Source organism: Pseudorca crassidens, chromosome 19, assembly GCF_039906515.1.
Source record: "Pseudorca crassidens isolate mPseCra1 chromosome 19, mPseCra1.hap1, whole genome shotgun sequence".
Classification (NCBI taxonomy): Eukaryota; Metazoa; Chordata; class Mammalia; order Artiodactyla; family Delphinidae; genus Pseudorca; species Pseudorca crassidens.
The window spans coordinates 52,094,867-52,355,827 of NC_090314.1; the positions used below are offsets into that span (position 1 = coordinate 52,094,867).

General features: G+C 53.5%; 7 protein-coding genes and 1 long non-coding RNA gene across 34 annotated transcripts; 6 read left to right on the plus strand and 2 right to left on the minus strand.

Annotated features, from left to right (window-relative positions):
* The first annotated feature begins 21,363 nt into the window (after nt 1–21,363).
* Nucleotides 21,364–60,039, plus strand: CSNK1D (casein kinase 1 delta). Of its 8 annotated transcripts, none has more exons than XM_067714923.1 (11): nt 21,364–21,740; nt 27,179–27,226; nt 28,005–28,115; nt 45,001–45,149; nt 45,402–45,630; nt 45,953–46,123; nt 46,599–46,747; nt 48,736–48,907; nt 49,494–49,633; nt 58,763–58,916; nt 59,896–60,039. In XM_067714923.1, exons 1-10 carry the CDS (start codon nt 21,665–21,667, stop codon nt 58,850–58,852), a joined length of 1,335 nt encoding a protein of 444 aa, XP_067571024.1. In that variant the 5' UTR covers nt 21,364–21,664; the 3' UTR covers nt 58,853–58,916; nt 59,896–60,039. The 8 variants fall into 8 exon arrangements, with proteins under 8 accessions (XP_067571024.1, XP_067571031.1, XP_067571028.1 ...); XM_067714927.1 differs by lacking the exon at nt 59,896–60,039 and adding an exon at nt 52,659–52,723 and having other exon boundaries at nt 21,365–21,740; nt 58,763–58,781; XM_067714926.1 differs by lacking the exons at nt 58,763–58,916; nt 59,896–60,039 and adding exons at nt 52,659–52,723; nt 53,858–55,992 and having other exon boundaries at nt 21,366–21,740.
* Nucleotides 59,244–71,128, minus strand: SLC16A3 (solute carrier family 16 member 3). Of its 5 annotated transcripts, XM_067714920.1 has the most exons (7): nt 71,036–71,128; nt 68,002–68,272; nt 64,300–64,434; nt 62,935–63,182; nt 62,322–62,465; nt 61,260–62,024; nt 59,244–60,338 (listed from the first exon to the last, which is right to left on the minus strand). In XM_067714920.1, exons 4-7 carry the CDS (start codon nt 63,155–63,157, stop codon nt 60,085–60,087), a joined length of 1,386 nt encoding a protein of 461 aa, XP_067571021.1. In that variant the 5' UTR covers nt 63,158–63,182; nt 64,300–64,434; nt 68,002–68,272; nt 71,036–71,128; the 3' UTR covers nt 59,244–60,084. The 5 variants fall into 5 exon arrangements, with proteins under 5 accessions (XP_067571021.1, XP_067571020.1, XP_067571019.1 ...); XM_067714919.1 differs by lacking the exon at nt 68,002–68,272 and having other exon boundaries at nt 71,036–71,124; XM_067714918.1 differs by lacking the exons at nt 68,002–68,272; nt 71,036–71,128 and adding an exon at nt 69,459–70,234.
* A 14,761-nt stretch (nt 71,129–85,889) lies between these two features.
* On the plus strand, nt 85,890–192,205 carry CCDC57 (coiled-coil domain containing 57). 8 transcript variants are annotated; one of them, XM_067715082.1, is made up of 21 exons: nt 85,890–86,028; nt 86,793–86,867; nt 87,870–87,994; nt 99,098–99,512; nt 100,695–100,803; nt 108,884–108,985; nt 110,415–110,572; nt 110,737–110,811; nt 112,133–112,333; nt 118,171–118,329; nt 120,325–120,487; nt 120,887–121,021; nt 126,911–127,133; nt 127,795–127,947; nt 132,791–132,894; nt 135,799–136,065; nt 141,307–141,493; nt 158,049–158,149; nt 162,459–162,578; nt 163,011–163,227; nt 191,591–192,205. In XM_067715082.1, the coding sequence occupies exons 4-21, from the start codon at nt 99,106–99,108 to the stop codon at nt 191,791–191,793; spliced, it is 3,084 nt and encodes a 1,027-aa protein (XP_067571183.1). In that variant the 5' UTR covers nt 85,890–86,028; nt 86,793–86,867; nt 87,870–87,994; nt 99,098–99,105; the 3' UTR covers nt 191,794–192,205. The 8 variants fall into 8 exon arrangements, with proteins under 8 accessions (XP_067571183.1, XP_067571182.1, XP_067571186.1 ...); XM_067715081.1 differs by having other exon boundaries at nt 86,793–86,853; XM_067715083.1 differs by lacking the exon at nt 85,890–86,028 and adding an exon at nt 86,039–86,271.
* Nucleotides 192,206–194,899: 2,694 nt separating this feature from the next.
* FASN (fatty acid synthase) lies at nt 194,900–213,675 on the plus strand. The gene is made up of 42 exons (XM_067715080.1): nt 194,900–195,064; nt 197,002–197,139; nt 197,931–198,083; nt 199,325–199,498; nt 199,714–199,914; nt 200,029–200,151; nt 200,236–200,351; nt 200,442–200,576; nt 201,229–201,691; nt 201,777–201,964; nt 202,053–202,242; nt 202,906–203,000; nt 203,133–203,267; nt 203,372–203,575; nt 203,694–203,809; nt 204,045–204,217; nt 204,291–204,482; nt 204,564–204,644; nt 204,760–204,945; nt 205,130–205,309; nt 205,386–205,589; nt 206,227–206,531; nt 206,811–207,203; nt 207,286–207,450; nt 207,547–207,665; nt 207,751–207,905; nt 208,060–208,263; nt 208,437–208,587; nt 208,674–208,852; nt 208,938–209,057; nt 209,254–209,376; nt 209,486–209,709; nt 209,788–209,989; nt 210,125–210,276; nt 210,389–210,480; nt 210,689–210,840; nt 210,934–211,179; nt 211,422–211,610; nt 211,890–212,120; nt 212,233–212,453; nt 212,541–212,639; nt 212,731–213,675. Exons 2-42 carry the CDS (start codon nt 197,013–197,015, stop codon nt 213,118–213,120), a joined length of 7,548 nt encoding a protein of 2,515 aa, XP_067571181.1. The 5' UTR covers nt 194,900–195,064; nt 197,002–197,012; the 3' UTR covers nt 213,121–213,675.
* Nucleotides 213,676–220,172: 6,497 nt separating this feature from the next.
* On the plus strand, nt 220,173–227,273 carry DUS1L (dihydrouridine synthase 1 like). 3 transcript variants are annotated; one of them, XM_067716137.1, is made up of 14 exons: nt 220,173–220,375; nt 221,237–221,483; nt 221,953–222,061; nt 222,576–222,626; nt 223,101–223,153; nt 223,708–223,790; nt 223,996–224,099; nt 224,306–224,450; nt 225,070–225,166; nt 225,246–225,334; nt 225,784–225,929; nt 226,417–226,454; nt 226,711–226,786; nt 226,887–227,273. In XM_067716137.1, the coding sequence occupies exons 2-14, from the start codon at nt 221,247–221,249 to the stop codon at nt 227,024–227,026; spliced, it is 1,368 nt and encodes a 455-aa protein (XP_067572238.1). In that variant the 5' UTR covers nt 220,173–220,375; nt 221,237–221,246; the 3' UTR covers nt 227,027–227,273. The 3 variants fall into 3 exon arrangements, with proteins under 3 accessions (XP_067572238.1, XP_067572239.1, XP_067572237.1); XM_067716136.1 differs by having other exon boundaries at nt 220,174–220,375; nt 223,041–223,153; XM_067716138.1 differs by lacking the exon at nt 222,576–222,626.
* A 242-nt stretch (nt 227,274–227,515) lies between these two features.
* On the minus strand, nt 227,516–232,759 carry GPS1 (G protein pathway suppressor 1). Of its 6 annotated transcripts, none has more exons than XM_067716130.1 (14): nt 232,640–232,759; nt 231,670–231,762; nt 230,984–231,165; nt 230,381–230,545; nt 230,122–230,257; nt 229,942–230,019; nt 229,702–229,759; nt 229,180–229,265; nt 228,868–228,962; nt 228,654–228,759; nt 228,493–228,573; nt 228,272–228,409; nt 228,067–228,201; nt 227,726–227,984 (listed from the first exon to the last, which is right to left on the minus strand). In XM_067716130.1, the coding sequence occupies exons 1-14, from the start codon at nt 232,670–232,672 to the stop codon at nt 227,910–227,912; spliced, it is 1,461 nt and encodes a 486-aa protein (XP_067572231.1). In that variant the 5' UTR covers nt 232,673–232,759; the 3' UTR covers nt 227,726–227,909. The 6 variants fall into 6 exon arrangements, with proteins under 6 accessions (XP_067572234.1, XP_067572231.1, XP_067572232.1 ...); XM_067716131.1 differs by having other exon boundaries at nt 229,702–229,762; nt 232,640–232,687; XM_067716135.1 differs by lacking the exon at nt 232,640–232,759 and adding an exon at nt 232,260–232,532.
* A 24-nt stretch (nt 232,760–232,783) lies between these two features.
* On the plus strand, nt 232,784–236,364 carry RFNG (RFNG O-fucosylpeptide 3-beta-N-acetylglucosaminyltransferase). The gene is made up of 8 exons (XM_067716139.1): nt 232,784–233,093; nt 233,748–233,796; nt 234,365–234,467; nt 234,599–234,752; nt 235,054–235,142; nt 235,232–235,397; nt 235,972–236,057; nt 236,131–236,364. Exons 1-8 carry the CDS (start codon nt 232,812–232,814, stop codon nt 236,210–236,212), a joined length of 1,011 nt encoding a protein of 336 aa, XP_067572240.1. The 5' UTR covers nt 232,784–232,811; the 3' UTR covers nt 236,213–236,364.
* Nucleotides 236,365–236,410: 46 nt separating this feature from the next.
* On the plus strand, nt 236,411–239,040 carry LOC137212612 (uncharacterized). 2 transcript variants are annotated; one of them, XR_010937560.1, is made up of 3 exons: nt 236,411–237,282; nt 237,710–237,903; nt 238,263–239,040. It is a non-coding gene; the product is annotated as an uncharacterized lncRNA (long non-coding RNA). The 2 variants fall into 2 exon arrangements; XR_010937559.1 differs by lacking the exon at nt 236,411–237,282 and having other exon boundaries at nt 237,303–237,903.
* The last annotated feature ends 21,921 nt before the right edge of the window (nt 239,041–260,961 follow it).

A 260,961-nucleotide genomic window follows, 5' to 3' on the forward strand; every position in this document is an offset into this window, starting at 1 on the left:
GAGGACGGGAAGGGAAGGGTGGGGGCGGGAGAGGGAGGGGGAGGGGCGCAGGCTCGGAGCCCAACACCCGCCCACCTGCGGGTGCTCAGGCGACGGAGGCGGTGGGGAGGGCCAAGTGCCAGGGCCACTCCGGACCGGAGGGTTCTGGGGGCGCCCCTGAAGTGAGGGAGCCTGCTGAGCTGAGGGCTTCCGCTCCGCGCCTCGGGGACCACTGAGGATCGCGGGAGGGCCAGGAGGCCGGCTAGGGACCAGGCCAGATCCTCCGGCCGGGTTTGTCAGCGCGGCCTCAGGTGGACAGCGACCCAGGCAGCTAAGGATACCTGGGCGGAGACCCCCGGCCGGAGGCCCTCCATGTCTTTGTCTGAATGCGAAGCCCCAGGGGTGCCGGGCCGCGGCGCAGCCCCGCCTTGGTGGGCCTGAGCCCAGGAGTCAGTCCTGGGGTGAAGGGGCTCCTTGCACGGCCCAATGCCAAACCCCCACCGAGGGTCTGCGCCTACCCTGCTTTCTCCGAGAGAGGCACAAGTCAACTACGCACTTTATATGCCATCTTTTCACAAAGTTGCCAAAGCAACTCAACAAACAAAGGAAAGTCTTTTCAACAAATGATGCTATAATAACCAGACATCCACGTGGCAAAAATGAATCCTATGTTACATCATGTACAAAAATTAATTTACAGTGCACCATAGATTTAAATGTGAAAGCTAAAACCATGAAGTTTTAGAGGAAAACAAAGGAAAATATCTTCTGACCTAGGGACAGGCAAAGACTTCTTAGTTCTAAGAAAATAAATAAGAGAAATTCGACTTCATTGAAATTCGAAATGTCTGTTCTTGAAAAGAACTGTTAAGACAATCAACAATCCAGAGGATGGGAGAAAATATTTGCAAAACTAATACCTGACAAAGACTGGTCTCCAGACTATATAAAGAATTCCCACTGCTCCAAATACAAAGTCAAACAACCCACTTGGAAAACTCCATCCTATCTCACTTTTGCTTTTTTGACCACATTTGAAAAAGGGCCAGCCAAAGAGTGGGCATGAATACAATTGTCTTTTATGGAATCAAGTCCATGGTTTGGGGTTTATTTCCATTGCACCTTGAGGAGGAGAGCCAACCAGCCCAAGAAAGTAAATTGGGAGCTGTCATTAACTGAAGGACACAAAACAAAAGTGCCCAGATGTAAGTTAATGTATTATATCACAGGCAGAAATTGGAATATGTGCTTTTTCAGATGTAACAATTTAACTGCCTACATGATAGAAAGTTAAATAAAATGTACACTAACCTTGTTACTCTTCAGTTATCAAATACCCTCCCTGCAATGTGACTGAAGCTGGCAGAATGAGGTGTGCCTGCCCAGAATTACCAGAGGCCTGAAAGTCCTCTTTTGCAACACTATTTGCAACACAGAAGTTTAAGTGGTCCCATTAGACTAACTACACTTTTGCTATCTTAAACAGGGGGTTAAACACAGGGAGGGGTGTTTGAAAATTCCTTTTCCGTATAATAATCCCTTTTAAATGCCCTCCTGGAAGTTACCTGTGATAGTACATTTCTAATAAAATGCCACTGTTGGAAAACAAATTTTTTTAAGTTAAACAACCCAATTTTTTAAAATAAATGGACAAAAGATTTGTTCTTCTCAAAAGAAGAAAAAAGTGCGTAGTGTCATTCATCATCAGAACAATGCACATTAAAACCACACTGAGGGGCTTCCCTGGTGGCGCAGTGGTTAAAAATCCTCCTGCCAATGCAGGGAAAACGGGTTTGAGCCCTGGTCCGGGAAGATCCCACATGCCACGGAGCAACTAAGCCCGTGCGCCACAACTACTGGGCCCTCATACCACAACTACTGGAGCCCGCACGCCTAGATCCCGTGCTCCGCAACAAGAGAAGCCACCGCAATGAGAAGCCTGCACACCTCAACAAAGAGTAGCCCCCACTCGCTGCAACTAGAGAAAGCCCGCGCACAGCAACGAAGACCCAATGCAGCCAAAGCTAAATAAATATTTAAAACAACAACAACAACAAAAAAAACCACACTGAGATACCATTTCAGATCTATTAGAATGGCTACAATTTTTTTTAAAGTGCTGATGAGGATGTAGAGAAATTGGAACCCTGTTAGTGGCGTGCAAATTGAAAGCCAGGATGGAAGAAGATCTGTCAGCTTCTGGTGAAAATAAACAAACTCCTATCCTTTGACCCAGTCCTGGGTATCTTCCCAGAGAAGTAGAAACATATGTCCATGAGAAGACTGCAGAAAGAATGTTTGCAGCAGCTTTATTCACAATAGCCAAAAACTGGAGCCAGCCCAAGTGTCCATCAACAGGATGTTTACAATGGGGCACTACTCAGCAATCAAAATGACAAATGATCAATGCACGAAACAACATGGATGGATCTCAAAAACATTATGCTAAGTGAAGGAGCCTTACACAAGAGTGTGTACTCTGTGCTTCGTTTATATGACTCTTTGAACAGGCAAAACTGCAGTGGAAAAAATCAGAATCATGGGTGCCTCTGCACAGTAGGGGAGGACATGGAATGGGAAAGGCCGGAGGGAACTTTCTGGGAGTGATGAACATGTTGTGTTTGTCTCTGGATAGCATCTTGGCTCACATAGTGGTGTGCATTTGCCAAAGCTCAGCAAACGTATGATTAGGATTTATGTACTTCATTGTAAATTTAACGTTAAAAATCTATAAACAAATACTACATGTTAATGGTATGCGTGCTGCAGTATGTGGGGGGAATTGTGCTTATATTTGCAACCTAATAATATTATATAGTTTTTACTATAATGGTTTAATAACATAACGAGCACTTGCAAATCTACCTCCAGCACCAAAACTAGAGCATTTCCAGTAACTTGCATCTATCTATTCGTGTGCTTCTCCCCTTCCCTCTCCCCAAGATATTTAGCATTTTCTTGCTTTAAAGGGTTCCCTCCAACGTTCGTATGCTATTATATGTTTTACGTGCTTATAACACGTTTATATGCCTAACAGTAGACGGACTGCTGGATATAAATGCTAATGGCAGAATTTGGGTGGTGTTCACTGGAAAATAGACTTTGCTGAGTTTCAAATTATCCATTGAACAAAACCCTGAAGTGCAGGTTGGCGTGAGGCAACGGTCTCATCTTTGGGATGTCCACCCTGGACGAGCACTTTGCCTGGGGAAAGGGGCCCGGGGGACTGTGCTTCGAGCGCTCGGAGCTGGCCCGCAGGACCAAGTCTCCGGAAACTGCTGGGAACCCCGCCCCCGCGACCCCAGCCCCATAACCCCGGTCCCCCTAACGATCCCGCCGGCCTGGCCCTCCCGGCGTCGTAGCCGCGACTACCAGCCACAGCCCAACACCGCCTCCCCGGCACATGACCGGGCCCGACCAATCACAGTACAACGAGCCGTGGCCTCTATGATTGGGCCAGGGGTGGTGATCCTAAGTGACCAATCAGAGTCCAAGGATGTCTCTTTAAGGCGGAGTAGTCCTCGTTCTCTCAGCCCGGCCCCCTGGCAGTTGCAGAGCAGTGATGTGTGGCTACGGCTGTTGGGGGCGCTTGGAGAGGGTCGCCGGCGACCTTAGAGAGCTGCCGAGACGCGAGAGGCGACCGCTTGGACGACGGGGCCTCCTGCTGCATCTCCCAGAAGGGCGACGTGGGATGAGTCTCCCGGGGTCGGGACCGGAGCGGGGTCTTCGTCTTGGTCACATGTGGTTCTGAGGTCCTGACTCGCCAGCTCCGAAAGCCTGGCCCAGGGGACCCGCCCATAAACAGGCGGTGTGGACGTCAGGCCTCTTCCGCAGGCCCACCGCTCTGGGGTCCGCACAACGTGACAAGGACGCGCCGCTGGAAGCAGCACAGGGGGCTCCGGATTAAATGCCGGGCCTTTATTGAGTTAACAGTACGCTTACTGTAAAATTCACTTATTTAAAGTGCGAGGTTCAGTAGCTGTCAGTATGTTCAGAGTTGTGCAATCGTCCCCTCTATCGAATTTCCATTTACATCACCCCAGATGGAAACCCTGTACCCGTCTAGCAGTCATTCTCCGTCCCAGTCCCTCCAGCCCTAGGTAACCACTCATCTACTTTTGGTCCATATAGATTTACCTATATTGCACATACTAAAGAATTAATTCCTTGTTCATCTGAAGTACAAGTTTAACTGGGTTTCTTGTATTTTTGTTTGCTAAATTTGGCCCCCAAAGGGGGGAGTATTCAAGCACCCTCACCTGAGGAGGGGGACCAAGGCACTGACTGGAGAGGCCCTGCCCATAGGACATACTTCCACAGAGTATGGTTTCCAAGAAAATGGAACTCCGAAGAAGCAGGCAGACATCAAGCCAATCCCTGGCTCTGCATGGGTCCTCTGGGGCTATCCCTGGTACACCCTGCATGGAAGATACAGGGGCTCATGGAGAGGAACAGTTAGTGCGGGTGATTTCAGGTCTCACAGGCCCTAAAGGTCTTTCACGAATATATTTTTTCTGCAATGACCCTCCTTCCATATTTTCTAGTTCTCCCTATATTTAAAAATAGTCCTGGTTGTGTGCTTCTTAAATCACGTTTCAATTTTGTTGTTTTTGACCATTTCCCACAATTTTGCCATGCAACATTGGTCTCTCTGCAGCTCAGTGACCCTTCCTTTCACCTGGAAGTCCCTGCTGGTGGGGACTGTGGCTGGTGCCTCCCATCCCTGCCCCCCTTCACAGCAGGGTAAACTGAGGCTGGGAGGCCTCACCTAGCTCACCAGAAAGTAAGGGAGGCTCTGCAGCTTGCAGGCTAGCCTTCCAATTTCACAGCCAGTTTCCTTCTTCCTCTGAGGGTCAAGTTCATCACATACCTCAGGTCATGGAATATGATAGTGTTTCCTCAGTGCAAGGCCCTGTCTTCTTTCATCTATTTATATTTTACTCATTCATTCCCTGCTCTCATTTGCCTGACCCCATAGGCAGCCCTTCTGATGTGTTATGTGTGCATGTATTTTTTTCATCTCGAGATAATAGATTTAAGTACTAATTCTTACTACAATTATTAGCAAGCTAGGAATAATGAGGAAGATCTTTAACTTGCTATGGTAACAATCAGGAGCCTACAGCAAATACCTTTTTTTTTTTTTAACTTTTAAATAAACTTCTTTTATGTGGCCACACTGTGTGGCTTGCAGGATCTCAGTTCCCCAACCAGGGATGAACCCAGGCCACAGCGGTGAAAGACTGGAATCCTAACCACTAGGCCACCAGGGAACTCCCTAAACTTTTTATTTTAGTACACATGTATGCTTATAGAAAAGCTGTGAAAATAGTACAGAGTTCCCATATACCCCACAACCAGTTTTCACCTATTGGTAACATCTTACATGACTGTGATGTGTTTCTCACAATTCATGAGCCACTATTGATACGTTTTTTTTGTTTGTTTGTTTTTTTAACTAAGGTCCACGCTATTCAGGTTTCCTCAGTTTTAACCTCATGCCCTCCTGCTGCTCCAGAACCGTCCAGGACCCCACGTGACATTTAATCATCACGTCTCCTCCGGCTGCTCTTGGCCGGGAGGGTCTTTCAGACTTTCCCGGTTTGAACGACCCCAATGGTTTGGAGGAGGGCTGGGCAGGGGTGTGCAGACTGTCCCTCTGCTGGTTTGCCTGATTTTTTCTCGTTATTACTCTGGGCTTGGGGGAGGGAGACCACAGAGGGAAAGTGCCCTTCCCACCACATCCTGTCAGGGTCTGTGCTCTCAACATGACTCCTCACTGTGGCTGTGCCCTTGGTCACCTGGCTGAGGTGTGCCTGTCAGGTGTCACTGCTGGGGAGTTCCTCTCTCTCCCCTTTCCATCCTGTTCTCTCTGGGGGGACGTCACCATGTGCAGCCCACACTTAAGGGGGGGTTTGGTCTCCCTCCCGGAGGGCACAACCATCTATATATATGACTTGGAATGCTTCCACACAGATTTGTTTCTTCTCCCCGTTCATGTATTTATTTAATCGTTTTTATATCAGTATGGACTCATGGATACCTACTTTTATACTTTGTGTTTTAATCTAATATTTTGTTGCTCAAGTTATTCCAGGCTTAGCCTTGGGAACTCTTTTACTTTGTGTCCCTTTAACAGAACCCCTTTGTTGTGGGTTGTTGTTTTGTTTTTGAGCACTTCTTGCCTTTCTAGCTGTATTTGTCTGCTAGGGATACCATAACAAAGCACTGAAGGCTGAGAGGCTTAAACAACAGAAGTTTGTTTTCTCACAGATCTGGAGGCTGGAAGTTCGAGATCAAGGTGCCTGCAGCTTGGTTTCTCCTGAGGCCTCTCTCCTTGGCACTTAGACGGCCGTCTCCTCCCCAAGTCCTCACACGGCCCTTCCTCTATGCGATTACTCAGTCCTTATGTCTCTTTCTCTTCTTGTAAGGACACCAGTCCTATAGGATCAGGGACCCACCCTTATGTCCTAATTTAACCTTAATTACCTATTTAAAGGCCCCCGTCTCCAAATATAATCGCATGGGAGGTTAAGGCTGCAACCTATGATTTTCTGGGGTGGGGGGGAGAGGTGGCCACAATTCAGTGTACTAACCTGTGTATATACATGTATCTATAAATATTTCTACATGTTTCCACAAGTATCCATAATAAACATGAATTCCTATTGGTGTCTCTAATTCTATTACCTCATGGATCATTCTAGCCTTTTCCCTTGCTTATCTGTAAACTCCCACTCCAACAGAGAGAAGTGGCTCACAGCGTCCACCATCATGCACTCAGTTGTTCAATTCCAGTGTGCCTGCACAGTAGTTTCAGAATTAACCAGTCCCAGTGGGAAGCAACATTACCAACTACAGTACAGGTCTGTGTGCTGTTCTTTTGCCTTTAGTCTTAGGGGCCCACTCGTTCCCAAAGTTCCTTAGGTCAGCACCTTCCCCCCACCCCCTACAGTGAGATGGTCTCATCTATTTGTAATGCAGCTGGATTCTTTTGTCACTCCATCTGGAGATCCCCATCTCCTAAATGATTCTCCTACATTTGCATACATCAAGCTTCATACAGTCTCTGGGTTTTAACAAACGTGTACTTTCATGTGTCCACCATTACAGTACCATACAGAGTAGTTTCACTGCCCCCAAAATCTTCTGTGCTTCACCTGTTCGTCCTTCCCCCCACCCCCACCCCTGGTAACCATTAATCTATTTAGTGTCTCCATAGTTTTACTTTTTCCAGAATGTCTTATAAATGGAATCCTACAGTATGTAGCCTTTTCACACTGGCTTCTTTCAATGTAACATGCATTTATGATTCATCCATGCTTTGAGTGGCTTGACAGCTTTTTATTGCTTCATAATGTTCCATTGTATGGATGTTCCAGTTTGTTATCCTCTCACATACTGAAAGATATCTTGGTTACTTCCAGTTTGGGGCAATTATAAACAAACCTGCTATAAATATTTGCATGAAGGTTTTTGTGTGGATATAGGTTTTTAACTCAGTTGGGTAAATACCTAGAAGCATGCCTTAGTTCAGGCTGCTATAACAGAACACATAGACTGGGTGGCTTAAATAACAAACATGTATTTCTCATAGCCTGGAGGCTGGACATCCAAGATCAAGGTGCCGGCAGATCTGGCATCTGGTGGGAGCTGCTTCCTGACTTGCAGAGATGTCTTCTCGTGTCATCATATAGCAGAGAGCAGAGAGTGAGAGTGAGCTCTCAGGCCTCTTCTCAGAAGAGCCCATCAGGGGCTCTGCTCTCATGGCCTAATCACCTCCCAAAGGCCCCACCTCCTCACACCATCACACTGGGGGTTTCAACAGAGGAAATGGGGGGGGACCAACATTCAGTCGATAGCCACGCACGATTACCGGATCTTGTAGCCTCTGGGACTATGGGGAACATGGGTGTCACCCAGCAGCTCATCCTGGTCTTGGTCTGAGCCACTGCACATTCTCCTTTGCACCCACCAGTGCTGTAGGCTTGGGGGGGTAACCCCCACCAGGTGAAGGAAACGCTCTTCTGTTTCTACTGTGCTGAGAGCTTTTTAATCAGTAACAAAATAAGACTAAATCCATCGTATTCAAGACACACGTCAAACGCTTTTCTGTATATATCAACTTAATCATAGGATCTTTCTCCTTTATGTATGGGATGAATTGCATTGCTGTGTTTGATGTTAAACTAGAGAAACCCAGACCATGAGGTCTATTTCTCACTTGTAATGGTTCTTTTTTTTTTTTTTTGGCCACACCTCGTGGCCTGTGGGAACCTAGCTAGTTCCCCAACCAGGGATCGAACCTGTGCCCCCTGCAGAGGAAGCACGGATTCTTAACCACTGGACTGCCAGGGAAGTCCCCTACGATTGTGTTTTATTTCAGATGTTTTGTACCCAAGTTCCTGAGTGAAATGGGTCTCTCATATTCTCTTCCCACTTGTCTGCTTCAGAGCCAAACGCAGTGAGCTGGACACATCCCACTCTCTTCCACTTTCTGGAACATTTTGTCCAAGACAGGAATTAACTGGTCCCTGGAATCAGGGTGGGACTCACTCATAAAGCCCGGGCTCCAGGCTGGGAGAGGACAGGGCTTGGACAACCACTTTTTAGTCTATTCCTGTTTATTACTTCATTTTGACCTTCTTTTTGTCATTTTATATTTTCCCGGGAATTTATCTATTTCATTTAGGTTTTCAGTTTTATTCGTTTATAAGTGTTCCTAATTCTATTATTTAAAATCTGTGCTGTGTCTGCAGTTATTTCCTCTTTGTATGTTTTATTTGCAGTGACTTGCTTTTTCCTTCTTCCTTGCCAGAGTGTCTTCATGTGATTGTTCTTCCAACGAACCAGCATTGGGTTTTGTTCGTCTCCGCTCTTCCCTCTCTCTCCCTCCTCCATTGATCTCTGGCCTTTTAAATTTCTTTTTGTATTTTCTCCTTCTTGTTTCTTTGGGTTGGCTTGGAGTTAAACTGCATTTCTGGAATCCATGCTTAGTTGGAGCAGAGCTGGTCTTGAGTCAGCTGCCTTTGCCAGCCCATCCCTCTCTCGGTGTCACCGAGATTGTTTTCAACAACGGTGACAGCTGACCTTTCCCAGTGTTTGTGCGTCCTGTGCACTGCAAGACCCAGTAGCACAGCCCCCCTCCACCCTTGCCCCATGCTCCCAGACAGGTGTCATGAGCCCCATTTGAGAGCATTCTAAGTCTAGCCTTGATCTGACCCCGGAATCCTCAGCTCCTGCCCCAGCGCCCAGGGCACCCCGCCTGGAGGTCTCCCGAGGGAACAGGCTTCGTTCGGGCTGGGCAGGGCTGGGTCACTCAACCAGATGCCCTCTGCCGGCTGAGATGGTGGGGTGTCCTGGCTGCAGCAGGCTGCTGCAGGGTCTCTCTGCTGTCAGAGGCCCCAGCCCCCTCCCTGTCAGGGACTTTACCACAGGACCTTCCAGGTGTGTGAGGCCCCCAGGGGAAGGGGTGTTATGGAAGTGCCCATGGCTGCCAGCTCACTGGGTGGCAGCTGTAGAGGCCCTGCCCACCTGGGGCGGAAGCTCGGCCCGGTGACTCACTGTCCAGTCGCGCAGCACAACTGGAGATGCAGAGGTCAGCGGGCGAGGGGTCTGGGCTCTCCCAGCTGGCCTGGCTGCAGGGCACACAGGGTGGCCACGAGAAAGGGGAGACCACCTGAGGCCAGAGACAGGCCAACAGCTGCAGACCATCAGAGAGGGGGATGTGGAGGTCACCCCAACTTCCTTCTGGCCGGGCCAGAACCACAGGTGCCCCAGCCGTGTGGGCATCACTCCCTGCCCACAGGCTGCCGTCTCTGGCTCCTGGGATGGCATCTATAGCCCTGCCCATCCCCAGGGCCAGGAGAAGGGGCTCTCTAGGGAGCTCTGCGGGCGAGGAGGGGCAGGAGCAGGTCTAGACCCTGACTAGAGGATACCCCCACCCTGCCTGCAGGAGAGGACGGTGGACAGAGAGGGGTGGGGCTCGGGCTCGTGGCCAGAGGCAGAGGTGAGAGGCCAGGAGAAAGGCCTCCTGCGGGAGGGGCTACCACTAGAGATCCTTCCACTCATGCCAGGGCAGGGTTGAGGGGGCCAAAGGGGTGCTGCCCTCAGACTCCAAAAGAGGCTGCAGGGATCTGCTTCCCGTCCAGGAATAGGGCTTGGGACCACTTTGGGGCCCTCTTGCATCCACTGACCATAGGTGACAGTAGGGCAAGCTCCAGAAAGCACCTGCTCTTTTTTTCTTTTCTTTTAAATTTATTTATTTTTTGGCTGCGTTGGGTCTTCATTGCTGAACGTGGGCTTTCTCTAGTTGCGGCGAGCAGGGGCTACTCTTCATTGCAGTGTGTGGGCTTTTCATTGTGCTGACTTCTGTTGCTGCGGAGCACGGGCTCTAAGCACACGGGCTTCAGTAGCTGTGGCACACAGGCTCAGTAGCTGTGGCTCGCAGGCTTAGTTGCTCTGTGGCATGTGGGATCTTCCCAGACCAGGGCTCGAACCCATGTTCCCCGCATTGGCAGGCGTACTCTTAACCACTGCGCCACCAGGGAAGTCCCAAGCATCTGCTCTTTACCGGTCCCTCCTGAGCCAGGGATTCAGGCTGGAAACCAGCTCCCTGAGGCTGGAAAGTCAACAGGGAACCACAAAGAGGGGGTGGGGAGTTTGGGCTCAAAGTTCAGTGTTGACTTGCTTTCAGAGCGAGACTGCCTCAGCCCCTGCTGGCCCTCTGTCTGTCCAGTCTAAGTACTGAGGACCTCCTGGGGCTGTGCAACAAAGCCTCTGCCCTCCTGGGGGGCTGGGGCAGGGTGGGGCGCTCCCGAGCTGGGCCTGGTAACACAAAGACCAAAGACCTGACTTGTGCCTAGCCCAGGTGGCCAGTAGCCTCTCGAGTGGGCCCTGGCCCCCTGCCCCTGCAGCTCTGAGACTCAGGACTCTAAATGTCAGATCCCCTGCCTTACAGAGGGACAGGCAACACTCACACCTGTGGATGTTCTTTAGCACTGCCCTGGGGGCTGGCACAGCAGAGCCACCCATCTACCTGGCATCCTCCAAGCTCACACCCTCACCTGACGGACATAGAAGACCTGTCTGGGAACCAGGCTCACCAAAGCCTCTATCCAGTAGGCAGAGACGCCAATCACGCGCCGGGCCCCATCCAAGATAAGAGGGTCCCCACCTTGGCCCCAACGACACTGGGGGCCGGATCATTCTCTGGGAGGGGGGCACCCTGTGCACTGTAGGACGTTGAGAGCATCCCTGCCCTCCACCCGCGAGATGCCAGTGACCCCCGATTGGGAAAACCCAACATTGCCAAATGCCCCTCCACACCCCCACCCCAGTTGAGACCCCTGGTCTCCAGCAGCCCTGCCCAAGAGAGCTCTCTGGGATGATGGAAATACTCTGTTCTGTGCTGTCCAATCCAGGCATCACTGAGCAGGTAGAACGTGTCTAGTGAGACTGAGGAAGTAGGTCTTTACTTTTACTTCATTTTAATTAAGCTAAAGAGCCATGCATGGCTAGTGGCTGCCTTTGCAGCAAACACCTGTCGGTGCTGGAATCCTAGCCCAACTCTGGCCTCCACCCCAGTCTGGCCTGTGCCTGGGAATTTGGTTGGGGGCATGAACTCACTTCCATTTCCCTCCTGGCATGGGTCGGGGCTGCATGCCTCTACCCGATGAGTCATGGGGTTGGCACAGAGCACCCAGAGCCTGGAAGGCTGCTCGGCCCAGTCCCACGGGTACTCTGTCTGGCCAGGGCCCTGGGTGTCCCCAGCATTTCCTGGAGTTTTCCTCGGCCAGTGGCTGGGTACTAGCTGTGTGGGAAACACTCACGTGCACATACAAGCCGCCAGAGCCGCAGACCACAGCCCCACGGCTCCCTGTGTCCACCTGGAGCCTGTCCGGGAGCTCCACAGTCCTTGTTCACTTCCCGATGGTTGGCTCATGCATTCTCAATCCCCCAGAAAAGGACTCACTGGGCCAATTTTGTTAATTAAGTGGGATGATCATTAGTACTGGTGGCAAGGGGTGGGCATGGTCCTAACTGCTCCTGGATGGGAGCCGAAGGCTCCTGAGGTGGGGCCCGGCCCTGGGCTAAGGTGAGAAAAGAATCCCGGTGCACAGCCTGGAGGGCACTGTGCTTCCAGAGTTGCCCCTGGAAGGTCAGGAGCTGAGGACGCAGCTGGAGGGCTCAGGCCCAAAGCACAGGCGGTGTGGGCCTGGTCTGTGTCCCCTGAGGCAGGCCCTGTGCTGGCCCTGGAATCACTCCCTAACCCCAGAGTCTCCTCCTGTTTCCACGGGGAGGTTGTTGGGAGAGAAGACATGCCTTTCAGTAACAGCAAGCAAAGTTCTAAAAGTGGGTGGGGGGTGCTGAGAGCAGGCTCTGGAGAGAACGGTGGACAGAGAGGGGTGGGGCTCGGGCTCGAGGCCAGAGGCAGAGGTGAGAGGCCAGGAGAAAGGCCTCCTGCGGGAGGGGCTACCACCAGAGATCCTTCCACTCATGCCAGGGTAGGGTTGGGGGGGGCAAAGGGGTGCTGCCCTCAGACTCCAAAAGAGGCTGCAGGGATCTGCTTCCTGTCCAGGAATAGGGCTTGGGACCAACTCCTGAGAGAGTTCCCAGCTCTCAGTCCACATGTCAGGCCCTTGGGTGGGGAGGGGGTCACAGTGAATTGTGTGCAGAAGTACATTCCCACCCCTGCCAACTGACAGAAGCCCCTCCAGGTGCTCTCTCTTCCTTCAACATCTGAGGGGCCAGCTGCTTCATCTCTCTGGGACCGTGAGTGACCAATAAGCAGAGTCCCCTCCCAGCCACGATGGATGTGGGGCGTAAGCAAGACAAAAACTCTTGTTTTCAGTCCTTGGGTTCGAGGAGCTATTTGTTATGAGGCTTACCCATCCCAGCCTGACTGAGACAGTCTGTACCTATTTAATCCCAAAGTATCTAGGGCTGAACGTGGGCACCTGGAAGGTGTGGGGCTGGGGACTCCAGGGTGCCCCACTCCAGGGTGGGCACCTGCTGGGCAAGAAGCACTGGCTCCCTGCAGGGGCCTAGGAGAAGGTCGGTCGGCGGGGCGGGGCATACCCAGCCCCATGGGAGAGCCCCACAGAGGGCGCTGAGGGTCCAGAAGTTTGCCCACTTTCCTTATCCTTCCTCCGGCTCCGACACTAGGGTAAAAAAGCAGGATCAGGAGATGAAGGGACCGTCCCCTCCAGCCCCTGGGAGCTGCACGTGACCTGGGCCAGTGAGAGGCTGGACCCAGGATCTCTGGAAGCTACCTACCAGGGACTTGGATTTTAATAAATGAAGAGACCAGAAACCATGGACCGCCCAGGAAACCCATCAGGCCTGGAAGGGCAGTTTTCTCAGGGCAGGCTCAGGGTGGTCGGGAGAAAGCTGTAACTGCTCCCTGCCCAGGCCCCCAGGTTCAGGATGCCCAGCCACGGCCCAGCCCTCCCTGATCCTTCCTCTCCCTACATGGGATCTCCACCCCGCGTGTTCTGCTGCTGCCCTGGAAGCCCCGCAGCACTTTGCATTCATCCCTGATATTCCTTCCCCTTCCTGATGTTAATAAGCAGTTTTTTTCTGCTGTTATTTGAAAACAAGACACAAACTATTTTTCCCACCAAGATGCACTCCTCACCTTCCCCCCATAACAAGATGAAATCTACAGAAAATTTATTCCTGTTTTCTTGCCTCCTGCCCACCTATCATGAGACCTCAGGAAGGATTCTATCCCCTGACTCCCTACCCCCAACTTCCGATCTTTTAGCGCTAGCCTACTGATAGACTTCCTGGCAGCAGCCCCTTCCATATCAGGGATCTTTATTCAACACTTACTTCCCCCAGTTCCAGAGAGATTATCACTACCTATTTTTCACTACATGTCAGCATGCATGCAAGTATACGCACACAAACCACACGTATGTGCACATGTGTTTCTGGGCACACATCTGCATGTGTGTCTGTGCACAGATGTGCATGCATGTATGCACATGAACTCACAAGTGCATCTGTGCATGTGGTGTGCATGTACGCACATGTGAGTGCACACATACATATGTACACGTGCACACATGCAGGCATGCACGTTGTACACATCTCTGTGTGTGGGCGTGTACACATGCATACGTACAGATAGGAGGTGGGGGAAGACAGCTCACCACTGCTCTCCTGGTCCCTTTACTTCTCTGCCCTGAGAACTGGGTTCTGTCTCATCCTTGTTTACTAGGAGGCCTCTCTGGGCCCCTTCCTGGCTGGGCTCAGCGTGTCCAACTCATGTGCTGGCACATGAGTCCAGGGAGCAGTCTAGGCTGTCCGAAGATGCTTTTCCCCAGCCTCTGCAGGCTTCGGGTCACACAAGGAGCCCAATGTCAGTCTGAATCTTTCTCCTTTGTCAGCAACCGCTTTCTCAATGAAGCTTTGAAAATCTCTTCCTTACCCGTGGGGTTTAGGAGATTTATCAGGATGGGCCCGGGCGGGGCCTGTCTTGGCCTCCTGCCTGGAGCTCTCTGGGCCTCGCACGTCTACATCCCTGGATCTTCCTGGAGATGTTCTATTATATCTGTCCAATGGTCCTGGTCACACTAACCACCTGTTGCTTTTGCTCCTCTGGGACTCCATCCACAACTGAGGTCTAAGCCTCTCATTTTTCCTGTGTGCTTTGCATCTCCTTGCATTTTCCCTCTGTGACATGAGGTGTTGCTTCTACCTGGACATCTAGGTGTTCATGGACAGCTGCCTCTCCTTCAGTTCACTGGATGACATTTTTATAGTTCACTTGTAGGGAGTCCTCTCTGCAAGAGAGCACACTGATATGTGTGTGTGTGTGTGTGTGTGTGTGTGTGTGTGTTCAAGTGTATGAGCATGGGTTTCTCTGTTGGGTCAGAGGGGTGGGATGTTTGCACAGCCTCCTCTGGAAGATCTTCCTCTTTGACTCCTGGGCTCTGGTCCGTGTCCCCTTCCTTTGTCAGTTTGTTGGTGCCAGGTCTGGTGGAAGAGGATGCTGACCTCGACATCTGTGCCCACCCCCCCAGCCAGGGGTGAGGACAAAGCCATCATCCCGCCCTGGACTAGTGGCTGCTCTGGGATGGCTGCTGCCCCGGGCTGGCCCACCCGGCACCTTCCCAGCACCATCTCCACTGCACCTGTGTCCTCATCCACATTCTAGGTTACGGAGTCAAGACACAAACAAACAACCAAGACCCAGGCAGACAGCACAGTACGGTTGCAGCTGTCTGAAGCTCTTGGCACCTGGGTGAGGAAAGCAAGATAAATGGAGCCATCAGAGTCATGGGGGCCTCAAGAAAGAGCGGATGCTGACGGGAGGGGAGGGCAAGTCTTCTAGGAGGAAGGGTCCCAAGTCACCTGCTGCCAAACCTTTTAGGACAGAAAGCTGTCTACACCAGCTGCTCCACTGCCTCTCCTCCCCTCTCTCTCTTTTTCAATCCATGGATTTTTTAAAAATTGTGTTAAAATATACATAACATACAATTGCCATTTTAACCATTAAATGTACAGTTCGATGGCATTAAGTACATTCATGTTGTTGTGTAACCATTACCACGGTCCATCTCCAGACTCTTTTCATCTTCTTAAATGGAAACTCTGTTCCCATTAAACATTAACTCCCCAGTCCCCTCCCGCTCCCCTGGTAACTTCTCCTCGACTTTCTGTCTCCATGAATTTGCCTGCTCCAGACCTCATGTAAGTGGAATCAGTCTTTGTCCTTTTGTGACTAGCTTATTTCACTTAGTATAATGTCTGCAAGGTTCATCCATGTTTAGCACTTGTCGGAATTTCCTTACTTTTTAAAGGCTGAATAATATTCTATTGTATGTACAGGCACACTTCGCTTTATTGTGCTTTGCAGATGTTGCATTTTTTACAAACTGAACATCTGTGCCCTGTGTCAAGAAAGTCTATTGGCACCAGTTTCCAAAAGCATTATTCTATTTTATTATTTTTAAAATTTTATTTATTTATTTATTTTTGACTGCGTTGGGTCTTCGTTGCTGCACGCGGGCTTTCTCTAGTTGTGGCGAGTGGGGGCTACTCTTCGTTGCAGTGCATGTGCTTCTCATTGCAGAGGCATCTCTTGTTGCAGAGCATGGGCTCTAGGTGCGCAGGCTTCAGCAGTTGTGGCATAAGGGCTCAGTAGTTGCAGCTCGCAGGCTCTAGAGCACAGACTCAGTAGTTGTGGCACACAGGCTTAGTTGCTCCATGGCATGTGGGATCTTCCCAGACCAGGGCTTGAACCCATGTCCCCTGTATTGGCAGACAGATTCTTAACCACTGCTCCACCAGGGAAATCCCAGGATTATTTAAAAATTAAGGTATATACACTGGGTTTTTTTTTTTTTTTTTAAGACATAATGCCTTTGCACAGTTAATAGACTATAGTATAGTGTAAATATAACTTTTTTTTTTTTTGGACATGCAGCATGTGGGATCTGAGCTCCCCGACCAGGGATTGAACCCATGTCCCCTGCACTGGGAGCACAGTAAAACTTTTTTTATCAAAGTATAGTTGATGTACAATATTATATTTTACAATGTACAATATAGTGATTCAAAACTTTTAAAAGTTATACTCCATTTGTAGTTATTATAAAATATTGCCTATGTTCCCTGTGTTGTATAATATATCCTTATAGCTTATTTTATACATAATAGTTTGTACTTCTTACTCCCTTACCCCTACATTTTTATACCTCCCCCCCACTGGTAACCACTAGTTCACTCTCTATTTCTGAGTCTGTTTCTTTTTTGTTGTATTCACTAGTTTGTTGTATCTTTTAGATTCCACATATAAGTGATATCATTGAGTATTTGTCTTTCTCTGTCTGACTTATTTCACTTAGCATGATACCCTCCAAATCATCCATGTTGTTGCAAATGGCAAGATTTAATTCTTTTTTTATGGCTGAGTGATATTCCATTTTATATATATATATATATATATATATATATATATATATATATATATATATACACCACATCTTCTTTGTCCATTCATCTGTTGATGGACACTTAGGTTACTTCCATATCTTGGCAATTGTAAATAATGCTATGAACATTGGGGTCCATGTATCTTTTTGAATTAGTGTTTTTGTATTCTTTGAATATATACCCAGGAGTGGAAATGCTGGGTCATATGGTAGTTCTATTTTTAGCTTTTTGAGAAACCTCCATACTGTTCTCCACAGTGGCTGCACCAATTTACATTCCCACCAACAGTGTACAGGGGTTCCCTTTTCTCCACATCTTCATCAACATTTGTTTTTTTGTTTGTTTTCTAAATTTTTTATTTATTATTTTTTTAATTTTATTTATTTTTTGGCTGTGTTGGGTCTTTGTTGCTGTGTCAAGGCTTTCTCTAGTTGCGGCGAGCAGGGGCTACTACTCTTGCGGTGCACAGGCTTCTCATTGCGGTGGCTTCTCGTGTTGCAGAGCACAGGCTCTAGGAACACGGACTCAGTAGTTGTGGCTTGTGGGCTCTAGAGCGCAGTCTCAGTAGTTGTGGCGCATGGGCTTATTTGCTCTGCGGCATGTGGGGTCTTCCTGGATCAGGGATTGAACCCGTGTCCCCTGCATTGGCAGGTGGATTCTTAACCACGGCGCCACCAGGGAAGTCCCTGTTGGCTTTTGCTAAAATCATAGAGTATTTGAAATTGCGGGTGCCCTGGAAAATCTAGAATCGGAAAGCCTCTCTGGGCCTGTTTCTGCATCTCACAATGATGTACTCATGATCTCTAAGGGAACAATGCAAGTTAGCATTCCTATGGTTTGTCAACATGTAGCAGGAGCAGAAAGGAGAAGACTCACCCCCTGGGTGCTCACGTGGGAGCCAGCTGGGGATGGTAGTCACGGGGGGCGACCTTCCCTCCAGGGTGTGAGCCTGGGCCACAAAGCCCCTCCTTGGTGACCCCGGGCTGCCCCAAGCTCTGGTCAAGGGGAAGCCACAGGTAGACACAATTTGCAAATGACCCCGGCCCCTGACCCATTAATTGGCTCTTGCCAGTGACCTGTGACCTGGGGCAGAAAAAGAACAAGTGACCAGGACCAGCCAGTAGCTGAAGGAGGCACAGCAGGGAGGTCAGGGGAGCTCAGGGACAGAAACTACTGGAAGCCAGAGTAGCCGGCCAGAGGAGGAAGGAGAGCAGAGGGAGTGGCTGTGAGGTGTGGGGTCACCATGAGAGACCGCAGCCAGGGGACCCAGAGCAGCTCCCACCCCCTGCCCAGCACCAGGTCAGGTGTCCTTCCAAGGACATGGGCACATGTACATGCCTCTTGTTTCTGGAGATTGGAGTGTGTATCTATCCCTCTCCCCCAAAGAGTCTGACAACCCTTGGAGAGTTGAGGTGAGGTCGGGATGGGAGAAGGGAGGTGTGTGCTCTCAGGGGACAGGAAAATGCAAACCTCTGCAGCCTGATGCCAGCTCTGGCCTGACCTCAGAAAGCACAAGGGCTTCGTTCATGCATGGGACGTTCGGGCATATGTGTGGGGTACGGGCTTCTTTTTGGGGTGATGAGAATGTAAAATTGACTGTGACAATGGTTGCCATATACTAAACACCATTGAACTGTGCGCTCTAAATGGGTGAGTTGTGTGGTTTGTGAACTCTGTCTTGATAAAGCCACTCACACAGGCGCACAATCACACACGGCACAAGCCCAGGAATCTTCTGCACACCAGGACACACACGGTCTCAGCTTGCTTCCTTTGCGCTCTGCTTTCACACGAGGGCAGAGGACAGGCTGGGCATCCCCTCCCCTCTGAAACCTCCTCACCTGCCCAGGAGGTCAGGAAGGTCTGGGTTGAAGCAAAGGGGACCATGTATTTGGAACTGCATTAAAACCGTGATGCCAGGTGGAGTGGGGATGGTCTGTGGAGAGAGATGTGGGACCCTGACAGCAATGCACAGGGGATGGAAAGAGGTAGCAGGGACCGGCTGGGAGTCCAGATAATGGGGAGGGGCCTGCAGGGATTGGGTGAAAGGCCTCCAGCCCTCCAGCCCCCACCCCACAGGCTTTTGTGTAAGACTTACCTTTTGTGGTTTCAGATTAAAATAAAAAGACCCCGGGCAGGGGTGTATAGGCCCCCAGCCCAGTTGGGGCATCCTAAGTGTGAGTGAGTTTTGAGGGGGAGCTGGCAGAATCCAGTGTCCCTGCTGGAAGCAGAATCATGAGCCTTGGAGGGCGTGGTGAAACCCACCCTGGCTGCAAAGGCGGGGCTCTGAGCCTGGCAGTTCTGCTTGGAAATGGCCTGGGCTAGGAGCTGGGAGTTCATCCATGTGAGTCATTCATGAAGCCAGTGTTTACTGAGTGCCTACTATGTGCCAGGCGCAGGCTGGGTGTCAGCTTGGAGTCAGTGTGAACCGGGATACTAATGAGGCCATTTCCAACAAAAAGAACACTCACCTATGTGCGAGCCTTCATGCCACATGCCAGCCTTCTGGCCGTGTTATTCCTGGTCCTAACACCATGCTCCAAGGGCAGGTCTAAGACACTGACTTTCACCTTCAAGGTCACACAAGAGCAGGGCTAGAGAGCAGAACACGAGCACAGAGAGGATTGCAATTCTGGAGAGTGTACAAGGCCCCCACTCCTGCGGCCAGAAGTGGGGAAGCAGCTGTCATAGTTACACCCTCTACAAGCCCTAGCCCTGCAAGGGTGCTTCACAAATGGGAAACTGAGGCACACACAAGGGATGACTATGTGATTATCCTGACCAATTCTGAGGAAAAAAAAAAGAAGCAGGCAGAACCCTGGGACCTGGGGGTAGCCCAAAGAGTTGCAGCTTCTTTCTGAGAAAGGACATCGAGGCCCCAGTAGGGGACTGCTGACCAGCGATCAGCCCAGGGCAGCTAAGGAAGTCTCCAGTCCAGTATTTCCAGGGAGCTGGTGCCAAGCCCCTTTCTGTTTCCAGTCTCCACTCATGGCTTTCTCTTGTGGGGAAACTGGACACTTAGCATATTCTGCCAGCAAGGCTAGTTTTACTAGTTTGGCAAAAATCTTCCCAACACCCTAAGACTGAGAAACTAGGCTAAGCACTGTGCATGGACATGGGGTGTTCCTAATTGCCCACCACTCATTAGCAGCTGATCACGGTTTGCCTTGCAGCCTCTCCTTCTGTCTTCACACTGCTATGTAACGCTCAGGAATTGATGCCCGCTCCCCCAAATTGACCTCCAACTATTTTCAAACAGGGGCTGCACTACTGAGGCTGAGTGGTGGAGAGGGAAGACTTGTGAATGGAGAGACCAGGCACTTTCCTTCTCTGCAACCAGGGAAGATGATCCTGAATGGCGGCCCTGGCAACCATCTCACCCACACCTCTATGTAACCCCTGTGCTCAGAGCAGTATGTTTGTTAGCTGTCCAAAAATATGTATTAACAGCCTGTTTTATGGTTCTTTCTTTTTGGCTGGGGTGGGAGATAGGCGTAGAGAAGCATCGACACGAAAGTCATTCCTTCTTGGTTCAGGCACCTCTCTGAAGACCCAACGCAGACTAGATGAAAACATTGATCCAGTCTCCAGGCAATGGAACTGGAGAGGCAGGCAATGCAGACCTCACCCTCTGAAACGTGGTAGTGTCACCCTCACCCTTCAGTCTGACACCAGGCCCTAGGACGGCTCTTCCTTCAGTCCTAGGCTTGAGAGCGCTGTAGGCCCGGGACTTAGCTCATAGGGTGGGAAGGGAACAGCACAGTGCAGGTCTCGGCCAGCCCAAGAGATCTGTGCACACTTGTGTCCCCTGTAGCCTGGCCTGTGTCACTTCCCACAGGCGCCGGTGCAGGGAGGGCGGGCCCCTCTTGGAGAGTCCCGAATGTGCGGGTCTGGGGCCTAGAGGGACAAGCTCTCTCTCCTCTCTCCCTCCAGCAAAGGGCACTGTCCCAGGCCTGTCGCGAGGAGACGCTGGCTTCCCAGACACCTGCGGGAACAAACGAAGACCCTGCGAGAGCACGTGGGTCCTGCATGCGGAAGGGGGCCAAGCAAGGGGCTATCGGCCCGGGACTGCTGCGGGGAACAGGGGGCAAGGAGAGAAGGAGGTCTGGCCTGGCCTGGACGTCCGAGGGTCGCGAGGATGAAAGAAAACGCTGGGTTGCGGGGCGGGGGCTGGAGGGCGGGGGCGGGGGCCCGGCCCCACCCGCCCCGCCCTGCCCTGCCCTGCCCTGCCCTGCCCTGCTCGGCCCCGCCCCGCCCCGCCCCTCCCCAGCCTGTCTTTCGAGGCCCCGGCCCCGCCCTAGCCCCGCCCCTAGAGCTGTGAGGTCCCGCCGCCGGCCAGTTGCCGAAACCGCGGCCCCGCCCCTCGGTCAGCGCGGCCCCGCCCTACCGGGGGTTGCTAGGGGAAGTGACGTCACAGCGCGATGGCGGTGGCTCCTTCCGGCAGCTGAAGGGGGTTTAGGCCCGGGAGATCCGAGTCCATCCGCGGCGGGGAGAGGGCAAGCGGGGTGGGCAGGGGCCGGAGCAGGGGCGGCGGCGCTCGGACTGTCCCATCCGTCCCGTATTGAGGCGTTGGGAGCGGCGGGGCGGCTGGAAAGCGATGGTGAAAGCGGGGCCGTGAGGGGGGCGGAGCCGGCAGCCGGACCCGCAGTAGCGGCAGCAGCGGCGCCGCCTCCCCGAGCTCAGACCCAGGAAGCGGCCGGGAGGGCAGGAGTGAACAGGTCGCGCCGCCGCCACCGCCATGGAGCTCAGAGTGGGGAACAGGTACCGGTTGGGCCGGAAGATCGGCAGCGGCTCCTTCGGAGACATCTATCTCGGTGAGGCGCCCTTCCCCGCGGATGGGCAGCCCCAAACCGGCGTCCCCCGGCCCCGGTTCCGCTCCGGCCCCCTCCCCGGCGACCCCGCCCCCGTCGGCCCCAACCCCAGCCCCCGCCCCGGGCATCCCCTCCGGCCAGTGGCGGTAAGCCTCGTCCCCGTCTGTTCGGGCCTCCCAGTTCCCCAGGCAGGAGCTTGCGGCCTTTCCGACCCGCGCCCTCGAGGGCACCTGACCAACGTGCGCTCGCGGCCTTTGGGGAGCGGCCGGGAGCCTCGGTTAGGCCCTCGCTACCCGCTCGGCCCGGCCCTCGCTACCCGCTCGGCCCGCCCGCCTTGTGTCCGCTCCCGGTGTCCCTCCACGCAGACAAAGGGCCGTCGGCGAGTGCGGCCCCCGCGTCCTGCGCGCGTGCGGTGGGCACGAGTAGAGTCCGGGGCTGGCCGAGGCTTCTTCGGCGCTCCTCGTTACGATGCAGCCCCGGCTGACCAGCCCCTCTGGCCCGGGGTCTGGGCCGTGGACCGCAGGTGGCGCTCGGGGTCGCCTGGGGGCCAGTAGAGTGGTCGTTGAGAACATGTTGCGCATCCAAGTTCGGTACTAAGTACCTCGGCGTAAACGAGAATGACATTCAGGTGATTCGGGACAAAGTCAGCGCTAGGGTGTTGGGAGAATTAGAGGCAAATAAAGTGGTAAAGCTCTGCTCATGAGCTTGTCCTTTTGCTATGAAAACTCTCCAGGTACACTGGAAAAAAATGGGATTAGAATGTTCTGGATTGTTTCAGATTTACAGTGAAAGAATGCACGTGTGTGTTAAAAGGTTGGCTTGAGTCTTAAAGTTGGAAGTTTTAAAAATATAAGCGTTTCTCAGAGAAATTGTGTGTAAGTTACTCCTACCCCCGCATTTGGGGACATCCAGCCTGGCCCGCAATGCATGTGCAGAGGGACTGTCATTGTGCAAGTTTGGGGGTGAACATGCTCTGCTTGCGCAGCCCGCTCTGGTGTTTCTGTTTGGCTGGTGTACTTGTCAGGGAGGGTCAGGAATAGATTTGTATGTCAGTAATGCTTCTGGTTATGCTTTTCAGATGGTCCCAAGTGTGTGTGCTCACCGCCCCATCCTTGCCTCTTGTTACCTGGAGAGGATGCACGACCTCCTGGGCTAACAGCGTAAGAGGATTCCACACTTAGGGTAGTTCATAACTGCTTTTGGTACCCTTACCCTACAGTGTAATCCTGTCACATCGGTATGTGCTTTACTGCCCTGCTGAGTAAAACACACTTCAGAGATACTTGCATTTTACTATTTAAATATTTATGTCCAGTAGTCAGCAGTTGCCTTCTCAGCAGTGTTTTGGGAGGCGAAGTGCTGGGTAAATGCAAGCTGTTTGCCTTATTTATAGAACAATAGATTTTGGCAAAAGTTTTAACTTAGGATCTAGGAGCTGTACTGAAAAACCAATCTATTAGCCACCCTTACACAGATATGAAAAAGTAGATATTTTCAACATTTTTGTTCTCTGGTCTGAAACCTTGCCAGACAGTTTTCTGCTTTCCGAAGCTGCGTTCAGACAACCAAATCGTGGAACGTTGTCACCAAGTCATTCACAAAGAAGTTGAGAGTTTTGTGGGAGACCCTGAAAGCTTATTCACAACTGTGTCCTTTGGGCCTCACCTTGTGCTGGGCACACCAGTGGTGCTTGATCCAGCCAGGCACTGGCTGACCGGTCCCAGAGGGGTCTGTCCTCAGTTTCCTCCATCATGTTTATCCTAAAATGGATAGACTGTGGCTCTCGCGCCCTAGTTATGAGTACCCACATGGCCCACCCACTGGAGTACACGTAGAGTTACTTGTGTGGGGTTGGGTACAACTGATTTGGCTTTGACTCTTGGCCCAGGTGGTGGTCCCTTCAGGCTACATGCTACCCCACTGAGGAAATGTGAAGTGGTCTTGTTAGATTAAGATGTGACTGGAAAGGTGGGTCAGAGGAAGCTCACTATATACTGAAGTTAAGGGTCACAGATGACCGATCCAAAGACCATGGGATGGATTGAGTCTTCTGTACCATGTTTTTTTTCTATTTGTTAGGCAACTAGTCATTAGTTGAGGAATTCAGTCCTCATCTTAAAAATCGTTATGTTCTACGTATTCTAGTGTGACAGCAGTTAAAGTCGTTCCTACTACTGTCATTTTGCTATAGGTCAGAATGCTCTTAACTCCTCCTTCTTCACCTTCGTTTAAATGTGGGGTTTGGGGTCTTGGGTTTCCACCTGGGACTTTCTAGTGCTTTCAGACGTTTGAAGCCAGGGGTGGAGGGGGAAGAGAGAGCTGTCCTTCAGCTTGCCGAGTACCTTATGGACCAAGAAGGCCCAGTGCTAGCCTCCCTTTCCAGCAGCCTGCTGTGCTGACATGAGCATGTGGCAGTGTGTCCTGCAGGTTATTCCAATCCTTCCCAAACAGCGTGAGCCCCCTCTCATGGAGTTCTGTTCTTGTCCCATGTCTGTCTTCTATAGGTGGTGGCAGTACCTCGGACCCTCCTCCCTGCCCCCCATTCATGATTGGTAGAATGGTGGTTTTCTTCCTGCTAGCTGTTGGCATTTGTACTTGATCCTGTTGCTCTGTCAATTTATCAGAGGATGGCCTCATCTGTCCAGCTGTTACCCAGGTGGAGTGTGTGGTTTGGCTTCATCACATACACAAATGCTTTTGGGGATCTAAAGCTTAGTAACCTCTTCATATTTTTGATTTTCATGTTTTTCCCCTCGCTGACTTTCATTTCTCTTCAGTGGCACCTAGCAGGGTGTCTGGCACACAGTAGGGGTTCCAAAATGGTGGCTGGCTGGCCAGGAGAGGAAAGCAGTTGCCTGTATGCAACTTTCGTAGTCACGTGCCTGTGTCCTTTAGGGTGATGGCTTGAGTGTTCATAGATACCGCATCAGCTCTCAGTGGTTGCCCTGTGAGAGTGCCCTTTGCCCTGCTGTTCAGAGGCCTCTCCCTATTTCTTTGTCGATAAAACAGTCATCAATGGGAGTTACCTTTTTGTCCCAGGACAGGGTCAATCTTGGAGTTAAGTTCATTTATCATCTGCCTTTGCTCAGCTTGAGGGGCATAATTTTGTTTTCCTAGGACCAGCATTAATCTGTGTCTAAACACAGACTAACATCTTCATCTAGTGAGGGGGAACTCCTGTCTGGCACTGGAGCTGCACAAAAGAGCTGAGGTTGTTGGGTGATAAAAGACCTCACTATAAACAGACACTGAGTAAACGTGATGTGCCACTTGGTTTTGACTTGCTCTGAATCTGGAACCCAGAGCTCAATAGTATCTTTCAGATTTTTGTTCCCCATCTAGAAGTACTTCTAAAAGTTACCTGTTGTGAAGGACCAGGTTTTGTAATTTCCATTCTGTGGCAGATCAGCACTTTTGTAAAATGTTAAAATGTTAAAATTTTAAAATGTTGCAGCAATGTCATGTTGCTATCAGAGCTCTGGGGTGCTTCCTCGCTGTCCTGTATTTGTCCCCTTGTGGACTGGGGGTAGTTTGAGGACAAGACTTGGAGCAGCACTGCCAGTAGAGCACAGGGGCTGCTGTCAGCCAGGGAGGTGGGACAGGACTGCAGGGCTACAGTGGTGGACCACCTCAGTTTTGCTCAGTGGTCTCTTATGTTTGGTTCCCATGGAATACCCAGAACTTGCAGTGCTGCTGTTTCACCCAGTGGTGAAGACCTCTCAGAGGAGGCAGCCTGCGTGTGTGCTGCCCTCAAGTCTGTTTGGTAGAGAACCCAGCCTCCCCTCTTTGAGTCATCAGACTCAGGGCAACCTTCACAACTGTGATGCTGTAGAGGGCTGTTTCTGTTTGCAGGTGTGATCCTGGGGGAGGCTGGCTCTGTTGCTGGTGTGATCCTGGGGGAGGCTGGCTCTGTTGCTGGTGTGATCCTGGAGGAGGCTGGCTCTGTTGCTGGTGTGATCCTGGGGGAGGTGGGCTCTGTTGCTGGTGTGATCTTAGGAGAAGTGGTCTGTGTTTCCAGGTGTGATCTTAGGGTAAGTTGGCTCTGTTGCTGGTGTCATCCTGGGGGAAGTGGGCTCCTTTGCTGGTGTGATCTTAGGGAAGGTTGGCTCTGTTGCTGATGTGATCCTGGGGGAGGCTGGCTCCATCTGCTGGTGTGATCCGGGGTGGGGGGGGGAAGGCTGGAATTCATATTGTGTTCCAGAGTTGCCTGTGGTCATTTGTCCCCAAGACTGTCAGTATTGCAGGGTGACTCAGATGTTAGCTTTACCAGCCACAGTACAGTGGAACCAGAAGTGTCCTCAGCCTTCCTGAAGGTGCTAGTTCAGTAGGTAGCCTGTGTGGGCCCAGGCTGTGTTGTCACTGAGAACCTGCCTCCTGGCAAAGGTGACAGGGCTGACATAGTTGGAGGAGCAAGTGTGCTATCATCAGAGGCTTCTCTGCTCCTGCTTTGGGGTGGGGGGAGTTGCTGATGTAACTAGTAAGGTGAGTCATCTGTTCCTCATGGGCTGGTGAGTTCAGTTCAGAGTGCCAGGTCCTCACAGGAACTCAGAGTTCATTTTTCGTTTGCACAGTACGTTTTACAATGAAGTAATTTCTCTTGTAGCTAGATAGATTATCCTAGCCTCAGGGAGGAAGAACAAAATGTATTACCTGTCTTTCTTCTGAGTGCCCAGGAGTCTTTGTGGAATGGTAAATGGAGTTCTTAAATTTAGAATGGTCCCTGGCAGTGATCAGATTGTGGTTATTCCCATGGAACCCCAGCATTGGTGACCGGTTTTGGATCCAGGCCCGCTAGAAGCAACCGCATCTCAAGCAGCTGTCTGAGCAGACTAGAGGAGAAAGTTTCTCTGTCCTTCTTGGGCAGTTACTGGGTTCATGAATATCAGCAGACAGCTCTCCTGCAGGTCATCATTGTTCTAATGCTTGCTGACCTTACTCTGCCTTTTATCCGGGAGTCTTAACGTTCTCTGTAACCAGTAACCCATTCATCCCACAACTCCCTCATGAAACGGACTGCTGGTCTCCCTGCTGAACTCAAATGGTGAGGGAATCTGAGTTGCCAGGGACTGGCAACATTGCTTTGCCCAGCAGGATGGGTCTGGGTTCTGCCTGGGCTGCTGGAGCCAGTGTTAATTCCTTCACGAATAACCATACTACTGGGAAGGATTAAAGTGCTTTATACTTAGAAGGAACTGGTGAGGAAAGCAGGGGGAGAGCTAGGTATGTGCTTTCTAAAGACTGCTTTTCCCATTCTCTCCAGTGAATGCTTCTTGAGGGAGGGCTTGTAGCATAGCTTTGGGTCAGATTGGAACTCAGGAGCATTCGTGTGTGAAGCCTGGAGGGGTAGTGGTTGTCAACATTTGCAGGTCCATATTGTAGTGAAGAAGAGGACGGCATCTTGAGGTTAAAACTCTAATCTTTAATCACGATCTGGTGACCAGGAGGTGTGAGCAGATGTATTGCCGGTTTTAGCACAAAACTAGCAAAAGGTGAGTGACAAGTACACTTTGCATAGATGTGATTAGGGCTTTGAAAACAGAGCCCAGTCCTGTTTCAGTGTCCATAGGAGACGCACAGTATATCCTGGTCCCTGGGAGGGGAGAGGTGTGCTGGGCCTCCCTGGGCCTGGCCTGGCCTGTGATGGCTGAGTGATGGCTCCTGCTGTGTCGTGGGAACCGAGTCCCCTTGAGAAGCGACCTGCTGTATGCGGCTTGGTACCTGGGCCACATGGACTGGGATGGGCTGAGGCCATGTGAGAGTTCAGTGGAAACCCAGCCACCTCTCTGGAGTGAGGCTCGCACACACCCAAGACCTGTCAAGGCAGCATGGAGAAATGGGGCCCACACGGAATGTGTTGCCCTGGGACTCCCCACGGTCTGGCTTTGGGTGGGTGAATACAGGGCTGACCAACAGGCTGGATGAGAAGGTTCAGACCAGATGGGGGTCCTGTGGAGAGAACTGCACACCCTGTCTCTCAGTCCCCTGGTGATCAGAGTAGAGCCATATGGAAGTAGGTGATGTAATACCAAATAAGACTTTTCTATACGTATCAAATATTCCTGTTTTAAAAAGTGAAAATAAGGATATTTTCCCACAGGGGTTTATCTACCACTGACAGCATCTTGTAGTAGAAAGTGGAGTGCATCCATCACCTGGTCCTCCTTGGAAGATTCAGATAGCACTCGTTGTTTCTCCAGCGTGTTGTAACATTGGGTGAGGTGGTAGACACCAGACGATTAACGTTTGTGATTTTCTTTCTTTGCCAAGGTACGGACATTGCTGCAGGAGAAGAAGTTGCCATCAAGCTTGAATGTGTCAAAACCAAACACCCTCAGCTCCATATTGAGAGCAAAATCTACAAAATGATGCAGGGAGGAGGTATGGTCTTTACCTGTTAAGAAAACCAAGGTGGTGTTTGATGAGGGAGAATACAGATGTCATGAATCACAGTCTGGTTAATTAGGAAAAGGGGCAGAAGCGTTCATACCCTTGACCCCATCCTGTGGCTTCCTTCAGATACTGTCTGAGAGGCCTGTAGAGGGGCTCACTCGACAAAAAGAAACATTTTATGCTTTTTTGCATAAATATTCTCTTCCTTAGTTTCGTATTACGTACTGGTGTCTTTGAATGCAGACTTGTGTGAACGCTGACCTAGAGCTTGCTGCTGGTCCTCCTGTGCCGCCTTGGTCATGCCTGCAGCTTTGGGATGGTCCCTGCAGACTCTCCTGAGTGAGACCCCTTCTAGCTTAGTTACTGTCCCCATTCTGTGAAACCTCCCCTTGGGCCTGAGGGTACCTAATATCAGAGTGCCCATCCTGATTTCAGAGTCTACCTTTTAGAATTCTCTGGACTTTGAGATTGTTTGGCAGGAAGGGGTTTTATTGGGGGTCTCAGAGTCCTGAAGACACTGCAGCATTTTGAAGGGTGTGCCTGTGCTGCTCCCCAAGGAGCTCAGGAAGCCCAGGCACATCCCTGAACGTCTTGAGCTTTCTCTGGGGACGGGGCTTCGTGTGTGAAGAATAGCTGTGTTATTTCCTTTTGGATACCCTTTGAAGCAGAAACCCCCATGATACTTTCATAGTTGGGGGGGTGGGGTCGGGACGGCTCTTGGCACCTTGCCAAAAGGAAGCTTGTCTTCAGAGTCTGTGTTGGTCCTTTGGTCAGGTGGAAAGGGAGGACTGGTGATGTGATTTCTTGACGTCTTTGCTTCACAAAGCAGTTTAATCTGTGCTACTTACTACCAGAAACCAGCATATCTCAGCTGACGTAGCACAGGGTGTCTCTTTAGCAGCAGATATATCTTAAAGCAACACAAACAGTCCTATGAGACGACTGCAGAAGGGTGTGTCCAGTGCCGCTTGTCCTGGGCACTATGGGACCAGAACAGGCTGTGGGTTCTCAGATGGCACATAGGGAGGAAACTCCCTGTCCCCTCCTGTGCCCAGGGAGACGTTGGCAGAGGACCCTGCCAGTGTGTCTGTCCTCTGGCGGCCCTCAGCAGGCTTCTCAGGCATCAGGGATGGTCTACACAGCTTTTAAGGTGGTGATGAGTAGGAGGAGGTGACTTGGTTTGTGGCCTTCGTGGTGGGAGGAGCTTAGTGCTGGGGGTTGGATGAAACCTTCTGACTGAAAAGCTTGTGTGTTTGAGGAGCAGCATCTCAGAACTCAGAAGCTGGGCCCCCAGGGATGGAGGGAAGAAGAGCTGACACCCAGGGAGGAGCTGGTGTAGTAGATTGAGACTCAACAGAGGGGGACTTCCCTGGTGGTGCAGTGGTTAAGAATCCACCGGCCAATGCAGGGGACACAGGTTTGAGCCCTGGTCCAGGAAGATCCCACATGCCGTGGAGCAACTAAGCCTGAGCGCCACAACTACTGAGCCTGCGCTCTAGAGCCTGCAAGCTACAACTACTGAGCCCGTGTGCCACAACTACTGAAGCCCACGTGCCTAGAGCCCGTGCTCTGCAACAAGAGAAGCCACTGCAACGAGAAGCCTGAGCACTGCAACGAAGAGTAGTAGCCCCTGCTCGCTGCAACTAGAGAAAGCCTGCACGCAGCAACGAAGACCCAACGCAGCCAAAAAGAAATAAACGAATGAATAATTTTTTAAAAAGGCTCAACAGAGGGAATTCCCTGGCAGCCCAGTGGTTAGGACTCTGTGCTTTCACTACCAGGGGCATGGGTTCAGTCCCTGGTCAGGGAACTAAGATCCTGCAAGCCCTGTGGCGCAGCCAAAAAAAAAAAAAAAACTCAACAGAAAGGAGTTTATTTGGTTTAGAACAAGGTCTCTCCTCAGGAGCATAGCTGTTTTTTGTGGACGCTGTCTTCTGCAGGAGAACAGGGAGCAGCATCCTAGGTGCCAGTAGCCCCCCGCCCCCAAGTTAAGGTGATCAGAAATGTCTCCAGACGCTGCTCGATGCCCCTGGGTGCACTGTCGCTTCCTGTTTTGACCCCCTGCTTTAGGACGTAAAGGATCACTTGCTCTCCTGGTCTTCCCATGCCCCTTCTCTAGGATCCTGGAAACCTACTGGGATTCCAGACATAGCTCTTCTCCTGTCTGGCCCTTCCCCACGCATAAGTCAGGTTTTACTCCTGTTTCAGATACACACTTGGTGAATACTATCAGGGTGTAAATTTCTGTTTTAGAAAACAGATTCTGTCCAGGAGAGTAGAGAGCAGCATCTTGCTACTGTTCTGTGAGTTCGTCCTAGCCAAGATAAAGCTGGGATGGCAGAGGAGATAGAGTTCGACTCTGCCCAGAAACCTCACAGCTCTGCTGTTGACCAGCCTTCTACATCCATCTCATGTGGGTGCATCTCTGATCGTGGCTCTTTTTATGTTAAGTTCTGTGCTTCGTTGCAGGTGGTTGATATTGACGGCATCGTAGGAGAAAGCTCGAAGCCCAGGGCCTGCCTTGCCCTCTCTAACTCGTAGTACAGGGTTGCCCGGGATGCTGCCTCATGATGGTGGCCTTGCAGTGCTTGGCTAGAGACAGCTGCTGTGCTGGGTCACTCAGGTCCCCTAGGGGAGGGGTTAGCATTAAAAACAAAAACATGTTTTGGGGGTGGATGAAATGGGTGAAGGGGTTCCGTTGTATGGTGACATTTGATAACCAGACTTATTGTGGTGATCACCTTTTACTAGTGTATACAAAGATTGAATTGTGTTGTACACTTGAAACTAATATGTTATATACCAATTTTACCTGAATAAAAACAAAAACAAACACACGCTAGTGTCAGGTATTGTTAAGAGCGTTTTTAAACATGCGGGCACGTTCTCCGCCACACAGTCATGTGCAGTGGGTATCATCAGCCTCGTGTAACAAATGAGGAAACTGAGGCTGTGTCCAAAGGACAGAGATCTGAACTTGAGCATTGTAGGTCCCAGGCCACTCCTGCACAGCGGCCCTCCATGGCGGTCAGGGATCAAGAACGTGCCCCAGGGCTTCCCTGGTGGAGCAGTGTTTAAGAATCTGCCTGCCAATGCAGGGGACACAGGTTTGAGCCCTGGTCTGGGAAGATCCCACGTGCCGCGGAGCAACTAAGCCCGTGCACCACAAATACTGAGCCTGCGCTCCACAGCCCGTGAGCCACAGCTCCTGAAGCCCGGGTGCCTAGAGCCTGTGCTCTGCAACAAGAGAAGCCACCGCAATGAGAAGGCCGCGCACAGCAACAAAGACCCAACGTAGCCAAAAATAAATTAATTAAATTAATTAATTAATTAAAAATACCTTTAAAAAAAGAAGAAGAAGAAAGTGCCCAGGTCTAGTTGGAGCAATAGGTAAAAAACCTGAAATAGAAATAATTTTAAGTTAATTACGTTAGTGAAGGATATGGGTGGACACCAAGTTTTTATCAAAACAGAGTGGCCTGCCAGGCAGAACCTAGAGGCTAAGGCTGAGGCTGTGCTTCCCAATCCTAATAACCCCACAAAGTGTCTTTAGACCATGTCCTCCTTCGGGAAACTCCAAGTGGAGAACCTTTGTTTAGTTCACAGCTGCTTCTGGTAAAGGTTCATGGCAGGTGTGGGACAGGAGTGTGGGCCCTTTGTATCACAGAATCCAGGCCAGGGGTGAGGGTAGGAGCTCTGCGCTGAGGGTGGGTGGATGCTGCCAGCAGTGTGGCTGTGGGGCCACCAGTGAGTAGAAACAGGCAGCTTCACCCAAGTTCACTCTCTCTCATCTCATGTGCCTGTCCAGTTCCCGCAGTGTATTTCAGACAATCACACTCTTTTTGCTATGAAATGTTTTACGGTACTTAAGAACATATGTAGCTCGTGGCTATCAAGAATACTAAAGTGAACCCCCAGAACTCCCACCTTCTTGAAAGAGGGAGCAGGACGGCCCTTGGCACCTGTGTGCCCACCCCAGGGCGCCCTCTCTGCAGCTGCCCAAAGCCTGTCTCCGCATGCCCTTGCCTAGTTTGTTTTTATTTTTTTAATATTTATTTATTATTTGGTTGCACCGAGTTTCAGTTGCGGCAGGTGGGATCTTTGTTGCAGTATGCGAGATCTTTTAGTTTCGGTGCGTGAGGTCTTTAGTTGTGGTGTGTGGGATCTAGTTCCCTGACCAGGGATCAGACCCGGGCCCCCTGCATTGGGAACGCAGAATCTTAGCCACTGGACCACCAGGGAAGTCCCGCCTAGTTTGTTTTTAAAGTTTTGATTCCTCGTCATCCTGCAAGAAATTGGTTTTTAAAAATCTAATGACAGGGCTTCCCTGGTAGCACAGTGGTTGAGAGTCTGCCTGCTGATGCAGGGGACACAGGTTCGTGCCCCGGTCCGGGAAGATCCCACATGCCACGGAGCGGCTGGGCCCATGAGCCGTGGCCACTGGGCCTGTGCGTCCGGAGCCTGTGCTCCGCGATGGGAGAGGCCACAACAGTGAGAGGCCTGTGTACCGCAAAAAAAAAAAAAAAAAAAAAATCTAATGACATTGTCCAGAAACATTTGGCCATTGTATTTACAATTGTTTTAAGGTTGAATTGCCAGACACTTCATGAAAAATTGTATTTGTGTTAATACTGAGTCCCCATATTTATATTGAAACTTCCCGCAAATCAAATGGAAAGCATTTAGCTAGCGCTCTCCCTCATTTTTCACCCCCAAGCATATGTTTTGGTATCTTTGGACTCGATGAGGGAAAAAGTATCAAGTGTTCAGAGCTGCATATAAGAGTCCAAGTGACCCATTTCCCATATTAAGGGCATGTGGGCAGGGGCAGCTGGGTGTCCCTGGCATGACTGGTCGCCTGGGCACAGGGCAGCACTCTGGTGGCTGTGTGTCTGACCTACAGCCTCGCATGTCCTTCCCCAGCCCCAGGAGCAGTACTCTGGCGGCACAGGTGCATTTTTAGCTTCCTGGTCTCACTGCATCAGATGTCTGAGGTTACAGAGCAGCAGTCTGTGCACAGGCGGCAGGATTGTTCTTGTGAATGGCTTTTGAGCTGATTTCTGCCTGGGGCCTCAGCACTTAGTTTACAGACAGTCTGCTTAGGATGAAGCAGGCTACACAGCATCCTCCTCTTCTGGCCAGAGAACTGAGAATAGGAACACCCTGCTTCTATTGTGTCTTATCTTAGGGTGATGAGGTGTGTTGGCGTTGCCAGTGAGAAGGAAGGTGCTGCCAGTGAAACAGACCATCAGAGCAGACGAGTGGCAAGTCCACGCCCCGTGTCGTGCCAGTTCATACGCTTTTGAATATGAGTAATACAGTCTTGCCGTGTGTGTTTACGACTTTCTTTTTTGATCCACTGTGTTCCTGAGGTTCTTCCATGTTTGACACAGTTGTGGTTTGATGGGTTTCGTTGTTGTTTATAGACTCTTGTGTCTCCATAAACAGTCCTCCCTGTGTTGAGGAACCCTGGCCGGCTTCTAGTGTTTTGCTCTTCAGGATGGTGCCTCAGTGACTCCCTCACCACGTCTGGTGCAAAGCCTGTTAGTGGAATTGCATTCCGTAAAGCAGGCAGGTGCTCGGCCTGCGGGGTGGCACCCGGGCCACAGGGATGTGTTCCCAGGTGGTATGGCATGTTTACCTTCCTGCCTGAACAGCCTCGGAGCTCCTGTTGGATCCACACCATCTTCAGCCTCGCCATTACCATTTCTCTCCAGTGTGTCATGGGGTGTCTCAGCTAGCACAGAAGAGAGAAATTTTAAAGAATTTTAAAATTTAAAGGTTGGAGAAGGAAGAAATAAAACTTATTTGTGCATGATTTAACTTCCTACATAGGAAACCCACAAGACAAGTTAGAGCATTGAGCCAGATAGCTTAAGATCAAAGGGTAAAATCAGTTCCTTTCATTACACCGATAACGGTCAGTTAGGAAATGTAATTCTTTTTTCCCCTCAGTATGAGTAAGTCTTTATTCATTGCATTTGACAGGGAAAAGGGAGGGAAAGGGCCAACATGTGTGACAGGACTTGGCGAGTGGGAAAGGAAGTGCTGGCATGGCAGAGTCAGCCACTGAGTCTTCGTTCTCCAGGCCCCAGGGCTTAGTCTCCTGTAGTTCAGGAGCAAGGGGAGGGGAACAGGAGAGGACAGACTCCTCCTTCCTCGTAAATTCAACATTTCAAACAAAGCTTTGGTGTCTAGCCGTGAGCATGGAGTTATATTTCTGTTTCCTGTTAAACAATCATGTGGCCACTTTGACAGAAATTTCTTGGGCTTGCACAGAAGCTCCTGAGTGACTTCGGAGATAAATTCATCTTCCCCTGCTTGGTCTCCCAACCTCACTTTCTACATAGAAGGGCCCCCTTGCTTTTCTTTACCCAAAGATTTTTTTTTAATACTTTATTTATTTATTCGGCTGCTCTGGGTCTTAGTTGTGGCACGTGGGATCCTCATTGCCGCATGCGGGATCTTTTAGTTGCGGCGTGTGGAATCTTTTAGTTGTGGTATGCAGGATCTAGTTCCCTAACCAGGGATAGAGCCCGGGTCCCCTGCATTGGAAGTGCGGATTCTTAACCACTGGACCACGAGGGAAGTCCCTACCCTGGGATTTGAGATTAAAGTAGGTTTGATCCATCCAATTACAGCAGTGTGTTTGTCGTGAATCATGTCAAGGAACAGTCTTGACTTGGAGTTGGGAACAAGGGATGGAGTGTTTCTAGCTGCTTCAGCACTTCTGCACAAATCATTTAAGAGTTGTAGAGACACCACACAAACTAAATGTACAGGTGTGTGGGCTTCTGGGGGGTTGGGGGTGGAGGAGGGAGTAGAGTAGGAGTCAAGTTTTAGGACAAAAGATTTGGTCTGAAATGGGGGAAGGGGGCACGAAAGAAAGGATGGCTCAGGACCCCTATTTTGAGTGGGGCCCTCCCCAAGTTTATGTTTCAGATCCTTTGCCTGGTGCACAACCTTTTGTCTGACTGTTCTTTGAATACAGTAGGAAGTTTGTAAACAGTGAAACCCCAGAAGAACATGGAAAAAGACCAACACATTATATTTACACCAACTAGGCTACCTAGCGTTCATTTTCAGATCAATGGCTCATGAAGTCCTATGAAGCCTCCAGTAACTAGAAGGGCAGCAGCTGGGGTGACAGAACCCGGCATCAGACATACGTCCCCCCAACCCGTGTGCTCTAGTGCGTCCACCCCATTCCAACAACACGAGTCCCATCCTGTGAACTGAGCCCTTTGTCCTTCAGCTGCTGCAACACTGACCGTTGCTACTGCGGGCAGGATGCTGGCACCAGGCACTAGAGAGAAGCCCTTGCCTGTGGTCTCGAGAAGCCGGGGCAAGAAACCCCCTGTTAAAGCTTAAGGATTTTGGTCTTTGCTTCATCTGGCCAGCTGGCAGCTTGGGGTGGGTGCAGAGGTACCCTTTGAACCCTTTTCTTATGGATACACAGGAACCCTAATGAAGGATCAGGGAAATGAAGCAAGTCTATGCCTGGGGTTGGAGATCCGGCACTGGAATCCCTCACCCAGCCGTGCCTTCCTCTTGGCCCCGGCACCTGGGTCTGCCTGTCCTGACCTGTCCACAGCATGTTTCCTGTTCAGGCTGATTTCCAGCCTTCCAGTAGGAGGAGGTCAAGTCATGGGGCAGCAGTTAAAACCTTGTCTCCTGTGGAACATTGAAGGTGGAGGGGTTCAAGAGGACACACACACAAGCCACCTCTGATCAGGAAAAGTGAGGTGGTTCAGTAGGCTCTGCCCTCCAAAACATTGTTCTCCTTGGTAACAACATCAAAAGATACTCCTGTGCAGTCCTGGAGCCACTGCCTTCTGCCTAGGATTGCTCAAGGGCTTGAGAGTGCACTTCCTGAGACTAAAACACACAGAACGTTTCTATCAAGGAGAAAGTTAAAATGCAGAAGATGGGTCACTTGCAGCTTGGGGATGGAACCCCAAGGAGCAGTAAACAAGTGGTGCTGGCTGCAGGGGGGAGGGGGCTGGGTAGCAGGTCTGCAGCTGTCGCCAGCCACCCCTTTGCCTGTGCTCTCAGCCTGGCGTCCTGTCCCAAGAGTGGGTCAGGAGGAGGGGAAGCCCTGCCTCAGCCCTGAGAGACTCTCCCAGAGAGCAGTGGTTTGTGCTTTGGTCTTGTGCTCAGTCTTCTCACTCTGACACAGGAAGTGTTATTATTACATAGCCTTTAAAAGGAAAACACTTCCCTATCCTGGCCACTTTCAAAAGCTGGAAATTTGGGGGTGGAGACCGATAAGTAAGCAGGTTCTGGAGGGATTTCCCCCATGCCCTCGAGCACTTGCACGGAGCATGGTTGGGGTTCCTCTGTCTCACCCCTCCCCCTGCCAAGAGGGAAGTGGGTGGATGCCGTGATAGGGGTGGCAGTGCCCCTACCCACCCTTTCCCTGCTTTTGCCACTGTGTTCCTCAAGTCTTGTGATCGCGAAAAGCGCCACCCACTGTGGCTCAATTCTGCCCTCTGGTGCTTCTCACTCCCCACACAGAACACCCACCATGACTGGTAACTGGAGAGACTCCAGGCCCTTGGGGGACTTCTGAAAGGTCAACTCCACTGCGTCTCCCTCCTTCAAGCTCTGGAAGCCCTCTGTGTGCAGCTGACTCTGGGGCTCAAAGACATCCACTTGTAGGCCAAGTGTGACCCCAGTGGTCGTGGATAGGAAGCTGAACCAGGTGCATGGTGACTCACTTTGAGGTGCCAGTACCGCACAGCAGCTCTGCTGGCTCCTTGGAACAGCTGCCTGCAAGCAGCTCTTGGACACAGAGCCCACAGTAGCGGAGCCCAGATCCCTGGTCAGGTGGCTGCTGGCCCCAGAGGAGTCTAGAAGCCAAAGTTTCATTCTTAAAGTACTGTTAAGTATAGAGGAATAAATCCTAAGCCAGGTGTGACCTGCATGCAGAAAATTTTTAAACTTCATTGGAGAACGCTGATGAGGACTCAAGCAAGTGGAGATATTCTGTTCATGGAGAGGAAGACTCGGCAAGATGTCTCCCAGAGCTGCTCAGGGGATTCCAGTCAGAGTCCAGCAGGGCTCTCCTCCCAGGGACAGGCTGATGGATCCGCAGAGCAGCGAAGGGCCAGGTTGACTGAGGTGCAAATGCCACACTCACAGAAAGCGCTAGTGACGACCCAGCACCCAATTGGGTGCTGGGCTTCTAGTATCACTCCCCACCGAGAGGAGCCCAGATTCCAGGGCGAGGCAGGAAGGAGGAAGGCGAATCTGGAGCATGTGGCTGAAAGGAAAGAAGTGCTCGGACACTGACGGGCATGAGTCCACAGGACACGGGAGAGAGCTTGAAGTGGCATCTGTTGCCCCAATTTGGGACAGTTGAAGCCTCAAAATGAACAACGGATTATAGCACGTGGAGGAAACTCTCACCATTTCTGTTCAATATAGTATTGGAAGTCCTAGCCACGGTAGTTGGACAAGAAAAAGAAATAAAAGATATCCAGATTGATAGGGAAGAGGTAAAATTGTCATTATGTGCAGATGACATGATACTACATACATATATATGTATATATATATAAAACTCTATATATGGACTCCACACAAAGACTGCTAGAAATGATAACGAATTCAGAAGGGTAGCAGGATCTAAGAGTAGCATACAGAAATCTGTTGCATTTCTTTACACCAACAATGAAATATCAGAAAGGGAAGGTAAAAAGACAACCCCTTTTAAAATTACATCAAAAAGTATAAAATACTTATACTTTATAAGTAACCAAGGAGGGTGAAAGACTTATATGCTGAGAACTGTAAAACGTTGATAAAGGAAATTGAAGATGATTTAAAGAAATGGAAAGATATACCATGCTCTTGGATTGGAAGAATGAATATCATTAAAATGGCCATACTACCCAAAGCAATCTACAGAGTGAATGTGGTCCCTATCAAATTACCCATGACATTTTTCACAGAACTAGAACAAATAATCCTTAAATTTACATAACACATGGAGGAGGGGAGGAGAATTCTTGAGTCCACGATGACACACACACACACACACATTAAGCTTCACAGAGAGGCAGAAGGAACAATCAGAAATGGAAAGTCACCACTTTGTGGGCACTTATTATTGATTGGTTTAGACGGTAATCAAAGGTGGATGCAAACGTACAACTTAAGTATTGACACTACCCTCAAAGCTTCATCCACAGATTACTTATTAATAACAAAGACGGGAATTCCCCGGCGGCCTAGTTGTTAGGACTGCTCTTTCACTGCTGAGGGCCCAGGTTCAATCCCAGGTTGGGGAACTGAGATCCCACGTGTGCCGCATTGCGGCCAAAAAAACCTTACAATAACAGAGAAAAGTACCTTTTGGTGGAGAAATCTGGCAGATTTCCATCTGACAGGTGATCAGAACCAGCAATCAGGCAAATCAAATTTAGGACAGTTCAAAATTGACCTGAACTCTTCAAATATGTCTCTGTGATGAAAGATTGAAAAACTGTTCTAGACTTAAACATGGTGGTGCATGGTCCTAGATTGTACCCTGGGCAGGGGGACTAGCCTGAAGGACGTTACTGGACATGCAGTTGGGGAAATGTGAGTGTGGACTGTGTCCATCTTTGGAGTGTCACGTGTGGTCACCTGCAGTGTTGTGCCACCCACACTCCGGACACAAAGACCCTCGTGGCCACAGAACTCTGACTTCAGAGGAAGAGGTGTTACGGTCAGTGTGGGGGGCCTTGTGAACACGCGGTGCTGAGGTCTCTGGGAGTCCTGCCTCCCCTCACCCCAAACTCCACTTTCAGGTGGATCAGGTGACTTCAGTGTGAAGAGGAAGACTAAAACATTTTGATTTGTTTAAATCAGCGTTATTGAGGTGAATCAAACTGCATGTGTTTTGAGTGTGTGATTTGAGAAGTTTTGCCTGTGTCCTCTCATGAAACCATTGCCATAATCAAGGCGGCGAACACATCCATCGCCCTTCAAGTTTGTTGGGTCCTTTTGTGGTTCCTCTACCCCCGCCCTCTGTCATCTGCTTCTGTCGCTATAGGTTAGTTTGCATTTCCCAAAGTTTCCTGTGCAGGGAGTAGTACTGTGTGTTCTTTTTCTGAGATTTTGTGTGTGTATCAATGGCTACTCCTTTTTATTGCTGAGAAGTACTCCCTTGTGTGGGTAGTTTCTTTGTCCCTGCACCTGTTCATTTGGGTTGGTTCCAGGTTTCAGGTACTCCACACAAAGCTGCTATGAACTTTTGTGTAGATATTCATATGGACGTTCATTTCTTTCTCTCCTGAGTAAGTGACTTGGAGTGGAATGGCTGAACCAAAAGTAAGCGAATGTTTTTCCTCTATAAGAAACTGCCAGACTGCTTGTACTTAGTTCCCACCAGCAGCATACAAGGGCTTTGGTGGTTTGAGTCTTTCAAATAACTTGTTTGTTTTATCTAAGTTATTGAATGTATTGGCATAAAGCTGTTTATAACATTTCCCTACTAGACTTCTAATATTTGTAGAATCCAGTGATGTTACCTCTCATTCTTTTTTTTTTTTTTTTCCCTGGCCGCGCCATGCGGCTTGTGGGATCTTAGTTCCCCTGACCAGCGATCGAACCTGGGCCCTCGGCAGTGAAAGCTCAGAGTCCTAACCACTGGACCGCCAGGGAATTCCCTCCCATTCTTGATGTTGGTAATTTGTGCCTTCTCTATTTTTCCCCTGATCAGTCTGATTAGAGATTTATCAACAATTTTCTCAGAGAAACAGCTTTGGTCTCTGTCGTTTTCTCTGTTGTTTCTCTGTTTTCTGTTTCATTAGTTTCTGCTGTGATCTTTTATTTCACTTCTGTTTGCTTAGGGTTTAATTAAGTATTTTCTTAAGGTGGAAGCTGAGATCATTGATCTGTTTTCTGTAGTATAGACATTTCGCGGCTATAAATTTTCCCCCTACCATAGCAGCATCTCAAATCCTGATAAGTTTTCATTTTCATGTAGTTCAGATGCTGATTCCCCTTTTGATTTCTTCCTTGATCCATGGGTTATTTTGAACTGTATTATTTAGCTTCCAGATATTTGGGGATTTTACAGAGAGCTGTTGTTTATTTCTAATTGAATTCCACTGTCTTCTGAGAACATACATTGTATAACTTGAATCCTTTTTAGCTTTATTGTTTTATGTCAAGAATGTGGTTTGTCTTGATAAATGCCCCTTGCGTACCTGAGAAAAAAAGTGTGATCTACTGAGAGGGATGATTGACGTCTCTAGTAAGATTGTGGATTTGTCTCTGTCTCTTTGCAGTATTGCCTCATGTATTTTGAAGCTCTCTTGTTAGCTGTGTGAATGTTTAGAATAATGTTTTCTTGATCAGTCAATGCCTTTATCACTGTGAGATGACTGGTAATATCCCTGGAAGTATTCCTCTACACATTCTACTGTGTCTGATGCTGACATAGCCCTTCTGCTCTCTTATCTGATGTTGGTGTGATACACTGTCCTCCTTGTGACCTAGTTGTATCTGAAGGGTGTTTGGTGTGGGCAGGGCAGTATAGCTGGTCCTTTCTTTTCTGTCTAATCTGAGAAAGTGTGCCTTACCTGCGGTGTTTACATTCAGTGTGATTAATGACAGGATTGGGTTTGCTGTTAGTTTTTGTCTCATCTGGTCTTTGTTTCATTTCCCTCCTTTTTTACCTTATTTTGGATTAATCAAGTATTTTTTACATTTCTTAATGATTTTTCTTGTGATGATCTCCTTTGTTGAATTCTGTCACTATCTCTCTGTTGTTACTTTAGTGGTTGGGTTAGGGTCTGTCATCTCTTTAGCAGGATGCAGAGGAACCTGACCTTGTGGGCTTCCACCTGCCCACCTGCCTGCGTGATGGTGTCATGTGTTTATATTTACATGTTGTAAGTATTGCAGTGCGTTGTTATTTTTGTTTAAGCAGTCATATCTTTTAAATTTAAATAATTTTTTATGTACTTATGTTGTTATTTTCATTGCTTTTCATTCCTTTTTCTTATTGGGTTTTTTTGTTTGTTTTTTTTTTTTGCGGTACGCAGGCCTCTCACTGTTGTGGCCTCCCCCGTTGCGGAGCACAGGCTCTGGACGCGCAGGCTCAGCGGCCATGGCTCACGGGCCCAGCCGCTCCGTGGCATGTGGGATCCTCCCGGACCGGGGCACGAACCCGTGTCCCATGCATCGGCAGGCAGACTCTTAACCACTGCGCCACCAGGGAAGCCCCTTCATTCCTTTTTGTAGGCCCAGACTTCCACGTGGCATCATTTGCCTCCTGCCTGAAGGACATCCTTTTACATATGTCACAGTGCTGGTGATTGATTCGTCACACTTTTTGTATCTGAAAATGTCTTCATTTTGTCTCTGCTGAGGTGTTTTTCGGCAGATTGCCAGTTCTTTTCTCAGCACTTGGAAGATGTTCCTCCACTGTGCTCTAACGTGTCTTTTTTCTCTGGCTGCTTTCAAGGTGTTCGTATTATCACTAGTGAGCGATTTGACTGTCAGCTATGTCAATGTTGTGCTCTTTATGGTACTTATGCTTGGGGCCTGTTGAGTTTCCTGAATCTGTGGGTCGTTTTTCTCAGCTCTTTCTTTCAGTGTGTCCTCTGTCCCCCTCCTCCCCTCTCTCCTCCAGTTACAGACGGCGGGTACCTTGATGTTGTCCCACAGCTCTGAAGCTCGTGTTGGCTTTTCCAGTAGTTTCTACTGCTGTGCCTTCAAGTTCACGAGTTTTTTCTCCTACAGTGTCTGGTCTGCTGTTAATCACACACCCAGTGTAGTTTTCCTCTTAGACTTTGTAGTTTTCATCTTTGAAAGTTAAATTTAGGTCTTTTCTTTTCTTTTTTTTGGCTGCACCACGCGGCATGTGGAATTTTAGTTCTCCGACCAGGGATCAAACCCACACCCCCTGCATTGGAAGCGTGGAGTGTTAACCACTGGACAGCCAGGGAAGTCCCTAGATTTGGGTCTTTTTTTTTTTTTTTTTTTTTTTTTTTGCGGTACACGGGCCTCTCACTGTTGTGGCCTCTCCCGTTGCGGAGCACAGGCTCCAGACGCGCAGGCTCAGCGGCCATGGCTCACGGGCCCAGCCGCTCTGCGGCATGTGGGATCTTCCTGGACCGGGGCACGAACCTGTGTCCCCTGCATCGTCAGGCGGACTCTCAACCACTGTGCCACCAGGGAAGCCCGATTTGGGTCTTTTATATCTCTGTCATGTTGTGCCTTTGTTTAACTTCTTTTGACATGGAATACAGTTATAGTTTATAGTAACTTTTATTGCCCTTCTCTAATGATTCTAACTCAGTTTCTGTTGATCTCAATGTGGATCACGTTTTCTGCTTCCTGGCATATCTGGTAATCTTTGGATGCCAGACACTGAATTACCCTCTTGTGTGCTGGGTATTTTAATGATCCTCAAATTCTTCCTCAGCTTAGTTATGAGACGATGCTACTTTCATCTGCTCAGTTTTTGCTTCTCTGCTCACACTCTCAGGCAGGACTTGGGCAGTCTGGGCTCATCATGTCTCAGGTGTCAGTGTCATTCATTGCCTCATGTTCAGCGTCTTAGAAAACCTATGTCTTTCTGTATGTTCTTTGTTCTCTTTTCTCTTCTTGGTTATTGTGGATGTGAGGGTAAATTGGGTCCCCATTACTCCATCTTGGCTGGAAGTAGAAGTACTCTTAATATAATAAGCATCTCTTTCTGACTGAGTTTGGGAAGGGTGTCTTATGTAAGATACCAAACACATTACTCTTAAAAGAAAAGATTGATACATTCATGTTTGTTAAAATTTAGTATCTCTTCTCATCAAAAGACTCCAAAAGAAAATAAAAAACATGTCATTAACTGAGAAAAGTTATTTTCCTCACATAAAAAAGATAATAGTTTAATAGCCAGAATTTATAAAAGAACTGCTATAAATAGGGAAAAAACACCCTGATAGAAAAAAAATGACAAAGATATGCATAGACATTTTAGAGAAGAGGAAACATGTAATGCCAATAAATAATGAAAAAAGATCCAAAATGAGAGTTCAGTGAGACACCATTTTACATCTGCCACTTGACTGATAGAAATTAAGAGCTCTGACGAGACCTTGCATCCAGCGGGAACTCATTCATTTGTGGTGGGGTTGTAAAGTGGGTTATTTATTTTGGAAAGCAGTTTGACATTATCTTGTATAGTCAGATAATTTGTACCCTGTGTTTCTAGGTCTATACCTGGAGAAACTAGCTAAGAACAAGAATTTCACATGTGAGAATTTTCACCAGCGGACGTACATAAGAATGTATTTAGCAGCACTGTTTATAATGGGGAAAGCAACCCTAAACAGTGCAGATGAGGGAAGAATAGATGAAGTGCTGTCCTCTCCAAGTGGAGTATTTCATAGCTCACACTCTCACTTTACTAAAAACAAGGAAGGGGTACAGTCCTGTGTATTTGTTGTCTGGGGGGTGCAGGTGTGGGAGGAAAGGGGAGTAAAAGTAGATGCAATTACTGGGAATGTCCCTGGTCTGTGTGGTGGGCCACAGGCTTTTGTTACATTATGCCTTATAACCTATCGATTTGTTAAATTTGTTCTCACGTGATGTGCAAATGTATTTTAAAATGAAAACTTGCCCCGTTGATATCAAAACTAAAACTGTTTAGGATCTTTTTTTTTTTTGGTTTTTTTGTTTGTTTGTTTGTTTTTGCGGTACGCGGGCCTCTCACTGCTGTGGCCTCTCCCACTGCGGAGCACAGGCTCCGGACGCGCAGGCCCAGCGGCCATGGCTCACGGGCCCAGCCGCTCCGCGGCATGCGGGATCCTCCCGGACCGGGACACGAACCCGTGTCCCCTGCATCGGCAGGCGGACCCTCAACCACTGCGCCACCAGGGAAGCCCTGTTTAGGATCTTATAGTGCCAGAAAGGAAGGCAGTGCTCAAAACAAACAGAGCCTGCAGTGATGGGGTGTTAAAGGGCCACAGGAGCCACGGAGGAGCAACAAAGGCTGGGATGCTTGGAGCAACAGAATGAGTGACATAGCGTTGGAGTACAGACCAGAGTATAAAATAGACACTCATGGGTCCGTACTGATAGGAAAACATACCGAATAAGTAAACGGGGAGAAGAGACATATCTGTGTGGAAGCATTCCAAGTCATATATATAAATGGCTGTGCCCTCCGGGAGGGAGCCCAAACCCCCCCTTAAGTGTGGGCTGCACGTGGTGACGTCCCCGCAGAGAGAACAGGATGGAAAGGGGAGAGAGAGGAACTCCCCAGCAGAGACACCTGACAGGCACACCTCAGCCAGGTGACTAAGGGCACAGCCACGGTGAGGAGTCGTGTTGAGAGCACAGACCCTGACAGGATGTGGTGGGAAGGGCACTTTCCCTCTGTGGTCTCCCTCCCCCAAGCCCAGAGTAATAACGAGAAAAAATCAGGCAAACCAGCAGAGGGACAGTCTGCACATCCCTGCCCAGCCCTCCTCCAAACCATTGGGGTCATTCAAACCGGGAAAGTCGGAGAGACCATCCCGGCCAAGAGCAGCCAGAGGAGATGTGGTGAGTAAATGTCATGTGGGGTCCAAGACAGGTCCTGGAGTAGCAGGAGGCATGAGGTTAAAACTGAGGAAACCTGAATAGTGTGGACCTTAGTTAATGACGGTGTATCAGCACTAATTAAGCATCGCACTGGTGCAGGATGTCAGTTACGGGAAGACTGGGGGCATGGGAGGGAGCGCAGCTCCTCCTCCTGAGCCCCTTGTCCCACCCCTTCCGTGAAGTTGGCCTCCCACCCTCTGACTGCTCCTGCCCAGTCCTCTGCTGGCGTCGTGGGCACAGGTGCCCTCAGTGCAGGTGCGTGGGAGGCAGACTGACATGGGCTCTCTTGCAGTGGGCATCCCCACCATCCGGTGGTGTGGGGCTGAGGGGGACTACAACGTCATGGTGATGGAGCTGTTAGGACCCAGCCTGGAAGACCTCTTCAACTTTTGCTCTAGGAAGTTCAGTCTCAAAACCGTCCTGCTCCTTGCTGACCAAATGGTAAGACTTCATTTTTCTCAAGTGAAGGGCAGCCTGCGTGCTCAGCACAAGCTCGGTTAGATTCATCAGTCTGATGAGGCCTTCAGGGCTGTGCTGTTAGTGCACAGGGAGAACATGGAAGCTCGTTAACTGTGAAAGATAGTGACCCTTGGCGGGCAGGGTGCATCTGCGTGTGGGCCTGAGTTCCCCGGGTTCCCTCCGCCAGGCTACTGCCTGGGGTTCAACCTCTCACCCTTGCTTCTCCACCTGCAGATTAGTCGTATTGAGTACATTCACTCGAAGAACTTCATTCACCGAGACGTGAAGCCGGACAACTTCCTCATGGGGCTAGGCAAGAAGGGCAACCTGGTCTACATCATCGACTTCGGGCTGGCCAAGAAGTACAGGGACGCCCGCACCCACCAGCACATCCCCTACCGCGAGAACAAGAACCTCACCGGGACGGCGCGGTATGCCTCCATCAACACGCACCTCGGCATCGGTGAGCCCTCCTGCCCCGGCCACAGGCCCGGCTGTCCTACAGCGTCCTGGGGGCCCTGAGGGTGGTTAGCATGTTGGGTGTGGAGGCTGGCGTCAAACCTTTGTAGCAGAGGCTGGTGTCCGGGCCTGGAGACCTTACCTTGTGGGATGTGGGGAGACAGGCACGTGTTGGGGCCTCCTGATAGGTGGCGGTGCGTCTCTGAACAGCACAGCAGGGGCACTTGTGCTGAAACAAGGAATCCAGGTGTCCTTTCCTGTGGCTCTGAGTTCATCCCCAGGAAGCGGGGTGTTTGCCGCTTTGACCCACTGTCCTCTCTCCCCAGAACAATCTCGAAGGGACGACCTGGAGTCTCTGGGCTACGTGCTCATGTACTTCAACCTGGGCTCGCTGCCCTGGCAGGGCCTGAAGGCTGCTACCAAGAGGCAGAAGTATGAGAGGATCAGTGAGAAGAAGATGTCCACTCCCATTGAGGTGTTGTGTAAAGGCTACCCTTGTGAGTGTCCTCAGGTGGACAGCAAGCCAACCCTGTGTTTCTGTGGGAGGATGGGGGCCTGTGAGGCTCTGGGAAAGGGACCAGGGAAGTCCCCCAGAGGCTGGCTGCTAAGGCCCCACTGATGTCCTGCATGGTTGGGGAGGTGAAGAGTGAGCAGGTGGCCTGCCCTTTAACTGGCCTCAACCTTCTGTCCCTGGCACTCCTCTACCTTCCTGAGCCGTAAAACTCAGGGAGTTTTCCTTTTGTTTTTGTGGGACTGCCCCTGTGATAAATGCCTCAGATGAAACTCTTTTATGCTCTGTGTGCTCAGTTTTCTCAGCCTCTTTCCTCAAAGCATGCTCGGTGTTTCAGGTTCCAGCTTTCACACCCTCTGTTTGGGTGGCTGGGAGTGGTCAAGGGTTTTGTGGACAGACGCCATGCTGGCTCCCAGTCAGGGGTACTGCCGGTTACCTCTGAGTTTCATGGTGTTTTACAGCTGAATTCGCCACGTACCTGAATTTTTGCCGTTCCTTGCGTTTTGACGATAAGCCTGACTACTCATACCTGAGACAGCTCTTCAGGAACCTGTTCCATCGCCAGGGTTTCTCCTATGACTACGTGTTCGACTGGAACATGCTCAAATTCGTAAGTGCGCCCCCAGCTCACTGACTGCTCAGCGTGGAAGGGGCATGCCGGTCAGCAGAAGGCCACTAGCTGCTGCCGTCCCTTCCTGGGAGCTACACGGGGTGGGGCTTCAGGAGGCATGGCTGCCACACGGGGAGCACGCAGGGTTCTGAGAAGCCAGATGCCTGTTGGCAAGTGAAGAAGGCACCTCAAGGCTGCAACGGGGCTGTGAGGTTCCTGGGCCTGAGGTATGTCCACAGTGCAGGTCTGCCCAGACCAAGGTTCTTACTTAGGACGCTGAGGTCATTTTATCATCATCATCATCCATCCTAAGGACATTGTGGCTGCTCTGGCTTGTGAGTTCCTTGTCAACGGGGTGTGGCTGTCGCCGGGTTGGGTGAAGACTTCCCTCCTCCTCCCCCTACCAGGCTGTGCCGAGGCCCGGCCTCCGAGGGGGTGGGTGGCCTGGGAGGCGCTGTGTGTTAGGTCTGCGTTTGGCCTTGTGATGAGCTAGACTTACAGTTGATTTCCTTTGTCACCCAGTTCGTTCATTAAGTGTGAGCCTGTGTTGTGTGCACGCACACTGCGGGGGCTGGGGGTGGAGGGGCTTGAACTTTAATTCGTTTTCCTCTCTAAAACAGGCCGCCTGTCCCTGAATCTGTTGTGTGAGTTTGTTTAATCTCCAACACTACGGCCAGAATTCCAGTTTTTTTTTGATTTCCACTTTCTCTTTCATTAAAAATGTGTTCTATGAGCTTAAAACAAAAATGGGCTGGTTTCTAGGGTGACAAAATCTGATGGAGGAGCAGAGCCTCCTCTTCAGAGGGTGCAAAACAGGAAGCCTTGTCCCATGACCTTAACAGGTGCAGGGGTGTTCACACAGGGACCAGGTAGGGGTGGGGGGCTGCAGCCTCCCAGAGCGGGGGCCAGCCCGCAGAGCCAGCCTGCCCTGGACCTCGCCCATGCCATCCTGGTGCCAGGCCCCTCTGTTAGGATGGCCTTCGAAGGACAGCCTTTGGGAGTGGTGCCGCAGGTTACTGGAGTCTGGACATCAGGGTGGGCCTCCTGCCAGAGCCACTTTAATAAGTTCTTTGTTCTAACATTGTCATCCCTCCGAGGGGCTCAGCAAATCTCTTCTGTAAAGGACCAGACAGTCAATAATTTTAACTTTGCTGTCAGCACAGCGGTGCGACCACTCAACTCTGTGTTGTAACTGGAGAGCTGCCCAAGCAGTGCGGCAGTGAGTGGGTGTGACTGTGCCAAGAAAACCGTATTTGCAGGATCAGGTGTGGCTGCATTTGGCCCGTGGGCTGCAGTTTTCAGACTCTTGCCTTACAGCGCTGGTAATTAGGATGTGACCTCTACTAGGGCAGGTATCTTAGCGTTACAACTTAAAATCAAATGTCCCCGTGTTTCTGGTGTGATATTCACTGAAAGTGTAACTAGCTGTTTGTTCTGGGAGTAACTAGCTTAGCTTAGGCGGTACCCACCACATGGCCCCCCGGGATGAGCCTGGCTGCTGGCCTCCTTATTTCAAGTGCACCAACAGGACATGGGCCTGGCCCGGGCGTCTGGGCTCCAGTTGGACCCCTCAGCCAACCAAATGCTGTCCCTCCCACCTGCCTTGCAGACTCCCCCAACTGTCGCCGCATTGGGCCACCTCTGACCTGGGCTGGTTCCCATCCCCGTGTGAATGGTCACAGAGAAGAGGGCCGCGAGGTGCCGTTGGTGTCTGGGTTCTGAGGGGGTGCTGAGGCGATGGGGTGGGGGTTTCCTCTGCTGTGCTGGGAAGAGGAGACTGAGAAGCCTGGTTCTGCTCTCCCACGGTTGTGGGACAGGCCATGCGTGGACCCAGAGGGAAGAGCGCCTGGCTTGCTGCGAGGCTGTGGACGGCTTTGCGGGCAGACTGTCCCACACGCCCCTGTGTTTTCTCGAGTGGCAGCCAAGTGCCTCAGGTGGTTTTTCACCAAACCCAGTTCAGTTCTGGTCTCGCCCTCTTTCCTCTGTAGGGAGCCAGCCGGGCGGCTGACGATGCTGAGCGGGAACGCCGGGACCGAGAGGAGCGGTTGAGACACTCCAGAAATCCAGCCACACGCGGCCTCCCTTCCACGGCCTCGGGCCGGCTGAGGGGGACACAGGAGGTGGCTCCTCCCACCCCCCTCACCCCTACCTCACACACTGGTGAGTGGTCCCGGGGCTGTAGCTTGCACCCCGGCCCCTGCTCTGCAGGCAGTGGGGGTTCTGTTTTGAGTGTCACTTGCTCTGGACACTCCAGTGTGTGACCTCGTGGGGTCTAGGCAGGAGTGCCTGATGGGTGAAGACATGTGCATCCTTACTCTGACCAGTTCTTATTTCCGAAGTTAGTCCAGGGAACGCCCTGGGACAGTGCCTTCGGGAATGTGTTTCCCAGACGTTGGCCTCTTGAAGGATTGTGTTCCCTGTGAGCTCTGTTGCTTTGCCTCTTGTCCTTCTCATGGCACGACATCCTCCACCACAAACCTCTCCAGCCTCTTCCTTGCCTGTCGAGACAAGCGTTGTAGGCAGAGGCCCCGGCTGCCCTCCCACTGGACACCTGGTGCTTCGCTCCCGGGGCATCAGCAGAGCCTGTGGTGCCGGCCTAGTCTTAGGGTACAATAGCCTGTCCTGTGCCCGACACCGAGGCAGCCGAGGGTCCTTGTTAGACGTGGTTCCCAAGGAGAGACCCCGTGCTGGAGCGTGGGGCTGCATTCCGAGGCCTCACACTCGCCCCTGTCTCCCTCTCCTCCAGCGAACACCTCTCCTAGGCCCGTGTCCGGCATGGAAAGAGAGCGGAAAGTGAGTATGCGGCTGCACCGCGGTGCCCCAGTCAACATCTCCTCGTCCGACCTCACGGGCCGGCAAGATACCTCCCGCATGTCCACCTCACAGGTACGCGCCCCGCGGGCCGGCGCCTGATCTCACCCAGGCTGGGCGCTGCAGGCCTCTGGCTTCTCCATGTTTGGTCTGGTCTTAACGGGCTCCAGGCAGAGTGGGATGATAGTTTCGAAGGCTTTCCTTCTTTCCTGCCTTCCCTTTCTCCCCATTTTTGGGTGTTTTAACCATTGGGGGAATGTTGTGCCCCTCGCAGTTTGGCCCGTTGGTTGAGAGCCTCTGTGACAAGCTTTGTGGGGTAAGGGCTCTACATCCAGCCCCCCCCCCCGCAATTGTGCTGGGATGTGCCACGGGACCTTTTCTCTCCAGCTGCCCTCCGTGTGGCCCCCAGCCCCCAGCCAGCTTTGGAGGCTTGGCCGTCTTCCCTGGGTAGACTGGAAACGCCAGCCTGCTCACGCCGTTTGTCGTGGGCACCTCCAGCCTTTGGGACTCTGTCCTTGTTCTCGTTGGTCAGGTGCTCCCCCAGCAGAGAACCCGGGGGGGTGGGGCGTGGCATATTGCCGGCGGTCACTCTGCAGTGTCATGCCCAGCACTTGGCGACGTACTGTGCGTTCCTGTCTTCTGATGCCCCTTCTGACGTTTGTCTTCTCTCTGGCAAGGCGAGTGTGCTCAGAGGTGCAGGGCCTGGCCCCGGGGCCTCCTCCACCCACGTCGTCTTCCCCGTCTGGCTTTCCTTGCTGTTTTTCTGTCTCACTGACGCGCCTCCCTCAGCAGAGCAGCTCTTTACCTGCTTGCGGACGTTTTTCCTCAACTAGCTTTCAGGGTCTCCTCCCATGGGCAGTGGGGGTGGGCAGGGGTCCTGTGGGGGCCGGGACTACCCGGTGGCGTCTGCTGGGTGGGCAGGTGGTGAGTTCAGGAATGGCCGAAGCCCAGGTCCTGGCCAGGTACTGGGGCAGCATCCGTCTGCTTCACCACGATGCCTCAGGTTTACATTTAGCGCCCTGCCCTCCCCCTGTGCTTGCTGGGCAGTAGGTGTAGCTTGTTGCTGAATGTGGTGGATTGAGCACGTTGATCAGGAGGGCACAGGGTCTGTGAGAATTGCCCAGAACCTCGGTCCTGTGGTGTCCAGCTGGTCTCCTGGCAGAGGAGCAAGGTGTGCCCAGGCAGAGGAAGTGCTCCTGACCAGTTTTCTTTAATCAAGTGAAATAGTATTTTTAGCAAACACTTCTAATTTACTAGTAATTCTACTAGAAATGGGTTCTTATATGGTAATTTTCTCTCAAAAAGGCTGAAGACGCAGGTCGTTTGAACTGTGGGGCTCAGCGGGTCTGGCCAGAGTGATGAGATTGGGCCTCTTAGGGCTCCCGGCCCCACACCCCTCCTCTGTGACCACAAGACACGGAAAGGGCTTAACGTGTTTCTTCCATGAGCCCTGGAACGCATGAGCCAGCAGCTGGGAGCAGGTCCTGGGAGGTGTTTTGCTGCCCCTGGCCAAGTGGGCCTGGCTGAGGGCCCTGGAACACCTCAGCCATCAAGGACCAAGGAAGGGACAGGCTTAACTTTTTTTTTTTAACACAAGAAAATGTCTTTTGCTCTGAGGATCGTTGAGGGAAATGGCAGAGGTAGAGGGTTCTGAGGGTGCTGGGTAGTTATGGGTCCTAGTCTAGCCTCTTCTCTGGCTTGTGTCCACCCCTCAGGCCACCGACCCATGAGCGTTGACCACACGCAGCTCCAGGGTCTGTCCTCAAAATCACGTGTCTTTGTTCTCTGGTTCTCTCTCTGCTTTCCATACGAAGAAGTGTCATGTGGGCCTGAGCACTGCGGGGAGTCTCTGAAGAGATTCGATTTGGGGGTATCCTCTCCCAAAAGAAGCACTCTAGTCACCCTGGGGGTTTCCTTAGGATCTTCATGTTGAGGACAAAGCCCCTGAGGGCGTGTCCCCGGTGGCCTCCATCCTGGGGACAGCTCGGTCCTTTGGGTTTTTCTGGTCATCCTCCAGGCGCTCTTCCTAAGAGACTCTGAAAGGCTCTTGTCCGCCAAGGGCGTGGTCAGAGTTGCTCCAGCTTTTACAACTCTGTGGCCTCCATTCATCGCCCTCCCCCGCAAAGATACGATGCAGGTAGGGGCAGTGACACACCAGTCCAGGGGGCGGCACCACGTGTGCACAGACCCACATGTGCACAGAGTGGCCTTCCTGTGGCCCGGCGGGGGCTGCTTCCTACCCACTTCCTCTTTGCCGCTCGAAGAGGAGAGGTTGCGTCCTGTGCCAATGCACCGAGTGCAAAGGAGTAGCTCATCCTCAGCTCAGAAGTGCCCAGAGCCGCCCGCCTGCTTGGGGGAGGGCCCTGCCGACCCTGTCCAGCTGGAGGTGGGAGGGCGTGACATGTGTGTTGCTTGTCCTGGCCGTTCCTCCTCGCCCCCACGTGCTTCTCCAGGGACCACAGTCCCACATCCCTGACCCCGGCCTGCGAATCTGGCCTCTTCAGCTGGAATAATGTGAAGACTGAAGGGCTCCTGGTGGATGAACCTGTTTGTCATGTTTCTCTTTGTGAGGAGGGCCTCCTCCATCCAGTGCTATTGGTAGAACGTGATGCTGGTCCGTGGTGCCAGTTTTTCCTTCAGGCTTACTCGTTTTAATTCCTGCGCCCCAAGTAAGGTCCACAACCGTGTCCTCTTCCTTGTGTCAGTGAGGAAATGTGTCCAGTCCTTTAGTCACAGGGAGGTGGTGTCCTCTCCACCTGCCAAGCACAGGCCTTGGGGAGCTGCTGGTCCCGAGAGCTGATGGAGGGGCTGCCGTCTGGGCATCCAGTTTTCTTACTACGTGAGAGTTGGGAAGGGTCTCCCTTGTTGGCCCCATTGACAGATCCGTCCTCAAGGAGCAGCAGCGGCTGCATGTCCAGGGGCCACTCTCGAGAGGCGAGACTGAGCTCCTGTGTCCCTGGGTCCCCTCGAGCGGCCCTGGCCAGTGGTCATGGACCTGGTTGAGGCAAGGCGAGGCAGTGCTTGCGGAAACAGGAGGGCCTCACGTGCTGGTCCGGCCAGCGTAACCCTTACCAACAGCTGTCTTTTCCCCCCACCTCAGAATAGCATTCCTTTCGAACATCACGGCAAGTAGCTGCACGTCTCCCCGTCGGAAGGCAGCACTGGGTGAGTGTGCTCACGGCGGGGCTCCTCAGCAGGCGCCGGGCGGGGTGGGAGCTGCCGCCCGCTCGCCGACCTGAGGGAGCACGCAGGGGGTCGGGCTTGCATGCCAGGTGCCCCAGGTAGAGCAAGGCCCCTGGCCCAGGTCCTCTCCTCACGTGGATTCTAGAGCAGCTGTGGTGGGCTGTCCAGTCTGGGGTGACCCCAGAATCCTGTCTGTTGGCCTTTGGCCTTTGCTGTGGTCTCCAGTTGGGAGCCGGCGTGGGGAGCAGGAGCCCAGTCTCGGCTCCAGTGGCCCCAGGGGCCTCAGAAGGTTCGGGGCCGCGTGGTTCCAGGTCGGTCGCTGGACGTGTGTCGTGTCATGCTGGCTGTGGGGGCCGCGCTTGGCAGGGGCTCTTGCACTCTTGCTGCGTGAGACACTCCTGATGGTCCCTGCTGTCCCGGCTTTGTCATCTCTCTTCCTTTAGCACTGATTTCTGTCCTCCTCGTTTGTTTTTCTTTTTGAACTTGGTCTCTGCCTAGCATCTTGTCCACCACGCTCTCGTCTGTATTCACCCATCAGCCACAGCCACCCGCTCACTGCCGTTGGTGCATGGCTGGGCATCCAAGCCAGGCTCCCCTCTTGGTGGCAACTCTTGTGGCTCCTCCCGGCTGAGGGCTTGCAGCTTCTGTCCACTCGGTGCTGTGGTGGGAGACCAGCTGCAGTTGTAACGTGACTGCACTCTTGGGGACATCTTGATGGGAAATGCTTTTCACGTCTTGCCCCACGTGGAGTCCCAGTGCCCGCTTGGGGCCTGGTCCCTGTTTTTGGAACACCAGGCTACTTTCCAGGAAGGGGGGCTGGGAGCAAGCATCTCTTGCCCGCTTGGACTCTGGTCTGACTGATCATGAGCTCGCGGCCCCACAGCCTCCTTGCCTGCATGGCTCTTCCTTCCCCGTCTTCCTGTCACTCTTTCTGCTGCACGTATCCCGGACTCGAAGGACCTTCCAGAGCAGCTGGGGGTGCGCGTGTCCAGAGGGGCTAGGCGGCATTTGCCCCCTCCCCACCAGGGCACTGTCACTGGTGTTTTCTGCCCAAGGCCAACCGGCTCCGTTCCTCTGGCCTCACGCTGACCTTCTCCTGTGCTTTGGCTCCGACAGATTCCCGGTCGGGTGGCGTCCAGTGGTCTGCAGTCTGTCGTGCACCGATGAGAACTCTCCTTTTTGCTGAGGGCAGACAATGCATGGCTGATCTACTCTGTTACTAGTGACACGCCCCCGGTCTAGAACCGAAATGTTAACACCGGGACCTCTCCAGGCCACCCACCCAGCGACGCCCATGGGGGAAACAAAACACAAACCCAGCCGGACAGACTCCAAGCGCTGCCATCGCCAGGGGCTGCACTGAGCCCCCATGAACTTGGTTCTAGCGGGGCTGGGACGAAAGCAGTGAGATGGTTGCAGAGAGAATCAAACTCCCATTCAAGAGCCTTTCAGTCCCCTCTGTGGTGGCACACCCATGTCCCTGCCGAGTCTACTGTAACTACCGATCTTCTACTTGGTTAAGACAGTTTTGTATCATTTTGCTAAAAATTATTGGCTTAAATCTGTGTGAAGAAATCTGTCTTTATTGTTTTTCATGTCTGTTTTTGCGGTCTTGAAGATGCTGACTTTAAAGAATTCTAAAGCAGGCACTGATGTGGAGTTCGTGTAGAAGGAGTGAGGCAGGGAGCAGAGCACGTGGGTTTCCATGGTCTGCGTCTCGTGGTTTGTTGTGTGGTCACTGTGGAAAAGGGATTTTCTCATCAGAAATTCTATCACGTGTATACGCGTGTGTAAGTAACGTGTGTGTCCGTGTGTGCCGTGTGTCTCGTGACCTCATTAACCTGGTTTTGGCTGTGATGCTCCTTTCCCCACCGTAAACTGAAATGCCTGCTCACTGCAGACCCGCTGGGATTCTTGAATCATCAGAGCAGTTAGAAAGTGCTGGCTACACGCATGGGCGCAGCGGGTGCTTCCCCACAGAGCAGCCCACCGATCTGACCTTCCCAGACGCAGCGAGAAGGAAGCTGAGCCTGAAGACTGCAGAAGCTGTGGCTTCGCGTCGTGTCGCTGATCCCTCGGGAGAGGATTTCAAACTGAGAGACTTGGGCCCCTCCGTGGAGTCGTGTGTGATTATTTTGGTGGTGGTTGCCTCAATGCTTTTGAATCTGGGAGATTTTCTAAGTAGGCTGTCAATATTACCAGTGCAGATTGGCCCTTAATCTGTGTTAATATCTATGTGCTCAAAACCAAGGGCCATGGTATCTGCCCTGGGTGCCAGCGTTGCTCAGAAAGGCCAGCGAGCCCAAGGAAATCCACTCTGAAGTGCCAAGAAGCAGGTGACTCTGATGACCTGATTGTCCAGGAGGGTGAAGGGTCACCCGCTTTTGTGACTTTCCCTGGGACATAGTGACCCCACAGAGGCCAAGAGTCAGAGCAGGGCTGAATCTCCCCAGAAAGACCTTCTGCGGCAGCCCAGCTCCAGGTGGTTTCCTGAGACGCTCTCCCTCACTTTGCAGTAGCAGAGGCACCAGGTAGTAGTGGTGGCCGGTAGACAGGAGCCCCCGTCTCTGGAAACGAGGTGCAATATATATGTTCATAGGTACTTTCACCTTTCTTCGCATCATCCCCCTGCAGTGTGTTCTGTTTGGAAACTGGGACACTCGTAGGAAGATAGGCACCTAAAAGGTGTCCACGTCTGTGTTTTCCCTTCCTGCCCCCAAAGTCCCAGCACGGGGATGCTGGTCCTAGGACGCCCTGACTGCTGCTGATGGCACAGAACGCAGCTGTTTACTTCTTTCTGATTCCTGAGCTGGCTACTCTGTAAGTGTTTTGGGGTGTGGGCACTTGGCCAGGTCGGGCTGTGTTTCTGGGAGTGCAGAGGGAGCTCGCGTGGGTCAGAGCGAGTTGGGGGCTTTCATTGTGGCCCAGTGCCTTCTGCAGAGGTGGGCTTCCCCTTCCCAGCAAGGTGTTAGCAGCCGCAGCCCCAACATTCTGCATCCAGGTTTCCACCTGAAATTGCCAGATGGCATTTGAGAAGTGGACTCTGACCCAGTCCTCAGCAGTGTGGTTGTGGACAGTTGTGTCCCCCCCTTATTTAACTCCCCATCCTGACTTGCAGGAAACATAGTTGGAATGTCTGTATCAACCTGTGTATCCGTTGCCAAGTCTCTGAACTGCGCTTTTGTATGACCACTGTATTTGTGTCCTTAACTACCGTGTAAATAATAAATTCATGACGACTTCTACCTTTATTCCCTGCCCCTGCCATGTGGTCTTTATTTCATCAGTTTGAGTTTTGATTTGTTTAGATTAACTATTTGAAACTAATTTTCTGAGACTGGGCATTCGTGTCTGTCCTTTTGAAGCCTGTTGGTGTACTTTGTGAGCTGCTCAGGAGTAGGTGGAATGAGCCTGTGGGACGTGGCATGGATGTGGCTGAGTTGTTGCCGGTGCAGGCCATGTGCACATACCAGTCCCCTGCCTTAACCAGCTTTATGGGAAAGAAGTGCTTCCACCCACCTTGGGTTTTCTGGGGAGTGAAGAGCACGGTAGCTGACACGTAGCCATGTTCCTGCTGCCCGTGGTGGGTGCTCGAAGTGGCTGCTAGTGGGCCCCTGCTGGGACGCAGGGGCTTGGACCTGGCAGTCGCCATCCCAGTGAGAACACCACCTTGCATGCCCCATGCCCCGGGTGTTGTCCTTTCTAATCAAGGCAGCGGCTGCAAGGGGACATCATCCATCCATCTGTTGGGCTCATGGCCTCCGCTTCCCTCTGGACTTGTTGGAGCCTAAGAAGTTCCTACCCCTGGGAGCTCCAGATGGCGCTGAGTGAGAAAGCATGGTCCCCATCAGGCTCTCCTGCCCACGGTGACTTGCAGGGCTGGCAGAGTGGGAAGGTCCGTCCCTCTTGAACTGGGACCACAGATGTGCTCCCACGGATATGTGGTAATCAGCCACTTCCTGGTCCACACCCACTTGTCCTGGGGCTGAGCATGCTGGCCTTGCGTGCGTTGCAGGGAAAGCTTGGCGGCCCCACCCACATGCATGGGGAACAGGTGGGGCAGGTGGATCTCCCACCTGCTGCTAGCTTGCTTTTGCTCCTCCTAAGCCACCATGGCTATGCCAGTGGTCCCTGAGGTTCCAAAAGGGCCTGAGCTCTTCTTTGCGGGTTCCCCACCCCAGCCTGCTGACATTTGGACCCAGCTGAAATGGTGACGAGGCAAGCCCTGAGCCACCTCTTGTTTTCCTGCCAGGAGGTGGACCACAGGCAGGACAGGGACCCTGTCATCTTTCGCTCAGAGCCTGCTTGTCCTGCTCCCCAGCCTCCTTGCCACCTCTGTCTGCCTGACACACAGAGCTTCACCCCCTGACGCGCGTGGCAGGCTCCATGCTCAGGAGAGCAAGCTCCGGGCCCATGCCTCCACCTCCCACCCTCCCCCAGGCCCCATCACCACTGAGAGTGGTGCTTGAAGACCCTCCTGGAAACTCCTGTGTTGGGGGAGGGGACCTCTCCTGCCCTTCCCGCTGCCTGCCCTGCCCCCCGCCCCGCCTCCATCTGCTGGGAGCTCTGGAAGCAGCACACCTCTTGGCGTCATTACCTGTAAGGGTGTTTAGGGTTACAGGGGAGTGTCCTTTAGGGAACCATGAGGGGGCCCTGCAGGTCTAGGCGGCTGCCTTCCAGACTGCCATTGGCAGGACCCTTAGGCAGCCACTGACGGTGGGGTCTGCCCTCCTGCCAGGCTCTCATAGCGTGGGGCCTGCACACGTGTCCTAAGGTGTTCTCCGCACAGGGTGGCAGGTGCCCCGAGGTCTGGCCAGGGTGGGGGTAGCAGCCCAGGGTGCCTGGCTCGTGTACCCCACCCCCCAATTTAGGCTGATTATGTATGTGTCCTCCAAGGAGGTGCTGAAGGGCCCATGAGAGTGGGCTCAGCACGGGCATCTGGGTCTTCACAGGATGCTGGGTGTGAGTCTTCTTTAGTGGGACGTCTAGAGGGTTAGGGGCAGCCCCATCCACGCCAGAGCACTGATGACAACTGTCGTCAATTGCTCTTAGGACTCTTGGCAGCCACAACTTTGAGGACAGGAAGTTTTTTTTCTCTGTGTCTTGGGCACAGTTGGAAACGTCTGGAACCAGAAAACTAGGCAGTCAAGATGGTCTGGTCACCTTCTCCCCCAGGGCCCCTGCGGATCAGTCTCCAATCTTGGCAGAGCCCCTGGATGCTTTAACCAGCTGGTGTCGCTGCTGTGTGGGCATGGGGCCTCAGGTCCACCCTGGGGTGCATGGGTCCAGCCCCAGACCAGCTGTGGGTCCCACCCCCAGCGGAGCAACTCCCACACGTTGACCATCTCAGAAGCACTGAACAGTGTCCCCAGAGCATGCGTGTAGAGAGTCGCCAGTCCTCGAGTAGGGAGGGGGGATGCATGAGGCAGCTTTGAGTGAGAGTGAGGGGGTACTAGCGTGGGATACTGAGGCCCTGGTCACCACCACAGCTGGTTCCAGGAGACCCAGGGTAACTGAATGACTGGCGACAGCCAGGCCAAGCTCATATCAGGAGAGGAGGGGGCGGTGTGATGAGGGCTGGGAGGTGGCTGGGGGAAGGGCACAAGCAGGCTGCCCACTTGCATCCTTTTCCCTGCCTCCCTCCAGCTCAGGTAGGTGGTTGCAGAGACCACAGGTGGGGCTCTCGCCCTTTAAGACCTAACAAGTGGGGCGCTTATGGCTCAGCTTTGCCCAGGGACTGGCCTGGGGGCCCTGCCTGGCCCACCTTATTACGGGGTGAGGTCAGCGGATGCAGGGCTACCACTTGACACCTGTGACTGCTAGCACTGCCCACAGCCCAAGCCCCTGGCAGAGGGGAAGGAAGGACAGAAAGGATGACAGACCGGGCAGGGGACTGTGGGCAGGTGCCTGGCTCCCTCATAGAGCTCAAGGGACAGATGGAGGAGGGAGACAGCAGCCCCTTCGGGGCGACATCTCTGGGGCAGACCCAAGATGTGAGCTCTCGCTTGCTTTTCGTTGCAGAGAAGCAGGGACGTGGCATCTCTCCGGCTGCACGCGGCCCGCCAGGGTGCCTGCTGCCGTCCCCAGCGCCCTCGACGCACCACCTACTGAGGCGGCCCCAGCGGCCTCTGACCGGGCTCCCAGCCACACAGGCCGCCGCTGGCCACAAGGGCAGGTGGGTGTGAAGTACCCGGGGTGAGGCTGAGTGGGGCTGTTCAAGGAGGATGGGGAGCAGATACCAGCCCAGGGTGCTGACCACATGCGGTGACTGAGGGGCGAATAAACAAAAGGCAGGGGCTTCCCTGGTGGCGCAGTGGTTGGGAGTCCGCCTGCTGGGGCATGGGACGCGGGTTCGTGCCCCGGTCTGGGAGGATCCCACATGCTGCAGAGCGGCTGGGCTCGTGGGCCATGGCCGCTGAGCCTGCGCGTCCGGAGCCTGTGCTCCACGACGGGGGAGGCCGCGGCAGGGAGAGGCCCGCGTACCGCAAAAAAAAAAAAAAAAAAAAGGCAGATCATTTTCTTTAAACACACACCAGTGAACAGAAACCACACGTATATCTCAGCTTCAGTGGACACACCCCTGCAGCGTGGCCCCTTCCCTGCCAGCCACCAGGGTGCTGTGTGAACACTCTGAGCCGTTTGGGGTCCATCAGGGCAGGGTCCAGAACCAGCAGTGCTTAGAAGGCCGACATGGCTGACAAGGACCAGAACCACTTTGTAAAAATAACCAGGCTATTTGTTAAGAAAGTGAGATTTGGGGTGAACAGTTAGAATACTGCCCCTACGTAGAGCAAAACTCCTGCAGCTCCTGGAAGATACTCCTTCTGAGATGGTGCCTCCCACATGCAGGTTTATCTCAAACCTTCAGAGGTGAAGGAGGGACCTTTGTCCACTGGACGCTCAAAGAGGGGTGGGCTGGGGCGCATGGGGAGACCAGGCAGGATGGGGTGCTCACGGGCACGCAGGGAGGCCTGTCGTGGCAGTGCCCACTCCGCAGCTGTCCCCGGCCCTGCCCCCTGATTAAAATCGTGTTGTCTCCAAAGCGTGGGTCTCTGGGTCCTTGAGCCCAGCGGTGGGCACCGGGCTCCCTGGGGTCAGCAGGTGGGGTCCCTGGTGCAGACCGCTCATAACCTCACGGCTTGGCTTCACCACAGATCCACCTTGGAATGACACGTTTCCACCCTGCCACCTCCCCTGAAAAACACTGATCGGGCGATGATCCGCTGCCCGGGCGGCCGGCGTGGAGCCAACGGCCCCGCCCAAGCTAGTCCTGTTTGTGAAATAAATACGAGCATTGATGGTTCCTGTCCAGTTCCCTGCCACCCCTGCTGGCCTCCCCCAGCTCAGACGCTCGTTTCTGGGGTGTGAACGACCTCCCCGTTCTTCTCAGGCTCTGTCTTCAGGAATTGCTCCACCTCCCGAGAGTCCACCTTCACGTCCTCGGGGGGCTTGTGATGCTCCTCCTCCGTGGCCGCCTCGGGCCTCTTCCCAATGCATAAGAAGTTGCCCAGCACCAGCACGAGGGAGGAGGCCAGCACCTCAGCCCCCGCCAGGACAAACACATACTGGTACACATGCGTCGCATCCAGGAGCTTGCCTGCAGTGCAGGGGGACAGGGTCAGCCCAGGGCTGAAGCTTCCCCCGGATCCCCCCAGTCACCAGTGCCCTGCCGGGGACAGGCCAGGGCCCCTGAGGCAGCCACCCTCACCCCCACCACCTTCCCCCAGGCCGCACAGACTCAGAGGCTAAAGCAGAGTGGCTTTGACAAGGGTTTGGAGCAGAGCCTCCGGTGGGGCCTCATCCCCTGCCAGGTGGAGGCACCTGGAGGGATCTGGCCCCACTGCCTGTCACTGTGGTGGCCCTCATAGGAACCACCTGGGCCCCAGAAGGACCCTGGGACCCCGAGACAGTGACGATTCAGGCACCTCCTCACCCTCGCCCCAGACCTCTCCAGGCAGGAAGAGCCAGAGGCCCAAGGCCAAGTGGGAGGTAGGGGGACTACAGGGTTGGCTGGAGAGACCCAAACCCAGGTGCAGAGGCTTGGTGGGGACTTGGCCACACTGCTCCCACCGTCCACACCATTTTAATCGCACACCATTATTTTCTCAGTTATCAAAAAATAAAGCAAAAGCCCAACGTAACAGAAGCCGGCCCGATCTTCAGCTCTGAGCCTCCCCGGCGTGTGGGGACAGCCAGAAAGGAGGACCAGCACTCCACCCTGGAGCCATCACCTGGGCCACGACTCAAGCCCGTGGCCTCCTCCCACAGTGAACCGAGGGGGACCCAGGGTGTGTGAGAGGCCATGTTCTCTCCTGACACCGGCTGGCCATGTGCTGAGGTACACGGTGGCCTGGCTAGACAAGGCTGGGAGCAGTGGGGGAGGGGGGGTCCCTCCAGCTAAGAGCCCCCCATGGTGAGTACCGTCCCCAGGAAGAGCAGGTGTGGGAACTGCCCGGAGGCCTGGCCAGGCCTCAGGGAGTGGAGGAACTTCGCTCCCCACCCTGCCCCCAGCACTCACCTCCCGACGGGGGCCCAATGAGCACAGCTATGGCCTCCAGCAGCAGCACGAGGCCAATGGCACTGGAGAACTTCTGGGTGCCCACAATGGCCATGAGTACCTCGAACTGCAGGGCCCCCACCATGCCGTAGGAGATGCCGAAGAAGATGCAGAAGACCACCAGGCCACCGTAGTCACTGGCTGTAGATCCCGTGAGGTCGGTGAAGCCGTTGAAGAACATGGCGAAGCTGAAGAGGTACACAGAGTAGGGCCGCACCTTCTTGAGCCCTGTGATGAAGCCGGCGGTGGGCCTCGCGAAGATGTCGATGAAGCCCAGGATGGTGAGCAGGAAGGCTGCCTGGGTGTCGGGCACACCCAGGTCCTTGGCGTAGCTCACCACGAACACGGGCGGCACAAAGAGCCCCAGCACCATGATGGAGGCGGCCAGGGCATAGATGACAAAGCCGCGGTCCCTGAAGACGCTCAGGTCCAGGAGCCGCCGGCGTGGCCGCTGGGGCCCAGGCCCTGAACCTGAACCCAGCCGGGGCGCCTCCAGGGGCCGCATGAGTGCAGCACACACGCAGCAGTTGAGCAGCAGGCCACCCAGGATGAGGAAGCCACCCCGCCAGCCATAGTGGTCCTGCAGCACCTGCCCCAGTGGGGACAGGGCGCACAGGAACACCGGGCTGCCCGCTGCCGCCAACCCGTTGGCCATGGGGCGCCGCTTGTTGAAGTAGCGGTTGAGCATGATGAGTGAGGGCTGGAAGTTGAGCGCCAAACCCAAGCCTGGAGGGGAATGGGTGGGTGAGCGCAGGTGGCCCAGCCCCAGTTCTCCCCAGCACGGGCTCCCGCCTGAACGATTCTATGTGTGGGTCTGACAGGCGTCGACATGAGGAGACTCGGCGTGTGTTCAGAGCCCCTGTTGCCAACCCACGTGCCCGGGAGAGACAGACGGGGAACGAGGGACGGGATGGCTCTGGGTGGGTACACCCCACAGCTGCCCACCCCTGGGAGGTCCTTTCTCTTCCATCAACGTGAGCCATCGCCACCTGGCCGCCCCACTTCTGGCGGGGCCTCACTCACCGGTAATGACCCCAGTGGTGAAGTAGAGCTGGATGATGCTTCCACAGAAGGATGCAGACACCATGCCCAGGGACGCCAAGAGGCCACCTGTGAACATGACGGGCCGGCAGCCAAAGCGATTCACACACACGCTGCAGAGCGGGCCTGGGGGATGGGGGACAGCAGCTGAGGGGCCGGACCGAGGCTCTCCATGCCCAGAGAGACCTGCCCTTCCCTGATGCCTCCTTGCCCCTGGCTCAGGATACACAGGGGCACCAGGTGCCCAGCGTGCAGGTCACGCTCGCCCATCTTTTAAGCAAAGCATGGCTCACAAGGAACGGTCCCCGTTAGAGGGGTCTTTTCTGGTTGGTCTGTGCAGGCAGCAAGAACAGCTCCGGGATCCAGCACAGCTGTGCAGACACAGCCCTTTGGACAGGGTCCCAGACAGCCTTGGCCTGTGCTCGTCTGCACTCTGGAGACCACGGCATCCTCGAGGGCTTCCCACCAGGTGCCCCTGGGGACCGGGGCTGAAGACGCTGGGCGCGCTACCCAACCCCTGACCCCAAGGCCTTTTTGTCCAGAACTGAACTTGCTGAACTCCCAGAGGCAGTCACCTGGCATGACAGCCCCTCACCTGTCCCGTACAGCATGGCCAACAGGATGGAGGAGATCCAGGCTGTGTCACTGTAGCCTATCCCAAACTCTCGTATGAGCTCTTTGAAGAAGACGCTGACCGCCTTGGGGAAGGCGTAGGAGAAGCCTGTGATGACAAAACAGCCCCAAAGGATGGCCCAGCCCCAGCCCCCATCTGGGGCCTTGACGCCCGTCGGGCCCTCTTCGACCACTGCCCCTCCCATGGCCAGGAGGGCTGGTTCCGCGTCCCTGAGAAAGAGAGGAAGCCAGGCTGACTCGGTTGTCAGGCAGTCACCCAGCTACAGCCCTGCAGTGTGGGGACAGAGACACACCTGAGGGCTGGCACCCAGGCCGGCCACCCCTCCCTTCAGGCCTCAGCCCCCAGCAGGAGCTCAGCTCTGGGCCAGGCCACGTGCCCGATGTTACCTGAGAGCCCTGCCTCTGACCCTCACCTGTGCTGGGTGCAGGGCAGGAAGGTCTGGGGTGACCAGCAGCTGCAGCTCCTCCTCCCTCCCCCGCTCAGGCCTGGCCTGCTCCCATACAGCTGGCTTTAAAGGGCAGTGGCTTTTTTGGGCTCAGCCATGTCTCAAGTTACCTCCTGAGGAGGGCAGACCCCAGTGGGGAAGTCAGCCATGCTCTGGCCTCCCGCCTGACCCTGTGTTGGGAAGCAGTGTGGTTTTAGCAGCCAGCACCTCGGGCAGTGAAGCCAGCCCTGGTGAGGACCTGGGGCCCGATCTAGGCTGCAGTCCCTTGAGACCTCAATCTAGGTGTGGCCAGCCTTGCTCTCCCACCCCCAGGGCGACAGGGCTCCCCGATCCTTTCCACTCTGATCGCACTGCACAAGAAGTGAGAGTCTGAAGAAGAGGCTCACACAGGCTGTGGTGCGGGGTGGGGAAAGCAGGTAGGGAGGGCGGGGGTCACTGTGCTGGCCCAGACTTGTCCCATCTCGTTATCATCCACCTGCAGCAGCTCTTTTGGGAGCCTGAGGGCAGCAGGGCCAGCCCAGGTGGAAGGGAAGGTGTGTCGGCTGCTGGAGTTTAACCCTTCTGGCGAGGGAAGGGCAGGAGGGACACGCTTCCATCCAGCCTACCAGAGCAAACCATTCTAGCCCCCAGGCTGCCAAGGAGGGAGCTGGCCGCACCCACTGCTGGCCCAAAACCCGAAGAAGCTCAGGGTCAACTTTCCTCTTTTAAACCCCAGGAACTAAGCTCGTTTGAGGCCCAGTAACTTGAAACACTGAAGGCAGATTTCCACCTGGAGATCCTCCCCTCCCCTCCCGTCTTCATCCCCTACCCCTCCCTGATCCTTGCTCCAGAAACCCCCTAATCCCAGAGATCAGCCTGGTGGCCTAGTGCCCCCACCTCACCTGACAGAAGCTGTTTCAAGGACAGAGTAGGCCTTGCTGCAGGCGTGGGGAAGGGAGGGCGTGTTGGATCCAGCCGCTTGCTGCCCACTGAAGCTCTCGTGTCTCCCCACCAGCGGTGAGCTATAAACCAGCTCCCTGGTGGGGGAAGCACTGATGTGTAGTATCTGCTGACTTAGTGGTGTAAACACTCCACCTGCACGATGCCCGAGCACTTCCTGCATGAGCTGCACACGCAGCACCACAGCCCCCTTCCTATCAGCCCGCCTTCCTGGGTTTCATAATCTGTCCTGACTCCACCCCTTGCCCCTTTTCCTTGAATCCTTCTTGACCTGGCACAGCCCTCCGGGTGGCCACTCTTTCATCTGAGGCTACACAGAACCTGGGACCGGACTCTGGAATGAGGACAAGGGCTTCTATCCCCGGACAGTCTGAGCACAGCTTCAGTGTGGTGGGAAAGGAATGTGGAAAATAAGACACACTCCCTGCTCCCCCCCGCCCCCCCCCCGCCTCCAGCCTGCCCCCCAGCACCACAACCACAGGTGCTGTGCCCTCTGGGGGCTCTGATTCAGTAGTCTGGGGGGATCTGGGCTCTGATATAGCGGTGGTGGGGCGTCTGAGATCTGACTCAGTGCGAGGGGTGGTCTCTGATTCAGTGGACAGTTGGGTATCCAAGGTTCTGATTCAGCAGTGGAGGGAGGTCCTGGGCTTTGATTCAAAGGGTGTTGGGGGGGGGGGTTGTTTTTTAAGGGCATCCTAGGTGATTCTAAGAAGTAGCTGCTGTCCGTGGGCACCACCCTTTGATGACCAGACCTCCAGGAGCCAGCTGGCTGTCAGGGTGATGACAAGGCAGACACAGCCCACCAGAGCAGAACAGCAGCCCTGCCCCCCACCCCAGACTGGGCCAGAGGTCCACCTTCAGAGCCTCTGCTGGTTCTCAGCTGGGCCAGGGCCACAGGCGCCACTTTTGGGAAACCTAGGAGAAGCCCTCACCTCTCCCGGCACTCAGACCCCAGTGCTCTTTCAAGCACTTTGCCCGGTGCTTGGAAGGCTCCTGGGCTTCAGTGAGCAGGATGAAGGGTGCGTCCGAGGCCAAGGGCTGCGCAGCCATCCGGGGACACAGCTGAAGGGTGCACGGGGGCACCCCAGCCAAGGGAGCCCCCCATCCTCCTGCAAATGTGTGCACAGACCCGTGACCTGGCATAGCCCCCTGGGTGGCCACCTCCACATCTGAGGCTACACAGAACCTGGGACGGGACGGTCTGAGCACAGCTTCGGTGTGGCCCACCCCTAGGTTCTCCTCCAGAGCCCTGGCTTTGACAACACAGCCGGGTGCCTGAGTCTGGAACGGGACAAATGGACAAAGGTCATCCGCAGCCAAACTTCCCGGGTGGGGGTACCGAGCTGCTGTCCCTTCCCCTTGATAGCGTTAAGTTTAAAAGGTACATGCATCTGAGTGATATTAAAAAAAACAAAAAACTAATAAGTATATCTTAGGAATGGGAACATTCCTAAGATATACTTACCTTAAGCAATACTTATTGATGCAGTGACACTATTTAAGGCAGAAAGCACAGGAACCCCAGACCCAGGACTCAGGACAGTGGTCATGGTCATGGGAGCACTGAGGGGCTGGTTGTCCTCAGAATCCTGGCATGTTTGGGGTTGTGGGCTTTTTAAAGTAAATCAAGTGGGCCATGTAGAGGCCAAGGAGGGGAGTGTGTCTGGGCCGAGCAATGAGGAATAGCCCAACTCTTATAAACCCAAGGCTCCAAAATAGAACAAAGGAGGGCCTCCCTCTGAGATTTCCGTGGTTCCATCAGCCATGCCTGGTGCACCATGGGGATCATGGGCACCCCAACCTTTGAGGCCCCATTCTCTGCCCGCCAGGGCTGGGTCCTCCCTGGAGGCCCCCGGGATCCTCAGGAGAACTAGCATCTGGGAGGGTGAGGAGGCAGAGGGATGGGTGCCAAGGCCCAGAGGCAGGAGGGTTCAGCGTGTTCTGGGACCTACGTGGGCCAAGGGGCTGCCATGTGAAGCTCACGTGGGGAGGGGGCCACCTTTTGTGCCTGGACCAAGGCCCAGTGTGGTCATCTCGCCCACCAACCCCTGAATGCCCCAGAAGCTCTTCAGACACTACTTTCTCCCAGCTAACCCCCCAGCCCAGGGTGCCAGCCACACTGAAATGACCCCCGCCCTGTTCCCCACACCAGATGGTCCTCAAACTGAGGTTTCTAGTGAATTTCAGTTTGCCAACAGAGGTGGAGGTGGTGGTGAGCAAGCAGGGAAGATGATGGAGGACTGGGGGGCTCTAGGTTGGGGGCAAAGGGATTTCGCTCAGCAGTGCTCTGTGTATTTAGGGGGTGGGTGGAGAAGGGGCTGGGATTTCCAAAAGCAAAATGTCCTCATCAGCCCAGCCCGTCATGTTGAAGAGGCAGGCTTGGGTACAGGCTGGCTGGTGTTCCAAGGAAAACCCAGGGTGAGAGGAGCAGCCCCCTTGGGGGCTGGTCAGAGACCCTCAGTGCAGCGCAGAGGGAGGTGGCACCAGCACATCTGTGAGCACATGCCGGCTGGCTGTCCTTGCAGTGACATTTAGTCTCCCAGAGAAGCATGCAAACCACGTACGCAGCCCAGAAATAACCTGCCCTCTTGGCTTCAGAAAGCTGATCTCCCAGGTGGGGTGTATGTGCCCGTTTCTGGGTCAGGTGAGGTTCCAGGGGCTGCCCCCCAGGTCCCGGCCCAAAGAGGAATGTACACAGAGGTCCCTCAGAATGACCCGTCCATTGTGCCCTCCTAAATCAAGGGCTCCCACCAGCTGCTCCCTCAGGGGCCCACTGGCTATCTGGGTGAGGGTCCCAGCTGGGGTCAGGCTCCAGCTTCTGCATTACCCCTCTCCCCAGTGCCCCCCTTCTCTGCCTACACTCACCCACTTTGAATGCCATCTTGGTGGTGACAGTGTCCAGCCTCACCCCCACCCCCAACACATCCACCCGGAGAGCTAGTGCAAACTTCATACCAATGTGTTCCCAACCCGACCCCACACGCCTACCTCAGAGCCAGCCCTGAACTCACATCCTGTTGGCCTCACCACCTCCCAGACCCCTTCTGCCACCCCAATCCAGCCACAGCTTGCCGCTGCTCCTTAGGCCTCTGTACGGGCAGTCCCCTCACCCACCTTGGGTCCTGGGTCTGTGGCCTATCAGTCCCCAGGGCAGGCCATGAACCCAGGGAGCGGGGTTCAGTGCGGGGGGGCCCCCAGCCCTAGAGCCTGTGGCCTGTCCCAGGTGCTTAGTCGGTGCACTTCCTAGGCTGGCCAGTTACCTAACTGGATTTCTAGTCCTTGGAGACTAGCTCTAGGTGGGCAGGGCAGGAAAGGGGCAATTACGTTTCTTCCTGACTCTTCCCCGCACCAGGAGGCTTGGGAGACATGCCTGAGCAACAGGGAAGCAGGCCAGGGTGGCTAGCACCTGGCTCCTCGAGCCCCAAGGCCCCTGAAGCCCATGGGGGTAGCTGACAGGCAAGAGGGTGCTGCACCTCAGGAGGAGGGAGGACCTCCCCTTCTTCCTTCCCCCACTGCCCCTGTTGTGCAAACAGGTAACTAGAAGATCCAGGACACTCTCACCCATCCACCACTGGTCAAAGTGCCTGTCTCCCTCCCAAGAGGGGGGAAAGGACCCCAGATGCCCACCTCAGCCCTACCCTCACCTGTGTTAGGAGCTGTGACTGGAGGGAGGTGACTGGGGCTTTTTCTGGGGAGGTGGGAGCCGGGCAGTGGGTGGCCTGGGCCCTCCACCCCACCTCCACTGACCACACAGCTCTCCACCGCATGCCCAGTGCCCCTGCAAACTCTCAGGTGGGCTCACGTCCTCTTGCAGGGGCCGGTGGGGTGGAAACAGTGGCCTCATTCACCAGATTGGACACTGCGCCCCAGGCCAGCCCCTAGCTCTGAGTCATTCTCCGCTCCACCACCATCACCCTGTTATGACAGGAGAAGGCCATTCGAGAGTGGCCCTGGGGATGTTTTTGTGCTTACCCTGTTAGAGCCCCCTCCTCTAGAGAGCTCAGTGGGCAATGAGGAGGGGCCAGGAGGTAGTTGAGCAGGCCCAAGTTGCCCCCCTCCAGGCCTTGACCCAACCCTGCCCAGCCTGCGAGTGCCTGGCCTGCCCATCCACGTGGCCACCTTGTCCCATTCCTCAACTCCCTACAGCCCCCCAACCCGAAAGCCTGTAACCTAAGGCCAAGGCCCAGAAGGTGGTCTCTGTGTCGGCAAGCCCCACCAGCCAAGAGGGGCCCCCTTCCACCAAAACTGGGTTCCCAGCTCCCACCACCATAGGGCCACCATAGGGCCTTTGGAACAAGTAGGAGAGGGGAGGTGGCTGAGGAGGGGAGAACGGCTGGGGAGGAGGATGTGGAGGGACCCTAAGCTCCACCCACCACCACCCCCACCGGACCCGAGGGTGCAGGACGGACAACGGACGCTCCTTCCCGTTCCAGCTTCTGGCTGGGCAGGTGGGGGTCAGACCGACCTCGCCGGCAGCGGGGGGCTGGGGTGGGGGCGTTGGGAGAGAGGATGCTCCGCACGGCCCCGCCCCAGCCCCCCTGCATGGCCGCGCGCGGGACGTGGGGGACGTGACCGCGCCAAGGGAGGAGCCGCCGCCGTATTGCCTGGAGTAGGCGCCCTCCCGCCCGCTACCGTATTGGCCAGAGCGCACAGCCAAGGCGCGGAACTGCCCGGGTCAGCGAGCCCCGGAGCCACACTGGGCGTCCCCGAGCGCCGAAGGGGACCCCGCGGCTCCCACAGAGCGGGGCCCGCTTCACTGTCCCCTCGTTGGGGCTGGGCCAGGTAGGCGCGAGTTGGAGCTAGCAACATTGACTGAGAACTCCGGGTCTCCGGGACCCACTTCCCCGCACAGCCCGTTTCACAGATGGAGACTGAAGCCGGGAGGTCTGCACTCGCCGCCGAGGCGAAGCCATGAGGAGCCCCATGCCTTGTCCGCTCCTGCCCCGCCCCTGTGTCGGGGCCCAGTGCGCCCGAGGCCTGATCCTGCCTGATCCGGAGGTGTCTCCAATGGACTGATCGCTCTGCCTGGCTGTCTTCTCCACTGGTCACCTCCCAGAAGGGCCAGCCCGGGGCCCTGGGGTCGCTCTGCTGGGCTCCTCACCTCGAGGGGGCTGAACTGGCCCCCTCCACACCTGCCAGGTCTCTGGGAGGACCGCCCTGGTGCAAGTCAGCCTTGTCATACGGACAGCACCAGCCAGTGCGTGGGACCCCACAGACCCCGCTCCACACACTGTCCCTGGCCAGTGTCCTGAGGAGCATGAACACCTCCCGCTCCTTCTGCCCTCCAAACTGAGGTGTACAGCTGGAGTGGGTGAGAGCTGTGTTGCCTCCTGGGTATCAGGCCCTGCCCAAGGTCACATGGGGTTGTTACAGAGCCTGTCTTGGGATCAGGCCTCCCAAAGTCCACCCCAGGCACTGTCTACACTACAGACTGCTGGGCAGGAAGGCTCCACACCTGTCTGGGCACTACCACCCATGCCCTCAGAGCCCCTTGGGGGCAGACCTCCCACCGTGGGAGCAACTCCTTAACAGCTGAGCCCAAAGGGCCCAGTCCATCCTCCAGGACACACTCCTGCATCTGTCCCTGTCCCTGCCAGTGTCCATCTGACCCCTGAAGAATGAGGCAGTGGACCCCTGAACCCACTAACCCACACAGCACCCACGATGCCCTTGGCTTTGGACAAGCCCCTCTGACCTCGGCTGCATGAAGGCCGTTGGTCCAGCTGCCACCTCCTGTCCCTCAGACCATTCAGCCTGGCCATGGTCATCACACAGAGTGATCCTGTCAGCCCAGGCACCTCTGGGTGTGCAGCTTAGTGCATCTGGGACAGAGAAGCACTCTGGGCCCTGGGCTGCCCCTTTGTCCCTCACCCAGAATCCAGGCACCCCACCCCACCCCACCCCACCCCAGCGGCCATGACCCCAACTGCTTCCCCTTCCACTCACAGGCCTGCCAGCCACGGGCCTGGGCCAGCATCCATGTAGGTAAGTTGTCAACCCACTTTTCAGGTAAGTAAACCAAGGCCCCTGAGGCCCCACCTGGTTTTCCCAGGGCTAGGGGCCTGGGAGGGGGGTGAGGCGAGCTCAGGGACTCCAGTCTGATCCTGGAGGGGGGTCCCCGTTCTCTCTGCCCAGGGACTGGATCAGAAGCCTTTGCCTGAGGGCAGGTTTGGGTTGGTGAGTGTTTAGGGCGGCGGTAAGAACAGGGAGGTGAGAGAGAGGACGGGCCCTCGGGCACCACCACCCGGGCGCCCCGGCCTGGAGCGCACGTGCTCCCCAATCCCCCCGGCAAGGGGGCACGGGCCGCGGCAAGGGGGCGTTAGCCCCACCAAATATAGCCGGCGAGCCCCAGCCGCTCGCCGCGAACCGAGCTATTTATACCGGAACCGGAGCTGCAGCCCGAGGGTTGCCCGACGGAGGGGCGCCCAGATGAGTCGGGGAAGTCGAGGTCGCGTGACTCGGGTCCGAGGGCGCGGAGGGGTGCGGCTGGCTCCCCGGGGCCCTCAATGGGGGCCGCCCGGGGGGGGCTCATTTGTGCCCGGGGCGCCCCCGGACCAGGAGGGCGAAAGGCAAAAGCGCGGACCCCAAGGACGCTCCCACGCCGGGTGCAGACTCAGCGCCAGGGCGACTCGGAGGGTCCCAGTCCCGGAGCCGCGGAAGCACCCGGGCAGTGCCTACCTGCTGCCGCTCGGCCGCCGCGCGTCTCTGCTCGCCTAGCTGCCGGGCGCGGTGCCGGGGGCGACTCAGGCCGCTCGCGCGGCACTTCCCCAGTGTACGTCACCGCCGCCTGGCGCCGCCCTGCATGGACCCCGCGGGAGGGGCGCCCCAGTGCTCCCCGACGGCGCGGACACCGGCGCGGGTTGTGCCTTCTCGCCCGACCAGTCCCGCTCCCCCGCGCCCTCAGACCGGCCCCCCAGCCTCGCCATCCCCTGGCGCTGGGCTGGGAGCCCGGGCGCGCAGCCCCCTCCCGCCCCTCCATCTCCCACTCTGTGCGCGCTCGCTTCCCTCTGCCTGGGCTTGATGGGAGCCCAACTGGGTCCCGCAGTGACCCCCGTCGCCCCCCGCGCCCCGAGCCGCGCCCTCTGACAGGTGAGCGCGCGCATCCAGGCGCACCCCACGCCGCGAAGTGCCCGCGGACCCCGTGGGGTTCCCGCCTCTCGGCTCAGCTTTGGGGTTTTGCAGGCCTCCCTGGCCAAGCCCCCTGGGATCTGCGCCCCCATCCAAACCTCGGGGCCGACACCCGCCCCGGCCCCCCAACCCCCAGCCCGCGCTGCCTGGGTGATCTTGGGCAAGGCCTCCGTCCTCTCTGACTTCCGTTTCCCCCTGTGGCTTTGTGCGCTGCTGAGCCAGATAACAGGCGCTGCCCCTCCTCTCGCGCTCCCAGAACTGGCTGTGCTGGGGGTATGGCGGGGGCCCCAAGGCATACTCCACATCCCCACACCCCGCGGACACTCATCTAAGGGGAGCGTTGATCCTGGCTGATCCTGGGCAAGGAGCTTCAAACCCCCGGTTTTCTCATCTGCAAGATGGAAAGAACTGAGGTTTGAGGAGGCACCAGGGAGTGTGGCCATTGGTGGCCTGGGCCCAGGACACCACTTGGTGGCTGCCCCTGAGCCACAGGACCACTTTCCATTGAACCTACTTCAAAATGACACCCGAGTCTTCTGGGACTACAGGAGGCCAGGCATTGGTGTCTCTGGGATTTATGGCAAAGATTCCAGCTCATCCTGGACAGGGTGACAGAGTGAGCATCCCTGGAAGATTACCCCCCTCCAGAGGCCTATGGGGTGGCCCACCCGCCTTGGCACAGTACAGAGGAGTGGGCAGAATGGTGGTGGTGTTGGCCTCCTGGCCCAGAGTTCACCATCCGACCACCCCTTCTGAGACACCAAGTCCACTGAGGCCTTCTGCTTTTTTTTTCAGATGCTGGGAGACTGCCCCACCCCCACCCCCTGTCAGAAGAGCCCTAGCACTCATAGAGGCTGAGCTGGTCTAGCTGCCACCCCGGCCCGGGACCCGACCACCCTCACCCCCAAATGCTAAAGAAGTTGCCACATAGGCATACACACACAAGAAAGCAGGAAGCACAGCCCAAGCCTCCAGCAGCAACTTGGCCTGGGCCTCCCAGGTGAAGCCCTGCTGAGTTGGCCTGGACCCTGGGTGTCTATAGGGGCCCTTGGGAAGGAAGGGGGTCCCCACGGGGTATCAGATGGTACCCCCAACTGCCTGCACCAACAACACTCACTGGCTTCCTCACGGCTGGAGGTGGGAGGTACACCAGCATGGGAGGGCATCTGAGGGGGTGCAGGGCAGAGCTGCAGAAGGGAATCCCTCACCCGTGCTCGTAGTTCCAACCTCTGGGATGGGGCACCTCCCTCCTCTGCCTCAGATCATTTAGACTCACACCCTGCCGTGCGTGGGCCCCTCCTGCCACCACCTGGATGCCCTACCCATCTTCATGAGGCTTGGGAGCTAGTGCCCCTCACCCCAGGGACCAAAGATTCCCGTTAGGTAGGAGCTGTGCAGCCCTCGAGCCCGCCCCCACCCCGCTCCTGCCCTCACCCACCCCCAAATGGAAGACCTCAGAGCGCCCAAAAAGGGAGACAGATGTGGGGTGGCTGGGGTCTTCCGGCCTGCTCCCAGCCTCCCTCAGACTAGCGCTGGGTCTTCTCTGAGCTCTGCAACCGGGGAGGGCCCCCACCCAGTGATCTGAGGGAGTGCCTGGGTTCCACCCTTGCTCCCCAAGAAGGAAAGGGACACCAAGCCTCCATCTGGGAGGGCTGGGGGTGTTTATCCAGAGATACTGTGGTCCTGCAGGAGCCCCGAGGAGGGAGAGGACAGTTCCCCAGACCCAGGGCCCCTCAGGCATGGTCTTCCATGTGTGTGGGCCCCAGGGCCAGCCTGGCTGCTCACCCAGAGCTGAAATGTGGGCTCCCCCCTCCCAGGGACACCGCGGGCAGGCTGATCAGGCACCGGCTTGCCAGCCCCGCCCCCACCCCAGCAGGGCTCCAGGGAGTGTGCTTTGACTGGGGAAGTGGAGGAAGACCAAAGTGGGGTGGCAGAGTGATGGCCTCTGTGTGTGGCCCGGCGTGGGAAACCACCTGCTGACAGTCAGCTGAACGGCAGAGCAGCCTCCCCCCAGGGCCTCCCGTGGACCAGGGCCCTGCAGGGGAGGACCAGGAACCTCCACAACCTGAGACCCTCGGCCTTCCAGACCCCAAGCTCCCCCTGGGTGCTTCAGTCCACTTTCCAGGGCCAGGAGCCCTGAGCACAGCAGGGAAGCAGTGGGTGCAATTCTGTGGTGCAGGGGAGGGGCAGAGAAGGCCAGGGACACCCACCCCAAGTCTGACTCCGATGGCTGGTCCCCCACAGTGGCCCTGGGCTAGCCCCCCAACTGAAGCTCCCCTTTTCTGAAAGGGACGGGGTGGGTGACCCGGGGAGGTGCAGCCACCCCTGGCGAGGTGGGGGGGATGCTCTCCCTCATGACCCAACCTGCTTCTGGCCCTGCCCTTCCCCACGGTCCACCACGCCCCTGCCAGTGCCCCCACCTGCTCCATCTCCTGGATTCTCATTCTTCCAGTTGTTCCAAATCACAGCTGCAGGTCCCATCAGGACCTAGAACGTGCTCTGAGGGGCCTCCAGGCCTGCCTGCACCCTCTCCCCGGCTGCTGCAGCTCCTGGGTGGGGACTGTGCCTCACCCTTCCCAAGGAGAGAAGATGGATACAGAGCAGGAATGTCTACTGGGCCCAACACCCTCTCAGAGTCTGATCTCCATTTTCCACCCAGATGGTGGATGGGAGCCAGGCTCCGCCGTGCCACTGTCTCTGAAAATGATCTTGGAAACCTGGAGAGACTTCAGAGGGTCTCAGGGGCAGCCCCCCGGGAAGGATGGTGGGACAGGCCTCCTGCTCCTATGCAGGGCCAGATCTCGGGCATCAGGGAACCTTCCAGGGTCTGATGGGGCCATGCAGAGGCCCCATCCTTGAGCCCTGGGCACCCCCACTGGGCTCCAGGCCCCAGCCGGGCCATTCATCCTGCCCCTGGACTGCCTGTGCCACCCAGCATCGGCTGCCAGCACCCCGTGGACGGGTTCGGGGCCAGCACAGGCTGGGTCGGTTGAAGAAAGCCGAGTCATGGGACGGACATTCTGGCTGAGCCTGGGCCCCCCTGCCCTGGGGTCCGGCTCCTGACCCCACCGTCCTTAGGGACCTGGAGGCAGGCAGGACTGTCGCAGCCGGTCCTCACTCACACCACAGCTGGGCCACACCTCCCATGATTCAGGGTGGAGAGGCCGCCTTTCCGGAAGACTGAGGCCAGCGGTACACAGGCCCCTCCCCAAGGTAGGCCGCGCCCCTTCCTCCCTGCTTGCCCCTCGGCTTTTCCTCGAAGTCAGTTCAGGCGCCCTGAAAAATAAACATATTGACTACTTGGCTGGCCCAGGCTGTGGGCGGAGGTAAAAACAGGCGGCAGAGGCCAGACCCCTGCCCAGCCCAGCCTAATTCACCTGCCCTCCCCACCCAAGGCTGGTGTTGGGCACGGGGGTGAGGGTATGGGTGGGGCTTGGGGGTGTCTGTGGGGGGTGGGAGTTCCGGGTGGGGTTCTGTGCGTTTATTGGGGTGTCTGTGGCAGGCGTTTGAGGTGTGGCTGGGATTGGGAGTGGGTGGGCTCTGGCTTGGGCCCTGGTGGGTGATCCATCTGATAGCCGTTGGCTTTCTCCGGCGGAACCCGGCTGGCTGCTGCCCCTTGGGCCAAGGTCAGTCACAAGGGGGGGCCGCCCCAGCTGCCCACTCCTCCTGACCCTGCAGCAGTCCTGAAGGGAGGGTCTCACCTGGGAGGTGAGGAAGAGCAACCCAGCATGGGAGGCTGGGTCCAGGTGGGGGCAGCAGACTTGGGCCAATGGCCCCTCTCCTCAGTGGCCGCAGTGACCTCACCCATGCCACTAAGAGACAGGACTGAGACAGGGTCGGTGCTGCTGCCGAAACATTCAGCACCCAAGGTCAGTGGGGCTGCTGGGCAGGCGTGCCCAAGACTCTTGTCGAGGTGGGGTGAAGGGGCCCAGCAGAGAGGAAGTCGTGCCGGCAGCCCAGGTCAACCCTGACGCACTCTGGCCTCAGTGTCGTATCTGTGAAGTGGCAGTGAAGCCCTCCTGACCACTCTTGGGAGGGTTTGAAAGCTCACCCAGCTCACCTGTTAGGGGTGTCGCTCCTGCCCCATCGTCCAGCCAGACTGGTCGGGGGGGGGGGCGCTCCCATGTGGACAAGCCCCCCTGCCCTGCCCACGCCAACATCCGTCCACCGGGCTTCAGATTGAGGCCTGCCCCAGCTCGGCATCGCCCTCCACCTTCCCAAAGTCACCCAGCACCCTGCACCCCTCACACCCACCCCCGTCCTCAACTGAGCTCTGCTTGGACGGCCAGTGAGGGCATCGAGGGTGGGGCACCTGCAAGGGGCGAAAGGGGGAACTTCTTAGGGCCACAGGCTCTGAGGACAGGTAGCCTCTGTCCTGAGGCTGCTGCCACACCCTCTGGCACCCTGTGACGCCCTCGGGAGCTCTCCTCTCCCCCACCCATAGATGAAATGGGCCTGGCCTGGAGGAGGCAGGACTCAAGTGCAGACCTGAGCTTAGATGTGGGAGTGCACAGGCAGAGGCAGGGCATGGGGAGTGGGCAGGAGGCCACTGGCCTGGCCAGGTGTGGATGACACGGCTGTGGAGACTGGGGGTGCAGCGGAGCAGCGCCCACCCCGACCCCACCAGGCTGAGAGGCTCCTGGGACTCCCGCCAGCTCTCCTCCAGGCCTCTGTGCCTTTGCACGTGCTATGCCCTCTTCCCTGGGGAGGCCAGTGAGCCTGTGCTGTGGCTTTGTTACCTGGATCGTGGCTCCTCCCCAGGTGAGACTGGGGGCCAGAGCTCAGGGGCCAGGTGAGTGCGGGAGGATCCCGGGCAGGTGGAGGCAGGCCTGGGCTATCTGAAAGTGCCCGGTACTTAGCCATGACATCCCTTCTGCAGGATCCTGTCAAAACACTGGTGTCCAAATGTCCTGCCTCCCCCTGCCCACATCTATAGATGTGGAGCCTCGGCTCCAGGGGAGGCCCCACCAGGAGAAGACAAGGTGCCTGGTGTTGGGGCCCCCTCTCACCCCTCATAGGCGAGAGAGGTATTCGTTCTCTATTGCTACACAAGAAATCACCCCCCAAACTTAGCCACTTAAAAGAGTAAGCATTTATTACTCGCCCTGTGTCTCCGGGTCAGGAATCTGGGGGCACCTGGGCTGGGTGGTCAAGGTTTCAGGAGGACCCGCTTCCAGGATGTGGCTGTTGGCAGGGGATCTCAGGTCCTCTGCAGATAGGCCTCTTGGGAGGGCTGCGGAGTGTCTTACACCATGGCAGCTGGCCTCCCCTGAGTGAGTGGTCCAAGACAGCCAGGGGGCTTTGCGGACCCAGTCCTGGAAATCCAGCATCATCCCTCCTGCAGCTTCCACTGTTAAAGTCACTCTGTCCGGCCCACACTCAAAAGGTGGGGAATTGGGCTCCACTTTTTGAAGGAAGATTAAAGAATTTAGAGGCCCCAGAGGACACCAACCCTTGACCCTGGAAGGAAAGGGTGGGGGACAAGTGTCGAGCCAGACCAGAATTGCTGTCAGGGCTTCGACCACTGATCCCCTGGGGAGGGGGCTGCTACTCCTCCCTCCCCACCCCTAGCCCAGAAGTCTCCAGGCAGGGCCCTTTCCAGGTAGGTCTCAGCGGGGTGAGTGGACTCGATATTTGGACCTGAGGGCTATGCGGACTGCCCCCACCCCGCCACGCACCCCTCCAGCTGCTCAGCCCTGATGTTGGGGTACAGGACGCAGCTACTAGTCTGCCCCTTCACCTCTTCTCCTGGGCCCTGGGGGTTCAGATGTGACGGTTCTCCTACCCTCGGCCACTGAGAACAGCCTGAAGGATGAAGGACGCTGCAGTCATCCTCGTTTTACCTAGCCAGTCATGTTTCTGAAGGCGATGACTGCAGGTAAGGTTTCCGACAGACTCTGAGGTGGAAAGCAGTGTGCAAAGTCAAATCAAAGTAGGTCACGTGTTTGCTCTTAGAAATACACACATGCCGCGGGAGAGGTACACGCCCCAAGCGGGATCAGGTAAGGTTACATTCAATTTCCCCTTTACACTTTTCTAGAATTTCTCAGTTTTCCCGCAGGGAATATCTATTAGTTGACTTTTTTCTTTTTTTCAGTTGAGGTGATATTCACATAACATGCAACGGATATGTAAAATGTACAACTCAGTGGCATTTAGTTTATTCATAATATTGTACAAACACCAGCTCTCTCTAGTTTCAAAACTTTTTCATCACCCCATTAAAACCCCATAAAAATACCACCCTGTACTCAGTGAGTCATCATTCCCCATTTCTTCCTCCCCCATCCTCTGGGAACTGCTAACCTGCATTGTGTCTCTGTGAATTTGCCTGTTCCGGGTACATCACATAAAAAGCATCACATGGTATGTGGCCTTTGTGTCTGGCTGCTTTCACACAGCGCAGTGTTTTCAAGGTCCATCTATGTTGTTGTCTTTATAATTTCATTCCCTTTTATGACTGAATAATATCCCACATTTGGTTGTCCATTGATCTGTCAATGGACATTTGGGTCATTTTTATCTCTTAGAGATTGTGAGTAATGCCGCTATGAACATTCCTATAAGGTCTCTCTGTGGACATAGTTTTCATTTCTCTAGGTCATATACCAAGGAGTGGAATTGCTGGATCATGATAATTCTATGTTTAACTATTTAAGGAACTGCCACACTGTTTTCTGTTTTCCACCTGCACCATTTTACATTCCCACCAGCAATGTATAAGAGTTCCTGTTTATCCACATCCTTGCCAACACTTGTTAGTTTCTGTTTTTTAAAAATCAAAGTCATCCTCATAGGTGTGAAGTGATATCTAAGTGGTATCATACTGTCATTTTGATTTGTATTTCCCTTATGACTAATGACAATGAGCATCTTTTCTTGAGTTTATTAGCCATTTGTATATCTTCTTTAGAGAAATATCTGTTCAAGTCCTGTACCGTTTTTTCAAGTGGATTCTATTTTTTTGGTTGAGTTTTTTTGTTTGTTTGTTTGTTTTTAGCTGTGCGGGGTCTTAGCTGCAGCATGCGGGCTCTTAGTTGCGGCATGCGGGCTCCTAGTTGTGGCATGTGGGATCTAGTTCCCTGACCAGGGATTGAACCCTGGCCCCCTGCAGTGGGAGCTTGGAGTCTTAGCCACTGGACCACCAGGAAAGTCCCTTGGTTGAGTTTTAAGAGTTCTTTATGTGTTCTGGAGGCTAATCAGATATATGCTTCTCCTATTTCCCAGGTTGTCTTTCCACTCTCTTACATTGTCCTTTGATACAGAAAAGTTTTATATTTGTTTCTTTGGTTGCTGTGCTTTTGGTGTCATATCTCATAATCCATTGCCATGAAGATGTACCCCTATGTTTTCTTCCAAGAATTTTATGGTTTTAGCTCTTACGTGTAGGCTGTTTTTTTGTTTTTGTTTTTTTTTGCAGTACGCGGGCCTCTCACTATTGTGGCCTCTCCCGTTGCGGAGCACAGGCTCTGGACGCGCAGGCTCAGCAGCCATGGCTCACGGGCCCAGCCGCTCCACGGCATGTGGGATCTTCCCGGACCGGGGCACGAACCTGCGTCCCCTGCATCGGCAGGCAGACTCTCAACCACTGCGCCACCAGGGAAGCCCGGCTGCTGAGTTTTGAGTGGATTTTTGTGTATGGTGTGAGGCGGGGATCAGACTTCATTCTTCTGCACGTGAAGATCCAGTTGTCCCAGCACCACTTGCTAATCTATTACTTTCATAATTACAAAACTAGGTAAAATATAAGCCTGCTCCTGTGTTTAAATTGAAGTAGGCATTGCTCGGCATGGGCCACCTTTTGGGTCTAGATGCTGCCCTGGTCTCTCCTTCCTACTCCTGGGGCAGCAAAGCCCTGCCCTAGACCCTTGTCCCCTCCAGCACTCGCACGTCAGTGGGCAGATCACCAGCCTCAAGCCAGAGGCCTTAGTGATGGGCATGGAGTAGGAGGCAGGCTCACCTGGGTGCTGGGGGAGGAGCAGCCCACCCTGACATAAAGGGCGTGAGGTGTCTGGAGCCTTGGCTGCAGCAAAGGCCACTGGCTCTGCGGGGCTGACCTGGCCTGGGGAAGCCAGGCCAGGTCGGGTCAGGCCTTCAGAGAGACCCATCTCTCCCTGGGATCAGGCTAGGCAGGTGGGGACACAGCCCTCCCCTCTCAGCTCAACCTTTCAGCCTGGAGGCTGGATAGGGCATGGCCCCTAAGGTTTGGACTTTCCCTGCCCCGACCTGCTGCCCCAGGCCCTTTGGATCCAGTCCCCCCAACTTTTCCTCCCATTTGCTTCATTCCACCTGCCCTTGGTCCCACAGGTGGCCACTTGGGGATCTGCCATCTCTGCCCCATCCTGAGCTGTGGGCTGGGGGTAGGAGGAGGGTCAGGTCTCCCTCTCCCCCTCCTTGGAGCCAATCTAGGTCCTGGGGGTGGGATTGGGTCAGGGTTGGAATTGTCACTTCGTGCTTTCCACTGGCTAGAGCCCCCCAACTCCCTCTTTGCTCTTTGTGTCCACACCCACTCCTCTCCCTGGGTCCTCCCACACCTGTGCCCCCAGGCCCCACAGGCAGCCCTTCCAGCCTTGCTCCCTGTGGTCCCTACTACCCATTCCTCCCTCCCCTCGTCCTGGAGGCCACACAGTCCAGGCACCCAACATACGGCTCCTCTGTCTGCTGCCTGCAGCCCTGTTCTCCCTCTGGGTCCCACAGGCTTGGGGGCTGCTGCTGTGGGACGCTACCTCCCTGTGCCCCCCTCTGCCTTGCCTGTCGCTGTTTGCCCCCACCTGTGGCCTGAGTGAGGTGCCGCTGAGAGCAGTGGAGTGGCCAGCCAGGGAAGGACTGGTGGCCAGAAGACCACTGGGGGCCGGCGGTGGGAGGCTCCCTGCTGTCGGGCCTGACACAGCCTCCTCAGACGGGGGCCTGGAACAGAGCTGGCGATCACACAGCCTCTGCTGGCAGTGGCTGCTCCCGCGGCCTGTGCACAGCCTGAGGGCGGCCGGGCTATACCTGCAACCTCGCCTGCTCTCCAGGTGAGGCGAGGTGCCCCTTCACAGGTCAGGGCAGTTGAGGAGGCTGGCTGAGCCCAACACCGCACAGACTTCCGCTCAGTTGGGTACCTTTCCCAGGGGGCATCTGGCAAACGCTCACTGTCCCACACTCCCTGTCCAGGTCCCCAGCCCCCAAGCGCAGTGGCCGTTTCTCAGACCACAAGCCTCCAGGCCCCCTCTTCTCTCTCTGTCCATCTGGAGTTGGGGGGTAGCCTCTCCCCTCTCAGGGCCCTCAAGACAATCCTTGTGTTGGTGACCCCAAGGCACCCCTGCAGCCCAGACTCCTTGAGGACCCTCAATTCCCTGCGCCAGTTGGAACTCCCTGCTGCCACCCCCTGCACTGGGGGCCTTCCTCCGGGGTCCTCTCTTTCCCTCACTCCCACATCCAGGCCTGGGCAAGTCCTGCAATTCCTCATGCCCTAGGCCGTGGACCCCCAAGCCTGGGAGAGCCTTTGCCCACCCTGGTGCCTGGAACAGAGTAGGAACTCCAGGAATGCAGGTGAGTGAGGACATTCGGGAAAGGGCAGCTTCACACACCGTCCAGCCTCCTCTCCACCCCTGCAGCCCATTCCTCACACGCGGCCAGAGGCAGACGCCCAAAGCACCCCTGGCCCGGGCCTCTGTCTCTCTTCCTTGGCTACCATTCAGGTCTCACCTGCTCAGGTGGGCTGCCTGGTGCCCCAGGTAACTTAGCCCTAGCCACGCACTCTGCACCTGACCTTGCTTTGGCTGCCTCTCCCGACCTTACCGGGGATCTGCGTACCTTCTGGGGGGAGAGCTGGGTGTGGGCCCACCTCATTACTTGCTTTTGCTCTCTAGGGCAAACTCGGCTCACCTGGGCTGCCCCCTCCCAAGTGATACCCGGATTTACAGCTTCCCACTAATCCCCCTAATCTCAACTTGGAGCATCTCAGCCCCAGGGGACAGAGGTCATGACCCAGCCTGGCACGCGGAGGCCCGGGAAAGTTCTCCTGAGGTGGAGGATGGAAGTCTCAGCCCGACCCTGCCCTTGGCCTTCCCCAGGCCAGAATGGCCAGCTGGAGGATGCAGCCAGGCCCTGGCAAGGAACCAGGCCCGGGAGCCATGGAGGGGGCCGAGAGAGTGTGCTGGGCTGCGTGCCAAGCTCTAAGCATCCCCGTAGCCACCGGGAGGGCGAGGCCTTGCCCAACCTTCCTGTGCCGACCGCAGTCCTCCTCTTCCCGGTGACTCAGCACAGCTCGGCGGAATGTCTGGGGTCACTCAGGAGAGGGTGGAACGAAGCCAGTCCCTTGCCCCTCAAGTGCCAGCTCACGGGTGGTTTGCAGGGAGGCGTGAGGGTGGGTCCTGTCCCTGCTCTGCTTGGCCACTCGAGCCCCCGTCTCCCCTCACCTTCGTTTCCTCACTTTCACTCCAGAGGGTGGACCTCACGGTCTCTGGGGATTCGGTTACTGGAATCCCTCAGCCTCCCCGAATCCCCTCAGAGGCCACAGTGGGCAGCAAAGTGAGGTGGACATCAGCCCCCCGGGCAAGACGGCTGTGGGGGTTGGTTGACCTGGCGAGGTGCACCCTCTCTTGGTGCCCACTTGTGGGGCAGCTTGTCCTTTTGGCCATGGCCTCACAGGGAACACCGCACTCTGTCCCACCCATGTCCATAGCCCTGCCTCTGCCTCCAGGCCTCAACCTCTAGGAAATGGCTATGTTGGGCCTCCTGGTTCTCTTGTCCCTTCCAGGAGCGCCGTAATTCCAACCAGAGTCCCTTCCTGGTTGTGGCGCCACGGGGACGCCCTCCCCTGCCCCAGCCTGCTGCCCGGTTCACAGGGCACCCCTTGTTCGGCAGGGGCAGGGACAATCCCGCTGGCTGTCCATGGCCTGGCACATACTGGTAGCGGGGGGGACGGTGAAGGACATCTCTCCCACTGAAGCCTCCCAGCTGGTCCCTGTTTCCTCAGGACCCTACCAGGGAATTTGCCCACCTGCTTCTGGTGGTCCAGAGGGGCACACAGAGGCCCAGGCAGCAGGTGGCAGCCTGGCCTTTCCTGCCCTGGGGCCTGTGAGCAAGTGGATAGGTCACTGCAGCCTAACACAGGCACCTTCCTAATCCGAGGGGGAAGTGACTTGCTCAAGGCCATGCAGGCTGGTGCCTAAGCTGGCCCCACCCAGATCCCTGTGCTTTTGGGACCCCATGAGAGGCCGGCAGCAGGGCTCCCACTGTGAGGTCAGCTCCCAGCACTATGAGCCCCACGGCCAAAAATTGGAGGAAGGACCTGGAGTCGTGGGCAGTCAGAATGGGGGCCTCGTCGGGCAGCCCCTGGTACTCCCCTGGGGGGCACTGTCCTGGGAGGGCATCCAGCTGCCAGGCCAGGCTGCCCACACAGGGGTCACTTGAGGATCACCAAGGTCAGGCGGTATTCTGGGATCTGGGAGCCACAGCCCAAGCCCAGCCCTTTGATGCGTGGCCATCCTGGTTTATACCACCCCACAGCGAGCCAGCTTGCCACCCAGTGTTGACATTTGCTCTAAGCTTAGGTGCTGGGGGCGCCAGTGGGAGCAGGATGGCTGACCACGCCCAGGCCAGCAGACTTGGCCCACTCCTGAGCCCCCTGGCCTCAGTTTCCCCATCTGTAAAGTGGAGGAAGTTCTAGAATCACCCAAAGTGTGGCTTTGAGGGCTTCATGTGATATAGGGGCCACCCCACACGACAGGCCGGGAAGCAGGGCCCCCCTCAGAGCCCACTGGCTTCTCAGGAAGGTCCAGCACTAGTCCTTTGCTGGCCCTTTAGTGTCCCTGCAATGTTGTTATTATCCCACAAGCATTGTACCCTCACAAGCTCCAACTGTATGCTTGGGGTGAGGGGGCAGTTTGATCCTGGCTATGCTAGTCACGAAGGGGCTGGGCAGGGTCCCTTAACCTCCACTGTTCTGTTACCACATCTGTGAGGGGTGACCACAGGGTGGCCTGTGGGGAGCTGGCCCTGGGCTGATATTAGCCCAGGGAAAGCAGTCTGTAGCAGGTTGAATGGTGGCCCCAAAAAGACGTGTTCTGGTGGTCCCAGTACCTTAGGATGCGACCTTCCTTGGAAATAGGGTCTTTATAGATGTAATTAGTTAAGATGAGGTCACATGGGAGAAGGGTGGGTCTAACCCAATAGGACTGGTGTCCTTAGAAAAGAACACATGTGAAGACACACACAGGAGGAAGGCCACGTGACGACGGAGGCAGAGAGTGGGGTGATGCATCGATGGGCTGAGGGGCACCAAGGACTAGCACCAGTAGTCACCTGAAGCTGGGAAAGGTGGGTCAGGATTCTATCCAGGGCTTTTGGAGGGAGCAAAGACCTGCAGCCACCTTGATTTCGGCTTCTGGCCTCCAGAACTGCTGCCTCAAGCCCCCAGTTTGTGGTCACTGTTATAGTGGCCCCAGGACAGACACACAGTCAGTCAGCATTGGCAACAGCGGGGATGCAGCAGGCTGGCCGAAGGGTCACCTGCCTTGCAGTGTGTGCAGAGGGCATTCTGGGTGGAGGAGGGGGTCTGGACAGGATGGTGGGCAGGTTGGGGGAGACAGACTGGGAGAACGTGGGGTCTGGCCTGACCTGTGGGGAGACCAGGCAGAGAGCTGGGTAGAGAGTAGTCAACATGTCCCTCCTCCCTTCCATGGGCATCTACTGGGCTTCCAGACGTGGGGCACAGATAAGGGGCCGAGCTCCAGAGCCCAAGTGGACAAATTTTCAGAACTTAGAGGGCCTGTGGGGTCTGCCAGGAGTGACAAGGCCCCTCTCGGGGTGGTGAGGGCCCGAGCTCTCAGCAGGGCCCACTGCCGGCCTCCATCATTTTGTGGGCTGTGTGATGTACAGGGGCAGGTGAGTACCATACCTCTCTGGGCCCAGCACCCCAGAAGCCTTAACTGGGGCTCAGGTGAGGGAATCAGAAGTTCTGGGATGTTGGGCGATTGAAGTGGTAGAAGCTGGCCCTGCCACAGGAATCAAGGCCATGCTGCTCCTGGGCCACCCTTAGGGTTAGTGCTGGGGTCAGGGTCAGGGCTGGGGTTATTGCAGGGATAGGGTTACGGTAGGGTGGGTCAGGATTAGGGGTTAGGATTAGTGTTGGGGTTGTCACAGAGTTAGGGGTTAGGGTCAGGGTGAGGGTTGGGGTTAGGTTTAGTGTTGGGGTCAGGGTCAGGGCTTGGGTTAGGGTGACTGTTGGGGTAATTGCAGGGATATGGTTATGGTGGGGTGGGTCAGGTTTTGGGGCATAGATGGTGAGGTACAGAGATCATATTTATTGTTAGGATTTGTCTTTATTCAAAGGGGTGTATCCTCTTGGCCCTTTGGGTTTACATAGATACACCCCAGAGGCCCTTCCCTGGGGCTGAACTAGCACGCATGTAGTTCACATGTTGTTCAAATCTATGAGGAATGGAGGGTGTTATCCCTAGTTTATGGAGAAGCAAACAGAGTCCCAGAAAGCTGTAACAAGAGGAGCGGAATTGGGATTTGAAGCTGGACTGTCAAGCAGGTTACCCTGGTCTGGAGGCTGTGAGGCTGCCCAGGGCCTATGGGATGTAGGTTAAAGGTCATGGGGACCCGCTGTGGCTCCTCCAGGCAGGCAGGACTATTTTCACGTGGTTTCTGCGCACTGATAGGATCACATCTTTCATTTTCCATGAGGCTTGAATTATTGATCTGCCTGATTTTTTTTTTTTTTTTTTTTTTTTTTTTGCGGTATGCGGGCCTCTCACCGCTGCGGCCTCTCCCGCTGCAGAGCACAGGCTCCGTTGGTGCAGGCTCAGCGGCCATGGCTCACGGGCCCAGCCGCTCCACGGCATGTAGGATCTTCCCGGACCGGGGCACAAACCCGTGTCCCCTGCATCGGCAGGCGGACTCTCAACCACTGCGCCACCAGGGAAGCCCCTGATCTGCCTGATATTTAATAACCCCTGGACCTCCCTCCAAGAGCTGCCTCCTAAAACAGAGGGTCGGGACTTTTGTCCAGCACTGGCAGGAACAGCTTGGCGACTGGCCCTGGGCAGCCAGAAAGCCATCAGGGTGGAGAAAACACAGATGGAGAGGAGAGGCTGGACCAAAGACTATGTCACCCCGCCTCTGTGCCCATCACTGCCTCTCTACAGCCCGGGCCCCTCCCCTCCCAGGTACAGTACCGCCCCGCTCCGTGCAGTCCCACATCCCGACCCGTCGGAGCCGCCAACAGCTTCGGGGCTGCGAGACGGGCGGGATCGTGGAGCCTAGCTGGACGAGGGGCGGCTGTCGCGCCGGGAAGCCTTGGCCGCCTCCCGTCCACCCGCCACCCACTGATAGTCCTAAGCCTTCCTCCCTCGGCTGCACCTGCGCTCGGGCCGGGGGGGGGGTGGGGGTGGGGTGGGGGGGTGGAACCCGGAACCTGGCTTCGGGGCTCACGTTTCCAGCCGGCGGGATCCGAGCAGTGCACCAAGCGCGCCCGGATAGCGGCAGACGGACTCGGGTTACCATGGCAACGCGCCGGGACCGGAGGCTGCTCGTAGCAGGCGTTCTGGGTGAGGCGCGGACGCGGGGGCGGCGCGGGGGGCCGCCGAGGGGCCTCAGGGGCCCGCAATATGGGAGGCTTCGGCCTCTCGGCTCGCTTTTCACGGGCGTCTTTGCTTTCCTTGGAAAAACCCGAGACGTTCAGGTCCTGCCAGACGCAGTGCGCTGGGTGGGAGGGCCGGGGGCGTTCTCTGCCGGCACGCTTTGTTTCGAGTGCTCTAGTGTTTATTCGACCCCTCCAGGAACCTGAAGAGGTGGGTGCTGCAGAGATGAGAGAGTTTACCCCGGACAACAGCCAGTGAGGACGGGTTCAAACCCAGGCAGCCTGGTCCAGAGTGATTTTTTTTTTTTTTAAATTATTTGAGACTTACAAAAGAGTTGCAAAAGGAGTACAGAGATTGCCTCTTTACCTTTTGCCGAGATTCCCCCAAATGTTAACCTCTTATGTTACCATAGTTCATTTTAGCAAACTAAGGAAACTAACACTAATACAAAACCATGATCTAATGTATAGGATTTATTCACTCAGCAATTATCCCACGAATGACTTTAGTCTTTTACAAGATCCAATCCAGCACCATCCGTGTTTTGTCTTCTTATTCGTTAATCTGGAGCACTTCCTCTGCCTTTCCTTGACTTTTATGAGTCAGTTATTTTGCAGAATGCCCCTCAGTTTGGGTTTATCTGATGTTCCTTTATGATTACTTTTAAGTTATGCATTTTTATTAAGAAAAACCTTACCAGTGAAATTGTGTTTTTCTCTGCATCTCATCAGGAGTCATCTGATGCTGATTTGTCCCATTACTGCTGATGCTAACTTCGGCCGTGTGTTTTAGGTGATGTCTACAAGGTGTTTCCCTCATCAAGTTACCCTTTTTCCCTTTCTAAATAGTAAATATCTTGTTTATAACCATACTGCCAACGAGTAATTTTAGCGTCCAGAAGTGAGCATTTTCTGAAACAATTATAAGTGTTGCATTTGCCACATGGTAATTTTTCCATTTCCATTATTTCTGCTTTTATAAGTTGGAATTGTACTGTAAGGAAGAACTTTTCCATATTTTAATTTGTTCAGTTATTTCTTGGTATAGGCATTTTATTTTTATTTCATAGGTTATAATCCATTACTATCATTTATTTTGTTGCACTGTTGTCCAGATTTAGCCCATTCAAGTTGGCCTCTGTCCTTTTAGCCTGTCCTCAACATTTTGAGCACTTACTTATTTTCTGACACCACAAGATATTCTGGACTCATTTTGTGCTTTCCTTAACCTAGCCTGGAGTCAGTCATTTCTCTAAGGAGCGTTGGTTCCTTTTAGTTTAGATGTTTTTTTTAGAAACCAAGATCTGGGGGAGGTATGCTCATTGCTACTGGAGTGTCATTGCTTTTTGGCTTTCTCAAAGGGCGAGCTGGGAAACATGTATTTGTGTACACTATATACATCCGTATCTATTTCTATATCCATATATCTGTACATACTAAAAATTGAGTTTATGTTGATACTTCCAATTCCAATCCATCACCACAGGGTTCATTCTACATTCCTTTTCCTCTAACTCTGGCTCCTATTGTCCTCAGTACATTTACCTTTTTGCTCAATCCTAGACCGCATATAACGTAATTTCAGTATTACCAATCCACATTTGTGTGAAAAACAAACCTACTAAAGTATAATATTTGCATGTGGTTGTTTTTGTTTTTTTCCTTAGAATATATAGTTAAAATGCTGTTTTACAAAGTTGTCTTAGTGTGTTTATGTTATTAATTTGTAATAAAGTGAGGTTCATTTGTTTCTGATTATATTTCACTTTGAGTACTTATTGATTTTTTTTTTTTTTTTTTGTGCTGCAGTGCGCGGCTTGTGGGATCTTAGTTCCCCAACCAGGGATTGAACCCAGGTCCTTGGCAGTGAAAGCACGGAGTCCTAACCACTGGACCGCCAGGGAATTCCCGATTCCTTATTGATTTAAGTTTTGGTATGTGAAACATTTATGTGGTTCTAAAAGTGAGCACAGTATCAGCTCTTAACTACAAGACTATTCAAACTTTTATTTTATCATTTATTCGCTTTTTGGGGGGGAGAGGCAAGGGAATCTGGCAGCTGTAAATTCAAATAAAAAGCACTCTGTTCCCCTCACTGTAGCAGTATCCCTCACCCCAAGCAAGTTCCGGTGATTGAATTAAGATCTATCTGCTGCTCATCTCTCTCAGGTTTTACAAATGGTCATGGGTACTGTTTGGCAGTCAGTGAAGGACAGGAGAAAAGGCTTGGGTCATAGGCCCCGAATTTTCATCCCCTCGATCCTCTTAAAAATTGTCTATACCGAGTTTGGTTCATGCTGGGATTCCAGAGGGTGCCAGCACTGAGTCCCCTGTCCTGAGTGCAGAGATGAGCCACCTCTGGAATTTCTTTCAAGTCCCACAAAAATGTTTTATAAATTCAGCTTTTTGAATATATTTACAGAGCACCAGTAAGACAACATGCCTTACCAAAATAGATTTGGGTTTTCTGCATTAGGAATGGTGGTTGAGTGGAAAGCCAAATGTATCTGGAGCCACAGTCCTTCAGAGGGAGGAGATAAAAAGAAACCTCTGCTTTAGGTGTCTCTTTGCCCAGCCATTGTGCCTAAATGGCTTGTTTGTGAGCGTCTAGGGACTGACTTTTAGCCTTTACAAATGGTCCTTTTTTGTACATTTTAGAGTTTGCAACTGCTTATGTTTTACTGAAGTCATGCAATGTTTTTTCAGTAAAGTACTTGTCAAGTGTTTATTCTAAAACAATTGCTCCAAGTTTTTGGTCAGACAAACAAAAGTGTGATTAGTTCTACTGTCACATCTGCAATTGGGTAGCCTGTGGGTTCCTCTCTGATTTGGTCATCTTGGCAAGGGGTGAGATTGGCAAGGATGAAATCACCCTCCCAGGCTCCTTCCTGTATACCCAGCTTATAGTCGCTGCTGCCAGCTTGCTGGAGAGTTGGGGCCCTGCCAGGGCGGGGCGAGCCCCTCTGCAGAGCCCACTTGGCTTGGAAAGCTCCTTCTTCTCCATGGAGCTCCTTTTCATATATGGTTTCTTAGGCCTCATCCTTTGCCCCGAACTCTTGTAAGTATGATGTTGGCTGTTAGGAGATGCTTGGCTATAGATCCTCCTTGCAGCCCTGGCCCTGTCGTAATCTGTGAAGAGATACCTCAGAGTCTCCCAATGCCTGGACGAGCCAGTTTCTGAGCCTCTTTCTCAATGCTCCGTTTGATCTGACAAGGCTGGGCCTGCATGGTCAGGGTCAACTGCTGCAGACCACTGCTGGGTTTTGGGTGAGAGAGTAAGTGAGTGCCCGAGCTCTTCCACACCCCACTGTATAGTCTGTGGTGGCATCTTGACACCAGGGGTGCATTCGAACTCACTCATGACTGAGGTGGTCTTCAGATAGGGCCTCTGCTGCTTGTGTCTGTTTGCAGCCTGCAAATTTTCCATGTTTGGGAAACCATGACTTTCATGAGGAGTAACTTCCATCTTCCTAAGACCCAGAATTTCCAAGTGCCTTTCAGAACTAACAGGTAAATATCCCCCTTAGATTAAAAAAAAAAAAAAAAAAAAAGTTTAGAAAGCTCAGCATTTTACAGATGAGAACATCAGAGTGATGAGATGACCTAGCACAGTCCTGGTCCATCCCCTGCTGACCCCACTGCTTCTCTTAGAAGATTGTGAACACCGTGGGCCAAGACGAGTTGACAGTGCGCTCCCCCCGCCCTTCCCGGAGATTTCTCCAGTTGCCCCAGAGGTTTTGTGTGGTCCCTCCTGTAAACTGGGTGTGTACTGGGGATGCCTGCTGGCTGACAGACAGATTGGGTCCAGATTTTGAATCTGTGACCTTTAATAAAAGCCGATTATTCTCAGCCTTGGGGCTTTTAGGATTTGTGACGGATGCAGGGCAGGCTGTCTGTGATGGGGTGGGAGGGAAAGGAGCATAGCACTGGGCATGTCGAGGTCCAGCGGAGCATACACAGTAGAAGCTGGTTTCTCTCTGGGGACCGGCTGGAGGTCCAGAGGGAGCTGTGGTGGGCAAGATGGGCCAGGCCCCATCCTAGGGGTCTTCATATACTGTGCCAAACAGGTTGAACTTTCTTTTGAAAAGGCCACGTGCCATGGGCACAGTATCACGTGGTCAGATTTCTGTACTAGGAGAACAATTTCCATGGGTGGCTGTGTGACCGATGCATTTAAGAGGCGAGCCTACGGACGGTCCTCAGAGGAGGGAGGCCCGTTGACGTCACAGACCTCCGTGTGCTCTCTCTGTAAAGAGCCGCAGTGATGACTCAGGCATTTCATCAAAGATCATAGTAGCATCGGCATCATTTAAAGTTGTGTATTTGCTTAAATCCTGATTCTTTGCCTGTGAGTGTGCACAGGCATGTGGGTGGTCTGTGTGTACGCCGATTTCTGTTGACAAGACTATGCCAGAGCCCAGAGCTCACTAGGCCATGCACCAGCTCACACTCATGCAGCCCCACTGTAGTCAGCTGGCTTTGTGCATATGTTGGGGTTTGGGGGGGCCAGCCATTAGACGTCAGTTAGTGTGGGTGAACGCCCAACTGTGGAGGTCATCGAGTCACCTTGTTATTCCACTCCGGGCTTTTCTTGAGCTTGGTGGCCAGGCTGACCTGCTGGAACCCTGGTTTCCCAGTGGTCCTGGGAGGCTTGCAGCCAGGGCAGGGGCCACGGGCTGAACAGGATGTGTAAGCCTCCTGAAGGCTGAGCAGAGCCCCTTCCTGCCTTTCCCTCTGGGCAGGGCCTCCCTGACCTCTGACCCGGGCAGCCCTGCGTCTCCGGCCACGCTAGTGATGTGGGAAGTTACCTCCTCTGCCCCTTTGTTTCCGTGCATCTCTGTCTTGTCCCAGTAGGGATGACAACCCGTTGGTGTGGGGACCTGGCCCGTGTCTCCAGCAGGTGAAACAGCACCTGACATGTAGTAAGAGCTAAATAAATACTTGTTAAATGAATGAATTTAAGAAAGTTTGCTATGTTTATGAGAATTTTACATAGCATCATTTTTTTCTGGCTACAATGATATACATCCTAACTGGAGTAGTAACAAACATTTGTTATCTCCTTCAAGGTGCCAGGGATTGGCACACGGAACAGAGTGTGGTGACCGCAGGACATACCTGGGGAATCCCCTCGGCTGTCTACCTGGGGGAAATACTTGGCAACTGACTGAACTGGAAGCCAGTAACTCCAGTTTTTACTGAATTCAAAACTTTTTAAAGTGAATGTCCTTAGTTTCCCTGTAGTTCATTGATACAGCCAATAACACACTTAAAGATCAAGTTATTGTTGATCTAGAGTGACTGAATCTGAAGGGAGAGGGCTGGCGATCAGAGTGTGGGGTGCTTGGGTATTTTGGAGTGGGGGAAACCATGGACAGGGTAGCAGAGGTGGGCCAGGCACCTCAGCGGATGCAGGGTCATCCTCTGTGGTAGAGCCACCTGGGCTCTGAGACCACCTGGTACACAGGGTTGTGGGTACTTTAAGGAAGCCGAGCCTTTGGAGGAGGAGGAGGAGTGGTTTGGAAGGGCCCTGGGGGAACAAAGATACCTGCCTCCCGGGTTCCTCTGCTGTAGCCCCAGAGCCCCATGTTTATGTGTTGTCATGTGATAGTTTTTTTACTTTTTTTTTTTTTTTTTTTTGCGGTACGCGGGCCTCTCACTGTTTTGGCCTCTCCCGTTGCGGAGCACAGGCTCCAGACGCGCAGGCTCAGCGGCCATGGCTCACGGGCCCAGCCACTCCGCGGCATGTGGGATCTTCCTGGACCGGGGCACGAACCCGCGTCCCCTGCATCGGCAAGTGGACTCTCAACCACTGCGCCACCAGGGAAGCCCGTCATGTGATAGTTTTTACCATTTAGTTATTTAGTACATACTTTTGAGCGCCTCCTGTGTGCTGGAGTTCCAAGTATGGGATACCATGTGGAATGTGTAGGGAAGAATGATAACATAAGCAATAATCCACCCGCTCCTGGTAAGTGCCACGCAGAGAACTTGGATGGGTCTACGGCATTGCACCAGTTTGGGTCGAAGTTGAGGGGGGATTTCCTGGAGTGATCCTTGAGTTGGTCTCAGTGACAGGAAGGAGCCTGCTTGTGGGTTGGGTGGAGCATTCCAGGCAGAGGGGCAGCTGGATTGAGATTGACTGACGGGGTGGGAGGGGGAACCATTCGGCACATCCCAGCCCTGAATGTAGCGATCCAGGTGTTGTAAGTGGACCGAGGAACCGGAAGCACTGCTGGGCGGGGGGCAGTTAGGCTTTTTTTTTAAGATTCCTTTGGTGGCTCTGAAAGGGCAAGTATGGAGCAGAGGGGCCAGTTCAGGGTCTGGAGTCAGCGAGACTCCAGGTGAGGGATGATGGTGGCTGAGGTGTGGTGGGGGGATGAGAGACAGCAGGAAATCCAGGCTAGTTCGTGGTGTTCAGCTTGGGCAGCTGGGTGGAGAGGGGTGCCATGGGCGAGCTGAGGGCAACGGGGGCGGGGGCGTGCAGAATTGAGGGTGGCAGGCTCAGGGTTTCTGTCAGCACCCTGTTAACTCGAGATGGCAAGCAGGCCCTGGATGGATGCAGCTAAGGAGAGGCTGACAAGGCCGCACTGGGCCTGTGGGTGCTGGGCAAGGCAGGGTGCGACTGCCTAGCAGGAGAGGTGGTGGAGACCGGGGCTGTGCCCAAGGTCTGCCCCGGCAGAGCTCTGCTCTGCCCCAGAGCCCTGCGGGGAGGCCACCACACTGTCCCTGGTTAGGACAGCTCTATCAGGACATTTGTGGAGTTCGGCCGTCCCTTCTGATTAGGACCCTGCTTCCGAGTTCGTCCTCCCTCCCTGCCCTCACACTCAGGACGCTTGCTTCCTGTCCGATGCCACATGTCAGGGGGCGCTTCCTCCATCAAGCCTTCTCAGATTCTCGGTGGACACCGAGTGGGTGTCCTACGTTTAACTCAGTTCCCACACTAACTGCCTGGGGTTAGTGCCGATCCCACGAGATACCCCCCTTCTGGATGCAAGTCCAGGTTGTCACCTATGCTCTGCCCGACTGCTGTAAATCAGGGTTCCCATGACCCCTCTCCTCAGGTTCAGTAACGTGCTAGAGCAGCTCACAGAACTCTGGGAAGCGCTTTACTTACTAGATCACCAGTTTATTATAAGCGGATACAACTCAGAGCTGCCAGATGGAAGACACAGGGTAAGGTGGGTGGGAGGGGCCGGGAGCTCCCATGCTCGCTCTCCTGGCACACTGCCCTCCACACTTCCACGCCTTCACCAGCCCAGAAGTTCAAACCTGCTAGTTCAGGGATTTTTACGGATGCTTTTGAAACAGTGCATAATAATTAGTCAAACCCATTCACCTGCCTTCACTAATCAAGGTAGTTTTAAGACTTGCATGTCCTCCGAGCAGCATGTAGCCTAAACAATAAGATGTTTGCCTGAGTTGTTTTCCAGGAACTTGGAGTCAGCTGTGTCTAGTTCAAGCTGAGCCAGTTAAGACTGGATAGGACCACCAACCCTCCAACTGGGCATGTAGGAGTGTCCGCTTGGTGACCTTTTAACACTGGGGGGTCGAAAACTCCACCCTCAAAACGTGCAGAGGCCTGTAGCCTAGTTACACCTGTGCAGACCGATTACCAAACCTTTTTTCAATCACCTTTCCTCATGAGCTTGCCTCTGACTGCCCTGCTTCTTTATTCCTGATCCCATAAATACCCCGAGCCCCTTGCCTCTGGGGAGGTGGATTTGAGATTTGATTATCTTGCAAATAAACACCCTCTTTGCTGCAACCTTGGTGTCTAAGCGAGGCTTGTTGTGTGGGGGGCAAAGTGAACCTGGTTGCCAGCCACGAGGTAAGTCCAGAGGGACGTTTTGCCTGTGCCTCGTTGGCCCCTTGCCAGTACTGAAAGCCTGTAGAGGAGTCTGAGCATCTGCTTGGTCTGTTAGTTCCAGGGACCGTCCCCTGGATTTCCCCAGGGAGGTGTTGCTGACCTTCGGTGCTTAGTTTCATTTTGCAGCAAAGAGACAGGTTTTGGGTTTGTTTTGTTTGTTTGTTTTGCGGTACACGGGCCTCTCACTGTTGTGGCCTCTCCCGTTGCGGAGCACAGGCTCCAGACGTGCAGGCTCAGCGGCCATGGCTTACGGGCCTAGCCGCTCCGCGGCATGTGCGATCTTCCCGGATCGGGGCACAAACCCGTGTACCCTGCATCGGCAGGCGGACTCTCAACCACTGCGCCACCAGGGAAGCCCCTGTTTTGTTTTTTTTTAATTTATTTATTATTTATTTTTGGTTGCATTGGGTCTTTGTTGCTGTGCGCGGGCTTTCTCTAGTTGCAGCAAGCGGGGGCTACTCTTCGTTGCAGTGCATGGGCTTCTCATTGCGGTGGCTTCTCTTATTGTGGCGCACGGGCTCTATGTGCACGGGCTTCAGTAGTTGTGGCATGCGGGGTCAGTAGTTGTGGCTGGCGCACTCCAGAGCGCAGGCTCAGTAGTTGTGGCGCACGGGCTTTGCTGCTCCGCGTCATGTGGGATCTTCCTGGACCAGGGCTTGAACCTGTATACCCTGCATTGGCAGGCGGGTTCTTAACCACTGCGCTACCAGGGAAGCAGGTTTTGGGTTTTGAGTTTTTGTGTTTGGAAGATGTCTTTTGGGTGAGTAACCTTCTTAAAGAAATGTACCTGTGCCTGTTGCCAAACACCTTGGCTCCCTGTGCACCAATGCCGAATAGAAATACGGAGACAGAGATTTGGAGGAAAAGAAATAGAGAGGCTTTTATTTCTCTGCCAGGCAAAGGAGAGACACGGCATGCTGGCACCTCAAGAACTGTGCCCCTGCTCCTCGGGGAATCAGAGAAGATTTACATGTGGGGCTTGCAGTCAGGCCTATATGATAAGGATCAAAAGTAGTGAAGGTCTTGCATTCTTTTTCCTGCATTATTTCAAAACAGTCACAGCTGGCCTCAGGCAGCCTGGTAATTGGGTTGTTGGGTCCGTTTGCCTCTTGGTTATCGGCCTGCGACCTTCTTTCTGAAATGCAGATGCTACAAGGGAGCGCAGGATGTCATTCACTTAGTGTTAAAGAGTGATAGGTTAGCTTTGTGAAGTACAGATCTAGTTACAGACACTACAGATTAGTAACAGTTAAAACTAGGAGTGATTAACTCTTTCAGGCCAGGTTATGTTTCTTGTCTAGCCTGGTCACTGTTCCCTTTATTTTTCTTGTTCTCAGGAGAGGGAAAACTTCATTTCTATTTTTGCTGCAACATGCCTAGATTGTTTGCCAATCCTGTCCAGATTGTGGGTTGGCAGGATTTTTAAACCTGATTGTTTAAACCATTAGCCACTGGTGATTGATTCAGCCTCCAGCTCCTCTCCTTTCCCTGAAAGTTGGGAGGTGGAGGTGCAAGTTCCAACCCTCCGGTTCCCCTGGCAACCAGCCCCCAACCATTGGTTATCTAGGGGCTTTCCAAAATCACCTCATTAACATAGACTCAGGTGTGGTTGAAAGAGGTTTGTTATGAATAATGGGAGACATCCTTTCACCTGGAGTTATTTCAGGAACTAGGAACAAAAACTAACTAAAGATGCCCCTGTAGCTTCTGTCACTCAGGAAGTAGGGTTTTAGGAGCCTTGTGCCAGAAACCGTGGATGAAGACCAGTGTTTGTTGCTGTATCACAACCCCACAAGGCCCTGCGTTCTCCTCCTTCTCCCTCAGCCTCTCGTGCCTGTGCCCTCTCCCTTTGCTCCGCATCTCTGGTGCAGTCACCCCGAGACAGGCTGGGCTGGAAGGGCATGTGCCTCCTCCCCTCCGTGAGGCTGGCCTGCACCCCCAGTGGACACCGGGGAGTTGTGGATGGATGTTTCTGTCCAGATTGAGATCATCGCGGACGCCTGAGGATTAGGGGCTGCGAGGACCAGCCTTAAGAAATGATAGTATCTGTCACACAGGTGCTAATAAAAGCGTCCCCTGCACAAGTGTCTGGAGGTCAGCACAGCAGGCCTGTGGGAGAGACTCAGCCTATACTTTTTCTGTCCTCTGTGGCTGCTTTCACACAGAGTTGAGGGGCATCAGTAGAGACCCTGTGACCCACCAAGCCCTCAATGTTTACCGACTGGCCAGGAAAGGGAGAAAGCTTGCCAGGCCCTGTCCTGCACAATTGTTTCCCTTATCGTAAGGAATTCGTTTAGATCTAAATGCCGACAGCTTCACCTGGGAAACTGCCTTACTTTTTCCTCATGAAAGATGCAAATCCTATGATGGATCCTGTTTTCCTTTGTGCTTTGCCTTCCAGCAAGCCCTTAGTCAGATGCATTGCTCAATATTTAATAATTACCTGGCCTTCATTACCCATTCCTAACGTTCATCGTGTGTTTCTTTTTTTTTAAATCAATTTTATTTATTTATTTATTTATTTTTGGTTGCATTGGGTCTTCGTTGCTGCACGCAGGCTTTCTGTAGTTGCGGCGAGTGGGGGCTACTCTTCGTTGCCATGCACGGGCTTCTCATTGCAGTGGCTTCTCTTGTGGAGCACAGGCTTTAGGCGCGCGGGCTTCAGTAGTTGTGAGCTCAGTAGTTGTGGCACACTAAGCTCACGGGCTTAGTTGCTCCGCGGCACGTGAGATCTTCCCGGACCAGAGATCGAACCCGTGTCCCCTGCACTGGCAGGCAGATCTTTAACCACTGCACCACCAGGGAATTCCCTCATCGTGTGTTTCTTATTTTACTTTCTGTGTTCTGAGCACTGTTCTGCTGAGCTGTGAGAAACAAATGTCTAAAAAGTTTGTTTCACGTTCCCACTGTCCACGGGGGTAGACAAGCACGTAACACGCATCTTCTTCCAGAAAACGCACCTTATTGTTTCTTTAGACCTGACAGAATATTTTGGGAGTCTCTAAATACTAACCCAGACCACTTTACTTTTTTTTTCATTTTGTTTCCAAGATGTTAATAGTAATAATTTTGATTACACAGATAATTTTTTGGTAGGGTGTGTGTGTGTGTTTATTTTTTGTTTTTTTGTTGCTTTTCTCTAGAGTTTTATGAGTTCTGTTATTAGTGATCACCTTTCACAGGGCAAAGAGTCCACAGCTCATAAGCTAAGCAAGACTTGGGCTGTCTGAGGAGAGCAGTGCTGGTGGCAGCAACTCTGCAGGTGTTTGAATTGAGGTCCTACGAAGAGTTCAATCACAGTAAACCTGATGCCATCAAAACGTTGTGTAAAATGAAAATTTTGTTCATTTCTTACCTCCACTGGATTTTAGAAAGTAAGGTTTCGTTGTAGAACTTTGTTGGTTTGTTTTTCTTTTAATATTTATTTATTTGCTGCATTGGGTCTTTGTTGCGGTGCGCAGGATCTTTCGTTGCGGAACACGGGCCCTTTGTTGTGGTGCATGGGCTCCAGAGCGCGCAGGCTCTGTAGTTGCCTCACGCAGGCTCTCTGGTTGTGGCACGTGGGCTTAGTTGCCCCACGGCATGTGGGATCTTAGTTCCCTGACCAGAGATTGAACTGGTGTCCGCCGCATTGCTAGGCAGTTTCTTAACCACTGGACCACCAGCGAAGTCCCCCTGTTGTTGGTTTTTGTTATCAGTAATTTCAGGAGTGAAATGAACTTCATGTCTCTAAAAAAAGTAGTCCTCTTTCTGGTTTAGAGAGTGTTTGCTGTAAATGTAATGTTAAAAATAAATTTTAAAAAAGACCCTCAGGTTCTCCTGTTCCTGTTTCTGTGTTAGTTTGTGGATATTTGCTTTACATTGACCAAGGGGGACCAGTATTCATGCTGCTGGTGCCCCTTGGGAGGGGCTGCATGGAACCTCCACAACCTGCAGGGTGTCTTCACAGGCCCCTGAAATCTTGTTCTTCTGCCCAAGAGGGTTTCCATGAATGTGTATTGACCCTGTGGGTTGAGATGGCCTGGGACAGTTTGTCTTTTTCATTTAAAAAAAAACCCACTTAAAATGAATCAGACATTTCAGACTCTTTACGGGCAATGATACACAAAAGTCACTGCTGGATGCCTGCCTCAGACCCCACCTGGCCTTCCTGGAAAAGCACTCTCAGAGCCGGGCATCATTCACATGCCACCCTCTACCCCAGAAGATGCCAGTGGTACGTGTGCCAGCCTTTATGCCTTCTGGGCCTGTTGTGTAGCTGGCAGGGCCTGACCCATGGCCTCGGACCCATTGCATAAGTCAAGCCCAGGAGATTCCCCCCCCACCCCCACCAGCGGTTCTACGTATCAGAATCCACCCCATCTCTGCCAGGTGATGGGACCAGGACAGTGGTGGAGGTGCCCTGGTGGGGAGCAACCCTCACCGGCCCTGCCCCTTGTGGGCCATCCTCTGTGGAGACGGGAAGCAAGAGGTCTTCAGACACTTGTTGGCAACTTGACAAAGTAGTTTTATGCTGTTGAATCTAATAATTAAAAAATCGGAGTTGTGTATTATATATCTTCGTTTTTGTAATTTTCATTTTTTTTCTAGCACTTTATTGTGTTTTACAAAAGTATCAGTGCACAATGGACTGGAAACACAAGAACAGAGGAGCCTGCTTCTGGGTGGTGAATCTCCGGGAGCCTGCATTCCAGCTCCAGGAGTAGAGCACGGGGGTGGGAAGGGGCATTGGCTCAGGGGCCACCTGGGGCCAGTCACAGCTCAGCTACTGAGCGGCCTCATTTTTTTATTTGCAAAATGGGGAGAGCACTTTATGAAACTATTTTAAAGAACCTAGCTTTTGTAGGTGAGCAAACAACACTCCCTGTCTTTCCTTCCTCTCTTACCTCGGTGATCCTGCACTTACTGTCTGTTCCCTCTGCTGTAGGGTGAGGATAGGGTAGAAGGAGCCTTTGGGGTCTGGGCCTAGTATGCCCCTGCCCTGCTGGAGCCTAGGGGAGCTGCCTTTGGCTCTCCAGAACTCAGAGTGTGACCAGAAAGCCAATAACTGGCCAGAGCATCCTCCTGCTTTGGTGACAGCGATCATTTAGTTGGGGATCTGAGGTGTGTGTTGTGGAAGACAGGGTCCCTAACGGTGAACCTGTTGCCTGCCTCCTCTTTGCTGCAGCTGCCGACATGCTGCCCCCGCCCACAGAGCAGGCCCTGAATGCCCTGCTGGCTCGCAAGGAGGAGGAGTGGCGAGCACTGCAGGCCCAGCACTCCCAGTTGCGGGAGGCAGCCCTGCAGGACGCTCAGCGCCAGCTGGAGGAGGCACAGGGGAAGCTGCGACGCCTGCGGGAGGACTTTGTCTACAACCTGCAGGTGCTGGAGGAGCGGGACCGGGAGCTGGAGCGCTACGACGCTGCATTTGCCCGGGCCCGTGGGCTGGAGGAGGCCAGGCAGGCCGAGGTGAGCGAGCTCAAGATCGAGGTGGCCAAGCTGAGGCAGGCGCTGGCCGGCGAGGCCCGGCGGGTGGAGGATCTGCAGCAGCAGTCCCAGCAGAGGTTGCAGGAACACCGCCTAGAGCTGGAGCGGGTCCACAGGTGAGGGCCAGCAGACCCCACTCCCCGACCCTCCACACGCCTCCCGCCCCACAGCGCTGCCCGGCGCCCACCTGTCCAGTGTTTGTCAAGGGAAGGCAGGCAGGGCCACACCTGGATGTCTTTTTCTGGGTCCCAGTGTGGCTGAAATTAGTGGAGATTTGTTCAACTATTTGGAATTTTTCCCCATGATTTACAAATCTGTATAATTATAATAAAACATATTTGAGCTTATGATTATTTTAATGGTGTGGAATATATATTAAATCCAAAACTAAGTGAGCTGACTTGAGGCAAGTCGACTGAGACCCTGAAGCTGCCGTCAGGCTTGTGGGCTCCGCTCACGGTGAGAAGGGAGGTCAGGCCTCAGCTGCGCGCTCTGCTGCAGCCTTGAAGTGCTGTACGCTGTTTTGTGAAGTGTCTCCTCAGGTCTTCTGCCCATTCTTTTTCACCAAATTGGGGACATTTTCAACCGTTATTTCTTCAAGTACGTTTTTGGCCCCACCCTCTTTTTCCTTCCATTCTGGGACTGCAGTGATGACGATGTGAGTGTTACATCTTTTGTTATCCACAGGTCTCTGAGGCTCTGCTCATTTTTTTCAGTCTATTTCTATTAACAGGTCAGGTAACTTTTGTTTTTCACTGGTTCTTTGCTCTAACATGTTCATTCGGCCTTTGAGCCCAACCAGGGTGTCCTTTGTTTTGGTTATTGTACTTCTCAGTTCTCAAATTTCCATTTGATTCTTTGTTACTTTTTCTTTGCTGAGAGTTTCTGATTTCCATTTGTCCTAAAACTGTGCACAATTGCTTGTTGAAGCATCTTTATGACGGCTGCTTTAAAATCCTTGTTAGATCATTTCAGCATCTGCGTCATCTTGGTGTTAACATCTGTGGATTGTGTTTTCTCATTCAGGTAGAGATTTTCCTGGTTCTTGGTATGACCGGTGACTTTTGATTGTATCTTAGGCACTTTGGGAATTGTGTTGTGAGAGCCTGGATCCCACATCACGTACTCTTCTGCAGGCAGTCACCTGTCCAGGTGCAGCATGTAGGTCCCCTGGGTCCTGCCAAAGCCACCCCTGCAAAAGTGAAGCATGACCTGTCACCTCATGTTTGCAAAGGTGACCCTGTGTAGTTTGGAGACTCTTCAGTGTTACTTTTCTTAACACTGCACTTTTCACACAGTGACAGGAACAGTGAGCTGGACCAGCAGCGGGAGCAGTATGGGAACCTGAAGTGGAAGCTGGAAAGGAGGCTGGAGGAGCTGGACAGCGAACTTGCCCTGCAGCGGCAGGTAGGGCGTGGGGTCCAGTTCCTCCTCAGGTGCCCACCCTGCCCGCCCTCTCTGAAACCAAAATTGTACCAGTTGGAGAAGACCATTTTGTTAGCCGTATGGTATCCTGGGATCACAGATTTCTACTTTATGGTGATCTGTGGGGAAGTGTGATGGGGTGTCTAAATCTTCCTCTGTAGTAACTCCCCCAGGGTTCTCTTTCCTTGGAAATAGAATAAACATTTCCTCCTTTATTTATTTTAGAAAAAAGTATTATAAAGTTAAAGTTTGAGTTATTTACTGTGGAAAAGAGCTGGGAGCTCAAGTTGTGATAACTGTACTTCTTTCAACAAAGCAGTAAATAAGTTTAAATATAGATGTATCAGCTGACAGGTGACACTTAAACCTGTCACCAAAATTTCTCCTTGGTGTCATTGAAACTCAGCCTACACTCAGAGACTCAGCTATGTTGGGGTTTGGGTGAAGGATATCCTTCACACTTATGGCCGAAGTCCATGTCTGGCAGGGCTGCGTGTATGCAAGGACATGGGTACCCTTGGTCTCCTTCCAGGATGTGCCAAGCTTGTGTCATCGTAGCAGTGACTGGTGTTTGTAGAAACTGCCTCATGGAGCTCCTTGTGCGTGTGTGTGAATTTATCCGCTCAACACAACAGAGACACAATTTTGTTCTACATTTTCCAGATAGGGGAAACATTAAGTAACCTGCCCAAGATCCCCCTCAGTAAGTGGCGGAGCCGTAATTTGAGTCCAAGACAATTCCAGTGCAAGAACTCTTAGGTACTGTCATCCTGCCACAGGATAACAACTCACGCCTCATTTTTATAAATTTATTTATTTTATTTATTTATTTTTGGCTGCACTGGGTCTTCGTTGCTGTGCACGGGCTTTCTCTAGTTGCGGCAAGCAGGGGCTACTCTTCATTGTGGTGTGCGGGCTTCTCATTGCGGTGGCTTCTCTTGTTGCAGAGCACGGGCTCTAGGCTTGCAGGCTCAGTAGTTGTGGCTCGTGGGCTCTAGAGCGCAGGCTCAATAGTTGTGGCGCACGGGCTTAGTTGCTCCACGGCATGTGAGATCTTCCCAGACCAGGGCTCAAACCCGTGTCCCCTGCATTGGCAGGCGGATTCTTAACCACTGAACCACCAAGGAAGCCCACGCCTTATTTTTAGACTGTGTCTGTGATATTGGAGAGGAGCTGGATCTAGAAGTCAACCTGTCTGTGTCCTCACTTCTGCCCTTCTTGGAGTGATTGAGTGACTTGGAGTGATTGGCTGACTGAGCCATTGAGCTCTGAACTAGGCCCCTAGTCTCTCCAGTGGATGTGCCACTGGGCAGATGTGAATGGTGTGCCTGCCTGTGCTGGTTCCTTTTCGGGCACTGGGGTCAGCGGTTCTCAAGGAGGACAGACCTGTCAGCTGGCAGACTGAGGCCTGACTGCTGGGCCCTCTGTCCCACAGCATAGCGTCAGTGTCCTGAGATAGGACGGCATCCTGATGTGCTGTACCCATCAGGATGGAAGGCGCCATGGACACAACTGTCCTTGTGACCGAGCTTTCAGGCACGGCCGCATCTACCAACCATGGCTGGTGGAGGAGGGGGCCCTGCCCTTTCCTTCCCCTCTTGGAAGCTTGAATTTTACTGTCCATGATGCCATCATCGCTTAGAACATTTGAAATTTCCTGCAGAGGACTTTCTTTTGGAGTCCTCAGGGACCAAAGAACTTTTCCATTCTGGGCGGGTTTGACTTTTGGAAACAGTCCAAGGTCACTGGGGCATGAGCTGAGTGATCAAGACCAGGTATGACTCATCTAAGTCATGAGGTTTCCTCAAGTGGCATTGGAGTCCCTTCCAAAGAAGGAGTTTCGGAAGGGCTCTGGGCAGTGGTGGGAGTGTCCCAGTTAGCAGGACAGTCAGTGGCACTTGGAGGCAGCAGTGCCCTGGTGGGAGTTGTGGTCGCTGGGCTGGGTCTGTGGGTGGCTTCCCAGCCTGTCCACACTCAGAACCCTTGCTCCGACTCAGGCTTGTTCAGGCTTTGAGCCCCCTTGTCCACAAGGAGGGCACCTCCGGATGGGAGTTTTTATACCAGCCCTGTCTCTGGAAGGAAGGAAACTTGACGTCTGGACTCTCCAGCTCTGGGCTCCATCCAGAGCTGCTGCCAGGAACTTGGGCAGCCTTTGCTGCCTAGTGTGGTTCAGGGACAGCTGGGGCTCACGCCAGCCTCAGGGCTGTGCTGCCCACGCCCGACTCTCTGTGACTGAAGAAAGGGCCTTATGTGCTCATCAGCTTTGTGGGCTTCCTTTGGGCTGGTTTCCCGTCTCCTTTTTCTGAAGATCTTTGTGTTCATTATTGACTTGTCAAAGGTAGAATTGATGCAATGGTAATAGTGATTTTTATTGTCAAGAAAGAAGTATAAGATGACGGGAGCTGAGTTTGTAAGCTGTAGACTGTGGACTTAAGGTGTTTCACTGTTGGTTAGCAGTCACAGGATTAGAAGGCACTGGAGGAGAAACAGTGATTTATTGATTTATTCATTTAACAAATAGACTTTGCCGGACACCATCCCGGGCCCTGGGGTTAGGGCTGAGCGGGGGCCCCACCTGCCCTGAGAGTGAGCTGGCCCTTGTGGGGGCACAGTGGACACCCGAACATTACAGGCTCTGGCTGTAGCATCCTAGGGATGTCACCTGCATAACACAGGGAGGCAGGGTGGATGGGGCTGATCTTTAATAGGCAGGTCAGGAAGGGCACCCTGAGAAGAGGACTTGTGAGCCCGCCTTCAGTTGGCATCAGAGTTCAAATTCAAGGGGGCTGAGATAGCAGCGGTGTAGGCCTCCCAGGCCCTCGTGAGGATGGCCTTTGCTCCAAGTGAGGTGAGAAACTCTTGGGGGCTTGTGAGCCAAGTTGAGTTTTTAAAAGATCCTCTGTTGTTGGGTTGAGGACAGCCTGTGGGACTGGGGAGGCAGGGAGACAGGAGGAGGCTGTCGCAGCCCCAGGTGAGGGGGCGGGGCTTGAGCCACTGGCAGGTTCTGGATACACCTAGACGGCAGAACCAGTGCACACGCTGATAGATGAGATGGGGTGAGAGGCAGGCGCTGAGGACACATCTGGTTTGGGGCCGAGTGCCTGGCGGGATGACTTGCCCTGTTTGGAGATGGGGGAACCACACAGGGAGGATGGGGAGGGCGCTTGGTCGGGCTGCATAGGAAGTGGTTTCTGCACTCCCAGGTGGACAAACTGGGAGGTCAGGATGGAGCAGGTTGGCCACAGAGTACAGAGCTAGGAACCTGGGGCACCCCCGAAGGGTGACTGTAGGCAGAGGAGCCATCCAGGCTGAGCCGGGGACATTGGCACAGGGCAGGGGCATGGGTGGGGGACTAGCAGGAGAGGGGCCCCCAGGAGCAAGAGAAGACGGTGGTCGGGGGGCGGGCCTGAGCCGCGTGTCTCTGGGGTGAAGTGGGGATGGGGAGTGGACTTGGACGCAGCAGCGCGTGCAGGGGTGGTGGCTTTCTTGTTTCCTCACCAAGGACACTAAATGCTTGCCCGCTGGTCTGGGCCAGGCTCTGCCTGTGCGAGGGCTTCCTGCCCCCTGGCAGCCACAGACTGCAGAACTTTGAGCAGAAACCAAGTGCTTCAGTATTTTGTAGCGTTAGGAGTGAATCTCAATGATTTTCATATTCTGATCCCAACAAGGGTTACTCGTGTGACCCCTTATACTTCGTCTTGCTTCTCAAGGGATAAAAAAAGTATGTTTTCAGTTGTACTTCTGCATGGTGTCTCTGAGGCCCCCAACCTTCCGAGGAGGGGAGGGAGGCTGCTGTGGAGTTTATTGCAGGGCGGAGGCAGACGAGCCCATTCTTGCCGGCGTGCTCAGGCTGGGTTCAGCCTTCCCCGACTCTTTCCTTCAGGAGGCTGAGTCTGTCCAAGCCTCTTCAAAAGCAGGGGCCTCATTACTTGGTCAGAAACCTGGAATCCTGCTAGTGTGCTGGGCTCTCCATGCGCTGTGCTTTCCAGGATGTGCATTTCAGTTTGACTCTGTCCCTCAGTGTGTGATTTCTGCATCTGTATCCAGACCTCCCGTCCATAGGGCACATCAGCCACGAGCGTCTGCTCTCCTGTCACCACTGTAAACAAGACGATAAAGGACTAAGGACAGTGAGAACCCACAGCAGTGACGGGAGCAGGAGAAGGGCCTCAGCACACGGATGAGTGAGCCTGCGCCTTCCCGGGGAGGGCGGGGGCAGCAGCTGGGGAGCGGGCCTGTGGGAAATGCAGCCAGTGGGCCTACAGACTCAGAGAGGTTAGGCCTTGGGACACCAGGGGCCATGCACGTGCAGGTGGATGTCTGTATCTGGGGCCGCGAACCACCCCCCTCATGTGCAGATGGAGTGCCCAGCAGCCAGGAGCTCCTTCCCCAGGCAGAAGCTCAGCACAGTTTTCTTTACAGAAATTGAACTACCCATGGGGAGAAGGAAGGCGGCTGTGTGGGCCCTGGTGTCTGCAGCGCAGACCTGACATTAGGGAAGCAGCGCCCTCAGTCGGCTCTGTGAAGATTCAACTTAATTGAGCTGTAATTTCCTACAGTCCATGCACCCATGTTAAGCGTGCAGTTCAACAAGGTTTAACACAGGTACTTGAGTAACAACCAAGACAGAACTTTCCTGCCACCCAGAGTTCCACGTGCTTCTTTGCAGTCAGGGAGCAGCACCCTCGGCACCGGCCCCACTGGCCTGCTTCCTGCCGCTTGCGGCGAGATCTGTCTTTCGGAGAGTCCTGTGAGAATGGAGCCGCGCACTGTGCCCTTTTTTGTCTGGCTTCTCTCTCACCATGACGTGTCTGAGGCTCCTAGTTGTCATGTAGTTGGCAGCTTGTTCCTTCTCGGTGCCAGTGCTGTGTTGTGTGGAGGTGCTAGTCTCTTTCCGTTCTCTGTCAACGCACATTTTGGACACTTGGGTCGTTTCCAGTTTGGGGCCATTTCGAATGAGGCTGCTGTGAGCATCCTTGGCCGTCTTTGAATGGACACAGGCTACATGACCAGGAGTGCAATTTCTGCGATGTGTCCTACGGCTGTGAGTAACTTTTTAAGAAACTGCCGAGCTGTCCTCCAAGATGGTTGTAGCGTCACGTTCCACCAGCAGCAGATTAGAGTTCTAGTCGCTCCTCGTCCTTGCTAGCACTTAGTGTTGTCAGTCTTTTTCTCTTTAGCCAGTCTAGTGGTTGTGTAGTAGTGTCTTACTGTGGTTTTAATGTGCTTATCCCTGATGATCAAAGATTAAGCATCTTTTCACATGCTTACTGGCCATTCATATATCCTTTGTGAAGTGTCTGTTCAGCTTTCTTGTACTTAAAAAAATTGGGTTATTTGTCTTTACATTACTGATATTTAAGAGTTCTGCATATATATTCCAGAAACAAGTTCTTAGGTATATATATTTCAAATGTTTTCTTCCAGGACTTCCCTGGCAATCCAGTGGTTAAGACTCCGCACTTCCACTGCAGGGGGCATGGGTTTGATCTCTGGTTGGGGAACTAGGATCCTGCATGCCACGGGGTGTGGCCAAAAAGAAAAATTTTCTCCCATTCTGTGCCTTTCCTTTCCTTTTTTGTAACAGTCTCTTATGAATAGCAGGTGTTTTTTAATTTCAACATCCCAGTGAACTTTTTATTGCCTCATTCCTGAGTAGGAGCATATAACTGAGGCAGGATTACAAGACAGAGAAATGCCAGCAACATAAGAAGAGGCCCAGAGGAACAGGGAAAATGACCCTGGGTAGGACAGAGATGATTCCCGAGACAGAGATCCTAAAACCCGCCGCCGTGTGATCAGCTCAGGTGTGAGGCAGCACGGTGTGGCCCTGCCCGTGCTAGGCTTGCCCGGGCATGGCAATTGGTTGTCCGTGTTGGTCTAGCTGTCTGCGTGGGCAGCTCTGGTGCTGTGGCTTCCTGGGCTCCGCAGGCAGTGCCAGTGATCCTGCAACTCCTGTCAGCCCAGTCCTGGAGGATGGGCTGGGAGAGTAGCCACCTTCCTGCTCCCAGGGCAGGGGCTGGCTATTTCCCTCCTTCCCATGAGGCTCTTCCTGTGTCGTTCCCCCAAGGTGAGAACTTGAGCCTCTTGGGAATGGGGTGGGGACAGAGCCAGCCACTCATCACATTATATCTTCATTTTCAGTGTCTAAGAGCACATTGTGGGGGCTTCCTGAGATCAGTGTCCCCAGGGGTGTATTTTGCATCCGTAACTCAGGATGCCAGGAGGAAGGGCCAATCATAACAAGAAAGAATTTTGACAATTAAAAGTATGTATAGAGCCTTCCCTGGCCATCATTAAGACTCCACACTTCCAATGAGGGGGCCCGGGTTCAATCCCTGGTCAGGGAACTAGATCCCCCATGCCATGACTAAGAGCCTGTATGCAGCAACGGGGATCCCGCGTGCCTCAACTAAGACCCAGTGCAGCCAAATAAATAAATAAATATTTAAAATTAAAAAAATAAAAGTATATATAAAGAAATTAATTCAGAAAATGGAAAAAAGACACAGAAAATCCAAGAGAGAATTTAAGAGACATGGAGGATAAATCCAGGATTCATCTAACAATACAAATTCCAGAAACATACAGCAGAGAACAGGAAGGTGTCAGATTATCAAGTAAACATCATAGCCACTTCTCAGGGTGGGGACTTCAGACTGAAAGGCCCCCAGAGCCATGAGCAAAAGGGGTTTCAGAGGAACAAAGAGGAGGTGCTGCAAACGTCCAGAAAACCTGTAGAGTCAGAGCCTGGCCCAAACTCCTCAACCTTAGCTTGGGACAGAAGACACATGACAAGGTCTTCAGCACTGCTGGGGGAAGAGATGTAAGCCCGGGGCCCTGGGGTGTGAGGGTGTGGATGCCTCTGGCTGGGTAACAGCCTCTCAGGAAGTTACTGGAGTGTAACTACTGAGCGAGCCCTGTGCAGCGTGGCTGTGTGTCGGGGCCGAGGGGTCAGCCTTTAGCTGCCTCTGTTTCCCTTTTGAGTTCAGAACATTGAGAACCAAGAGATGGAGTGGAGGAGGCTGCCAGGAGAATGGGGGCCTGAGCTGGGCGGGTCCCCAGGACTGGGTGGCCCCAGTCACAGGGCTGAGCTGGCAGCCTCACCTGGAAGCCCGTGAGTCTGAGAGAGGTGGGGCAGGGAAACTGAGGGCAGCTCCCACTCCAGCCCCCTGGGAGAAGGCCGAGTGGGGCAGGGGATCGTGGGACTCTCACCCTGATGGGAGCTCTTGAGCTGGGGAAGGAGGTCCTTTCCAGCAGGAGTAAACCAGGAGAGAGGATGAGGGCATCCAGGAATACCGAGGACCGCCTAGGGGAGCTGTGAGTCTCGGGCCTGGATGCTGGCTGTGAGGCAGCCCAGGGAGAGACCAGATGGGCATGGAGACTGAGGGCCCTGGAGGGACCATACCCCAGGAGAAGAAAGGGTCACATTATGGGGTGTGTCCTGGGAAGCAGACACCACTCAGGAAACAGGAGAGAACCAGACAGAGAAGGGGCGGCGAGAGAGACAGAGAATTGAAAACTCTGGGAGAAATGAGATGGGAACCGTCATAATCGTTCGCTGTTGGGTGAGCCGTGAATCACTTTATTGTTGTAATAGTTTATGGACTTTTGGGTTCAGCCCGTGGGTGAGGCTTACACAGCCAGGGGAGTGGAGCCGTGAGCCCCGTGTCGGGGGTGTGGGGTGGGGCTGCTCAGGAAGCCGGCAGGTAACGCGGAGGGAAGAGTGGCGTGTTGTTTAGAGAGAGACATAGACGGAACCAACAACAGAACTGCTGGGAGGGGTGATTCTGAGCTCATGGGCCTGGTGTCTCTCCTTGTGGGTCCACTAGCAGCTCTGTCTGTGCAGAGCAAAACCCCACAGGACCACAGGGGAGAGGGACAAACCTACGTCCACGGTGGGAAGAGCCCTCCGATGTCCTTCATGCAGCGTTACAGGTCCCAGTCCCACTCTTGACCTCGTCCTCCGCTAGGTCCTCTGCGTCCCTCCTGCCCTCAGCGTGCCAGTGGGTCTTTGCTGGCCCCACCGTGCTCTTTTCACCACCAGCTCTTTTTGTTCCAGGAGCTGCTCCAGGAGTTTGAATCTGAAATGCAAAAGCGGGAGCACGCGTTCCGCCTGCAGGCTGACAGCATGAGCAATGTGGTCCTAGCACACGAGCTCAAGGTAGAGGGCGCCCTCGGACTGTGATCATTTCCTCAGCAGAAGTGAGAAGCCCCTTGCGAGTTAGGGTTCACATGAAGGCCTCCCGCTTTGTACGTGGGCCTCGATCTCTGCCACACAGAGTTGGGGGTGACATGCAGGTGACATGCTTGCCACTGTGCCTGCCAGGGCCCCGGTCAGGAGTGATGGCCACTCTGCCCAGCCAGAGGAACGCTTGTGCCACCAGTCCAGGTCTAGTTACCTGACCTTGAGGAAGTGTCTCCCTCTGGAGAAACCACCACCCCGCAAACTCTGTCCTTGGCCTGTGTACTCCCGTGACACCTCGGAATGGGCCTGTGAGGAGGTGCCACTCATCCCCCTGTTTTCAGGAGGAGGCCTGTCTGCAGTTGGTGCTCCCAGCCGTGGTGCCGGCTCCCCTCCGTGAACAGGACTTCTCTAAAGCACTGGCCCCAACATGGCCAGGGCACACATGAGGAGCACGCATGCCTGGCCTTTAGCACCGAGACAGGGAGCAGCCTGGAGGGGAGGGGGAGTTGTGCCGGGGACAAGGAGGCAGGGTTGATGCCTGGCCCGGCCCTGCTGCCCCAGCTGGTCACATCTGGGCAGCGTCTAGCCAGGTGTTAGTAGTAAGATCGACACCCTGCACTAGTGGTCAGCAAGGTCCCTCCTCTAGGCTGCCAGCCTCCCCACAGGGCTGCAGTCCAGGGGGCAGCACCAGGCCCTGCCTGACCCCTCTGCGGAGTCTCCCTGACTTTCCCCTGGAGGAATGCACCCAGGGCCAGTAGGACCTTGAGGCTGGGGCTGCCTCACAGTGACACCGCCACCACCCCCGCCCCGAGGCCACTTTGAGGACTTCTGAGCACCAGGGGAGAGAGAGCAGGCGGGATGTGCAGGGCCAACCTGTGCCTCACAGTGCAGTGGGCACTCCTGTCAGAGGAGCAGGGGACAGGGGTGGGTGAGCCAGGGCATGCCCCACTCCCATCTCCAGCTGCCACGAGTCGGTTCTGGTCCCCTGAACACCTGCCCCTTGAGGGCATCACAGGTTATACACAGAACTGATTTGGGGGCAGCAGTACCGTCACCTCTGCATTATAGTCGAGGAAGCTGAGGCCCAGAGAAGCTATTTAAAAATTGAATGTGTGGCTGGGGTTTGAGTGGGGTCACTCAGCAGGGAGCCACGTTCGTACAGCCTCCATCTGGCTGTGTGATTCCAGTATCAAATCATGCCCGAGTCGGGTGCTGGGGTACGACGGGGACTCACACAGGGCCCGTGCTCTCAAGGTTGTGGGAGCACGTGAGGAGACTCACTGTTCTATTGCTTCTCAAATTCCAGTTTTCCTTCTCTCCCAGTTCTGATAAAATGGTAAGGCTTACCTCTAGCACCTCAGTTTGTTCCACTTATATCCTTATTTTGAATTCTTCTCTTTCAAAGATTAAACTGCTGAACAAAGAGCTCGTGGCCCTGAGAGAGGCCGGGGTGAAGGCTGCGGAGTCCCTGCAGAGCGCCGAGGCGGTGAATGCAGAGCTGGAGGATAGGCTGCAGCACAGAGACTGGGAACTCAGGGACCTGGCTGCCGTGAAGGACGCCCGGTGCGGAGTCTCGCCATCTCCCTGTGGGCGGAGGTGGCCAATGCGCCCGATGTTTTGCATGGTCTGGACTCCAGCCTGGAGGCATCTGCCTGTTCTGGCTTTTTCCAGGCTGGCTTTGCTGTAGCCCCTTACCTGCTTTTTCCACTAATATTTGATTCTTTCAGGATAAAAGACTTAGAGGGTAAACTTCACTCTGTGCAGCTCACCAAGAAAAAAGAAGAGGAGACGTTTAGGAGGAAGTGAGTGTTTCTGGCTCCAGTGTCAGCTTAGGGAAAACGTTCCCTGATCCCCTTGGGGGCAGACCCAGCCCTTCTGTGGGACTGTTAGCTGGGTCAGGCCTGCTCTTCCAGGGTCTCCCCTCACTTTTCAGTTCAAATTAGTATATTTGTGTGTGTTTGGAGGAATATCATCAAAACACTGAGAATTACAGAACACGCCTTGTAAAATGAATTGCTGAAAGCCGTCCAGATTGACACTTAGAGCCGATATACTTGACCCGTTGAAACAAGTCTTGGGAGCAGGATGCACACAGATGCTCCGTGTCCTCACACACTGCGTGACCCCGCAGAGTCGTGTGCAGCCCAGGTGGCGTTATTTACGGAGCCAAGGTGACAAGAAACCTGTGTTCCTTGGTTCCTTGGTGTGGGCTGGGGTGTCCATGCCCTGGAGTCTTGGTGTTTGCCTTTTGAAAGTAACTAACCAATGGTCACAGAATAATGCAGTGCAGAAATAACTCCCTCCCTTCACTAGCTGTCATGATCAAACTTTTGTTGTGATTTGGTGAAAAAGAAAGGTATATCCTGCCAGAAACTAATGGGTACAGCAACTGGCATGAGTATAGTTTTTTGCTACTAGAAGGTGGAAAATACTGAACAGTTTGCAAGGTGAGTAAGATGAAGATTGATTGTAATTGGAATGAAAAGTACGGCATGCGACTTGATTAAATAAGGCTTAACCATCTCATTGAACAATGCTGATGGAATCTGAAAGAAATCATGTGGAATTACATTTTTTAGGGCTTTTTACTCTTCGTCGAAACCAAATAGAATAAAAGCATAAAACATCATGGACATCATGTCAGCTGTCAGCGACACCCAACAGTGTATTTTCGAGACGAATGTTCTGTTGACAGAGTTCCAGTAGGTTTGGCATCTCTAGCGAAGGACAGACATGCAGCCTGCATCCCGCGGCCCCCAGTTCTGGGAAGCCTCAGATTCCGGGTTGAAAGCAGCCCAGCAAATGGGGTAGCTGCGAGGCCAGGGCAGTTTACACCTGCCTTCTGCTTCCCGAGTCCGTACGGCTTCTGCTGGTGGCCCTTCACTGAAGCACATGTTCTGGGGTCTTTCTCCCATGGACTGTGAGCTTGGGAGGGCTGGGGCCCGGCGTCTGAGAATCTCTCAGTCAGTGTTTTTGTGTGAGGAGTGAGGAGCAGAGAGAAGCGGGCAGAAGTGCCCTTCAGGAGGACACTCATGCAGCACTCCTGCAGAATGAGGAAGGTTCTAGGCTCGGGGGTCCTGAGCAGGGCCTATATGAGCCACTGGGGACCTCACTGTGTTTCAGGCATGAGGAGCTGGACCGTCTGGCCAGGGAGAGGGACACGGTGCTGATGGCAGTGAAGAGCGCCCATGCGGAGCAGCTGCAGGCGGTAGAGGCCAGGGCCCTGGAGCTGCAGGTGAACTGCGAGAACCTCGAGGTGCAGCTCCGCAGGGCTGAGTGGAGGCAGGCGGACACCACCAAGGAGAAGGACGCCGCCATTGACAAGTGAGCTGCGGCTGAGGGCCTGGCTGCCTAGTTAACCTGTTTCAGATGAAGGGAAGTGGGCACAGGCTGTTGGGAGTCACTCCTGCAGCTCCCGTCACTGTTGTTGTTGTTGTTTTAATTTTATTTATTTATTTATGGCTGTGTTGGGTCTTCGTTGCTGCGTGTGGGCTTTCTCTAGTTGGCGGCGAGCGGGGGCTACTCTTCATTGCGGTGCACAGGCTTCTCATTGCGGTGGCTTCTCGTTGTAGAGCACGGGCTCTAGGGCGCGTGGGCTTCAGTAGTGGTGGCTTGTGGGCTCGAGCAGACGCTCAGTAGTTGTGGCACACAGGCTTAGTTGCTCTGCGGCGTGTGGGATCTTCGCAGACCAGGGCTTGAACCCCTGTCCCCTGCATTGACAGGCGGATTCTTAACCACTGCGCCACCAGGGAAGCCCCTCCGTCACTGTTTTTAACCATTCTCTTTTTTCATTTTCCTTTATTTGAAAGTATGTGGTTAGTATGTGTGGATGTATGTATGAATGTGTGCATTTATTTATTTGTGGTAAATACACATAGCATACAATTTACCATCTTAGCCATTTTTAAGTTCAGTGGCATTAAGTACATTCACAGTAGTGCAACCATCACCCCATTCGTCTCCAGAACTCTTTTCTCTGTAAAACTAAAACTGCCCATTAAACAGTAACTCCCCATCCCCCTCTCCCAGCCCCTGACACCAACCATCCTACCTTCTGTCTCTGTGAATTTGACTACCCTAAGGACCTCACATGAGTGCAATCCTACAGTGTCTGTCCTTCTGTGACTGGCTTGTTCCACTCAGTGTGATGGCTTCAAGGTTCATCCACGTTGTAGCGGGTGTCAGAATTTCCTTCCTTTATAAGGCTGAATAACGTTGCATTGTTTGTATAGAACTACATTTTGTTTATCAGTTCATCTGCTGATGGCCATTTTGGTTGTTTCCACCTTTTGGCTGCTGTGACTAGTGCTACTATGACCATGGGTGAAAAAATATCTGCTCAAGTCTCTTCTCAGTTCTTTTGGTATGTACGCAGAAGTGGAGTTGTAGGTCATACGGTAACTCTATGTTTAACTTTCTGAGGACCTGCCGAACTGTTTTCCACAGTGGATGCACCATTTTTCACAAAGGTTCTAGTTTCTCCATAAACTAGTTTCTTTTTGTTTTTTTAAATCAAAAACCATTCTTTACAATTATTTTTTTTTTTTGGCCACACTATGCAGCTTTGCAGGATCAGTTCCCCAACCAGAGATTGAACCCGGGCCCTCGGCAGTGAGAGCACGGAGTCCTAACCACTGGACCGCAGGGAATTCCCAACTAGTTTCTTTTTAAACCCAGTTTTCTTTTTCGGCATCTTAACAGGCCATGACAGGTAAGCCACTCTGTCCCACTGTGCCTGGTGTCTGCAAAGGGCCACTGTAACTGAAGTCATAATTGAACTCAGCCTTTTGGCGGCCGGTAAGGAAGTGATCTTTAGAGAAGCTGTGTTTACAGAAGACAATGAAGATAAATAAGTCATTTATAGAGCCTACTGTTTAGCAACTGGCTTTTCTCCTTTGTTTGGAAAATATTTGTCTTTTTTTTTTTTTTTTTACAGAGAATTCTCTGCCAAGTTATATTTCTACTTACGGGGAAAATGGCTCTTAAACTATAAAATACCAGGAAGTTAAAATTTATTCAGGATAGCTTCCTTAGAGTCACACGTTGTATTGTTTGATCTGTTAAACGCAGGCAGCGGTAGCTGGAGGGGTGAGGCAGCTCAGTCTGACGGGCATGTGTTTCCCCAGCCTCTCCTCCGTTTGGACAGGCTCTCCCTGGGCCCTTCTCACGGATGGCGACTCAGATCCCAATATCCGGGTGCACAGAACTTCCTGCAGGCAGGCCTCCTTCCTCTGCTCTCACCTCTTGGCATGTCCACCCTTGCGTTCCTTCCTGTTCTTCCGTGGGACCAGTCAAGTGGCCATGACAAGCAGCATCATTGGGTTCCCAGGAGAAGTCTTAGTGTCTGTATCAGTGTCTTTTCATTCCCAGACATACTCTTTATAAATCAGCAACAAAACGGCCCATACTGTGAGCTTGCTGTCTCTTTGGGCCTATTTGTGATAGTTTTCCTGAGACCATTGGTTTGTGGATGGCAGAGTAGAGAAATGATGACCTGAGACAGTGTTGTGAGAACCATGTGTGTCCGTGCAGGTGTATAACCTATCACATGGAATATGGTGCACTTTAACCTCCTAGTACCCAGAGGTAAGATGCAAAAAAAAATAGGTGAAATTAACTCCAGGAGACTTCCCTGGTGGTCCAGTGGTTGAGATTCCATGCTCCCAACGATCGGGTTCAATTCCTGGTCAGGGAACTAGGTCCCACATACTGCAACTAAGAGTTCACATGATGCAGCTAAAGATCCTGCGTGCCGTAACTAAAAAGATCCCGCATGCTACAGCTAAGACCCAGCACAGCCAAATAAATAAATGAATATTTTAAGAAAGAAAAAAAAAAAAAATTAACTCCAATAACATTATATCTAACTCAGTATACAGTAAGTCCCCTACATATGGATGAGTTCCGTTCCGAGTACACGTTCCTAAGTCCGATTTGTTCATGAGTCCAACAAAGTTAGCCTAGGTACCCAACTAACACAATAGGCTATATAGTATTGTAATAGGTTTATAATACTTTTCACACAAATAATACGTAAAAAACACACAAACACAAAAAATAAAACATTTTTAATCTTATAGTATGGTACCTTGAAAAGTACAGTAGTACAGTACAACAGCTGGCATACAGGGGCTGGCATCAAGTGAATAGGCAAGAACAGTTACTGACTGGAGGAGGGAGATGAGGTGGGAGGCGGTAGAGCTGAAGGATCGTCAGCAATTGGAGATGGAGGGCAAGCTGCAATTTCATCTACACCTGACCTTAATGGCACAGGTTCTGGTTCCTTGCTGGGTTCAATTCTATCTACCCTCTTAAAGAAACGATCCAGTGATGTCTGGGTCGTAGCTCTTCTTTTCTCGTCATAGATGACATTGTAGCACTGGATTGCATTCTGAACGGCTGCTGCAACCTTCGTATACCGTTCTACGTTTGGGTCCTGTGCCTCAAATACTATCAGTGCCTCCTCAAATAAAGAAAATCCCTTGCCATTTCCTGCGTCGTGAATCTCTTCAGTTCTTCAGTTACTTCTTCATCTTCGTGTTTCTCTTCGTCCTTTCTCTGGGTCTCCAATTCCATCAGGTCTTCATTAGTAAGCTCCACGTTCACATCTTTGAAACTTCGCAACTTGAAGGTTCATATGTAGGGGACTTACTTTAACCAAAATGCCATCTTGTTGCATATCGTTAATAAGTAATCAATATAAAGTTATTGAAGAAGGATGACTAAACTTGCCTGAAAAAAATATTATTGAGATATTTTGCATTTTTTGGTGCTAAGTTTTGAAGGCACATCTCAATTCAAATTGGCCACATGCCTGGGAGCCCCATGTGGCCCATGGCCCAGTGCTGGGCAGCGCTGGTCCGAATGCTGGTCGGAGGCCAGGACTCAGTGAGGGCGAGCTCTCTGCTCTCCAGAACACAGGCCTGCTTGTGCTGGCTTGGTCTTGGCAAAGTGGAGCAGGAACCAGGGTCCCATTCATGGACACATGCAAAGCCTGCTGTGTGCAGATCATCTCATGGGAATTCGTTAGAATTAAAAATATGGTTCTCGAGCTCCAGCACCTTCTCTTATAGTTGGGGAAGCCCAACACACATGGAATTATGAAGAATCAGATCAGGGACTGTAATGGGAAGCTCAAATTGGATGTCCTGCTTGATGTGTGAGGCCTGGGCAGTTGACTTCCCAGGGCCGCCAGCTGCTCCTCTTTCCCACCCGGAAAATCAGATAAGGTCCAGTTACAAAGCACCTCCTAGCCGATGTCCTTCGGCCTCGGAGCAGAGTTGCAATTGAGTAGGTAGAGGGGAAGGAGTGCTTTGGAATTCCAGGGCAGGCCAGGCATCTCGTGTTCTTTCGTCTTCCAGGGACACAGAGATCGGAGGAGAGCCTTTCATTTCCCTCTGTCACGTCAGACATGGGGCACTCGAGGCTCCAGGGCTAAGTGTCTGGTGGGGCACAGCCAGGGTGAAGCCCGGATGCTGTGGGCAACCAGCCCACCCGCACACACTTCCCGGTGTGGACTTGGCTCCAGGTCGGTGCCTGGGTTGGGGGCCAGCTTTGTCACAGGTTCCTGGGCCCCCACCTGCTACTTTCTCACCCCGACAACTACATGGGACCAGAGCAGGTGCTGCCCCAGAGAGAGGGTGCTGGGCAGACCCGGAGGGGAGCAGCTCCAGCCCCCATTCTGACACCAGCACTGTGTCTTAGCTGGACAAGTTCTGCAGTTTCCAACTTTTTTTTGTGGCCCCTTGTGATATTAGGATGAGCTTAGTTAAGAGTCAGTATGACTCTGGACATATTGTGCTAGAAGTAATTCATTTAAATTATATGGGCTTCCCTGGTGGCGCAGTGATTTAAGAATCCGCCTGCCAATGCAGGGGGCCCAGGTTCAATCCCTGGTCAGGGAACTAGATCCCACATGCGTGCCCCAACTAAGAGTTCACGTGCCACAACTAAGCCCACGAGCCGCAACTAAGACCTGGCGCAACCAAATAAATAAATAAAATAAAAATAAATATATATTTTTTAATTATTAAAAAAAAAAAACCCCAGCACACCGGCCTTGGCGTTTAGGCCTGTTTAAGCTGAAATGTTTAAAGAAGCTTCCCACGAGGGAACCTGCTCCTTTCTCCTTCCCATCTCTGCCCATGTTCGGATGGAGCTTTGTCTGAGGCTCAGGGCAGCTGCACTCGGGACTTTGATCCAAGGCCTTATCGGCTGACAGCCATTTGCCTTCCCACAGCTCGTCCACCTCTGCACTGCACTCCGTGGCCCACCTGTGGGCCTGTGGCTCTGGGCAGTGGCCAGTGAGTGATCACAGCATTTACCCCACAGCATGCTGAGTGCAGATTAGGAGGGAAACAGGCCAGGGCTGCAAATAAGGTGACCACCCTGCGAGCTTTGTGTGGTTAATATCATGGCTACTCTAGTCAATATTGTTAGGTGTTCTTTCTGAAGTTTCTCTTCTTGGGAGATTTATCATATTTTTGGTGATTCTTCCAAGGAATGTAAAGGGTTTCTGTAGAACCTTATCTTGCTGTTCAATTTGGAGATATGTGTTGAATGTCTCTATGTGGAAGGGCTCTGCTGGGCATGGCAAGGGGTGCCCAGGTGAGTCAGAATTCACTGGTTCAAAACCGTTGGCTCGGGCTTCCCTGGTGGCACAGTGGTTGAGAGTCCACCTGCCGATGCAGGGAACGTGGGTTCGTACCCCGGTCCGGGAGGATCCCACATGCCGCGGAGCGGCTGGGCCCGTGAGCCATGGCCGCTGGGCCTGCGCGTCCGGAGCCTGTGCTCCGCAACGGGAGAGGCCACGACAGTGAGAGGCCCGCGTACCGCAAAAAAAAAACAAAAAAAAAAAACAACCATTGGCTCTGAGAGACACGCCCTGGCACACATTTCCCCGCGCACCTGGCGTGGGCTTGGCATTCTGCAGGTGTTAGTCGATGCTTGGGTTGGTGGGAGGGATGGGTGTGTATTTCTTCTTGGGTTGGACCATTTCTTAATCTAGGCAAGGAAGCCTCTGCCCCGATGAGTGTGAAAGAGACCCTGATCTGTAGCATTTCCTTTGAGGGCTGTGTGCATGTGTGTGTGTGTATTTGTTGTAAAAGAGAGCTCTAGTGAGAATCACGCCCACATTCACGTTGCTTCCCTTCTTTGTTTAGACTTCGGGAAGATGCATCAGCTCTAAAATCTGGCTGGGATGCCCAGATTGCTCAACTTTCCAAGGAGATGATCTCCAAAGACCTCCAGGTTCAGGCGCTGCAGGAAGAAGAGGTGAAGCTGAAGGCACAGCTGGCCAGATGCCAGCAGGACATTGGAAGGTACCATGTGGTGGGGGAAGGGGATGAAGATGGGGCGGCGGGGTGGGTGGTCAGAGGAGGCCTTTCCCACAGAGCGCGGTTCTCGGTCTGCACCAGGGCCGTAAAAGTGTCTGTGCCATTTGGTCCTGTGTCAGGAATCACCTCTGAGGTCTTTTGTCTGACTGTTAGTGTCTTTTCCTATCAGTTGGAATGAGCACTTGGCTAAAGATAATATTCTCTTTCTTGAGAAATCATTGAAATATAATAAATGTCCCAATTTTAACTGTACAATTGATGAATCTCGACAAATATGTACATAAATAAGCAGTATAACCACTACTACAGTCAGGATGTAAAACCCGAAGCCCGAAGTCCCCTCCCACTTCGGCACCTGCCAGGATGCTTTCTGTCACTGTGGGTTTCTCTTGATCTGGAATTTCATCTGCGTGGAATCCTACTGTTTATAGTCTTTTGTGTCTGGTTTCTTTGGATATTTATTTGAATATTCAGGTTTTCTATTTTGTGTGTGTGTGTCGCTTTTGGTAATTTGTATCTTTCCATGAGTTTGTCCATTTCATCTAATTGTTGACTTTATTGGCATAAAATTGTTTATAGTATTTCTTTATTGTCCCTCTAATATGTGTCAAATCTGCAGCAGTGTCCTCTCTCCTTCTTGATACTGGTGACTTGTATTGTCTCTTTTTTCCTCCATCAGTCTAGCTAGAGATTTATCCATTTTACACATCTTTCCAAAGAGCCGGCATTTGGTTTCATTGATTTTTCTCAATTGTTTTTCTGTTTTCAGTTTCACTGATACCTGCTCTTATCCTTACTATTGTCTTTCTTCTGTTTCCTTTGCTTTAATTTGATGTTCTTTTGATAGCCTCTAAGGCTTTCCCCACAAGGTCTCATCTGCCAGGAAGGCTGGTGGGTTTTTTATTTCAGACATTTCACTTTTCATTTCTCTCCTCATTGTGTGTGTGGTTGCCTTTAATCTCTGAACATATTTACAGTAGCTGTTCTAAAGTATTTTTCTGCTGATTACATCACCTCTGTTGAGGGTCTGTTTCTGTGGCAGCCAGGTCCCCCAAGTAAGTGGGTCTCACTCGGCTGGAATCAAGGTGTCGGCCGGGCTGCCCTCTCTTCTGAGGCTCGGGCTCCCCTTACCAGCTCATCTAGGTTGTCGGCAGAGGTCACTTCCAGCAGCTGTGGGTCTGATGTCTGTTTCCTTGCCGGCTGTCAGCCGGGGTTGTCCTGGCCACGTGGTCCTCTCAGCACGGCCAGCAGGAGAATCTCCCTGCAGTGGGCAGGATGGAGCCTTACTTGGTGTCCCCTGTAGAAGGTGTTACCATCCCGCCCTGGTCACAGCCCTGCTCACAGGGGAAGAGGCCTTCCAGCGATCTTCACCCTGCATTGCTCTGTGTGGCTGACGAGAAGCCTCGTGCGGGTCCGGTTCACTCCCCCACGCACTTTTCTTCCATCCCAGCCGGCGGTCTGTACCTTCCCCATGGCGTCTGAAGCCCCTCCTGTCCAGCACTCGGAAGCTTTCAGGCAGAAGGCGCATATCCCTCTCCAGCCATGGTGGATTTCCTCCTATTTCCGTGGTTATTTCCTCCTTCCATTCTGATTTCTCCCAGCCCCCTGGTAGATGGACGCTGGTCTTCTGAGTTCTGTTTGACCTTTCAGCGCACTGTTGACTATCGAGCTCTGTCTGCTCTGCTGTGAACCCTCTCGCGTTTCTCTAGTGCAACCATTTTCTTGTTTGTCTGAGTTTGCTGCCTTTCTTCCTGTCTCCTCTTACTGAGTTTGACCTCCTCTCCCACAGTGCTGGGTTTCTCAGTATTGGGAGACCCGGCCGCCTGCTCCTCTCTGAACCTGGGCCTGTGTGAAGGTGTCAGCCAAGCCCGTGAACACGGCTGGCCTGGGGGCCCAGGAGGAGCGCCTCCCACCTCAGCTACGTCACAGCCCAAAGGGACCTCAGGAAAACGTTCAAGTTGGTGGTTTTCACCCCCGCAGGTACAAACAGCAGCTGTCTCTGGCAGTAGAGAGGGAGCAGAGCCTGGAGCGTGACAAGGTGCAGTTGGAGCTGGACTGGCAGCGCCGCTGCGAGGGTGTCGAGCGGGAGCAGTACCGGCGGGCTGAGGACTTGATTCAGGGCCTAACCGCGGCCAGAGACCAGGTCTCTGCTCCCCAGAGCTGTCTGACTTCTTTCTGCAGGAGGAAGGGCTGGGAACGTCCACTGAGGTGCATGGAGCCCGGCTTGGGCCCTCACTGAGTTATCCTTTGCATTTGAAAACACTCAGCCTCACTGAGCAGTTTGATTTATAACAACAGGACTTAAAGTGATAAGATGAGTCTCTGCCCATAGCCTTTCTCTAATGGCCAGTGCAGCTGCCTCTGGAGCTGGATCAGCGATTGCTGTGCTCTGCCGGCTCTGATGGCCACGTATTTGCTGGGGTTTCTCACCCGAGTGTCTGCTGTCTGCTTCCCCGCAGGATGGGGAGCTGGTCTGGACCCTGAAGGTGGCACTGCTTCCTTGTAATCCTCCCAGGATGAACTGAGTCTGTGTTTTCCCCAGGTTGCTGCCAAGTTGCAGGAGACAGAGCGGGTGCTGTGTGGCCAGGAGGTGGTGCTGAAGGCCGTGACCCGAGAGAGAGACCAGGCTGTGCAGGCGCTGCGGACACGCGGACTCCACCCTGAGGAGGAGGCGCAGGTGAGGGGCCACCTCCTGCTGAGCCTCCGCACGGCTCTTCCTCCCAAGCCCCTTGGAGACACCCACTCCCCCAGCCAGAGGGAAAATATGCCAGATAGAACCAGCGCTGGAGGCAGGTCTTTTCAGCCCTATTTCTTTTAAAATGACTGTTTGCACAAACAAGGGTGAGGCTGAGCCTCAACCAGTTAATGGGAGTCTACACTCAATCTTTGTATCTTCAGCATCTGAAATATCAAAAAACCCCAAATTCAGATATTGCACCGTGGCAGACAGTAACACGAAGAACCAAGAGGTTAGAGCTTTATCCCAAAACACACTTCTTCATACGTGGTGAGTAAGCCATGCAACATGCGACGACGGCCGTTCCTCTCATAAAGCACAGACTTCCTTACTGCTTTGCACTGGCCAGAGCCTGATACTGTGGGATGCCTGCGGGTTGAATGGTGGCCCCAAAAGACATGTTCCGGTCTCAGTGCCTCAGGATGGGACCTTCCTTGGAAATAGAGTCTTTATGGATGGAATTAGTTAAGATGACATCACATGGGAGCAGGGTGGGCCCAACCCAATAGGACTGGTGTTCTTAGAAAAGAACACACATGAAGACAGACACAGGAGGAAGGCCATGTGACGACAGAGGCAGAGAGCAGAGCCTTGTGTCTGCAGGCCGAGGGGTGCCAAGGACTAGCGCCAGTAAAACCTGAAGCCAGAAGTGGCAGGATTTGACTCAGAGTTGCAGAGGGGGCATTTGCTTCCACTGAGGGGGACCCTTGGCGCAGGCCTAGAGTTTGGCATTACAGTGAACACAGCCCATGTCTTGCCTTGCCTCTTGCCTTGTCCCCCGTCCATCCAGGCCTCCAGAGGGAAGCCCTGTCACCGGGCTGCTAGGAAATCTGGGCAACCCGCAAGGAGAAGTGCCTTCCAGAGCTGCACCAGCAGAGCGCAGCCCGAGCCTGTCTCAGACATGACCTTCCTGGTTCAATGGCCCATTGTTTCAGTAGTCTGACCTCTGTCCATTTGTGGAAAGTCACTTACCCGGTCGTCCAGGATAATGGAGCCACTGAAATCCTTAGGATGTCTGCAGGGGTGCTGGCCTCTTCCCACCTGTCCAGCTGTCCACCTGCAGAGGGAGGATGGATGTGGCACAAGCTGCGTCTCCAGGTGTCCACCCAGCCCTGCTTGTGCCTATGTGCGGGAGTGCAGGTCGTAGCTCATGTGTCCTTGCTGGGAGGACTTGTGCTCACTGCGGGTGGAAGGGGGCCCTGGGGCCTCACTGCGACCTCTGTGGCTGGCACTTGCCCGCAGTTGGTGCTGGGTTGACCTAGCGTTCACCTGGTGGAAGTGGGCTCCTGCCAGCCATGCCATGTGGGCAGTGACTGTCCTCTCTGCACAGGTGACTGCGCAGCCCCCAATCTGGCCACCCTCAGAAACCTCAGGAGCTTCCGAAACACACCCCTCTGAGTCCCAGCAGGACCTACTAGGCCCGATGCCTTAGGGGTTGAGCTCCGAAAGACGAGTCTGTTAACAAGCCCCTGGGGAGATTCACCTGTCAGCCAGTCGTCAGGTTTGGGAGCACCGGTGTTCCCAGGTGGGGCTGACCCCAGCCTCCAGAGTCACCTGTGGTCCTGGGGGCTCACAGCAGGTGGTCTCTGCATGGGTGCCTTCCCTAGGACACATAGAGAAAGCAAATGCCTCTTTTTTTTTTTTTATCAATGAGCCCCCACCCCAATTTTTCGTTGTCGTATTTTCCCCCCAGGCTGGCAATTAAAAGAAGACATGTGTCTCCAAGCACCAGCTCGGCTGGTCAGGGAGGCCTCTCATGGCTGGTTGCCTTGTTAAGTAAACAGGGGCTTTAGAAATGGTCTAGGGGTCAGAAACAAGTGCCCCGCCCATCCATGCAGAGTGGGGAGATGCAGTGGAGGCACCTGCGAATGTGAGCTGGCGTGGCGGTCTTGACAGAGATGTGGCTTCCAAGCCAGGACCCAGGGTGGGGCAGAATGCTGCACAAGTTCCTGGCTGACCCAATGGAATGAAGTTTTTTGAATCCTGCAGCTAATAGCAAAACACCTGTGCTCCTGTAGGGGGCCTTAATGCTGGGAACAGGTTAAGGATGTGACCACCTGGTAAAGCGGCAGGTGTGGGCGGGCAGCAGTTGGTGCTGAGTTCTGCAGGGGTGAGCCCTTGGCAAACACTAAGGTAGGAGCAGTGAGGGAATCTGTCATACACCGAAGTCAGAAATAGAGGCCGCCAGGGAGCGAGACACTGCTTCCTGGGGAGCGATGAGCCCATCACAGATTCCACTGTTCAGATGGACAGGCTCTAGGCTTTGGCCACATCTTCTCCCTCGCTTGGTACTAGTTCCGAGCACGGAGCCTCAGCAGAGCCGTGGTGATCACCCCACGGAGACCAAGGCACCACCGTCGGGCAGGCATTACCAGGGCAGAGACGCAGCCACGGCCGCAGGGGCAGAGGATTCGCCTTGCAACTGGGCTGCACTGCGGCTTTGAGGTGGATCCTGTTGTTCAGGACAAGGAAGCTGAGGACCTGAGAGGAGTGGTCCCTGCCCCACAGGTGGCAGAGGGAGAATGTGAGTAGCACCAGCCAGCTGCACACTCACGGCCCCGACCACACTGCTGTCTGCCTTAGTGGGAGCAGCCTGAGGCCCTGCCACGGAGAGGGTGGGAAATGGCCCAGTGGGCACAGAGAGGGAGGTCGGGTGTTTGCAGCAGGAGCAGTGGGGCCAGAGCAGTGGCTGGAAGGAGACAGAGCAGGTGCATAGCAGAGCCAGTGGTGGCTTGAAAAGTTGGGAACTGTGAGTAACAGAAGAAATAGCTTCATTCTGAAAGTAAAAATATGTGGCCACTGCAGAAATTTTACAATTTTAGTTCAGCACAGTGTTCTCTGGAGTCAGGTGGGCCCAAGGTTCACCCCAGCTCAACTCCTCCTTGGCCGGACCTCTTGGGTCCCCCGTGGTGCATTAGTGGGAAGTTGGTGACAGCGTGTGTCACGTGCTTGCTCAATGCCAGGGCTGAGCGTCGTGGCCGGGTCAGACCCATGGAGGCCGTGTGCTTGTCTGTCATCAGCGTGTGGCTGTGTGTGGTCAGGTGGCCCCTGAGAGCTCGCGTCTCTGTTTCCTCATCTGTGTGAGGGGTACCCCTGGGAATGCTTGGCCCACTGCGGATGGATGTGAGCTCTGCAGATGTGAGCCAGCATCGCTTGGAACAGAGAAGAGAACATATCGTGTCTGTCTGACACTCAGATGTTTTAGTGTATTTCCTTCCAGCCACCTCTATCTCCATATCTCATGTATGTTCCTGTGCCCATACTGTGTTCATATAGCTCAGGTCATGCTATATAACGTTAATTCTTTTTTAAAGTTTCCATAAATATTTCTCACATCATTAAAATTCTTTAAAAATGCAGGACTTCCCTGGTGGCGCAGTGGTTAAGAATCTGCCTGCCAATGCAGGGGACACGGGTTTGAGCCCTGGTCCGGGAAGATCCCACATGCCACGCAGCAGCTCAGCCTGTGCGCCACAACTACTGAACGTGCATTCTAGAGTTGTGAGCCACAACTGCTGAGCCCATGCGCCACAACTACTGAAGCCTGCACACTTAGAGCCCACGCACCACAACTACTGAAGCCCGCATGCTCTAGGGCCTGTGTGCTGCAACTACTGAGCCCACGTGCTGCAGCTACTGAAGCCCACGAACCTAGAGCCCATGCTCTGCAACAAGAGAAGCCACTGCAATGAGAAGCCCACGCACCACGACGAAGAGTAGCCGCCACTCGCCACAACTAGAGAGAGCCCGCATGCAGCAGCAAAGACCCAACGCAGCTAAAAAGAGAATAAATAAAAAATAAAATTCTTCAAAAATGCAACTTAAATGGTTGTGTACTTTATTGTATGACCATGCCACGGTTTACTTCATCATTCTCTCACTAATGGCCGTTGGGATCATTTGCACAGATTCTTGTAATGCTGCATGGGCATGTTTGTGCGTCTCTGAACTTGTTAGAAGCTCGCGTTGTGTTCACATAGTCTTGGTCTCTCTCAGCAGGACTGGTCAAAGGTCCTTGCAAGCCCGGCTGGTTTGCTTTGCTGGTAAGCAGGATCCAGCAACCAGTCGGAAAGTAAGAAAGTCTCAGGATGGGACCTGGGCCTTGAGTGGGGAGTGAGCATGTGCTGCTTCCTAGGGGAGGACCTTCCTTCCTGCCCATTTGGAGGTTAGTGTGCTGATGGGGCAGCCATGGAGGAGAGGAGCCTGGTGCTTTCTGCAAGCAAACATCCACAGAGGGCTGGGTTGTGCTGGGCCCAGATGCAGAGAACTAGGCAAACCACGGGCTCCCTTCCACTGTCCCCTCCTCTGGCACCCACTGTACAGGCAGTGTCTGAAGACAGTGGTTTCATAGAATTTGTGTGGTTTTCTAGTTGTTTACAGCCAGAGGGCAAGTCCCGTAGCAGCAAATCCCTCATGGTCAAAGGCAGAAGTCTCTCTTGCCATCATTTTCAAAGGAGATTTTCACTCTGGGTGACAGGTTTTTATTTTCTTTCTGCACATGGTTCCATTGTCTTCTAGATTTCATTGGTTCTCATGAGAAGTTGTCAGTTTCTTGTATTTGTTCTTCTGCAGGAACATAATGTGTCTTTTTTTCCTCTGGTCGCTTTTAAGAGGTTTTCTTTATCATTGTTTTTTAGTAATTTGACCATGATGTGCTGTTTGGTGTAACTTTTTGTGTGTTTATCTTGCTTCAGTTTTCTTGAACTTCTTGGATCTGTGGACTTACGTTTTCATCAAATTGGAAATTTTTTTGCCAACAAGTTCTGAATCCTTTTCTGTCCCCCTCAATGATCTGGGTTAGTGTGTTTCTGCTTCACATTATTCCGTGGTCACTAGAGCTCTGTTGTTATTTGTTCTTTTTGGTCTCTTTCACTCTGTGCTTGAGTTTGAATACTTTCTGCTGCTATGTGTTTATGTTCCCTCATCTTTTCTCCTGTAGTGTCTGATCTGCTCTTAATCCCATCCTAGCCAGTGAATTTTTCCTTCAGACTGTATATTTTCCATCTCTGTAGATGCTATTTGGTTCTTTTTTGATATCTTCCATTTCTCTCTTTATGTTCATGTTTTTCTTTAAATCCTGGAGTATATTTATGGGAACTGCTTTAAAGTCCTTGACTGCCACTTAGCATGATGTCTTCATGGTCCTTCCATGTTGTAGCATGTGTCAGAACATTGTTCCTTTTTCTGGCTGAGTAATGTTTCACAGTGTTACCCTTTGTTTATCCATTATCTGTGGGTAGACATTTGAGTATTTCCATTTTGGCTACTATGAATAATGCTGCTCCAAACCTGTGTACAGGTTTCTGTGTGTATGTATGTTTTCAGTTCTCTTAGGTCTATACCTAGGAGTGGAATTGCTGGGTCGTATAATAGCTCTGTGTTTACTTTGTTGAGGAACAGCCAGACTGTTTTCCACAGCAGCTGCACCATTTTACATTTACAAGCCACTGCGTACCTTTACCTTTTACAGTGCACAAGGATTCCATTTTCTTCACATCCTCAGCAACACTTGTTATCGTCTTTTTTATAACTGCCACTCTAATGGGTGAATGATGGGCTTCTGACTAAAAAGGAAGGGTCCCCAAATTTCTCAATAAAAGTTATCTTTGAAAAACCGTGGTCTTGTCTTTATGAAACACAGAAGAAAAAGTTTTTTCATACTTCTGTCAACATTACCCATCTCTAGGACAGGTGACGGGGAGCAGGAACAGGGGGCAGGTGGACACAGATGCAGCCGGCCTCAGTGCACAAGGGAATCATCGGTTCTTGGCTGTAACCAATTTCTTTTCTTTCTTTTTCTTTTTTTTTTTTTTTCCCCGTATTTGACAGATGCTTGTAAGGCATCAAGAAGAAGAAATAAGTAAAAGTTTTCCATCTACTGTGATCCAGCAGCTACAAGAGGAGAACACAAGCTTGCGAAACGTTATTGCACAGATGAGGAAAGAAATGGAAACTCTAAGTGATCAGATTCTTCCTTCTGCCCAGTTAGGAGGGGAGACCTCACAAACAAACCAGCCTGACCCAAAGGCAGCCGCTGATTCAACTGTACCTGGTGAGCGAAGGGGAGAGGGAGAGAGGGAGAGGGAGGATGAGATGCCATCTCTACCGGGTCCACGATAGGCTTCACTTGGAGTCTTACAAGTGAACATCCCCTTTGATAGATTACTTCAAAGTATGACAGCTGCTTTTCCTCCAAGGGAAGGGTCTTAAGTCAAATATTTTATATACAATAAAAACTTTTTATTGGTAAGTGGAGGGAAAAAGTGAAGGATACACACTTGACGCACTTAAAAACCAGAGCGAGACTTGGACCAGGGACTGGGTTGGCGTTGTGCTCTCCTGGAGTGGGCAGGTGGGGCTAGGGGAGCAGGCCCTTCCTCAGGGGAGCATCCAGGCCCCAAAGGTCGCCCAGCCCCACGCTATTTGGAGCAGGGTCTCGAGGGGTGGTGAGTGGAGGGGCAGCGCCTGAGACGGCTGCACTCAGGATGATATGGTTGTGTCGGTGCGTCAAGGGTTGCAGGACTGAAGGAGAGTGAGTGTTCGCTCCTGACCATGGGGCCCCCTCGGAGAGCATGGCGAGCTGATCTCTGGAGGGGAGCGTATCAGACAGCATGGGACAGTCATGAGGGTCGGGCAGGGGAGGACAAGGGTGGTAGATAAAGGGTGAGAGTATAAACACATGTGCCTGTGTGTTTACTGGGTTTTTTTGGAAGATTATGTTCTGGCCCTTGAAGCAGAAATGCGAACTCTAAAGCATAAATTAAAAACATTGGAGGAACAACTAGAAGATGTGTTAGATGCTTCGAAGACGACCTCGTCCTGTGCTGGCGTTCAACCCAGTGTCCTGGCCTCCACAGACACCACCGGTGAGAATCCTTGTGTCGTGTCGTGTGCTCCGTCCAGTGACTGTCTAGTAACACAGCCCGAGGAGCTGTTACAAATGTGTCATCCCAGGAGCCCCTTGTCCTCCTGAGCCAGCCGCTGTCCTGACTCCTCACCCTGTGGCTGAGTTTTCATACAAGTGGAATTACACGTGTGTACTCTTGTCTGGCTGTCTCCAGACTATTCACACCATTTCCTCTCCCAGTAGCAGTCGCGAGAGCCGTTGCTCTGGTTCCTGCTGACACAGCACAGCTGGCCATCTCCTGTACAATATATCCGTGAATCTTATTTATTTTATACATAATAGTTTGTACTTCTTAATCCCCCGCCCCTATCTTGCCCCTTCCCCCTTCCCTCTCCCCACTGGTAACTACTAGTTTGTTCTCTGTATCTGTGAGTCTGTTTCTTTTTTAGTTATATTCACTAGTTTGTTGTATTTTTTAGATTCTACTTATAAGTGTTATACGGTATTTGTCTTTTTCTGTCTGACTTCTTTCACTTAGCATAATGCCCTCCTGGTCCATCCATGTTGTTGCAAATGGCAAAATTTCATTCTATGACCAAGGAGGCAAGAATATACAATGGAGAAAGGACAGCCTCTGCAATAAGTGATGCTGGGAAAACTGGACAGCTACATGTAAAAGAGTGAAATGAGAACACTCCCTAACACCGTATACAGCAATAAACTCAAAATGGATTAGAGACCTAAATGTGAGACCAGAAATCATAAAAGTCCTAGAAGAAAACATAGGCGGAACACCCTGCCATAAATCTTAGCAATATTTTTTTGGCTCCATCTCCTGAGGCATCAGAAGGTCTTAATTTAAGACAAACTTATCCGTCAGTCTGTTCCTCTATGGTTGGTCCAGGATCACAGGCTTGTTCTAGTCTCCGCTTTCATTACTCTTTAACTTCCTTTTCCGACAACGAGAAGCCTGGCTCCCGACCTCCTCAGTACATTATTTCTTCTATCCAGTTCCTGGGTGTGAGCAGCCTCCCTAGCACGGAGGCCTTTCCCCACATGGAGGCCCCACCCTTTTACCCAGGCCCTCCCGGGCTCTGACAGCCAAACCAGGCTGCCCTCCACCCTGACACCCTCGCCTGCTGGGCCACCAGCCCCCAGGCAGATCGCTCACAGAGGGTAACCTCCTGCCACCGCCCATCTGATCATTTATGGGTCCATTGTTCAGGAAGGAAAGGAAGGGGCAGGCAGGACACTCTGCCTACCTAGTCATCTTGTCCCAAATAGTGGACGTTTTATTTTTGTCTTTTCCAGTGCTGATAGCTTTTACTTTTTTCTCTTGTATTACTTCCCCTGAGTGGAATCTCTAGTATGATGTTGATCATAGCTGGCTTTCTTCCTGATCCCAGAGAAGAACTTTCAACACTTTAAAGTTTAATATTTACTTTTTTTTTGTCAGATTAAGGTTTCTTCCTATTCCTATTGTAATACAAATCTGTATTTTTTTGTCATGATTCTATCAGTTTTTGCTTAATGTATTTTGAAGCCTTGTTGTTCGATGCATATACATTTATGTTTTCTTGGTGATTTCACCTGTGTATCATTATGTGGTGTTCCTCTTCATCCTGGTAATTTTCTTTCCTCTCAAGTCTACTGTCTGATGCTAATTCAGCCAGTCCAGTTTTCTTCTTCTTCTTCTTTGGCCAAGCTGCACAGCATGTTGGATCTTAGTTCCCTGACCAAGGACAGAACCTTAGCCCCCTGCATTGGAAGCACAGAGTCTTAACCACTGGACCACCAGGGAAGTCCCAGTGCTGCTTTCTTCTGATTGGCGTTTGCATGTATATCTTTATCGTCCATTTTCTTTTAACCCACCTCCATCATTGCATTTGAAATGAATTCCTTGTAGGCAGCATGTAGCTAGGCAGTTTTGAAATCCATCTTGTGATACTTTAGCGGATGGGTTTAGAGTGTTTGCACTTGCTGTAATTGTTGCCGTGTCAGGAGCCAAGCCTGCCATTTCACATTTGTTTTCTATCCGTCGGTTTCCTCTTTCCTGCCTCCACTGGGTCACTTGAACATTTTTTAGTGTTCCACTTTAGTCTAGCTTTTCAGTGTATCTCCTTGGGTACTTTTTCTAGTGTTTGCTCTAGGGATTTCAATATCCTTTCTTATCACAGTCAACTCGTGTCAACACTGCAATTTCAAGTGGAATGTGGGGATCTTACCACCAGTCAGGCCCCATCACCCCCTTTATTGTCGCAAATACCACCCCTCTGTACATCGAGAACCACATCAGACAGGATCCTCGTTTTTGCTTTCAACTGTCAAACATAATTTTAAAAACTCAGGAGGAAAGGTATGGTCCATTCTTTCCCCGGATCCTTCCCCTCTCCATGACTCTTGATTCCAGGTTCCTTCTGTCTGAAGCACTTCCTTCAACACTTCCTTTACAGCAAGACTGCTGGTGACAAACTCTTGGTTTTTCTTCATCTGAGATGTCTTTATCTCACCTTCATCCCTGAAGAGTATATTCACTGGTATAAAATTATGAGTTGACAGTTCTTTGCTTTCAGCACTTAAAATATAGCATTTTCTTCTGGTGAGAAATCAGATGATCATTTCTGATGAGCAGTCCATTGCCTGTGAATCATTTCTCTCTGCCTGCTTTCAGAGTTTGTCTTTAGTTTCAGAAATCTGATTATGATGGTCTGTGCACAGATTTCCTTGGCTTATCCTTTTGCCATTGAATCTGAAGATGTGTCTTTTGCCAAATTTGAGAAGTTTTCAACCATTATTTCTTCAAGTATTTTTTTCAGCTCCACACTGTTTTTCCCTTTCGGGACTCCAATGGCAAGAGTGTTAGATCTTTTGTTATTCTCCCACAGGTCACTGAGGCTCTGTCTGTCTGTCTGTTTCCAATCTGTTTTCTCTATTGTTCAGATTGGAGAATTTCTATTATATCTTCAAGTTCACCAGTTCTTTCTTCTGTTGTCTCCATTCTCCTATCAAGCCCATACAGTGAGATTTTTATTATGGTTTCAGTTCTGAAATTTCCATTTTGTTTTGCTTTGTATTTTTCATCCCTTTGCTGAAACTTCCAATATTCATTTGTTTTGAGAGTGTATCAGATTGCCTGTTGGAGTCACCTTAACCTGTCATCTTGTTGTTGTCTTCTTCCATTCAAGGTGAGATTTTCCTTGTTGTTGATATAATGAGTAATTTTGGATTCTGTCATCGACATTTGAGTGTCGTGGCATGAAATCCTGATTGTCTTTGAGTCTGTTTTAATTCTGCTTCTGTTTTACCAGCAGCCGTGCGGGTCTCCCTTTTCCTGGGCCTTGGTTCCTGGTCTTCGCTCAGTGGTGTCTCTGAGTCGTGGCTGCTCCAGCACCAAAGTTGGGAAATACAGGAAGGAAAAAACTCCAGGAACTCACTGTGGGTCGTCCTTTGATTCCCAAGGTCCCCAGCCTCTCTGCCTGCTTTTCCTCCCTGTTCAGAATCTCCTCATCTGGCTTGGTGTGTGGTGTCCAGGGCTGTCAGCTGTAATCAGGGAGAGGAGTGGGGTGGAATGCACACACACATTCATTTTGTTCAGAATGAGAAGCTTAAATTGGTCTTTGAATGTTAAACCAACCCTGCATTTCTGGAATAAACTCAACATGTGATATATTCTTCTGCTAATATTTTATTGAGAATTATCACATTTATGTTATGGGTAAGATTGGCCTATAATTTTCCTTCCTCTTGATGTTCACGTCAGGTTTTGGAATCAGGATTATTCTGGCCTCATAAATAAGTTGGAATATGTTCACTATCTCTCTGTTTTCTGAAAATGTTTATGTTAGACTCATGTTCATTTTTCCTTAACCAATTGATAGACTTCAACTTTGAAACCACCTGGGCATAGAGTTTTCCTTGTGGGAAAGTTTTAAATTTTTAGTTCAGGTTTTTTTCACAGTTAAAGGACTATCTAGATTTTCCTTTTTCTGTGTCATTTTTTGATGTTATAATTTGCTAGAAAATTGACTATTTCATTTAAATATTCAAAAATTTGGTATAAAGTTGCTTTGGGGAGTGTATTCTCCACACGTTTTCACAGCCCCCAGGATCTAAAGTAACAGCCTTTCCATCTGCTGTATTGTCTCTGTCCATTTTTCCTGCTTAATCTCACCAGGGACTTAACTTTTTCAAAGAACCTCCTCTGGTCTTATTCACCCTCTATTGCACGTTGTTTTCTGTTTCCTCAGCATCTAATACTGACTTTGTTCTGTCCTTCCTTGTACTTTATTTGCTTTTTTTTCCTCATTTTTCAAATGGATGTTCAGTTCATTTATCTTTCATCCTTCTTTTCTAAAATAAGCTTGTATGGCTATAAATACTTTTGAAAGGACAGCATTAGATGCATTCCTTAAGTTTGATAAGCAGTGTTTTTATGATAATCAGTTCAAAATAATTTCTAATGTCCACTGTGATTTCTTCTTTGACCTGTGGGTTCGTGGACATTTTCTTAATTCCCAGCCAAACGACCAGGAGGCTATGCAGGTTGGCCTCTACCAGACACTAGCTGGAAAGGTTGGATTTTTTTCTCCACGAAGACTCCTGCTTTCTTGGCATAAGGATTGTTCTTCATGTGCAGCTCATCTCAGTCTTTGGGGGCACCCAGCTGCATCCACTCAGCTTTAGAACATCTTAACGTCACAGCAGACCAGCAGTGACAGTAGGCATCCTTAGGGGAAGGCAGAGAAGAACACACCTCTGCCCTGGATGCCTCAGATGTCCATCTCCTCAAAGGGAGGACAGGCAGTTGGAAGTTCCCAGGGCTTTAGGAGATGTGAGTCTGACAAAAATCTCTCTCTCTGCAGGAGGAGCTGTGCCGGTCGATGGTCCATCCACGGGACTGGCGCTCCAGAGGCTTGGAGACAGGGCACATCTCCTGAGCTCCCTGGTGGCACAACTCAGACAGAAGGTATGGCTGCTCTCTGATGCTAGACTGTGTAGGTCTTCCGACTGAAGGCACTCCTGGGGTGGCACTGAACCCCAGGAACCTGCTGTGGCCTCTCTGTGCCTCAGGTTCCGTGCAAGGAAGGGGTTGTTGTGAGGAGCAGCTGGTTCACCTCTCGTGTGTCCCTAGAAGGCACGCAGTGAGGACCTGGTAGATGAGAGAGGAGAGTCCAGGGCTTGAGGGGCAGTGCTGGCCGTCGATGTGCAGGGCCCCGTCTCTGCCCTCCCAGGACGTGCTGGGCGAGTCCCGGGACCCGTGTTAAACCCAGGCACCAAGCTGTGGCAGGAACGTGTGCTCGTCATCACTGTGACTCTAGATGCCTTGGCCAGTGGCGACCCTTTCTGTCCCCTGGCCCTGCCTTCCTTGGGGACGGGTTGTCACCAGGTACTCGGCCGACCCACTGCTTCCTGGGGAGGCAGGGCAGCTGGGCAAACTCCAGTGCAGTTCCGCCCTGGCATGATGGTGCTGGTGTCACAAACTGTGCTTTATTGCTATTAATTCATGATATCTCTTTTTTTTTTAGTGCTTTTTATTAAATTCTGGTAAAATATACATAACATAAAGTTTACCATTTTTGTGTGTACAATTCAGTGACGTTAAGTATATTCACAGTATCGTGTAACCATCACCAGGGTCTGTTCCCAGAACTCTTTCATCATTTGAACAGAAACTCTGTCCCCATTAAACACTAACTCCCTGTTCCCCACCCCCAGCCCCTGGTAAACTCTACTCTTTCTGCCTCTATGGGCCTGAGTCCTCGGGGAGCCTCATATCAGGGGAATCACGCAGCACTTGTCCTTCTGTGACTTGCTCATTTCACTCAGCATAATGTCCTCAACGTTCATCCATGTTGTAGCAGGTGTCGGAACTTCTTTCCTCTTAGTAACTGGAGAGTATCCCAGTATTTAGTGTACCCATTCATCTGCTGGACACTTGGGTTGCTTCCACTGTTTGGCTGCCGTGAATGTGGTGGACACATTCTGCCGTGAATGCGGTCTGTCCAAGTCCCTGTTTCAGTTCTTCGGGGTATGCATGAAGGAGTAGAATTGCTGGGTCACAGGGTAATTCTATATTTCACCTTTTGGAGAGCCACTAATGTTTCCACAGAAGCTGCACACTTTCCACCCCCAGCAGGTGCACGAGGGTCCCCGTGTCTCACATCCTCACCAGCACCGGCTGCTTTTGCTGTCTTTTTGACTCTAGCCATTCTAGTGGGTGTGAGGTGGACCTGACCTGTGGTTTTAATTTGCATTTTCCTGATGAAAAATGATGTTGAGCATGTTTTCATGTGCTTATCGGCCATTTGTATATCTTCTTTGGAGAAATGTCCATGAATATCCTCTGCCCATTTTTAATCGGGTTGTTTATTGTGTTGTTGAGTTTTCAGAGTTCTTTGTATGTTCTGGATACAAGTCTTTTGTCAGATATATGACTTTTTTTTTTTTTTTTGCCACACCGCAGCATGTGGGATCTTGGTTCCCCGACCAGGGATCGAACCCACTCCCCCTGCATTGGAAGCACAGAGTCTTAACCACTGGACTGTCAGGGAAGTCCCCCAGATATATGATTTGCAAACTTTTTCTCCCATTCTCTAGCTTGTCTTTTCATGGTCTTGACAATGTCCCTGGGAACACAGTCCTTACTGCTGGTGCTGGTGGTGTTACGCCACTCTGTCGCCTTGTGACGTTTCTTTCCCATGAGGCCGTTTTCATGTGCCCTTTCAAGTCCATAAGTACATAGGTTACACCATCCTGCAGACTCTGCATCTTCCATGGAACAGAACACCTGGCTGGTGACAGACATTGCTTGGCGATTTCTGTCTTTTGTGGGGAGCAGGCAATGCCCAGAAATCAGATGCCTTGTCTTGGCTGAAAGTTCATTTTTGCTGTTGCAGTGGAGATGAACTGGACCACTTTTCTGTCTCTGGGATTACAGACCTATGTCACATATGAGAGGAGGGGGTCTTCAGATGCTTGCCCTTTCCCAGTTCTGCCCCACCATCGGGATGTTACATCCCCCCACATGCCAGAAACAGGAATAAACATGTAAATAAGAGCTTTTAATCCTGTCTTGATAATGATAGATGGTTTGATCATCCTGAGGAAAAAAGTCTACCTTGAAGTGTTTTTTAGTTAACAGTGTATGTTTATCAAATGGTCATTTTTTTAGTGTATGTGAATAAATAGAATAAAATATTCATTATGAATTCTTGTAGGAGGCCCTCGAATAGGAAGATATTTTATCTTCCTGAGAGTAAAATTGGCAATTTGAGGGTGTAGAGAGGTGTGTCTGTCTTTCTACCTGTCCTTTTCCCCTCCTTATGTTGGGAGAGCAGACGTTGTCGAGAGAGGTAGCTGAAGGACGGGGCGGCCCTGGAGCTCTGGCCAGGGCTCTACTCGGGCACCTCCTAGCCGCCCCGCAGCTGCCCCAGGTTGTTCGTGCAGCCAGGACTTCCCTTCCTGCCTCTTCCTACGCCTTCATCCACCTCTGCCTTTTGATAGGCTTGGGCCTCCCCACCCCTGCCTGCAGTTACGTGCCCTTTGTCTCCACCTGGGACTAGGGCCCAGGAAGAAGGTTTTAAGGCCCACTGTCCAGACACCGTGCAGGGACTCTCCCCAACCAACGTTGGGTCCAGTGTAGGCTCTGCTGCAGGTGCCCGCATCCCCACTCTGGGGGCGACAAGTGGAGCCGCCTGGGAGCCTGGTTAGGTGGGACCGGAAGAGCAGCAGCTTGGCGGTGGGACTGCAGGCTTGTGGGTGATGGAATTCGGCCAGAGAGGGGAGGCTGACCGGCATGTGTCCTTCTGATCTTTCTGGACGTTCTACCATCTACTGCTGCCCTTCTCTTGCTTCCCTGTCCTCCCTGCAGATCTGTTCCAGACCCCTTCCCAGAGCTGGCCGCCTTCCTAACATTGTCTCTGAAACGGCCTCCCAGGTGCTGCGGGAACCCCTGGACATGGACACCATCCAGCGAGAGCTTCCCCACGAGCTGGACCAGGTGCACCTGGAGGTTTTGCAGCTGCGGAAGCAGGTGGCTGAGATTGAGAAGCATCTCAGGTCAGCCCAGAAGGAAGGCGGGGGTGCTTCAGGCAGGCAGCAACCGCACGCCTCAGACACCGAGGCTGTCGGGGGAGAGGTGGGTGCCCTGTGGGTGCTCTGCGTCCTGTGCGGGACTGGTCTGGGGTGCAGTCTTGGCCATTGAGGGGCCCGCCCGCCCCGGCCTCCCTCTTCTTCCTTGACTAGGCTGACTCTGCCGGGGCTGTTCTCCACAGACGCTGTCAAGGGCTGCTAAGCCTCTCATCCTCCAGGTCGCTGAGATCCCTTTAAAAGCATGTAGGGAGGCTGCACACGTGAAGAGGACTGTTTGGTGTCCTCTAACAAAGGAGTCCTTGACTGTGTGATTCAAGGGCCTGGGAAGCCCTGAAATGGATGCAACATGGTGGGTTCTCCTTCCAGAGGACCCTCAGGGATGGAGCCTGTGGTTCTCATGAGCTTCTCAGAGTGTTTGAGATGCTGTCCGGAGCACGGGCCACCAGGCCACCTGGCGTCCTGGTCCTGGTCAGGCCCTTGGCACCCAGTTGCCCTCCAGTTCCATGGCTGGGTTTAAGCCAAGGTCCCAGGCCAGGGCAAGAGCTCTGCAGCAGCACGTTGTCCCCACATGTCTGCCAGACAGGCCACCTTCCTGCTTCCTGAACACCGTGATGGAGATGCTGCAAAGAATGGGCTTTCTTCACAGGGCGTCGTGTGACATGCCTCCCGAGACCTGTCAGTTACCTACGGTTATTTGCAGTCACAGATGGTGACCTGCAGTTACCTGTGATTACCTGCATTACCTGCGGTGACCTGTGATTACCTGTGTTACCTGTGGTTGCACATGGTGACCTATTCATAAGCAGAAGGTTTTAAGGACAGTAAAATGATGTCTGGAAGGCATCAAGAGTCCTCAGGCAGAAGTAGCATCGATCATATGCCCCCCAGTGGTTCTCATCACATGGGCCAAGTTTTGAGAGTGATACTTAAGGACACAAGAGAGACCAGGCTCCAGGACCTACTGTCGGGGACTGTGAAGGACCTGGAATGGAGAAGATGCAACCCAGGACACTATCTGGCTTAAGGAACATGAGGGGGGCCAGCTGTGCGTTGGCAGGGGCGAACATATGAGGAGTGCCTGCAGAGGGAGATGGGCTGGTGAGGGGGAAGCTGAGGGAGCCTGAGCCCCGAGGGGGCACTAGAAGTGGGATACTGAACCCTCTGTGCCATCGGTAGGTGGATGCTGTCCCCAAGAGCCCCAGACCTCCCCACAGTCCTGTAATCCAGGAGTTAAGTTCAGAGGCTCCAGGCCCAGCTGGGCAGCAAATGCCATTGGTGATGTGTCTGCTCTCCCGCCATGGCCATGACTGTTCCAGGTGCTGCCAGGGGCTCACTGCAGCCCAGGGACCCTTGCAGCTCTCCTGTTAGCAGCCCTCGTATAACTCTGATCCCCTTGTTTAGAGTGAAGGGGGAAGAAACCATGCAAATGAGTGGAAGTTAAAATCGAAGTATTTAATCCCTTGGCAGACAGCCTGGGACCTGAAGCGACTTGAGGCCCAAGGCCGCTCTCCCAAGGTGGGTGTTGAGTGAGCTCTCTGGGCCTTAGTTTCTGCATGGCTATCAGGGTCCCACCTCCTTCCAGGTCTAGGCATCCTGTGACCTTGGTGAGATCACTCCCAGGGTGAGAAATTGGAGGCACAGGAAACCCTTTGCCCAGGCCAGGCCCACCCAGGCTCTGCTCGTAATTGCCCAGCTGTGTGTTGGGTGCCCAGGGAAGAGGATGTGGGCACCAGGCTTCTGAGGCTGGGGAAGAAGGTGGTCGGTAGGGCTAGGATGCCTCTGGGGCTCAGGTTGGGGTTGGAGTCACCACAGTAAACTCGTGGGTTACTTTAAAGAGAGAGGTGTGCACATACCCCGGCTCTGTCCACCAGGAGCCAAGGGGCAGTGGCTCCCCAGGGTGGGTGAGCGCACCCAGTGCCTAGATCGCATTCCCGAACTTCCTGCTCTGCTGAGAGGAACCAGGCTAAGTGGCCAATTCCACCACGGAGACATGACAGGGATGCAGGAGCCAGCATAAAGGGCTCCCACTGACCAGATCTAGGCCAGTCAGTCATGAAGTTAGGGTCATCAGCTACCTACTAAAACAGGGAGTCGCATTCACTCTGCTGCAAATAAACCGACAAGGAAAGAAAGGAGAGAGGAAAACCCTTCCTTACTTAGAACATCAACCAAGGACATGAAGGGAATGACACAGCCGGGGGGTGTCATCAGATGCTGAAATTCTGGACAAGCTGTTTGTGTGGAATCTCCCCAGAAGTTCTTCTTATTGGAAAGGGAAAACAGTAACTTTCTGGTGCTGCAGCCAGTGGACGCCACTTCCGAGAGATCAGCTCCCATTGCCAACACTGGGACAGACGGACATCACGAGCCTCCAGACAGGAGAGGGACACAGCCTCGCTCCTGACTCCAAGCACAAGACCTCCTGACTCCAAGGACAGACCCAGACCGAGGGGCACTAAACCCACAGCTTGTCCTGTTGAGAACATTCTGCTGGGGACTTAGGGGACCCAGGATGCAGAAGCCATGCAGGGTCCTGGACCCCAGGCAGGAGAAACAGGCCATAAAGGACGTCCTCTGGACAGCTGATGGAGGTGCCTGTGGACTGTGCTAGGTCATAATGCCACGTCCCTGTGACATTTCTGGTTCTAATAACTGGTTATTAAGAGAATGTCCTGTTTTCAGAAAGTACAAGCTGAAGTATTGGGGCATAAAGGGGTGCGATGTCTCCAACTCACCCTCAGATGGTTCAGAGAGAGATGTGTGTGGAGAGGGGAGGAACCACCAGCAGTGAGACAGGGGCGTGGGCCTCGGGCCATCCCTGCAGCTGCTCTGTGGGGGTGGGACCCTGCCACACAAAAGCCAGCACCCCAGCCCAGAAGGGACCTGCAGACCCTGGAGCTCCCCGCAGTCACAGGAGACCCTGTGGGGCAGGTGGCTGCATTGTCACACTTCCATGGTTCTCGGCTCACCCAGGCCCCTCCCTCCTGCAGGCTGCCCTGCCCAGGCCCCAAACAGACGGATGCTGGGTTTCCCCAGGCCTCCCCACCGGGCACCTCGGACCGCTGGGGGGCAGTGTTGGCTGGCGATCCCTCTGGCTCTGCCTGGAAGCTTGGGAACCTGCCCCAAGGGAGCCGTGCTGCCTCTCCCTGGGCCTCAGCCTCCCCGCAGGGCTTCTTCAAGGAGCCCAGGCACTCCCTTCCCTTGGGAACAGAGTTGTCATTAGGATGCCTCAAGCTTTCCCTCTGCTGCGTGGATGTTTCCGTTCTGGCCAGGATGCTGGGACCTGCACCAGAGCAGGCGAGGGCAGGTGGATGGGGCCATCACGGGGTGGGACCTTGGGCCCTGAACGCAGCAGTGCAGAAGCTCCTGGGCATCTCAGGTCATTATTAGCATTGTGTCATTGTGGGGTGAGACTTTAGAGTCATCAAAATAAGCTTCATCTTACCAGGAACTAAGCTTAAGAGAGGTGGGGCCCAGCTGCAGCACCCGCTCATCGCGTGCAGTCACTGTGTGACAAGAACATGGGCCACTCAAGATCAGGACTCCCCATCCCCTGGCCCAGCCACGCCTGAGGGCACGCCTCAGGCAGCATGTTCCTCAGCTCAGGCCAGGCCATCTTTGCAGGGTGGCGTCCTGCTTTTGAAGAGATTTTTAAATCTCTAAGTGTTCTGAATTTTTCACAGTCTCTGTTTTCAGGATTGTTCTTTCCTTACTTAAAATAACACAAGAGAATCCCACAGCATATCCTTGTAGAGGACAAAGCCTGGAGAAAGAGTGGCCTGGCCAGTCCCCCAATCCCAGGGCTACATCCCTGGAGGTTGTGTACCTTTCCCAACGGGTCGGGTTAGCCGCCTGGGGCCTGTGCAGCCCCGTGTGTGAATCCATGCTACAGGTCTCCAAGACACAGCCCCCCACCGGCCCTGGTCCTGTACACTCGAGAGACCCCGAGCCGGGGCTGCGGGGCGGAGGCCTTTCTCTGATGGTCGCTTTACCGCATCACCTCCACGCCCCGCTTCATGCCAATACGTCAGGCATGTGCTGGAGGCACTGGTGTGCAAACACCATAGCTCCCAGGCCACAGGAGGGCACAGGTGCTTGCCAGCCCTGGAAAGGCACACCAAGAAACAGGGCCAGGACAGGGCGTGCTGGTCTCTTCCAGGGACGTAGAGCAGATTCCTTGTTCTGGCGCCAGCTCGAGTGGCTGGGACGGCACAATGCGGTTTTTCATAGGTGTGAGGAGCAGCCATGCCTAAGTAGGCCACCTGCCTCCTTTGGGGCCTTGGACGCCACTGGCTCCTCCTGGGCCCCTGCCTGGAACAGAGGCCGCCACACACATTCTCCTTTTTCCCTTTCTCCTTTCCCCACACCCACCCCATTCCAATACCCCTCTGGGTGGGAGCACACATCTCTGTGTGAGGCCAGACTGGGACAGTGGTAGGATGTAGGGCCGCGTGGTGCTGCCCGAACAACGGGGTTCAGACCTCGGGTGTTGGCCCAAGGCAGCCTCCAGGCCCAGAAGCGGAGGCCCCAGGCGGCCACTGCTCCCTCCCTTGGCCTCCTTTGCTTTCTCTCTGGCACCTTCCTCCGGGTCAGGATGGTGGGAGACCTGGGCTGGCCTGCAGGTGGTGGAGGGGAGTCTGAATGGCAGGTAGAGAAATGACTGAGACGGGAGTATGGACGATGGAGCCAGAGAGGAGGCAGGGAAGGCAAGGTACTGAGTGAATGAAGGCAAGGGAGGCGTTGGAGAAGGGCCCAGGGCAGAGGGGCCCAGCAGTGCTGACATCCAGGGCAAGGGGAAGAGAGTAATGGAGGCTGGGTTCCCGTTCCAGGCCACCTTTTGGGTCTCTGCCAGCCCCCTTCCACACCAGGCGGCCAGCAGGCACCCAGCCTGTGACCATGGGGCCCTCGAAGGGGGTCGGATCACACGTGTAGCCCTCCTGGGTCCCGGGGGCACCTTTGGAGGGAGCCCAGGCCTGGGTGCCAGCTGGCTCCTCACTGTCACTGGAAAGACAAAGGCATTGGGGCAGGGCACAGAGTCACCAAGTGCAGGCAGGCCTTGGCCTGGGAGCCTCGAGGGCCTTCATTCAGAGCACACCCCCAGCCCAACCCCGCCCCCCTGAGAAAGAAGGTGGGCATGGATGCATCATGTTGGAGGGACGTCACCCAGCGATGTGGGTTCTGGGACAGTCGTTCGGGCGGTGGCACCCACCATCTGCACCCTCACTCCCACTTCCCGTTCCCCTCCAGGACTCATCTGATGGCCTCTGCTGTGTGGATTTGTTCACAGGGCCCGGCACGTGGAGGACCCGCAGGGACCGAGGACCAGGAGGCACAGCCCCCTCAGGCCCTGTCTGTGCCCCGACTCCAGAGGAAGCTCAAGGAGGCAGCCAGGAAAATCCTGCGGCTGCACCTGGAGAAGGAGCAGCTCCTGGAGCTGGGGAACCGGCTGCGTGCAGAGCTGGGCCACCTCACTGGTGGGTCACCCCCCCCACCCCGGCCCAGCATCGCCTGCGCCGTGTGGTTGGGGATGCTGGCAACAGAAGAGCCGCGGTGGGGGGACCGGAAGAGGGCCAGAGGGAGGAGGGCCGGCCAGGCTGGCGGGGGGTGGGGGGGGAGTTCAGAAGGGAGAACAGAGCCGCCCTGTGGAGCGGCCAGGTCAGGAGTCAGGCACAGAGCTTGGCTTCATCTCTGCAGTGGGAGTTCCGTGAACCCACTCCTCTGGCAGCATCTGTGAGAAAAATACCGCAGGTTAGCAAAGCAGCTGGTGTTTCTATGCGGCTTTGTGGTGACGGCAAAGGCTGCCGGGTTCCCAGGCCGGCTCGGGCCTCGGCTTCCTCGAGATAAAGGCGACAGTGTATGCGGTGCAGCCGAGAGGCCGGGGCTGTGGGCCGCAGACACCCAGGCTGCCCGTGGGGGTCTTGGATGCTGGTTCCTGAGAAAGGGGCCCATGGAACCCACCAGAGCCACCACACATTGGGCCTCTCCTGGCGCCTTGGCACCATCCGGTTCTCACAAGCACCCCCGGGTCACCCAGCCTGGCTGAGTGGCGCTCGCGCTGCCTCTGCCTTAAGCCCCTCGGTTTTCGTGCAGCTGGGGTACAGGCCGCTTTCTCACAGCTTACCCCTCAACTTCTGTGGCTTCTGCTTGTCTGTCCTTTTCCAGCAAGAGCTTTGAGTCACTGTGATGATCCCAGAGTCTGGGAGCTTTGGGATTCTACCCTGTTGTCGACTTGAAACTAAGCCATCCGCTCTCTCCATGACAGCTCACCTCCTTGAGGAGCAAGGCCCCAGGCTTGTGTTTCCTACTGGAAGCAGAGCACCCCAGTGTGCCTCTAAGGAGCTCGGAGCCATGGGGTGTCTGCAGAATGCTTCCTCTTGCCTAACTAGAGTCTTGGCTTCCCTCAAGGGCCCTCCTCACCCCCAAGCACTGCAGTGCCCAGAAAGCACTTCCCACTGAAGGGGAAGGAGGTTGGGCGGAACATCCATCCCCGGTCTCTTCGTAGCACTGAGCTGTGTGTACGATAATAGTAGCTTTTTTTTTTTTTTTTTTTTTTTTTTTTTTTGCGGTACGCGGCCTCTCCCGTTGTGGCCTCTCCCGTTGCGGAGCACAGGCTCCGGATGCGCAGGCTCAGTGGCAGGCTGAGCCCAGCCCAGGAGGCTCACGAGCCCAGCCCAGCAGGCTCACGAGACCAGCCGCTCCGCGGCATGTGGGATCTTCCCAGACTGCGTCATGAACCCGTGTCCCCTGCATCTCAACCACTGCGCCACCAGGGAAGCCCCAAGGGCTCCATTTCTTAATTCTACCCCATTCCCTCCCACATCTGAACCTTCCTGCCCCTTAACCTTGGCCTCCGTGCCAAGCCCTGCCACTGCCAGGGTTCCCTCTCCCAGCCCTTGAGGCCCCAGACCTTTTTGATCACAGCCATGCCTCTCTCTCCCTCTGACCTTTTATCCCAGTGAACTTTTCTTTCCTCCTCATTGTGGCTTCCTGTAATCAGCTGGCCTCATGGCCAAATATTTGAGTCATCCACCTACCTACCCACCCACCCATCCATCCATCCATCCATCGCCCATCCATCCAGTAGAGGAGCCCCTGATCGGTGCAGACCCTCCATTGCCAGGCCCCAATCTGACTGAACTCCTCTCCCCAGGCCTGCTCCCTGTGCCTCCCAGTGTCAGAGAAAGCCGCAAATCCCTAGTGACCAAGTTTGCAGCCTTCTCTGAAAGTTGGAGCGACCTCAGCAATAGAACTTTCCATGCCTGGTGTTTTCATTAGTGGTAGACTTTTAACCACCTTTCATTTTCTTCTCTGGTGATTTGTCTGTATGGATTTTCTGCCTCTTCCTGGATCAATTTTGGACGTTTACATTTTGCTGGAAATCTATCCAGAGTTCCTAGCCTTTAAAGTACTACCGTAGAGTGGCACATAGTGGCCCATAACTCTCTACTTTCTTCTGCATCTGTGCTTGTTACCTCCTTCATTTTCTAAGACTTCCATATGTGCAGAGATGTGGCATTCAGCTCCAACTGCCCTTCGCCCATTGGCTATGCACATATTGACTCAGTGCATCTTTGCAACAATCCCAAGCATGAGGAAGGCTCCCCTTAAAAAGTTTAAAACCACATAGACATGGAAAAGTCAAAAATCAACAGATTTGATGTCATTACATCTTTTTTTTTAATTTTTTATTTTTTTGGCTGCGTTTGGTCTTCATTGCTGTGCACAGGCTTTCTCTAGTTGCAGCGAGCGGGGGCTACTCTTCGTTGCGATGCGTGGGCTTCTCATTGCAGTGGCTTCTCTTGTTGCGGAGCACAGACTCTAGGCGTGCGGGCTTCAGTAGTTGTGGCACGCGGGCTCAGTAGTTGTGGCTCACGGTCTCTAGAGTGCAGGCTCAGTAGTTGTGGCACTCAGGCTTAGTTGCTCCGTGGCATGTGGGATGTTCCTGGGCCAGGACTTAAACCGTGTCCCCTGCATTGGCAGGCGGATTCTTAACCACTGTGCCACCAGGGAAGTCCCTCATTACATCTTAGTATATCTCTAAGGAAAAGACATTGTAAGCAAAGATAAAAGACAAATAACAGACTCGGGAAATGTTTGCAACATACCTGACAGGTAAAACGAATGAGTACCCAAAATGGGCATCTGTAGATCACAGGCAAAATGCTGGATGGCACGTACAGGAGAAAATCCACAGAACTGACAAGGGTATGGACGCCACGCGCCTCTGCAGGAGTCTGAGGCGGGCAAGTAAGTCAGCATCAAGTTTACGCCCAGACTAAAAAGTCCCACCCTCATTGTCCAGGAGAGTGTGAGGGACACCCTGCCTCCGCAGGAACCTTCCCTGGTGAAGCCTTTTTGGAGGGCAATTTGGCTGCATCTCTCAAATTTTTTAATGTTCGTACCCTTTGAATAAGCTACTCTTCCCCTAGAGATTCTTTTAAAAGATTTTCTCACAGATCTGAAAAAGATGTACATACGAGGAGATATATATATATATATATATATATATATATATATATATATATATATATTTTTTTTTTTTTTTTTTTTTTTTTTTGTGGTGCGTGGGCCTCTCACTGTTGTGGCCTCTCCCGTTGCGGAGCACAGGCTCCAGATGCGCTGGCTCAGCGGCCATGGCTCACGGGCCCAGCCGCTCCGCGGCATGTGGGATCTTCCCGGACTGGGGCACGAACCTGTGTTCCCTGCATCGGCAGGCGGACTCTCAACCACTGCGCCACCAGGGAAGCCCATACAAGGATATTTTTGACAGCGTTTTTATTACAGTAAGAACGTTATTGGGAAGGTCCAGGTGTTCATCCGTGGGACATCGGAGTCGGAACTTGGATGCTGCTCAGCCCTCAAGAGAACGAAGGGGCGCCCGCATCCCCAGCAGGCGCCATCTCCGCACAGGCTTCTCAAACAAGAGGGACAGACAGCCCGCTTTCCGCATTCAGCTCCAGTCCACTGTGGATGATTCTTTTGTCAAGTACAATAAAAATGTGGCCCTTCCAAATTACTTCAAAGCCCCTGACGTCCTAACGCGTTTTCTCACTTTGTGTCCTTTCCTCGCGGGCCTGGACACTGTAAGGACCAGCTCGGCCCACTGACCACACACTGTGTGTGCCAGCCCAGACGCGTCAGCCTGTGAGAGGAGCAGCCCGCCGAACAGTGTGCTTGGAGCCCCAGGTGAACATACAAAGCATGTGTGTGCACGCGTGCACATACAGGGCGGACTGGAAGGAAGCACATCCAGCGCTTTGAGGAGGATAGCGGAGTGAGAAGAGATGGGTGAAGGGTTTGGGGTTTGCTCTGTGAACTTCTCTGTCACTGGTGGTTTGTAAGAATGTCCAGCATACTCCGTTGGTTCCCTTTTGGGAAGGCCACCCTCCCCCAACACCGTGCGATGGTAGGTTTCTACTCTCCCACATTTGGGGGATAGCAAAGGCTGTGAACAAGACTGGTCTGTCTGCATTTTTTTACAAAGATGATTTACCAGGGTCATCAGTCATGTGACTGCGATCATTAAGTGGTACAGAATGACCAGCTGTGACAGAAGTATCTTATCATCACTTGACAATATTGAAAATGTGAGGCCGTACAGCCAAGGCAGAGCCACACCCACTCTGGCTCCCTCTGGTTTCAGCGCCACCAGGCAGGGTCGACCCCAGGGTACACCTGCCCCTGCCCCAAGGCTTGTCCTCGCCTGTGTGCCTCTGGGAAGGGACCTCATCCCCGCAGGGAGCTAGCAGAGCAGCCCCTTCACTGGCCCTGGCTTCATCCTGCATCCTCCACGGCCTGGGGTCAGGCTCCTGTGCCAGCCACGTCCCTCCCTCTCAGGTCCGGGCCTTCGGATCCGCATTTACAGACAGGCAGACTCGCGTGGTTGGGCGTGTGGCCCAGAGCTGCCCAGGCGGCCCTTGATTCAGCCCTTCACTCCCCCACCTCTTCTCCAGGCAAGTGGGTGGGTGGCAGTGCTGGGGAGTCACCTGTCCCCAGGTGCCCCGTCCCCGTTTGCACTCCTGTCAGCCCAGCTCTGAGTGCTCACCCCTCACTTCTGAGAGGCCATTACACCATCTGCTGTGGGTGAGGCCAGGACCATGATGGATGCCAGCACAGCCTGAGCAGGCCTGCACGGTGGAGGGCCAGAAAAGGGCCGGTCATGCAGCCAAACTGAGTGGACTTCAGCTTGGCCCACCTCTCTCCTACTCTGTTCTTCCTCCTGCTGCCAGTTCAGCTTTTGCCAGAAATTGGAACTGCACATGATGTTTTCCTAATCTATAGTATACAGCTAGGATTCCTTAAAGTGTTGTTTCTAAGAATCTTAACATCTAACAGTTTTGAAAGACTTTATTTGGGGGGTAGTTTTAGGTTCACAGCAAAACTGAGCAGAAGACACAGATTTCCTGTACACTCCCTGACCCCGCACACGCACTCCTCCCTCATAATCCACATCCACTCTAGATGGTACATTTGTCGTAATCAGTGAAACTACTTTGACACAGCGTCACCCAGAGTCCGTAGTTTACATCAGGTTCACCTTGGTGGTGTGTGTTCTGTGGGTTTGGAGCCTCTGTGCTCCACTGGTCATCCTCCCTTCCTCCTGACTTCTGACAACCACTCATCTTTTCACTGTCTCCATAGTTTAGCCTTTTCCAGAATGTCATACAGTTGGAATCACACAGTATATAGCCTTTGATAGCCAGCATTTCTTTTTATTTATTTATTTATTATTATTATTATTTTATTTTTTTGGCTGTGTTGGGTCTTTGTTGCTGCACGCGGGCTTTCTCTAGTTTCAGTGAGCAGGGGCTATTCTTCTTTGTGGTGCGTGGGCTTCTCATTGTGGTGGCTTCTCTTGTTGCGGAGCATGGGCTCTAGGCGCGCGGGCTTCAGTAGTTGCGGCTCGCAGGCTCAGTAGCTGTGGCTTGTGGGCTCTAGAGTGCAAGCTCAATAGTTGTGGTGCATGGGTGTGGTTGCTCCGCGGCATGTGGGATCTTCCCGGACCAGAGCTCGAACCCATGTCCCCTGCATTGGCAGGCAGATTCTTAACCACTGCACCACCAGGGAAGTCCCATAGCCAGCAATTCTTAAAAGCTCTCTTTTTATTCTGATTATGAAAGGCTGTTTGCTCACTATAAAAATACAAATGAATGCTGAGAAATTGTTAACTTATACTGGAAAGCACAAATTACTGACTAGAACTCATCCGCATTTTGGCGCCTATCTGTCTGTCTGTCGGGGTGTGTGTTCACACTGTCACACGCACCCTCATGTTGGAACTCCACATGGCCCCCGCCTCGGTCTGCACTCATTCCCTCGCTGGCCCCGCTGGGAGGAGACTCCACGCTGGAATCACATGTCTGTCCTGCGGCTCGGCAGTCATGCTGTAGCCAGCCTCGCAGGAGGGCATGGTCGTGCCCCCAGTCCACCCCTACCCCCCACCAAAGCGCATCTCAGGCATTTTTACAACAGTAAAATGCCTACTTGACCACAGCTTCACAGAAACTAAAAATTCATTAGAAAATGTTTTTTGCCAATTTAGTTAGGTAAAAATAGTTCATTGTTTTAATTTGTATTTCTTTACATTTCTGTGTGTGTGTGTGTTTTGGCCATTTGTATCTCATTATCATGTAGTTTTCCTGCTGAATTTCTTTTGTCCCTTCCCCCAACTTTCTTCTTGCTGAATTTTTGATTCATCTAGAAATGATTTAGTAAAAGGAAAGAACAAATTAGGGATTTATCTTTATCTTTTCCTAAGTGGTTAGCTGGCTGACCCAATGCTGTTTATTGGGCACACTTACATAAATAGTAAAATACCTCTTTACATTTAATTAATTATGATCATACATAAGGATCTCCAATCCTACTGTAAATGATATTAATTTAGAAGCAGTGATTTCAGTCACATTTTATGAACTCTTGGCATGTTTGCCCCTCGCTGTCAGCAACCTGCCACACTCTGCTTCTCTAGGACCCTCGGGAGCCCTGGGTCATGCACAATTTCACACATCTCTTCTGAGGGCCTGGGAGGGAAAGGAACTGACATTCAGGGATCTAGTCTTTCCTTCAAGAAGAGCCTGTGGGCAATAAACTCTTTGTCTTCATAAAATGATTTTATTTTGACCACTTTCTAGAACGATGGTGTAGCTGGAAAGAGACCTCTGATTAGCATTTTCTTACAACTTTTTCAAAGACAATAGCAACTTCCCTCGTGGCGCAGTGGTTAAGAATCCACCTGCCAATGCGGGGGACACGGGTTCGAGCCCTGGTCTGGGAAGATCCCACATGCTGCAGAGCAACTAAGCCCGTGTACCACAACTACTGAGCCTGTGCTCTAGAGCCCACGAGCCACAACTACTGAAGCCCACGCGCCTAGAGCCTGTGCTCGGCAACAAGAGAAGCCACCGCAAGGAGAAGCCCACGCACTGCAATGAAGAGTAGCCCCACTCGCTGCAACTAGAGAAAGGCTGCACGTAGCAACGAAGACCCAATGCAGCCAAAAATTAATAAATAAAATAAATAAGAAAAAAGAATCCACCTGCCAATGCAGGGGACACGGGTTCGAGCCCTGGTCCGGGAAGATCCCACATGCCGCGGAGCAACGAAGTCTGTGCACCACAACTACTGAGCCCGTGCGCCTAGAGCCCGTGCTCCAATGCAAGAGAAGACACTGCAGTAAGAAGCCCGCGCACTGCAACCAAGAGTAGACCCGCTTGCCACAATGAGAGAAAGCCCGCACGCAGCAACGAAGACCCAACGTAGCAAAAAAAAAATAAAAACAATACCCTGCTGTCTTCTGAGAAGCCAGCATTAGTACAAGCCCCTTCCTGGTGGGTGGCCTCCCTTTCCTCTCTGGCTGCTCTCAGATTTTTTTCATCTAATCCGTTTGTGCTCCTGTTTTACCATCCTGTGTCTACATGAGAGTTGCTCTGCTTTAATTTAACCTGCTCTGGAATCAGTATGTTTTTTAAATCTTAAGACTTGTGGTTGGTTGGTTTTGTGTTTTTTTTTTCCAATTCTTTAAAATTCTCAGCCATTTTTTTTTTTAATAAATTTATTTATTTTTGGCTGCGTTGGGTCTTCGTTGCTGCGTGCGGGCTTTCTCTAGTTGTGGTGAGTGGCGGCTACTCTTCGTTGTGGTGCGCGGGCTTCTCATCGCAGTGGCTTCTCTGTTGCAGAGCACGGGCTCTAGGCCCACGGGCTTCAGTAGTTGTGGCACGGGGGCTCAGTAGTTGTGACTGGTGGGCTCTAGAGTGCAGGCTCAGTAGTTGTGGCACACGGCTTAGTTGTTCCGCGGCATGTGGGATCATCCCAGACCAGGGCTCGAACCCGTGTCCCCTGCATTGGCAGGTGGATTCTTAACCACTGAGCCACCAGGGAAGTCCCCATTGTTTCTTTCTTTTTTTTTTTTTTTAACATCTTTATTGGAGTATAATTGCTTTACTGTGGTGTATTAGTTTCTGCTGTATAACAAAGTGAATCAGCTATACATTTACATACATGCCCATATCTCCTCCCTCTTGTGTCTCCCTCCCACCCTCCCTATCCCACCCCTCTAGGTGGTCACAAAGCACCGAGCTGATCTCCCTGTGCTATGCGGCTGCTTCCCACTAGCTATCTGTTTTACATTTGGTAGTGTATATATGTCAGTGCCACTCTCTCACTTCGTCCCAGCTTACCCTTCCCCCTCCCCATGTCCTCAAGTCCATTCTCTACGTCTGCATCTTTATTCCTGTCCTGCCCCTAGGTTCTTCAGAACCATTTTATTTTTTAGATTCCATATATATGTGTTAGCATACGGTATTTTTTTTGCTCTTTCTGACTTACTTCACTCTGTATGACAGTCTCTAGGTCCATCCACCTCACTACAAATAACTCAATTTTGTTTCTTTTTATGGCTGAGTAATATTCCATTGTATATATCTGCCACATCTTCTTTATCCATTCACCCATTGTTTCTTTAAATACCACTTCTTCCTATTTCTTTCTAATCTCTTCTGGAGCATGTTAGATGTGTTTATTTACATTGTGTGTGTGTGTGTGTGTGTGTGTGTGTGTGTGTGTGTGTGTTTTAAAATTTCTCTGCTACCTTCCAGGGGGTTTCCTCAAAGGTGACTGCTTGGAGCCAATGGGTAGATTCCTGTGTCTTTACCAGAAGTTTCCATTTCATCTTTATTCATTCTTTTCCTTGGGATAATTTTATTGTTCTTTCCCTGATTTCTTAAACATTTACTTCATTCTTTTTTGTTTAGTAATTGCATTTTTTATATATATAAATTTATTTATTTTTAGCCGCATTGGGTCTTCATTGCTGTGTGCGGTCTTTCTCTAGTTGCGACGAGCAGGGGCTACTCTTCGTTGTGGTGTGCAGGCTTCTCATTGCAGTGGCTTCTCTTGTTGCGGAGCACGGGCTCTAGGTGTGTGGGCTTCAGTAGTTGTGGCACGCAGGCTCAGTGGTTGTGGCTCATGGGCTCTAGAGCGCAGGCTCAGTAGTTGTGGCTCACGGCTTAGTTGCTCCGCAGCATGTGGGATCTTCTCGGACCAGGGCTCGAACCCGTGTCCCCTGCATTGGCAGGCGGATTCTCAACCACTGTACCATCAAGCAAGCCCAGTAATTGCATTTTTTAAGGTGTGAATTACCCATCTGAGTATGGCTTTGGCCATGTCCCAGGGGTTTTGAGGGATCATATTATCAGGGTGATTAGTTGCCAGATGTTCTGCCCCTATGGGCTCAGGTTATCTATTTCACTCAAGTTAGGTTAGGATTGTTCACCTAAAACACAAAAATGGCCAGTTATTTTTCCAGCAAAATGGGAACAGCAAAGAATTGCCATTTAGGACTGCAGCTACGGTGAACCACGTGGAAGTCCAGTAAAACGAGAGGAAACGGGTTTTCTCACGGGTGAGATAGGAGTACCACACGAACTACTGTAGGGGATAATGAGGCCATAAGCCTCAAAGTCTTCTATTATGGACTTTATACCTTGAAGGGCTTTTTTACTTGAGGAGAGGTTTTGAGGGATCTATTTGAATCTCGATGGGAGGTACACTGTGGATTTTGCCAATACCAATTGGAGAGTTTGCCCATAAGGAGAGTGGTAGCTGATTCAATAGGGACAAATGATTAGTGTTTCCGGAATCAGTTCCAGAACCGTTGGAGACAGAGCAAATAAAAGATGTCAAAGGATCATTTAATTCACCTGGTGGCTATTTTGATGGCGACTGTCAAATTTTAGAACTGTTTCCCCCTTTTGGGAGAAAGAAGTTCAGGCATGATACTTTTCCAAGAAGTCTCAGCCTATTAAATGAATAGGGACGGAGGAGCTAAGGAGAAGAGGGTGTGTATCTCTTAAAGGGTCTAAGCAAAAGGGAATAGGTTCAGAAACAGGACCCTGTTGAGGTGCATTAGAGATCCCCCAGTATTTGGACCAGTTTAGTATTTTGAGGCAGGGGCTCCTTTCTAGCAGTGGGGCTGAGCACTGAGAGTGTGGTCTGGTGTCTGTAAGGACAGAGAGAGATTCGTTCCCAATCTGGAGAGTGGCTTCTCCAAGCTGATTCAAGGAGAGGACTGGGAGAGCCTCTGTCCTTCCTTGGAGCCCCTCATTGGGAGTTAAGAGGATATTGGAAAGGCTGGTTAGAGGGCTGAAGATGCCAGAAACACTTAAACTTGTAACAGTCTTTCCAGTGTCCTCGCTCTTTACAGTAATAGCAGAAACTAGAAGGTTTTGGGTTTCGTTAAGGGGCCTTCATTTTCGGGAGTTGAAGATTAAGAATTTAGTGGTCTTTCTTTCTTTTTTTTTTTTTTTTGCAGTACGTGGGCCTCTCACTGTTGTGGCCTCTCCCGTTGCGGAGCACAGGCTCCGGCCGCGCAGGCTTAGCGGCCATGGCTCATGGGTCCAGCCGCTCCGCGGCATGTGGGAACTTCCCGGACCGGGGCATGAACCCGTGTCCCCTGCATCGGCAGGCGGACTCTCAACCACTGCGCCACCAGGGGAGCCCTAGTGGTCTCTTTTAGGTGATTCATCTAGGATTCGAGTGAACTAATTTGCCAAGTTAACTAAGTCTAGAGTGGACGTAATTTCCCATTCCACCCTTGTTCTTTTAAAAGAGAAAGATCCTGGTTCAGCCCATTCATAAGTATGGAGATAAGGGGTATCTGAGTGGTTTGAACATCTGAAGGAAGACCAGAATTTTCTTTAAAAACAATGTGAAGTCAATTATAATAGTTATGAACAGGTTCATCAGATTTTTGTGTGAAAACCTAAATTTTATTCCCATCAACAGGCTTAGGAAAGACGACTGTAATTGCTGGTGGAGGTTTTCAGCACGTTCTGACCTCTTGCCAGAAGCTAGGGGTTTGTTTTTCTAAATCCCCTCCAGGGTGTTTCCATCGGGCTAATTTCATCCAGTGTTTGGCTTGCCCCTCAAAAAGCATGTAAACTAACTGATATAAATCTGAGAAACCAGACTGGTAGGTTTGAATAACTATGCTAAATTCTCCAGCAAACCTACGGGGGGCCCTCAGTTACTTTAGGAAAGTCTTTAACTGCGTCTGGCAATTCACCCTTCCTCAAGGGAACATAAGTAATCTGGGGTCTCTTTGGACCCTCAGAATATTTCACTTTAAAGGGCAGGTTCTGATAGGTTCAGAGGGTGGCAGAGCCTGAGACAAAGAAGCAGGGGTGGGAGGATGAACAAGATGACACCAGGGACAAAGGAGTTGGGGGAGCTGAGCGTGAGACTTCAGAGCCATTTTGTCTTTCTTTAATTGTTTGCCTCAGTTAATGTAATTATTGTATTTGCAGGGAAGCAATTTTAAATTCCTGATAATGTTTGGAAGCCTCAAAATAGCAACCAAAAGAGGCACCCGGTTTAATTTTGATGATTTCAGAGCTATGGCTAATATAGTTTTAAGAAAGGTAAGTTTGGGGAGCCTGAAATTTCCCCATAGAAATGTGCAGGAGGAGGGGCTGTGGTTTTTAAACATAAAATCAGACAGGGTCCTTGAATGTGGGGTGCCCTCAAGACATTTAGATAACTGGGATCCCATTTTCGAGAGTTTTTTTTTTTTTTTCTCTAAAGCAAAGAGGTAATTCTTAAACAGCCTGCAGGCCAAATAGCATCACAGTTCCAGTAGGGACAGCCTGATCCCAACGGAATCAGGCCAGAGGCTGAATGGCACAGTTCCAAATAGGAACAGCCCAGTTCCAAAAGGAATTGGACCAAATGCCAGCACAGTTCCAATAGGGACAGCCTGATTTCAAGTCCGGCTGAAGTGCCAAGTGAGTACTCACGGACAAAACAAGGCCTTAACAAAAAAGGATGAAGCCTTTGAACAGATCCCAGATAAAGCCTAGAGAGCTTCCAAATGCAAAAAGAGTGGAGCTCAGATCCAGGAGAAAAGCTTACCCTCAAACTCCAGGGGTGACTAGAAAAACAGTGAGCTCAGTGGGCTCTGTTGGTACCACACCTGTTTGCTCACCAGCCTTGGGGTTGTCAGGGGTCTGCTCTGGATCTCGGTTGGACCTCCATGTAATGTTAACCTAAAACAGTTATTTTTATCAGCAAAACGAGTTTATTAAGGAGCAGCAAAGAATTGCAGTTCAGAACATACAACTATGGTGAACCACATGCAAGTCGGGTAAAGCAAAAGAGAGGAAACTCTTTTATAGAGGAGAAGGGGACATTGTGGGGAGCCGTTATAAACAGTCCATTGGAGGAAAATGGGGGTTCAAAGTGTAGTGGTTTTTCATTGGCTGAGCTGTAATGATCTCTCATTGGTTGGGCTGCTGCCAGGCAAGGAGAATGTCTTCCTCCCACAGGCAGCAGTAAAGCAGTGTCACTTCCGTATGGAGATGCAAGGTAGTCTCTTCTGTTAGGATCTGTATTGATGTGAGTGGGACGTGCATAAGGGCTCCCCTTCTGGCCTCCCACTCCATCTTAGTGAGATTCCCTTGGTTAATTTTCACAAGAGAGAGTTTCAAAATTCCTTTAGTGGGCTTCCCTGGTGGTGCAGTGTTTATAAGGATCCAACTGCCAATGCAGGGGACGTGGGTTCGAGCCCTGGTCCAGGAAGATCCCACATGCCGCGGAGCAACTAAGCCCACGAGCCACAACTACTGAAGCCTGTTCACCTAGAGCCGTGCTCTGCAACAAGAGAAGCCACCGCAATGAGAAGCCTGCGCACCACAACAAAGAGTAGCCCCCACTTGCCGCAACTGGGGAAAGCCCGCGTGCAGCAACGAGGACCCAACTCAGCCAAAAATAAATAAATAAATTTATTTAAAAAAGAATTCCTTCAGTTATTTTTAAGCATGAGTTGAAGTCTACTTTTGATTCTGTTCTATTAAGCAGCCTTATTAAATATATTTTTTTCTTATTGGAAAAAAATTACAGTTTTATTAAAGGTGCTAAAGAAGACCTAGATAAACAGAGATACAGTATGTCCACTGATACAGACAGTTTACTTTTTTGATGACGTCAGTTCTCAAACTGATCAAAATCCCAGCATATTTTTTTCAAGGAGCTGGACAAACTGGATTTTATGTTCACATGGATGAACAAATGAGCAAAATACCGAAGACTATCCTGCTGGTCTTGGGGGGTCTCCGAGGAGGTGGGAGGCAGCTGCAGCTCACTGTGGGGACAAGGACACTGGTGGCGGAGGTACCAGGGAACACCCACTGGCGTGAGCTCTCCTGGAGACCACCACCCTGGCACGAAGACCCAGCCCCACCCAACAGCCTGTAGGCTCCAGTGCTGGGATGCCTCAGCTTAAATACAATTATTAACATTCTGTCTAAACTTCTTTATACTCGTCAACTTGAAAAGCCAAGAACCACGATCTTTGTGTTAAAATCTTGCACTGCTCTTGTATTTCTGTCCATTTCTCCTCCTCACCATTGTGTTGTATCAATTTTCATGCCATGTTACTTAGAGCAGAAGTGTTCATGACAGTTAATAGCTCATCATGGTTCATATTATTCAGTGTCCTTTCTGATGTTTAATAACATTTAATAATATTTCTTTAACCAGGTTTTAAAAAGTAATTTTCAGAAAGAAGTAAAATATGGCTCTCAAACAGATATGAAAATGATCCCGAAAAAAAAAAAAAAAAGATCCCGTGTTTAGAATTCTCTTCTGTTTACTAAACAGTGAGGAAATCAGTCACATGTTATAAGCAATTCCAAGGAAAAATCAAAAGGGCACAAATTTATTTGGAGTAAAGGAATTGAATTGCAAATGGGGCAGAACTGGTTTCTCTAAAGGGGGGAGGGGGAGCCCATGAAAACTCCAAGGGACGAGGTGTAGTTTGCGTGTCTGTCAACTTCCAGAGTTGTAAAGTAGCTCAGGCACAATGAGAGGCAAGAACCTGACAGCTCCTCAGGGTGCGCAGTAGGCTATGCAGTTTCCATTGGAACACAGTTTTTTCCCTGCAGTTTCTTTTTTAAAAAATTAATTTATTTACTTTTGGCTGCCTTGGGTCTTCGTTGCTGCGTGTGGTCTTTCTCTAGTTGCGGCGAGCAGGGGCTACTCTTCGTTGCAGTGCACAGGCTTCTCACTGCGGTGGCTTCTCTTGATACAGAGCACGGGCTCTAGGTGCACAGGCTTCAGTAGTTGTGGCATGCGGGCTCAGTAGTTGTGGCTTGTGGGCTCTCGAGCGCAGGCTCAGGAGTTGTGGCGTTCAGGCTTAGGTGCTCCGCGGCATGTGGGATCTTCCCGGCCCAGGGCTCGAACCCGTGTCCCCTGTTTTGGCAGGCAGATTCTTAACCACTGTGCCACCAGAGAAGTCCCTCCCTACAGTTTCTCAGCTTTTGATAAAAAAATAATCTCGGGGAATTCCCTGGCGGTCCAATGGTTAGGACTCTGCGCTTTCACTGCTGAGGGCTTATGTTCAATTCCTGGTTGGGGAACTAAGATCCCACAAGTCGCACAGCGTGGCCAAAAGAAAAAGAAAAATAATCTCAAAGACTATTCTTGATCACAAAACAAGTCTGGTATCATTTGGCCTGATCGTTTCCATAGGCGCAGCAGGAGTGTTAATTCACGGTGTTAGACTTCTTGAGTTTGCTTTGCTGGAACTTTCCATCACGATTTCAGATTGGACTGTTGAAAGCTTGTTTGTTGTCCTGAGTCCAGGAAGCCAAGAACTCTCCATGTTTCACCTGCTTGGTGATTTTGAGAAAATTCCTTTTTTCTTGAGGTTTCCAAAATATTCTGAGGTTCCTGGACCTGCCAGGAGATGACCTTCCTTAACCCTCTGTGAGCCTGTCACCTGCCAGTTATCCTGGGAGGGAGGGCTTTGTGAGCATTGCTCCATGAAGTCAACCACAGATCCTTACAGGCAATGGGTCCTGATAATTAAATGAGTATCATTCTCAACTCTGGCTGCCCAGGCAGGGCCTTGGCTGCATAATCCACATTTCCAGTCAAATTCTGGTAAAAACAAGGACAGATTCTCTTTGAGCCTATGCAAATTACTATATTGTCAGGCAAGTAAGAATAGTCAACAGGAGTTTCTGAGTTCTGGAGGACTCGGGCAGGGAGAACAAGATACCACTTAGAAATGTTTCATTTCAGTTTACAAAACCAGAGACCACTAAATGTATGTGGACTACAGACAGCTTAAGGGGAAAAAGAAAGAGTTCCTTGCATATCTAGAAAGGAGAACATTAAAATCACATCTATAGTGTTCCCAACAACAGCTGCCTCGTCCCTCATTGGTTCCTTCAGTCCTAGGTGGTTAATCCTTGTTCCTCTCAGTCTTGGTTCTGAGGTCTCAATGGTCCATCTGCTTCTTGACTAGGGTTCTGGAAATCCTGAGTCAGTCCACTGGGATGGCCTCACGGTGGTCTAAGCAATTCCTGTAAGCACAGTCTTTTCCCACTGTGCTGACCTGACTGTAAAGCTTTCTCTCCTTTTTCTTCTTTCTTTCTTTCATTTTTTTCCCATTAAAGTAAACAAACTCTTTGTAGATGTTCACTGAAGAAAAAATGCACAACCTAAAAGTTGAGAATTATGTTTTATTCAAGAACGTTACTGAGGACTGTAGTCTGGGAAGGTAGCCTGTCAGATGGATCTGAGAGACTGTTCCAAAGAGGTCAGGGAGGAGAAAGAACATGTAGGAGTTTTTGCTGAAACAATATATATGTAGTGAGACATCAAAAGATTACTGCTAATCACAAAAAGCAGGCATCTCGAGGATTTTAGTGCCTTTCTACCTATGGGAAGATGCAAGACCTTGGGCCCATTGAAATCATTCCTTTGATATGCATCTTAACTATGTAGGGACAGTGTCCTGTTTTTCTCCATCCCAAATCCCCTCAGGGTGCACAGTTGGGGTGGCTGCAGAGGCTGATAGCTTGGTGGCAGGCAACATTCTTTGTTTATTGAAATGGCAGGCAACATTTTTTTTGTCCATGGAGATGTCAAAGACTTAACATGGCCATGGTTAACTTACTAATAATTTTCAAAAGTGAAAGATCTGATGAGAGTTCATAACAAGAATAGTGCAACTGAGAAGTTACAGTTGGTTGTTTCTGTGTCATGCAGAACAAAGTTAGTCCCCCACCCCCCCCACCCCCCCCACCCCCCCCCCCCGGCAAAAAAAAGTTTTAGATAAAGTTAATCTAAGATGTTTATGCCTATTTTCAAAGAAGACTGCTGAAGCATTGATTACAAGAATAATCCTCAAGTGTATATACTTAAACTTTTGCTTCTTATTTTTCTCTGCTGCGGAGAGGGTATGTCTTTGGGTCTCTTAATGGATGGCTCATGACTGCCACTTTGAGAAGCTGCATAAGGGGTATGTGCTGCTGTGGAAGGCTTCTGTGTGTTCTGAAGTCTGCTGAAATGCTGGTGTGTGTTGTATAAGTCACAGGTGTCCACCCCCCAAGTTCTCTTGAAAGAGAAGTGACTTTGGTTTTGAAGAGGTACTTACTGTTCTTCTTGAGTATTTGAATTCACCACGAGAGAAACCCAAGTGACGTGCACACAGAGGACAAACCATTTCCCTCATCTCGTTTATAGGGAAGCTGCCTCATCACCCCCTTCCTACCCCTGAGGCCCAGGGTTCAGGTGAGGCACCTGATGCACGCTTGCGACCGTTGCAACCCCGTCTCACAACTCAGGTAACACTCCTTTACGTAAGAAACTTATTTCTAATAACTTTTTACTGATTGCTTAAATACTTCATTTCATAACAGAAACTTCAAAATACAGTAAACACAATTTAAAAAGTTTCCAACTTTTAGCATTTCAACATAGTTGCCAGTAACATATCAGTGTGTTTCCTGCTATTTTTCAAAATTACAAAGTATAATATATATATATATGTTTTATTATATAGCTTTACCTACCTAGGTATTATTTTCTAAATCTTTACCAACATAATAGTTTAAAAAATGCATCTTTTAAAAATGTCTTATATTTGGAGCAATTTTAAATTTTTTAATCTATTTATCAGCCATTTATATTTCTTCTTTTGTGGGTTATTTATGCAAGTTTTTAGCTAATTTTTCTACTTGTGTGTTTGTATTTTTCTTGTTAGTTTGTAGGGGTTCTTTATGTGTTAAGGAAATTGTTCCTTCTCTGTTACACATGTTTCTCAAACTTGTCATTTGCCTTTTAATTTTTCTTTTTTTAAAAAATCCACAGATAACTTTTTTTTCATCTAATGAACCCTGTCAGTCTACTTTAAAGGTTTATTTCACTGTTTTCTGGCTTAGAGGTTTCTTTCTATATTTTGAGTTTAGGTAAATATTCACCTGTTTCTCTAGTTGTTCTATTTTACTAATTGTCATAGTACCCTGTAAGTAATTATCCTCCTTTTTCTCACTGATTTTGAATTGACATTTTTATCATGTACTGAAAATCTATACTCTTGCTTATGTTTGTGTTTAATTTTTTATTTTGAAATAACTTCAAATTTACACAAAGTTGCAAGAATAGCACATATACCCTTCACTTAGATTAACCAATTGTTAACTTTTTGCTACATTTGCTTTATCATTCTTTCTCTTCCCTCCCTCTGCTTCCTCCACATTTTAGAGAAATAGGTAGATCTAAGTTGCAGACATCGAGCCCCTGGATGCCAGAATACAAGGACACTCCCTGACATATAGCTGCAGTAAAATATAAATTATCAAAATCAGGAAACATAACATTAATGCAGTCCTAGAATTTAATACATATTCTGTGTTCAGATTTTGCCAGTCACCTCTTTTCAGCCATCCTCCTCCACCAAGCAGGCCGTCCAGGACCTGTGTGGCATGCAGCTCACGCGTGTATGTGCACATGTCTCCTTCAGCCTGGACGACTGCTCAGCCCTTCTTTGTCTTTCACAACATTGGCATTTTTGAGAAGTTAGGCCAGTGCTTGGTAGGTGATGGGCCTGATGCTGCAGCATTGTTAGGTTCGGGTTCTGCATTTACTTTCTGTACAGTTCCAGTGAATTATCTGCTCCTGAGCAGGTGCTCTCCGGCTCTGAATCCCGTAGCTTCGTAATGTTTTAATAAGTTACAAATACATATAACAGCTTGCCCTTGTTTCTGTTCCTTTACAGAATTTTCTTGGTTGTTCTTTCCATTTATTCTCTGTTGGGTGGATATTGTTATTTATGTATTTATTTTTATTTTAAGTATTTTTAGACTTCTAAGATAAAAAGACTAATATAATGAAACCTATGTGTACACCATCCAACTTAATAAGCAAAATGTTGTAAGTTAAAACCCCTTTGAGTGTTCTGCCCCCAATATCCATGGTCCCTTCAGACTTTCCCGAGCCTGGTGTTTCTCTCTCTCAGCAGATATTTAAAGAATCTGTGTAAATCACACCGAGCTGTGTGTACATCGTTCTGTACACATGCTCTCATTCAGCACTGTGTTTCTGATGTACACCGTTGGCCCTTGAACATCATGGGGGTTAGGGGCACGGACCCCCCTCCAGTGGTCGAAAATCCACGTTTAACTTTACAGTCGTCCCTGTGTATCGGTGGTTCTGCATCCGTGGATTCAGCCAGCTATGGATCATGTAGTCCTGTACTGCATATTTATTGAAAAAACTCTGCATATGAGGGGACCTGCCCAGTTCAAACACATGTTGTTCAAGGGTCAACTGTGTATATGTTGGTACATGTAGCTTTAGTTCAGGAATTGGTAAACCTTTTCTGTAAAGGACCAAATAGTGAATATTCCGGCCTGTAAGGGCCAGAGTCTCTGTTGCAACTTCTCAACTCTGCGTTTGTCCTGAATGCCAGCACAGGAGATATGTAAACAGGCGGGCATGGATGTGCTCCAGTAAAAGTTTATGGACCTTGTAACTTTAATTTCATAATTTTCATGTCATGAAATATTTTTCTTCTTTTTTGATTTTTTTCAACTATTTAAAAATGTAAAAACTATTTTTGGCTCATAGGCTGTACCAAAAAATGTGGTGGGCAGGATTTGGTCTACAAGTTGTGCTTTGCCGACCCCAGGTCTAGACACAAGTTGGTGTATTTTCTTTCTATTTTGTGAATACACGAGCATTTACTTATCCATTCTTCTATTGATGGGCATTTAGGTCAGTTACCATTTCTTTGGTGTGAACATTGTTACAGATGTCCTCATGTGCAGAAGTTTCTCGGGCATGGACCTAGGATCAGAATTGCTGTGTTCTAGGCTGTGTACATTTTATCTTCCTTAGATACTGTTGAATGACACTGTCAAGTTGTTATACTGGCCTATACCTTCAGACAATGCATGAAGATCCTTTATAGTGTGTCACATATAGGTATTTCAGAGGTCAACAAAATATAGTCACCTGTTTTTGTTGCTATCAAAAATTTTTTAATAAATAGGCTTCGTTTTTCAGAGCAGTTTCAGATTCACAGCAAAATTGAGCAGAAAGTATAGAGAGTTCCCGTGTACCTCCTGCCCCGACACGCGCACAGCCTCCCGTGTCATCAGCAACCCCCAACAAAGCGGTTAATTTGTTAGAATCAATGAGCCTGCCCTGACACGTCATCAGCACAGTCCACAGTTTACATCAGGGGTCACTCTTGGCACACTTTCTACGGGTTTGGACTAGTGTATAATGGCACATGCTCATTATTATAGCATCACACAGAGTAGTTTCATGGCCCTAAAACTCCTCTGTGCTCCACTATTCATCACCCGTAACCCCTGGCAACCACTGATCTTGTTCCTGTGTTCATGGTTTTGCCTTTTCCAGGATGTCACAGAGTTGGAATCAAACAACAAGTAGCCTTCTCAGATGGGCGTCCTTCCCTTAGCAACATGCGTGTAAGGTTCCTCCATGTCTCTTCCTGGCTTGAGAGCTCATCTTTTTATTGATGAATAATTGTCTAATAGCTGTACCAGTCTGTTTCTCTTCAACATCCCTTTAAACTTACACTTTCCTACTGTTGCTGGTCATTTGGAACAGAGTTGACTTTTGTAAAATGATTTTGTAGCTATTAACTCTTCTGAACTGATTGATGCCAACACATGTGTCAGTATTTCTCTTTGCTTTTGTGTGTTGATGGACGTAGCATCTGGGGTAAGGACCGGGCTGCTTCCTTTTCTGGCCTCACACCATTCATCTTTTCTCACCCCACTGTCCTGGGCAGGACCCCACACAGCGTGGAGGAAAACTGGGTGGCTGACACCCACACGTTTGTCCTGGTTTACAGAGAATGCTTTTCCCATTTTTTATCTTCAGGTAGTATGTTTGCTGTAGGCTTTAGTATTATGTTGAACCATACAAAATTGCCATTTTATGGGTCAAAAGTGGTCAGATACCAGCAATTTCATATAATTTGACCTAATACAGACTCTCCATCAGTTTAGATAAGTTTGTTTGTTTGTTTGTGGCTTGTGGGATCTGAAAGTTTAACTGAAAGTTAAAACGAAAATGTATGAGTGCATTACTTGGCTGAAAATCCAGAACTTAATTAAACTTGAGCAGGAGAAGCGGCAGCAGCAGGTGGCCCTCCGTGCAGGGCTCTGCACATTCCCGGGCTTCGGTTCTCCTCGGTGCCCCCTCCTGACTGCTTTTCCACAGGCTTCCCCTCAGAGGGAAGATGTGAGTGTTTAGGCTGCAGGGGGCCAGCTGTGCACTGAAGATGTGTCACAAACAAGAGCTGCAGGGCCCCTTGTGTGCCTGGAGGGGCCCAGGGTGCCCTCCCTGGGCACCACAGGAAGGTTGTGTGACTTTCCGGTCTTGGTTGCCCTCGAGGGCGGGGAGGTACTTCGATTGCCATGATGAGGCCTGTTAAATTCGTCCTGGCCGGTGAACCCAAGCAGGTTCCCCACTTTGGCTTGTCACAGAGCCGAGTAAGTCCCTCATATCAGAAATTTGGGGAGAGCGTTCCTCCCTAATCTTGAGGGAAAACTCAGTAAGGTACCCCATCAATGACCCACGAACACTGAATTTCTTTTATTTAAATTTCCACGACAGGACTCTAAGAATGCCAAGAAAGAATGTTTCCCTGAACGCTCAGGAGAGAGCCAAGCCCGCTTGGCACAGACAGTCTGCAGAAGGGATGCTGAGCCAGGCTGCACAGCGGGGCCAGGGCTGGTACGCAGGATCCACCAGGGCCACGTCTTCATGCCACATCCCGACCCAGGAAGCACCTGGAACTGGAGTGCTTGGTGTCAGAGAGGGTGGCCGTTGCCCAGAGTGACAGGGCTTCACCTCAGGGCATTGGCCCTGGTCCCCAATCCCACCTCCCTCGCCTCCCTCGGGATTGTGTTTCATGTTTTTTTTTTTTAGCTGCACCGCGCAGCTTGTGGAATCTTAGTTCCCCGACCAGGGATTGAACCCGATTGAACCCGGGCCCTCGGCAGTGAAAGCACAGAGTCCTAACCACTGGTTCGCCAGGGAATCCCCCATGTTTCATGTTTAAATGTCCAGAGCCCCTCCTCGGGCCACGTCCACTGTCTTATCACCCCAGGAGGGCAGGGAGAGAGGGTGGCTTTCAAGGATAATTCTCTTTTCTCTCTTTCACAGAGGCAACACAGAATCTCCACAGTGACTTGCAGATCAGCTCCTCAGAAAGAAAACCAGTCCCCAAAGCCACGCCTGGCTCAAGAATTCCAGGAGGAAAATGGCCACCACACCCAAAGGTCCTCATCACTTGCCAGCAGTTCCCTCCAGGACACATGGAAGTTACTGGACCTGGGATCCAGCCCTTCTGGCCTCACCTCCCAGGACGACTCGCCTCCAGGTAGGTGAAGACGTACATCCCCAGGCCGTTGCCCCATTGGTCTGGGTGCTGGCCATGAGGACAGCTGTGGTGGCCACTCGCAGGCTGACACACAGAGTGAGCACGGCGTTCTTCCTGCTGTGGTTAGGGAATCTGTAAATTCTGCAGTCCTGTCCTCTGATTTGGTGCCTGACCGTCCCCCAGGGACAGAGGGTGTCTCCCAGCCCCGCGTCCAGCTGACCATGTCACCATGTCTACCCAGAGTAGAGCCCACAGGTCACGAGGGTGGGGGCACTATGGTCAGTCTGTGACTCGGGCAGGCGGGTGTTCTGTGTTCTGCTCAGCCTCACAAGGCCAGGGCAGCCCATGAAGTGCGTGTCCTCTGCCCCCGGGAAACTCGCTCACTGTGAGGTTCTCAGGAAAGTTCATTTGAAGGGCCACCTTTGGGGGAACTGCGTGAGACCAAGATGTAGTAAGCAGGGTGGGCAGAGGGGAGACTGTTTGAAGACCGGGGTTGGGGGAATGAACTTGGATCCCCTTCCGGATCAGCTCACAGCAAGCACCCTCATTCTCGGCTCTCAGCCTCAATGCATGAATGCTTCCTGCTGTGCCCAGTGTGCCAATGGGCATTTTAGATTATTTCCAGTCTTTTGCCGTCACCAATAACGTTACAGTGAATTACCTTGTACATTGCTGTAGCGCATGCATAAAAGCGTAAATGTAAATTCCCGGAGGGTGTATCGTTCTGTCCAAAGGTATGTGCATGTCCAGTTTGAGAAGATGTTACTTGGGCTCCATCAGGTGGTACCAGTTCACACCCACCCAGCAAAGGCTGAGAGGGCATCTTTCCCCAGACCCTCTCCAGCAGTGTCATCGAACTATAATCTTTGCCAGTCTGTTAGGTGTCATTTTAATTCATATTTCTCCTGTTAGGAGGTTGTGCATCTTTTCACATGTTTGAGTCATTTCCCTTTCCTTTTCTTCAGTTCTCTGCCCATTTGTATACTGGGTTTATAATCTTTTTCTTATTGATTTGTATGAGCTTATTATATATAATGGAAATCAGACCTTTTCTGAGATATGAATTGCAAATATTTTCCCACAGTTTTTCATTTGTTTTTTGACTTTGCCTATGGTAGTTTTTGTCATGCACGTATTTTTTTATTTTTATGTAATTTAATTAATGTTCTTGTTTTTAATCCTTTCTGGGTTTTGTGCCATACTTGGGTTTTTTCCACTCCAAGATTGAAGATTATTCTGCCATGATGTCTTCTAATACAGTTATGGTTTCCTTTTTTCATAATTAAATCCAGGATCCATTTGGAATTTATCACTGTGTAGGTTATGAAATAGGAACCAAACTTTTTTTAACCCCAGGTGGCAATCCAAATGTCCCCACACCAGTTTTTTTTTTAATATTTATTTATTTATTGACTGCGTCAGGTCTTAGTTGTGGCATGCAGAATCTTTTGTTGCAGCACACGGGCTCTTTGTTGAGGTGCGTGGGCTTCTGTCTAGTTGTGGCACACGGGCTCCAGAGCACGTGGACTCAGTAGTTGCAGCGCCTGGGCTTAGTTGCCCCGCAACATGTGGGATCTTAGTTCCCCAACCAGGGATGGAACCAGCGTCCCCTGCATCCTGTGACGTATTCTCAACCGCTGGACCACCAGGGAAGTCCACTCCCCATACCCGTTATTGAATAACTCACATTTCCCCACTTGTTTGAAATCCCGCTTTTACTATCATGTTAGATGTTCTGTGTGTACTTGAGTCTGGGTCTGGAGCTCTTGTTCTGTCCCTTGGTTCGGCAGTCCCCAGCCTTTCCACAGACAGGGGTGCAGATGGCTCAGGCGGTAATGTGAGCGAGGGGGAGCGGCAGATGAAGCTTTGCTGGCTCGCCCGCCGCTCACCTCCTGCTGTGCCGCCTGGTTCCCAACAGGTCACGGATCAGTACCAGTCAGTGGCCCGGGAGTTGGGGACCTCTGCCTTGATTTATTGGTCTTGGTCTGTCCACGTGCAGTGCTGTTTGAATTGTTACTGCTTCCTGGTCCCTTGTAATGTCTACTGACTTAGGATCTCCAGTTATGCTTCTTTCTCAGAGTTTTCCTGGTAATTCTCATTTGTTTATTTATTTTTTTCCCATACAGTCTTTAGGCCCAGCCCCAAAACTCTGTTGTGGCTTTTCTCAGGATTTGTTAAACCTGGGTTCTGCCCCTGGAAGGAGCCACATCCTCCCAGTGGTCCACATTCTGTCCCCTCTGGCGGCAGCATCGCCCCTGTGATGCCTCGAGTAGTCTCCTCAGATGCAGACTGGTCTGTTCTCCTCACAGCTCCCGCTTGAGCTCATTAATCTGAGAAGCTACTGCTTCAGTACATTTTAAATTCAGGAACGTTTTGCTGTATTTTTCATCGGCTCTATCGGAAGTTTTTGGTGAATGTTCATTGTCGTTTTGCTGGTTTCCTTCCTTCTTTTTTCTCGTAGCACTTTTGTTCCTTTGTTCCCCCTCATCTTTAAAAGAGGTGATTTTTCCTTGACCAGGTATTTGTAGGAAACTTATAAGGGAAATGAGGCCAGGGCCATTGTCCAGTCTAGCAGTTTTGTTGGTGGTTTTTAACTAAGTCCGGCCTTGACTTATCTCTGCCCGTTTTCACAAAGCCCAGCTTCTCTCCCCTCCCACCCAGGCACGCTGCATCCAGGGGGTTGTGCTCCCACCTCCTGGCTCCTCCTGAGGCCTCCCACCGTGCCTGTCCTTCCACACACCCCTGCTCATTTCTACCGCCTTTGGCAGAACCACCATTTTTCCCATCTGGAATTTTATCTCTAGTTTTCATGAAAATTTTCTCTTTTGGGGGATGATTTACAGGAAGAGTAGGGGAGAAATGCTGACTCGATGCTTTCTTCAGGCCACACGTCCATCTTATTTCCTGATAAATGCACTTTCCTCCAGCTCTGCTTTGCTTTAGCAAAAAAACTGAGCAACTGTGCGCCACCCGTCCCTCACTAAAAAAAAATTCCAGAGTAGGTGTCGGGCCGAATAGTGAGTATTTTCGGCTTTGTGGCCCAATGGTCTCTCTTGCAACTACTCATCTCTGCCTGCAGCTCAAAAGCAGCCGCAGACAATGTGTAAGTGATCGGTGTGGCTGTGCACCAATAAAACTTTATTGACAAACACAGGCAGTAGTGATGCTGTTTCTCAAGCTGAGTATACAGGTTTCTGGTTTATTCTGTTTTATTTTTTAACAATTCTTTAAACGATACACGTATGTTATATGTGCTTGATGTAGTTTGGTATCTTTTATAATGAAAAGATTTTAGAGGGAGGGAGTGGTCAACTGGGTGGAATGCTGCCAAGAGGTCAGGGAAGGTCAGGGCAGAAAAGTGCTCTGCGTCACTATGGCCTTCTGGCCGTCTCAGTGGAGTGGTGGACTTGTCATCCAGCCTTCCCAGTTAAAGGGGCTGGAGGAGAACGGGTGGACAGCTTAGTCAAGATTTCTTGGGACTTCCCTGGTGGCGCAGTGGTTGAGAGTCCGCCTGCCAATGCAGAGGACACGGGTTCGTGCCCCGGTCTGGGAAGATCCCACAGGCCGCAGAGCGGCTGGGCCCGTGAGCCATGGCCACTGAGCCTGCGCGTCCAGAGCCTGTGCTCTGCAACGGGAGAGGCCACAACAGTGAGAGGCCTGTGTACCGCAAAAAAAAAAAAAAAAGATGTCTTGCTCTGAAAAGCAGCAGTTAAAATAGGGACTGGGGACTTCCCTGGTGATGCAGTGGTCAAGAATCCACCTGCCAACATAGGGGACACAGGTTCGAGCCCTGGTCTGGGAAGATCCCACACGCTGTGGAGCAACTAAGCCCATGCACCACAGCTACTGAGCCTGCGCTCTAGAGCCTGAGAGCCACAACTACTGAGCCCGTGTGCCACAACTACTGAAGCCCACGCGCCTAGAGCCCATGCTCTGCAAAAAGAGAAGCCACCGCAATGAGAAGCCCACGCACTGCAACGAAGAGTAGCCCCTGCTCACCACAACTAGAGAAAGCCCATGTGCAGCAACGAAGACACAATGCAGCCAAAAATAAATAAACAAACAAATAAATAAATAAATTTACATTTAAAATACTTTTTAAAAAAGAGCGATATTGGAGGAAGTTGTGGAAGTGCAGCCTGTCTATATGCAGGTTGGGAAGATGGGCGAGATGTGATGCTTGTGGCTGGGGAGGAGGGCAAACCCAGGAGAGAAAGGGGTGGGGGGGCTCAAGGGACTGGGGTTTGATAGCACAGGTCAGAGGCAGGGAGGTGATGGGTAGCCAGAACTGGGAGCTTACTGGCCACAGCTGACAAGCAAGCTGCCACAGCCTCACAGGCACCGGCAGGAGATGCGGAGAACTCGTCGCTCGCAGCACAGCAGGCAGCCAAGGGTCTCCTCAGTCCCTGTCCCAGGGGCCAGGGCAAGAGTCTCAGCTGAGCGACCCCAAACAGGCAGAACCCAAATCTTTCATAGTGGGCTGCAGGCATATCTGCCCTTTGCCCCCGAGGGAGTCGTGCTGTCTTCTTCTGAGGCTGTTGGCCGTGGAAACACCCAGGCAGGAGAGTCAGGAGCAGAAGCCTTCATTGGCCTGAGGAGAACTGTCCCAACAGCAGGTCTGGTGGTGGGAAAACAGGTGCCGGTCGGTTCCCTTTATTTCCTCCTTTCAAGTATGAGGCAAAGCCATGGACTCTGAGAGGAGGAGGTGGAGGGAGAGGTAGAAAGAGAAGTGTGAAATGGTCGTCTGGTATATGAGGAAGCAGGGACAAGTAGTGGTGGATGGTGCCATCAGCCATGCAGGCCCCCGTGGATAGCAGGGCCTGGATCAGGGCGAGAACAGCCCGCTGGTGGCTGCAAACACGGCCCCCGGCAGTGGAATTGGCTTGGGGTGGAGGTGGGGATGGTTTGTATTAGTTTAAATGCTTTTGGCTACAAGTCACAGCACAGCCTGATGAAAGTAACATACGGGAGCTTCCCAACCTTTATCTCATCATGGCACCCATAGAAAATCACACACGGTCACTGAATGAGGAGGAGAGAGCCAAGGTGGCCAGCATCATGGTAGCCTTCCCGACACACAGTGTGCATGCACAGCAGCAGGACACACTGACCAAGAACTTGCATGTCAAGGCCGAGGTAAATGAGCTTACGGCTAGCTCCTCTGGGACTCTTTCCTCCTAAAGGTTCCAAGATGGCTGCAGCAGCTCCAAGCATCACGTCAGAAGGCCAGAGATGGAAGGCATACTTCTCTCCTCCTGCTTTGGTTTCTTTTCATTGGAAAGGGAAATGTTTCCCCAGAGCTCCCAAATTCCCTTTTCCATCTCGCTGGCTGTCGGGGTCACATGGTGTCCCTTGACCAGTCACTGGGAGATTGTCTTAGACTCTGTGAACCTGCTGCCTGGAACTAAATGGTGTTGGGGTTCCTTGGCAAGAAAGCTGGGGAAGGGCTGTGCTGTGGGTGGGCCTGCAGCAGAGTCTGTGCAGGGGAAGGTGCTAAGACACCCATACAGAGGGGTTGAAGCTGCTACTTCTCAGCAGCACTTTGCAGTAAAAAAGTAGGAATGATACATTGCTGCCTAGGCTTTTGGTTCGCCCCGTGAAAGATTTGGTTGGGAAGAAAGGTTGAAATTAATGCAGTTTAGTTTTAAGTTCCCACAAAGCTTCTTTATGCTCTCCTTGTATCTTGAATATTTGAGCACGCATAACTGAACTACCTGTCTGGTATTTCTACTTTGTGTAAGTGTACTTTTTAAAACTTTATTGGTGACTTAAATGATAACCACAGCTCTGGTTAAGACGTAAGCCTGTTAGTATTTATGATAAAGGATTGCGTGGGCTTCAGTCCGCAGTCAAGCAGTCTGGAAGCTCCATTCTGGAAGGTGGGATGTCTTGTCCTCTGCATTTTTTTTACATTTTTGGCGCATTTTGAGTAGCAAACTGTGAGACCTAGCAGTCATGAACTGAGTTAAAAGTGATAACGAGAGAGTTTAACAATTTGTGGCATCTGCATTAATAACATGAATAACTACGTGGTGTTTCTCAGGATGGAGGGAGGTTTTCCTGCTGAAAGGCCACACTCCTCATGGTTTTGAGGTGGGGCCAGGGCCGCCCCTCCCACCTCTGCCCTGACCCGCCCCCCCACGCCTGTCCCTGCCCCTCCTACTCATGCCCCGCCCCTCCTACCTTTGCCCCGCCCCTCCCTGACGTCCTCTCCCTTCCTCCCACATGCACACAGAGCTGCCGCTTTGCCGGCCTTACAGAGTCCTGCTGCAACCTGGTCTCAAGGCAGGGCTGCAGCCTGACATCCTCGGCCCCGCTGCACCCCAGATCCCAGGGCCACTATAGCCCCCTCCTCCATCCTCCTGGATCTGTGGTTCGCAGGGTGTGGCCTCTCCATTCCCAGCCTCCTCTCACCCTAATTCTTGCTGCATCTGGACAGTACCCGGTCCCTCTTCTCCCCTCCCCTCCCCTCCCTTCCCCTCCTCCCCCCACTTCCTGGAAGCAGTGGCTCAAGGACTCCAACCCCATCTCCCCTCCTCCCCAGACACATGCAGCCCAGCTCCCTCCTGCACCTGTGGACTGTGGACACACCGCCACCCCATACCTGCGGACCCCTGACCCCTGTGCACGTGTGGGCACCCTCTACCTTCCTCTCCCCAGCACCTGCCTGTTCCTTGAATCCCTCCCTTGCTAAAGTTCACTCCCTACCTGGCTTTCTTCCCCCTTAGCACTAGCCTCCAGACCACGTGCTATTTTTCTCATTTATCTTGATTCTGTTCTGTCTGCTGGAAGAATGTAGGGGTGGGGGCATCTTCCTTGATCCTTGACCCCTGGCCAGCACAGACAGGTACACAATAGGTGCTCAATCAGGATGTGCAGGAAGATAACTGGGAAGAATGGGAGCCCAGCAAGGCCTTGGGTCCGCAGCTCAAGGATCTAGAGGCTCAGGAAGTGCATGTGATTAGAGAAACAACCAAGCATTGTCTAAAAAGTATAAGATTTGAAAGACAGACTCTTCCTGGATGGAGTATTAAATATTATAAAGACAGCTGTTTTCTCCAAATTGAAGTAACCAGTTAGTGTAACAAAATATTGACAGAGGGCTTCCCTGGTGGTGCAGTGGTTGAGAGTCCGCCTGCCGATGCAGGGGACACAGGTTTGTGCCCCGATCCGGGAAGATACCACATGCTGCGGAGCGGCTGGGCCCGTGAGCCATGGCCGCTGAGCCTGCGCGTCCGGAGCCTGTGCTCTGCAATGGGAGCGGCCACAACAGTGAGAGGCCCGCGTACCGCAAAAAATAAATAAATAAATAAATAAATAAATATGGACAGAGTTTCTCTTGAAGCTAAAATAAGTGGATTTTCAAGTTCTAGAGCAATAAAATGCATGGGGAAGGGGGAGTAGCAAGACCCAGCCTCATGGCTGTGTGGCAGGCACAGAGCAGAAACCCTTCCCCAGCAGAGCCTGCAAATCAGAGCCCAGACACAGCAAGGTGGGGACACAGCATGCTTCCATCCTCACAGCCCCCACCCAGACTACACACTAAAACGCAGCCCAGGCGCAGTTAAATGCCTTAAAATCAAACCTAAAAATATGCAGAATTGGAACTATTTACAAATGACTAGAAGGTTATAACCTTAGATGTGACTTAAAAATCACAGATTTCTAAGGTATTCTTTCTTAACCTCAAAAATAACCCAACTAGAAAGATATTTTGAAGCAACATGACAAAGATCAGTCATATATAAATAACTCATCCAGGTTGACCAGAGGTACAGGGGCGGAAACACTCAGCCAGGGCAGTACCAGAAAATATGGATGTTTGACCTGTCAGCAAAGCAGCCCTTGAAGAGCTGATCCTGGGCCTAGAGGGGGCGGCCCAGCCGCTTGGCCTTCTTGGAGGGCATTTATTGGTGAATCTGCCCCAGGGGTGGTTGGGAGTCATCAGCCTCCCTAGTGTCCGTGCTGCACGTGCAGGCGGCCCAGGTTGGCAGGACATGGCGCATCCACTGGAGCAGGGGGGCTCCAGACATCGTCCTGCATGAGTGACACCTCCTTGTGGCTAAGAAATAAACTAAAACAGCGCAGAGGGTTTTCAGTGAAAGTCAGTCTTCTCCGTTTCCGCTTCCCTGCCCACCTGGCCACCTGTCCCCTGCTCTTCTCCGGACACACTCTGCACTCCATGGCTACGGAAGCATGTATTTAAATGTGTGTGCGTATCCTCTTCCTGCTGTGTAAAGTGCTGTCTGCGGTGTTTCTCCATTTTGGTTGACACAGAGCTCACAGATCTTTTCAGTAGTTCAGTGGTCCTCTGCGTAAGTGCTTCCTTTCGCCTGCCTCACATTCACGGACACTCGGGTCGCTTGTAGTTTGCAGTACTTCAGCGAGTCTGCTGGTGTGGGTGGTTGCTTGTGGGAGTGTGTGGTCAGGTGAGTGTCTAGGAGTGAAATCGCTGGGTCAAAGGTGTGAGTGGTCTGAGCTCTGGGAGGTGTTACCAAATCGCCCTCAAAGAGTTGGTGCAATTCATGTTCATGGCCACAGGGTGTAAAGCGTCCTTCCTCACTCCAATACTGGTGGATTTTTCTCAAGCATTTTCTTTAAAAAAAAGAAAATGCCAGTCTGATAGGTGAAAATATGGGTTTTAATTTGCAGTTTTTAAATGATGGGTAAGATTGGCCATTTTATGTGTGGTTTGTATGTCGTTCAGGTTTGTACCCTTTTTTAAGGTGACTATGAAAGGTAGCAACAGAAGAAAATGCATGTTCGCTGTGGTCTTGAAGTCAGGACACAGAGGGTAGAAAAGTGCTCTAGAAGGGGCTGTGGCCCCTGCTCTGGGAAGAGGGCTGGGCATGGGAGGCGGGGAGGGGCTGGACATGACTTTTACAAATAAATGCAGCCTGAATGGGTTTTTTAAAAGAGAGGAGTCCAGCTAGAAGCTAGTATTTGTTGAGTGCCCACCTGTGCTAATGCCTTAGTGCCAATGCCACTCCCACAGTAAACCAATGCCATCCAACCACTGGGTCCCGTTTTCAAAACAGGACGCCTCACCGCCCAAGGCCGGAGTTCCCAAGTCCCAACCCTCATTCCACCCCCTGGAGTCCCAGAGGAAAGAGGCCTGACCTCATCCTCAGGGCAGAAGGTCAGGAGGGGCCAAGGTTGTCCCTGGGGTCACACAGATAATGGGCAGAAGCTCCTGAGGAATGCAGCACTCCTTCAGAAAGAGAGGCACCTGCCCGGCCCTGCCCTGGGGGCCGGACACACCTCCCCACATTTCAGTGTTCTGAGCACGGCCCAGCACCCCTGTGGCCTGGCTGGTGCTGGGGCTGGCATGGAGCGAGGTCCCTAGGTTTCTGCTGTGGGGTCTGAGAAGGTCCTGAGCAGTCCGGCTGTGCACCCTGCTTTCTCCTGGGTGGAGACTCTTCCCCTGGGTGCTCCCCACCCACTGAGGATGAGGGAGTGAAAGGGGATAAAGTTTTTAAAGGGTACAATGTTAGTGTTGAGGTTTTTTCCTTTAAATTTTTATTCTTCTGAAAATCATATTAGTTCCTCCTGAAATTAAAATTTTTTCCTTTAACGAGGGTTGCATAAGATTTTAAGATGGAGCATGCATGAGCCTGTTAACTGGTTGCTAATCCAAAGTTATTTTTAAGCCCTGTATAGTGAGAACATTTCTGTGCAGATCTCACTGTAGAGATGACACCTAAGTCATAGTTGCCAGGCTGTTCTGAGGATCCAGGAAGCCAACAAACAACCACCGCCTGTTCTCAGCCCAGTGCTTGCTCACATAGTGCCCGGTATCGCCATTAGCCCGGATCGCACTCTGCCCGCCACAATGGATTCCTCTCCCAGCAGCTCCTGGAGGCCAGGGCTCGACATTCAGATGAAGAAACCCAGGCCCAGAGATGCTAGGCTACTTGCCCAAGGTCACATAGCCCCCAGTTCGTGGACCAGGACCTGGCTGAGAAGGGTCCAAGACACCAGAGCCCCGGACACCAGGCAGCAGGTGGCTGAGTGACGGTGGCAGAGCCGTGCGGGCTGCAGGGCGGTGCTCGCTGGAGGGGGTTGGTGGCCCGGCCATCTGGCCTGTCCGGCGGGGGCAGTTGGTGACTCCACTCTGTGGCTGCCCCTCCATGGCAGTGTGGCAGTGTGGCTCCAGCAGTTTTTTAAGATGATAGAAATCTTGTTTTTTATATAGAATGTGTCAGTTTTTGAATATTGGCAACTAATTAAAAATCAAAGTAGGGCCAAATTGCAGCTCCGTCTGTGAGCTACAGACCCCTGGGAGCCAGATCCAGCCATGCCTAGTGGTACATGGTCTGTGTGGCCTCCAGCTCCAGGGGACTTGCTCCAGCAAAGCACCTTCTCAGACCGGGAATAAAATGACTGCCAGGTAAACTGAGATTCTCCTATTCTGAGAGTCACACATGATTGACTGCAGAGCAAACGTGCCAAGTCCCCCAGTCTCGTCTTCGTGGTTAGTGGGCCATTCTGCAGGGTGTCACCAGCCTATGAATAGGGCTAAGTGGGCCCCCAGGACACCAGCTCAGCCTGGTCTTGTGTGTTTTTGAGTGGAGACTGTTCCGGACCTTCCCTGAAGGACGCTTGGACTCAGAAACAGCATTTGGGGCCAATCTCTGAAGGCAGATTGTGATTCAGCCACGGCTCTGCCGGCCCAGCTGTGCTCTGAGGACGTAGATACACACTCTCAACACAGGACCTTAGAGCCACCTAGTCTGCACGCCCTCAAGACCAGGAGCATCACCATCTGGCCTCCCCACACATGCTTTGTGTTTCTCAGTAAACCTAGGGGCTAAGCACAGGAGAGCAGATTCAGATGCCCCGGCGCTGCATTGAGTGAAAGATGGAAGGAGCAGCCGCCTGTGGTTGGACTTGTGATAAGAAAAGGTGAAATCTCACCTCAGAGAACAGTCTGTGATTCCAGGGTAAACACACCTGGAATATTACATTCTCTTCTCCCCATCTGTGGTCCTCAGACCTGTGTGCAAACCAAAGAATTCTCCTTGGGTCTGAGACTCTGTCCTAGAAGGTGGGCACCAGGCTCCTGGTGCGTCGCAGTGAGATGGCAGACCCAGCTCGGAGACTGGCGAGCCTGACCCATGGGGAGGGAGGCCAGCATGAGCCTGGGGAGGGGCCGTCCTCCACACCAGACACGTGTGAGGGTGGAACACGAGCCATCAGAAAGGCTCAGCCCACACTCTCAGCAGCCACTGTCGCAGCGGCCTCTTGGGGTGGATGGTAATGGGAACTGCCCAAGGGAGCACAGCCAGAGGCTCACTGAGCAACGTGACCAGAACTGTTCCAGGATCCGGGGGGACGAAGGGGTCCTGCCCTGTTTTGCCAGCATCACGTTTGTCCTTTTGGCTCTGCCCATTACTACTCTGAAGATGGGACTGAATGAGAGCCAGGTTCACCAGCGTGCACCCCCTGTCAGCATCCTCTGTAACTGCAGCCGAAGAAATCTAAGAACCAGTGTTCTGGTCAAAGGAGGGAGCAGTGCAGTATCTGGAATTAGGTGAGCAACTCCAGCTTCCTGCCTTGACTGATTATTATAACCTGAGACATTTTGGGAAGTACAGAGTATCCTCTAAACTTTTTGAGAAACAGATAGTCAAATAGATCTTTGTTAGCTATTTTCTTGAAGTTGTTATGATGAAACAACTTTTCCTGCCACTTAGGAAAACACTTGTGTTGAAATAACTTTTAAAACACAGTAAATACTTCAAGATAGAGCCAAATCAGCTTATACTTTAGTGATGTTCATTCTGGGGCCACAGCATGACCAGCAGTCCCTCCTGCTTCTGGCCAGGCTAAGGACTAGACATTAACATCCCTCCATAAACAAAATATATGGAACAACTGTTTTCAGACACTGGAAAATAAATAGCACAGGAGTGTGCTTCTTGAAAGAAGGGAAACAAATGAGGCACCTTTCTGGTTCCCCTGGATTTCTGCTGCAGGCACAGGGAGGGGAACACCAGGCAGGGTTCAGTGCCTTCCTGGGTGGAGGAAACAGGAATTGCAGTTTGGGGAGGCAGAGGGGCTGGAAGTTGCAGGGAAGAGTCCAGAGAAGCAGGGGGAAGGATATGCAGAAGAGAGCTCCAGAAGTCTGAATAGGGATTGTCTTGAGTCCTTACTGTGTACTAGCCCATAGATGTACAGAATAAGACTGCACAAACCCAGGCAAAGGAAAGACAGCTTATAAGCGCAACCATTTCCAGAGCTCTCATGGGGTGGGTAGATATTCAAGCTCCAGCCTTCATTCAGTGGATACCCAGAGAAGTTACACCTTGGTCGTAGAGCTCACTGTCTCTGAAGTGCAGGCCCATCTAGACTTACTTTAGAAAAGCTTAAAAACAATCTTTGAAATGACCAAATGAGGAACCTAACTGCCTACAAAACAAAGCCCAACACTCTAAAAAAAAAAGTCAAAATTTCAACACAATACTTAAAATGTCCAACAGCCAGTTAAAAATTATAAGATTTTTGAAGAAACAGGAAAATGTGATCCAAAGCCAAGAGGAAAACCATTCAATAGAAAGAGGTCCAGAAATGACAGAAATGAGGAAACAAGCAAAGACGTTAAAAGGACTGTTACGACTATTTTCAGGTATTTAAAGGAAAATACGTACATAATGAGAAGAACTGAAAATATAAAAAAGAACCAAACAAAACTTCGAGATGAAAAATACAATATTTGATAAAGAAAATACATTGGATGGGATTAACAGTAGAATAGAGATGGCAGAAGAAAAAACAGGGAACTTGAAGACATAGCAATAGAATCGACCCAAAATGACACACAGAAAGAAAACATGGGGGATGGAAAACAGCCCCAGCAACCTGGAAGATAGCATCCATTAGTCTTAACAGAGAGGAGAGAAAGATGGGCAGAAAAAGTGTTTGAAGAAATAATGACTTTTTTTTCTAAATTTGATGAAAACTCTTAACTCACAGATCCGAGAAATTTGTCTACCCCAAGCATCAGGATAGACACATGGGCACAAATGCAACCCAGGGAATATCATAATCAAGTTTCTGAAAATCAGTGATAAAGTAAAATCTTAAAAGCAGTCAAAGAAAAATAAAAGACACATTATATGGAGATGAATGAAGATAAAAATTATGACAGGCTTCTCTTCAGAAACTGTACGTGCCAGAAGACAAGGGATCATTGTCTCTAAGCCAAAAGAAAAAGGAGCTGCCGAAATAGAATTCTATACCTAGCAGAAGTATCCTTCAAAAATGCAGGCAAAATAAAAACGTTCACAGACAAACAAATCAGATAGAATTAATCACCAACCGACCTATGCTACAAGAACTAGTAAAGGATGTTCTTCAGGCAAAGGAAATGACAGCAGATGAAAACTGGGGTCATCAGAAATATAGAGACAGCAGGGTGGGTTTGTGGGTAAACGACAGAGATAGCCTTGTGTTTTTCTTTGAAAGATCACTGGCTGTTTAAAGCACACATGATAGCAGTGTACGATGGGGTTTGTGATACATGTACAAGTAAAATGTATGACAAAATGGCATAAATGGTGGGAAAGGGAAAAGGAAGTACACTCCTGTAGGGCTCTCATACGTGAAGTTGTATAATATTACTTCAGCGTAGAATGTAATAAGTTAAAAATGCATAAACCATAGTGCAACCATTCAAAAACAAACAAACGAAACCCACAAAGAAGTATAGCTAATAGAGCAGTAGTGGAGATATTGATAAAATGGGATAAAAAACATAAATTCAAAAGTAGGCAGGAAGGGACTTCCCTGGTGGTGCAGTGGTTAAGAATCTGCCTTCCAATGCAGGGGACGCAGGTTCTATCCCCAGTCAGGGAACTAGATCCCACATGCATACCGCAACCAGGAGTTCGCATGCCACAAGTAAGGAGCCCACGAGCTGCAACTAAGGAGCCCACAAGCTGCAACTAAGGAGCCCATGAGTCACGGCTAAGGAGCCCGCCTGCTGCAACTAAGACCCAGAGCAACCAAAATAAATTAATTAAATTAAAAAAAAAAATCTTGGGGCTTCCCCAGTGGCACAGTAGTTGAGAATCCGCCTGCCAATGCAGGGGACACAGGTTCGATCCCTGGTCCGGGAAGATCCCACATGCCGCGGAGCAACTAAGCTCGTGTGCTACCACTACTGAGCCTGTGCTCTAGAGCCTGTGAGCCACAACTACTGAGCCCACATGCCGCAACTACTGAAGCCTGCGCGCCTAGAGCCCGTGCTCCACAATGAGAGAAGCCACTGCAATGAGAAGCCTGCACACCGCAACAAAGAGTAGCCCCCGCTCACCGCAACTAGAGAAAGCCCACGTGCAGCAACGAAGACCCAACACGGCCAAAAATAAATAAATAAAATTTTTTAAAAAAATCTTCACAGAAACATCCAGATTAACGTTTGACCACAGATCTGGACACTGTGGCCCAGCTAAGTTGATACATAACATTAAACATTAAAAAAAAAAAGAAGTCAATTAATCAGGAAGATATAACAATCCTAAGTGTGTATGCCCCTCATAAGACAGCTTTAAAACACATGAAGTGAAAACTCACAGGAATGAAAAGAGATATAGACACATCCATAATTACAAGTGGAGAGTTCAGTGCTTCTCTATCAGTAATTGATAGGGCAAGTAGACAGAAAATCATTGGGGATAGAAAAGACTTGTACCTCACTATTAACCACCATGACCTAACTGACATGTTTAGACCTCTCTGGACAATAACAGCAGAATATACAATCTTTTCAGGTACACATGGAACAGTCAACAAACTAGACCATATATTGGTCCATAAAAACCGGTCTCAGTAAATTTAAGAGGATTAGAATCATACAGAATATGTTTCCTGACCACAGAGGAATTCCACTGGAAATCAATAACAGAAAGATATCTAGAAAAAGATCCAAAAATTTTGAACATAGAACACTTCTAAATAATCCATTGATCAACAAAGAAATCACAAAGGAGTGCTTAGAAATTTATACCTTTAAATTCTTACATTAGAAAAGCACATTGGTCTGAAATCAGTGATCTCTACACCTTCACCTTAAGAAGCTAGAAAAATAAGGGACTTCCCTGGCGGTCCAGTGATTAGGACTTGGCACTTCCACTGCAGGGGGGCATGGGTTCAATCCCTGGTTGGGGAACTAAGATCCCACACGCCGTGTGGCCAAAAGAAAAAGAGAAGATAATAATGGAATAATAAGAACGACTACATGCCAGTAGTTTCACAAATTAAGTTAGATAAAATTGGCAAGTTCTCTGAAAGACCCAAGTTACCAAAAACTGATTCAAGAAGAAATAGAAACGTGAATATGCCCGTATTTATTTAAGCACTTGAATGTTTAACTTAAAACCTTCCCACAAAGAAAACTCCAGGCCAGGTGGCTTCACTGGTGAAGTCTATAAAACATTTAAGAAAGAAATAATATTATTTCCACCCAAACTCATTTTCAAAAAACAAAGGATGAAAGAAGATATTCAATTCATTTTATGACACCAGCACTACCCTGACACCAAGACCAGACAAAGACATTACAGGAAGAGAAAACTCTGGGCCAATATCCTTAATGAATATAGACCAAAAAATCCTTACTAGAGTATCAAATCCAATGATACGTGAAAAGCATAGCACATCCTGACCCAGTGGGTGTTACCTCAGCAATGACAGGTCGGTATAACATTAAAACATCAATATGCTATATTAACAGATTAAAAAAGGAAAACCATATGATATGTCTCAATAAATACAGAAAAAGTATTTAACAGAATTGAACATCCACTCATGATTTTTTAAACCCTCAGCAAATTAGGAATAGAAGGGAACTTGTTCACCCTGATAAAGGGAATCTATGAAAAACCTGCAGCTAGTATTTCACTTGGTGGTGAAAGGCTGATCCCACTTTCACACTTGCATTCCACACTGTGCTGGTAGTCCTAGTCATGTAAAAAAGCAGGGAGGCTGGACATACAGAATGCAAAAGAAGAAGTAAAACTGTTTCCTCCACACACTGCATTATCTAGTACATAACAATTGTAAATAACCTACCAAAAAAAAACCCTACTAGACCTAAAGAGTGACTTTAGCAAAGGCCCAGGATATGAGATCAATATACCAAATCCATTATATATCTAGCAATGAAAAACTGGAAATTGCAATAAAAATACCATTAACAATAGCATCCAAAACCATGAAATACTTAGGGACATACTAAACCAAATACCTGTACACTGAAAAAAAAATCATTGCAGAGAAAATTAAGACCCAAATAATGGAGATATAGCATATTCATGGATCAGAAGACTCAATGTTAAGATGTCATTCCTTGCAAAATTTATCTATAGATTTAACACAATCTGAATTAAAATCCCAGCAGGCTTTTAAAATTGAAATTGAAAATTAAAATTTACATGGAAATGCAAAAGATACAGAACATCCAAGGCAATCCTGAAAAAGAACAGTTGAAGTCACTTAAACTACCTGATTGTAAGACTTACTGTAAAGCTCTAGTAAACATGACAGTATGTTGTTGGCATAAGGACAAAAAATAGACACACACGCACACACACACACACACGGTGATTGATTTTTCAATTAATGTAACTTAAGAGGAATGGATTGTTTATGCAATTAATTGTGCTGGAACAACTAGATATCCATGTGGGGAAAAAAACAAATCTCAACTCTTTTACCAAATACAAAAATTAAATCAAAATCTATCATAAGCCTAAATTTAAAATTAAAACTATAAAACTTCTAGAAGAAAGCATAGGAGGAAATCTTTGTGACTTTGGGATAGGCAAAAATTTCTTAGGATTAAAAAAAAGTTCCAACCATAAATGAAAAAAAATTTGCTAGATTGGACTTCATCAAAATGTTAAAGTTCTACATCTCCAATGACACTGTCAAGAAGATGAAAAGATAAGCCACAGGCTGGGAAAAAATATTTGAACACATATCAAGGACTCGTGTCCAGAACATTCAAAGAACTTTACAACTCAGTAGTAAATGAATAGCCCAATTTTTAAAATAGCCAGAATACTAGAAAAGACACTTTACAATAGAAGAGATACAAACGGCCAGCAAGCCCATGAAAGCTACTCATTGTTAGTCATCAGGGATATGCAAATTTAAACCACAGCGAGGTGCCGCTACACGTTCCTTCACTCAGGTAACCGAAAACATACAAAAACATGACAATATCAGTGGTAGCCAGGATGTGGAGGGGCTGGAACTCACACTGCCTGAGGGAACACAGGATGTTCAGCTGCTTTGGAAACTAGCTTGGCAGCTTCTTAAAACTTTCTTACTACACAACCCAGCCATTCAATTCCATGGTAACCGTGGGAGAGAGATAGAAACATGCACGCACCGGAAGGCCTTAACGTGAATGTCAGACTGGGAACAACACAGATGTCCATCAACACATAAATGGAAAAGCAAATTACTATGTAGCCGTATGGTGGACTACTACTCCACAAGCAAAAGAACTACCGATACATATGACAACAGGAACTCAGAAACATTTCTTTGATCTCTGGAAGAACCAGACATCAAACAGCACCTGGTGGAGCTTCCCTGGTGGCGCAGTGGTTGAGAGTCCGCCTGACGATGCGGGGGACACGGGTTCGTGTCCTGGTCCAGGAGGATCCCACGTGCCGCAGAGCGGCTGGCCCTGTGAGCCATGACCGCTAAGCTTGCGCGTCCGGAGCCTGTGCTCTGCAGCGAAGGGGCCACAACAGTGAGAGGCCAGAGTACCGAAAAAAAAACAAAAAACAGTACCTAGTGTACGCTTTTTATGTGAAATTCTAGAAACGAGCCATATAGTCAGTAATGACAGAAAGCAGATTGGTGGTTGCTTAGGGCCGGGGGTAGGGATGTTTGGAGTGATGGAAATGTTCCACATACATGGATATATACATTTTCTACAACCCATTGAAATGCACACTTAAAATGGATACATTTTATTGTTTGTAAATTATAGCTCAATAGAAGTTATTTTTTTAAAAAAAACATCAAAGGATCTCCTGTGTTTAGCATCACCCAGACAGCAGCTGGGAGCTTCTGCTCTCTATGTTCTCCTCTCTACGTTCTGTCTCTCTCCTGCCCCATGGTCCCTTCCAGTCTCAGTTTCTAGTCTAGGAGATCTGCGTCTGTCACAGGCAAACCCAAGAAGGGCCAAAGTGAGAAAGACACCAGTGTCAACTTGCCTCACATTTGATGGCCGCTGCAGGTCCTTGCAGAATTCTTGTAATTCCTATCAATTTACTCAGGCTCTCTTAATTATCCTCCACTATGGCACTCAGGACTCCTAGGGGAGGTCATTACTGTCAACAGTGCCCTCTTAGCGGGCCCCAGGGCCTCTCGGAAGGGCCTCAAGAGCCCTGGGGGGTGGGAGGGATGAAGGAGCCTCTGGCTTCCTACCCTCATCCCAGCCAGAGCTGCCCTTCCCTGCAGGCCTGCACTCAAGATTTTGTTTAAAGAAATAGTACCTCAACTTTAAAAAGCATTAGAATCAGCGTATAGAACAAACCCACTTCTGGTTTCTTGATTCATACGCGGTCATTTGCTCTCTGGAGAACACTGCAGATTTCACACTCACTTTGTAAAGAGAGGGTGGCCTAGATCCTCCTTCGCTGAGGGATGGCCCCCAGGTGCTGCAGGCAGAAGCAGCAGTGGAAATAGTGGCCACCCTCTGGCCACAGACAATGATGACAAGGCGTCCGGCTGCATCCCAGTGAGACTTCATTTACAAAACAGGTGGCAGGTTGGTTTAGAGTCTTCTTGCTATTTCCAGTACTTTATCCTATTTGCCAGATGGTTACAGTTCTGTAGAGAAGTGCTCTGTAGTAAGCAGGCTGATCTGTCTACCCCCCTTGCTGAACTTCCACATTAACACTAATAGTTTGTCTTTGGTGCTTTTTTCCCTAAGTGGATGATCTTGCTGTCTTCAAATAGTGAGTGTTTCTTCCCTTCAGTACTTATAGTCCTATTTAGTTTGCTTTCCATACAGAGCTGGTTGGGGCCCTGGAATCATATTAACAGGAGTGTCATCATGGACATCTTGTCGCATTCTCTGAGTTGAGGAGGTTGAGGCTAGTTTTCCACTAAATAAAGTGATTGCTGTGTGTTTTTAAAATATAACATCTATCAAGTTAAAATTTTGTCCTTTTTTTTTTTGGTTGCATTGGGTCTTAGTTGCAGCAGGCAGGCAGGCTCCTTAGTTGCAGCTCACCGGCTCCTTAGTTGTGGCATGTGAACTCTTAGTTGCAGCATGCATGTGGAGTCTAGTTCCTGGGCCAGGGATTGGCCCCCTGCATTGGGAGTGCAGAGTCCTAACCACTACGCCACCAAGGAAATCCCTTCCCTTACATTCTTTTTTTTAAAAATAAATTTATTTATTTATTTATTTTTGGCTGAGTTGGGTCTTTGTTGCTGCACGTGGGCTTTCTCTAGTTGCGGCGAGCGGGGGCTACTCTTCCTTTCAGTGTGAGGGCTTCTCATTGTGGTGGCTTCTCTTGTTGTGGAGCATGGGCTCTATGCATGTGGGCTTCAGTAGCTGTGGCTTGCAGGCTCTAGAGCGCAGGCTCAGTAGTTGTGGCGCGCAGGCTCAGTAGTTGTGGCTCGCGGGCTCTAGAGTGCAGGCTCAGTAGTTGCGGTGCACGGGATTAGTTGCTCCGCCGTATGTGGGATCTTCCTGGACCAGGGCTTAGAACCCATGTCCCTTGCATTGGCAGGCGGATTCTTAACCACTGAGCCACCAGGGAAGCCCCTACATTCTTGATTTACTAAGAGTTTTCATCATAAGTAAGTGTTAAACCTCATCAGCTGTTTTTCTGCATTGATTATGATAATCATATTTTTTTTTGCTTATTGTGGTGAAATATGGTGTTAGATTTTCTGATATTGAAACAGCTTTGCATTACTGGGATAAACTATACTTGATAATGATATATTTTTAATACTTATTTGATTTGATTTGCTAATGTTTATATACAGTTTTTATAGCTACATTTATGAGTTAAACGGGCCTGTAATTTTTTCTTGGGTGGTCCTTATCTGGTTTGGGAATGTAGATTACTTATAAAATGAGCTGGGTAGCTTTCGCTCTTTTTCTACTTTTCTGAATAATTGGAATAAGATAGAAATTGACTATTCCTTGAAATTTTGGTTTCTTTGAAAATTCAGTAGAACCTCCTGTAAAGCCATCTGAACCACCAGTCTTTGGGGAGGGAAGTTTTTGATCATCATTTCAATTTCCTTAATAATTGTTGGACATTTCAAATGGTTTTGTAACTTTCCATTTCATCTAGATTTTATTAACTTACTCGTGAATAGGTCTTTATAACATTCATTTTTACCCAGTTATTCCCCTGCCATGTTCATTTTCTCTCCCTTTTTTGGATCAGTCTTGGCAGAGGTTAATCTTATTAATCTCTGCAGATAGCAGTTTGGGTTCTGTTGATACTCTGTGCTGTTTGTTTTCTTGGAGATTCTATGTCACTGAAACTTGCCTTTAACGCTGTGACATGCTTTTTCCTGTTCCCAAGTTTGTTCTGTTCCTTACTCTCCCACTTCTCCCATTGGAGGCTAGCTCATCTCCTGGTAGTTTTAACTGTTAGTATTTCCAGATAAGTGTATTTAAAGCTGTTTCAGCTCTGTCCTACAAATTCTGAGATTCAATTCTAAATATTTTTTTAATTCACTATTTGATTTCCTGTATAACTCAAGGATCATTCAGTAATACATTAGTCAGTTTCAAGGCAGAAGAAATTTGGGGGAATTTAGATGTTGATTTCTAATTTTATTGTATTTTATTTGGAATGAATTGAGACTTGTTCTGTGACCTGATATGTGGTCTGATTCTGTGTGTGGACTGTGTTTGGCTAAAAAAAAAAAAAAAAGTGTGTTATCTGCCTATTAGTTTAGACGTCTCTGTGTCTAATAACTCATGGTAATTAATTCCATTGACTAAGTCTTTGCCATCTCTGTGTGGGTTTGTGATCAACAGGGGTGATTAAAACCTTCACCTACCGTTTTGGATTATCTGTTTTGCTCTGCAGCTCTGTCAGATGTCATTTGATATGTTTTGAAGTTGTCCCTTCACCAGAACACAGAGTTCTTCTTTGCCCCTTATGACACTTTGTGCCTAATTCTATTTTTTGTTTTGTTTTGTTTTCAGTTTTTATGTTTGTTTTCTTTTGGCCTCACCACACGGCTTGGGACATCTTAGTTCCTCAACCAGGGATCAATCAAACCCAGGCCCCCAGCAGTGGAAGCACAGAGTCCTAACCACTGGACACTGGACTGCCAGGGAATTCCCTGTCTTTTGTTTTAAATGGGTCTTTTATACAACATCTTGTTGGATCTTGTTGGGTTTTTTTTTAATATAAATTTATTTATTTTTGGCTGCGTTGGGTCTTCGTTGCTGCACGAGGGCTTTCTCTAGTTGCGGTGAGCAGGGGCTACTCTTCCTTGTGGTGCGCGGGCTTCTCATTGCGGTGGCTTCTCTTGTTGCGGAGCACGGTCTCTAGGCGCACAGGCTTCAGTAGTTGTGGCACGTGGGCTCAGTAGTTATGGCTCGCAGGCTTTAGAAGGCAGGCTCAGTAGTTGTGGCGCACGGGTTTGGCTGCTCCGCGGCATGTGGGATCTTCCCGGAGCAGGGATCAAGCCTGTGTCCCCTGCATTGGCAGGAGGATTCTTAAGCACTGTGCCACCAGGGAAGTCCTGTTTGTTTTTTTTAATCCAATTTGAGAATTTTTTTCTTCGTTGCTGAGCTTAACTCATTTATGTTTATTTTTTTTTTTATTTTTTTTTTTTTTGCGGTACGCGGGCCTCCTCTCACTGTTGTGGCCTCTCCCATTGCGGAGCACAGGCTCCGGACGCGCAGGCCCAGCGGCCATGGCTCATGGGCCCAGCCGCTCCGCGGCATGTGGGATCTTCCCAGACCGGGGCACGAACCCGTGTCCCCTGCATCGGCAGGCGGACTCTCAACCACTGCGCCACCAGGGAAGCCCTCATTTATGTTTATTTAGTTCTTATCATTGGGCTTAATTCTACCTATTATTTACTTCCCATTTATTTACTTTGTTTCTTTTTTCTACATTCCTGCCTTTCATTGGAGAAATCAAGTTTTCTGCTGCTGCACTGTAAGTTACAGATTCTACTTTTACCCTAGGATAATTTCACTCACTCACACCCATGTTCACGCAGCCCTACTGATTTCTCACACTTATTACCACTTTCCTGTTCCCCCGCCATAGGCACATTCTTTACACACTCCTCTCCTCCCCATGACCGGCTGCCCCACCCCATCACAGCCACAGTGTCTGGAATTCTCATTTCGGGTCGTTGTGGGTCTGCATGGGTTTGATTTCTCTGTTTCTAACGTCTCTGGCAGCTTCTTCGGGATTTGTTTTTCTCCTTCTGTAAACACTCCTCCCAAGAGTATTCTCAGTGTGGATCCTTATATTGAACCAGAATTTGTATCCCACTTGTCTGAGAACCCCTCGTGCCTGCATCCCTGTAGGGATTTAAAGTTTGTGTCTGACAGATTCTGTCCTCCATCAACATCCTGTAAGAATGCTGTTCAGTCCTCAAGTAAGCATAATAACAATGTAACTAATCCTGGGAAATGAGCGATTTGTTTTTTAACTTGGGAAAGACAGTAAAAGATTTCCTGGGCTTTGCACGTGTGGCTCTCGTGGCCAGGTTTCTTGTGATTCGAAGGTTCAGCCCTGAGTGATTTTGGCATCATTACACATGCTACTCCGTTTATATTTTAGTGTAAAATAGAGAGCCAGTTACAATCCTGAACTACAGATGTCACACACAAGTGAGCAGGAAATCTCATAGCGTAAAATTCTGTTGTTTAGCTCTCCACAGACCCTGCTACAAACGTGTGGGTTTCGGGGTTCACTCTACGACCAGGGCTGAGCCTCCCTGGTCCACGTGGGGACTGAGGGAACTCTGCAGATGGGCAGAAAAGCCCAGCCATCTACAGAAGGGGCTCCCAATTCATGGGGTGGGACGTGGGTCAGGCGTTCAGAGCTGCACGGGCACCCTCCTCCTGGCAGTGCCCAAGGGAGGCCTGACAGAGGGGCAAGAGCTGCATTCTTGCTTCCAGCCCAGCGGCTGCAGGTTGACGGTCCTGGACTTTTGCTCTCGGCCCAGCTGCACCACCTCTGTGTCAGGACGGGGGTCCCGCAGTCCCCGTGTAGGGGCCGGGTGTGAGGCAGGTGTGTGCCCAGGAAGCTTCACCTGGAGCCAGGCCTGGCACCGTGGCGGCACTCGGCAAATGCCACACTTCTGCTCACACGGTCAGTCGTTCCGGCAGCCCAGGCCCCTGGAGAGGCCTCCTGGCCTCCTTGCCAGCCTCAGGCCTCCCACTTGGGCTGAAATCAGACAGGGAGCAGCAGAGAAGCTGTGGGGAGCTACCGGACACGCAGTAGGTCTGCGCAGAGCTCACTCCCGCTGGCCGCCTGCCCTGCAGGGCACGACTGTCACTGGCCTCTCCTCCTGAAGGGGGTGGGGTGTGGTGTTTGCGGGGGTGGGGACCCAAAGCAGCCCACAGGGTCCTCAGGCTCATCGCCTGGGGCCTGGTCCGGACTCACGGGGCCTGGAACAAGACAGGCAGCCAGTGTGCTTGTGGCTAATTGGTGGCCCTCCCGAGGGGGCAAGTTTCTGTGGAAGAGGAGAGTGTTGCCTCACTCACAGCTGTCCCCCCGCCAAGAAGGAGCAGAGGGCAGCCCTTCGAGGCGTGTGGCCTGCCGGTCTGCACCCTGGCTGGGTGCAGAGGTGGGCAGCCCCTCCACAGGAGGATCTCCAGTGGTGCTTGGGTGCCCGGCCTGGCCTACCTGGGGGCAGAGCCCCCACAGGTCCCTTTGAAAGTGTACCTTTCATGAATGTCATCTTGTTTATCAGGTTTTCACGCTTTGATCTCTGGAAAGAAGGCAGATCAGAATCTACCCCGCCCCATGTGCCCTCCCTGCTGTCCTCACACATGCCTTACAGAGGACACAGGCTCTCTGGGTGCAGCCTGGGCACTCGGCTCCCCCCCACCCCGCCAGGCAGCCCCGCCAGCCCTCTTCCCTCCAAAGGAGGGACCCAGCCAGGCTTGGTGACCCAGCCTCTGCTTTCTGCCACCTGACCGCAGCCCCCACTGCCCTGACCTCTGTCCTGGTGCCATTTCCTCCTTGCCCACGCCTGCACTCATGTGCCTGGCGCCTGCCCACCTGACCTGGCCTCTGCCAGCCCCTCTCCTCTGGGGAGCTGGGGCTCAGACAGGCCCCGAAAAGGGGTAGAGTCACCATGGAGGCGGTGCCAGCTCTCCTCACGTCCTCTGCCACAGAGTATTTCTGCTAAGTCCCCTGCCCAAGTCCTGGCACCCTGCGGCCCGGCAGCCCTTCCCAAAGCCCAAGATGGAAACCACACTGGGCCACACAGGGATGCTAGCAGACAGTCCTGGATGAGCCCAGAACCAGGGAGGAGGTACCCCCAAAATGATGGTAAGCAGGAGCAGTTAGGGGTTAGTGTCAGGCCTTAACTTCAGGAAGGGAGGGGGAGGAGTGGTGATGCTGCTCTGTTAACCAGGTTGGTCGGGGCAGCGTCCCCAGCCCAAGGCTGGGGGTGGCTACAGGACCCTGAAGGAGCTGGCGTTTCCTGCCTGCCCCTCCTCCACCCTGCTGAGTAGAGTCAGGCCTGGCAGTGTCCTCCCAGAGCCTCTGCACCAGGGGCCAGCAGCAGCTCCCGGCAGGGCACCATCCACACCCATCATACACGGAAGGCTTGGGGCGCTATCCCAACAGTGGTGGGAAGCCTTGGAAGGATTTGGGGGTGGGGAGTGTAACAGAATCTAACTTTTAACCACTGATCCACAAGGAGGCCCAGGGTGAGGGTGAGGAGACCTGGGGGTGTGACTCCCCCAATTTGAGAAATGTTGAACTTTGGGGCTTAAGGGGCTCCCAGGGAAGCAAGAGAGAGGTCTCGACAGAAACGAGGGGCCGCCGGCACACAGAGGTGGTCACCCAGAGAGGAGAGGGAAGGACTGGCTCGGGCAGCTGAGGCTGAAGTGAGCCTGAGGAGGCCTCGTCCCCTGTGGCCACAACTGGTACCTGCGTCGAGAGCAGCCACCCAGCTCCAGTGAAGGCTCTGGAGAGCCGCGGCAGACATGGCGCCATACCCCCTTTCTCAGGAGTGCAGCTGAGTCCCCAGCCCTTCCAACTGCCCTTCCAGGCCTGGCAGGCGTGCTCAGGGTCGCCCTGAAAGCAGGCAGCCTAGAAGCCAACTCAGAAGGGGGCTGACCAGCAGCTCCGAGCCTCCAGAGAGCTGTGCTCAAAGAGCCAGCCCTAGGAGGCCCTGAGACAGGAGACTAGCCCACTTCCCCCGGGGCGCTGGTCCACAAGAACTTCCAGGCTCAAGGTCATTACAGGCGCCAGGAAGGTTGTGGGGAAGGCCACCCACCGTAAGTGCAGGCCCACACCCCCCCTTGGCACTGTCAGCCCCTGCAGGGCCCCCCGTCCTGCTCCCGGGTTCATACTGGGAGGTCTTCGGCATCTCACTGAACCTTCCTGAGAGCTGGAGCTGGACCAGCAGCCCATGAGAGGCAAGTGCTGTGCCCCCAGATTTCCCTAAAGCCTGATCAGAACCAGTGCAGAAAGACAGCAGAGCAGGTCAGGCAAGGGAGAGCAGGCAGAGAGCACGGTGGGAGCCTCGCTTCCACACACCAGCTCCTGGTCCGAGTGAGGGCGCAGAGTAACCAAGCGGAGACCATGGCTCGGGCACAGGGAGTGTCCTGAGGAGAGCAGGCCTGAGGTGTCCAGCTTCGTGCCTGAGCCAGGACTGCCCTGCCCCGGGAGCCTGTCCTGGAGGAGCCAGTCACCCCCTCAGGGTGACGCTGCAAGAAGAGGGACAAAAACCAGAGCCTGCAAGGCCGCCTGTGCCATCCTCCCAGCCTCGGCTCAGAGGCCCTGCCCACAGGCAGACAGGTGGGTCTGCCTGGCCTGTGCTCCCAGCACACAGTGGAACCACCTGCCTGGCATCCGGCTGAACTGGCAGACAGCTCCTGACAGCTGGGCACAGGGAGCTTGGCCTCCCAAGCAAAGGTCTTGGGGCCTGGGCTGGCCCTTCTCCCTCCACCTCACTTTCTCCAGGAGCCTCCAGGTGGAGACTCTGGGATAGACTCAGGTCATGCCCACAGAACCCCTGAAGGGCTGCTCCCTCAAGTTATAGGGAAGGACCCCCAGCATCACAGCGGTCAGGGTCCTGACCCTGCCCCTCCCCAGTGGCCGCTGCATTCCAGAAGGAAACCAAGTGAGCAGCATGGAGCTGACCAGAGATCCCTGTATAAGTACTTGTAAAGGCATCTGGGGTGGGAGTGTCTCTGTGTAGAGAGGAGGAGTTCGTCTGGGGTTTAAGAACCACAGACACGGGCGCTTTCCCAGAGAAGGAGAGGCAGCCATGGCCAGTGGAAGCAGAAGGGAGCCTGGGGACGTCCAGGGACGCACTTCCTCACCCCACTCCAGGACCCGGCGCATGGAGGCACTGGGCAGGAGGAGAGCAGAACCTGGCCCAGCTTTGGGGCTGAGGGCTCTGGGGAGGCCACTGGGTGTGACCCCTGGAGGCTCCGGGAAAGGAGGAATGGTTCCAGATATCTCCAGAGGCCAGAGGAGCAGAAAGAGCACAAGATGAGAGAGGGGGCCAGGGCCTGGGTGCCCCTGGCAGACCCCGAGCTCATGGTGCTGGAGTCACTGGAAGAAGCCCAGCACGCAGCCCTGTGTGTGTGCTTTCAAAGCCCAGGCCTTTCCCATCTCCCAGCTCCACACCAGCACTGTTCTTTTCCTCCAGAGCCTGTGCAGCTGGCCTGTCCTCGGCCTCAAGTCTTGCCCAGGTTGGTTCCTGTCGTCCACCTGTACAGCACGCGGCCATGCGCTGGGCAGGCCTTCCAGACCTCTCCCCACAGCGTCCCACCACCAGACCCAGGGGGGTGGGCTTGGTGACACTGGGTAGACGGTGTGCGTCACTGCAGTGTGTGTCACACGTGTGAGATGCCAGTGCCAGTTGGCCAGGCCCCACCTGTCTTTACACCCTGGGGCAGCATTGTCTTTTATTTTACTTATTTTTTGGCCTCACCATGTGGTATGTGGGATCTTAGTTCCCAACAGGGATAGCACCTGTGCCCCCTGCAGTGGAAGCATGGAGTCTTAACCACTGGACTGCCAGGGAAGTCCCAGCATTGTCTTTTTGTGCAGACCCTCCTGGAGCTCCAGACCCCGGTCCTGCCTGCTGGGCCAGCCCAGGAAGGAGAGCCGCCCCTGAGCTTGCATCTCACAATTGCTTTTTATTTATTTTTATTTTTTTATACAGTTTTTAAAGGGTTACACTCCATTTACAGTTATTACAAAATATTGTCTCTATTCCCCATGTTGTACAGTACATTCTTGTACGTCTTCTTGGTACTTCTAAAAAAGAAATACAGGGCTTCCCTGGTGGCGCAGTGGTTGAGAGTCCGCCTGCCGATGCAGGGGACATGGGTTCGTGCCCCAGTCTGGGAAGATCCCACATGCCACGGAGCGGCTGGGCCCGTGAGCCATGGCCACTAAGCCTGCGCGTCTGGAGCCTGTGGTCCTCAATGGGAGAGGCCACAACAGTGAGAGGCCCGCGTACCGCAAAAAAAAAAAAAAAAGAAATACATTCTTAGTTCTAAAAACTAGGAAAATAGAGAAGAGCTCAAAGAACTTTTTAAAAAATCACCTATGGTGCCCTAGTGCAAAGACAGTCGTTGTCAATATTTTGGAAGTGCTGCCCTGGAGCATTGGCCCATACCTGTGACACGTGGTGCAGCTCCCGGTCCTTGGTCTGTGCCTGGCCACGCGTGTTGGGGCTGCTGCGCGGTTGGAGATGCCCGGCAAGCATGACCAGAGGGCAGGGGGTGGTTGACAGCCTGGGAAATGCCTGGGAAGTGTCGTGAGTCAACCATTAACCCTGGTACCTCCGTGGGACCTATTGCGAAATATGCACGAAAGGGGATGTCGTTTTCAGGGCCAAATGTCCTGAGTGCCCAGTGGAGGAGCAGGCCCAGGCCCTGCAGAGCATCTGGAGAGCACGTGACCACACAGACCTTCTTTGCGGGGACACCAGGGCCAGAAACCCCAGGAACAGCTGTTGCCCCGGCGTGGGCTCCTGCAAGGAACCAGGGCAGGCATGGGGTCTCTGGTTCCTGCTGGCGAGCAGCTCGGCCACTCGCACTCAGTGAACCCAGCTCTCTGTACACACCGCATCCTGCCCCTTCCTGCCCTATGATGACGCACCCTCCTTTCTCTTTTCTCTTCACTGCTAGAGCACCCAGCACCTCCAGCAGCCTACAGCCTCCAACACCCCGAGGGGAGCTCCCTGGCGCCTTGGGCGGCCTTTGCCGTCGAAGGGATGAAGATGGAAGCCCAAGCAAGGGGCAAGCCTGCCAGACACCCCAGGGCTCATCCTGCAAAACCTAAAGGCTGCCAGCGGCCCCCCAAGATCCGTAACTACAACTCCAAGGACTGACCTCCTCGAACCGCCCCTCCCCACCCCTCCTCCTCCCTCCCCCGCCCCTCCCCCTTCTTCTCATCCCTTCCTCCCTCCCCCCTCCCCATCCCTCTCTCCCCACCCCTCCCCCTTCTTCTCATCCCCCTCCTTCCTCCTCCTTCCCCTTCCCCCTTCCCCTTTTCCCCCTCCTCCTCCCTTCCAATCCATCTTGGTCTCTTCCCCCTCCTCCTCCTTGGTGGCTTTATCTCCATATCAGGGGGGTGTGTGTGTGTGTGTGTGTGTGCGCGCACACGCGCGCACACATGGGTGGGCACAGTGAACTGAAGAGCAGCCTCCCCAGTGCTGCTAAGGCGCCTCGTGGACCGATTGCAGAGCCCCAAATTGTTCTTTTAACTTGGGAAGGACAGTAAAAGAGTTCCTGGGCTTTGCATGTGTGGCTCTCGTGGCCAGGTTTCTTGTGATTCGAAGGTTCGACCATGAGTGCTTTTGGCATCATTACACATTGCTACTCCTGGGGCCTGGTCCGGACTCACGGGGCCTGGAACAAGACAGGCAGCCAGTGTGCTTGTGGCCAGTTGGCGGCCCTCCCGAGGGGGCACATTTCTGTGGAAGAGGAGAGCATTGCCTCACTCACAGCTGTCCCCCCGCCAAGAAGGAGCAGAGGACAGCCCTTCGAGGCGTGTGGCCTGCCGGTCTGCACCCTGGCTGGGTGCAGAGGTGGGCAGCCCCTCCACACGAGGATCTCCAGCGATGCTTGGGTGCCCGGCCTGGCCTACCTGGGGGCAGAGCCCCCACGGGTCCCTTTGAAAATGTACCTTTCATGAATGTCATCTTGTTTATCAGGTTTTCACGCTTTGATCTCTGTGGAATGAAGGAAGATCAAAATTTACACAGGCATATTGATGTCCTAACCACAGATGCACTGCTCATCCTGGGCGCAGTGCTTGGGGAGCTGCGGAGGCAATGGCAGGTCACTTCTGATGTGCCAGGAAGGAGCACGCTGGGAACAGATTTGCTGCCAGGTGGCGGGGGTCTCTATGCTCTGCTGTGTCTGGCATGTGGCCCTTTAAGTGAGGTGTTGCCATATGACTTCCTTTAGATGAAAAAGTGAGGAGAGATGCCCTGTCGCTTTCCCTAGAAGCACTTCAAAGCCCATGAGTCTCCAGACCTCTGTGGTACAAACCAGGGACTCAATCCCAGCCACCCAGCCTGTAATCGTCCCATCACCTGGGCTCCTGGCAGGCTGCAGTAAGCAGAGCCCTACTGACCAGCAGGAAGTGAGCCTAGGATAGCTTAAGACACCAAGAGTTGGGGACTTCCCTGGTGGTCTAGTGGGTAAGACTCCATGCTCCCAATGCTGGGGGCCTGGGTTCGATCCCTGGTGGGGGGACTAGATCCTGCATGCCAATCCCGCACGCCACAACAAAGATCCCAAGGGCCACAACTGAGACCCGGCGCAGCCTAAATAAACAAATATTTTAAAATAAATAATAAGACGTGGTCTTTAAAAAAAAAAGACACCAAGATTTGAGGGTGTTTGTGCAGCACGGTCCAGCCACTCCTGGTCCAGGTTACCAGGTGTCTGAAAAGGTCTTAAGTAGGAAGGAAAAGAAAATCCCACAGAAAGGTTGTTCGGGACAGCAATTCAGCTGTGGGATCTCGGGGCCCTCTCTCCCCTTTTCCTGTCCTGCCCTTTATTCCACAGTGTGCGAACCAGAAGCCCCCAATGATGAAGCCAAGGGGAAGAATAGAGCAGGGAGTATGGAGCTGCCCTGGGACTACCTGGGGGCCTAGGGAGCACTGTGTGTGTGTGTGGGGGGGTGGCGTGTGGCCACGTGAAGCCATGTTGTCTGGTTTGACGTGCCTGTCCGTTCTGTGTTGTCCCTGAACATCCGCGGACAGTGCCACACTCCACTGACAGCCCCTGAGCTTCGGAGGGCAAGGCAAGAGGGGTTGCCAAGGAGCCAGGCGAGGAGCGCAGCAGCGTTTGATTTCAAGACAATGAGGCTGCGGGGCACCAGCCCCAGGGAACTGCCAAGGCTCCTCTGGCCTCACAAGGGTCTGTCTGTGGCCCCAGAAGATAGCCAGGGCGGTGCAGGGCGTGGCCACCAGGCCGGGAGGGTCGTCTTCCTGGACTCTCACTTGACCCCAAGACGGAATGTCTGTTTCTTTTTGGTCTGGAAGTTAAGGGTTTTTTGTAAATTCGGTAAACATTAGAGCAGGGGAATTACAAAGGAGGGCGCGCCGGTGAGCGGAGACGCAGAGTTCCGCCGGTGCGTGTGCGCGCCCGCGGGTGAGAAAGGCCACGTGCGCGCGCGAGTGCCTCTGCCCAGGGAGACTCCTTTGTTCAAATCACACCAAGAGGTGTCCGTACAGAGCCCGCTTGCCAGATGGCCGCGCCCCGTCCCCGCGGCCGGCTGCGGGGAGCCCCTGCCCGGCCTCGGGAGCGTCCCCCCGGTCCCCGCGCCCGCCTTGCGAATTTGGGAGGCGAGGCAGGGAGGACCAGCCGCGCTGCGTTGCGGTGACCGGCAGTAACCCCGCGCGGGGCGCCCTCGGCCGGGTCAACGACCGCGCTCGCCCGCTGCGGTCCGCGCAGCGCCGGCCCATCACCCTATCGCCTAGCAACGCCCACTCGCGCGCCGCCATTGGTCCAGCGCGCACGCCCCCGGCCCCCGATTGGCTGCGGCTGCAGAGCGAGCCACGCCCCGGGCCGGCTTCGCTCGTCCCGGACGCCGGCCCTTCAGTCCTTACGCCCGGGGGTTCGTCCGGCCCCCAGTGTGGCCCCAGTATAACCCCCAGAGTGACCCAAGCAAGCCCCGTCCCGTTTCCACTGCGCGCCGTGCACACGTGGCCCCCGAGGCCCCGTGGGTGGGGGCGGCCCCGGGAGGCGTGGGGCGCGGAAGGGAAGTCGTGGGGCGGGGGTGACGCTGCGCCCCGCCCCAGCGCCCCCCGAGTCCCGGGGCCCCCAGCCCGGCGCCCCCCTGGCGCGCCCCCGCGCAGAGTCCCGGCGTCCGGCGGCGGCGCGCGGCATCACCCCACTGGCGGCGGCGCGCCTGGTCCCGGGGCGCAGCCCTGACGCTCATTGGCCTGGGCGGCGCAGCCAAGCTGTCAGCCCATGTGGCGTGTCCGCGCGGGGACGGCAGCGGTTAAATAGCGCCGGCGCGGGCCTAGAGGGAGCCAGAGAGACGGAAGCGGCCCGGCCTCCCCTCCACCGCGCGCTCCATCCTCGTTCTCCCTCCGCCGCCCACGCCACCGCCCGCGCCCGCGCCCGCGCCCGCGCCCAGACCAGGTACGAGCGGCCAGGCCGGGCCGGGGTCGGGAGTTGGTTGCCGGGGGCCGGAGTCCTGGGGCCGGGCAGGGGCCGGGGCGGGGGTGGTGCGGTCAGGCTCGAGGGAGCGCCGCCGGCCCGCATCTTCCGGCCTTGGGCGCGCGTCGTCCGGCGCGCCAGTGGCGAGGGGTAGCCCCGCACAGCCTGCCCTGGTCTCGGGGTCCGAGCCCCCGGTATGCATGTTCGAGCCCCACGGGGCGCCCGAGGCCGGGCGGCGAAAGGCCCTCGCGGCATGCCCCAGGCCCGGCGGGGCAGGTGGGCGGATGGCGAGGGGCGGACGCCCAGGAGCGCCGCGAACAGCCATTTTGGTCTTGGGCTGGGCCGGGCGGCTGCGGACCCTCGAGGGCCTGTAGGAGCCCCCAGCCGCCCCGTGTGCGCCCAGCTCCGGCAGCCCACAAGGGCCTCGTTTCAGGCCGGGCCGCCAAGCCCCTCCATCCGCAGCGTCCCCCCACCTCCGGGTGCGGGATAGCAGAGTCTCAGCCGACCGGAGGGCCTAAGAAGAAGGGAGGGTGGTGGGTGGAGGAGGCGCGGGGCCGGATGAGGACGGCTTCCCCACCACGTGGGCTCCGTTTGGAGCCCCCGAAGTTCTGGGGGGAGAGCGGCTCCTGCCCCGTACAGCCTCGCGGCGGCGCATGCGAGACAGTGCGCTCTGCAGGGGTCTCCACCCCCTTGCCTAGTCCCGCCGGACTCCGCGTGAATAGCAAGTAGGGGGAGAACAGAGCGGGCGCTTTCTGGAGAAGCAGCCGCCCCGGGAGCTGGTGCCTCTGGGCCGGCAAAGGGCTCTTTATTTAGCGCTGGGGGAGGGGGCTCCCTCTCTGCCGGGACAGCAGGGTGATGAGGGCACCCAAGGAAGACGCTCTCTCCACTTGCTTGTGCTTTCCTTTGCTCAGAGAGACGCTGGAGGGCCGCTGATTGGCGAGTCCAGCGGTCATTAGCGCCATGAGGCCCTGGAGCCTTGGTGGAAGTGTGCAGGATCAACCCTGGCCTTGCCCCCTTCCTCAAGGGCTGTACAGGAGCCCCCATCCTGGGCCCACAGCCTCAGGGTAGCCTAGGCTCCCTCGTTGGCGTCTTGGGAACCTGGGTCTGGGTGGCCAGGCAGGCTGCGTGGAGGTTGGCAAGCAGGACTCTGAGGCCTCAACCTGTGCAGGTGTGTGGGTCTGGGTAGCACTTGACCGGCACCTGACTAGGAGTAGTTCTCCAGGTTGGAGCTCGCTGGAGCAGCCATACAGGCTGGGTCTGTCCACTGTGGGGCAGGGACCAATTTTGCCCCAGAGCCCCCCAGGCCTTGGCACTCTCAGTGCCTGAGCCGTTGGGCCCAGCATGGAGGACAGCGTGGGGTGCTGAGTGCAGAGCCGGCCGGTCAGCAAGGGTGCGCTTTCTCACCCGCACGTTTGCCCTTTCTCCTTCGCCTGCTAAATTCCCTTGGCCAGCTCTTGATAGGCTGATGGCCAGGCAGCCCTTTCCTAGGAAGGGCTTGGGCCCTTCTCTGGGTTGGCCCTGCCTGCCTCCCACTGTGAGGCCCCCTCCTGGGACCACTGCAGCAGGGCCGTTTTGGGGTCACCCCAGGCCAGGGCCAATGCCCAGAGAGCCCAACACTGCCAGTGAGAGGTGCAGGCAGGCTGGACAGGAGTGGACTCCCCGCCTCCCAACCACCGTACACATACTTCACCCAGGGCATCCGTCCGGCTGGCACACAGCACAGGAGCTGGCCGTGTGGATCTTTGTTGTGGGGCTTTCTGAGCTGCTGCCCTCAGACCCTTGGGTGGGCCAGATGGAGGAGGGGGGTCAGGGAGCCAGGGCCGGGGGAGCAGCAGCTGGGCCTCCAGTGAGGCTGCAGACTGGCAGTGTGGGTGCTGAGGTTGACCAGTGTCCGGGCCCCCACACCACCCTCCCTGCAGAGAGAGCAGCCATGGAGGAGGTGGTGATCGCTGGCATGTCCGGGAAGCTGCCTGAGTCGGAGAACTTGGAGGAGTTCTGGGCCAATCTCATCGGCGGTGTGGACATGGTGACGGATGATGACAGGCGGTGGAAGGCAGGTAAGTGGGCCTGGGTTCTCCTCTCACTGCCGCTGGGTACACAGTCTCCAAGCTACCAGGACAGGCCTGCTCTGGCCTGAGCTCCCGTCCCACCTGCAGAGCCAACGGTCACCCAAGGTGAGGCCATGCTGCAGGCTCTTCCTGCGAGATGGCGCCAGGAGAAGGCTCAGGGCGAAGGAGAAACTGGGGCCTCTGGCCAGTGGGCTAGGGACTGAACTCCAGTCCGCAGGAGACTGAGGGCTGGCCCTGGGCGTGGTCTTTGCCCACTTCACAGATGAGCTGGGTAAGCTGCGAGGGGGCAGATCCAGAGCTAGGCCAGGTGGGTGAGCACCTTTGGCCCCACTGCCCACCACCTGGTCCCTGCAGAGCCTGGCCAGCCACTGCTGGCCCACATGTCCCAAACTGTCAGATAAGACACGAGGCTCTCCCAGGAAGCTGGTTGGACTCCCTCACGCCCAGTAGGTTCTTCAGCAGAGTGGCTCTTCCTGATCTACGGGATGTGAGTCAGTGTGGCGGAGCCTGGCCTGGCCTCAGCCTCTGGGGCCAGTGTCAGGCCAGGCAGGGGGTCTCCAGCCAGGACAGGACAGTGGTGGGTGGGAGGAGGGGGCCCTCCCCCCACCGTGCTGTGCTCTGGGACACCACCCGTGAGCCTCCCCCTAGGGCCCCCTCTCAGAAGTGGGCCCACCCATCCCGGGGAGCCTTGGCTCCCTGTTGCCACAGGGGCGCCACTGTCAGTCACTTGGGGCCGTGAGGTTCCGTGGCTGGCCCCTCCATCTGCGTGTGTTCCACAGGACTGTATGGCCTGCCCCGGCGGTTAGGCAAGCTGAAGGACCTGTCCCGGTTTGACGCCTCATTCTTCGGGGTCCACCCCAAGCAGGCAAACACAATGGATCCCCAGCTGCGCTTGCTTCTGGAGGTCACCTATGAGGCCATTGTGGACGGAGGTGGGTCATCAGGAGGCTGACAGCCAACCTGGGACTTCTGGGGGCCCATCCCTGAGGTTCCTGCCGCTCCTCTTGAAAGCGTTCCTCCATTTTGCTTCTAAGAGCAACATGTGTTCATGACAAAACATCCAAAACATAGGAGCTGTTGAGGGAGCGGAGTCCTGGGCCGGGGCCAGTGGGCTGGGGAGGCATGGGCCTTGGGCAGGTCACATTTCACAGCTGCACACCAGAGGTGTCCCAGGCACGTCCTGATGCCCCAGTTTCCTCACTCCCCATTGCATGGCTGATCTTGGGGGCAAGGGAGGGTGCCAGGCAGAGTAGGAGGCGAGACCTGGCCCCACGACTGTTACCCTCCACACTCTTCTCTGCCGGGTTAAGTCTGGCCTTGGACAAGTGCCTCGAGGCCAGCTGCCCCTTGTCCCAGGGCACAGACTTGTCCCAGGGACACCAGGGACGTAGAGGTCCTGCCAGGTGGGAGAGGGGAGGCTGACATGTGGATGAGGCCCCTCAGTAGGTGAGCAGTGAGAGCTCAGCTCTGAGGGGGAACTTGGGGCCTGCCTGCTGCCACCTGTGGTTGACAGGGTAGGTATCCTGGCCTTGCAGTTTCTTGTCTTGCAGCAGATGCTAAGTAGTCTCTGGGGTTGACACTGAGCGTGATGGGGTTATGGACACATGCTGCCTGGGGTGGAGTGGAGGGGAGGTGAGAGGACCCTGGTAGGGGAAAGTGGAGACCTTTCCACTGCCCAGGCCCCACCCGGAGACCTTGGATGCGGCTCCCCAGGGGCCAGCCAGTGTCCCTCCCTCCTTCCCAAGCCTGGACACTCGGCTTTTGTCTCTCTCTGTCTTCTTATCTTGGCCCGCCCAGGGCAGGCCGCCCTCAGGGCTCACCAGACCCTGCCAGCAACACCAGGGGCCAGGGGAGTAGCCTAGGGACAATGCTGCCCTCTGTCCCCACCTCCGGCTGTCTCTGGCCGCTGCCTGACCCAGAGCCTGGAGCCCCACCTGGCACCCCGCCCGTGCCTGGGCCCTGGTTCCTTGTGACCTGGTTATCTGTTCTCAGCCCTACCTGGGCTGGCCGCCCCACTGTGGCTCTGCTCTCTCTTCCCTGGCCCACCTCGTCCCTTCCAGAGCTAGGCTGAGATGGAGCCTCCTCTCACCCAAGCCAGGGAGGCTGAGAGGCGAGAGCTGGGTGGTGGGCTGGGCATGTCACAGCAGCTAGGGCTGACCTCTGTCTCCTACAGGCATCAACCCAGCTTCCCTTCGTGGGACGAACACCGGTGTCTGGGTGGGTGTGAGCAGCTCTGAGGCCTCAGAGGCTCTGAGTCGAGACCCTGAGACCCTCATGGGCTACAGTATGGTGGGCTGCCAGCGCGCCATGATGGCCAACCGCCTCTCCTTCTTCTTCGACTTCAAAGGTGGGTGCACACACAGCTCCTCTGGGCCTCGGACTGGGGCAGGGTGGGGCCGGACGGCAGCTGAGACCCTTCCAGACTCTGACCTCCCCCCTCCGAGGAGGGCCTGCAGGGGTGAGGTCCTGGTATCATAGGCTCCACATGGAGGGCACCTGCTAAAGCTGCCAGGGCCCCAAGGTTGGGAGAGTCCCACAGCTGCATTGTGCCCTTGCCTGCAGGGCCCAGCGTTGCCCTGGACACAGCCTGCTCCTCCAGCCTGCTGGCCCTGCAGAGCGCCTACCAGGCCATCCGCAGTGGGGAGTGCCCCGCGGCCGTTGTGGGTGGCATCAACATCCTGCTGAAGCCCAACACCTCGGTGCAGTTCATGAAGTTGGGCATGCTCAGCCCTGAGGGCTCCTGCAAGTCCTTCGATGCAGCAGGTGAGGGCGGAGGGTGTGGGAGCACAGGATAGCACCCCCCGCCCCCGTTTCACCCTACACCAGCCCCTGAGCTCTGCCCTGAGCTCCTAGGCCTGAGGTGCCCTCTCCCCCCAGGGGACGGCTACTGCCGTGCAGAGGCTGTGGTGGCCGTCTTGCTGACCAAGAAGTCCCTGGCCCGACGGGTGTATGCCACCATCCTCAATGCTGGCACCAACACTGATGGCTTCAAAGAGCAAGGTGGGAGCATCCCGGGCAGGGTGAGGGTGGGGCTGCAGGCGGTTAGGTGATTGGTGGTGTGCTGAGGCCTGGCCCCGCCCACAGGCGTCACCTTCCCCTCTGGAGAGGTGCAGGAGCAGCTCATCCGCTCCCTGTACGAGTCGGCCGGGCTGACCCCCGAGTCCCTGGAGTATATCGAAGCCCATGGCACTGGCACCAAGGTGAGAGCCCTGCCTGGCCGTGTGCACACCCCACACCCCATGCCGGAGAGGTGCCAGGGTGGAGTCCTGACCTCCCTGAGTCCCCCACAGGTGGGCGACCCCCAGGAGCTGAATAGCATCATGCGGGCCCTGTGTGCCACCCGCCAGGACCCCCTGCTGATCGGGTCCACCAAGTCAAACATGGGGCACGCGGAGCCCGCCTCGGGGCTCGCAGCACTGATCAAGGTAGGCAGGCGGTCTGGGGCCATCCTGCCCCTGCCTCCTCAGCTTCCTGCTGCCCGGTCGGGGGAGGATCCCCACAGGCTGTGCTGTGGGGTGTGGGCCACTGAGACCCAGACAGCAGAGTGCCAGCATGTAGCCATTCCCTGCCCTAGTTCACTGGGCCAGACATCTTGCCCGGTACTGCTCCACAAGAGACCAAGCCAGAGGGTGGAAGCAGCGAGGCGGCCCCACCTGTCCAGGGCTGCCCTTCCCTGTGGCCTGCTGACCAGTTGGTAGCCCAGAGCATCCAGGTCAGCACTGCTCAGGCTCCCTGGTGCTCTGGGCTTCCTGGACCACTGTAGCCACCCGTCTGCAGCTCTTAGATTGGGACCTGGGGTGGAGTCTGGCTGAGGGACCTTTGTGTCTAGCCCCATGGCCATTAGTCCGGAGGTGGCAGGGACCCTAGATGAGGCCCAAGGCCGAGAGGGGAAGGGGCCTGCGGCTCGGTCACCAGACCACTGCACTGGGACTGGGCAAGGTTGGGGGGAAGGAAGTCTGTTGCAGTGGGCAGGTGGCCTCAGAGTGTCCTCAGGAAGGGAAGTACCTGAAGCCCACCCTGACCAGCAGGGCAGGGATCCCGGGGCTGGCCACCCCACTGACCATTAGGCACCCATAGGTGCTGCTGTCCCTGGAACACGGGGTCTGGGCCCCCAACCTGCACTTCCACAGCCCGAACCCCGAGATCCCAGCGCTGCAAGACGGGCGGCTGCAGGTAGTGGACCGGCCTTTGCCCGTTCTCGGGGGCAATGTGGGCATCAACTCCTTCGGCTTCGGCGGCTCCAACGTGCATGTCATCCTCCGGCCCAACGCCCAGCCGCCCCCGCCACCTGCCCCACACTCTGCCCTGCCCCGTCTGCTGCGGGCCAGCGGGCGCACCCTTGAGGCGGTGCAGGGCCTGCTGGAGCAGGGCCTCCGGCACAGCCATGACCTGGCTTTCGTGAGCATGCTCAACGACATCGCGGCCACCCCCACGGCCACCATGCCCTTCCGTGGCTACGCTGTGCTGGGCGGCCAGGGCGGCAACCAGGAGGTGCACCAGGTGCCGGCTGGCAAGCGCCCACTCTGGTTCATCTGCTCCGGTGAGCCCCCGGCTCCCCAGGGTGTCCCCGAGGGCAGTGGGGGCAGGGCCGCGCAGCCCTGCCCTGACGCCTCTCACTGGGACAGGGATGGGCGCACAGTGGCGCGGCATGGGGCTGAGCCTCATGCGCCTGGGCAGCTTCCGCGATTCCATCCTGCGCTCAGACGAGGCCGTGAAGCCTTTGGGACTGCAGGTGTCGGACCTGTTGCTGAGCACAGATGAGGCCACCTTTGATGACACCGTCCAGTCCTTCGTGAGCCTCACTGCCATCCAGGTGCACCCCCGGGGTCTGGGGTGAGCGGGCCAGCAGGGCGGTCAGCCTGGCGTCCCCGGGACTGGCGTGACGCACCCTGTTCCCCCAGATTGCCCTCATAGACCTGCTGACCTCCATGGGCCTGCGGCCTGACGGCATCATCGGGCACTCCCTGGGTGAGGTGGCCTGTGGCTACGCCGACGGCTGCCTCTCTCAGGAGGAGGCTGTCCTCGCTGCCTACTGGAGGGCCCAGTGCATCAAGGAGGCCAACATCCCGCCTGGGGCCATGGCAGCTGTGGGTAGGTGTTGCCCTGCGCTCTGCCATCCCACTCCACCCATGGGCCTGAGGGTCTCCGTGGGAGGGGACGTCTACGCTGGCACTTTCGACATTGGTGCTGGGCAGAGGCAGGGTTCTGGGGTGACTCGCCGGCCGCCGTCCTCCTCACTTCAGGGTGAGAGCAACCCTGACAGCCTGCTCCAGTGTGCCCTGTATGGCCCCCCTGAGCCTGCTGGCCTTGGTGCTCAGCACACTTGCCCATGGGCATCAGGAGAGGCCAGCATGGTTTTCCCATGAGCCTGAGCTAACTGGGGGCTGCAGGGGAAGGAGTGGGCCTGTTCGCACTTCGGGCAGGCAGGGCTGGGGACGGAAGGACACCCGAGAAAACCTGAGGGACTGGCAGGAGAGTGAGGCCAAGGTCCTCTGTGGTTGGTCAGACGTAGGAGCCTTTGGCCTCAATACTGAGCCAAAACTGGCTTCCGCCTCTGGGGTAGCATTAACGACACCTCTGCCTGAAATCAGACACGGCAGGGGTGAAAGTGCCTCGTAAAGGTGCCGCTGTGCAGCTGTCATCACCGCCTCTGTCGTTAAAGCCACCCCGGCAACGTCTTCCTCCCCCTGGGGAGGGGCTGAGTGAGGGTGCCGGCTCCCTGTGGCCACCTTCTGAGGCTGTCTCTGCCCCCAGGCTTGTCCTGGGAAGAGTGTAAGCGGCGCTGCCCCCCTGGTATCGTGCCTGCCTGCCACAACTCCAAGGACTCTGTGACCATCTCCGGACCTCAGGTGGGCCCTGGGAGGCGAGGCCTCATCCCCAAGTCCCCTCCTATCCCTCAGGGTGAGCTCTGCATGGGGAGCGGGGCACAGGCCTAGGACTGCTCGTCCAGCGCCCCTGCGCCCTCCCCGCCCCCACCCCAGGCCGCAATGTCCGAGTTCGTGCAGCAGCTGAAGCAGGAGGGTGTGTTTGCCAAGGAGGTGCGGACAGGTGGCATAGCGTTCCACTCCTACTTCATGGACTCCATCGCCCCTGCGCTGCTGCAGGCACTCAAGAAGGTGGGTTGCTGCCCCATGGGCTGCCTGGCGGGGGCCTCCCGGAGGGCGGGCGGGCAGGCGGCCCCAAGCTCCCTCACGCCGACCCAGCCTGACCGTGTGTGCAGGTGATCCGGGAGCCACGGCCCCGCTCCGCGTACTGGCTCAGCACCTCCATCCCCGAGGCCCAGTGGCAGGGCCACCTGGCCCGCACGTTCTCAGCTGAGTACAACGTTAACAACCTGGTGAGCCCTGTGCTGTTCCAGGAGGCACTGAGGCACGTGCCCGAGCACGCTGTGGTGCTGGAGATCGCCCCCCACGCCCTGCTGCAGGTGCGTGCTGGGGGGGCAGGATGGTCAGGTCCGGGAGGGATGGCGGTCGGGCTCCGTGTGGCCTTGTGGGGTTGGGTGGGAGCTAGTCAGGGAGGCCCAGCCTGTCTCTGCCTCTCAGGCCATCCTGAAGAGAGGCCTCAAGTCCAGCTGCACCGTCATCCCGCTGATGAAGAAGGACCACAGGGACAACCTGGAGTTCTTCCTCGGCAACGTGGGCAGGCTCCACCTGATGGGGTGCGTCCCCTTGCCCTGCTTGACCCTGGGAGCCCCTCAGCCATAGGCTGGCCTTGAGATCGTCCCCAGGAAGCGGGGCTGTGGGTGCTGGGCCACTGTCACACCCTCACTGCAGCCCCCACCCCACCCCGTCTCGGTCATCCCTGGGGTCTTAGGGGAGAATGGTTGGCAGTACCCACCCAGGGTGGTCCTGGGGTCCAATGTGCTGCTCACATCTCCCCTCTGCACCCTCCAGCATTGACATCAACCCCAACGGTCTGTTCCCACCCGTGGCGTTCCCGGCCCCCCGGGGGACCCCCCTCATTTCCCCGCACATCAGGTGGGACCACAGCCAGACTTGGGATGTGCCCGCCATGGAGGACTTCCCCAGCGGCTCGAGCTGCTCCTCTGCCACTGTCTATAAGATCGGTGAGTGAGGTGTGGGCAGGCGGGGGGCGGCTCCTTCCTCCCGCTCGCTGGCACTAAGGCCCATGCCCCACAGATGCCAGCCCTGAGACCCCTGACCACTACCTGTTGGATCACTGCATCGACGGCCGCGTAATTTTCCCCGCCACTGGCTACCTATTCCTGGTCTGGAAGACGCTGGCACGAGCCCTGGACCAAAACATGGAGCAGGTGCCTGTGGTGTTCGAGGACGTGACACTACACCAGGCCACCATCCTGCCCAAGACAGGTGAGGCCGGCGGCTCGGGATGCGGGGCGGGAGTGCCGCCTGCTGACCTCTGCTGCTGACCTCTGACCCTGCTGCCTGCAGGGACCGTGCCCCTGGAAGTGCGGCTTCTGGAGGCTTCGTGCACCTTCGAGGTGTCTGAGAACGGCAACCTGATCGTGAGCGGTGAGCGGGGGCACCCGCCCAGGCTGCAGAGTCCCTGGTGGGGGTCTCTGGGTGGACCCTGGCTGCCAGCTCAGCCCGGCCTTGCCCTCAGGCCCTCTGCCACCCCCGCCCACAGGGCAGATACACCAGTGGAAGGACCCCGATCCCAGGCTCTTTGACAACCAGTATGGCACAGGCCCCACACCTGTAGACCCCAGTGCTGCGTTCCACCTGAGCCAGAGCGACGTGTACAAGGAGCTGCGGCTGCGGGGCTACAACTACGGCCCCCACTTCCAGGGCATCCTCGAGGCCAACCTCGAAGGTGGGTGCAAGGGGGCCCCACTTTATACTCAGGAACATGCTTTGGGGCTAACTCCTGCTGCCCAGCGTTAGATGCCCAAGCTGGGTGAAGGGAGGGCAGTTGTGGGTGTGAGGGGGCCGCATGGAGGAGAGGGCCCACTGGGGGAGAGACCCAACCTGGCCGACTGACGGTCCCTCCACCCCAGGTAACACAGGCCGGCTGCTGTGGAAAGACAACTGGGTGACCTTCCTGGACACCATGCTGCAGATGTCCCTCCTGGTCCCGGGCCACCGCAACCTGTGCCTGCCCACACGCATCACCGCCATCCACATCGACCCCACCACCCACCGGCAGAAGCTGTACGCGCTGCAAGGCGAGACACAAGGTAGCCCCGCCCTGGCCCCACACACTTGTGTCCCTGCGCCAGGTGCTGCCCGCACTTACCCAGCATGTCCCCGCAGTGGCCGACGTGGTGGTGAACAGGTATCTGAACAGCATCGTGGCCGGCAGCGTCCACATCTCGCGGCTCCACGCCTCGGTGGCCCCTCGGCGGCAGCAGGAGCAGCTGGCACCCGTCCTGGAGAAGTTCTGCTTCACGCCGCATGTGGAGAGCGGGTGCCTGGCTGGGAGCCTGGCCCTGCAGGAGGAGCTGCAGCTGTGCAGGGGTGAGGCCTGCGCCCACCCCCTTCATCCCGGGGTCCAGCTCCCAGTTCCTGTGCCCAGTCTGGCAAAGGGGAGCTCATCACCTCCCCTCATCGCCCCGTCACAGCCCCTCCTTCATGTGGAGCCCAAATCTGCCTTCCCCTCGTGAGTGCCCCCAGGCCTGGCTCCCCCCACCCAGAGCTGATGTCTTCAGAGGAGGCCTAGCACACACAGGTGACAGATTTGTCCCCTTCTGTCTATGCCCCTAGCCAGGCATATAGGCGTAATGCCATGAGACAGCTCCCTACACAGGGCTCACACCCAACCTGATGGGTGGGGAGAGCTGGGGAGGGGCAGCAGGGCCATCAAGGCACTGAACCCACCCTCTGGAGAATCCACCCTCTGTAGGGCTCACACCTGGGTGGGAGGCAGAGCAGCCCTTCACCCGCCCAGTGGTCCAGATGGTTGATGCCAGTTTCTAGCCCTGGAGGACTGCACTGCCCACTCCGTCCTTCTATTTGCTGTCAGTGGGCAGAGCCGGGCGGTGGGTCCTGCTTACCTCTGAGTCCCTGCTCCAGGCAGACACCAGTTGCTGGGGGACCTTCAGGAACCCCAGCCCAGCTGAGGCTCTTCCCTAGCACCCATCTCTCTCCTCCCCAGGGCTGGCACAGGCACTGCAGACGAAGGTGGCCCAGCAGGGGTTGAAGATGGTGGTGCCCGGGCTGGACAGTGCCCAGGCTCCCCGGGAGGCCCCGCAGCAGGGCCTGCCTCGGCTGCTGGCCGCTGCCTGCCAACTGCAACTCAATGGGAACCTACAGCAGGAACTGGGCCAGGTCCTGGCCCAGGAGAGGCCCCTGCTGTGTGACGACCCCCTGCTCAGCGGCCTCCTCGACTCCCCAGCACTGAAGGCGTGCGTGGACACCGCCCTGGAGAACACGGCCAGCCTCAGAATGAAGGTGGTGGAGGTGGGTGCTGGGCGCAGAGGCAAGCACTGTGGACCCAGACGCAGGCAGCCCCGAACACCAGGAGGGCCGGGGCCCCTCTGAAGCGAGGCCACCCGCACACTGAAGGGGAAGGGGCACAGAGAAGGGGCTGGAGGTGGGCTCTGCGGGTGCTGTGGACAGGGCAGCGCTGGCCCGTGGCCTCAGCGGAGTTGGTGGGTGGGCCTTTCTGGGAGACACCCAGCTGAGGGGGTGGGTGCGCCTGCCCCGCGGCAGCTGATCCAAGGAGCTCTTCCACCCCAGGTGCTGGCCGGTGACGGCCGACTCTATTCCCGCATCCCGGCGCTGCTTAACACCCAGCCCCTGATGCAGCTGGACTACATAGCCACTGACCGCCACCCCCAGGCCCTGGAGGCGGCCCAAGCCAAGCTGCAACAGCTCGACCTGACCCAAGGCCAGTGGGACCCTGTGGACCCGGCCCCCAGCAGCCTGAGCAGGGCTGACCTCCTGGTGTGCAACTGTGCCCTGGCCACCCTTGGTGACCCGGCCACGGCCGTTGGCAACATGGCGGCTACCCTGAAGGAGGGAGGCTTCCTGCTGCTGCACACGCTGCTCGGAGGTTACTCCCTGGGGGAGACTGTCGCCTTTCTCACCTGCTCTGAGTCACATCAAGGGGGGCAGCACCTCCTGAGCCAGGTGCGGGGCGGGGCCGGGATGGGGAGGGGCCGGGATGGGGAGGGGCCAGGAGGCTGCCGAGCACTGACCCCCCAACGCACAGGACGAGTGGGAGAGCCTATTTACCGGGGCATCCCTGCACCTCGTGGCCCTGAAGAGGTCCTTCTACGGCTCTGTGCTCTTCCTGTGCCGCCGGCCAGCCCCGCAGGATAGCCCAGTCTTCCTGTCCGTGGAGGACGCCAGCTTCAGATGGGTCGACTCACTGAAGGTCAGTCCCTCCCAGCCCTGGCCAGGCCTGGCTAATGCAGCTCCAACGCTGGGGCCTGGGGAGCCCCCAGAAGCCAACCCCTCCCTCGTTCTACAGAACATCCTGGCTGACTCCTCGTCCCGGCCCGTGTGGCTCATGGCCGTCGGCTGCACCACCTCAGGTGTCGTGGGCATGGTGAACTGTCTCCGAAAAGAGCCCGGCGGGCACCGGATTCGGTGAGATGCCCACTGAGCTGCATGCCCCTTGCTCCTCCCCTCCAACCCCCCCCCAGCTTCCCCTCACCTGTCTGGCTGCCCATAGGTGCGTCCTGGTGTCCAACCTCAGTAGCACGTCCCCCACCCCTGAGATGGACCCAAACTCCTTGGAGCTGCAGAAGGTGCTACAGGGGGACCTGGTGATGAACGTCTACCGGGACGGGGCCTGGGGGGCGTTCCGCCACTTCCCACTGGAAAAGGGTGAGCGCCCAATGTGCCACCCTGCCCCCCCAGTCTCCTCACCTCGCAGCTGGGTGGGCTGAGAAGGAGAGGGCAGGGGGACCCTGGCTGGAAGCCCTGCCCAGCCCAGGGCTGCGTGTGACCCTGTGGCAGCTCCACTTTCTGTCACCCACAGACCGGCCAGAGGAGCAGACAGAGCATGCCTTCATAAACATCCTCACCCGAGGGGACCTCTCCTCCATCCGCTGGGTCTGCTCTCCTCTGCGCCACGCCCAGCCCACTGGCCCTGGAGTCCAGCTCTGCACCATCTATTATGCCTCCCTCAACTTCCGAGACATCATGCTGGCCACGGGCAAGCTGTCCCCTGACGCCATCCCAGGTACAGGCAGCACACGGTGGGGGGACCAGAACAAAGACCCTTGGGGCCAGGACCTGGGAAGAGGGGGGTCCTCACCCCACAATGCTCAGGAACCTGGGAGGCTCCTCGAGCCCAAGCTCACACACTGGGGTCCTCCTGGGGAGGTAAGGGGCTCACCCACCATCTGCCTCCAGGAAAATGGGTCGCTCGAGACTGCATGCTGGGCATGGAGTTCTCCGGCCGAGATGCCAGAGGCAAGCGTGTGATGGGGCTGGTGCCCGCCGAAGGCCTGGCCACCTCCATTCTGGTGTCTCAAGACTTCCTGTGGGACGTGCCTTCCAACTGGTGAGTCGGTCAGGGCTGTGACCTGGGGCCCAACATGGATGTGGCCAGGGATCAGGCCAGAGCTGACCCCTGCGCTGTGCCCATAGGACCCTGGAGGAGGCAGCTTCAGTGCCCGTCGTCTATGCCACAGCCTATTACGCGTTGGTAGTACGCGGACGCATGCAGCCTGGGGAGACAGTGCTCATCCACTCGGGCTCGGGCGGTGTGGGTCAGGCCGCCATCGCCATCGCTCTCAGCCTGGGCTGCCGCGTCTTCACCACTGTGGGTAAGCCTACAGCCCTTCCCAGAGCCCAGGACTGCCCCTCCAACGCCTGAAGCCCAGACTTACCAGCAGCGTCTCTCCCCACCAGGGTCAGCTGAAAAGCGGGCATACCTCCAGGCCAGGTTCCCACAGCTCAACGAAGCCAGCTTTGCCAACTCCCGGGACACGTCCTTCGAGCAGCACGTGCTTTGGCACACGGCCGGGAAGGGTGAGTGGCTCCCATCACTAGCCAACCACCATCCACCCATATTCTCAGCCCCCTCTTCCTCCCATCCCCCCCTCTCCGGCCAAGCTGGAGGAGACACCGGCCCAGGCGGGGACAGGGTCTGGCCTTCTGGACTTGTGCCACATTGGCTGGGCAGTGGTCTTGACTGTGAGGACCCCTCTTGCCCCCCCACCCCAAGGTGTTGACCTCGTCCTGAATTCCCTGGCGGAAGAAAAGCTGCAGGCCAGCGTGCGGTGCCTGGCCCAGCATGGTCGATTCCTGGAAATCGGCAAATTTGACCTTTCCAACAACCATCCCCTGGGTGAGGCTGGGCAGCAGGCCGGGTGGGCAGGGGGCTGTTGGGCAGGGCAGGGGTCCACAGGGTGGGCTGTCAGCTGAGTAGTGAGGCCGCCACCTGCCCACCTGTCCAGGCATGGCCATCTTCCTGAAGAACGTGACTTTCCACGGGATCCTGCTGGATGCAATCTTTGATGACGACAGCGCCACCTGGCAGGAGGTGTCGGCGCTGCTGCAGGCGGGCATCCGGGACGGTGTGGTGCAGCCCCTCAAGTGCACCGTGTTCCCCAAGACCCAGGTGGAGGACGCCTTCCGCTACATGGCCCAGGGCAAACACATCGGCAAAGTGGTCCTCCAGGTGAGTAGGGCACCCCAGGCACCCCCAGCTCCGGCCCCTGCCGGCAGTGTGTGAACAGCGGTGCTACCTGGGCTGCAGGTACGCGAGGAAGAGCAGGAGGCGGTGCTGCAAGGGACCAAGCCCACCCTGACGGCGGCCTTGTCCAAGACCTACTGCCCAGCCCACAAGACCTACATCATCACAGGGGGCCTGGGTGGCTTCGGCCTAGAGCTGTCCCAGTGGCTCATGCTGCGAGGGGCCCAGAAGCTGGTGCTGACCTCCCGCTCCGGGATCTGCACAGGTGACCAGCCCCAGGGAGCACGAGGGTGGGGCGGTGGGAGAGGCCTCAGTCAGCTCCCCGTCCTGCTGCCCTCCGGGCGCCTGGGCCTAGGGCCAGAGCCCTGATTTGCCCATCCCCACCATCTGTGTCCCGCAGGCTACCAGGCCAGGCAGGTCCGTGAGTGGAGACGCCAGGGTGTGCAGGTCCTGGTGTCCACCAGCAACGCCAGCTCGCTGGATGGTGCCCGGAGCCTCATCACTGAGGCCACCCAGCTTGGGCCTGTAGGCGGCGTCTTCAACTTGGCCATGGTGAGGACGGCTCTAAAGGGGCTGCAGCCAGCTGCCCAGGGAAGCCCCCCGCCCCAAGCAAGCCCTCCGAAGCCCTGGGGCAAAGGCAGGTGCTAAGATCCCCTCACCCCAGGTCCTGAGAGACGCCATGCTGGAGAACCAGACCCCTGAGTTCTTCCAGGACGTCAACAAACCCAAGTACAATGGCACCCTGAACTTGGACAGGTGGGCTCCTCCCTTCTCTCTCTCCTTCTCCCAGCCCTCCCCTGCACGACCCTCACACTGCTGTCCAGAGACCAGGCCACAGGCCTCTGCCGGGGTCTGAACCAAGGGTCCGGGACAGTGGAGGCGGTTTGGCAGGCGAGCCAGGGATCCTGGGCATGTCGGCCAGTGGGCTGGGGAGGCCGGCTGGGGGTGACTCAAGAACCCACAGGGTGACCCGGGAGGCATGCCCCGAGCTGGACTACTTCGTGGTCTTCTCCTCGGTGAGCTGCGGGCGTGGCAACGCCAGCCAGACCAACTACGGGTTCGCCAACTCCGCCATGGAGCGCATATGTGAGAAGCGCCGGCATGACGGCCTCCCAGGTGGGTCCGCCCGCCCCTCCTCCTCCACTCCTGCGGTGCCACCCTCACTTGTGCCCCTTCTCACCCCAGCCCCCCACCCTCCCTCACCCGCAGGCCTCGCCGTGCAGTGGGGTGCAATTGGCGATGTGGGCGTCGTGCTGGAGACCATGGGTACCAACGACATAGTCATTGGCGGGACGCTGCCCCAACGCATCATCTCCTGCATGGAGGTGCTGGACCTCTTCCTGAACCAGCCCCACCCCGTCCTGAGCAGCTTTGTGCTGGCGGAGAAGAAGGCCACAGCCCATGGTGACGGCAGCAGCCAGCAGGACCTGGTGAAGGCTGTGGCTCACATCCTGGGTGAGGGAGCACCCTGCACCCCCCAGCTGGCAGACACTCAGCTCCCCTGAGTCTGGTCTCCCTGGCTGCAGAAGGGGGCATGCCGGCTTGCTCATGGAGGGAGAGACACAGGTGGTCTGTGCAGAGCTGGGTGGGTGCTGTGTGCCATGACCATAGTGATGATGGTTTGGGAAGACCCAGCCATCAGGGCACAGTACCCACCAAGGCCCATCCCCCATTGCCAACTGAGCGCCTCTCCCCAGGCATCCGTGACTTGGCCACTGTCAACTTGGACAGCTCACTGGCAGACCTGGGCCTAGACTCACTCATGGCCGTGGAGGTGCGCCAGACGCTGGAGCGAGAGCATGACCGGGTGCTGTCCATGCGGGAAATCCAGCAGCTCACGCTCCGGAAGCTGCAGGAACTTTCCTCGCAGGCTGGCACAGCTGATGGTAGGTGTGGAGGGGGGTATCCCCGAAACAGCACAGGTCCTCTCAGTGCTGCTGGCCTGTGAGCAGCCTGGACCCACCTGCCCCCACCCAGGTCAGGGCTCGTCCATCTGGCCCCGTCCTGAGAGCCCTCAGTGGGAGCCCAGTGCCCCCATCCACCTCCTACCCTAGCCACCAGCAGCCCCAGTCAGGTGTGTGCGTGTATATGTGTGCATGCTGGGGGATTGTAGCAGGGGACCCCATGTGGCCCCGGCCCTCCCTGGCATCTGCCCCTCTTCACAGAGCTGGTGGCCCCCACACCCAAGGAGGACAGCCCTGCCCGGCAGCAGGCCCAGCTGAACCTGAGCACCCTGCTGGTGAACCCTGAGGGCCCGACCTTGGCTCCACTCAACTCTGTGCAGAGCTCCGAGCGGCCCCTATTCCTGGTGCACCCCATCGAGGGCTCCATCACGGTGTTCCACAGCCTGGCTGCCAAGCTCAGCATTCCCACCTACGGCCTGCAGTGCACGGGAGGTATGTCAGGGTCCTGCGGAGCTGTCCCCACAGCGGGCCTCCTCCGTCCCCCAGTGGGTTGGGGGTGACGTGCACGTCCAGACAAGGGCTAAGCCTCACGCTGTCCCTGCAGCTGCGCCCCTGGACAGCATCCAGAGCCTGGCCGCCTACTACATCGAGTGCATCAGGCAGGTGCAGCCAGAGGGGCCCTACCGCATCGCTGGCTACTCCTATGGGGCCTGCGTGGCCTTTGAGATGTGCTCACAGCTGCAGGCACAGCAGAGCGCCGGCCCCACGAACAATAGCCTCTTCCTGTTCGATGGCTCGCACACCTACGTGTTGGCCTACACGCAGGTGAGGACGGCAACGGCGCCCCTGGGGCCGGGTCTGGAGTCCCAGCCCCTTGTGCCGCCACTGCAGCAGCCCCTCCTCCCTTTGCAGAGCTACCGTGCCAAGATGACCCCTGGCTGCGAGGCCGAGGCCGAGGCCGAGGCCATGTGCTTCTTCGTACAGCAGTTCACTGACGCGGAGCACGGCAGGGTGAGTCTGCAGATACCGCGCGGCCAGAGGCCTCCCGACACCCCTGCCCCCCATTCACGTGCCTGGCGCCACTCATCGTCCTGTCCTCCAGGTGCTGGAGGCGCTACTGCCCCTCGAGGGCCTGGAGGAGCGCGTGGCAGCCGCCGTGGAGCTGATCGCACAGAGCCATGCGGGCCTGGACCGCCATGCCGTCCGCTTCGCGGCGCGCTCCTTCTACCAGAAGCTGCGGGCGGCCGAGAAGTACACGCCGCAGGCCACCTACCATGGCAACGTGACACTGCTGCGCGCCAAGACAGGCGGCACCTACGGCGAGGACCTGGGCGCCGACTACAACCTGTCCCAGGTGTGCGACGGCAAGGTGTCCGTGCACGTCATCGAGGGTGACCACCGCACGCTGCTGGAGGGCAGCGGGCTGGAATCCATCCTCAGCATCATCCACAGCTCCCTGGCCGAGCCCCGGGTCAGCGTGCGGGAGGGCTAGGCCGGAGGCTCCTGCATGCGGGGCCCACCCCGCCGGCCCCGCACCCCACGTGCAGCCACCAGTAGGACCAGCGCCCTCCCCGCTCCCACCCCCATCCCGGCTGCCCCGGGCGCGGGGCTGGGACCCGCGCCGCCAACTCGGAGACCTGCCCGGTCTGTGAAGAGTCGGCCGAGCCGCCAGCCAGGCCAAGCTTCCTGAATCGCGCGGGCTCTGCCACGCGGGTCCATTTGTCGTTTCTCCGTTTGGATTCTCCTATTTATTGGGTCGCCAGGGAGACGCCGGTTGGTCCACCTGTGAGGCCGGCGCACGGTAGCCAGGCCGGGGCCCCATGATGCCGGCAGTGGAGCGGAGCAGCCCCAGGCACTGGGCACCCACCCTGTTCGTCTGTGTTCATTTTTCAAGAAACAACATTCAAACTGCTGCTTGGATTTTGAAATTTACTGTAATTGTCTGTGTAAAGAACCATGTCTGGATACTGTTTCATTTTTACACCAACCTGGTAGAAATGTTGTCTCCTCTGGAGCCTCCCCATGATTAAACCGCACGTGCGCTCTGGCCTCTGGGCATCCTTTCTTCCTGACCAGCCCTGTGAGCCTGCGCTGTCCTGGCCAAGTCCTGGTGGCCCGGAAGGGACCACCCTCTGCTCCCTGCTGGAGGGAGGGGGCAACGCCTGGCTCCTGAAAGCAGGCTGGACACCTTGAGGCAGGGGCCCCTCTATCAGGGAAGCTTGACCAGGAGGAGACAGGTATGCCGTCTTATGATCCACTGGCATAATCGTGGGGTACCCCCTAGGGTACCCTTGCCAGATTTCCTTATCCCTCAGGGAAACCTCAGGTTTTCTCTCCTGGGCCTCAACTGAGTGGAGGATGCCCACCCACATTATTGAGAGTAAACTTTTATTTGAAGTCACCTGATCGTAGACGTGAAGCGCACGGACCAAATACCTTCACAGCAACACCTAGGTGAGTGTGTGCTTAACTGGCCTAGTCCAGCGGAAGACTGACCACACAGGTTTAGGCAGAAGGAATGAAGGCTGCATGGAAGGAAGTAGTGGGGCAGGGAGGCCCCTGAGCATCTGAACCTCGCCAAGCCAAGGGATGAGGTGGACGCACTGGGCTGGAAGCTTCTGGGCCAACAGCAGAGGTGAGATGGAGCAGGGAGAGAGGTGGGCCCTGCACTGGGCCAGGACTGAATCTGGGGCCGGGGGAGCAGGCCCACTGCTAGACTTCTAGAAGGATGTGTTGAACCCAGAACATCCGGGGGCCCTTATATGTTCCTCAGAAAGTTCAACGTAGAATTACCATGTGAGCCAGTAATTCCACTCCTAGGTATAACTCAAAAGAATTGGAAACGGACTCAGATACTTGTACGCCAATGCTCATAACAAGAAGTGTTACTCATCTACAACAGCCGAGAGGTGGAAATAATCCAAGAGTCTGTGAACAGATGAATGAGTGTACAAATGTGGTCTGCCCACATAATGGGTATTATTCAGCCTTAAAAAGGAATGAAGTTCTGATAACATGCTACAACATGTATCAGAACAGTGTGTGAAAAAGTTTCTGGAGCAGGTATGTTAATATCGGAAAAAGTAGGTTTCAGAGCAAAGAATAGGTTAGATATAAAGGATCATTTCATAATGATAAAAGTGTCAACTAATCCAAAGGACATGAGAACCCATGCTCCTATAACAGAGCTCCAAATTACACAAAGCGAAAGATCTGGAAGAAGAATCGGAATTCCCTGGCAGTCCAGTGATTAGGACTCCGTGCTTCCGCTGCAGGGGGTGTGGGTTCAATCCCCGGTCGGGGAACTAAGATCCTGCACGCTGCATGGTGCAGCCCAAAAAAAAAAAAAAATCAGGCAATCTACAATTACAGTTGGAGATTTCCAAAACCCTTCTCAATAACTGAACAAGTAGAAAATCAGTAAGGATGTGTAAGACTTGAGCAATACAATCAACCAACTGACATTTATAGACCGACCAGCCAACAGTAGCAGAATGTACATTCTTTTCAGATTCACATAGAACATCTACTAAGATGGTTCACATTCTGTGTCATAAAACCAGCCTCAATAAGTTGAAAAGAACTCAGCTTCTATAAAGTATTTTCTTTGACCATAATTGAATAAAATTAGAATCAATAGCAAAAAGATCTCTAGAATATCCTCAAATATTTAGAAACCAAATAACATACTTCCAATAACCCATGGGTTGAAGAAGAAATCAGAAAAGAAATCAGAAAGTATTTTGAACTGACTGAAAATGAAGACGGCATGCCAAAATTTGTAGTGTACAGCTAAAGCAGTGTAGGGGAAATACATAACAATAAAGGTCTATGTCAAAAAAGAAGAAATGTCTCAAATTAATGACTTCAAATTCTGCCTTAAACTAAACAAAGAAGAGCAAATGAAACCCAAACTAAGCAGAATAGAGGAAATAATACATATCAGAGTGAAAGTCAAATAGGAAACAGAAAAGCAGAAAATGAAATTAAAATCTTCTTCGAGAAGACCAGTAATTCATAAACCTTAAAACAGATTGAGCTGGGAAAAAAAATAGAAAAAACACAAATTACCAATAGTATCAGGAACGACAGAGGTGACATCACTAAGATTCTACATATATTAAAAGGCTAGTAAGGGAATATTATGAACAACTTAATGCCAAACAATTGGACAACTTAGAAATGAACAAATCCCACACAAAACACAAAGTCAAGAAGATATAGGCAGGGCTTCCCTGGTGGCGCAGTGGTTGAGAGTCCGCCTGCCGATGTAGGGGACATGGGTTCGTGCCCCAGTCCGAGAAGATCCCACATGCGGTGGGGTGGCTGGGCCCGTTAGCCATGGCCGCTGAGCCTGCGCGTCCGGAGCCTGTGCTCCGCAACGGGAGAGGCCGCAACAGTGAGAGGCCCGCGTACCAGAAAAAAGAAAAGATCCCACGAGCCGCAGGTAAGACATGGCGCAGCCAAATAAATAAATATTTTTTTAAAAGCGCATTGAGCTATCACACACGTATTTGCATGGCTAAAATTAGGCATACCAAGTGTTGGTGAGGATGTGGAGAAACGAACTTTTCTACGTTGCTGGTGGGAATGCAAAATGGTGGAACCACACGGGAAAACAGTTTGGCGATTTCTTTGAAAGGTTCAACACGCACCTACCATATGCCCCAGCCATTCCACTCCTAGGCATTTACCCGAGAGAAACAGAGCATATGTCCACACAAAGACTTGTCCGTGAATGCTTCCTGCAGCCTTATTTGGAATAGCCAAAAACTAGAAACAACAATCCTTCACAGGTGAATAGGCAGACAAATTGTGGTTCATTTCTGAAATGGAATACCACTCCACAATAAAAAGGAATGAACTACTGATACACACAGAAGCATGGATGAATCTCAAAATAATAATGCTGAGTGCAAGACACCAGACCAGAGAAGAGGACAGCTTTTCCTTGACTTACGATGGGATTATGACCAATAAACCCATCATAAATTGAAAATACCGTGAACTGAAAATGCACTTGCTACACCTAAACTACCGAACATCACAGCTGAGCCTCGCCCACCTCAAATGTGCTCAGAACACCAACATCAGTGGGCAGTGAGGCAAAATCACCTACCACAAGCTCTATTTTATAATAAAGTGTTGACTGTCTCACGTAACGGATTAAATACCATACTGACAGTGAAAATCAGAATGGTTGTCTGGGTCCAGGATGCTTGTTCACCCTCGTATCACGGGCTGACTGGGGACTGCGCTCGCTGCCGCTGCCCAGCATCACGGAAGAGGACCAGACTGCATATTGCTAGCTTGGAAAAGAGCAACGTTCAAAATTTGAAATATGGTTCCTACTGAATGTGTATTGCTTTCACACCATCATAAAGTAAAAAAAATCGTAAGTTGAACCATCATAAGTTGGGGACCATCTGTCTATGTAATATGACTCCATTTATACAAAGTTCTAGAAAGGAAAATTAATCTGCAACAGAAAATGGATCAGGGCTTCCCTGGTGGCGCAGTGGTTGGGAGTCTGCCTGCCAATGCGGGGGACACGGGTTCGTGCCCCGGTCTGGGAAGATCCCACATGCCGTGGAGCGGCTGGACCTGTGAGCCATGGTCGCTGAGCCTGCGCGTCCGGAGCCTGTGCTCTGCAATGGGAGAGGCCACAACAGTGAGAGGCCCATGTACAGCAAAAAAAAGAAAAAAAAAAAAAAAAAGAAAATGGATCAGTGTTTGCTAGGGATAGGAGGGGGGGAGGGGAGGGAGGACTTACAAAGGGGTAGAGGAAGCATGGGGGATAATAAATATTTCCATTATTTTGATTGTGATAGTTTTACTGTTTACATACATGTAAAAACTTATTTCCTTGTCACCTTATGTGCAGTTTTAAACTGTTAATTATACCTCAATAAATCTGTTAAAAAGTTTATATATATATATACCAAATAAAAGTCACTTAGACACCTAACATAATAAGACACTTCTCTCATTCTAAGAGAAATACAAACGACAACCACACTGAGCTATCTCATACCTTACCCATCAGACAGGCACAAATTGAGAACACCGCCTACATCCTCTGATGGTGAGGCCGTGGGGAGACGGACTCATGCGCTGCTGGTGGCAATGCAAAAGAGCACAAATCCTCTGGAAGGAATTTGGCAATCTGCAGAAAGATTACCTATGCATTCCCACGTCTTGTAATTTGTCCTAAATGTATATCTACAGCAATTTTTGTAAAAAACCAAACCACACATACACAAGCAGATTCATTGCAGCATTATTATTATTATTATTATTATTATTTGGCTGTGTTGGGTCTTCGTTCCCGCGCACAGGCCTTCTCTAGTTGTGGCGAGTGGGGGCTACTCTTTATTGAGGTGCATGGGCTTCTCACTGCGGTGGCTTCTCCCGTTGCGGAGCACAGGCTCCAGGCATGCGGGCTTCAGCAGTTGTGGCACGTGGGCTCAGTAGTTGTGGCTCACAGGCTCTAGAGTGCAGGCTCAGTAGTTGTGGTGCACGGGCTTAGTTGCTCCGTGGCACATGGGATCCTCCCAGAACAGGACTCGAACCCGTGTCCCCTGCATTGGCAGGCGACTCCCAACCACTGCGCCACCAGGGAAGTCCCTCATTGCAGCATTATTTGAAGTTGCAAAATATCAAGAGATCACTGACATGTCCATAAGAGGTGATTGACGTACTAAGCGACAGCCCATTCCCACGGAAAATAAGGAAGACTGCTGTGATATTCAAGACACAGTATTGGGCTTCCCTGGTGGCGCAGTGGTTGAGAGTCCACCTGCCGATGCAGGGGACACGGGTTCGTGCCCCGGTCCAGGAAGATCCCACATGCCGCAGAGTGGCTGGGCCCGTGAGCCATGGCCGCTGAGCCTGCGCGTCCTGAACCTGTGCTCTGCAACAGGAGAGGCCACAACAGTGAGAGGCCCGCGTACCGCAAAAAAAAAAAAAAAAAAAAAATTCTGGCTGGACTATTGCTTGCTCCAACCATTATCATGGCCTCAGGCAGCTGAGATACAGGCCTCTACCCAGTTGTTTGCTACTGTGATTGCAATTGTTCTTTGGGGCTTTCCCCCTCCCCCAATCAAGCCAGCTCTCTCCAGTGTCTGTAGGAACTTGAGGTCCTCAAGGCCTACCTGGCTCTGGTGGAACTACCATGGGGAGGGAGGAAATAAAAGTAGTTCAATACTAAAACTCCACAGACTCCCATTGTTCTTCTTACAGATGTTCAGTACTTTTTTTTTAATAAGTGCTTTTCAAATATTGTATGCCTTTGGTCAACTTCCAGAGTCCTGGAATGGTTGCTTTTAACAGTTCTGCCCAGTTTTATCACTGCTTTTTGGGGATGAGATTTGGTGAGCTCCTCAATCTGCTATTCCAGAAATCCCACCCACATACATAAATATAAATTTTCTAGTAGCCACATTGAGAAAGATAAAAAGATAAAATTATTTTCAATAATGTATTTAACCTAATATAAAAATATTATTTCAACATGTCATCAATATTCTTTAAATTATGAATTCTTTTACTTTTTTTGTTTCCCACTAAATCTTTGAAAACTGGTGTGTCTTTTTACTGTTACAGCACGTCTTAATTCAGACCAGTCACATTCGAGCACTCAAGATATGACAGCTAGCTGCCATATTGGACACACAAGGATGGATATTTGATATTAGGAAATTGTTATTTTTCAGGTGTGTTAATGATATTGTGGTTGTTTCTCTAAAAACTCCTGTCCTTTGGGTATGTTGAAATACTTAAGGATGAAATGATACAATGAAACTTGGTTCTGCCAGAGGAAAAATTTTCCCTCTTCCCTTTTGGGACTGTGCTTGGAGGTCCTGAAAATTAATTGACAAAAGACAGGTGAACAGGAAGAAAGCAAAGTGTATTCCCACCCTCTGGCGGGTACAGAAGACGTGCACGCAGTAATCAGAGGTAGGGGTTTCTGTACCTAAGGTAATAGGAGAAAGGGAGGGAGGGGAAAGAGAAGACCAATCGGTTTCTTTAGGAAAGAGAAGAGAGTGTTTAGGGGAACAAGCAGGAGGTAAGTTTGTGATCATATTTTCTAAGCAGGTGACTCGCACGTCTTGGGTTTAAAACGAAGAATTCTGTGGGTCTGGGCAGCCGAGCGTCGCACTATGGGGGGCAGGAAGTTCGCGCAGTGTTTGCCTTCCGCGATAAAACGGCGATTTCGATCCTTCGAAGGTTTCTATGAGGTTCCGCGCGCGGGGCCGAGGCGAGGACTTTAGCTCCGAGCTCCTCTGCGGGGAAAGGCGGGAGCTCAAGCCGGGCGATACCCGCCGCGAGCGAGGGGTGACTCTCGGCGCTCCCTGCCCGGCCCGCCCCCCGCGAACCCGCCCCACCGCGCCGGGCGGAGCCAACCTCCGCCCTGCGACTCCCGACCCCGCGTACCGCCCCTCCGCCGCCGGGCGCGGTTTCCCGGGGACGCATTTCTCGCCGCACCGCGGGCTGCCCGGACCTCCCTGGCGGAGCACTTTCCGGCGGACCCAGCGCGGAGCTCTGAGCTCGGCTGCGGTCCGGCGGCAACCCAGGTGTGGCGGCCTCAGGACGCGGTGCGAGCACAGGAGCCGCACCCCGCGGGACCCCGGCCTCACCCCCGGAGCTCCAGGCCGCCCCGCCTCGCCCCCGGCTCCGAAGGGCGTAGCTGCGTCGGGAGGAGCCTCAGCCTGGCTCGGGCGCTCAGGTGGCCCGGGTCCGCCCAAGTAGGTTCCCTGCGGATTTGACCCGCGGTTCTCGGGTTCCCGGGGCTCTTCCTTCGGGTGGGGCTGGAGGATGCCCCGCTGGGCAACACACTGGCGACCTAGGTGATTTTTACATGTAACTTAACAATTTCCGAAATTCTCAAACCCACAGCTGGGCACTTAGGCAGTTGTTAAGCTGATGACCATGCTTAATAATTCCCAAACTAGGTACAGGAGGTGAGTGTTCTCTGAAAGTCAGCCTCCCTCATAGTCCGTTCTCCGGTGTTTCGGATTGTAATCGTTTCTCGGCTACCACCTGTTAAGCCCCTGTAGGGAACGATGGCTCCTATAAGGCTGGCCGGGCATAGGTAAGATAAGACAGAGGGGCAAGTACTCTTAGTGCTTTTATAAACCTGGCACCCAGAGGAGAGCACAGAGTGTCCAGGTGACTGCCCTGGGCCCCTTGGTGGGCAGGGAGGGCAGGCATTTTGCAGGCTTCCGGGAGTGTCGCCACTGGATGGTCCTGCTTTGGTGGGGGTCCCCGAGTCTTCTGGGTCGTAGCTGCCTTTTAGGGTAGCCTCCTCTGGGCTAGGCACTGACAGGATGTACTGTTCCATTTACTCTTCACGCCAGTCCTGCCAGGCAGACATCTTAATCCCGCTAAGAAGTAAGGGGTTAAAGCTCAGAGAGGTTGAGTGACCTGACCAAGGTTTCCACTGGAAGGCAACCGGCACTGGGGCTTCAGTTCCTGGCCTGCACCAGCTGACATCCTTAGTGTCCACATTTGTGACCATCGGGCAGCACTGGAGCGGCCTCGAGGAGGGTCGGCTCCTACACCTGCGCTCCGTTGGCCGCGGCTGAGCCCCTGGTCTTACCCCTCAGTGTGGAGACGATGCCAAAGCTGCAGGGCTTCGAGTTCTGGAGCTGTACCCTGGGGGGGGCCCGCCACGTGGTGGCCCCCATGGTGGACCAAAGCGAGCTGGCCTGGAGGCTGCTGAGCCGCCGCCACGGGGCCCAGCTGTGCTACACACCCATGCTGCACGCCCAGGTCTTCATTCGAGATGCCAACTACCGCAAGGAGAACCTGTACTGCGACGTGTGCCCCGAGGACCGGCCTCTCATTGTGCAGGTGGGCAGCCCAGCCCAGAATGCTGGCCGAGCACCTCTCCCTGGGCCTTTCCGGAAAAGGCTTCGTGAGATCGGAGTGGGGGGGGTGGGCCAGTTCTCCCAGAGATTGACCTCTTCCTGGGAGCTGCCTCAGGCTTTTGGTGAACGGACGACCTGGGTGCGATGGAAGATTCGCAGCCCCCTCCCCAGCATCACCCCTAGTGCTCCCTCTTTATCAGAACAGTTAGAGAGAATGGCTCTGCTCTTCACAAAGTCAGTGATACTGGCTTTCTGCTACAACTGGGAGAATTGTGTGAATTCGTAACTCGGTCTCGTGGTGGCATGGGAACGCATCCCAGCTTGGTTAAATTGTAAACATCTAAGATAGGATGCCATCCTGTGGTCATCCCCTCGGGCAACAGCCCCACTGGTCACCTATGAACCCGTGTGGGACTGGCTTGGGCTCATGGTAACTTTCATGTCTCTTTCAGTTCTGTGCCAATGACCCGGAGGTGTTTGTCCAGGCAGCTCTCCTGGCTCAGGACTACTGCGATGCCATCGACCTGAATTTGGGCTGCCCGCAGATGATAGCCAAGCGAGGTGAGTTCCTGTTCTGGGGTTCTGTGTCATTGCACAAGCTTTTGGCTGGGGTGGACTCCAAGCCCAGAGGTGCCCAGTGTGTGGCTGAGCTGACCAGGGGCCTGGCCCTGCCTCTGATGGCAGCAGCTCAGGCAGCCACCGGCCCTTTCTTTGCTCCTCTTTCTGGAGAGCGGCCCTTCTCAGGCACTGAGGGCGGGGGACAGGGTTCAGCTGGCTGTCAGGGGCTCACCACGTCCTGGGAAGTTGTTGGGCTCCCTCTGGATAAATGTGTTTTGCTGAAAAGTCCCCACCACGCCCTCGTGCTGCCTGAGGGACCAGTGGCTGCTGCCCTGGCATTTCAGCCTTTCTCCCTCACTGTGCCTGAGGAGTTGCTGGCTGGTCAGAGACCGTGTGGGGTGGGCATTCCATTCAGCACCCTTGAGCTCAGGCCGCCGGGCTAATAGAACCTGGCCAGGCAGCTCGAGGCCCATGTCACTCGAGAGGGGGTTGCAGAGGGCATGCTTGTTCTTCGCAGGTCACTATGGCGCCTTCCTGCAGGAGGAGTGGGACCTCCTCCAAAGAATGAGTGAGTTGGCCACACACTACCTGCGGGGACTTGGGGCCACGTTGTGGTTGGGTGGCAGGCCTGAAACAGCCTGGCAGGGTTCAGGAGAGGACAGTGGCTGGCAGAGTCCTGTTGGCTGTGGCAACCCCCGCGCCTTTCCACTGTAGAAGGTGGCTGTGAAGTCGCCTGTCCCGCTCCTGCTGTCCCCCCGTCGAACCAGATAGTAGGTGCTGGAGGGCGGCATCCTCGCCCACCCAGTCCTGGCCTCTCCAATGCCCTAGGGTCAGAGGTGCAGCTCTCAGCTGCCATCGAGAGGGAGCCAGCACGGGGCGTCTGCAGGGCCTTTGCTCCTTTGGGGGCTCAGCCATGGGTCCCCACACCCTGCCTGAAGGTGGCACCACAGCTCTCTCAGGAGCTGACTCTGCCTTTCCCTAGTTCTGCTAGCCCACGAAAAACTTTCTGTCCCTGTCACATGCAAGATCCGTGTCTTCCCAGAGATTGACAAGACCGTAAGGTACGCCCAGATGCTGGAAAAGGCTGGCTGCCAGGTGAGGGCTATGGGCTCCCGGGGCCCTGCACTGTTCCCCCGCCTCCAGGAGTGCCCCTTGAGGGTTTACCCTCTGGGGTGGGCAGGAATCAGTGACCTTTAGGTGAGGCCTGATGAGGGGAGGGGAGCCCCATGCTTGGGCCCAGGAGGCCAGTATTGTGCAGGGGGAGGTGCTGGGTCTCAACCACCTTCTTCCCACCCACCCACCACCAGCCCTGGGGTCAGGCTGGTGCCTGTTCCTCCCTCACACCTTTGGCCTTGGGCAGCGGGGGTGCTGCCACTACAGAGAGGACTGGCCCTTGAAAGGGTCTGGGCCTCTCACCTCCACATCCTGGGTGGCGTAGTAGGCTGGCTCTGACGTGCAAGCCCCAGGCAGCACCCCCAGGGTGTCAGCTGGCCTCAAGTGCAGCACTGAGTAAGCGAGGCACAGGGCGGCCTTTCCTCTGCTCTGCATGGGAAGTTGATACCCTAAAAGCCGAAGGCAGAGGGTCCCCTGGAGTTGGTTTGGGGGCCGCAGTTGAGAGTGGGGCCGAGCCAGGTGCTGCTGTGTCCTAGTTGCTGACTGTCCACGGGCGCACCAAGGAGCAGAAGGGGCCCTTGTCGGGCACCGCGTCCTGGGAGCACATCAAGGCTGTGCGGTGAGTGGACACGGGGTGAACCCAGGGCAGGGAGACAGCCCAGCCCCAAGGCAAGGCCCTCAGCCCTTTGGGCACCAGGAGGGGTGCTGGGCCTGGGGGTGAACAGCACAGTGGGAAGATGGAGTTTGGGGGCCTGGCCCTCCCCCCAGGGTTGTGGGGGGAAACAGCATCCTTCTGAGCATCTGCCCATCCTGTTCCCCAACAGGAAGGCAGTGGCCATCCCCGTGTTTGCCAATGGGAACATCCAGTGCCTGCGGGACGTGGAACGCTGCATCCAGGACACGGGGGTGCAAGGGGTCATGAGTGCAGGTGAGGCTGTGCCCTTGCCCACAGCTGGGCCACCACTGGCAGATGCTGGAGGGGCCTGTTTGCATCATGGCACCATTGGCCCAGCTGCAGAGCCTTAGGCTTCACGCTGTCATCCCTGAAGTCTCCATCTGCCTGATGGGCCAGCCTTGCCCTTGCAGTGGCGAGGCATGGGGGCCCCTGAGCCTTGCATTGCCTTCCTCCTGCAGAGGGAAACCTGCACAACCCTGCCCTGTTCGAGGGCCGCAGTCCTGCCGTGTGGGAGCTGGCCGAGGAGTACCTGGACATCGTGCGGCAGCACCCCTGCCCTCTGTCCTACGTCCGGGCCCACCTCTTTAAGCTGTGGCACCACACGTGAGTTGCCCCCCCAGGGCAAACGCTGTCTGGTCTGAGGCCTGCCTGGAACATTGGGGTTTGTTTGTTTTTTTCTTAAATTTTTTTTAAAATTTATTTTATTTATTTATTTTTGGCTGCATGGGTCTTCATTGCTGCATGTGGGCTTTCTCTAGTTGCGGCGAGCGGGGGCTATGCTTTGTTGAGGTGCGCAGGCTTCTCATTGTGGTGGCTTCTCGTTGCGGAGCACAGGCTCTAGGCGCGCGGGCTTCAGTAGTTGTGGCACGCAGGTTCAGTAGTTGTGGCTCGCGGGCTCTAGAGCGCAGGCTCAGTAGTTGTGGCATATGGGCTTAGTTGCTGCGCGGCATGTGGGATATTCCCACGCCAGGGCTCAAACCCTTGTCCCCTGCATTGGCAGGATTCTTAACCACTGTGCCACCAGGGAAGCCCTGCATTGGGGTTTTTAAGACGAGCTCTCCACAGACATTTACAAAACCACCTGCCACCGAGTCTGGGAGGGCCGCGGTGACATGGTGAGGTTGGGTGGGAGGAAAGACCGTGCTCCTCTGTGCCCAGGGCTCAGGGTTGGTGGTTGGGAGCTGGGTGCTGGGTTGGCTCTGTGATGGGGCGTCTGCATCAGGCTGCAGGTGCATCAGCAGCTTCGAGAGGAGCTCGCCAAAGTGAAGACCCTGGAGGGCATTGCCGCAGTGAGCCAGGAGCTGAAGCTGCGGTGTCAGGTAGGTGCTGGGCTAATGTGTAGTGGGAAAGAGGCTTGGGCCTTGGGCCTCTAACCGAGGGCCCTCTGGGCTTTTGCAGGAGGATATATCCAGGCAGAAGGAGGGAGAGAAGCCTTCAGGCGGCTTGCCTTTCTTCCACTGGATCTGCCAGCCCTACTTCCGGCCAGGGTGAGCCTCCCGCATGTGGGCTGGCAGGGGGGTGGGGGGGTGCGAGAGGGTTACATGGAGGAGGGGGCTGTTCTGCCTGCTGCCCCCCTTGGCTGGGGTGCTTCATCCCTCAGGGGCCAGGGGCCTCTTCCTTGTCAGCCTATGTTTAGGTTTTAAATGGCTTTTTTCATAAGATGCTTCTCTAAGCTCCTCTGATCCTGAGTGGGTTTGCCCTGGGGTCAAGAGGTTGACCCTCCCTAGCTTCCTCTGGCTTTTCTGAGGTGAGGCTAGGCTGTCATCTGTAGCCACAGCCCCGCCCAGGACTCAGTGGCTCAGACACTGGTGTCCCAGCCTCTGTGCCGGCTGCTGGGGCCTCAGCGGAGTTGCACACATCCTCACCCGGGGACTGCAGCTGGCGGGCTGCCTCTCATGAGTGTCCCTCAGCTCCGCCCGCTGATTCTCCCTTTCAGGCCCAGGGACGGGAGCAGGGAGAGCGGGGGTGCCCGTAGCAAGCGGGCCCTGGAGGAGGAGGAGGGCAGTACAGACGTCTTGTCCAAGAACAAGCAGAAGAAGAAACTGAGGAACCCCCATAAGACCTTCGACCCCTCGCTGAAGCGTAAGATGCTCCCACCACTGGAGCCCTGGGAGGTGGCCAGCCCCTGCCCCGGGTCCCCCAGGGTCAGGTGGCTCTGCTGCTTCCTAAGCCATGGGGAGTCCACCAGGGAGGGCCCTGTGACCCTTCCATGTGCCCCCAAGGAGACTGGCGGGTCCCACGAGGCCACAGCCAGTCAGCCTCCCTGCCTGCTGCGGTCCCTGAGCTGCTGCCCTGAGGCAGCTGGAGAGGAAGGGAGTGGGGCCTGGGGCGGCTTTCCCAAGAAGGACCTTCAAGTGGGAGGTGGTGGGCATGGAGCCCGTGCACCTCGGGCAGATGGGATGAGGTTTCCCGGCGCAATCGTGAGTACTACGTCCTCTGCCATCTGCAAGCCACCTGGCCTGGCCAGCCGCAGGGAGCAGGGATACCTGCCAGGGGCCACATGTAGGAGATGGCTGTGGTGGGTGGGCTCACCTAGTTCAACCAGCACCTCCTTTTGCTCTTTTCCCAGCAAAATATGCAAAGTGTGATCAGTGTGGAAACCCAAAGGTGAGTCTGTCCTTCTAGCCACACCGCCCAGGGTAGAGCTCAGCCCCGGGAGGGGTGGGGACCTGCGCAAGAGGTCCTCTCCCTGTCTGTTTTGGGGGCAGCCTGGGCACAGCCCAAGGTGGGTGGCTTCTGTCGTGTAAGGGGCTCTGCCTATCTTCAGGAGAGCCCCACCTGTGCTCGGGGCCCACTCACTCAGGCTGCAGCCCGGCCAGGGGAGGAGCATTAGCCCCAGGCTCACACACTTTCCTATGTCCAGGGCAACAGATGTGTGTTTAACCTGTGCCGGGGCTGCTGCAAGAAGCGAGCTTTCAAAGAGACGGCTGACTGTCCAGGTGAGGTGCGCCCGCTGCCACCAGGCGCCCGCCCCCACTGTAGTGGGCAGTGGACCCTCAGCCTCCTGAGCCCCATTTCCCTCTCTTGTCCCTCTGCCAGGTCATGGACTGCTTTTTAAAACCAAACTGGAGAAGTCTCTGGCCTGGAAGGGGGCCCAGCCGCGGCTGCAGGAACCACAGCAGGCCAGGCCTGGAGAACCAGGTGGCTTCCCGGAGGTCATGGGCAGTGCCCTGGCCTGAAGGGCAGCTGCAGCCCCATGTGCCACCCCCCAGGCCCGCTGCTGAAGCCTTGAAACGTCCCACTTAAGGAAACTCCTTTACTCAGGGAACCTCCTGCTACTTCACACGGAAGGACAAGCTGGTCTTCCCTTCAGCCCACGCTGGGGGCCCAGAGATGCTGCACCAGGGAGCAGGCTCCCAGGCTGGACCTGCCCCGTCCTCACAGCCCACGTGTGTTCAAGATGAACAATAAATCATTTCAAAGACACGACGTTCCCACTCAGGTTCTTTAAGACCTGAGTGTCGTCGGGGTCAACAGGGCCTTCACAACAGGGGAATGAGCAAGGCGCCGCCTGCCATCATCTTCCTAACCATGGGACCTGCTAAAAGGAGGGCCATGCACTGGCCTCAGCCCTGCAAAGCCAAGTGGAATGTGAGAAAGGGGAGCCCAAGGAGGTGGGGACTGGGCCAGGGGGCCCCACGGAGACAGGAAGGAGTGGTGCAAGGGGCTGTTCTCAGGCTGCCCTTTAATGGACTAAGATTCAACAATGCTACAACCCCAAATGACACAACGTAGAGGCTGGGAGACAGTGCTGCCGGGTGGGGCCCCAGGCGCCATGTGCGTGAGCCCAGCAGGCCGCTCCTTCCAGGAAAGCCCATCTCCTCCCCAGCACCCCCAGCACAGGGTGCAGCAAGGGGGAAGGGGGGCACAAGAATCTGGGCACATGGAAGCCCAGGCAGGGGGCTGAGGGCTAGCGTCAGCCAGCAGCCAGGCCCCTACAAGTGGGCCACAGGCAACACCTCTGGAAGTGCTGCTGGAGCAGATGCGAGGCCCAGGAGTCCGAGGGTGGGGGGTGGGGCAGGGCGGAAGGTGTGCCGACCGTCCTGGAGGCCGAGGGTGCCCTCACATGTTGGTGCTCATCCGGGACTGGCTGTTGGCTGGCGTCAGCTCCCCTTGGCTCCCTTCCCGGGGAGGGGACTGCAGTGGAGACAGCCACTTAGCCCAGAGGGGCGCGTGTGCCCATCCCATCCCCCCAACCCCAGGGCCCCCCTGCCCGCACCTTGACGTGGATCTGGTTGCGTAGCACGGCTGCCCTCAGGATCATGGCTTTGGCACGGCGCTGGAACTCCTTGCCCATCAGCAGGGACTTCTCGAAGGTGGTGCTGCGCTGATCCACGTCCCGGGCATATAGGATCTGTGGAGGTGCAGGGCTCAGTGGGGCCCAGGGTCTCCCTCCCACACCCCACAGCCCTGAGGCTGCCCACCTTGCTGTGGGAGTCGATACGGGCGTTGATGAGCCCCTCCAGGATGAGCTGCGTCAGCTCATCCTCCAGCGCCGCCACTGTGGTGTTGAAGGCCGTGGCCATCTTGCGCATGTCAGCTGACACGTAGGGGCTGAAATACTGCAGAGGAAAGGGAACGTGAGCTACCCACAGACACATCCATAGCACCCTGCCTTGGCCTCAGCTTCTGCCCCTGCGTTTACCTGGATGAGGGCCCGGTTGCGAATCTGTGTGTACAGGGTCCTGACGTGGGGGGCCAGGTACATGTCTAGGAGCAGGTTGTCCTGGCGAGGAGAGCCAGTTAGGGACAGCTGCCCCAGGCCTTCCGCACCCGCCCACCTCCAAGCCAGGCCAGGCCCCTCACCTTCATCTCGTCCAGCATCTTCAGGCACGAGGCATACTTGGACTCATAGAATTTGAAGATAATGTCCCGAACCTGTGGTTCCAGCTCCAAGAACAACTTGAAGGAGCTGCAGATGCCAGACTCCTCAGAGCCGGCCCTGCCTGCCCACCCGCCTGAAGGTGGCTGGGGGCGCAGGAGCAGGGCTGCAGTGCCCAGTACCCCACCTTCCACCCACCTGCTGGAGATGACATTGCGCTGCAGCTCCTGCCGGTCAAAGGTGGCCAAGGCGCACAGGCCACCGTACACGGCCACGTTGCTGGGGGAGAGCAGCTGAGGAGCAGGAAGGGAGATAGGTCAGAGTCCTGGAGTCACTGGCAGTCAGTACAGAAGTCTGGGCTGGGTCCACCCTACCTCACCCACCACCCACTCAGAATGCCTAGAACCCCATGGGGGTGACCGCCCAACAGAGAGCCCAACTCTCGAGCCCTCACCCTGCTTCCCAAGCCCCAGTGAAGTTCTCCTCCCCAGAGACCCTCACGCCCCTCACCTCGGGGAAGTCGCAGTGATCGAAGGAAGCCAGCAGGAAGCACTTGGCAGCCTGCTTGTACTTGCGTGCGGCCAACTCAGCCAGGCCTGGAGCGGGGGCAGGGGGAAAAAGGATGAAGCCCGGCATCCAGAGGAAGCGGCCAGGGCCCTGTGGGGCCATCAACGGGCGCGCACCTGGGGCAGAAACGCTGGCAAGTGAGAAGTAACCTCGCCAGTGAGCACCGGCAGCACGCTCCGTGAACCAGGCGCCCAGGGAGGCTGAGCAGCTGCTACTCCTACTGCAAAGGGCACCCGAGCTGTTGAGCTGACAGGCTAGGGGTGGGAGCAGGGGTAACCAGCCATGGCAACCCTGTCAGAAGGCACTGCCTCTACTCCCAACCACTGCTCACCACTCCCTAGCCTCCAAGGGGGACCTGAGCCGGGTAGGTGTCAGGTACAGCACAGGTGTGGGGCTTGTGGGTTTCCCTGGCTGGGATGAGGTCACCCGGGCTGCCCTCCTGCCTCTGTGCCCCAGGGCCCTCACCTGCTGCACACTTGAGCTTGGTGAGGATGGCCTGAGTCTGGGTGTCCCGCTCCCCACGCTGCTGCAGGAGAAGGTCGCACATGTGAGCAACCCCCCGCCCTCCATACCTTCATCAACCCCCAGGCACCCGGCCCCAGCCTAAGAGCAACAGAGGCAGACTCCAGGAGGACAAGGCCCACCAGGGCCAGGAGTGGTCAGGGATCCTAGGGCAAGTTCCAAGGGGCACAGAGCCATCATTACCTCGGCAATTTCCGGGGTGGACTCGGCCTTGCTGACATAGCTCAGCACGTGAGACCAATTCTGCAAGTAGACGCTGACCTGGTGGGCAGGTGGAATGCACTCAGCCTGGGGCGCCCCCTCTTGGTCCACGGGCATTGCTGCCCTATGCCCCCCTCCCATGCCACCCACCCCAGGGCCCACCTTGATGACGTTGAGGCACATGTTAATGACGTGCTTGGCGCTGGTGCAGTAGTCCCGGGCCCGGGAGTAACACTTGAGGGCGTTGCTAAGGTCGCCACAGTCCAGATAGTGGTCACCCAGGTCATCATGGCCACGCCTGTGGGTCCGGCCGCAAGTGGACACCGGTCAGTCCATGGGCCTGGCTGCCCAACCCCCCCACCCCAAGGGTGCACCTGATGCTCCCTCTGATGGAGCCTGCCCCCCAGCTCCCTGGGCACACCTGATGCTCTCCTTGATAGAATTGCCCTTGTAGTTCTTCAGATCTGTGTCTAGCTTCTCCAGCTTCAGCAAGGCCTTCTTCCGCGTGGCCTCCACCCAGGCTGTGTCCAAGGGTGGGGGCTCCACACCACTCTCAGGGATGGCATCCGGTGCATTCTGCAGCTCCCTGAGGGAGGACCTGGCCATTAGGGGCCTGTGTGCAGGGGGGCAGCTGCCTCCCATTGGCCCTCATCCCCACTGGGAGGGCGCCCAGTTGGCACAGGGGCAGTTGTGACAGCAGGAGCCCGCAGCCTGGCGGGAGAGCCCAGCGAGAAATAAGTCACACAGCCGTGCTGAGAAGCAAAAAGCACGTTGCAGTCTCCACAGGCTCTGCTCAGTGTTGGAACTGCACACGCATGCAAATGTGGAGGGAGCCTGAATTCTCAGCGAGGAGAGTGAGAGTCTAGCCTGTTGGGTCGTTTCTGCCCCTCCTGGCTTTTCAACAAGAAAGCCAGATCACTGTGTCATGGGGCCAGGCACTGCAGGAGCATAGGGAAGGCCCTTGCCCAGGCTGGCCATATAGCACACGCAACCCCTGCCCCACCTCATTGAGCCCTGACCTCACCTGGCAGCCTCCAGGAGCTTGCGGTGGATCTCCTCGTACATGTCCACGTTGAAGGTCCTCTGCACGAAGGACAGGGCCATCTTCAGGGCCTCCACCCGCAGCGGGGGGCAGTGGTCAGCAATGAACTGCAGTCGTTCGATGCGCATCAGGCCACTGTAGCTGGCCGCGTACTGCTCCAGATCCTGGGGGCGGGGGTGGATTGTGCAAGCTGGGACCCTAGACCTCAAACCCCAGCCAGTGAGTCAGGAGTAGTGTCATGTGGGCACCAAATAAACCACTGTCCAGGGGCTGACGAAAGGCCACTCGGGATGGGCCAGTGCAAGGCCCTCTGGAGTCAATCTCTGCCCTGGGGGGTGAACGGCCAGAGCCACGTGGGCAGCCAGTCACCAAGCTGAGCAGTGAGGAGACAGTGCTTCCCAGGCTGGGTCCCAAGGAAGACCTGCCCTCGCAGTGAGACTCGACCTGCAGGGGGGCCTGGCACACAGGGCTCCTCCGTGTGGGGGAGAAGCAGGTGCAGGGTCTGGAAACTACTAGCAACCCATTATAAGTGCCCAACTAGAAACCCTACAAGTTTCTGAGTCACAAAAAGATGCGGTGGAAGTGGGGAGCCTGGCCTGGACCTCCCAGCAGGACTGACACCCCCATGCAGTCCCCGACGCTCCAGGAGTGCCCGCCAGGCTCCGTACCAGGGTGGGGTTCTCCACAACGTAGTTGACATCGGGCGCGTTCTGCGGGTCCTCCTGGGGGTCCACGTCAATCTGCATAGGCTCCACGGCTCCCTGCAACACGGGCCACCACCTTGGCACCTCGAGCAGGGGACGCCCAGGGAGGGCGAGTGACCCTCACTGTGTCCCAGCTCAGCTCTGCCCTCCATCTCCCGGGTGGGTGGGATCCTGTCCCCCGAGCCCCTCCCCACTGCCCGCCAAGTCCAGCGCCGCCACATCAGGGAGGGGGCTCCTAGCAAGACCGTTGGCTCAAGAGCAGAACGCTCAGCCCGATCGTGATGGCCCATCTGTGGGGCGGGAACCAGAGCCGAAAGACCACTACCCAGGGACCCCAGAGGGTCCCTACGTGCTCCCAGCCACCGTCCTGACGCAGCCTCCTCCGAGCCATAGGGAAAACACGGGCGGCCTCGACCCAGGCGCGGCTGAGCAGCCGGAGCCGCAGCGCCGGGCGAGTACCGCCGATGGACCGGGAGGCGGGAGGGGGGCGCCCGGGCGCCCTGCGCGGCCCGGCGGGCGTGCGGGCTGGTCCCGGCCCCTATCCTGGAAGGTACCTCATAAAGCAGCGTACAGGCCGACAGGCTGGCGCTCAGGCTGAAGTCCCCGGCCGTGCCCGGCAGGAAGAGCTCTGACCTACCGCTGGGAGGGGCGCAGTGCACATCTGCCACTGACGACGCGGCCGCGCGGGGGGCCGGGCCACCCCGCATTCTGTCCTGACTCTCTGCACCCCCCGACCCTGACACAGAGCTGGCTGGCTGCTGAAGGAGAGAGAGCGTTAGCGCGCCGGGCCTGCCGGGCTGCCGGGGCCGACGGGCGGGACGCTGCGGCCGGAGCCCGGGCGCAGGGAGAACGCCGCGCGGGGGGTTGCGCACGGCCGGCCCCGCTCAGGCCCAGCGGCGGGAGCGCGGGGGGGCCGCCGGCCGCGGCTCGTTACCTGCAAGTTAAACACCTGAACCGGCAGCGGCATCTTCGCCCACCCCGCCGCGGCGCGCCGTTCACTTCCGGGGCAGCGCAGCCGCCGCTTCCGGGTCGTGGCATGGGCGGGGCGGCTCTTAAAGGGGCCGCGGCGCTCCTGGCCGGGCGGTGACCGCGGGTCCCGCGGCCGCATGAGCCGCGCGCGGGGGGCGCTGTGCCGGGCCTGCCTCGCGCTGGCCGCGGCCCTGGCCGCGCTGCTGCTGCTGCCACTGCCGCTACCCCGCGCGCCCGCGCCGGCCCCGACCCGGGCCCCGGCCCCCGGCCCCGGCCCACACGCTCCCCCTGCCCGTCCCGCCACCGCCCCCCGCCTGCGGCCCGACGACGTCTTCATCGCGGTCAAGACCACCCGGAAGAACCACGGGCCGCGCCTGGGTCTGCTGCTGCGCACCTGGATCTCCCGGGCCCGACGGCAGGTGGGTCCCGTCCCGAGACCCCGCGGACCCCGCCCCCGGCACCCTCCCATGCCCCGAGATCCCAGCTCCCCGGATTCCTGACCTTGGGACCCCGGGCCCGGGACCTCCCCCATCCCTAGTCCCGGCACAGCCGCCCCCCGGAATCCACCCTCAGGACCTCCACCGCCGGGATCCTCCACCCGGGACTCCTACCCCGGCATCCTTGCCTTGGGACCCCGCGCCCTCATCCCCAAACTGGCAACCCCGCCCTGGACCCCACCCAGGATAACCACCCCAGGACCCCTTACCCACCGCTGTGTCCCTAGCATGGCAGTCAGGCCGCAGGCCTGAGTATACAGAGACCCAGGACCCTCAGTGCCCACCCTTTCCTGTCCGTTCTCGGACTCCAGGCTTGGGTGGGTTTTCCCAGCTGACACTGGGCTGAGGCCACAGAAACTCCTCCAGCAAGAGCAAGCCTGGCCCCAGCAGCACTGGGGATGCTGAGAGTACTAGCAGGCTGTCACTGGGACACCGCCCTCCCTTCTCCTGGACCCCATCCCTTCCAAGCCCACCCTTGCCTCTCCAGCTTCATCCTTGCTCACAGGGCCAAGGCCCTGCCAGACCCAGAGTCCCTGGGAGGTGCCTTTTGAAACCTCACAGGTTATTTCTCTATAGACGTTCATCTTTACCGACGGGGATGACCCTGAGCTACAGCTCCAGGAAGGTGAGTGCCCTCCCCAGCCCAGCCCTGCTGGCGTGTCTGAGGGCCTTCTTCTCAGCTATCCCTTGGTTCGGTGCCACATGGACCCCTGCTGTGTATAAAGGCCCGGGGTGGGGGGTGGGGGTGTTAAGGCACTTGCCCAAGGCTACACAGCTGGTAGAGAACAGAGCCTGGAGTCCAGGGCCCCACCCTACCAGCCATGCTCTGCCTCCCTCAGCCACTGGCTGACTTCCCAGTGCCTCTGGCTGGAGTCATGTCCCCTGAAGATGGGCCAGCAGGGAACCATCCTTTCCAGTCCTGCCCAGAGCAGTGTGGTCCCACCCCAGTCCTATTTCCTGGTGGGTTTTCTCCCATGAGATTCCAAGTGGTCGTCATCTGCCCAGACCTCGGAGGGCAGCAACAGGATCAGCTGAAGGAGGTCAAGACAGATCTGTGATTGGGTCCGACTTCCGGACCTTGAACAGGAGAGGCCCTGTGCCGACCAGCTAGCCGCATTTTGCCCGACTTCAGTGGGGTGGGCTGGCAGCAGGCCTCACCCCAGCCCTCATGCTTCCATCTCTCCAATGGGCAGGCAGCCATGTCGTCAACACCAACTGCTCAGCCGTGCACACACGCCAGGCTCTGTGCTGCAAGATGTCAGTGGAATATGACAAGTTCATTGAGTCTGGACGCAAGTATGTGGTGGCCACGCCCATGCCCCCTGGAGACCCCAGGGCTGAGTGAGAGTCCGGGCCCCCACCTGGGCCAGGGGCTCCCCCACCCCCACCCCCGGGCCCGGCTCACTCTAGAGACTGCACGTTCCCAGGTGGTTCTGCCATGTGGACGATGACAACTACGTAAACCCCGAAGGCCTGCTGCAGCTGCTGTCCACCTTCTCACCCAGCCAAGACGTCTACCTGGGGCGGCCCAGCCTGGACCACCCCATCGAGGCTACCGAGAGGGTCCAAGGAGGTGGAACCGTGAGTGCTGGGGCCGGGGAGGGGCCGCTGAGAACATGGAGACCCTAGCAGGGAAGGGCTGGGACAGGTGCTCGATCCACCCAGATGCAGTGTTTCAGGAACTGGGGTAAGTGAGGTGGGGCTGCGGGAGGGGCTGGGACCACAGGCAACTGGGCTGTGGAAGCCCCGGTGTCCTTGTGCCCTGGGAAGCTTCTGCCAATTGACCAGGGAGTCATTAAGGAGCAGCTTGGGGACGACCCTTGGAGTGCCCAGACAAAGAGTTGGGGTGAAGAGACCTGATCGGTGGCTCCCTTCCCTTCAGGTAACCACAGTCAAGTTCTGGTTTGCTACCGGAGGGGCCGGGTTCTGCTTGAGCAGAGGCCTTGCACTCAAGATGAGCCCATGGGCCAGGTGAGTGAAGGCCAGGCAGGCGCTGGCTGCCGCAGATGGAGCTGCCCAGGGCTGGGGAGGCACTGACCTGTCCCCGCTCCGCTCCCCAGCCTGGGCAGTTTCATGAGCACAGCCGAGCGGGTGCGGCTGCCGGACGACTGCACGGTGGGCTACATTGTGGAGGGGCTGCTGGGCGCCCGCCTGTTGCACAGCTCGCTGTTCCACTCCCACCTGGAGAGCCTGCAGAGGCTGCCGCCCGACACCCTGCTCCAGCAGGTAGGCGCGCTGGGCCCCTGCTGCCTCCGCAGGTGTCCCTGCCTCGGGCCTCTGCCCCCACCTGGCTCCCCAGCACCCAGATGGGCTCCCGGCTGAACAAGGGCTCAGGGCGGGGGTAGGTTCCAGCGCTGCGGCAACTTTGCCGTGGACCCTGGACCCTGGCTGCTGTGGCCCAGGGTCCTGGCTGTACGGGGCTCCCAGGCTCATACAGGGGCTCTTTTGTAAAGAACAGCTGCTGCGCCTTCCCAGGTGGGTGGGCCCAGGGCACCCGGGCCATGGGCAGTGGTTCAGGTGTGACAGGAGTCACAGACCTGGCCCAGGGAGGGGGAATCAGCTTTGGGCAGGGGGTTGGGGACCTCTCGCCCCTACACATGCACCAGCCACCTCCCTGAGGTGTCTTCTGTGCTGGCCACGCCTCTCAGCCCCCATCACTCTTCAGTGCTCTTCCTGAGCCTGCCCTGAGAGCGCTGAGTGGGGGGCGCTAGGAAACCAGGAGGCCGAGTGGTATCTCCTGTGAAGGATGGGGTGGGAGGCACTGGCCCGGAGAGTGACTCTCCCTCCTCCTCTCTCCCAGGTCACCTTGAGCTACGGGGGTCCTGAGAACCCACATAATGTGGTGAACGTGGCCGGAGGCTTCAGCCTGCAGCAGGACCCCACGCGGTGAGCCGGCAGTGGGGAGGAGTGCTGGGGCCAGCCCACCCGTCTTGCAGCCTGACTCCCACTTCCCTCCCAGGTTTAAGTCCGTCCACTGCCTTCTTTACCCGGACACGGACTGGTGTCCTGAGCAGAAGCAGAGTGACGTCGCCTCTCGGTGAACCTCGACGTCGACCCAAATATGCCTCTGGCTCTGCCCCAGGTGCAAGTGGACGACGCCTGCCTGAGGGAGCAAGAACAGTGCTGTTCCCTCCTGGGCTCCAGGCGGCCACGGTCACGGTCTCATCCAGGGAGATAAGGGCGCCCAGCAAATACTCCAGCTGGCTTGGAGGCCTCCCCACAGCCCCGGGCAGGCCCGGGTGACCTGGCACTGTGGGAGAGGAGGACAGCGCTGTGTACCTGCCCAGGGGCCCAGCCCCAGCTCTCACAGGAAGGGTCTCACCCTAGGGTCCGGGGACCTGGGAGGGGGCTGACATCTGACTCCCAGGGCTCCGTCCTGCTCCCCTCACCTGTTGGAGAGGGGACTCCAGGCCAGGGTTGTGTGTGAGATGCTGCAGCTTAGCAAAGGTGACTACAGATGCTTCACCCTCTGTTCTCTTGAGAAGCCGCCCTCCCCACACCAGGCTTTGGAGCCCAGACAGGGCCTCTCTGTTCCCGAGGGGAGCCGCACTCAAGGATGCAGGCCCTCTGGCTGGCTGTGCTCTTGGGCACAGCTTACTGCTAGCCAGGGCATCTCCATTCAGCGGCCACCTTCTTGGGGGCCATCGGCCAAGGGGTTCTTACTGAGGGAACTTGAACTTTTCTCCACTCTGACTCATTGCTCAGTACTGGTCCTCCCTTCCTCCACCCTGGGCCCCAAGTCCATGAAACAGCAGGAGCCTTTTGTGTGAGGCCCTCTCTGCAGTGAGGCATCCCCATCCCACCAGCTGACCCACCTTGACCTTGACGGTGCCTTTCCATGGGAGGAGGAAACAGAACAAGGGGAGCCAGCGCTTGCCTTCTGGTCTCTCGCTCTGCTATTGCAACGAGTGAATAAAGCCTTGATTGTTACTCTGTCATTGTCTTAATTAACCAGTGGCACCTGGCAGCTCAGCTCCGGCTAGGGCCACACAGCATACAGCTCCTCCCCCTGAAGGCTCTGCCCCAGACCAGCTCCACGCCAGGCAGATCTGCGTTCCTTACCGCACTGCCAGTGCAGCCAAGCCTTAAGCTGCCCACTGGGCTCTTCAGTGTGAGTTGAAGAGTATGTGACAGGGGGCGGGGGGGCCTGCAGGGAATGATGGAAACATGACAGAACTTGCCCCAGGAGGCAGACCGCCTGAGTGTCATGCTTGCTTTTTCAGCACACTGTGGAAGTAGCGTGTGTGCGTGCATGCACAGACGTGTACGTGTGTATGTGCATGGGTGAGCACATGTGTGCGTGCGTGTATGTGGGAATTGCTGTGTAAACGTATGCATGTGGATACGAACGTGTGTGGCTGTGTACGTGTGGGCAGGTGTGTGTGTGTGTGTGTGTGTAGGGCAGGCCAGCAATACCCAGTAAGCAGGTTGGAGTCAGCATGGGCTGAGTGGTCAGACCGAGGTCCCTTGGAGAGGGGGTTATGGCAGGTCACTGGGAACTGTCCATGCTCAGCAGTCACCTCCCCTCACATTCCCAGATGTGAATGTGTAACAGCCCCCGAGACCTAGACACACACTGAGCCTCCCAGACCGCAGCCCATTGGGGCATCCACACAGCACAGACCCAGGACAGCATCAGTTGGACCAAATTGCCCCTCCCCCAGCTGGAGCCACGTCAGGTCTGGATCTCCAGGCTCGACCACCTCGGAGGCACAGACTCCTCCCTCACCAGGTGCAGAGAAATAGTCACCCCCAGCCCTCCAGCACCCTCTAAGGGGAGGTGGGACTGGCTAGCACCCTGAGGCTGCATGATCTGCCCAAGTGGGCGGTCCATTTATTGTTCAGAGAGAAAAAAGCCTGGAAGGAAACACACCAAAATGTTTATGTAATTGTCCCTGAAAAGTGCAAAAATTGATAAAAATGTTTTTTTCTCTTCCCACTTTTTGTTATTTTACAAATAACAAAATATGTCGTATAGTAGACATAATAGATGTATAATCAAAGTTAAAATTTTGTTAATTAAGGTTCAAAATTAAATTGTGTGTACTTGGCCCTCCATCTAACTTTTTTTTTTTTTTTTTTTTTTTGCAGTACGCGGGCCTCTCACTGTTGTGGCCTCTCCCGTTGAGGAGCACAGGTTCCGAACGTGCAGGCTCAGTGGCCATGGCTCACGGGCCCAGCCGCTCCGCGGCATGTGGGATCCTCCCAGACCGGGGCACGAACCCGTGTCCCCTGCATTGACAGGCGGACTCTCAACCACTGCGCCACCAGGGAAGCACCTCCATCTAACATTTTTTTGGACAACTATTTACTCAGCATCAGTCCATCCCATGTAATTGCATGCCAGGCACTGAGCAAGCCCAGAGGAATGGTGACCTGCAAAATGGACCAGCTCCCCAGGGCTGGGGAGAGTTGGGGTGTATGGGGCATAACCACTGATGGGTATGGGCTTACTTTGAGGGGATGAAAAGTCAATCCTCGTTATTTTCAGACTCTGTGTTTCCAAATTCACCCACATGATAAAACTTATTTGTAACCCCAAAATCGACACCTACTTTCCTGGTCATTCTCAGACACGCAAACAACGGTGAAAAAAATTGAGTTGCCAGACGTGCCCATCCCCAGCTGAGGCTTAACTAGGTGAGGCTTGGCCCCAGAGACTCCGAGAACATGGAAACAGTAGGGGGCAGTGCAGAGTAAAGCAAGAAACCCAGTGGGAATTAACTTCACTCTGAATTAGATTATGGTGATGGTTACACAATTCTGTGAATGTAATAAAAAAAAAAAAAACTAGTGAATTATACACTTCAAAACTGTACACTTTTTGATGTGTGAGTGATGTCTCAATAAAGATGTTATTTAAAAAGTAGCCAAGATGAAATTAAAAATTGAAATAGCCCTATATTTATTACATAATTTGAATTGAACAAAAACATTCCCATAAAGAAATCTCCAGGATCAGACGGTTTCATTGGTGAATTCTATCAAACATGTAGGGAAGGAATAACATCAATCTTACACACAGTCTTCCAGAAAATAGATGAGGACATTTTCCAATTCGTTTTATGAGGCCAGCATTACTCTGGTACCAAAATCAGCAAACACATTACCAAAAAAACTGACCAGCTGAATCTAAACTTTATATGGAAATGCTAAACACATAGAATATAAAAAGCAACCTTGGGGCTTCCCTGGTGGCGCAGTGGTTGAGAGCCCGCCTGCCAATGCAGGGGACACAGGTACGTGCCCCGGTCCGGGAAGATCCCACATGACGTGGAACGGCTACGCCCGTGAGCCATGGCCGCTGAGCCTGCATGTCCCGAGCCTGTTGCTCTGCAACGGGAGAGGCCACAACAGTGAGAGGCCCACGTACCGCAAAACCAAACAAACGAAAAGCAACCTTGAAAAAGAACAAAGTTGAAGGACTTACACAGCCTGACTTCAAGACCTACTATGAAGTGCCGGAAAATTAATCTGTAGGGACTTCCCTGGTGGCGCAGTGGTTAAGAACCCGCCTGCCAGTGCAGGGGACACGGGTTTGAGCCCTGGTCCAGGGAGATCCCACATGCCATGGAGCAACCAAGCCCGTGCGCCGTAACTACTGAGCCTGCACTCTAGAGCCCAAGAGCCACAACCACTGAGCCTTCGTGCCACAACTACTGAAGCCCACGCTCCTAGAGCCCCTGCTCCGCAGCAAGAGAAGCCAGTGCAAGGAGAAGCCCCCCCACATCACAGCAAAGAGTAGTCCCTGCTCACCACAACTAGAGAAAGCCCGTGTGCAGCAACGAAGGCCCAAGGCAGCCAAAATTTTTTTTAATATTAAAAAAAATTAAAAATCTGTCGATCTAAGAAAGAAATGCAAATTTTTATTTGAACCAAATTTGAGGATTATAACCCAGGAAGAGCATCTCAGAAAGCTCTGAGAACTGTTCCACCCATTAGAAGTCAAGGCACAGTTATGTAAGTTTTAAGACAGAAGGCTGTACATCAAATGACGTATTATAGACAATTTACATGATCCAGATCTAAGTGTCATCCTGGTGGGTCACGTGACCCCATACAAGATCAGGAAGAAATGCTATCCCTGGGCTTCCCTGGTGGCACAGTGGTTAAGAATCCGCCTGCCAGTGCAGGGGACACGGGTTTGAGCCCTGGTTTGGGAAGATCCCATGTGCCGCGGAGCAACTAAGCCCGTGAGCCACAACTACTGAACCTGCACTCTAAAGCTCGTAAACCACAACTACTGAAGCCCACGCACCTAGTGTCCGTGCTCTGCAACAAGAGAAGCCACTGCAATGAGAAGCCCGCACATTGCAACGAATAGTAGCCCCCACTCGTCACAACTAGAGAAAGCCCACGTGTGGCAACAAAGACCCAACACAGCCAAAAATAAATTAAATTAATTTTAGAAAACATTAAAAAAATGCTATCCCTTAAGGAGTTGTCTTGTTGATGATGGGAGAATGTCGGTCTTTACAGTTGAGCAGGTATTCCTGCTGCTGGGGTAGGTTTGCCTGATGCCTAAAGCAGACACACAATGCACAGTGAGGGGAGAAGGGAGGTCAAAGAGCAGAGAAGATTTTTTGTTTGAATATCTCTTGTCTTGCCATAAAAATATGACTTTCATTTCACAAAACTACAGTATGGAGACTGTGATGCTGGCACTGGGACCAACAGATGGATCCGTGGGACACACAGCAGAGCCCAGCCACAGATACACGCTTCTACTATCATAGAGTTCCCAACAGTGTCACCAGAGCAATTCAAGGGGGAAAAGTCTTTTCAACAAATGATGCCAGAATTAGTTTACTAATTAATTTTTTATATTTAAAAAAAAAAAAAGAAGCCAACCTGGAGAACGTATGTCAGGATGCGCTAGGCTGTGCTGCGGAAACCACTAAGCCCTGGAAGCGTATTTGTTCACATCACACTGTGACCTGCATGGGTGGTGAGTCAGGAACTCAGGCTGCTTATATCCCTGGGGCCCAGCATCCTTGGATCGTCCAGGTGAAATGGAGGAGAAAGCGGGATGAATGCCTACTAGATACACACCATCTGAGCCCAGTAGGGATGTTAATTTCCCATATGTCACTGGCTTGAAGAAGTCACATGGCCACCATAACAGCCAGGGAAGCTGGAACAGGTAAAGAGCGCTGTGGCATCGATGTTACTGAATGCAAATTCATGTGCCCGATGAGTGAGGCCAAACGTACCGAAACATCGGAGATTGGAGCAGAGAAAGGTTGATTGCAGGGCCAAGCAAGGAGAACAAGAAAGGGTAGTTCATGCTCAAAAAAACCTGAACTCCCCGATGGTTTTCCGGGAGAAGATTTTAATAGGTGAAATTTGGGGTGAAGGCTGCAGGGTGTGACTTACTTCTGATTGTTTGGTGGTGAGGTAGCAGGGCGGTGTTCTAGGATCTTGGCTCAGCCTGAGGTTACAATCCTCTAACTCGGTGGGGGCCTTAGCTCCTGCAGAAGAGCTCAAAGATATTGTTACCTCTATTCCTTGAGGAGGAGCCAGGACCCTGCCCCAAGGCTGCACTATTGTTTCGTGACTGCTCCTCCTTTTTTTCTGCATCCCCTCCCTTCCCTGATTAGCAACTCTTTGAATCTGCCCTTTGGAACTCAGGGAAGGCCAAGGAGGCTGAAGGAAACCTATTTCCTACAAAAAGAAACAGGGGACAGGGAAAGGATTTGTACTCAGCAGGGCCCTCAGGGTCCTGCTCCGTCTCACTAAGTGGACAGAGGGAAAGATCCTGGGTCTCTGATGTTGCTGGTGCCATGTTCTCATCATGCATTTGTTATTACGAGAGAAACATTTCAGCCAGTGTTAATCACCTTGTTTGCAGCTAGAAGCACTCCTAACTCATATGGAATGTGAAGCAAAGTCCACAAGTACAAATCGTTTTTGGAAGGAGTAGTTAGGGGAAGAAAAATGAAATAAAAGAGGTGTTGGGCTGCATCCCACAGGCCTACAAGGCCTGTACTTACCCAGCTTCAAGATCAAAGAAAGAGCCCGGCGTCAGCAGCAGAGACATCAGTGGTTTAATGGGTGGGGGAGCTTAAGTGTCCGAGACAACGTCCTAGAACGACACCCCACCATGTGCGGCGGGGCGGCAAGCAGGACATGGCAGCAGCCTTCGCTCCCAGGCCGGTGTGTGGGGGGGGTGGAATTGACATCAGGTGGGCTCATTAGTTACCAGGGAAACCATTAGAGGGGCACGCCCCTCACCACCCCTTTGATAAGAACGATCTCTAGCTGGGGCCTAGCGCAAGTATGTAGAAAGGTCAGTCATGTGAGTAGGGTGTAAGTGAAGCAGGCACTGGTCCTGCGGGGGATGTACAGAGAGCAAGAGGACAGCCATCTTGAGTGTCCTGACCACACAGGACTATAAAAAGTAGAGGCGATATGGAAGGAAGGCCCCTCAGCTTGAGACGGCGGCTCTGTTACCGAGTCCAAGCTCAGACTGCTCACTGCACGGCAGGCCAATAACTTGAGAGACGAGGTGTTGGGGCAAAGGAACAGCGACTATTCAGAAAGCCAGCAGATCAAGAAGATAGTGGACTAGTGTCCCAAAGAACCATCTTCCCCGAGGTAGAATTCAGGCTTCTAATACTAAAAGGGGAGGGGGGAAAGTTCTGGTTCTGGCCAGACTCTGGAAGGGATGTGTTAATTTCTTCCTCCCTACAGCCATTCACAGGTGGGCCTGGTTGGGATATTTCATGTCAGCTAAACAAAGGTATTTTAGCTTCACGCTCATTACCTGGGAGGCAGGGTTCCCAGAGATGGGCCATTATGTGTAATTTAAGCTAATAGGCAACATCCCTTTAGTGATTAACTTGTCATAGAATACAAGGTTCTTCCCTATTACAGCTCCTGGGTGCTGCACACAGTTATAAGGGAAAGTCATCATTCTTTTTTTATAAATTTATTTATTATTTTTCGCTGTGTTGGGTCTTCATTGCTGCGCGGGCTCTCTCTAGTTGCAGCGAGCAGGGGCTACTCTTCCTTGTGGTGCATGGGCTTCTCATTGCTGTGGCTTCTCTTTGTTGCCGAGCACAGGCTCTAGGCACACGGGCTTCAGTAGTTGTGGCACGCAGGCTCAGTAGTTGTGGCGCAAGGGCTTAGTTGCTCCACGGCATGTGGGATCTTCCCGGACCAGGGATCGAACCCGTGTCCCCTGCACTGGCAGGCGGATTCTTAACCACTGCGCCACTAGGGACGTCCCATCATTCTTATGTCTTTTAAGAGGAGGAGGGAGAAGCACCTGTACTTTGAATCTCAGCCGGGGCACGAGAGCCTTTGGAAGCTTGACAGGCTGGAAGGTGTTGAATCAGGGTGACTCTGTTCTCCATGTGGGATGGGTTCCAACTCTCGTCCAGAGTTGTCACCTCCAAATAATTTCGTTGATATGTGCTGGGCACAGGGCTGCTATACATGCTGTGTCTCATCTCTGCACCAGAGCCTCCGCTGGCGGCTCAGGTTCTGACTGGAGCCGAAAGCTTTCTTCCCTCCCACCTGAGCTAGGGGTCTGTCTCCACCTACCCCTGAGGTGGCTTCCCCTTTCATTCTTTGAATATAGTTATAATAGCTACTTCAAAGTCTTGCTTGGTAAAGCCAGACAATTTTTTAATTGGTTGCTTTTTTTTTCTTGACTTTGAGTAACATTCTCCTGTTTCTCTTCATGTCTAGACAATTTTCATTGTGAATGACATGCCACAGAGAGTCTGGACTTCGTTATTCTCCGCGAAGTGTTGTTTGTTCTGGCAGCTTATTTACTGAGAAATCACTGCACCTGTTTGGGCTTGCGTCTGCGCTTCATTAAGGTCATCTGTGGAAAACCTATGGCATTTCCCAAGGGCCTCTAACTTAGTGGGATTTGGCCTCCAGACTCTTGTCTCTGTGCACGTTATCAAGGTCTCGGGGATTAGGACTGGAGTAAGTCTCCCTCTACTGGTCCTGACTGGTAAGGATCAGACTCTGCAGGCCTCAGCTGGGTGCCCAGGGAGTGGACTAGATATTAATGAGCTGCGTCCACTCTGACGGGGCCACCACTTGCAGGCCTCCAGCACTGCTTCACTCCTGGTAGCTCTGTTGTGCCCTGAACCTCTCTTGGGTCATCTCACCCTGTGTACACACAGCCCAGCCCTCAGCCATTGACTCACAGCCATCTCTCCTGCTGTGCCCTGAAGAGTTCAGCTCCTTCAACTCCTCGAGTCCCGATCGGCCTTCTCTGCTTGGCAGGACCGTGCATCTGCTTGGACTCCAGCCTCCACCCCTCGGAGGAGGTGAGGTCCATCTGTGGGTCTCATCTCAGGGGTCCCACCCTCCGGAGACAGAAGTCTTGTGCTGCTTGTTATCCGTTTCCTGAAAACAATAACGGGGCCTCCGTTGTCAAGATTCATGGTTATTGACAGCAGGAGGGCTAGTGTGGGTACCAGTTACAACATTACCACTGGAAGCAAATGTCTGCGCGCATAATTTTGGTTTATGGAGAGGACAGCGTGTTGTACACCTCAGTCTCTTTCTGTCTTGTTCCTCTGCTCTGAGCGGCAAGTTACAGCAGGTCCTGAGGAGGCACTAGCTGGTGGGAGGGTCTGGTGGGGCCTAGGAAGGCAGATATGCATCTGCGCTGGGCCACTCCCCAGGGACACCATCACCTGGAGGAAGGGCTCATCCTTTCCAAGTGGCTGGGAGAGGCCGGGCTGTGTAGGGAGCAGGCAGAACTGCTGAGGACTGAGTGATCTGACCTGCAGTATGAGAAACCCCTCCTCACCCCAGAAAGTTCTCCTGGACGGGATTGCAGGGTCCTCAGCTCCAGATTCACAGTACTTGGGGCCCTGTGCCTCCAGGCGGGGGTCAACTCTTCCGTGAACTGCTGACTCCAGAAGAGTATGGGGCCTCTGTGCCCCACGGTGGGGCGGGGGCCACGGGAAGGCAGCTTGCCCACAGGGAGCTCGATGCCCCCTCCCTAGCTCTGCATCCTCGGCCACTCAGGCCTGCTCCTCAGAATGGCCCGGCAGCTTTTCCCAGGCTATCACCTTACTTCTGGCGCTCTCCTCTCCCGGGAGCGCTTCCCTACCAGGAAGGGCTTAGCCTCTTGGCACGTCTCTTGGGAGAGCAGGGCCTCTCCCAGTCCACACTCTATTGCTCAGGCTATAATCCCATTATACTGGGGCAGGGACCTCAGACCCTTTCCCACCAGAGAAGCTTCTGTGGATCCCAGGAACCCAGGAGCCTCTGGGGAGTGGGCCTCCTGGCCCAAGAACCCTGGCACTCAAGCCTCCCTCTTATTTCTCCAAAACCCTGGTACTGAGGTAGGAGCTTCCCGGAGGGTAGAGCCCCAGAGCAGGGCTGGGGTTTTCAGGAGACAGCAGGGGGTGGGGGGTGGGACGTCCTGAGAAACACTGAGACTCAGCAGTGAGGGATCCCCCCCGATCCTGCCTCCTTGGCCAGTGCCAGGCACGGCCCCTCCACCCTGTGCCTACGCTGTGGGGCCCCCTCCCTGCATGTCCCTGTCCCCTCTGAGACGCTCAGCCCCGACAGCACAGGAGGGACTCACCCCTGCGGGGGAAGAAAAGAGCCACCAAGCCGACGTGGGAAGGACCAGAAAGGCCGTGGTCTGATGGTGACAGTCCGCCTCGTTGGAGGTGACCGCAGGTGCTGGCCTGAGGTCCTCAAAGGAGGCCTGCAGGAAGCGCTTTCTCTGTGGCATCTGTGGGCTTGAACGCCCCCCCTACAGAGGGGTTGCTTGCGGCAGGAAAGGCCTGGCGATGAGCCCACAGACACTCCTGGAGGCAAAGGGCCCCCAGCTGGGCTCCTGGGTGGCCTGAGCCCTGGATCCCACTCCCTGCGTGGAGCACAGAGGCCTGGGGCTGGGGTCTGACCTGGAGTGCCCTACTTCCTGCACAGTCAGCTTGGCACCTTGGGCCTTGCCAGCTGCTGGCCACGCAAGGACTGTCCTGAGAGCCAGAAAGACCAGCACAGTGTCCAGGAAAGTGGGAGCCAGAAGGTCTCAGGTCCTTTCGATCCCATCATTGCCCAGAAGAAAACAAACTATGTCCTTGAGATGGCCCTTGGCTTCTCTCCAGGAGGGCGAGTATTTCTCCAGCCCCCACCTATGGTGACTTCAAAGGCCGCAGGACTGGGCCCAGCTCTCAGCACCTGGTGTGACTCTGGCCCAGCAGGATCCCCAGGAGCCTCCCCGAGACCAGGGAGCGGCAGCCGACCTAGGGGCCCTCACCACGGCCAACGTGCCATTAGCCACCCTCCCCCGAGATCCGGCCCGTGTGGCCAGCTCCAGGGAGTGCCAGGGTTCTGTCCCCTCTTTAGCATGGCTGTCCTGCAAGAGGACCCTAAGCACAGTGATAAAGACACAGCTCAGCCTGGCTACTGGGTCAGCCCAGCGTCAAGAGTGAACGTGCCAAAAAAATTAAAAAAGAATGAACCTGCTGATGTCCAGGGTCCTCTTCACTGTGCCGGCCGGACGAATGCGTGCTCGTGTGCGTGCTCACGTGTGCCTACACCCATATGTGTCCATGTGTCTCCCTGTGTGTGTGCATGCGCTCACATGTGCATGTGCCCAAGCAGGCACACATGAATGGTGACAGGAATGGTGACCTGCGCTCAGTGACCTGCACAGGTTTTCTCTCCTTCCCAGGGCCCCCTTACGCTTTCCCTCAGCTGCACCTGCCTCTTGCTTCATTCGGGAAGTCCCCCTGTGCTCTATGGGGTTCAGGTCCTCTTAATCTCCTCTTAAGGGTTCATGCCCTGTGTCTAAGAGGCCTCACTGTCAACGGTGCTCTCTTTTTTTTTTTTTTTTGCGGTACGCGGGCCTCTCGCTGTTGTGGCGTCTCCCGTTCCGGACGCGCAGGCTCAGCGGCCATGGCTCACGGGCCCAGCCACTCCGCGGCATGTGGGATCCTCCCAGACCAGGGCACGAACCCGTGTCCCCTGCATCGGCAGGTGGACTCTCAACCAGTGCGCCACCAGGGAAGCCCAACAGTGCTCTCTTGATAACAGTCCTATTGACAATAATAAAGCCATTTCCACCCGTCTTGGACGTGGGCCAGGCTAGGGGCTCAGGGGTGGAAGACTTGACTGCTGTTATCGGAACTCACGCCCCTGTTCCCGTTCCTTCCCGCCCTCTCGATCGCAAGCTCCCTGGGCAGGCACAGCTCACGGCCCACACAGTTCTGTGTGGCTACACGTTGGCTGTCCCCCTTGTTTTAGAATGTGTCATTCATTCATTCATTCACTCTGTAGACACACGTTGGAAACACACTCTCTCCCAACTGCTAGGGAAACAGTAATGGAGAGAGCGGCCCCTGCCCTCCCAGGGTTCAGGTGACTGCAAGTGACGGAGCAGATGGAAGTGTGAGATTCGTACCAGTAGTGCGTGAGTCCAAAGGGGTGACCCTTGAGGTTGCTGACACCCCAGCTGGGCCCAGAAGCCAGAAGGTGAAGGGGGGCCAGCAGGGAGACTTGCAGGTCTAAGCAGGGCAGGAGCTGGGCAGTGAGCAAAGGTGACCTGGCCTTTGGGAGAGGAACACAGGGATACAAGCAGATCAAAGGCTCTTCATGCAGTAGAACCAGTGGGCCAGGAGGTGGGCCCCAGGCAAGCAGTGGAGGACAAGGAAGGGTTTGGAGCAAGTAGGGGCTCCGGACTGAGCAGTGGGCAGAGCTGGGACCACGGCTGTGGCTCTGGGTGGGGTCAGGTGGCACAGCAGAGACACTGCAGCTCAGAGAGGAGCTACGGGCTCAGACCGAACAGCAAAACGGGGCAGCGTCCGATGGGGCATGGGAGAGCCCCACCCACCCCTGACCCTGGTTGCACCCAGGCGCCCTTGTTTGGGAGACAGGCTTGATTTCCAGGTCCAGAGGGTACAGTCCACGTGGAATTTTCTAGGTGGCATCAAGCCCTGTCCAGCCTGGGCAGCAGGGTGGGGCCTGGCCTGCTTCCCAGGCACCCCTGTCGTGCACCCCCATCCCTGCTCTGCTGGGCGCACGGCCCTCCCTGAGAGCCCTGTGGCCGTTCTTGCGCTCAGCCTGGATCCCAGCCTTTCCCAGCAGGTGCCCGAGGGCTGGCCCTTTGAAGGGGCCCCTTCCCCTCAGAGGCCGCTTGTCCCGGACCGCGGCCAGCCCCAGCCCCACCCCGACCCCTGCTCAGATGTGCTCTACCTGTGATTACAGTTTTATTACAGCAAAAGGATACAGGAAATCTGCCAAAGGAAGAGACATAGAGGGTGGAATCTGGGAGGTCCGAACACAGAGCTTCCGCTGTCCTCTCCCGGCAGAGCCCTGACGTGTGACAACACACACGGAGTATTGCCACCCAAGGAAGCTCTCCCAGACCTTTAGTTTCTATTGGGGCCTCATCACCTTCTGCCCCTGTGGCTGGCCATCCTTTAGACCCAGCCCTTCCCAGAGTCAGAACTGATGTGCGTGTCCCAAAGCCCTGGGCACAAGTCACACACTGGACCAGCAGGTGGCCAAGGCTCCAGGCAACCGACATGCTCCCATCAGGCAGGACGACGTGGGTCCTGGAGACCCCACCCCAGGGGACGAGGCCAGGGCCAGACCTCTCTGGTAAAGTTAATTCTTTAAATACACCTGATGCAAGAGGGCTGGGGTTTTGCCACACAAGCTGGAGCATCACGGGCACAGAGCACAAGCAAGCTGGCGGTGGCCACTTGCATTGGTCCAATGAGGAGCCAAGGACTTTCCTTTTGGAGACTCTGATGAGCGATGTCAGGAGCACATGGGCCACCGACTGTGTTGGGGGGGCATTTTGCACTCGCACCCCTGCCCCTTGGCTGCAGGGCCATGGCCTCCGGCCCCAGGGCAGAGGGCAGCCCCTGGAGGGGTGGTTCCGGAGAATGAAGCACCCAGAATGAGAGGGATAGAAAAGCAGCCAGCAACGCAGCTGTGGGGGCAGGCGTCCGGGTGGTGTGAGGTGTGTGGTGTGTGTGGTGTGTGTGGTGTGTGGTATCTGTGGTGTGTGTGGTGTGTGGTATGTGGTGTGTGTGGTGTGTGGTGTGTGTGGTGTGTAGTGTGTGTGTGGTGTGTGTGGTGTGTGGTGTGTGGTGTGTGGTGTGTGGTGTGTGGTGTGTGTGGTGTGTGGTGTGTGTGTGGTGTGTGTGGTGTGTGTGGTATCTGTGGTGTGTGTGGTGTGTGGTGTGTGGTGTGTGTGGTGTGTGGTGTGTGTGGTATCTGTGGTGTGTGTGGTGTGTGGTATGTGGTGTGTGTGGTGTGTGGTGTGTGTGGTGTGTAGTGTGTGTGTGGTGTGTGGTGTGTGTGTGGTGTGTGTGTGGTGTGTGTGGTGTGTGGTGTGGTGTGTGGTGTGTGTGGTGTGGTGTGTGTGGTGTGTGTGGTGTGTGTGGTGTGTGTGGTGTGTGTAGTGTGTGGTGTGTGGTGTGTGTGGTGTGTGGTATCTGTGGTCTGTGTGGTGTGTGTGGTGTGTGGTGTGTGTGGTGTGTGTGGTGTGTGTGGTGTGGTGTGTGTGGTGTGTGTGGTGTGTGTGTGGTATCTGTGGTGTGTGTGGTGTGGTGTGTGTGGTGTGTGTGTGGTGTGGTGTGTGTAGTGTGTGTGGTGTGTGTGGTGTGTGTGGTGTGTGTGTGGTGTGTGGTGTGTGTGGTGTGGTGTGTGTGGTGTGTGTGGTGTGTGGTGTGTGTGGTGTGTGTGGTGTGTGTGGTGTGTGGTATGTGGTGTGTGTGGTGTGTGGTGTGTGTGGTGTGTGTGGTGTGTAGTGTGTGTGTGGTGTGTGTGTGGTGTGTGTGGTGTGTGGTGTGTGTGGTGTGTGGTGTGTGTGGTGTGTGTGGTGTGTGTGGTGTGTGGTGTGTGGTGTGTGTGGTGTGTGGTGTGTGTGGTGTGTGTGGTGTGTGGTGTGTGTGGTGTGTAGTGTGTGTGGTGTGTGTGGTGTGTGTGTGGTGTGTGGTGTGTGTGGTGTGTGGTGTGGTGTGTGGTGTGTGTGGTGTGTGGTGTCTGTGGTGTGTAGTGTGTGTGGTGTGTGTGGTGTGTGTGGTGTGTGGTGTGTGGTGTGTGTGGTGTGTGTGTGGTGTGTGTGGTGTGTGTGGTGTGGTGTGTGTGGTGTGTGGTGTGTGTGTGGTGTGTGTGGTGTGTGTGGTATCTGTGGTGTGTGTGGTGTGTGGTGTGTGGTGTGTGTGTGGTGTGGTGTGTGGTGTGTGGTGTGTGTGGTATCTGTGGTGTGTGTGGTGTATGTGGTGTGTGTGGTGTGTGTGGTGTGTGGTGTGTGTGGTGTGTGGTGTGTGTGGTGTGTGTGGTGTGTGGTGTGTGGTGTGTGGTGTGTGTGGTATCTGTGGTGTGTGTGGTGTGTGGTGTGTGTGGTGTGTGTGGTGTGTGGTGTGTGGTGTGTGGTGTGTGTGGTGTGTGTGGTGTGTGGTGTGTGTGGTGTGTGTGTGGTGTGTGTGGTGTGTGTGGTGTGGTGTGTGTGGTGTGTGTGGTGTGGTGTGTGTGGTGTGTGGTGTGGTGTGTGGTGTTGTGGTGTGTGTGGTGTGTGGTGTCTGTGGTGTGTGTGGTGTGTGGTGTGTGTGGTGTGTGGTGTGTGTGGTGTGTGTGGTGTGTGTGTGGTGTGTGGTGTGTGTGGTGTGGTGTGTGTGGTGTGTGGTGTGTGTGGTGTGTGTGGTGTGTGTGGTGTGTGGTATGTGGTGTGTGTGGTGTGTGGTGTGTGTGGTGTGTGGTGTGTGTGGTGTGTGTGGTGTGTGTGTGGTGTGTGTGGTGTGTGGTGTGGTGTGTGGTGTGTGTGGTGTGTGGTGTGTGTGGTGTGTGGTGTGTGTGGTGTGTGTGGTGTGTGTGGTGTGTGGTGTGTGTGGTGTGTGTGTGGTGTGTGTGGTGTGTGGTGTGTGTGGTGTGTGGTGTGGTGTGTGGTGTGTGTGGTGTGTGGTGTCTGTGGTGTGTGGTGTGTAGTGTGTGTGGTGTGTGTGGTATGTGTGTGGTGTGTGTGGTGTGTGGTGTGTGTGGTGTGTGGTGTCTGTGGTGTGTGTGGTGTGTGTGTGGTGTGTGTGGTGTGTGGTGTGCGTGGTGTGCGTGGTGTGCGTGGTGTGTGTGTGGTGTGGTGTGTGTGGTGTGTGTGGTGTGGGGTGTGTGTGTTGAGAGTGTGCTGTGTGTGAGACCCTCAGGTCTCATGTCCTTCTGCCCCTCTCCTGATGGTCCCCTCATGTGTCTGTTGGCATCTGCTTCTCCTCACACAGCCCTTTCCCTTCCCCAGCCCTCCCTACACCGCCCCCTGCTCCTGGGCTCAGGGAGACTCGCTGGAGAAAGGCTGGGGCCCAGGCCTGGCCCAGCCCCTGCTTGCTGGAGTGGTGGGTTGCATTCTGCACGATGTTTCCCGTCATCTGTGGCACTCCTCAACTCAAGGATAGTAGGACCGGCCGGTTGCTTCTAAGTGTACTGGAGACATACGGGGAAGGAACACTCCCAGCCCAAGGCCTGCTTAAGGGACTGAAAGTGTCTGGGGTGGCCCTGGAAGAAACCCGGGTCCTCCGTAGTTGCAGGGGAAGATTTCCAAAATCCCACCCAAAATCTCATGCTGAATTAAAGCACAAATTGAATTCCTGGCCCTGCAGGGACCCTGTTTTAAAGCTGCAGCATCAATTGGCAATGAATGGGACCTGGAACAGTGAGATGGGGACCCATGGGGGGACGCTTGGAACCACTAAGTGTCGCTGGTTTCCCTTTCCTGGTGGAAGCAGCCCTTCCAGCCACCTTCCCTGGCGCTCAGTCGCCCTTCGCCCGAGGAACCGGAAACCGCCCACCCTGAGGTTGCTGTCTTGCAGGGAACTGCTGGTCCTTTCGAGCACACAGCCCACTGCCTCTCCCTCTCCAGACCCTCAACCAGAGGCAAGTCTCAGGGGGGCCTAGAGGGTGACGGTAACGTAGAAAGTGTGACCCGTGAAGGTCTGTGAGGCACACGGGAAGAACTGGACAGCTGAGCGATTTATATCCACAGAAATGAGGAGAATGTATCCTCAGGGTGTAGGACCAGTGTCGAAGGAACAGGAAGTTGCATGAAGGTGAAGGTAGATGTGGGCTCACTTAGCAGGGCTCTTGGGTCCGTGGGTGACTGCAAGCAGTTGGGGCACTCTGCTGGTGTGCTTGGTTGGTTGGCAAACCTGGACTCCACGACGGCAGCTCTAAACAAACTGAAAATGTCAGAACGTCCATAGCAGATGGTAGAGCAGGGCGTCCTAAGGTGCTGAGAGATCAAATGTTAGAGTGGACTTATCATGTGAGACCTGCTCGCCCACCCCAGAGAGCCTGGAAGATGCACTTTTCACCACACTTCTGAGAAATAAATTCATGAGTGGGGCCCCAGCGTCCTCAGGGCCCTGTGGGGCTCTTCTCTGTAGGTCAGAGCTTACAGTGGCCAAAGCTTCCATCGAGCTGGGGGTGATGGGATCCCAGGGTGACAAGGGCCAAGGGGTAGTACTTGTCAACTTTAAAAATAGACTAGCCAGGGCTTCCCTGGTGGCGCAGTGGTTGGGAATCCTCCTGCCAATGAAGGGGACACGGGTTCGAGCCCTGGTCTGGGAAGATCCCACATGCTGCGAAGCAACTAAGCCCGTGTGCCACAACTACTGAGCCTGTGCTCTAGAGCCTGCAAGTCACAACTACTGAGCCCGCGTGCCACAACTACTGAAGCCTGTGTGCCTAGAGCTCTGCAACGAGAGGCCACCGCAATGAGAAGCCCATGCACCGCAACAAACAGTGGCCCCCGCTCACGGCAAATAGAGAGAGAGCCCATGTGCAACAACGAAGACCCAACACAGCCAAAAATAATAAAAGTAAATTTTAAAATAAATAGACTAGCCTGTTTCACCAGCAAAAGCAGGTTTGTTCTGGAATAGCCAGAGGAATGGTGTCTCCAGAAATGCAAGCTACAGGGAACCAGAGGCAAATCCAGAGAACAAGGACGGGAAACTTGCTTTTATAGGGGAAGGAGGGAGTGTGAGGAGGGGCCGTGGTAACCAGAGTGCATTGGAGGAGCTGGGAGTCCACAGTATGGAGGCTTCCCATTGGTTGGGCTGTGGCAGTCTCTGATTGGCTGGGCTGTCTGGGCAGAAAGATTTCCTCCTCCTGAGGGGCAGTAAGTAGAGGCAGCTGTCTTTCCCGTCTGGGTCATGGGCATGCGTGGCGGGCATGAGAGCTCCCCCACAGGCCTGCCCAGACTCCAGCTGTGGCTGAGGTTCCCTCAATTCTATTACCGAAAGCGGGGTTTGTGTTCTAAAGCCAATAAAGAGGCAAGTTTGGAGGAAAGGAAAGTTTGCTTTATTTTAGAGGCTGGCAACCTGGGGAGGAGGGCGGATTCCTGTCCAAAGGCCAACTCCCTGCCGCTGACGATTAGTTGGCAAGAGTTTTTATAGGTGAAGGGAGGGGGCTACATGCAGAAACAGCACAGTCAGCTCTGACCGTCATCTTGAAATTGGTCATCAGTGGTCTGATCAGCGTCATCGTGATTGTTTTAAGTACAGTTAATCTTCAGTTCCAAGGGCACGTACTAGGCATTGGTGCGAAACCTCAGACACTTAAGTGGATAGGAGGAATCCTGGCTGACAAGGTAGAACGTGGGAGGGAAAGAGGGGGGAAAGAAAAGTGGAGGCAGGACAGGACCAGCGCCCCTGAGGGGGAGCTGGGGGAGGGGAGACATTCCCACACTTGGAGGGGCCCACTCATGGCGAGGGGATCAGCGGGGACAGAGAGGGACCTTTGGGGGATTGGGGGATCAGAGGGGAACGCAGCTAGCATCTCCCCTGCCCACTCGGGCTCTGGTGAGCCTGCTGGGGTCCCAGGCCTGAACCCCCACCCCCTGGGCCCCCCTTCGGCCACGTGGGTCCCCGGGCCTGAGCCCTGACCCAGCCAGGGCCTCCTCCGGCTGCGCAGGTCCCAGAGGGCCTGAGTGCCGCCCCCCCACAAGGGCTCCACGGGCTGCATAGGTCCCAGTGCTGAGTTCTGCCTCCGCCAAAGCCTCCTCTGGCCACGCAGGTCCTGGCAGCCTGAGGTCAGGCCCCTGACAGGGCCTCCTCTGGCCATGTGGGTCCAGGCAGGCTGAGTGCCACCCCCCCTCCAAGGCCTCCTCCGGCTGCACCGGCCCCTGCAGGCACACCTGTGGGGGCCTGAGCCCCAGCTGGCCTGAGCCCCAGCTGGCCTGTACAGGCACGTGTGCTCCGGGCCAACTTCAGGAATAGACACTGGTGAGAGGAAAACACGCAGAGGTAGGGCTGACACAGCGGGTCCAGAGACCTACCTAGAGGTCTTGGAGGCCTACTGGGGAGGCAGGGATAGGCTGTAGCTCACCATGGGGGCAAGGACACTGATAGAGGAGGCACCAGGGAATATTACTCAGCCATAAAAAGAAACGAAATTGCGTTATTTGTAGTGAAGTGGATGGACCTAGAGTCTGTCATACAGAGTGAAGTAAGTCAGAAAGAGAAAGATAAATACCGTATGCTAACACATATATATGGAATCTAAGGGAAAAAAATGTCATGAAGAACCTAGGGGTAAGACAGGAATAAAGACACAGACCTACTAGAGAATGGACTTGAGGATATGGGGAGGGGGAAGGGTAAGCTGTGACAAAGCGAGAGAGAGCATGGACATATATACACTACCAAACGTAAGGTAGATAGCTAGTGGGAAGCAGCCGCATAACACAGGGAGATCAGCTGGTGCTTTGTGACCCCCTAGAGGGGTGGGATAGGGAGGGTGGGAGGGAGGCAGATGCAAGAGGGAAGAGATACGGGAACATATGTATATGTATAACTGGTTCACTTTGTTATAAAGCAGAAACTAACACACAATTGTAAAGCAATTATATTCCAATAAAGATGTAAAAACAATTATTTTATTATTTATAAAGTATTTTTTTAAAATATTTATTTATTTGGCTGTGTTGGGTCTTAGTTGCTGCACACGGGATCTTCGTTGCCATGTGTAGGATCTTCGTTGCGGCATGCGGGATCTTTAGTTGTGGCACGTGAACTCTTAGTTGCAGCACACAGGATCTAGTTCCCTGACCAGGGATCGAACCCAGGCCCCCTGCATTGGGAGCGCGGAGTCTTAGCCACTGGACCACCAGGGAAGTCCCTATTTTATTTTATTTTTTAAATCTTTTATAATCTTTTTCTTTATTTTATTTTTTATTTTTTTGCTGTTGTGGTTCTGTTTTGTTGTTTCATTTTTATTGTTATTTTTTCTAATATAATTTTTATTTTTCTAATTTTATTTTATTTTTTATTATTTGTTATTGTTCTGCTCTTCCCTGTTTGTGTTTTTTGTTTTTTTTTTCTGCCATGCTGTACAGCTTGTGCAGGTCTTGATTCCCAGGCCAGAAGTCGGGCCTAAGCTCCTATGGTGGGAGTACAAAGTCAAAGCTGCTAGCCTAACAGAGAACTTCAGGTGCCAGGGAATATTAATTGGTGTGAGGTCTCCCGGAAGTCCTCATCTCAGCACCAAGACCTGGCTCCACCCAACTGCCTGCAAACTCCAGTGCTGGACGCCTCAGGCCAAACAAGCAGCAAGACAGGAACACAGCCCCACCTGTTACACACACACACAAAAAGGATGAGACGACAAAAAAGTATGTTACAGACGAAGGATAAAGGTAAAAACCTATAAGACCAAATAAATGAAGAGGAAATAGGCAACCTACCTGAAAGAGAACTCAGAGTAATGATAGTAAAGATGATCTAAAATCTCAGAAATAGAATGGAGGTACGGATCGAGAAAATACAAGAAATGTTTAACGAGGACCTAGAAGAAATAAAGAACAAACAGTGATGAACAACACAATAACTGAAATGAAAAATACACTAGAAGCAATCAATAGCAGAGTAACTGAGGCAGAAGGACAGATAAGTGAGCTGGAAGATAGAATGGTGGAAACAACTGCCAAGGAGCAGAATAAAGAAAAAAGAATGAAAAGAAATGAGGACCGTCTCAGAGACCTCTGGGACAACACTAAATGCACCAGCATTCGAATTATAGGGGTCCCAGAAGAATAGAAAGAGAAAGGATCTGAGAAAATATTTGAAGGGGTTGTAGTCGAAAACTTCCCTAACATGGGACAGGAAATAGCCACCCAAGTCCAGGAAACACAGAGAGTCCCATACAGGATAAACCCAAGGAGAAACACGCCGAGATACATATTAATCAAACTAACAAAAATTAAATTTAAGGAAAAAATATTAAAAGCAGCAAGGGAAAAGCAAAAACTAACATGCAAGGGAATCCCCGTAAAGTTATCAGCTGATTTTTCAGCAGAAACTCTTCAGGCCAGAAGAGAGTGGCAGGATATGTTTAAAGTAATGAAAGGGAAAAACCTACAACCAGGATTACTCTACCCAGCAAGGAGACCATTCAGATTTGATGAAGAAATCAAAAGCATTACAGACAAGCAAGAGCTAAGAGAATTCAGCACCACAAAACCAGCTTTACGACAAATGCTAAAGGAACTTCTCAAGGCAGGAAACACAAGAGAAGAAAAAGACCTACAAAAACAAACCCATAGGGCCTCCCTGGTGGCACAGTGGTTAAGAATCCACCTGCCAATGCAAGGGACATGGGTTCGAGCCCTGGTCTGGGAGGATCCCACATGCCAAGGAGCAACTAAGCCCGTGTGCCACAACTACTGAGCCTGCGCTCTAGAGCCCACGAGCCACAACTACTGAGTCTGTGCACCAAAACTACTGAAGCCCCATGCCCTAGAACCCATGCTCCACAACAAGAGAAGCCACCACAATGAAAAGCCCGCGCACCACAATGAAGAGTAGCCCCCGCTCGCTGCAACTAGAGAAAGCCCGCACGCAGCAACAAAGACCCAACGCAGCCAAAAATAAATACGTAAAAATAAATAAATTTATTACCAAAAACAAGACACATGCACCCCAATGTTCATTGCAGCACTATTTACAATAGCCAGGGCATGGAAGCAACCACTGACAGATGCATGGATAAAGAAGATGTGGTATAGGGACTTCCCTGGTAGTCCAGTAGTTAAGACTCCATGCTCCCAATGCAGGGGGCCCAGGTTTGACCCCTGATCAGGGAACTAGAGCCCACATGCCACAACTAAGAGCCCACATGCCGCAACTAAGACCTGGCACAGCCAAATAAATTACATAATATTCCATTGTACATATATACAATGGAATATTACTCAGCCATAAAAAGGAACATAACTGGGTCATTTGCAGAGACATGGATGGACCCAGAGCTCTGTCATACAGAGTGAAGTAAGAAAGAGAAAAACAAATATCGTATATTAACACATATATGTGGAATCTAGAAAAATGGTACACATGAACCTATTTGCAGGGCAGGAATAGGGATGCAGACATAGAGAATGGACATGTGGACACAGTGGGTGGGGGAAGGGGGCTGGGGTGAATTGGGAGATTGGGATTGACATATATGCACTACCCTGTGTAAAACAGAGAACAGGGAACCTGCTGTATAGCATAGGAAGCTCAACTCGGTGCTCTGTGGTGACCTAGATGGGTGGGATGGGCAGGAGGAGGGAGGTGCCAGAGGGAGGAGATATATGTACACATATAGCTGATTCACTTCATTGTACAGCAGAAACTAACACAACATTGTAAAGCAACTATACCCCACTTAAAAAAACAACTGCCAAGGAGCAGAATAAAGAAAAAAGAATGAAAAGAAATGAGGACCGTCTCAGAGACCCCTGGGACAACACTAAATGCACCAGCATTCGAATTATAGGGGTCCCAGAAGAACAGAAAGAGAAAGGATCTGAGAAAATATTTGAAGGGGTTGTAGTCGAAAACTTCCCTAACATGGGACAGTGGGCTTCCCCGGTGGCGCAGTGGTTGAGAGTCCCCCTGCCGATGCAGGGGACATGGGTTCGTGCCCCGGTCCAGGAAGATCCCACATGCCGTGGAGTGGTTGTGCCCGTGAGCCATGGCCGCTGAGCCTGCGCGTCCGGAGCCTGTGCTCCACAACGGGAGAGGCCACAACAGTGAGAGGCCCGCGTATCACAAAACAAACAAACAAACAAACAAAAAACCCCTTCAGTTCCAGGGTCAGTTTGTTCCCATTTCTTTTATTTATTTATAATTTTGGCCGCATTGGGTCTTTGTTGCTGCGTGTGGGCTTTCTCTAGTTGCGGCAAGCGGGGGCTAATCTTCGTTGTGGTGCGCAGGCTTCTCACTGCGGTGGCTTCTCTTGTTGAAGAGCTCTAGGTGTGCAGGCTTCAGTAGTTGTGGCTCGCAGGCTCTAGAGTGCAGGCTCCGTAGTTGTGGCGCACAGGCTTAGTTGCTCCGCGGCATGTGGGATCTTCCCTGACCAGGGATCGAACCTGTGTTCCCTGCATTGGCAAGCAGATTCTTATCCACTGCGCCACCAGGGAAGTTCTGTTCCCATTACTTTGAGGCCAGCTTTTGGAATTGTGGCAGCTTACATCATGGCTACAGTCTGGTCATCATGTAGTTTTCTTCTTCCACCTGGTGGGGTTTTAGTGTCTAGAAGACAGCTCAAAGGATATGGCTCAGTATATTATCTATAGCCCTTGAGGGGGAGCTAAAGGCCCTTGACTTTGCTTAATGACTAAACTATTATTATTTAGTCTTGTTGGACTGTTTTCCTTTGTTTCTGCATTTTCTCAATTCTCTGATTAAACTTATTCTTTGGCCAAAATTTTTCCACAGACAAAAGGCAGGTTGAGGATATGGGGGGCAAGGACCATAGGGGTCCTGCTCCATTTCGATTCCACACAATTTTTTTTATTTTATTTATTTATATTTTGGCTGCATTGGGTCTTCGTTGCTGCACGCGGGCTTTCTCTAGTTGCGGCGAGTTGGGGCTACTCTTTGCTGCGGTACACAGGCTTCTCACTGTGGTGTCTTCTCTTGTTGCAGAGCACGGGCTCTAGGTGTGCGGGCTTCAGTAGTTGTGACTCATGGGCTCAGCAGTTGTGGCTCACGGCTCTAGAGCGCAGGTTCAGTAGTTGTGGCGCACAGGCTTAGTTGCTCCATGGTATGTGGGATCTTCCCAGACCAGGGATTGAACCCATGTCCCCTGCATTGGCAGGCGGATTCTTAACCACTGCACCACCAGGGAAGTCCCGATTCCACACACTTAATCCCCAAAGACAACTTGGTCACACTTGCCACAATGGTAGCAGATTCAAAGCAGTAATCAAAATGTGTACCCTCAGAGATCTGACTCCACCTGGCAGTGGAGGACGAAAGAATATGGGCAGTGCAAGAAGATGAGCAGTAGTTATGGCCATGTGACCATGTGCAGAAAAGAGAACTATAATAATTTCACCCTCATTTTTACACAAATATATTTGTGTACATATGAACCGATTTTTTTTCTCTTCTCTTCTCTCTCTCACTCACCGTCTATCATAATATGTGTTAATAGTGGTTATCTTTCTACGTCGACATGTAAGTTACAGGATACATAAGGGGGGTGTGACTCAGTTGGAAGAGGGCTGAACATCACCCAGAGGTGGATAAAGGGACTTTACGTCACCTTCTGGGGAGAGGGTAGCATGTATTTGGTTGTGTGTTGTTGGTTGAATTATGTCAGGCCGACTTTGCTCTTGGCTTTACTTGGAAGTGAAGCTAGACAGACTGGGGTGGATTTGTATTGGTCAACGTAAATTGCGCAAGGCTGAACCTAGGGTCCCAGACTCCTTTCCCCACACGGTTCTGAGTTGGTGTGGAACACAGGGGACATTTCGCCCAGGATTTGCAGCCGTGTTCTTTTTGCACCTGGAAGGGTGATGCAGCGATTGAAGTGGTGTCCTAGTGATGTCCGCTTCCATCCCATGATCAAAGTTAACAACACCAGTGATGGGACCGATCAAAATGGTGCCAGCTGATGGGATGCTGTGAGGATGCAGTGTCACTTCCATGGTGCTCGAGACAGAGACGCACAGCCTGCAGCTAATTACAAGGAAACACTGGGAAAGCCAAATCGAGGGACTTTCTACCAAACAACTGATCTATATTCTTCAAAAGTATCAAGGTCATAAAGGTCAAGGAGAGACTAAGGAGTGTTCCAGAGTGAGGAAGACAGAGAGACGGGACCTCCAAAGGCAACATGTGACTCTGGACTGGACCCTTTGGCCGTAAAGAACTGGAGTGGAAGTCTCAGCTATGCCAGACAAGCAGGTTGTAGAGACCTATAGTTCACAGTTGGTACTGAGCATTGGGACTCTGTGTGAGAGGTGCCCTCACCACAAACACAAAACCAATGGGTATGAGGAAACTTGGGGGTGATGGATACGCTCATGACCTTGACTATGGTTTCACACAGGTGTTTGCACATGTCCAAACTCATCAAACTGTATCCATTAAATACGCATAGTCATATATAGCAATTAAACCTTGATATAGCTTTTTCTTTTTTTTTAAAGAACATCATTGGGACAACTTATGAAAGTTGAATGGGAGCTAAGGATCACGTGGTAGGGACGCATGGTGTTCCTCTTCTGACTCTGACAGTTGTGCTATGTTGTGATGGTGTGTGTTATGTTGTGGTTGTGTCGTATGTATTGTGTGTTTTTGTGGTTGCGTAGGACAATGTCTTTATTCCAAGGAAACAGACACTAAGCTATTTAGGGGTGATGGAGTGTTAGTTTTGCAAATTACTCTCAAATGGTTCAGGGGGAAAGAATCCTTCCTATCCTTGCAACTGTGAAGCTTTTATTTCAAAATAAAAACTATCTTTGGCATTTGAAAATGTGTCTGGAGTGTGGTGACGGCCTTGGCTGCGTGAAACAAGTGCTGCTGGG

Coding starts and splice junctions, on each gene's coding strand:
- CSNK1D (XM_067714923.1), top strand. CDS start 21,665: ATGGAGCTCAGAGTGGGGAACAGGTACCGGTTGGGCCGGAAGATCGGC. Junction 27,227..28,004: donor TAGCACAAAACTAGCAAAAG/GTGAGTGACAAG, acceptor TTCTTTGCCAAG/GTACGGACATTGCTGCAGGA. Junction 45,150..45,401: donor TGCTCCTTGCTGACCAAATG/GTAAGACTTCAT, acceptor CTCCACCTGCAG/ATTAGTCGTATTGAGTACAT.
- SLC16A3 (XM_067714918.1), bottom strand. CDS start 69,616: ATGCTCCTCAGGACACTGGCCAGGGACAGTGTGTGGAGCGGGGTCTGT. Junction 62,025..62,321: donor CACCACTGGGGTCATTACCG/GTGAGTGAGGCC, acceptor ATTCCCCTCCAG/GCTTGGGTTTGGCGCTCAAC. Junction 60,339..61,259: donor CATTGGGCCCCCGTCGGGAG/GTGAGTGCTGGG, acceptor CCTGCACTGCAG/GCAAGCTCCTGGATGCGACG.
- CCDC57 (XM_067715082.1), top strand. CDS start 99,106: ATGCTGCCCCCGCCCACAGAGCAGGCCCTGAATGCCCTGCTGGCTCGC. Junction 120,488..120,886: donor TAACCGCGGCCAGAGACCAG/GTCTCTGCTCCC, acceptor TGTTTTCCCCAG/GTTGCTGCCAAGTTGCAGGA. Junction 127,948..132,790: donor GGCCTCCACAGACACCACCG/GTGAGAATCCTT, acceptor CTCTCTCTGCAG/GAGGAGCTGTGCCGGTCGAT.
- FASN (XM_067715080.1), top strand. CDS start 197,013: ATGGAGGAGGTGGTGATCGCTGGCATGTCCGGGAAGCTGCCTGAGTCG. Junction 201,965..202,052: donor TGAGCCTCACTGCCATCCAG/GTGCACCCCCGG, acceptor CTGTTCCCCCAG/ATTGCCCTCATAGACCTGCT. Junction 208,588..208,673: donor TGGGACGTGCCTTCCAACTG/GTGAGTCGGTCA, acceptor CTGTGCCCATAG/GACCCTGGAGGAGGCAGCTT.
- DUS1L (XM_067716136.1), top strand. CDS start 221,247: ATGCCAAAGCTGCAGGGCTTCGAGTTCTGGAGCTGTACCCTGGGGGGG. Junction 224,451..225,069: donor TTTAAGCTGTGGCACCACAC/GTGAGTTGCCCC, acceptor CGTCTGCATCAG/GCTGCAGGTGCATCAGCAGC. Junction 225,335..225,783: donor CAGCCCTACTTCCGGCCAGG/GTGAGCCTCCCG, acceptor TCTCCCTTTCAG/GCCCAGGGACGGGAGCAGGG.
- GPS1 (XM_067716133.1), bottom strand. CDS start 232,412: ATGCGGGGTGGCCCGGCCCCCCGCGCGGCCGCGTCGTCAGTGGCAGAT. Junction 228,760..228,867: donor CGCAATGTCATCTCCAGCAG/GTGGGTGGAAGG, acceptor TGGCATCTGCAG/CTCCTTCAAGTTGTTCTTGG. Junction 227,985..228,066: donor GCAACCAGATCCACGTCAAG/GTGCGGGCAGGG, acceptor TCTCCACTGCAG/TCCCCTCCCCGGGAAGGGAG.
- RFNG (XM_067716139.1), top strand. CDS start 232,812: ATGAGCCGCGCGCGGGGGGCGCTGTGCCGGGCCTGCCTCGCGCTGGCC. Junction 235,143..235,231: donor AAGATGAGCCCATGGGCCAG/GTGAGTGAAGGC, acceptor TCCGCTCCCCAG/CCTGGGCAGTTTCATGAGCA. Junction 235,398..235,971: donor CCGACACCCTGCTCCAGCAG/GTAGGCGCGCTG, acceptor CCTCTCTCCCAG/GTCACCTTGAGCTACGGGGG.